The sequence below is a fragment of the Medicago sativa genome, chromosome 2 (assembly GCF_051527215.1).
Source record: "Medicago sativa cultivar Bolivia chromosome 2, Bolivia_mono, whole genome shotgun sequence".
Taxonomy (NCBI): domain Eukaryota; kingdom Viridiplantae; phylum Streptophyta; class Magnoliopsida; order Fabales; family Fabaceae; genus Medicago; species Medicago sativa.
Window position 1 is genome coordinate 79,184,256 of NC_140750.1, and position 248,551 is coordinate 79,432,806.

Below are 248,551 nucleotides of genomic sequence, written 5' to 3' on the forward strand. Positions count from 1 at the left end.
TTATCTTTTAAATGGTGGAAAATTTATACATAATAAACAAGTGGTGTATGTTTCATTTGCAACTCTACATATGGGGATGGTTACAGACATATAGATTTGAAGAAAACATGTAATATTGTGCACTTGTAGTGTTTGAGTGATTAACTGTAGCTTAATACAAGGATGCGTGACATTGAGATCTGCAGCAACTAAAGTGTCATATCTTTTTAAAGGTCTTCTGTATTGCAGTTTGGGAAACAGAGATATAACAATGAAGGAGCATATGCAATATTGAAGTCACCTGATTTTGCAAGTCCTTACTTTCAGTCATTCAAATCAGCAGAAAGACCAATGGTAACGAGTTCTTAACTAATCTTACAAAGATTGCATGACATATATTTCGTTGGGATCCCACATCGACCTGAGATATGGCTGAAATAGTTCTCGTAAGACCTAGGTAATCTTCACTCCTTGAGCTAGCTTTTGGGTTGAGTTAGGTTTAGCTCAAGTTTTAAGATGAAAACGTCCTGTCGTACCAATTTCACGTTCCAAATGTCTATTCTTGGTCCTAAGACAATTGCTAAGACCTCACGTGAGCTAGAGAGAGAACCAAGGTTTGGGAATTTCTCGTCCCTTGAGCTAGTTTTTGGGATTGAGTTATGCCTAGCCTAAATTTCAATATTTTACTTTCGATCATAGGGGATGAGTTGAAAGCTGGCAGTCACTTACAGTTGGCAGAAAACATAGATTGCATTGAATCTGGAAAAGATTTTAAAAATAATATATAGTAATCAATTTGGATAATTGTGGCCATTTATATTATCTATATGTAAAATTGTTGAAATTTGGGGCCTAACTCATCCTTACAAAACTGGCTTGTAAAGTGAGGGGTGCCTCCTCTTTATAAACTCTTCTCAAGAGTTATCTATCCGATGTGGGACTAAATCCACCCCCTCAAAGCCAACACAATGAAGGTTTTGGAGGCTGCAATGAAGGCTAACCAAAGGTCGCAATTTAGGCGACTAGTGGTGGACCGCAATTAAGGCGGAATTTCCAACAAAAATATTTTAATATATGTGAAAATTTTAATATGTAAAATTGTGGCCCTTAAAAGTACCTTTATTTAGAAAATATGCATTTTAATATAGTGATATATTTGGAGATATATGGCTGGCTCGGTGGTAGTGGTAGTTGAGTGATAAGAAAAGAGTTCAATCTCTACCCCCAACATAATACTAACTATACTAACATTGAACACTAAAAAAAACATTGAAATGTTTTTTTTTTTTTATCATCTCCTCTTTATTATGACTGACATTTGTAATGCTTGCTTCCCAGGTGTATCCTTGTCTTGGTTTTGGTGCTGATGATGACATAGACATCAATAAACTGGACTCTTCTCAAATTGTATGTTAGCAAATATCTTTTCCAATAAGTGTTCCTCTGCTAATGTGTCAAGTGTGAACTGTAGTCTATAAGATGAATGATTATAGTTGCATGTAAATGCATAGACAATTCTAATATATGTAGACAATGTTTTGCTGCATATATTTCACATCATATAGCAATTAGGCTATTGTTCTAAATTTTACATTGGGTTATCAAGTGAAATTATTTCATTTTTAGTCTCAATTTTTTGTTGACATCTAAAGTGGCATTCACTATTTAGTGATGCGGCTTTATATCATATAGCAATTAGGCTATTGTTCTAAATTTTACATTGGGTTATCAAGTGAAATTATTTCATTTTTAGTCTCAATTTTTTGTTGACATCTAAAGTGGCATTCACTATTTAGTGATGCATCTTTATATTTTTGATGCTTTATAGTCTCAATTTTTTGTTGACATCTAAAGTAGCATTCACTATTTAGTGATGCGGCTTTATATTTTTGATACTATGTTACTTTTTTTTTTATTATACTCTCAAGTACGAATCAGAATGCTTGCTTGCTACGTCGTTTGGACCTATAGTTTCTAAAAATATGCAATCTTTTTGAAGTGAAGTGTGAGATTGAATTTGAATGTTAATTTTCTTCTTCTTTGCCTCTGTTGAAATTTGGGGCCTAACTCATCCTTACAAAACCGGCTTGTAAGCGGAGGAGTGCCTCCTCTTTATAAACTCTGGTCAAGCTTCCAATCTAACCGATGTGACAAGCCAACATAAGGCAACTTGGGGCAGATCACATCGCAATTTTAAGGTGGAATTACCAACCCACCCCCTCACATTCGGGGCGGGATTTCCAACGCACCTGAGGTGGAATTACCAACCCACCCCCTCATATTCGGGTCGGGATTTCCAACAGCCTCCTTATCAGCTTGAATTGAGAACTTGTGTATTATTGGATTTCTAGCAATGATATTAGACTACAGATAAGTTTGACAGCTTTTTGTCACTGGTATGCTAACATGGTTAAAAATGTGTTAAGCTGAATATGAAACATAAAGTTCAGAAGACCATGATCAGATCATCATTGCACTGTGTCTTTTTTTTTTATCACTTTGTAATTACACTGTCTCTCTTTTTGTATTGGGACATAAGATATGCCCAATACATTATTATTCTCATTGTCATCGTCATGTTGTCATCGTCATGTTGTATTGCTTGCTAAAGACAGATAACTGAACCAACTTAATTTTATTGATAAGGACGTAGAGGCCTCAACCTCTGCCTTTTCTGGTCTTCAAGATGCGGTGAGACCCGAATTTGACTTCGAGTCATTAGGCATATATAATGCTCCAAGTTGGAGCATTCAGCTTCCGGATGGTTCAGGTGGTACTCAAGTTGTGCAGGTTCCAAGAGCTCCTTCGGTGGAAGGATTGCCTCTGCCTCCTAACCTACAGGCAGCATCATTCATGATTTACCAACATCTTTGTTAAAGTGGCTAGTGCTGACTCGAATTCTCGTTTTTGCAGGAGCCACACAATGCTGGTTATGAGTATTTGTTCGAGCTCGTTGCTGGCCTAAAACACATGATTGCAGCAAGGGTGAGTTTGTAACTCATGACATTATGTATTTACTAATGATCCAATGTTGATATTGTTAAACTCCTGTTTTTTTTTCCTGCTCAACTCTTTTCATTTCCTCCATGAATTTTTACACCCGTTTTGTGATTTTAGGGACCCGTGTTTCTGCACAGGTATACACATCTAGTTTTTTCACATATCTCTTTCGAGAGGGTAAGCTAAACCTGGTACTTTTCAATACAGGAGACTGAGAACAGGGCTCAAGTATCAGCTTTGCGAAGTAGAGCTAGGAAACGTAAGGGTAGATGTCACAGTCGATCGGTAACATGATTGAAAAACATGTGGCAAAAGGTTCATCCTTTGATTGAATTACTTTGCTAACATGTATGTCCTTTATGTGTAAGTATTAGTGTATCTATGATTTTTTGCTTCAAATAAAGAATATTTATCTTTTGCTTTCAAGAGCATGGATAGGTTCTTTTCTCTTGTTTAGATTTAATAAGAAATAAGACACCTATGGTACGTGCTGATGTGATAATTCTGTGAGGTGGTTGCATTTGCCATTTATTTATTTATAACCTGGACCAACCAGACATGATGTGCACGTTCAAATTAAAAGGCCAATCCACCTCCTATGAAGAATATTTAATACTATTCTCCAAAACATTGGACATTGCTTCTAATTATGCAGGCTATTTTATTATAAAACAAAGATTTATACCAGAAAGAGAATGGTATTGCTACTATATTCATATGGGATAAAGTCTAACCAATAATTTTGATTGTGATCCTCCTACCATAATAGTGATTGCTTGCTACGTGCACCATACACCTCTTTGGAAATGTCTTTGGTGGTTGTATTTACCTTGTTGACTTGATCCTTCATGACACCATTGTATCACTTGTCTTCATGAATGAGACATCAATTTTTCTTTTAGAAAATATCTTTGCGCATAAATAAATGACTTTAAATTTGAGATCAAAGCTTGCACCATCGAGCCAACCTCTAGTTTAGTCAATTACCCTTTTAATTGGAATACATATTTCCAAACATGTATTGAGTGTAAAAATTTACGAGATTAATTTCTAGGTATTGACAATATGAAATATTTTTACATAGACACCCAATAAAATCACTGTATCAACAATGACTGTACTAAAAACTAATTTACATAATTATATTTATTTACTACATATATTTTTTAAAATCCACCGGTAAAAACTTTTCCTAGGAACATAAAGTGACATATTGTTTACAACATATGGGTCCTTCTGAAGAAAAAGTGTGTGCATTGAAAGCTTGTAAAGGCTATTTACCTTGAGTGCTGGCTAGTAGTTGTGTAGACTAGTCAAAAAAAAAAAAAAATCCTCTTTTGAGGGGAAGTCTTGTTAAATTAATAATTTGATTTGATTATTATATTTTAGTACAGTCTAGATTTTGAAAACTTGTGTTATAAAACTAAAGCAAGTTATCTTTCCGGAATCAGAGGAAGTGAAACTATTCAATTTATAAGTGAAATAACTCATAAACTTCATTTCATAATTCTTTAAAATTCTCCTAATATTAAATAATTGATTTTGACTTAAGTAAAATGAATTTTGATTAAGAATTTATTTTAATTTTAAGCTAAAATTGGGAGTTTTTGTCTCTAAATATACTTTTCAGCCTATGTTAAGAAATAAGCTAGAAGCACAAGATCAAAAGAAGAGTAAGGAAGTGTGTCTTTACAATACAATATGATCCCTATTTATAGTACATAAGATGAGTAAGTGAGTGAATAAGACAATTAAGGTCCACTAACTATACACTTACTAATGGGGGTTATAGGAAGGTGAAAGAAGGATGGACATGGGGGTTATAGGAAGGTGAAAAAAGGATGGACATCCACTATTATTTCATAACAGCCTCAAATTTGTCATTCAATTCATTTTTACATAAATAAATGTATTCAAACGTAAATAGTTTTACATTCAACTTACTTTTAATATACCTAAAAAAAATTACTTTCAATAATACTCAATTTATTGTTTTTTTTTTTTTTTATCAAAACAGCATCAAACACACACATTTGTCTAAGAAAAAAAAAATCATTCATCTATCAATTTTTCTTTATCCTCCCAATTTTTTATCTCGATTTCTAAGGTCTATTATAAACTGACTTAACGTTTACTCTTAATTTATGTTATATGTTTGGATTCTCTTTCAAAAAAAAAAATGTTTTGATTCACGTTTAGATTCTCGTCCAAACTTATACCATAAACGTTTAATCCTCATCGCAAAATATTTTTAGTCCACTAATTTTGTTGTTCAATTTTACTAGATAAACTATGTTTATGACTTCATAAAGTAACTTGTATTGTTGGAAATATTCATGATAACAGAAATATCAATATCAATCAATGATCATTGAACACATATAAGCTAATTAGTAACTTACATTACTAAATACTTAGTGATTAATTATATCTCAACATAACATATTAACATCCATAATTGACATGTTACAAATTTAATCACCGTTCCTTGTTCATCATTTTCCTATATTTTCTCTGTTTCATCAATCTTTCTATATTTTCTCTAGACTAGATTACAATTAATCAATTAATCTATAATCTATTTTTCAGTAGATTAATTTATACACTTTTCATTCCACGTACACCGTTAGAACCGGTCTATCTATCATCTCATCTCATCTCATCTATCCAATTTCAATTTTCTTTCTTCATTTTCAGCGCTTTACACCTTTTTCCCCTTTCTTCATTTCTAGGGTTTTTCTTTTCAAATTTCAATTCAATTTCAATTTCGCACAATCTTCAATTTCAATCGCAGCGACGTCGTTTCAAGATGATGCCCCCGGGCCTCGTTTCCAATCTTCAAGAAGCACTTCTCAACAGAAAAATCACACCTTCACAACAAGATGAATCAAACGACACCGTTTCTTCCACCAACGATGATAACCCTAATCCTAACCCTATCGAATTCGATGAATCCAAACCCATTATCTTGCTCACAAACAGCGATGGAGTTGAATCACCAGGTCTTACACACCTAGTTGAAGCTCTCGTTCTTCAAAACCTTTACAATGTCCATGTTTGCGTTCCTCAATCGTGCGTTCTTTTTTTTTTTTTAATCTGTTAAGAAATGAAGTAAATTTTTGATTTTTTTGTTGGTATTGAATAATGTTGAATGTGTTTGTAATTTTTGTTAGTTGCTGAAATGGTGTTGCTTTAGGGATAAATCTGTTTCTGGTCATTCTGTTACGATTCGAGAAACCGTGGAAGCTTGTTCTGCTCAAGTTAATGGTGCCACTGCTTTTGAGATTTCAGGTATTAACTTCATTCAATTCTGTTTCTAAATCAAATTTTTGTTTTTTGGGGGTGTGCTTATGAATTTTTTGATATTAATAATGTAATATAGTTATATGAATTTGTTAACGTTTTCTAATTTAGTAATTTATAATAATTCAGGGACTCCTGCGGATTGTGTTTCATTGGCTTTATCTGGAGCTTTGTTTTCGTGGTCAAAGCCTGTTTTGGTTAGCATTTATTATCTTACACCCGTAAATTAATTGTGTGTTTGGTCCTGCGGTAACAAGAGTTGATTTTGAATAAATTGATTATGTAAAATTGATTCTGGCTTTAAGTGAGTTGAAAGTAAAATTATTTACGTTTGAATACCTTCATGTGTGAAAGCAAGTTGAACGATAAATTTGAGACTAGAAATCAGTTCTAGAATCAAAAGCTCCAAATTCTAGCTTCAAGTTAGAATAATTTTGAAGGCAGAATCAATTATACTCGAGAGCAATCAAACATGTCAAAATCAATTCTATACTCTAGAATCAATTTTGGCTACCCCAGAAGTTAAACCACACATACACTAATAGTGCTGTGAAATAGTAATCATGATGTGATTTGAATTTCAGGTTATTAGTGGGATTAATCGGGGATCAAGCTGCGGTCATCACATGTAAGTTGCTAACTTATGGTTAGGGAGAACTTATATAAATCTGAGTTCTGAAATTGGACTTAAACACATTTTCCATTTTCTGTCTTGTAATATTCTATATGTATTGTTTTTGTTTTAAGATTTGTATCTATTGTCCATAATTTGCAGCCTTGTTATAGAGATTTGTGTTTATGCCATGCTTTAAAATGCTCCAGGTTCTACTCTGGGGTTGTTGCTGGAGCTAGGGAGGCATTATTATGCGGTGTACCATCATTATCAATATCATTAAACTGGTAAGTTGGTGATTCTATACATCTGGTTTTAACTATGCTTTCATTAGAGATTATGAATTGGTATCATATATCATGTTATAGGAAAAAGGATGAAAGTCAAGAAACTGATTTCAAGGATGCAGTTGAAGTCTGTTTACCGTTGATAAATGCAGCTATCAGGGATGCTGAAAAGGAAACATTTCCCAAAAATTGCTTTCTGAATATTGAAATTCCGAGATCACCTTTGAGCAACAAGGTCTGTAAATTTTGTTATATAATAATTTGATTGTTTACTTTTTCCCATATGTTTTACTGCATTGTGCAAATGCTCTAGTCTTCTAGGTTTTCTTTCAATTGTACAAACTCTGGTATTCTAAGGCGTTTGGCTAATTGGTTCTAATGATCAATTGTACACTGATGCAGTGGTATCCTTTTATTGACAGGGCTTCAAATTGACTAAGCAAAGTATGTGGAGATCCACTCCAAACTGGTTAGCTGTTTCAAATAGCCGCTATCCAACTGGTCATTTCTTGGCCAATCCACAAGGTGGCCTTGGTCTTCAGTTTGCACAGCTTGGCCGAGATGCCTCTGCAGCTGTAAGTATCCTACATTACATACAAACATGTGTTATGTTGATGTTTTCTGTCTATTCTTGGGTGTGATTTTAATGTGTTTAATCTATTGATGCTGATACTTGAATCCATGTTTTGTTCAGGGCGCAGCTCGTCGGTTGGCTACGCAGAAAAAGAATTTGGAGATTATTGAATCAACTGGAGCTGCAGGAAAACCTGATACCAATAAAGTGAAGAAATACTTCAGACTAGAGGTAAATAGGAGGTGGAGGAGGAGGATGAGGAGGGGGATCTTGATTAGAATAGAATTTGCTTTGTACAAATCTTGTTAATGTTGAAGTTAGTCTGTTTTCAATGCTGAGTACAGAAGATAACAATTTGTGGAGAATGGATTATCATAGAAGTTATCTTCATACTTGAGAAGATTTATTTATGTTTTAACCATGAGTTATACTGTTCTTTGCCTTTTAGATTATTAATCTGTTCCCTTCATACAACATTATGTGTTATATTTGTATTTCAATTAAGTAACATCAAATTATTTGTACAAGTGAACTTAGCTATAATCTACTTGTACCTTCAGTTTTTGGACAAGCAGCAGGAAGAAATAGATGACGATGATCTGGATTACAGAGCACTTGAAAGTGGATATGTAAGTTTGAGCAATAAAATATTTTTTCAATTGATATTAGTTATCTTTAACTATATTGTATGTTCTTGATGGTAATATCTTTATGGGTTGTTATACATGCACCAATTTTCCCCCCTTCTCATTCTGACGGATTCATGCATGTGCTTTGGAGAAACAGGTTGCAGTGACTCCGGTATCTCTTTCTCCTCATATTGAGAGTGATATTCAAACGTCAACTTCTGATTGGATTTCTGCTGTGATTCCTGGTGGACAGTAAATTAAAAATTCAGTGTGATTGTGTTATGTGTACATCAGAGATTTATGATAATTCTTTATTTTCAATTTTTCTTCCTTAAAGCAAAATGGAGCAGAAGTGGTAGTCACTCACACCAATTCAATAGCTGATTTCAATTTGTACTCTTTATTTTTACTTTTTTTTTGTTTCCTTCTTCATTGTTTCAGTTCCTTTGGCCACTTAGTTATTTCTTGATTTGAAGCAAAAGCTTCTTGTAATTTCTTGGGCATGTTTTAGAAAAATGCCATTTGGTCTGTTTGTAATATCTATTGCTAGCAAAAAACTGGAACAACGTGTAACATTTTGTTTATTTCTTCCAGATAGTTAAACTTTGGATTGATTATTTATTGAAATGTGCTCTAATGGAAGTAAAGAATTAATTAAAGATTTTCGTTGTTTAAAGAATTAATTAAATTTTGAAATTGCATGCGGAAGGATCATTGTTGATGCCTTACATGCAGTCCAACACGTGAATCAGTTTGAATACATATGGGTTGGCTTACCTCTGGTTCAGAGGAAGACGACGAAGTGCGTCCTCCTTTGTGCCAAAACTCAAACCCCGGCGCTGAATGCGTCAAGAAGAGTAACCAAAAAAAAAAAGATACTCTGGAAAATGCAAATACATTTAAAAGAAACTAGCTTCATTTGTTACTAAAATTTAAAAGTAATCTGTGTTTATGATGTTAAGTTTGTTTAAGGCTGTTCTCATTGTTAAACAAAATCAATCTGCTAAATTGAAATGACCGACACGTAGTAGAACTACCTACTGTGTTTATGGCAAAACTGGACTACCACCAATGGACAAGTGTAGCAAAGACATGGATGAGATGGGATGAAAATCATTGTCGGTAGGTTGAATGAACGGAAGCATTGAATGTTCATTGTTTGGGTTCCATTAGTACGGCTAAAACACATTTAACTCTTCAGAAGTTAGTATTGTGAAAATAGAGTAAGTATTTTTCGTAATCGTAATTTGTTATGCATGTGTATATATTAACCATTGATTTGTTTAGAGTATTATTTATTTATCTTATATTTTAGAGGAACTTTAACCAAACAAAACACATAATTGAAACCAAAACAATCGGCTAACTATATACTAATTCTAATCTTAATATGGATTCGAGAATAGATCAAAACAATCAGAGATGAGAGAAAAATAATATAAAATTCGGAAATTGTATAAATATAATGTTGATATTAGATTTAGAATCCCTAAAAAAAAAGATATTAGATTTAGAAAAAAATTTCTCAAATGTTAAATGTGGTTCAAAAAGAGAAGAAAAGAGTGCACAATTAGAGCATCTTTGATTGTAGGAATCAATTTGAGGTATCAGCTCTCAATTTAAACCTTAACTTGTTTTCACTCAAATACACGAACAACTTAGAGTTCACAACTTATGTTTTAGTGGATGATGCAAAAAATTGGTATTTTGTTCTAAAGAATCATTGCTCTACATGGTGGATGCCACGGTGAATCCGTTGGCGTAATTTTTTTTATCCTTCCAATAAATAAATTCAAAATAATCTAAGTGCCTGTTTGGTTCCGCGGTGGGAACGCTTAAACGCATGTTTCAGAGCTTTTGCCGTGGTTTTTCAATTTTCAAGTGTGTTTGGCTGTCTCTTCCAAAAGCGATTCAGCCTTGCAAACGTGATTCTAGGAGAAGCCACAAATCCTAGCTTTTGCGGTGAGCCGCAAAATCAATTCTCGTTTACTGTATGCTGTCAAATAAATAACCCCCTTTCTTCCTTTATTACCCTTTTTATTACCTTTTAACATTCACGATCTTGTGCTCAAGAGAAGAAGAACACGACGCAAATATATGGATTTTAGGACATTCCATATTCACCCAGCATCCCTGGTTTTTAATTTTCCTGGTTTTCTTTTACTCAGCCGCCATGCCTATCAGTTGCAGAACTGCAATCACCAGGTTGAGGAAGGAATTATTGGGCTCCAAAGCCCATTTACTTTCTTTTCTAAACAAACCCATTAACATAATATATATTTGAAATTAAATTCTCTAAATTTTAAAGTTTTTTTTCTTCAATTTTTTGTTTGACATGTATATTTAAAGGTTTTAAAAATCTATAATTAAGGTATTATCTAAAAAAGTCCTATTATTTTTAATCTATAATTAAGGCTTAAAAAAATCTGTAATTATGTATTAATTAAGAAATTATATATAATTTTGTTTACAATGGATTAATTTATCATTTTCAACATTCTTTGATGCTTATATTCTCTTAAAAATCACCCAATTGATAAAAAAATTGTTAAAAATAACTCTTATAAATTAATATCATTTTAAAATAAATTTTTGAAGCAATAAAAATCCATTTAAAATAAGTTGAAATAATTATATAATCAAAATGAGATATTTACTTTTAAATACAATTAAAAGGATAGTTTGGTCATTACATATTCAAAATCAATTTTTATTCAAACTATCCAAACACCATCAAGTCATAAGAATCACTTTTAGTAAAGTGTACCCAAACATAAATCAATTCACCTTCAATTCACTTTTAATCAAAATCAATTCTCTCAAAATCAATTCTATCAAAATCAATTCTACCCACCGCCGTACCAAACATACACTAAGTCTCAAATTAGATTGTAAGGGATTCTTAGTTGATAGATTTAAGGGTACAATTGTTAATATTGCGATGCAAGAAACCTATGAATGCAAATTGGTAAAGTAAAATGCATAAGAAAAATATATACACAAGGTGTGCGAAAAGTAATAAATAAAGATAAAAAAAACACTTCTTGGATACATTTTGATATGATCATTTTTAAAAGTTGCTGTAGAGTTTGACGAGTGACTTTAAACATTTGTCTTTGAGCTTCTTCACATTGGTTTCACTTTGGTTTTCAAAATAATAATACTCGAACTCTCGTGTCAAGTCATCTTTGACTAGAATACTGAACTTCGAAACAATAATACTGTATAGTGATCAATCGAATTGAAAATGATTAATCGAAATTTGTATGTAACAAAATCCCTCGAATGCAGAAAAAAAATGTAAAAGCTGTTCTTATTTCATAAGAGCATCTCCAACCTAATATACTTCCATTGCAAATTTTAAGTCAAATACACATACATCACTTATTTTTCCTCCCATTGAGTGCTTACAAAAACTTTACAAGACGAGCCGCATTAATATCAAAATGTAACATCCTAACTCCTATCAGAACTTTACAAATTATAAATTCTTAGATATACTCCCAGTTTCTTCAAAAAAATTAGAATACAAAGAAAATTTTAACAAATTAAGTATAATAATATCATATATACATAAAGTTTCAGTGGAATACAAAACCATCAAAATTTATTCAATAGTCAATACAGAAAAAGATTCATAACAGATACAAAAATTACTACATATATAGATACATTAACTCCTAGCTCTACGACTATGATCCGGCCGCAAAACACCACCTCTTTACATTTCATCAATACATACTTTGAGAGATAACAACCTTTAAGCTGCCCCATTGTAGATGCCTTAAAAAGGTGGACAAGAATTCCATTTGAAATTGTCTTCCATCTTTTTTTAGATTACGTGTTTTAATGAAAAGGGGATAGGGTGGACTTATTTTATCATGAATAATTTTGGGCCTACAAAGGCTATCAAGTTGGGTCGGACTTTATTTCCAATGACATGAAATGAGAGGCTTGTGGGTCGGATTTTGCTGTTCTTTACATCAACCTTTTTTTGTCAAAATATTGTCACTTCACATGTCAATGTCAAGGACTAGCTTGTTATGAATGAATAAAATGCATGAGTCTAGCCTAGATTCTTCTCACTTTGTAACTTTGTTGTTGAATGCTTAATGGGACATAAATGTTGCTTACTTTATGTGCATGTCTGATTCATATCCAAATTCACATCAAAAGCATAATTGCGCTCCTATCAACAATGCATCATGTATATTCCTTTTTTTTTCTTTCTTTTTCTTCCCACATGAATAGCAAAGATTGGCACAAGTGTTTGGAGGTAAAAACGTCATGTCTCCTAGATGCATGAATGTTTTGTTTACGACGATTTGTTTTGCCACCTAAAAAGACCTAGCGGTACAACTTGTTGACCGCTTGCCTTCTATTCATGTGTAAGTAAGCATTAAATATTCTAATAGAAAATGAAATAGAGAACCCGATATTACCTATGAAATCAATAAAAAAAATAGATATAATTACCTATGAAATCAATTAAAAAAATTTAGATATAATATATTTGTGTAAGCTATATACAGACATTGTCTATAGGAAAAAAAACCGTAAGAAAGAGCCTAATTGGTTCCAAATACATTTCACTTTCTCAATCTTTGGAAGAATGAGAGATGGACTCTAGAGTTAGTAGTGTACTAGCTAAACTAGCAGTTTAATTTTATAGATATATGTACAAAGATAAACTCAAGGAGTTGGTTTAATGGCAAAGAGCAATTATTGGATCTGCATGTTGTAGGTTCAAGTCACACTAATCTTCTTGGAGGGTGGTAAATATAAATTTTAATTTTAATTTTTTTTACCTTAGACTGATGCACCACCCATTACCCTAAATTTCTTTTATAAAAATAAAATAAATATTTTGATAGACAAACCTTGATTCTTTCTTGTTCCTTTAATTATTACCCTTTGGTCTGTACTGTAAAGGGGGTAATGAAACATGATAACACACAATCAAATCAAAGAAAGGAAGGAAGATGGGGTATCAACAAAAGAAGGAAATAAATAATCACCCTGTCATATTGATGTACCAAAAGAGAGGTCAGGGTGAATAGAGATTAACTTTCATTTATTTTTCTTCCTAACTTTCTTGCTTAATTAATTCCTGTGATGAAAAAAAAAGCATCTAGAGAAAAATGTAATGATTCTCATGAAGATGGTTGGGTTGGCCCATAAGAAAAGAAAACTTTCTAAGATTCTGAGCCATGCATGGGAAAATTGGAAAATTAATAGAATGCAAAATAATTCATACCCCTTCCTATCATAATAGACCAAATTACTAGAATGCATTTTTGCATAGTTATGGGCCCTTCTAATTATTGTAGTAACGCGGTGCCGGCTGTAAAAAAAAGATAGATACATCTTTAATTTTGTGATCTAATCTTTCTCTTAATGATAGAAATTTACACTGATTCAAAGATAATCATCAAGTGGGTGGTGGGTATGCATGAAATCTGATTATGATTGAAAGGTGTTATGTTTCCCTAACTATTTCAGAAGATTCCATATGTTATCACATTACAATCATAATTTTGTGGAATGCTCTTTCTATGTAACTAATAATGTTGTAATGTTTTTTTTACTCTTCTTTTAGTCATTTTCTGCTTTATGATATTGACAGCAATTAGGGGAGTTTGGAATCAGAATCTATGCTTTGAAGTTTGAACAATGAATATTATAATCACCATTAAACTTTATTGGATTTTTATGAGATCACATGAATACCGTGCTCTTAATTATCTGCATGTGCTTAATTAACAAGATAACATTTCTTTAGAAAATCCTTCAAATAAAAAACATTTCTTTAGGAAATTAATTTGGTAACCTTAAACCATAAGTAAAGGAGCTAACGTAGATTGATAAGATTTGACAACAACTTGAGTTTTAACCCCCCTGCCGATGTGAAAATCTCGTTAGTGGATATGTAGCATATTTGTTATCGATCTCTAAATCTTGTTTTGAGAATTTCCGTAACCTAACTTGTCTAAACTTTAAATTAAATTAAAAAATAAGAAGAGAAAAATATCGAGCAGCTAAGCACGTAACAAAATGCTGAGAAGTTAGTACATTTGGGAAGAGGCAACGGTAGCAATAGCAAGCAACAAAGCTTATAAGTTATAATATTGTTAATCAAGTCATATTACTTGTAGCAGGTACATAGTAAATTGACCATAAAGTTCATCAAATTAGTTCTAATCAAATATATTTTAGACAATTTTGTGGACATTAATTTTATTGTATTAGTAATAGATTTTTTAAGAGTAAAAATTATAGTTGATATAAAATCCCGCATCATTTTGGCAAGCTTCATCTGGATTATAAGTCACTCAACAATTCTAACACACACATATTTAAGGGAGATTTATATGTTTTTATTCATAAAAAATATTTATATATTATAAGGTTGAATATTTTTTTTATCCTTATGAAATCGTGAACCTCTAAGTATATTCCTTACTTAATTTTAATATATTTTTAGTCCCTACAAAAAAAAAATTACATGTAATTCCTTGCTAAAACTAAATTTGTTTATTTATTTTTTAACTTTTAATTTTTTGAATGATTTTTCAGATACACGTTTAAAACATTATAAAAGGTTCATTTACTAAAATTTATAAATTTTTTAAATGTGATTAATTAAATATGAATTTTATTTTAAACGAAGAAAGTTCAAGATCAAAGGTTTGGACGTAGAAATCAAATTTTGAACAAATTTTTCGCCGAGGAACTTTACAGAAAATTGTTCAAAAACTTATGAATTTAAGCATAGTTAAACAAATTTGGATTTAGAAGAGACTAAAATTGAGTGCAATTTTTTTTTTTTTATAAAGACTACAAAAAGTGTTAAAATTAAATAAGAACTAAATTTAAAAGTTCCTAATTTTATAGCGACAAAAAACATATTTAACCGCATATCATATTATGAACCCATTGTGTAGTTTGCACTTTGCACACGACCAAGGCCATGCTTTCAAATACATTAAAAAGATTCGTCTAAATTTGCAGTGCTATATTAAATTCTTTTGTACTATAATTTTAAATTCCTTTTTGCTTATTAAAAAAAACTTTCTGTAACCAAAAAAAAAAAGGAAGTATAACTAATACTCCTACTCCTTGAAAAATAACTGATACCAAAAAAAAGGATTATTAGTTATACTTCTTATAATAGCTGATGTTTTTTTTTTTCCAATACAATTTCCGTCAATTAATGTCTTCTTTTATTGTAAAGTATTATTGGAAATATGAAAGGAAATTTGGGCTGAACAATTTTGTGTTCGGACACGTGCACTCATTAGTCAAAAATGAGATAATAAAGTATTTATTAGGGATATGAAATTACTATTAAACCCTCAAATATAGTGATTTTAAGAGATTTAGTGAGGGTAATTAAGAGACTGTGGTGGTAATCAATTTTCTTATGATAAGTAGTAGATAGATAGAAGTAGATAGAAATCCATTTCTAAACATAGGACCTATCTATCCAAATAGGGAGGGAGGAGGGGGGATCACGGACTCCACTTGTGTAACATAGTGGATTTCTATGTTATATAACATTATCCAATCAGTGTGTGACATGTGGATTTTGTCCATATGACCTTTTAAATCGGTTATTTGGAAAAGCGATTTTAAAAAGCTTTTGTTTTAGGAAAAAAGATATTTTTATTTTCTTTTTTATTTTTGTTTTCACCATTTATCCCTTAAGATTGTATTACTGGCTCTGATACCAGGTTGCGCGCAGAATCGCCAGCGGAATTTTCTCGAACTTGATTTAACATTTGTTCGATTTTAATTAAACCTTGAAATGGTTTTAAGAGTGTTTTAGCTCTTTCTTTTTGTGTGTTTGTAAGTTCTTCTAAATCTTCTACTTCTCTTAGAAAGTCTTCAATATATTCTATATGGTATTGTACGAATTCTTTGGAATGAAAAAGAATTTGTCTTAAAACAATTCTTCTATGATAAAATTCTATATCAGAGACTATGTTCTCTAATCTTTCTTTAAAGAGTTTTACTTCTGTTATAAGACCTAAACCAGGCATTATATAATTTTTTCTAAAGATTGTTCAAATTCAGTTAGTTTTTGAGATGGCCATAAAAGGGTTGTGGCTCTTTCTTTTTGTGTAACAGAAATATTTTCTGTTTCTTCTAATTCTTTTATCATTTCATCTATATATGAGATTTGTAAAATCATTAAATCATGGATTCCCCAAATTGCATTCTTCATTTCTATTCTAAAGAAATTTTCTTCTATTTTGTTAACTAGTGCATCTAGTTTTATTCTGAATAATTTTAGTTCATTTTTTATTGTTATCCCTGGCATTATAATTTTCTATTAATACCTGAAAGTTCAGTTTTTATTTCTGATAAGGCTTTATTAAGCTTTCTTTTTTCATAACTATCTAATGAAGTTCTAGCTGGTAGAAACTTTGATTCACTAGTATTTTCTTCTTGTTTTAGAAGAGGTGTTCTTTCTATAGTCATAATTGATTTTGACCTTTTTAGTGGTTTTAGAATTGGTGATTCTAATTTTATTAGTGGGGCAAATAGCTCATCTATTTGTATTTTTTCTTTTCCACTAAATTCTATACTGTAATGAGAATTACTTAATGCATAATTCATTTTATAACTTATACTAAAAGGATGATTTCCTGGTCTCATGAGGGTTTGGTCTTTAAGTTTATAATGAATTACTAGCGATCTGTCTAGATCTATATCATTTAGACTTAAACCTATCTGTAGATTTATGTCAAATTTTAATTTTCCACACTTTAAATTTCCCTCACCTTGGGTTATTAGTGAATGTTTTTCATTCATCCTAGCATCTTCAATAAGAAGTTCTAGTTCTGCATCTATTCCTTTCATAAAAGTACTTTTTATGATTATTTGGATAGTTGATATATGAATATACCCTATCTTCTGTCTCTTTTCTAACGATAGATGTTTTAATCTATTATTAATTTGTTCATTATCAATCAATGATATTACAACAGATCCATCTGTTGATTCCATTGGTATGGCAACTTCTCCTACCATCATTCCATATTTTAGAATATTTTCTCTAGATAGTTTTTCTTTTATTAAAGAAAAAATATTTTTCTGTTTAAAATTTTCTTCTGGTTTTAAAGTAAAATCTACCTTTTCTATATGATCTGTTAATACATCTGCCATAAAACCAGATGAATTTTCTTTTATCATGCTATACTCCATTATAGAATGTAAAAATTATAAAATATTTAAAATCATACCTGACTTTGTCTTGGATCTTTGATGATTCTGATCTTTCGATCCTTTGAAATTTGAAATAATCTTTCGATTATTGATATTGAAAACTATAAATTTTTTTATTTGGTAATGACAACTTCAAATCCTGCGAAGTCCTTTCCCAACAACCTTTTTCACAAACTAAGGTACTTACTTCATTGATTTTTGTTGTACTTTACAAGTGAGCATCGAGGCTCTTATTTATAGGCAGATGAGACTCACAAGTTGGTCACATGTCTCTGTCTTGCCAGCTAAAAAGAAAAACAAACAAAACACGCAAAGGAAAAAGTAAAAGCATTATCACATAAGGTGATAAGATTTTCAACTAAATGGACCCCATCTGACTCAGATGATAAGGTTCCATTATTACAACTTTTTCCCTACGGCCACCTACATGACGCGTGGTTAAGCTTTTTCTTTTGCCTTGTCCGTGATTGTCGGTACTTTGTCTTCTTCTACCGACACTTTCTTTTTTGCACACCATTTACAGATATGCCCTTTGTATTTCGAGAAGTGTTGACAACACTCCTGTTGAACTTCATCTGGGACTTTGTCAAGAGCATTCTCAAATCTTGAGAATAGTTCTTCATAAAAAAGTGTTTGCTTGAGGTGTTCCTCTGAAACCTTCTTTTTTGAATCACAGACCATGAGACAGGTTTCTGTAGTGTAGAGGACCTTATAATTAATAATGGTAGAACCATATCTAATAAGGTTATCATAAAAACGTTTCATTTGATAAACGAACGAATCTACTGTCCATCCAACACTTTCTGAATTTGGAGGTAGATAAGTTTTATTTGAGATTCCTATTTTGATGACTGTTCTTGGTTTTACAGCCATAAAATTATTTTCTTCAAAAAACCATGGATAGGTTTGTTCGAACTGGAGATAAATTTCCCTTCCTTTAGCAAGGAAATCATTAAATCTTTTTGCTGTATCACCAATCTCTTTTGGAAGATCAGCGAGTTCTTGGAATCTTCGACCTTCTCCTTCTTCAAGATACACAGTCTTAAGCATTCCGTAGTCATAAAATTCTTTAATCAATTCCTTGGATATTCCTGGAACTGTATTAGCTTTTACCCCATGTGTAGTATTGACTGGATAAAAACATTCAAGAGCTAACTCTTCTTTGAAGTTGGCTAGCCATCTCCACTTTCCCATGAAATCATCAAGGGTTTTTGGCTTATTTTTTTCCTTCTGGAGGTTTATTATGGATCCCACTGAGATCTTTTTCTTTGACTCCATTTTTGATGGTTGGCCAATTTCTTTAGCAATGGTCATTTCTTTATAGGAGGCTTTGTAAGCTTCTTTTGCTTCTTCCATTGTTGGATAAGCTTTGTGTCTGACATTTTTGCCATTAATGTGGAGGCTTGCAATTGCCCAGTTGTTGTAGATGCCTTTCATTGGACCATCAAAGATGACATACACCTTCTTTGCTGGTTGTGGATCGACAACATCGCTTGGTTGGTCTGAACCATTTTTTGACTCTTCATCTTCTTGTTCGACTTTGTCAGCCCATGACTTTTTTGTATCTTCTTCTGGCATAGAGCTTGCTGAAGATGTTGATGAAAAACTTTGTTGTTCATTCAAAGTCTTTTTTGTTGGTTCTTCTGTTGTTGTTGGAGTTTCAACATTTATGATCTTGGTTAGACTTTCGATCATTTTAATCATCTCCCCCCTCTCCGAAGAGAGTTGTTTTAGCTTTTGGCTATGAATTTCAATCTGTTCATCTTTTTGCTTCAAGCTATTGTAGAGAACTTTTAGAGCTTGCTCCATTCTCTTGTCAGAGTATCTGCAAAACAATTGTTTTCTGATTTTATTAGTTGAATATAAGGATAGAATTGTTGGATGCGCATTTGCCATCTAACAAGTCTTCCTTGTTTATGATCAACTTTTAAATTGTAGCGCCAAAATCCGCTAGCATAAGTTGAATCAGTTCGTAATAAAAATCTTGATGGAATTAAATCCATTCTCCATTTTTCTAAAACATTTAAACAAGAAAGAGTTTCTTTCTCATTGATATGATATCTTGTTTCAGCATCTTTAAAAGAACCTGAAACATACTTGCATAAAACAAGATCTTTATCCTTAATTCGGATGTTATTACTTGAATAATCAAGTTTTGAATCAGTTGAAACTGATGTTTTATCTGATCGCCCATTAGGGATATCTGATTTTAACTGTGGGGTTGCGCCCACAATGGTATAGGATTGTTGTGGGGTTTCATCCTCAACATATCCATTGAGATTTAATCCCAATTTTTGTTTACCATTAGGTAGAGCTCTCATAACTCCAGCCCATGTAAACTGATTTGCATCAACATTTACAACCAAAAAATCATTTTCTGTTGGGTTGTATAGTTGTGGTAAAACTTTTAATTTTTCTTTTAAAGATTTTACAGCCTCAGTATCTTTTTGTGTCCATGACCATGGCACTTTTTCAGATATCTTCTTCTGTAAAAATTTTCTATCATTTGCTAAATCCTGAAGGAATCCTTCATTAGCAATGTAGTTTAAGCATCCCAAAAATCTTTGGATTTGTTTTCTATCTGCTAACTGATCAGGGAAAAGTAAAATTTTTTCTTGAACATGCGGTGATAAATCGAGTTTTCCTCCTTCTCTTATGATAAGGCCAAGGAATTCGATTTCTTGTTTCAAAAGTACTGACTTTTTTCTAGATAGAACAATTCCTCTATCTTTTATTCTATTTAAAACAATAGTGACATCTTTGATATGTTGTTCTTTACTTCCCTTAGTAAAAATTAATATGTCATCGATATATACAAAACAAATATGATCAAGACCTTTAAGAGTATTGTCCATAAATCTTTGATATATTGATGGTGCTTGTTTTAAACCAAATGGTAAAACATTCCATTCAAAATGTCCTTCTGGACAACTAAAAGCTGTTAAAGGTTTAGTTTCTTCTGATAACCTTAACTGCCAGTATCCAGATTTTGCATCTAAAGATGAAAACCAATTACATCCTCTTATTTTTTCAAAAATGTAATCTTTTCTTGGTAACTTATATGAGTCACTTACAGTTGCCTCATTAAGTTTTTTATAATTAATCACCATTCGTGCTTTCCCTCTTTTTATCTCATTATGTTTTCTGACATAAAAAGCTGGCGCTGAATGTGGACTAATAGAAGGACTTATTAATCCTTTTTCTAATAGTTCTGCTATTTCTTTTTTAAATTCTTCCTTATCTTCCCCTGAATAAGGGATTTTGTATAGGGCCTTAACTTCCTTTTTAGGATCTTTAAGTTTTACAACAATTAGATCTTGTATTTTATTTATTATAGTATCTAATGGATTTTCAGAACAAACTTGATCTAGATGATATCCTAGATTTTGTTCAGTTGTTAAATAAAACTTTCTTTTATCCCACATACATCTGAGTATATTAAGATTTTCTGAAATTGCTTTTAAAATTTCATTTTTTGTTATAATGTTTGTAGTAACAAATTCACTTTCTTCTGGGTTATTGACATCAAACCAATTTAATGTTATGGTGTCAGCTTTTTGAATAAAAGGATTATATAACTTTAAAAAGTTATTTCCTATTATCAGATCTATTCCAGAGTCATGTTCATAGATTGATTTTACATAGAAGTATCTATGTTCAATTTTTATAAAAACATGTTTTAGAACAAACCATATTTGGTGTTTTTTCTTATCAGCAAAGATAATTTCTTTTGGCTTTTGTAGTCTAATCCATCCTTCCTTAATTATGGATTTTCTACCAAAACATAAAGTAGCACCGGTATCTATGTAACCCATGATTTTCTTTTTATTCAGTGTTACCTGGATAAATGTTGCATTAGGATTTCCATTTTTTAGAATTTTCCTACTCATTCTTCAATTTCTTCTTCAGTAGTATATTCAAAAATACTACTTTCGTCAGAATCTATATCTGATTCTATTGGTTCGAAACCTACTTCCCAAATTAATTTCAAGGTTTCTTTTTTAGAATCTTTCTTTTTAGGACATTCATTTGCATAATGTCCTTCTTCATTACACAACCAACATGTGCAAGTTTTCTTTCCTTTAGGACATGAATTCTTTTTAGGATATTTTTTATTCCTCCTAAAGTATTTTTGTTTATTGAATTTTTTTGGAAATTTCTTTTTTCTCTTATATTCAGAACGATCTATTTTCCTAAAAACTTTTTTCTTTTTCCTTCTTCTAAGTTTACTACAACCGTAGTTTCCTATATTGTCTCGAATTTTATCACAACATACATTTATTTTTGCTTCTCTTTTAGCAGTTTTTTCCATGCATTTTTCGGATATCCATTTCCTTAATGCAGTTATCCTTGTTCCTAGAGTATCATCTAATCCTACGATCACTTCTAAATGTTCTTGGATTACTTTTTCCATTATTGTTCCTACAGATGATGGAAGTTTATTGTAGAATAATCCTAAAAGATTATATTGTAATCTCTTTTGTGGAGATATTGCATAATAATATTTGCTAAACTCACATATAAATGGTTCAACATAACACATATCACATATTCTTAGATTAAAGATCCTATGAATGTTTGTGCTTTCTAGGTCTGACTCTGCTTCTGGCGCATCAAAACCTACAAATTCTTTTTTCAAAATTGAATAGACATGATTTATTACTTCCTCAGTTGTTGATGGAAGTTCTGAGTCTGATTTTTCAGACATAAAACTCCAAGCATTTCCTATAGTTTTTGTTTTTAAGTAGTTAAAAATACTCTTTGGACTTAATTTCCCAAGTGTAGGGTCTAATTGGATTGTTACCATGTGATCATGATACCAACTTCTTAACTCTCTTTTAACATCCTCACTACAGTCAATGTTTAAAACATCATCTTCTTTGTGGCGATTTATTGTTGGTATATATCTAGGTGGTATTTGTTTAAATTTTCTTTCTTCCATTTTATTTTGAATGATTTGTTGATCAATAAATTTTTCACTATCTTCTTGACGTCCTCTTTTACGTCCCATTTCTGATGATTCTGGATGCTCATTAGTTTTTACAAGTCCTACTTGTGGTTCTTCTTCCATACTAAAAGAACTTTCTGAACCTAAGTCGTAAACAAACTTGTTTTCGTCATCAGATTCTTCAGTTATTTGGTTTTTCCTATTAATGTCTAGAGAAGCCATTAATGTTTGTAATTCATTTAGCTGGTTTGCTATTTCTTCTTCTGTTTCGTCCATATTAAGGTAACGGTGCGAAAAAGTTAATTTCTTTTTCTGGTTTTTCAATATTCTCTGAAATTTCTATCATGTCTCCCCTTTCTTTTTTTACAAAAGTTTGTAATTCTTCTAGGGTTAGACATTTATCTCTTATAGGTAAAAGTTTTAATAGATCGATCAAATCATCTATTTTAACACAAAGTTTTTCATCTAACAATTTTTGGTTTTCTTCTAAGTTAGATAATTTTTCATTGAGTTTTTCTTCAAACTCTTTTTCTAGTAGAACTTCTACTATTTTATCTAACTGTTTCTGAAGTACTGTTAGGTTTTCAAAAATATCTTGTATATTTTCACTTACACCTTTACTAGCCATGTATAAACTTTTGTATTTTAAGGCTTAAAAGATTTGCAAAATTTTCATATTCCCAGTATGTAGTGTAATTATCTTCAAAGATTAGAAACCAATATGCTGTTTCTCTTAACCAATTAATTTGGTTTCTCATTCTAATTATATTATTATAATTAGGTTCTAATATGAATGGTTGTGGTATTATTTTTCCAAATGGATTTATAAGACCATCCATGATTTATCTTGCTAATTTCTTAAGTTTTTCTCTTAAAGAATCAGCTAATTCTATATTTTGTTTAAAAAGAAAATAATCAAAATTTTCTTTTAGATATCCTGATAATTTGGACATAAAACAAATGGTGGTAAAATTAATTTTCCTTTTGGACTTATATTCCAATATTTCATTTTAGACTTTTTAAGCCGGTTTTTGTAAAAACTGATTTTAAAGGTTTTTGACATTTGTCAAAATTTTATTGGCCAATGGTACAATGGTACCTATCTCCTATGGTACGTAAGTATTTTCCGGGGGATCACTGCCCACTCTAGAAGGTGCAAGACGGTCTAGATTACTTAATTAGGAAAAAAAAATCCACTTCTAAGAAGAGAATTTAATTCAATCCACCAAATTGCTCAACATTTTTAGTCTTGTTTGTGAAAGTAAGTTGACTCCTCAACTTCCATATTGATCACAACACAAAATATCAAACAAAAGTCTAACTCGGTGGCCACTTCCATAAGAGCAGAAAATTGAAAATAAGCAGAACAAATTATCTTTGAAAACGCCAGCTTTTCCACACTTGTGAATTGTAACTACTTTTAAAGTTACAAATATGAATGACAGTATGTTGAGAGTGCAAAACTTTTTACACCGGTAATGTATAAACAATAAACTCTATTGATTCTTTAAAGTTTATATTGTTTTCTTTATTTATAAGAAGTTTATGTTGGAACAAAATGTGTTTAACAATAAACCTTAAAGAGTTTTGATGATAACAAGGTATTAAAAATTGTAAATTGGACTAGCTAATATTTGTTCAAGTGTACATGACCTTAATTAAAAAGTTACATCATTTATTGGTTCTGAATGAGCAAATGAAGAGCTAAAGGAATCAACAATAATTGAAGCTTAGTGCTTCTAAAGGCAACTCGCTCCTGAAGAGAAAAGTGCTCCTGAAGAAAAGCCGCTCCTGAAGTTAGTAAAGCGCTCCTGAAGAATAGTGCTCCTGAAGACAAGAGGTCCAGAAGCCACATCATCAGAAGCTGCGTTATCAGAAGCTGTATCATTCAGAAGCTGCATCATCAGAAGCTATGTTATCAGAAGCTGCCTCATCAGAAGTCATTTCACCAGAAGCTGAAGATCAACTGGATTTGCAAAAGATTCAAGGATTGAAGAATCATCACTGCAAAAGCTGTCTATTGGATTTGAAAACACAACAAAAGATTAGTGGAATTTTGCAACGGTCATTTCAAAGATGTTTGAGGACATGTGCTTGCAATTTGGACGAAAGCGTTGACATTGTACTATTGTACGAACTGTACAACCACCTTCTCCACTACTCTGTTTTGTGTCCACACTACAAGACAAGAAAACAGCTCCAGAATACGGCTTCGCCTGCATAGATGTTCCTTTGGATAAGGAATGGATTTCAAATTGGTTCTTCATAGGACAACAACCAAATCAGGCAAAAGATCATTGGTGAAAGATCAAGCTTCAACAACGACTCTTTGATGTGCTGGCAATTTCACAACGTCTCTTTCACACCTCTATATAAAGGAGTGAAGACTTAGAGAATGGTAATGCAAGAACGCTAAACGAAAGACTCTCATACAAGTGCCAAACCTCTGCTGAAATTGTTCTGCATTCACTTAGAATTTCTGTGTCTCAAAGTCTTATCTTAGAAATTCTTAAGTCATTGAGTCTGTATCTGATTTGTATTGTGAGCACCTCTGATTGTATATCAAGTGTTCAACCTTAAACAATTTTCTGTGTAATTTTGTTTAGTTAGAAGTCTCTTGATTGTGTTCTTGAGCAAAGGAAGTCTCTTGCTTGTGTGCTTGAGCAAAGGAAGTCTCTTGCTTGTGTGCTTTAGCAATTGTAATCAGATATCACTCTTAGTGAAATCTCCTTGGAAGTGCAAGGGGGACTGGACTACTTCCGGATTGTGGAAGGAACCAGTATAATTGCTTTGCGTCGTTCTTCTTCTTCTCTCTCTCTCTCTCTCTGTTTTATTCCGCTGCATTTAGATTCTGATAATCACTTCAAAAGCTGTCTCATTTAGCTTCTGATCAAGTGTGTTCAGTTTTAGGAGAAACGAAGAATTTTTCAAAACACAATTCAACCCCCCTTCTTGTGTTTTTCTCACCTTCAGTTTATGTTGTACTTATTATAAACATGGATAAAAATAACTATATCTTCACATTTTCCACCTGCTATACTTCTTTATGTATTTGATTAAGATGTTGTTTCATGAACTACCACTTGATAGTAAGTGAACAAACACAACTCTTAAGGTGTGTTTGTTTCATGAATTCTAAATAGGTGGTTAAGTCCATGTGCAAGGTGGGTGCTATTGCATATTACCTCAAAATTTTGAGGGTATACATTCTCCCAATCCCAAACACATTAAATAGAAGAGCATTGCTATTTCTAGCGAAGTCCAAATTCACGAATGCATCACTAGTTAAATTGCCACCGATAATTTTTTTTTCCACACAATACATGGGTGGATGGATTGGAATTTAAAGATTTTGCTACAATACATGTTTTCATTGTCGTGATATCACCTGGATGATGTTTTTCGCTATATGCAGGGTTTCCGTAAATAGAAATACTTATAAGAGTTTAAATTTTGATCAAATTTGAAATTCTGAACTGAATTTATCAATAAATCTTAGATTTTGAGGCATCCAAAGTGTTTAAGGGTCCAAATTAATGCATATATCAGTTTAAACATCCAAAATTTTAAAGGTCTAAAATTTGAACAAAGCCTCCTAAAATTTTAAAATGACGAAGTTATTTTTAGTTTTAATCATTCAAATAGAATGAATTGATGTCGGTGTTAGTTTCTTTCGCTTATTATATTCACAGTACCATAATCAATTAATTAACTTCTAATTTTCCTGTCTCCCTTTTCTTTCCTTTTTCCATCAAAAGATCAATGATGTTTCTCTAAAACTTTAACCAATTTATAAGCAAAAGCAAAGATCAAGTTTTCCCCGGGTAAAGCAAATGTCAAAATTTGACAGATGGACCCTTATAAAATTTGGTACAATGCAAAAGTAATTATGTAAAAGTGTGATATGTCTAGTCTTGGGACAAATGGTACCATGAACTACCTTGATAAATGGTTCATATATAGTAGACTCACATTTGAAAATTGCTCAAAATATGAATCAAAATTCACAACCTACTTTTTTTTTTTAAAGAAAAGATTCACAACCTGCGGTGATCTTTGTTCTTGTGAGGAAGATTTGACAACAACGAATGAAAATAATACAAGTTAAGTTTTGAGCATACATTTATTTTCTCTTACTTTTATCAAATATTATCGACCATGTTGTTGTGATGTTTTTTTTTTTGAACGACAATATTTATTAATAACCCAATCTCTCGTTCAAGAAGAACATAGACTGATAAAATGGAGAGAACATAACAAAATGTGTGGTATATAGATGAAACAACAAATAAAAAACTCTTACACCTTAATAAAAAAACCCTTACACCCCATCCAGTCGATGACATGTATTTGGAAGCTGTCATTTTTGACTAGGTCAAAAGTTTTATCAAATATTGACTAGATCATTGTTTCAATTGAAGAATCACCGTGAACTTTTACTTTCATGTGTGTAAAACGATATATTGAAGTGGTTCACAATGGAATTTTCATATCTCAAACGTAATTAATTTTTATAGTAAAAAAGAAATTTTGTGCTAGAAGGAACATGCTGCCTAAGTATACATCCCATACATAAACTGCAATATTTATTTAATCAGTTTAACTAAGTGCATTATCTTATGCAAAGAAATATAAATTTATGAAAGTGCACTACTACTTGAATCACAAAATAGTTTATATAAATTGGCAAAGCATATGTATATATTCCTGTTTAATTTTTGTCGATCACATGAAGATATGCAATGTACTAGTACTACCAAAGCATCAATCCCTAGCCAGCAGCCTCCTAGCTACTAGCTAGTCCACCAGAGCAGAATTTGGCGTGAAGTGGAAACAAGTTGACCATGGTGTGTGTACCGATTTTTGTCTTTGTTTTGACATCATCATCCATAAATGTCAAAGAGACAGAGAGTGGAAGCAACAGAACAATGTGTCAACGTAAAGTACTGCAAAACTAAGCATATACTACTATACCACTATCACTATATGATTCATTATTATACAATAAATATACAGTACTAGTACTTGACATGAAAAAAAAATACTAGTAATAAATAAATGATACACAAAAATACTTAGTTTTAGTTGACAAACATGTGAAAGAAAGTAGACATATTTAATGATACAACCTCAACTAGCAAGGCTCAGGTTTGCCAATATATCCTCTTGATATTCCAAACTTCAAGAGATATGATAATTAAATGCATATGCTTTTTTTTTTCCTCACACTTAAAATGCATGAAATAAAAATATTATAGACTCTCCCACTACTCAATTATATATACACATAAAAATAAAAATATTCCATTAATTAATTAAATAATAGCCAATGCATATCCATGGTGAAGATCATGACTTCCAATTAAGGAAGGATAGGTTTTGTGAGAGTGACTGGTTGATAGAATGATAGTGGTGATGAAGAAGATGTTGTTGTAGAGGATGGCAATGATGACATGATGAGAGCTTCAATGTTATACTCCACTTGATGATCATTCTTTGGTGCAGCAACAACTTGATGATGATCTTGTTTTGGACAAATTATAGTTCCTTGATAATGATCTGTATTATAACACTGATCAACAATTTGGTTGACAACATCATGGTGATGATGATGATGATCATGTTCTTGTGAAGAAGCAGAAGAAGAAAATGGGATGCTACAAACATAATTATCCTTATTGGTTTCACTTTCAAAGACTTTTTGCACAATAGGTTCAAGTTGATTCACTAAATGACTATTACTATCATAGTGCTGCTGCTGCCATGTATTTGGAATATTGATAAAACTCTGATCAACAATATTATAGTTTTGGGAGGCAGCATCACTTTTTGTGGTCATTTGATGATTTTGTTGAATATTTGGATTGAGATGATGAATTAATGACCATGTATCTAATTCATATGAAGATGGGATATTTGATGGTGGTACTGTTTCAGGCAATATTGGATTATTCTGAGCATGTAAGATATTGGGATTATAACTGTTGATATCAATATTTTTGATATCATTTTGATCAATACCTTGTAGGATTGGAGTTGGGATATTGATGGGAAGGTATAGGTGGTTGTCAAAGTGATATTGATGATTGGAGTTAAGGACAGGATTGTCATTAAATAAAGGGAAGAAACTTTCAACAGAACCAGTTCTAGGACAGTGAATATCAGAAAATGTGGCTAAAGAAGTGGGAACAAAATCATGTGAAAGTAGTTTCTTCTTTATGCTTGAATTCCAAAAGTTCTTCACCTCATTATCTGTTCTTCCTGGTAAATGCTTTGCTATCTGAGCCCACCTGTCCAAATCCAAACCATACTTTCTTGTTAATTAGTAAAACCTTATGGTTGATTGATATCAAAGAAAAAGCAACAATATTGTTGAAAAATGAAAAGAAAGATGAATTATACCTGTTGCCTAGAATGGTATGAAGTTCAATAATGAGAGCAGCTTCTTGTGGAGAAAAACTTCCACGTTTCAAATCAGGTCTTAAATAATTTATCCATCTCAACCTGCAACTTTTTCCACATCTCTGCAGTCCTGCAAGTTTAGGGACAGAGCTCCAACAACCATGTCCATAATTAGTGATGTAGTTGATGAGTTTTTCATCTTCTTCTGGTGACCATAGTCCTCTTTTCACCTTCTGTTTATTGCAGCAAGAGTGATGCCCCATTATTGTGTACTTCTCACTCTCTTTGAATATCAAGGATCGATGATGATGATTATATTGAAAAAGAATACTAATAGAAAGATGAAATTAAAGGTGTAGGTTGTATTATAGGGTTTAGCCCTAGGTTACAAATGGTTATATAAAAATGAGAATAGAATGGTTCTGAGCAGAAAACTGAACAGAAAAAAAAAAAAGGTTGATAATGGAATTATGGTGAAGTGAGAAGTGGTGAATTTAATGTGGGATGATGTACCATGGTGGACCAGTTAGGGTTTGTAGCAAAGGGCTAAAAGCTGCAGTGTCACCCTGCAACATTTGTAGGCCCTATAATGGATCTTTTTTCTTTTTAATTTCTTTCCCTCACTCTCAGATTGATCAGATGGGCTACCTTGTACACGTGTCATGCATGCAGACTTGTGGGTCCTATGTCCTAACAGATACACATTGGCCATTGGCAGATTGAAGAAAGTTTTTCAAAGAGAGAGCATGGTGAAACTGATTTGATCACAATTTTTGTGTGTGGATGATGGCTTTAGCAATATTACTTGAAGTGTAGAGTAAATCATCAATTTCGTTCAATGAAATTGTTAGGGTTGATTGTAGGGCTGGAAATGAGTCGAGTCGAACCTGTCTAAGCTCGACTCAACTCGATAAGAATTGGTTCGGCTCGAAACTCGACTCGAGTTCGAAACGAACCTTTTTTTAAGCTCGAGTTCGGCTCGTTTAAAGTTCACGAACAACTCGATTCGGCTCGTTAGGTTCAACTCGTTTGCTCAAAATTACATATTTCAAAAACTTTTATTTACAAAAAAAACTTTTTTTTTGTCAAAAATGTATATATAGGTCTCCGACCTTTTAAAAAAACTAAATAATTTAAATAAAACTATCAAGCATTTGGTCTCAAGAGTCAAGACCATTAGCTATTTACTAGTGTACGTATACTACTAGTATTTGTTTTACTTACAACATAGTTGCTATGCACTGCGCTTTTATATACAGTCCTCATCTCTGATATTTCCAAACCTCCCCGATGTGGGACTATTTTTTGCACATGCTTGTGTAAAATTCATAAGGTATTAAACCTTTTTTCCTCTCTCTCTATTATTAAAATTGTCGTTGATATTTAATTAGTAATAATTTCTATGAAAAAAGTATATAATTATTAAAAGAAGCTTGTAATAAATTACACATTATCGAGCTGGTTCATGAATCAAACGAGTCGAACCATACTTAGTTCAAGTTCAACTCATTTATTTAACGAGCTTAATTTTCAACTCAAGTTCGGCTCATTTGGTTCATGAACCAAGTTCAACGAATCATTTATCGAATCGAGTATCGAGTTATTTTCGAGTTGGTTCGGTTCATTGCCAGCCCTAGTTGATTGTCATTTTAGTTTTTGAAATTGTAAAGCGTTAATCATTTTCAAGACTGTATTTAATTTCAAGACTGAGCTAGTACATGTCTTTTCTTAATTAATGACATGTGTGAGAAAAGTTGTAGGCATGAATGTTTTTGTTCTTGTATTCATAAAAGTTAGATAGAGATGCACACGATATAACTTCAATAACAGAACTATGTTAGATTAAGAGTATAGATAGATGGATGGAAAAACTTATAACAATTACTTTTTTCTTCAACCATTGGCAATTTTTTTGGTGGATTCAATCATTAGCAAATAGTTATACTTTTAATTATTTTGATATAGAACCAACGTAAAGAACATTACACTACCACTAATTGATAACCAATCTTATATGTGACTTTTAAAGTAGCTATCATAAAAGTTAATCAATTTTACTAATCTAACAAATATGATTTATTGACAAGGTAAAAATATTTAAACTCACCGTATATAAACTAAACCCAATAATTAATACAAGTTGTTTTCAAAAGTTGCATTGAAGGTAGTTTTTCATTACTGTTAAAAAAAAAAGGTAGCTTTTTATTCTTTAGTAAATATTTCATAAGCCATATATATTTTATTTTATTTTTCGGAGAGAAATAAGCTAACTTTGAAGATACCTATTTTATTGGATATGTTGCATGCATGTATAAAGTTAAAAATCTTGAATGAAAAGCATCCGAATTAAAGGTAGTCTTGGGGAGACAAGGGTGGCCAAGTCCATGTATCATACATGACCAAATTAAATTTTTTTCTCTTGATTTTTTCAATCAAAAGTTGCGCTCTTTCAGCATCTTGGCCCTCATCATACATCAATATAAATAACATCTTTAAACATTTTATTTTCTTAAAACTTTTTTTGATCGTCTTTATTTTCTTAACCTTTGAATTTATTATTTAATTTATATAAAAATAAATAAATGCAATCAACCTAACTTTTTTAATTTATTATTATGTTTTTATAGTGTTGTACTTTTTGGTAATTTTATTTTATATTTCTAAATAGCATCTTGTTTTAACTCAAGAATTGGATGTTGAAGCACTGGAAAAATCGTGGCACGTTTGCAGGACAACATGGCACGATTTGGTAAATCGTTTTCTGGAGTGTCGTTGGAAAAATCGTACCACGATGCAGGAGCAACATGACACGATGCAGAAGGATAAGGTATAGTATTGTACTATATATACCTACCCCTTGTGGCATGATGGCTCAAAACGTGACATGATGCTGTGTGGGTTTGGACACTTTTTAAGACCTCATTCTTCAATTTTTTGTGTGTGGCATAGAGAGAAACTTGGGAATACAAAGGAGATAACTTTAGGGTTGAGTGCCTTTGCAGTGAGGTTCATTTGGGTTGGGAAACATTGTAAACATCTTGGGTAGTGAGATTTCACCATTGGAAGGATAAAAAATCTTCCTTTAGTGTTTTCTCTTAGGATTCATTAAGAGTGTGTGTGACTTGAAAAATAGGTAGAGATTAGATGTTGTTCTTTGTGAGTTCTTATGCTAATTTCTTGTAACCATTTTGTAGCACTTTCATCTTAGTGGATTGGAGAGCTGCTCTCTCTCCCAGAGTAGGTCTTATTGGACCGAACTGGGTAAACAATCTTTGGTGTTTTGTTCCTTTCTTTCATTGCTTATCTTTATTGCTTTGGTTATGCTTGTGGTGTTGTTCTACACTAAGACTTAGGTCTATTTAGTTGTTGTTGCTTGAGGCTACTTTATCCATTGATTAGTATTTCCTTTGCTCCACACATCTTTATTTCATTGATGTGATTTTGTCCGAATTTACAACACATCCTTAAAATACTAATTGAAATAACCCATTTTTTTTATTTAAAAAAGAATAATTTTTGACACTATATATAGTTCATTACAACATGTTTTTTGTTGGATTCATACTTCTCTTTCTTTTTTGGCGATTATTGTAGAACACCCTTGCATATATTTTTTTTGAGAATGCATTTACTAAAATGGTTAGTAATATATATTGCAACAGAAATTTATGCAGAGGCAATGTTATCAAAACAAGCTAATAATAATTTTTTTTGACAAATGCTAATAATAATTTAAAAGCAGTTCTTTTTAATTTTTTAGGTTTTAAGGACATACGTGGGATGACCCAAAGAAAACGGTACACACGAACTTTAGAAAATTCCTCTAAAAAAAACTTTAGAAAATTGCCACCAAACGCGGTCAAAGGTAGTGATTATATGCTGGATTGCTTAATTATCACATGTTCCGTTTTAAGAGAAACATGATATATATCATACTAGTATGGAAACCCGTGCCAAGCACGGGCTAAAATTTCGTCATACTTAAGAGAGTATTTTAATCAAGTTACTTGTTCATTAGTTATATATTCAAGTAACCTGACTAAAATAATGTTTACATCAAGTTATCATCCTGGAAGACAAAAGGTCACACCTTGTGACCTAGAATTTCGTCATACTTAAGAGAGAGGATATCGTGATATATCAAATGCAGTTCAAGCTCAATATATACAACAAATAAATGAAAAAACTCATACTTAAGTTTTAATATTTTGGATGAAAATGTGGTATCATTCTCACATGTGTGGTTGAACTTTCTCAAATGTGTCGATTCACACCAGTGGTTGGTCCTTCAGAAGGCCTAACAGTTGTATGATATCTCAATTTAACATTGTGAGAGAGTGCACGGGCGTGGTTCTTTGTGGTGAATCACGAACACATATAGTACCTGTTTGGATACGCATTTTCCAACCTCAAACACGAGTCTAGATGTTCAAACGCCATTTCACCATTTTTGAAGATGTTTGGGTAACTGCAAAAGCGCTTCTACCAAACGTGAATCTAGCTCCAAACTCACGTTTCCTCAAAGCCACAAATTGGAGCTTCTACGGCTGTTAAAATCAATTCTGCAAAAGCCCCAAATTTATTTCTAGCTTTACCCTTTTTTATCTGCTATGTTTTATTTTACTGGTCCCTTTTGTTTCACTATTCCCTTTTCTTAGCTACAGTTCAGTTTTTGAAGGTCAGGGAAGCAAGATGAATATTGTTTCAGAAAAGGCCCATTCGATTTTTTTTTGTTTGTAATAAACCCATTCAATTATCTCACAGATTTTGTTTTCTTTTTTTCTTTTGACACCCTTTGATTTTTATATTATATTAAAAATTATACAATTGATAAAAAAATAATTCAAAATAAACTCATATAAACTAATATCATTTTAAAGTGAGTTTATGAATCGATAAAAATGTGTTTATGATTTTGGTTTAAAATATAATTTTAAGGATAATTTAGTCATTGTACGTTCAAAATCAATTTTGATTCAAATTATCCAAAGAACATTAACTCATAAAAGTCACTTTTAAGCGAGTGCATTAAAACATAAATCAATTCACATCAAACTCACTTCTAACCAAAATCAATTCTCTCAAACTCAATTCTATCAAAATCAATTTTCACCGCCGCCGAACCAAACACACACATAATCTGACATTTAACAAAGAGATGTGAATGTATCAAGTGAGTTAAAATTCCAGTGTATGTAGGAGTAGATGTTGAACTACATATAAATGATATGACTCATACACCTAATGTCTTAAAATTTTGGGTGAAGATGTGATATCAATCTCAATTGTGTAGTTGTTTTTAGCCTAATACATTCAATTGTGTAGTTGCTATTAGCCTAATATGATTATACAACCCAATAGTCTTTAAAGGAACTCTCAACATTATGATAAATTATTTTGTTAGTTTTTGTGATTTGTTTAAATTTTAGTTTCTGGATGTCATTTGCTTTCATGCAAAAAAATATTATTTAATCTCTGTTATTTCAAATTGCTTCACTTTTGTTCTTTGGTAGGATCTGACAATGGAAAAGTGTAAATGTGTTCTACTGAGTTGACAAAATACATGTTTATTTTACAATTTGAATTGATGTGCATATATACTATTTTGGTAGCATAAATACCAATAATCTCCAACTCCTTCAACAAATCTGTAAAATTACCAACAACTCACTATTTCCTATACTCTCGCGAATGAAACTAACATTCCTTAATTTTTTTTCCTTATCATTTCTCTCTCATGTTCTAATTATTTTTTATTGTTCTTTCTTTTTTTTAAATTTACTTTCTATCTTTTCATGAAATAAATGAACAATCCCTAAAAAACAAATGAACAAAAACATTTATCTATGAAACCGCTACCAACTCACCTTTTTTTTACCAAGTTGTGCCTCGGTCTGACTTTATTTGACTTTATTTGGATGCAATAGTAGATGTTGAGAAATGTATGAATGATATGATCAATAAAACTAATGTCTTAAGGTTTTAGGTGACGATGTGGTGTCAATCTCATTTGTGTGGTTGCTCTTAACCTAATGTGATGATACAATCCATTGTAGGCTCCCTCAAAACTCTGAACATTACGATGAACGGTTTGGTTAGTTTTTAGATTTCATTTGTTTAATTTTTTGGGTGCCATCCGTTTCAATGCAACATTTTTTAACCAATTTTTATTATTTCAAATTCTTTCGATTATGATCTTTGTTAGAATTTAACCAAATAAAAACGCTGATGTGTTATGCTGAGTTAACAAAATACGCGTTTATTAGACATTTTTAAATGTTCAAACATTTTTTTAATTGTCTCTAATTTTTTGGTAAATTAATAACCCATAAATCTTCAACTCCTTCAACATACCCATAAAATCACCAACAATTCACTCAATCTAAAGTTTCTTTTTCATTAGACATATTTCTCAATCTCAAATATATTTTTAATCTTCTTTCTTTTTCTAGTTTTCATTTTCTCTTTTAACGAATGAAAAGAACATAAACCTCCCTCCATTCGAATACAATCAAATCACCTTTTTGACCATGTTGTGCCTTCGTTTAACCTTATTTGATTATGTCACATAATTAAAGACGCGGAGAGTCACACACATGAGGGTGAGATGTTAATGTGTCAAATTTGAGTAAAACTAATACAATGGATGAAAGAGTTGATGTTGAATAATATATAAGTGAGATTATCCACATACATGAATCTAAAGAATTTAAATGAAAATGTGGTGTCAATATGAAATTTGACAAAATATGTGTTATGATGAGTTGATAAAATGCATGCTTATTAGACATTTATAATTGATGTGACATTTTCTTAATGAGTCTAATTTTATGGTAGCATAATTATTCAATAATCTTTAACTCCTTCAACAAACTCATAAAATCACCTGTAACTTACTATCTTCCCTCATCATTTCTTTCGTCTTCTTCCTTTTTGTAATTTACTTTCTCTTCCCTCGTCATTTATTTCCCTCATGAAAGAAAAGAGCAAAACATCTTTTGTAACTTACTATCTTCTCTGATCATTTCTTTTGTCTTCTTATGTTTTTACCATGTTGTACTGACACCTTATTCGGCTATTTCACCATATCATAGACACAGAGAGTCTCACATTTAAGGGAGAGATATTAATTTGTCATGTGTGAGTTAAACTTTTATATTAGATGCAAGAGTAGATATTGAGCAACATATAAGTAAGATGACCAATATACCTAATGTCTTACGTTTTTTTATGAAGATGTGTTGTCAAATCATTTTTTAGGGTTTCTTTTAACTAAATATAATGATCCAACCCATTGCAGACTCCCTTATAACTCTGAACTTTATGATGAATTGGTTTGTTAATTTTTTGATTCCATTTGCTTAAATTTTTTTAATAAATATAAAAATTATTTCAAATAAAAATTCAAAAATTAGAATAATTTAAAAGTGAAAATAAAATTACATTCATAATATACATATTGATGCATCCATGAGAACCATATCTAGATAGAACGGATGTGTGTCACAGATGGCATCATGAATGAACCAAGCATGAATGATTCGAACAACTTTGCTTTATGATTCTATGACCGAATTGATCTCAGAGAAGTTATCGGATCTTGGTGTAATGACATTTTTTTGGAGTTTGACAACATTCTTTAGAAAAAATATGCACGTGAAAATGATGAAAGAAACATATACTATATATAGGAAAATAATGGAAGCAAGTTACATTTTAAACAAATAAAAAACATGATGCGAAATTGGTTAATTCTAAAATGTTTAATTGGCTCACAACATAAAAATTGACGCATGTTATACTCTAATTGATTTACATATTAAAAATTGGTACTATGCTATAATTTTATTGGTTCACTTGTGTAATGTACAATTCAACATATAAAAACTTATGATGATTTGCTTAACTCTGACCAGTTAAAAATTAAAACAAAGGATACATGGTTTGATTTGATTGGTTGAAAAAAAAATGATCAAGGCATTTTTCTCCACCTAATAGTACTTAATCAATGATAATTGATTACAAATGCAATTTTTTTGAACAAAAGTTCTATGTATATCACGTCAAATTAAAGTGAGATTTTTCATATTATTTAGTGCTTAATATTGTTATCAATTTTCCCATAAAAGAAATCACGTATTATAGGAGTGTACCATTTTCATTTATTGTGAATTGAGATTGGAATGAGTTTATAATTTTTTTTTAGTATTCTCTTTTAGTCATTTCATGTTTTATAAAGTACATAAACTAAACAAATAAAAAAAATCAAATAAGATGGAGAATGTGAAGATGTCATATATATTTTTGATTTGAAGTAAGAAAAATAATTTACGTGTTCATTCTTCAAAGAAAAAAAATGTGTTCAATAATGTACAAAATAGTAAATTATGTGATGATGTTTGTAATAACTTAGAATATGATGCAAATATACAAAAGCATGCCATTTGATTGACTTATTATATAAAAATGACACATCTTGCATTAGAATTAGTTTAAATAATAAAAGGTGATGATTTAATAAAATTTGATTGGTTAACCTAATAATAAAAGGTGTTGAATTTTAATTGATTGGATGTAAGAATGACGTGTTAGGTGAGAGATCATGTAAGAGTTTCTCTATGTATAATATATATGGAGTAGGCGGCAGACGATGGATGTTTGTGCAGGTGTCAATCTAGTTGGGATGTTGTGGATTCATCTTGATATCCTCCCTACCTCTTTGCTTATAAAAAAAATAAATAATTATGTATGATTTTTTTCGTAAATTAAAACAATAGTTAAAATGATTTTCCTCACATTGCTTTTTAGCTACATGATTTGAAGTCAACCACGTGGTATTGTTTTCTTCTCAATATTAGACTCAGATATTAGCTATACGTTTTTTTAAAATACCTGTAATCTCTATTTTAAACATACATTTTTTTTAGCTATACGTTTTTTATGACACGAAGAAATAATTAATACTATTTAGAAATTTAAGATGACATGTGTACTCTTGAAATATGGAAAGACTTTTGTTAACAGAGAGATTAGTTGTTAGATTAAAAAAATTTCTTTATAAAAAAATTAATTTTTTTCTTCTTTGTTCGAGTTTGTACCAACAACCTCTAACATCTCGGAAAAAACACAATCAAAGAAAATCAATAAATACGTTGAATTAGACAATTGATATTACAATTAAATGCCCCTTCAAAAAAATATTACAATTAAATGCTAACATGATTTTCATCTTTTGTAAAACAATAAAATGAGACTACTCATAACATTATAATTAAATCAATTGTATAGTGAATAATCTGACATAATTTTAGGATCTGGTTTTTTTGTTTTTTTTTGAAAACAAATTGACCATAAATAATTTGAATTAATTCAATTTTATAAGCAATTCAATGGTCCTTGCAATGACATAAACTCATATTCAATGGTCGTTGTAATGACATCAATTGTACATTTCTTATTTGAGAAAAGAAAAAATGGAAATTAAAGATCAAGGAAAAAATGTCACGTCAACATGCTATGTTATTGTTGAAAGTTGAGAGGAAAATCATTTAACATTTTGCTTATTAGGAAGTTATATTTGTTCTACCAACAAAATTTACATTTGACTTAATTCATTTGATTGGTTGAGAAATCAAAAAATGATGATAAGTTGATGGCTGCCATTGAAACATGATTAATAAGTAGTCAAAAATTCATTTAGTTTTGTCAATTATAAGACTTTTACAACTTTCCGCTTATAAATAAGGTAATTAATAAAAATATTAATGAATGTTTACACAGACACATTGTCTTGTCAAATATATCACATGTTTAAACTTTTTTATGAGGTGTATTAGTGTTTAATGTTCTTTAGAATGTGAAGATGTCAGATGTACTTTTAATTTTTAGGAAGACATTTGCATATAATAGAGATGTCTTCTTGTGTCCTGTCAAAAAACTTCTCAAATAAAAAACAAAAATATTACATGAATAAAAATTTAACTGAGGAAGTGAGATATTAGGCTGCAATCCAACACAAACAAAATACAAAATGTTAGTAGCATGAACCAAAAAAACCATCATTAAATAGAATCAAATTTGCAGTACATACCTTTGCAATATCATTTTTGAAAAAAGGAATTGGTGTAAAATATGATGAAATATTTAATTTGATTATTCTTAAAAAAGTAATAATGCACCTTTAGTGGAAATTATATTGTTGTATATTGTTTGATTATTTATAGGACAAAGGATAATGAGTATTTATTCCCTAAAAAAAATTGGTATTTACGTGTCTTGATATTTTTATTGTGTGTATTAACCCTACAGTTCCTAGGAGAATTGAACTTTACTAATTCAAATTTCAACGCGAAGTAACTAAAATTCAGATTCTCTCAAAAAATTATTTATTTGATGGAGTTAATAAACGACTTGGACCAAAATACTTGATTTTCATTTTATTAAATTATTGTAATTACAATTTCAAAATCAATCAATTTAATTTTTCAAGTTTGTAGAAGTGTTGTGAAAGAATTGTTTTTTTTGTAGAAATGATGGATGAAGTGAACATTATGGAAAGAGTTAAATATGGAGTCGGTTTTAAAGCACTTGTGATTATTAGTTTTAATAATAGAATGAATGCATTGAATACAAAAATATGGATTTGAATAAAACAATCAATATTTTTCTCTATAAAAACATAATAATTTAATAATCTTTAATTAGGATATTAATTTTAATAATTGTATGAATTCATTTATATATTTAATTTGGGTAAAGAAATAAAACATAAATGATTACTGGGTTTATTATTTTTTAAAATGCACTTAAAATTTTAGGATAGCACCTTGCTCTCTTTTAGTTAAAGAAAAATGAACTTTTTACCAAAAAAATAAATTAAAGATGCCATAAAAACGATTTTCTTTTTTGACATATACCGAAAAATATCATTTTCCTCTCAAAAAAATATCATTTGGAAGACGTCACTTCCAAAGTTATCAATTCAACCTGTTTTGTGAAAATCATATGTATTTCTTCTTGTCTATCTGGTTTCCATTCAAGTATAAAGTAAGAAAAATAGAGAAAAATCAAATATAATCACGAAAGTAAAATATAAAAGAGCAAATTATCAAAAGTAAAATAAAAACATAAGAAATATAAGAAAAGTTAAACAAAGAAAAATAAATAGATAGAAAAGGTTGCGAGTATCGAGAGATTAAAATAAAACAAAAGGGTTATAGAAATCCTCGATATATTTTTTGATTGATATGTGATGCATTTCTTCTTTTCTCTTGATTGACTTGCATGTCCAAACTAAAGATCCGATCAAAAACAAAAAACTTATTAAAGACAAAAAAAATTTGGAAAGAGAGAATATGAATAAGAAAACAACAACATAAAAAATCACAATATAAAGTAACATAAGAATAAGAAATGTTAAATAAATTAAACAATAAAACAATAAAAAAAATAAGAAATAAATAAATAAATAAAATAAAAGAGAATGGGATTGAAAGCAATGATTTTTTTTTTTTTTTGGTACAAGAAAGCAATGATTTTTTTATGGAAGAAAGAGGTAGATGATAGTAATGAAAATCAAATTGTCTATATATAGGAAAGAATATGTCATAATCAACTTTAATTGGTTGATGAAAAATAAATGAGTCATATGATTCATTTTGATTGGCTAATAGAAAATGAATGAGTAAAGATCCATTTTAATTGGTTGATGAAAAAACATTAAATGAAATGGATAATATGAAGACGCCACGTGTACTATTGCTTATAGATGTATGCTTTTGTATTATATAAAGATTCTTTATAATAGTCAAAAAAGTTTTTCTATATTTTTTACCTTTCCTTTTATTCCCGGACGCAGTAGGAAAGAAAGAAGAAAAAATGCTAAGAAGACAAAATAGAAATAATTGATGAGTTTAATGAAACGAAAATCGGTTTTTAAAGTTTTACGGTAACAAACACACAATTTTTAAGATAAAGTTTTTTCATTATACTTCTTATTAAATACCTTAAGGACACTTATTATAATTTCCTCTTTTTAGAACTGCACGTGTAAAAAGGGTAGAGTAATGCTAGCAACACTCTTTTTTGAACACTCTCTCTAATACTCACTCTCTTATTGGTTTAAACCATTGTGGGTCTACACTTTGAAAATTGAACCCACACAAAATGGTGGGACATACATTGATTTCAACCAATAAAAGAGTGAGTGTTAGAGAAAGTGTTAAAAAGTGAGTGTTGTTAGCATTCCTCGAGAAGGGTATTATAGCATCCTAACCAAATTATCTCCAATATCATCCCTATCTTTAAAGTGTATGGATACAAACACTTAGATGCCTTGAAAGTACTAATACAAATGTTGGAGTTGCTAGCTATGCAGGCAGGTATAAATATTTTTTTAAAGAAAAATGCTAAAGAGTGTCTTTGATGCATTGGTTAACAGAACAAAAGTAGAAATATTGTATAGAAAAATGATGAAAAATGATAAATTTGACTTTTTAAAAGTTAATTTTTTTTTTAAATTTAATAAAACTTTACTACTACCTCTGTCCCTAATTATAAGACTCTTTTGTCACTACCAAAAAAAAAAAAGACTCTTTTGTGTCTTTTCTGTCCCTTTTTATAAGATCCCTTTCAAATTTCAATGTACATTATTTATTTATTTACCACTATATCCCTATTTATGTTGCATATTTTTCTGCAATATATAATAAATACTCTATGAAAACATTAACTAATTCTCTCTTTTAAAGAGTAAACATGTAAAACAATAGTAACAATTGTCAACAAAATTAATTCAAAAATCAACTTTTTTGATTCCCGTGTTTTTCTCAAAAGGGCCCTATAATTAGGGACAGAGGTAGTATTTTTTATTTTCTTAACAAATGCTCTAAGAATACTTGTTAACGTAACATTTTTTTAAATTGTAGGTATAACGAAGGATACTACAATACCCTACCCAACCTATGCCCATTGCCATCCCTATCTTTTAAAGTGTTCTCATTTGAATTAAACATTTTACTGAACTGCCTCTTAAGAACATCTCATATTGATATTAAGTGTGGGCCTATTGTGATTATTACCCCGTTAAAACTGAAAAATTAGGGCCACAAAGTTAACCTATGATTTTCATGTTAAAGTGAAAATTATTGAGAACCTTGAAAGTAATCTCATTGTCATCAATTGCTTTCAAATGACGCTTGGGTGTACGAATCAAACTCATAGAAAAAGCATTATTGACTGCTTATTACCTAGGTGAATAAATGCTTAAGTAATGATGATTAGTCATTCTTATTCTTATTGAGACTAACCAAGTTTAATTGACAAGTGACATTATTAAGCACGAGCGTTCTAAATTTATGTAAAAACTTGGAGGGCCATATCTTCGAGAAGAAGAAACATAGTATGATGTTACTAACGTTCTAAATTTATGTACTCCCTCCGTCTCTAAATAATAGTCGTTTAAGGTTTTTACACACAAATTAAGAAATGTAATAAAGTAGTCAACAAACATACTAATTTTACTAAACTAACCTCACTACTTATTTTTATTATTATTTAAAATCACATTTAGTTAAAGTTAAATTATTGGAAAGATTAAAAGTCACATTAAGGCATTAATTACAAAAGGTGATATAAACATTGTTAACATAATTGCAGCCGAGTACTTACTTCACACATGGCTTAAGATTACTTTTATAAAAAAAGAAAGCACGTACAAATAGAGGAGGAGTAAAAGGCATGAAGGGCAAAGTTGGAAAAAGTGATTTAATTATGCATAAAAAACACAAAACGACTAACATTTTGCTACCTTTTTTATTTTCTAAAACGTCAATAATACTGAGACGGAGGGAGTAAAAACTTGGAGGTCATATCTTTGAGAAGAAGAAACATGTAGTATTATGTCACTCAAATTTGGAAAGTGATAGTAAATTAAAGATATGGGTTGTGTTAACTGGTGCCCCGGAGCACTGATTAAGAAAACCAAAAAAAGAAAGTTTTAGTTTAAAAGTAATATTTTTTTAAACCTTTAAAGAGTTGACTTCACAAGTTTCAATGCATTGTTATTATATATGCTTCCTTAACCAGTGCCCCAGGGGCACCGATTAACATTTCCCTAAAGATATTAGTATCAGAAAGAAGAAAAACAATGATGCTATTTAATCAAGAGAACTTTTTTTTTTTTTAGGGAAATCAAGAGAACTTATCACGACAAAAGAAAAGGATATGCTCAAAACTTCAATCACATCATTCTCTCTCACATTGTGTATGAGTTATATATATACTCTCTCCGGTCACATTTATAAGCAAAAAACACTTTTTTAGATTCATTGAATAATTAATGTATCCGGTCACATTTATATGTTAGATACATTAGTTATTCAATGTACCTAAAAAGTTGTTTTTTGCTTATAAATGTGACCGGACGGAGTATCAGTTTCGAAAGATAATTTTCCACCGTGATATGCAATTAATTACTCCCTCAAGTCTTGAATATAAGTAACAAAACAAAAAATTGATGGTCATCTCAATATATGAGAACAAAATACTACCATAATTACTTAACTACCCTTACCTAATTTTCTTCCAAACTTTTTCCTTTACAACTTTAGGGTTATTTTTGTCATATCCACTATCAAAACTCACTTTACTAAAACCTACTTTCTCACATTTCTTTATTTAATAATAAACTTTTCTCTCTCATCTTTCTTTATTTATAATAATAATCTTTTCTCTCTCATCTTTATTTATTTAATAATAAATTTTTCTCTCACCTTTATTTTTTAGTAATAAATTTTTCTCTCTCAATCTCAATCTCAATCTCCTCTCTTATCTTTTTCTTACCAACTTTTTCTATTTTTCATTTTCTCTCTTCATTTTCAACTCCATTTTATCTACTAATTTTCAATTCGGTTTTACTAACAAGTTTTTTTTAGAGGAAACTAACAAGTGTTGTTGTTATAGCAAAATATGATTTTGTATTTTACGATAACACTATTATATAATACGTTAATTATGTTTTTTCACGGGACGCATATTAATATTTTCAGACTCAAACATATTAGTAAATAAAATCTATGATTATTTTTCTTTATTAGCTTTTTTTCATATCGTCAATACTAAAACAAGAACAATATTATAATATACTATGATTAATCATACTTCAATTTTTTTCTGTTTTTTTTAAAAATGTATCACTAAAAAACCCGTTGGAGTGTACAATTGTAACACGAGACCCATTTTAGTAACTACAATGAGTGATCAGTTTTAATTAGTATTTTTTAATATCTCTAATTAAACACCGCGATTGCCTAAGTTTTATTAATATATTAATAAAATATATGTGGGTGTATGAACTATATATTAATAAAAATATATATGAGTATATGTTTGTTTTATGGAAATATATTAATATATTCTTATTTCTGAAATTTAATGGGAACTATATATTGATAAAATACAAATGAGTATATGAACTATATATTAACAAAAATATATCTCACTATATGTTTTTTTTTACGGGAATATGTTATTATATATTTATTTATGAAATGTATTTTTATTTATTAGCTTTTTTAATATCGTAAATACTAAAACAAGAACAATATTATAATATACTATGATTAATCATACTTCAATTTTTTTCGTTGTTTTCTTTTTTTGAAAATGTATCACTAAAAAAATCATTGGAGTGTACAATTGTAACACAGGATCCATTTTAGTAACTACAACGAGTGATCGGTTTTAATTAGTATTTTTTTAATATATCTATTTAAACACCGCGACTGCCTAAGTTTTATTAATATATTCAAAAAATATATGTGGGTGTATGAACTATGTATTAATAAAAATATGTATGTGAGTATATGTTTGTTTTACAAGAATATATTAGTATATTTTTATTTCTGAAATCTAATGGGAACTATATATTGATAAATATTTATGAGTGTATGGACTATATATTAATAAAAATATATCTCACTATATGTTTTTATTCAGGAATATGTTAGTATATGCTTATTTGTGAAATGTATTTTCATTTTTTTTAATATCGTCAATACTAAAACAAACAAAAAAATTATAATATACTATGATTAATCATACTTCAGTTTTTTCCGTTGTTTTTTTAAAAAAAAATGTATCAATAAAAAACCCGTTGGAGTGTACAATTGTAACACGGGACCCATTTTAGTAACTATAACGAAAGATCAGTTTTTTTTTGAAAGAAACGAGTGATCAGTTTTAATTAGTATTTTTTAATCTTTAAAAAAATTAGTATTTTTTAATATCTCTATTTAAACACCGCGACTGCCTAAGTTTTATTAATATATTAATAAAGTATATGTGGGTGTATGAACTATATATTAATAAAAATATATATGAGTATATGTTTGTTTTACGGGAATATATTAGTATATTCTTATTTCTGAAATCTAATGAGAACTATATATATTGATAAAATATATATGAGTGTATGGACTATATATTAACAAAAATATATCTGACTGTATTCTTTTTACGGGAATATGTTAGCATATGTTTATTTATGAAATATATTTTACGATAACAATATTATATAATACATTAATTATGATTTTTCACGGGATGCTTATTAGTATTTTTCACACTAAAACATATTAGTAAATAAAAACTATGATTATTTTTATTTATTAACTTTTTTAATATCTTCAATACTAAAATTTAATATATATTTGTTCATATTAAAATTTAATTATTTTACAATTTTTCATTACTACCGATCAATATATACATTATTATGCTTTAAATACTTTACATATTTTCACCATAGACATAAAAAAATCACTATGTCAAGCGCAGCCGAGACACGACACGCGGCGAAGCCGCGCTACCCGTGCTTTTTTTTTTTTGATCAGGAGGAAAACAATAAAAAAAACAAAAGACTAAACAACTCGGTGTCTAACAACTGAATATTTAATGTTACTATTCCTAAATTACCCTTCAAATAATGTGATTTAATTTTTTATCTTTTCATGGAACAAGTTCTCATGGAGGATAATTTAGAAATTATGCAATTGTATTTTCTAAAACTTTGAGAGAAATAAATGACACCATCTAATTTTCTTAAAGGGTGTAATTTTTTCGTTGTTGCTTACTCTCTCTGTTGTTAATTATAAGCAAATTTAACTTTTCAGGTTCATTCAATTAATGACGTGTGTGGTCCATATTATGATCCATAATATGGACCACACACATCATTAATTGAATGAACCTAAAAAATTAAATTTGCTTATAATTGGATACGAAGGGAGTATATTCAAGACTGAATGGAGTATATACTCTATGTGCCCTCTTTCTTTACCAATTTTTTTTACATATACTCTATGTTTCTTATTACCTGTTTTAAGGTTATTTAAACATATCAAGAAAGAAACGTAAAATGTGAGTTGTATTTTGAAAATGATAAGTTAATAGGAAGAAAAGTTTTCTACAAAAGAGACAAGTAAAAATGAACAAATGAAGAATTAAGCAAGCATCTATTGACTTTTATGAAAAGTTATAGTATAGAATTGTTACACAAGGCATAAATGATTAATTTTTTTTATATGCCAAGAGCAAATGACATCAAAAAGAGTGACACCCAATTAAGTTGGTATCCAACTCTAATCTTTTGTCAAATGCTTATATATATATATATATATATATATATATATATATATATATATATATATATAAACCTAACCAGTTTATCCACAAAATGTAGTTCTACCCAAACAGGTAGTATGAAAATTAAAAATAACACAAATGTATCAAAACAACCTCTTAAGTAGAGGTTTAGACCGTAGTGAATGGACCAATCGTCAAAGCAAATACCAAATAAGTCCCTCCTTCCGGCGCAGGGAGGAATACTGGAAACTTTAGACCATAATTGCAACCACCATCCAGAAACATCTGGATCAACACAACAGTTCGTCCCTTATCAGACCTTGAAGAACAACGACAACCTTGAGGATGACGACGACGGTAGGTTGGGAATCCGAGCTGAAGCTTGACCACTGGAGAGGAAAACGTCTAATCTGACACATCTACTCAATAGTTTTGATCGAGACCTCCTTAAATCGACCAACACACGGCGAGACTGAGGAGGATGAACCAGAGGAAAAATCGGATCTGAAATGTGACCCGGATCTAATGGATCCTACCCGAGAGGGTTTTAGAGAGCTTTATTTAACAAAACTAACATCGTCGACGACGACAACCATAAAATCAATCAACAGAATGACCAGATCATGCGCGAAATAAAAGTTGTGGACCACCAAATAGCAAGGAACCAAGATCGAAGCTCTGTAACAGAGTTTTAATCTTCAATCCACCAGAGACCACCGACTAGGCCAACAGTGAAATCCCGACAGATTCAAGAAAGGAGGTGATGCGGGAGGCTACTGCCAACCATCACACTACCCACGATCGTAGCTACATTGAAGGATGAGGAGGGTAGGGTAGGGGTGGCGCGTTCATCGTTTCCATAAGTGATTAATTAGACTGTCCAAATTCTATGAAAATATTCATTATAGTATATATTCCATGCATAATTGATTAATTAGGTTCTCCAAGTTCTAACTTTTCTATTCCACCGGCAAGCCTTTTAATTAGTTGTTGACTAGGTGCTTACAAAAAAAAAGGGAAATGCTAACTTGTTCCCTTAAGGCACAAGTTAAAAAGCTAAAGATAGAAGTCTTTTCTTAGAATTTGTGCATTCATTCACTACAACATTTTTGAGTTTAGACCACACTTGACTTGTCCACGGCAAAAAAAGGGTGGCTTAAAACAGGAATATGCCACGGATTTTGGAAGTGTGGCATAAAAATTATATATTTGGCACCCTTTTTGGCTTTCAATTGAAACCGTGCTCTATTACATTATTGGCCACGCATTAACCACAAGTAAAAATTGTGGATATTTCTGGCCACACATTAAACCCTGGCCTATTCTCATTTAATAGCCGCAAATTAAATCCGTGCCCTATGATCAAAAGTTGTGCCTTAAAACCTGCCCCACATATTCTAAAATAGATAGCGGGAATGAAAATAATTGAGCGGGTAATTTTTTTTTTTCAATTTTGAGCTGACCTCTTCTACAAAAAAAATCATTAAAAAAAGAATAACACATTTTTTTTCTACAAAAAAAATCATTAAAAAAAGAATAACACATTTTTTTTAACAAAAAAATGAAACGTATCTCCTCTTATGAAATGAAGCGCTAGCTCTCTCTCTCTCATAACCTTAACCCTATCGAAGCCTCTCTCTCTCTCTCAATGGTGGTATCTGCTGAAGCACTCTCTCCCCCAATCGAAGCTCTCTCTTAGTCTCTCCCAATTGAAGCTCTCTCCTAATAGCAGCTCAAAATGGTATCAATCCTCTCTCTCTCTCTCTCTCTCTCTCTCTCTCTCTCTCTCTCTCTTCTGTTTTGAATCTCCATTTGTTTCTAAATTTGGAGTTTTTCCCCTTTAATTCTAGTTGTATACAATTGATTGATTGATGATGCTATTAGAACTGTGATTTATATATTTGTGTGTTGAAATCAATTTTAGGGTTTATGAGATGTCATGAATTTGGGTTTTTTTTGCTCAAAAAAAAAAAAAAGAATTTGGGTTTTTTTGTGTGTGAATGATTTTGTACGTTTAGTGGGTTTATGAGATGTCATGATGTTTGAAACTTACTTATGACTTTTACCACTAAAGGTGGAGAAAATCAACACAAATAGTTACTTTCAAGTTGGGAGGACTGGCCAGGTTGTAAGAGATTTGCAATGTTTTAATCGATGTTTTAAAACCCAATCTGAACCGGTTGGTTTGATCCCGGTTACTCAATTTTAATACTTTTAACTTGTTTATTTATTTGTCACTCAGTAGTCAGTCCAACTATTAGTAAACCAATTCAGCCATGACTCTGATGTCTCACTTCGATCTACAATGTTGTTTTTAAAGCATTGGTTTTACTTTACTTTACTTTTATGTCTTGCTAGTTTATGGTTGTTTGATGTCTTGTCCTTCATTCATTTGTTGATTATTATGATTCATTTGTCAAACTAATCAGACTGTGGTGTTGATTACTTAGAGTTAGTTTGTGTAGGCCACCATTTGTTGTTATGTAGGCAGGTTAAGAGCGTGGGTGATTTTATTCATCATTTCATGTTGTTCTGTATAAGGGAAGGTTAACACAATAATGGTTATGATAGTGACTCGTGTCTTGTTTGAAATTGATTGAGACTAATGTCTTTCATTGTTGAAATGTTAATCATTTTATCTTATGTTAGGTGGAGCATTAATTAGAGTTTGAATTAAGGTTATCTTAATTCTTATGATGGTGATACCCTACTGTTAGCTTGTGTTATGGTGATTACTTTTTAGGGATAAGCATAGCCAATTGCTAATTGTTTTTGGCAATAAATATACAATGCTGTAAAAATGAACCATGAAACTGAACCGTATGAATGTTATTTTTTATTTTTTTTTAAATAATGATTGGTTGTAATGTAATCATATTTTTGTTTTCAATTTTGATTTATTGATGGACTATTGAGACCAATAGTTATTGATCGATACACTAGACTTTTAATCCATTTCAATCAACAGAGGGGAATTTACGAATAAATTGTAGTTTTTTTTTCTTCCTAGTAGTCACATATCTAGTTTTGGTTCAATTTCACCATTGTTAATTTTTTTATCTGCTGCTCTTTAGGATATGGAGCCATCGTCATATGAAGCTCTTCGACTTAAGAATATTGAAGAAAACAAGAAAAGGATAGATGCTCTCAAGGTTACTCAACTATCTAAATCCCTTTACAAACCCTCTTCTTCCATTTCGAAACCGTCGACGGTCAGTATCAATCTCTCAATCTGATTTTATAGTGTTCTGAAACTTACTTATGATGTTTGATTTTCAATATTTCGACAACTCTAAATTCATGAGTTTTTTTTTCCAATTCAACTCTTTAGCTCTAGAAACATTTTCATAAGTACTCAAACATTTTTATAAGTATTAAAACATAAAGAGAATTGTTATTGTTATTGTGAATACCTTGGTGCCTTCTACATATTGTGACATCTCTTGACTGCTACACTAATTGCAAGTTGTTATTTTCACTGTCAAACCACTGCCATATTCATTTGTTCAAAAGCCATCGAAGATCTATGTTACAATAGTGCACTTTTGTAGAATTATGTATGATATGTATGAGGAGAATTGTTGTTACAAACTTTTGATTGATGTATAATTTATTAAAACAAAAAGTTGAGTGATATACATGACACAAATAAAGAAAAACATTGGTTTTACTAGTTTTTCTTTGCAATATACACGACACAAATAAATATCATTGGTATAGTTAGCCGGAGACTACAACTCATGTGATGCTAACTCTTCTTTTTTCTTTGAATTTTTTTCCTTAGAAAATTGATAAGGAAAAAAGTTCAAAGCCAAAGTTGAAAGCTCAAGACAAGGGTGGAACAAGTACTTCCAAATTTGAGCTGCCCAATGCAAGATCAAGCTTTGAATTGGCTAAGATATTCAACATTAAACGTGAAAATGTAGCGAGAAATATTGAAAAATCTGATGCATATGTGGCTGGAAATAGAGAAAATGTTAGCAATCAAAACAAGCTGCCAACTACCAATGTAGTCAAGTCTAATGCTACAAGATTGGACAAGGAAATCCATGGAGTCAAAAAGCCTTTGTTTAAGATTGCACCTCAAGTACCAATCAACTTATCAAATTTCACAACAATTGGTCAAAAGGATTTAACCTCAAATAGGGATCTTGATCCAACAAAAGAGAAGTTTGATCCCAAGAAACTCACAAATGAAGCATCAGTGTCTAAAAACCATGGGTCAAGACAAAACCAAGATCCAAGAGGCAACCTTATGACTCAAAGCAAAGGATCTCTGCAAAAAAAAAAGAGATGTTTAATCCCAAGAGAGTCACAAATGAAGCATCGGTGACTAAAAACCAAGGGTCCAAACAAAATCAAGATCAAAGAGGCAACCTTATGTCTCAAACCAAAGGATTTATGCAGAATCAGTATCCAAAGAAACAACCTCTGACAAAGGTAGTTCTTGAAGAAGTTGAGTCACCCATGAAAATGACTTATGCTGAAAATGACAATTTAGGAACAAGAGAGAATCCCAGAAAACGGATGGGGCATGAAGATGATGAGACAATGGAAATTCAACAAAGTGCAATAAAGAAGACAAAAAGAATTCCGTTGGTCAAATCAACGACAATTGTAGAGTTTCTTAAGGAACACAATGAACTTGTTGATGAAGAAGAGTGGGAAAATGAAGATGAAGAATACGCCATGGAAGAAGAAAATGAAGAGGAAGATGGTGAAAATAATGGTAATGTGTAGACAATAAACTTTGTTTGTTACATATTTTTGTGACTTGTCTTTATGATTATCTTATGTTATAAGTATAATGTTAAAATAGGTACAGTTAAGAAAAAAACACGGGGACCTACACAGTGCTTGAAAACACATGGAAGAAAAATTCAAGATCGCCCAGAAGTTATCCTTGACGATATTGGAGAACCGATTGGACCTGATGAAAAAGTTGTCTCTGACTTGAGTAATTTCCTTGGCACCATTGCTAGAAACTCAGCCTTTTGTCCCTTCCTTTACACAAACTTCAAGCAAGTTGTCAAGAATCACGGGGAGATTATATGGAATTATGTTCAGGTATAAGAGTTTATCTTTCATAGTTTATTTGATTGTAAAATGGCTATTAGATGTTAATGACACTGAGTTTTTTTAGGGTAAATTTATTATTCCTGAAAAAGGAAGGAAAGGTGTTTTTTCTCGAATTAATGATGCATGGTGATGTTTTAAGATGCGTATCAAGAGGGAGCATTATCTGAAATATTCAACCTTAAAGGATAGATTAAAGCACATGCCTGAAGAAGTACCAGAACCTCATTTCAGGAACTTGCTGACATTTTGGGACAATGCTATTATCCAAGTAAATGTGTACCTACTTTAAGTTACTATATTAAAGATATGATTTGGTGGGCCAGTATCTTCTTTTTATATTCTTTAATTTTTTTCTCATACATTGTAGACATAAGCAAGAAAAATGCTGTCAACAGGGCTAAGCAGAAGTATTTTCATCGAAAGGGGCCGAAAATTTTTGCTATGATTCGACAAAAATTGGTAAAGTATTCAAATTTATTTGTGTCATTGTTGTATATAAAACAACAAATTTTCCTAATCAATATTTGTTATTTTATTTTCAATCTCTTACCAATAAAGCGTGCAAAGAAGGATGATGGAGAAGAAGTCACCCAAGCAGAAATGTTTTTCGAAACACGCCAACCTCGAAAAGGAAAAATAGATGAAGAAACTGAGGCAGCTATTGTATGCTTTTTCTTATTATTCTAATTATTCTTATTATATAATTTTAACAATCTACATTTTTTTTATCCTTACAATTGATTTTTTTGTTCTTTATGTCAGTTCAAACTTCAAGATTCAATCCAAAATGGCGGTCAGCCTCCAGACCAAGCATTTCAATCTTTGTTTGGTAAAGAAAAGCCTGGTAGAGTTCGTTGTTTTGGAAGAACAGCTACACCAACGATGTTAAAGAAAAATGAAGAAATTGCCAACATTAAGAAACACTATGAAGGTGAAATGGCTAGCATGAAGGAGAGGATGGAAGCATACGAGTCATTGACAAAGAAGAGGATGGAAGCCTATGAGTCACTTCTAAAATGTGTATTAGTGCAACAAAATCCAAATTTAAGTGAAGATGATGTGGATAACATGATGGGACATGCTTTGGGCATTGCAAATAGTGCAGCACACCGTTCGTCTACATCAACCCATGTTCCTGAAAAGGTATGATATATTAGTTTGAGTTACTTGATTTTAAGATTAGATAATTGTTTAGTAAAAGAATGGTAAAAGACATGACTTATCGAATATTAATGTTTTGGGACTGAGAATGTTGAATTTTTGACATGCTTTAACTGTTAATGACATTCTATATAGAAGGTTAATTAACTAAATGAATTGGATAGTTTTGAATAAGTTAGAAAAATTCTATGTTGTTGTAACTAAATCTTGGACATTTTATGCATCTATCTGCTTGCTTAAGTGATTAGTAATTTTGTGCATGATAGTATATGAGTTGTCTTGAATACGCAGTAGATGAGTATTGGAGGAATGATGTTAGTTAGTGAAGTCTTTGTTTGTTTCAGTTGTGTTCTTCTGGAACTATGCACTGTATGTCGTTTTTACATTAAAATGAACTAATGTCTTTATTATGGTCTTTGACACATGTGTATCTATAATGCTCACACACCATTTTAGTCTCTAATAATTTGCACTGTATGTGAACTAAAATGCAAATAAAATACCAATTAAAAGATATAAAATTAATTAGTCAAAAAATTAAAAGATTAAAAAACATTATTTGTGCATTTATTACGTCTTTATTTTTTGTTTTATTTTTATTAATGTAATTTTTTTTATTGTTACAGTTTGGACCCGAAGATTATCTTCAAGAGGAATGAAGCTAGTGGATTTTGCACGTAATACTTGTTTTATGTTTTGGAAATGCAAGACTTGGTCGTATTTTATTTTTTGGAATCAAAAACTTAGTTGTTTTTTCTTTTGGAAGACAAGACACTTGACTGCTTTGTTTATTGTTGAACCATAAATTGGTTTTTTGTGGATGTTACCGGATTATGGTAAAGACGACTTTGTCTTTCCTTGGTTAAATATATATTTTAAGACTTTATTATGTTAATTTAGGTTCCTTTTTTAAATGATTTTTTAATTATGTTCATTTTAAGAACTATTAGATAATATGGAATAAATGCACAAAAATAAATAGACAATGTTGTGGCCTAAAAGCATGGGCAACACTCGTTATCAAAAGTTTAGTCAACGAATGAGTAGTATAACTAAAAAGGCAATACCTAGAACAAAAAGAAAAGGCAATAAATCCATTCTGACTTTGAGGCTTAGGCAACAGATAATAAACAGTAGCCACGGTCGTAAAAGTGTGGTCTAATGTTCAGGTGACACCTGACCTAAATCAAATTTTAAAAATCCGTGGTTTAAACTAAGCCATAAAACCGTGCCCTATTGATGCACCTTAAGCCACGGTTAATACAAACTCGTGGGCTTAGGAAAAAATCCGTGCCCATAGGGAATAAGCCACGGGCGCATAAACCACACTTGAAAAACAGTGGCCAAACCGTGGTGTAAAGCTTTAACCACGGATTTTCTGGATTCAGCTACGCTTTTTGAAGTCTGGCCTAAGTTCAAAAATGTTGTAGTGATTATTTTAAAAGATCAATAATTAATATTTTTAATTCAAAATTTATTTATTATTTCCTCTTTTAGCTCCTTAACTTGTGCCCTTAGGGCATAAGTTAACATGACCCAAAAAAAAAGTAATATGATGCATGCTCGGTCATAGCCTTCTCTCTGCTGACCTAATCTATTTTCATCACTTCGATTTGCGAGCACGATGCGTCTAGGTTATTTTAATTGGGTGCAGTTTCCCCTACTAATTTGTTTATTTTTTTTTACAAATCATAGAATAATTTTACTTTTGTTCTCACTAAAAATAAAGTGTTGTCTAGACAATTTTTTTTTTTAAAAAAATTGTTTTATTTGTGAATAATCAAATACACAACACTACGAGAGCTTATAAAAAAAAAGGGAAATGCTAACATGACATATGTTAAGGAACTAAATGTAGAAATTTTTTCTTGAAAATTGTGGATTAATTTTTTTAAACATTTAAAAATTGATTTCTTCGGTGTAAAATTCTACTTTTAGTTCTTAAAAATTGATTTCTTCAGTGTAAAATTCTACTTTTAGTTTTCTTAACGTGTGTCATAGAGCACGTATTAGCACGGCTCTAGAAAAATGAAACTCTCACTACTAGAAAATATACCTTTCCCAACGGGGCTTTCACATCGGTGGATCAAATACCTAATGTGAAAAGTAACATGATGGCATTTTTGAAATTATGGTGAACTCTGCCGAAGGGTTTCCACATCAGTTGAGAATTGCCTGAGTGAAAAATTATTAATGAATGATTTTTCACATCAAAGGGAAATAATACATGAGGGGAAGATAACACGGTGGCATTTTTGAAATTTTTATGAACTATATTTCACATCAGTGTGACATAATAAAATGATAGTGATGAACGTTAAAAGTCATGCAATGTTTTCAAAACATGAAGACACTCGAGATATTAATATAATTCGTACATATTTAGATGTCTTCAATTTTTTGCTTATAAAATGCCATAGTATATGTAGAGAATTCGATTTCTAACATCAATAATGCTTCAGATTTGTTGGATCAAGTCACTTTCATTCCTATGCATGCCACAATCTCAAATGTGCATTGATCAACTCCTATCAATGGTGGTTACAAACTTAATGTGGATGCCGCAGGACCGGATGATGAAGGCCGATGGGGCCAGATGATTAAGGCAGATGGGGAATGACAGTAGTAGTGAGAGATTTAGAGGAATATGTTACGTTGTTGGTGTCAACCACTACTCCCAGATTCTGACGTAGTAGAGTGTATGTCGATGATGAAAGGTCTAAAATTTGCGAGGGATATGTTATTCCTAAATCTCACAGATGAATCTAATTATGCAAATGTCATAGATGTTCTCAAAGAGCCTCAACATCAACGATCCTACTTTAGTTCTATTTCTGAAGATTGCAAGAGTTTTTTTTCTCTCTCTAATTTCAATTATTTAGATTTAGTACATGTCCGTCGTGAAGCTAATCAAGCAACCCATTATTTAGCAAAGTTTGCTATTTATTCTCTAACTGATTTTTTATGGATGGAAGAGATTCCTCATTGTATTGCGGTTGTAGTGACACTTGATGTATTGCCATCTTTTGGTTAATACAATTAGTTATTTCAATTTTTTTTTTTACTTATTGATAATTATATCTTTATTTTGACACTTTATACATTGATATTTTGCTTATATATAATCACTTATTTATAGTATATGAGTTTGTCTTTATTAATCAAAATTTAAGGAGCTGCGTCTCTATTCGCGAGGAATAAAAGTTATGTGCATTTTTCTAGATGCTTTATGTGATGTGTTTTATTTTAATATTTAAAATACACTAGTTGTTAAAACAAATGAGAAAATTATAAATTTAAAGAAATCATCGTAGTTGTAAATATTTAAGTGAACAAAGTAAAAAAAAGGGCCAAATTTCTTGCCAAAAAGAAAACTACATTTAAACCTGCTATTTTGCATATTCATCTTGTTTGGATAAAGGATGAAAAGTAGCTTTGCAAAAGTATATGCTTTTACACCCTACACCCTCCGGTCACTTTGCATTTTAGGTTTATTCATTAAATGATGTATGTGGTCTATAATAAAGACCATATACATCATTAATTGAATGAATCTAAAATACAAAGTTTTGCTTATAATAGTGACTGGAGGGTGTATTTAGGAATTCCATCTAAAGTAGTGCTAAAAAAAATGGTTTGAATAATCCTTTTTGGTTGGATGATCTTAATTATGAAATGAAACTTATAAAAATACTACTGCCTCCTTCCCTTTTTATACAAATACTTTACATAAAAACATGTGTATTATGAAAAATTGTTAGAGTAATAAATTTGTTTGAAATGTGTGACTTACTAAATTATTGTTTGTATGTGAATGTATTTAATGTTATTTATCATATTTAAGGATAAATGGATAGTAATGAGTAATAAATACATCATCAGATCATTTGTAGTGAATCTTATACTCCATCCGTTCCAAATCATATGACGTTTTGAACATTTTATGCATATTAAGAAAGATCATGCATCCCGTGAGCTTAGCTTAGTTGGTAGTGATATCACATATTATATGCAGGAGCTGGGGTTCGAACCCCGAATACTCCACTTCTCCACAATTAAATTGTGTGAGCTCTAGCCACTAGGTTACTTATTAAATTGTGTGAGTTGTAGCCACTAGGCTACTTGACAAAAAAAAAGCTATGCTAACTTGTGCCCTTAGAACACATGTTAAACATTAATGTTATTCCATTAATGATAAAAATTTATTAAAAAAATTAACATTAACATTTTGAGCAATAAATTAACACAAGTTTCAATACATAATTTCTATTAGTGGTATTCTTAACACGTGTCCTTAGAGCACAAGTTATCATTTCCCTATTAAGAAATGTAATTGATTTTGTGTGGGAAATAAATGGTGAGAACTACGTTACCCTCTCTTGTTTAGGGGGTAATTACCCTCTCATAATATCAACCAATTAAAATATAATATGCATAGACAACATTAAATGTCAAATAAATGAATCAATTTTTCCTAAAAATAAAAAAGTTATTCTTAATCATAAGGTAACTTTTAATACTTTTAATTTTTATTTAGAGTAAATTACACTCCCCTCCCCTCTTATGTTAAAATATACACTTCCCTCCCTTTAAAAATAAAATCTACACTCCTCTCCCTATAAGATGCTTGAATTACAACCCTCTCCATTAATAATTAAATATGTACTACACTTTAATCTATTTTAACATAAATAAATATTTTTATGATATATACTAATTTTGAACCACCATTTAAGAAAAATAAATTCATTTCTTTATAATTTAAATATCAATGGTAATTAAACTTAAATATTTTGCTATTAAGTTTATAATTTATAGTATAAAACTAATTTTTAAATAACCATATTTTACTGTATTTAGTAATTATTGTAATTTTATTTTTTGGTTGTTTCATATTTTATAATAGGGTTTAAAACTATAAGTTAATGTAATTGTGAATAAAAAATAGCGAAAAATATGTATTCAAATTTTGATTATGTTAAAATAGACCCGCAGTACTCTTTTTTTTAAGTGTGTTAGATTATTTTATTTTTTTGCTAGATTATTAAAAAAAATATTGAGGAAGTAAAGTGTAGATTTTAACATAAGAAGAGACAGGAATGTAATTCAAGCTTCTCTTAAGGGAGGGGAATGAAATGTTTTCTAATATGTTTGGAATAAGGGGGAAGGGGAGTGTATATTTTAACATAAGAGGGGAGGGGAGGTAATTCAAGAATCTTTGAGGGGAGAAGAGTGTAATTTACTCTTTTATTTAATTATATTAAGGTGTTCAATCTTAATTAATTTACACTACAAGACTTATAACAAATAAAATTTTTACATCAAATTTCTTTCATCTGGATGTCCTTAAATTCATCACTTACATTCATAAAATTTCTTCCATTCCACAACCCCGAACATGAGAACAAAAACATATCCTTCATTCAAATTTCTTCTTTATTCTTCCCTATTGATCAATTCTTGTTTCTTTTTCGTTTTCTTCCCATTTTGATTGTTCAATTTTGTCATTCCAAACTGCTGCAGTTTCAAATTATAGTGAGAATTGTCGTTGTTTCTTGAACCGCGTCAGGTATCGTGATTTTTTTTTAATTTAAGCAGCCAACCTAATAAAATCTGCTAACACGCATAGACCTGCCTCACTATCAGCTAAAACCTTTAAGTCCAAACAAAAGAACAAAAGCCTCATGACATAACCATTTCAGCAGCAACCAAAAAAAATGCTAGCAAACTCCCAAAACATCACAGCGGCAACACCTGCTAGCAATCCTTAAAGTATAACGGATGACTTACTCAATTGTTATAATTAACTACCTTACAACCAAAAAAAATCAAATCAAAAAGAAAAATCAACTCACCATACCTGACGTGGTTCTCGAAATAACGGTAATTCTCACGATATTTGGAATCAAACGAACGACGACGATTCTCACGAAAATTAAAAAATGTGGCAGTTTAGAACGACAAAATTGAACAATCAAAATGGGAAGAAGAAATTTTATGAATGTAACTGATAAATTTAAGGACATTCAGATGAAAGAAATTTGATGTGAAATTTTAATTGTTCTAAGCCAGTCTTGTAGTGTAAATTAATTAAGATTGAACTCCTAAATATAATTAAGGCAAGATTACATTAGGGGTCCTTTATCTTTCTTTTTTTTGTAACAATTTGGTCATTTATCTTTTTTTTTTCCCGTTTAGGTCCTTTATCTCTCTTAAAAGCACATATACATCTTTTTTCTCATTTTTTTATTAAAAAATATAAAATTATATTTTTTTTAAAAATGAAAAAAAATCCAAAAATATGATGAAGATGTTCATCATCTTCATCTTCTTCCTTTGAATCTTCATCATCTTCTTTAAATAAAAAAAATTCTACTAAAATATATCTCCAAATATCGTGAATTAATGTTATATTCACCTCAAATCTTCTTTTAAACACAAAAATCAAAACCTTAATTTCACAAATGTTGCAAGGCGGATGGTGGAGGCTTAGTCATTGGCGGAAGGGTTAGGCTTTACAAAAGTTAAGATTGTTCTGGAAACAACAAAATTGATGTGCAAAGCTGCTCTCAATTTTGGGGTTATTTTTATGCCGGGTTTGAATATTGAGTTAGAAAATAATAATAATATACGGTGTGACAATTTATATAACTATTTTATTTTGTGATGAAACTAAATCTCTTTTTTATAGGGTTTTGATTTTTGTGTTTAAAAGAAGATTTGAGGTGAACATAACATTAATTCATAATATTTTGGAGATATATTTGTGTAGAATTTTTTCTGATTCAATGAAGATGATGAAGATTCAAAAAAAGAAGATGGAAATGATGAACATCTTCATCATATTTCTGGATTTTTTTTCATTTTTAATTAAAATATATTTTAAAAAATAAAATTATGTATTTTTTAATAAAAAAATGAGAAAAAGGATGTATATGTGCTTTTATGAGAGATAAAAGACCTAAACGGAAAAAAATAAAGATAAAGGACCAAAGTGTTACAAATAAATAAGATAAAGGACCTATAATGTAATCTTGTCTATAATTAAATAAAAATTAAAAGTATTAAAAGTTACCTAAAATTGATTTTTTTTATAGAAAAAATTTACTCATTTATTTGACATTTAATGTTGCCAATGTATATTACATTTTGATTGGTTGATATTATGAGAGGGTAAATACCCTCTAAACAAGAGAGGGTAATCTAGAAAAAACCGAAATAAATATTATGAGTTGTTTTGTAAAATTGTCTTTAATATATGATACATAAATGAAAGGATTGAAAGAAGAGAGAGTAATAAATAGTACAGTTATAATAGGAAAAATAACATTAATGTTTCATTGATATTACAAAACAACAAATAATTTGGGACAATTTTTTTTTTCCAAGACAATATATAATTTGAAATGGAGGGACAGATGAAGAATGAATTTTTGTCGAGTAAAAGAGAAGGTACTATGGAGTTTTTGTTAGCTGGTGAAATTTGGATGCTAGCCATGAACTCGATGGTTTACGACATACTTATCGTTTTGTGTTGACCTTGGTTAAAGCAAGAGTGCTTTTACAATTGGAATGCGGTTGGAATTTTGCTTTTTATAAAAGTAATCATAGACAAAATCTAGTATTTTTTTTTTTGCTATCTTAATAAGATTAGTTAGTTTTTTTTTTTTTTTTTTAAGAATCTTAAGAAAAATTTAGTTAATCACATTTTAATTTATCAAAAAATGTAATTGAACTTTCAAATGAAGGGCAATTTAGAATATTTAATGTCTTTTTTTTTTCGACAGAAAGAATATTTAATGTCTTATTAAACTTTGAATTGAGAAATATCAATATGATACAAATATTATATCATACCTTTTATTCTGACCACCAAACGAGTCTTAAAGGATATATTGAAAGGAAAGTTTGAATTATATAGTGTTTTGGACTGGGTCAAACCCAAATCTAGCATATGCTCCAAACATGTCATGCTATGAACACGTCTTAAAGCCACACGCAAGCAGGTGTGAAGATCTATCAAGATGGTATGATGAAGATCACATTATTATCTATTTACAAGTGCAACCGTCACACAAGGCAGTAGCCTAATTAGGGTTTCCGTCCGACAATCCCGAATCCTCCTCCTATAAATGCTAACTTATAGCTAAGTTAAATAAAAATTTTGTAAACCCTAAAATCATAAACATACGATCTTTAACTGACTTGATCATCACAGTAATTGCAGATGCATGCATTACCCCCTTCATGAAGCAATCATCATCCCCACCCATCTCTCAGGTCCAACTAACAAGACATTTTTGTTGCTAATATTTGAGATCAGTGAGAGAATATTTCAATGTTCTTGTGACTTGAAATGAAATGTATATAAATATAAACAATTTTATTGCTTAACTCATGTTTAATGTATATAAATATGCATGCAATTAGTCTTGTAGGTTCGAATTCTTTATTTATATTGATTAACCACTTTTACATAAATATGTATCAATATATATAATTTTATATTCAATTTACTTTGAATCAAAATCAATTAATTTAAATCAGTTTTGCATTCTAGAATCAACCACACGTGGCCCATTGGTTCTTTTGATGTGAATTTGGTATAATTTGTGTGTAACTGCGGATATTAATCTACTGAGTTAAGTAAGACTGTAATAGGCAGTAAAACCCTCACTCAAGATATTTAACATTGTTTCATTCTCAAAATTGGATTCAAAGTTGAAATATCTTATTAAACGGGAGGAGGTTCATTTATCATTATCATCTCATTCAACTGCTCTTAAGTGCATTCCATTGGTTTTAAAGAAAGATATATACATTAATTTATGTACATTTATTTTAAAACAACAAGATCTATTGATTAAAAAAGAGAAGAAAACAAAATTAAACGGAAGAGAAACAAAAGAACAAAAATATGGAGGGACAAAATTAAAACTCATATTAAACAAATTTTAGATTACTTTTTAAACTTGGAAGCTGTAACACGTAACTTTTAGAGAAATTTTCAGATTTTCTTGAGTTTATACTTTTGGAATTTAGATGTAACCACAACAAATTCATCTTCACTAACAATCAATACTCTTAGCTGATACAATTGTTATTTTCCAAATCGTTCTTATTCATACTTTCAAAAAACATGTCAAGAATTTTCATATCTTCATTAACATTAGACATATTATGTTCTTATGATCTGCCTATTAACTTCAGAAAAGTACTTATTCAGCAACATTAAATTTATTACAAGTTCCTTGTATTTTGTTGGTTATGAGAGAAAAAGTATGAGCATGGGAAGGTTATGATGGAAGAAAAAGAGCTATAGTTAAAACAAAGATTCCTAATTAATAGCTGCACATGCAACATTTAATACCACTGGCCTCTTTTGCTTTATTTGTTGAGCCATCAAAGGACTCTTATCATCAGAATCTTTTGTTTTTCTCCCAAAATTATAGAGATATGAAAACAAGTACATGAAAGAATGCTATGTAATTCTTTGTCCTCTCCTGATTCCTGATTGGTTTTGGTATGTGTCCTTTTCAGTCAAATGCTAGTTCTTTTGATTTTCTGCTTATTTTCTTCATCTCTTTTTCCCTTCTTGAGAGGGTGAGGAATTCATCATACAAGGAAAGGAATCAATGTACATTGTACCTTGAGTTACAATGAGAACCCAAATAAAGAATGGCATCTTGCTCACCTAAAACTTATCTTCAAATCTCTTGTGCTATGTATGCTACCGTGGTAAATAACAAGAATTAATTTTGTATACTTCAAACGGAAAAATTATAATTCTCAAAGTGAACTTCCTAGAAATGATAAAGAGATAAACAAATGTCGAGATTTAAATGTTGAAAATGCCTTAAAATCGCAGTTTCTAAAGTCGTTGTGCCCATGTGTCTTTGTCCCATGTGCGGGGTCGCACAACCGCGACCTGTTCTTTAAGAAGGCGTTACATACTTTTTAGTGTAAAAAAGTGGGAATTCTAGGGTTACCAAAGAGGGATATTTAGGGTTGAGAGTTTTTGGGGAAATTCTAGGGTTGGGAAACACTTTTGTACATCTTGGGATAAATCATCGAGTCTCTTAGTCACAGGAAACGATTCAGACAAAAAAAGTAGAAATTAGGGTTTGTTCTTATAACCCTTGTATCTCTTGTATCGTTGTGTTTTTCTTTATTCCCCTTTATCTTATTGTTTGTGATCACTTTGGTTTGATTGCCACTAATTTTGTTCTATACATCAAAGAATTGATGTGAGTTTTGATCTGAATTTACAACAATAAATAAATGACTTGGATCCTCTACAAGACAAATTTAATTCAGTCAAATATCGAGATTTTAGCCGTTTGAAATTTAATTATTTAAACCTAAAATTTAGATGAATCGACTATAATCCAATTTCCACACATTTAGTTTGAGACCGCACTGATGTTAAATTTTCTCTTGAGAGAAAATTTACTCTCCATTATAGTTCTACTCAATTTAAAGGGTTGATATGCACACTTGCGTGCAAAAGACTTTTAATCAATTTATTCAAAAAAAACCTCCGTTATAGATTTACAAAAACTGTGACGGAATTATAGTAGTTTAGTGACGGATTTATACCCTCATTAAAACTGATTTTTCTAGTAGTTAAGAAATTCTATGAAGATTGAAACATTACAATGACTAATATAAGACAAAGACAAGCTATGAGATTTCTTAATTGGAACTAACATGTTTGTTAGATTTTGGTCAAATTTATGTTACGTGTTTACATTGACTCGACTCTTTAATAAATGAATATTAGCTAGCCACGCTCAATCATTTCTATGCCTCTATGTTTATGTTTTTTTATTTTTATTTGTGTTATTTGAACAACCATTTCTATAACAACTTTCAAGACAACCATTAATTTACAAAGAAAAAGAGGTATTTACACAAAAAAGCAAAATAATAGAGAGAAAAAGTAAAAACTTAATGTGAATATAAGAGAGAAAGTTGTCATAAAAGTTATAAAAAATGGTTGTACAAATATCATTTTTTTTTGGACAAAATAATCAAGATGTTTTAAGTTTTAACTATGAAATCAATCAAACCATGGCGAAATAGTTGACTCATCTTCACAAAATCGACTTATAAGGTAAAGATTGTCCTCACTTATAAATACTTATTCAATCCATCTCTCGACCGATATGCATAGTAGTGACTGCATTGAATCTAAATCCATCGCCAATATGTAAAACTAAATTACTACATTGATCTTTACGACACTTTTGTTTCGTATCATGGTTATATGATCACGGCCAGGCCATTGCAAAGTTGCAAACAAATAGGAAAGTAAATGAAAATAAAAACATAGCTAGCTTACATTGTTTTATAAAGCAAAGAGACAAGACTAAAATGACCCCACAGAAAATAAGAGATATCGAAGAAAATACTTAATGGTAATGGCCCTTCTATAAGGCCCCACTGCCCCTATCCTACTTGGTCTTCCTTCTACTCATAGCAAGCCCCCATTAAAGGAAGGTTTCACCCTTACTCCAAATTGAAAAAAGCATCTCATACTCACTTTTACTTTCCTTCACTTCAAAATCCCATCAAATTACATTCAAATTTTTTGTTTACAACTTTAGGTGGCATCCTGATTTCTTGCCATTGTCAGCGCACATGCTTACATGGGAAGGGAAGCCTATTAACTGAATAGCACCTTCGTCTTGATCAAGTAGGCCATGCAGTGTATATAGAGAGAAAAGTCAAATTAAACTTTAATGTAGTAATAACTTGAGATACTCTCGAAAGCCTTATCAAAATGATACTATATAACTATTTAATGTCTATGGTTCTGAAGTTGACCTATGAACCATTTTATGTCATCATTTGGTTTGGTTTATATATTTTGAACTTTTCAAATTTAGTTAGTTTTTGAAATTGTAGTGATCGATTAGTTTGATATCTCAAATTAAAGAGATTAATCAATTCTTAAAGATTAATGAAAATGAAAATGAAAATACTATTTCACACTTGTTTTACAGGACACGTTAAAAACTAAGTGTGCATGTGTTTGGTTCTATGGTTGTACAAATAAATTTTAAAACAACCGATTCAGTGAAATAGATTCTGATCCAAAGTGAGTTGAATATATGTTAAGTGTCAAATTGTTCGACAACTTAGTCATTTAAAGCACCTTCACCACTTGGACTCGACACTCGAGAGTTGTGTTTAGTACCCAATATTTTATGATCCAAATAGATCGACTACATTTGTGTTTGGCAAAATGACCAAGATAAAAGCGACCGATTATTGTCGTGATGGGCCGAAGAAATATGTCACCCTTATGTTATATGATCTATAGAAATAAAACTCATAAAAGACCCCTCATTTCCAATATATTGAGCATGAATTGTCCTAATTTAAGTATCTCCCATCTTCCTAATCTTATACTATTCTACTATATTATACCTAAATTGAATTTTGCATCAAAGTACCTTTTGCAGTACCTCCCTTAAGATAACCACCACTGTAAGATGACATCCATCACCATCACAAAAAATTCACCACCTTCAACTTCTCTCGAGTTGATTTGTGTTCTAGTTAAAATAATGTAAAATAATTTATATTTGGATACGCTAATGGAAAACTGGATAGGAAAAGGCTAAATACTAATTGAAGAAGGTAAAAACTACAAATTTTAACTTTAAATTAGATATAATTTTGAGGGCGATTCAATTATATTCGAAAACATCTAAATATTTCAAAACCAATTCTATACATCTACAATTAGTTTTGCCTTTATTTAAATGTGAAACTAAACATACACTAAATTGAAGGACTTATGAGAACTATAATAATGAGCTCGAAGAGATTCATTTTCATAGATATTATAATTTTTTTTATTAATTTTAGATTTTAAATTGTCCTAAACTTACAATTTTATTGATTAAATTTATTGATGTATTTGTAATACACCAAGAGGAGAAAGACACATCATCACCATCTATGGTTAGTTAGAATAACTGCCATAGTAGGGTACCAAGCTTACTTTTTTTTTTTTTTTGAAAGGTAGTGTACCAACTTACTTGTATATCAAATCATTAATTAATAATTAATTAAGAATTAGTTGGTTAGAGACCAAACTATGATTAACTACATACTAGGCCGTATGATAAGGTGTACCATGCTATTCTTACGATAAGTAAGCTTTGTATTAATGAATCAAGAGAAATGAGTTCATTCAGGGGCGGAGCCAGGAATTTCAACTAGTGGAGGCACTATATATATATATATATTTTACATAGCAGGAATATATATATATATATATATATATATATATATATATATATATATATATATATATATATTAACAACAAAGTGCCAAAATACTAAGAACAAAAAACACAAATAAACACCTATAATAGTAATAGGCCGCTGGAATATATATATATATATATAGCAGGAAAACACAACAGCACTGCAACAAAAGGCAAAAAGAAAAACCTGCAATATATAATAGGAAAAGAGCACCCTTGCCTAAGCTCCAAAACCACAAAAACAACAAAGGCCATCACCAAACCAAAACCCAACTGCCAACAACAATTACAATTGTCCTCTATGACTTGTCATATTTTGGAAATATCGAATGATTTTCTCATTTTCAATCTCAATAAAAATCTCTCTCTATATATAAGTAACTTGACAATCATTTAACCATTGATCACCCATTCGATTTCGCAACTGGTTTGTAAAATCTCTTCATTGAATGTTTACTGCTACAAATTACAAGTTTATTGATCAGAGCAGAATCAATTTATAATTCTAAAAACACTACTTTTTTTATAAGTTATAACTACCCTATAAACACTACTCATGAGTACATAAAAATCATAGGAAATCAATCATAAAAAGAACATAAAAATATCAACACAAACACTTAAAGCAATAAAATAGCAGTAAAGTTTAAGATTGTTGAATAATCCCAAATAATCACTTATCAAACCCTAACAATAAAGTTTACACAATCAACATAAATTCAATATCAACAAGGTAATAATAGATGTTAACTCTCATTACAATAATAAACAAATAAAACAAATAAGTTTAAAATCATAAAAATAAGGAAGAGAGTGTACCTCTTAGATCACCACCAATAGAGGAAGACAGAAAAAAATAAGGAATAAGAAGATTAGAGACACAAGAAACAAGGAAGAGGAAGTTTTATTTTAAAACAAGGATGTGGATGTGGTTGATTTTTTGATGTGGTTGAAACAGAGAGGGAGTTTGTTTGTTCACTGTGAGAAAGAAAGAAAGAAAGCGTGATTGTGAATTGTGGATGGCGGGACGTGTGTTGTGTTGTGTTGTGTTGGTGTGAATCAGAATTGTGTTAGCCAATTGGGCCTTGGGATTGGGTAGTTGGGCTACTGGGTGGGACTGTGGGAGTGTTTGATATTTTAGAAATTACTAAAGCAATAGTGGGTGGGGTGTTATTAGCAGCATATGTATATGTATATAAAAATAAAATTAGAAAGATTTGTGCAGGCAGGAGCCCCCACAATCATGTGAGTGGCTCCGCCCCTGAGTTCATTGATCATTTTTCTCCCTCATGATAATTTGTTTCTATCAAAATAAACTTAACGAGTTTAATAATGTACAAAACTTCAAAGGTGGTAATAAATCAGTGATAAATAACATTATAACATCCCTTAAAAAAAATAACATTATAACACGTCCTTTATGCGAAAGCACGAGTGGCTGGTACTGGACCATATACATGTTGCATCAGTACATAACAACATTAATCATTCCTTTTAAAAAAAGATTACAATTAATTATTAATTTGGATCACGTGCTTTTTCTTAAGTGGCGATAAGAAATGTCTTTAATAAAGCTTACTCGTTTCAAATCTTGAATTGATTTTTTGCATTCTTTGTGTATACTGATGGTACATAATAGACAATAGTGAAGGGTACAAAAGCATGTATGATTGAGCCATTGAAGCAGCAAAAAAACAGACGTTGTTTTTTATTTTTGGGTCCACAACTATTCATAATAGATTGGAAGGATTAAATAAATTTTTGGTTTAAATGTGTCATTGGTCCCTGCACTTTCATCAGATTTTGGCATTGGTCCCTGCACTTTTTTTTGTTTGACATTGGTCCCTGCACTTTGTAAAAAAATTGGTATTGGTCCCTCTGTTAACTTTCTGTTAAAAAAAACACAAAACTAACGGAGTGCCACGTGGCCCAATCATTTCACGCCACGTGGCACCAATACCAATATTTTTACAAAGTGCAGGGACCAATACCAATATTTTTACAAAGTGCAGGGACCAATACCAATAGTTTTGTGTTTTTTTTTAACAGAAAATTAACAGAGGGACCAATACCAATATTTTTACAAAGTACAGGGACCAATTCCAAACAAAAAAAAGTGCAAGGACCAATGCCAAAATGTGATGAAAGTGCAGGGACTAAAGACATATTTAAGCCTAAATTTTTTATCTTTATAAATGTCTCAAATTTTATTTTTATTTTCTCTAAAATATTTCAGGGAATTTTGAACATTCATAATTTTGAACTTGTGTACCATTCATATTTTTGAACATTTTTTATGAAGATGTTTAGAATATAAATGAATTCATGGTAAATGTCTATTTAAATCCGGTCAACTCTTTTGTTGAAGCTCAACTCTGATTAGCTAGTCCACATCAACTATAAATGAACGATATTTTCGATGCCTTTAAATTTTGATTGAAAATGTAGTGTCTAAATCACTTATGTGATTGTTTTTAACTTATTACGATGATCCTCTAGAGATTTATGCCCTCTTCACAAGAGTCTTGGGTTGACTTGGTGAAAGAGTGTGAGTGAATCCAAGAATAATCGATGACGAGGAAAACTTTCACTTATGAAACTATATGAATGGAAAGTTTTCGGTTGAGTGTAGTCTCAAAATCTCTTGGTAGTTCCGAAATTATTATCATTATCTTGTTGTTGCTTAGGCCCCACAAACTCTCCAACAAGCATATTATGCACATGCAAATATGTTAGGATAAATCCAACTCATGTTTTTGTTATAAATATACGGCTTAAGTAAGTTTTTAGTCTCTATAAATACAATGAATTTTGTTTTTAGTCATTCAAAAAAATGTCTTCAAACAATGGTTTTAGCAACATTTTTTATCCATGTTTTTAAATACATGAAACTATTTGAAAGACCATTGCTTGAAGATTTTTTTTAGAAGAATTTAAAATAAAATTTGAATTATTTATAAGGGCCAAAATGTTATTATTATTTTTTATCAAGTAGCCTAGTAGCTACAAATCCACCTCTTAAGGTAAACAAGTGGGGTGTCCGGGGTTCACACCTCGACCCCAACATATATTATACAATGTCCTTATCAACAGATCTAAACTCACAAGGACGAACCAAAATCTTATTTAACCTTAAATATAAGAATTCTGCTCTTCTCCCAACAACTTTTGCTCACTCCCAACCAAAATTCCCAAAAATCCCCTGGCGTGAGTTAACTCACGCTTGTGTTAATCTCTGCGTGACTTAACTCACGCTGTGTGAGTTAACTCACACATGTGTTAAACACAACGTGACTTAACTCACGCAGGGATTAACAGATGCGTGAGTTAACTCACGCTATGTCTGTGCTCAGTACCAAAACAGGCAGAAGTACCTTATTCCCTGATTTCATTCATTCATTCCTTCATTCATACATACATTCATTCCTCTCAAAAATACATGTTTTCATCATTCATTCAACCATTCATTAAATCATTCATTCATTCCTTCATAATTAACCAAAATGTCATAAAAAAACGCAACATAAACGAAAATTAACCAAAATGTCATAAAAAGACGCAAACGCGCAAATGTAAATATATTACATCCATATCCGACAAAATGTCATAAAAAACTTAAAATATACAAAAGTCATAAAATAAGAGTCTGCTACTTCCGTGGACTCCTACTCCTCCTCCGCGGAGCCCGCACCTCCTCCAACACGCGATACTATTGCCGGATGCTCTTTGTAACGCCGGCAACAACATGATTTGAATACACATCAGGAATCTCCGTCATAGCGATGTCCACTATGCCTCTGACATTGTGGGTGATCTAGAATGGGTCGAGAGGATGTTGACCCACTGCTGCTAAACAATAACCTCCTCGTAGGGAGGGACATGAACTATGTACTCATGAACGGCCGCATGGGCGATCATAAGAGGATGGAATACATGGTAGAACTATTTCATGTACCCCTTTGGTAACACGGTAGAACAATTTTATGTTTATGTTATGCTGATATAAAACTTAAGTCACATAACATGACTTAACTCTCGCAGCGTGGCTTAACTCACGCATGGGCATTATGAACTTTTCAGTTGGGAGAGAGCAAAATCAGTTGGGAGAATAGTTCAGTTGGGAGAATAGTATAATTCTAAATATAAAATTCTAAAAGAGTTCACAAAGAATAGACATGGCTCACATGAATTAAGCCTAACATAAATTTAAGAGGAAATTGCTCTTCTCCCTTTTGTTTTTGCACATTCACCAATCTTAAAAGTGTCCGTGTGAGTTAACTCATGCTGAAAATGCCTAACGTGAGTTAACTCACGTTGAAAAAAGCCAAGCGTGAGCTCACGTTGGACATTTTACAGGGAATGAACAATTTTGAAAGGGAGAAGAGCAATTTCCATTTAAGATGCTATGGCGAGTCTATTTTTAATGGATATTAAAATATTTAAAATCAACACCAGGGGTGAAAGGTTACAGAAATTGTAACATATATAGTAAACCATTATTACTTAAACAAAATCATTCATAATTATGGTGATTACCTTTTAACAAAATATGAAGGTGATTAGGTGAGTTAGAAGAAGTGTTTTCTATCATTAGAGTTTTCAGATATTAAGGTCAATGCTTAACAAAGCTACCAAGTACTGAATTTTTTGCCCATCAGAGTCAAGATTTAATACTAAAAACACGGTAGATATCTCATAACTTCGCATATCAATAACAAGGAGAAACTGATTTGTTAATATCAAGAAGAAATCTTAACTCAGTTTCTGTAACTGAATTCTTAACCAAGCCTGCATGCACAAGTTCAGTCAAGCTACCTATCACACAAAAGCTATAACTAAAGCCCTCAGGAAATATGTAACTTACCACATTGAGCATCTACCTTACTTATATTGGAAGTAACAAAAGAGCACCCATATCTTCAGAAAATGAGTAATATAGTCTCATCTTAAGCCCGTACTTCTTGCTCAAAATTTAAACATAGTTCAAACGTAATGTCAAGATTAATCCAAAGCTATGTCTGTGGGGATTACAGGATAAAGAACAACAAAAAAACAGCTATTATGTATATTTAAAAGTAAAACACACATTATAAATTAATGTAGCGCAATAGTTTGCTATTTCACTCCTCACATAAAATTTCTATCTACACTAAAAGTTAGCCACTTTCTCATAAATGGCACCGCTGTATTGATTGAGTGAAAGCGTAGATTTTGTGACTACATCAAAACCAAATCAGTTCATCTCATTGTGTCAAGATGACAATGGACAACAAGCTGTTGAACTCAATGAAAGTAGACACATCATGCTGAAACTGTTAGAGAAATTCTCTATCTCCTGCCATATCGATTTTGATAATAACTTGCCCTTAGAGGTGTTGCACAACGATCCTTCCATAAATTAACTGAAGGGTCAGAACCAGAACTGTTTATACTATTATCTCCATTCAGAAAAGTTATACTTGTGTTATGAGACATACAATCATCCATTACGAGTCTCTTCGAACTCTGCGAAGAAGACCTGTAAGTTTTGAGCTTAGCCTTAGTTGATTCTGTCAAATTCATGTAGCTAGGTAGGTGAGCATCTTTTTCCTCTGTTGCTTCTGGCATAGATGGAGATCCAGATGTACATGAAGTTGATAAAATGCTATCATCATTCATGTATTCGGAGCTTAAAGTCGAAGATGATGGAGTTTGTTGACAGATTTTAAGAGCTGAAATTCTTGTTGTCACACCATTCCTTCTTGATTGAAAAGTAGGAACAAGTTCTTCACTCTTCCTGCTTGAGATTGGACTCTCCCATGGACATGGTTTGTTTGCCATCCAGCGCTCTAACAAGCTATTTCCTAAGCTCTTGTTGTCATGGTTGTGATGATGCTTGAAAAGAGACACTGATTTTGTGGATTTTGAGTTTGGACTAGCACTTATTCTTGACTGTTAAAAAGCAAGCAAAGATATATTGGAATTGAAACTAAACTAAATGAATAGATATTGTCAACACTTAATTACCTGTGTGGATAGAGAGTATGCCATTGCTCTATCCCTCTTGATGGCACCTTCTTGCCTCATTCTTAGCTTTGCTTTAACTTCATCTGCAGTTCCAGGAATTTCACACCATCCTTGCTGATAATAATAACATGGCAAATCATCCCTTATGTTAGCATATACTATAACCTTGTAACTCAAAATAACCATTTAGAGAATATTATGTAATTATTATCTTGAAACAAATTAATTTGCTACCTCTACAAGCTTAACAGAATCAGCATGGTTGCGATGGTCATCTAATAGCTGCTGCACTGCTTTGCCTTCTGGAGATTTCCTCACATTCCTAGCTCTCACACGTGCCTGAACCCTAACCAGAGCTTGCATACACCTTAGAGTAACAGCTGCTTGTTTTCGAACTTGCCTGCCTCTAAATATTGCTTGCAGTCTCACCACTGCCCTCAATGCTCTCAAAGCTCTTCTAGCCTTCAATGTATTTTAAAAAGAAATAGAGGTAAGATCAATATAAAATAACTAAATCAATGAAAGAAGAGTATCAACATAGATAAAGAAGAAGAAAAAAAAAAAAAAGTAACCAAGAGTGGCTGATATTTCTGCAATAAATCCTAAAAAAATGGACAGTGTTTATGCTGAATGATAGACTCGGTTATGCATCATATTCCCCTGACAGATTAGTAACACCACAGCCATACAAAAGAACCTAACTACTGAAGTCATTGACCCATCCCCCAATCCAAAAAGAGAAAGAAAAAATAAAGGGGAGGATTTTACAGTCATCTTAAGGAGGACTAAAAAGTTGAATTTCAATTAGGTAAAGGCGAGCTGCGAGCTGATTTCAAAATTCAAAATATGATAATATAAGGCCATCATAAGATAAACTAATTAACATGAAGAACATTAGCATAGAAAAATCTAAGCACAAGCAACATATGCAAAATATACTGATCAAATTCTCTTAAAACAATGTGAAGAAGAGTGGCTAATATTTCTGCAATTTTTCGTAACATTTGCTAGTGTTTATAACTCGGTTATTACCTAACTACGTAAATCATTCAACCCCAATAAAGGAAAAAAGGAGGAAAAAGTTTACATGACTTAAAAGAGGACTAAAAAGTTGAAAATTCAAATTCAAATCATGAAAACACAAAGGTCCGTTTTTTAAACTCCCAAATCCCAACTATTGGTAGATCTTGTAAAAACTTAATAGATCCTAATCCCTGAATTCTGATCCATAATTGGACTTGGAATTTCAAACTAGCACACTATGACATGAACAATTAAAAGCCACAGCAAAAATCATAGAAAGGAAAAGAAATAGTTACCAAGAAGGCTCGAAAGAGAGCCTGAATGCGAATAGCAGCCCATTCCTGCCTGATAAGGATGAAATCTTTAGGTCCAGCTCGAACAACGACAGCAACGGCAGCAGCAGTATCGGTAATGGAAGAATCAGACACAGCAGCAGCAGCAGCACCAGTCTTCTTCATGGTTGAAGAAGAAGAAGAAGAAGTTTTCCATAGCTTCCATTTCTTCTTAGTACTATTACACTTCTTCTCCTGAACAAACAACATTAACACTAAATTATTAAAACAACAACAAAAAAAAGGGAAAAATATAAAAGAAGTGATTGTAAATTTACCTGATCGGTTTTCTTATTGGAAAGAAGTGATTTAAACCATTTTCCAGAAACACCCATTGGAGAAAAGAACCGATTTTTGCAGAGATTGTAGGGTTGTGTTGTGAAATTGGGGGGTATGTAAAAAGAAACAGAGAGAGAGAGAGAGAGACAAAGAAAGAAAAATTTGAAATTTGAAAGTGTAGGAGGTGGTGTCGTCGTCTTACGTTTGATTTGTTTGTGTAAGAAATGAAAAAGACCGTAACGTAACGGTACCCAAACAAGTCAACATCAAAAAACTCAGCTTTCTCTTTCTTTCTAGCCAAACGCGCTCCGAGTTAACTCACCATTTTCCATCAACATTTTGAATGCATTTTTTGTCTTTAAAAATGCTAATGAAAACAAAGATTTATAGGGAGCATTTCCTTAGTTAACTCTTATTATTTTATGTTAACTAATTATGTATACAAAGCGTAATTGAAAAGATTAATCGTTTAAGTTGAGTAGAATCACAATATGCAAGAAAATTTTCCTTCAATAAATTTAACGTTGTTCATACGTTTTCTAAAATGAATTGGAACTCATACCTCTTGTTAAATTGAAAATAATATCTTTACACTCTCATGCAATTTTATAGGGACTAAAATTTAAAATTTGAAAATTTTATAGGGATCAAAAACATATTTAACCCAAATAAAATTGAACTAGAAATTTTGTATTGAAAAAAAAATAAAATTATAGCCTTTTGAGATTTTAAATGCATAATTATCAATATTATATTTCTATATTTGAATTCTTAACTTGTGTCATTATGCGACAAATTAACACTTATTATTATTTTATTAAATATTATTTATTACATGCTTATTTGCCATTTAATGGTAAGATTTCTATATTTGAATTTTTAACTTGTGTCATTATGCGACAAATTAACACTTATTATTATTTTATTAAATGTTATTTATTACGTGCTTATTTGCCATTTAATGGTAAGAAATGATGTCGTTAAGAGCCGCGTATTTACTAATGTGACTATTTGATCATCTACGCGGACCGAGTCATACAAAGTTCACTAGAAGAAAGCTCAATCTTTTTAGACTGTGGTTTCATAGAGTCTTAGTAAAAAAAAAAATTAAAAAAATGAAATGACATTTGAACGATCATTTTGTGATAATTTTTATGACAACTTTCTTTCTCAAACTCACATTATGTTTTCATTTTCTCTCTATTGTTTTGGTTTTTGTGTCAAGACCTACACTACATTCCTTTATATATTTTAGTTGTCTCACAAGTTGGCATATAAAATGGTTGTTGAAATAAAATTCCTCTAAAAAAATTGATAGAAGAAAATTTAGAGTATTTCTTTTTCCATCCTAATGGTTTTTCGCGCGGCCTGCAGGTTGAAGCCTAATTTTTTATGCTAACAACTAATTTTAGATTATTCACATCCCAATTTTACCAATTATCATTACGTTTCGCAACTAAATAAAATTATAGCCTTTGAAATTCTAAATGCATAATTCTCAATATTATATTTTTATATTTGATTTCTTAACTTGTGTCTTATTGCCATTAATTAACATTTTTAACTTATGTCCGGATGCCACAAATTAACGTTTCTATTATTATTTTTATTATTATTTATTACGTCTTTTTTTTACAAGATTATTTATTACGTCTTTATTTGCCATTTAATGATAAGAAATGATGTCGTTCTAAGAGCTGCATATTTATTAATGTGACTATTGGTTCCTCTATGCGGTCCGAGGCCTACAAAGCTCACTAGAAGACCCAATCGTTTTAGATTGTGGCCCCATAGAGTCTTGGTAAGTTTTAAAAAAAAATATTGATAAAAGAAAATTTAGAGTATTTCTTTTTTCATCCCTAATGGTTTTTCGTGCGACCTATATATTGATGCGTAATTTTTTATGCTAACAACTAATTTTAGATTATTTATTTGCATCCCAATCTTTACGAATTCATATAATTTGTAGCTTCGAGTTGTAGATCAAGAGCATACTACTCTAATTTTAAGTTTGCTTTCAAAATTAATGCAACCTAGGTTAAAATCTGAGCTATCTGATCGTGACCTAATGACTTTAAGATAATGTGTGTATGAATGATAATTTTTTCGACTACACGCAATATAAAGATTATGAAAAACAAATAGGAGAGTACGAAAGAGAGGTGAATAATTTTTTTTAAAATTTTTCATATGTGACTTTGACTTGCAACACAAGAATGTATGATTAACCATCGCCACAGAACTATTGGACAAGCAACTATGAAGTTGAGGGGAATAAAAAAGAATGCCTCGGCAGAAGATAACTGATACAATACAACACAAAGAATGGCCATGAAAAACCCAAATAAAAAAAATAAATATTGGGTTTTCTCCTTTTTGACCTTTATCTTCCTATATTATGTACTATATATATACTAACATAATAAATATATATACTATATTTCAAATGTTTATGCTAAAGCTAAAGTAGTGCCTATGCACATGAATGCCTCATATGTAGCTGGAACATTGAACTAAATAAGTTCCATATTTTCAAGTCTATGTGACAGATGAACTTCTGGAGTGGCCCTTGAAGATGGAATGGTTGTTTTATCTTCAAATGTTCCATTGTTGACTCTTGGTGATGGATTAAGATGTTCAAGTGCCTGAAGTTGAAGTTTTGGTGGGTACTCTCTCACATAACCAATCCTAGGACCAACACCAGTAGTCCATTTGTTTGACAATGCCTTGTTACTTTCCACATTGGTATCAAAGTTTCCCACAATTTCTATGTACTCAAAGTGAAGCTCCTCCACCACAGGTTTATTAGGAGGTATAATATCATCATCAACTGGATGTTTCTGCATGAGACAACAACATAAAAAAGGTTCAAGATTCGACAAGTTGATCATGCTTGTTGAGATAAAGCTTAATTTTTTTTTTTTTTTTATGAAGAATTGTCTCACAAGTTGAATTTGTAAGGTTGAGTTATACTCAAAGTATAAAACTTATAAAGCTAGAGTGAAAGATGCTTTGACATGATTATTCACCTTTACATTTGTCATATCCACATGATGTTCCTCCAAGAAGCGAATGAATTCCTTAAGATTCTTCTCTGTTGGACGATAATGGCCACTATAAGGCCATATAACCTGAATAAAATGTAAATGAAGATCAATTCACTTGTAAATGAAATGTGTTTCAATTTCTTTCCTCCATTTCTGTCCTATTGCTAAGAGATTTCCTCTTTGCTTCTTTAAATTTGAATTTTTTTTTTTATAAAATTCTATTTAATCGGGGGCATGTCTCATGTTTATGAAACATGTGGCATAGAAGAATTTGTCAAAAAAAATGTAGCATACATGAAGCACTCCATTGTGTGCAACAATTCTTCCAGATGCAATGGTAGGAGCACCTGCTACAAAACTTGAGTGTTGAAATTTGCCTTTTTCCTTCTGTCCAACATACAGAACTCTAGACGAGCTAAGAACAAAAATCCACTTAGATCCATCGGTTGTGTGTACAAGGTTATTGCTTTGTTTGTAAACAAGCTTGCCTCCTTCCACAATCACTTCATATGCTTCCCTCTCTATCTGCAAATTGCAAGCATCAATGTTGCAGTTGTTAATACAACATACAAATTTAGTGGCAAACTTTCAATGAGTGCATTGTTGGAAAAGTTAATAAATGTTGATTTGATACTCTAAAACGACAAATAATTTGAGACAGAAATATTGCAAATAGTAAGACACTTATGGTTAGACAGAGGTAGTATTTATTATTTGGCATTCTCAATGCGATGTGGCGAATGAAACAACTTACAGGTCCAAGATAGTTTATTCGTTGCCTTTGCAATTTCTTTCTTGAACATATGTCAAGATTGACTTTTTTTCCATCACCAATATCCAACCTTCATGTGAGCAAAACATGTATTAAGACATTACAAAATATGGATCAAAATTCAAAAGTTATATTCAAATCCGTATGTACAAGTGCTTGCTGAGTTAATATTTACCAGTAGAAAAAGGGCTGAGAACTCTGACACTTAAACCATACATCATAATAGAAATGAAGATTGTGTCCATAGCGATGACGGGGATCAATCTGTAAAATATAAGAAAAGATTATTCTCAGTTAGTTTACTTTCTTGGAATCCAAGAAACCATATCATAAAACAATTACAATGAATATCTTTGATATATTATATAAGTCAAGAACTCAAGATGTAGAAGTATGAGCTTACAGCTTCAAGCCAATGTTTTCGAGCTAATCTTTGCGCATTATCATCTTTGGATAATCCTCTTCCCATCTACCAACCAAAGAAAAAAAAAACATTTAATTTTCCAAAGAAGACTATTATGAGCCTAAACATTGAAGGAAAACATATAAAATGTTACCCCTTATTAGTGAGTGTGTTTGGATTGACTTATTTAATCTTATTTACTGGTATAAATACTTGCAAGACTATTTAGTAGAGTTTATGAAAACAACTTACAACACGATCTTAAGTTGATTTTAGCTTACTTCCATAAGCTCTTCAGAATAGTTTATGAAAACAGTTTATTACTTATATGAAAACAGCTTGACTTCATTTTATCTTTTGGTATAGAAATAACTTATAAATCAGCACTTATATGATAAACTTATGCTCTAAGAACTTTATTAAACTGATTATCCAAACAGGACCTTTGCATAGCTTATAACATTAAAAGGTATATACCTTGGCAGCCATTGTCCTTGCAGTTGCCCATTTTGAAATAGCTGATTCAGATTTATCAGAGTCAAAATGTGATATCAAGCACTTTTGAAAAGCAGAAGTTTCTGAACCCGTCCACCTGAAGCAGTGAACAAACTTAAGAATCCATTTTGGAAAGTACACAAAGCAGTACTAATCACTCACTCATAACTTAAATATTGGATTGCACTAACCATAGCTCCTCGCAAACAACGGCCAAATCTGCTAAATATCTTCTAATCCTATAACTCTTGTAAACTTTCTGCAGCTTTGTCGCAGCTAAATCACGGTCAGAATCAGTAAATGGAGAAGAAAATAACATCACTACTTCTGGTTTTTTCGGTAACAAGAAATCCTCAACTTCATCTTCTGTATCAGAATCATTCTGTGCTTGATATTTGCATGACAATGCTACCTTCAAGCCTATACATTCTTCTTCAATAGTAGGCTTATAAAAACTATTGAAATTAATGTCATTGCTGAAGTTCACTTTGTTATCTCGTTCCTTGCTTATAGCTAACATCACCATTAATTTCTACACAAGAAACATATCCATAAGCTAACTAATTAACTAATATTGAAACTTGCAAAGTAAATATAGAAGGTTGAGGGAAAGGCTCACGTGGAAGTAAAATTTCAGCTTCTTTATAATTTTCATTTATACACATAAGTTTACTCTTTGAAATATATGGCAATTTTCCACCTCCTTTATATATACTGCATAAGGTTTGAAGAGATATTAGCTTCAAATATGCAAAGAGAGACATGTAGATTGCAGAAAATTGAGACCTTATGATATTTGGCTCATGTGAATAATATAAAACTATATAAGGAGAATTAGTTGTGTTACTTGCAAAGGAAGTCCTATAAATTGAGTTATTTGGAATAGACAACTATATATTGATTATTAGATTAATTAAACAGCCAAAGTTTTGTTAGAAAGGTTACATAGAATCTTTCTTGACATAATCATAAAAATAATAACTGCCAATCAAAAGATCACTTTTGTCGAAATATGTAAGGACCATAGTACAGACAATTAGAATAGGGGTTTATGGTACATTTTTTTTTCTAAAATATTTACAATTTTATTGTTTTTATTTTATTTCCTTTCTGAACTAGAAAAAATATTTGCATGTGTTTATATAAAATGAAAAAAAATTAATGAAAATTGCTTGTATAAATAATCACTTATTAGAAAGTGGGTTGATGAACTTACTCTTATATATAGTCCCCCAAGCTTATATATTTAGAGCATTTTAATAAGAGATTATTAGACACATGCAACTATGTAAGATGCACTTATTCTTACTATAGTCTATAATCTCTTCTTAATAAAAATAACTTTAATTTTATTGAAAGTGTATCTTACTCTTGATTATGAAGTAGAATAAATAATCTCTTATTAGAAAAATGGGTTGATATGATGAACTTACCTTTATATCGCCCAAGCTTGATAACGTGAGAAGGAGTAAATTTGAGAGTTCACTAGACTTTGAAGTTAGAGCAGGCAATTTATCCAAACAAGGAAAGTAAGTAGCACTAGCAGTGGCAGTAATTACGAGTGATACATACGAAATCTAACTAAAGTTTCAATTCATGGTACAAATAAACATCAAAACTGTTTCATCCAATTTTTGTTCCTTCAATTGTTTATGGTTGATATTTTCTTTTCTTAGTTAACACAATTTCCTAATATTAATGCTTCTTCGCTAAGACTACTATATATAATTGTGTCTACGGTGAATATTTAGTATTATTAATAACCAGTACTATGGCATGACAACCAAGGACACTCACTGGTAACTGCTTCTATAAAATAAACAAATGTCACAAAATGAATAACTCTCTACCGAATCACTTCTCAGGTGTTATATATTTATAATACTATAAAGTTTGTGTTTGGCAAATGGCATTATCAACAAATGTGTTTATTTATCAAGCTGTTTTTTTTAATTGATTGGTTCCAAGTTTTTATTAACTAATTAAGCTCACATTCACTAGGAATTTGTACAAATTAAAATGTAAGTAATAGAATGATAAGTTGACCTGAATTGGCTCTTGCTATTTAGAACTGGCCACAAGTAACATCAAATATTGGTGACCCCCTGCTTGCTGGAATATTTGTGATTGTGATCAATGGCTTTTGCTTCTCAGAAATAGCCACAGGTGACATCAACAGGTCACACCCCCTGCATGCTGTAATATTAGTAATATTTTGTGTGATAAACTTTCTATGCACGCATTCACTAATCATTGGTGGTGCATTGGTAATTAATTGATGTCACCGATTAATTAGGAATAAAGGATTAGCATCTCAAGTTATTTGTCATTGGCTTTTTTATTTTGTTTTAAACCATCTGTTTCTCCTTTTTAGGAGAAGTAATTTTGGTAATCTATAGTTTGAATGTGAGGCAAGTAAAATCTAATAAAAAATTGTTTTAAAAAAAATTTAAACTTAAGTTATTCTGAACGATTTGACTTATCAGAAGTTTAGTAACACTTGAGTTCAATTGTTTGATTTGACGCAAAGTGCTGATCATGCTAAATGATTGAAAATAATAAATTAATAGAGGGGGATTAATTAATTTAGTTAATTTTAGTAAAAGTTAATATAACTGCTCCAATTATTTTCATATTATTAGTGTTGATGTTTGTATGCAAGGTTAGTTTAGGAATGGACCGTCATCATATTCCTAAGGGCGTAGAAGCCCTCCAAAAAAGGCTCTAAGCCCTTCAGAAAGGCCTGGGCGCCCTCCAGAAGGATTCCTGAGCCCTGGCGCGCCCCCTAAAGGGCGCCGCCTCATTAAACTTCTGGAAGCCTCTGGCAACCGCCCAAAATACGCAAATACCCCTGTTGCTTGGTAACCAAGCAACCGAAGCCCAAGCCCATAGCAGGCTATAAATACCACTCTTGAGAGCACTCTCAAGGCATCTAATCATCAGTCTAAACCCTAGAATCCTAGTATTCCTTACCGTACTTTTTTGCAAGTACAGTTGGCGCCGTCTGTGGGAAACAGGTAAAACTAACCTTGACCACGTTTTCGGATCGCAAATCGTGATTCAGGAACCCTTAAACTAGACCTCTGAATCGTAAAACTCCTTTGCGATTTAGAAACCCTAACCCCTTTCGACCAACCTAAATCGCACCTCACGTACGATTTAGAGAAAAGCCTCTCATCATGGCAACAACCGAAGAATTGGAATCCATGCGAACCCAACTAGCTCAACTGAAGGATCACAACGATGCCCTTCAGGCCTCAATGGAGACCATGCAACAAAAGCAACTGGAGGAAAAAGAAGAATCACACCATGGCGAGTTAGATGACCCTGAACCACAACCATTATCCACTGAAATTTGGGACGCATCAGTTCCAGAGGGCTTCAAGCCGCCCCACCTATCCACCTTCGACGGAAAGAACGACCCCATGGAGCATGTCACGGCCTTCAATACACGCATGGCGGTTGTCGGGGCTCCCGATTCTCTGAAATGCAAATTGCTAGCAGGTACTTTCACTGACGCCGCCTTACGCTGGTACATGAATCTCCCACGGTTCTCCATCCTCAGCTACCAGAACATGACCAGAAAACTCATACAACAGTTCTCCGCTAGTCGACATCGCAAGGTCCCAGCAACTAGCCTTTTCAATGTGCGACAAGGGCATAATGAATCCCTCAGAGACTACCTGGCTAGGTTCAACGATACAACCATCAAGGTAATCAACCCCAACCAGGAAGTGTTCGTAGGAGCTTTCCAAAACGGACTAAGGGCAGGGCAGTTCAACGAGTCTCTAGCCCAGAAACCTGCGGATTCAATGGAAGAAGTTATAGCCAGGGCAGAATGCTACATCAAGGGCGAGGAGAGCAACGCAGAAAAGAAGGCCAGAGACGCCAAGGAGCGCGCAAGCAATCCAGAACGGCGACCTTATCAACCAACAGCTGGCAGAGATCGCGCCCCCTACAGAAGGCCGGAGAGGCGACCGTTCAATCCGTATTCTCAAAGGGACTTCACGCCCTTAAATACTAGGCCAGAACGTATCATGAAGGAGGTCTTCGAAGCAAGGCTGATCCCAGAGCCCTTGCCAGCCCGCAGCCCCGTCATGGGAAGGGATGAAGACAAATGGTGCAAATATCATAAGGTACGAGGACACGACACAGACTCGTGCATTCATCTTCGCCAAGAAATCGAGCGACTAATACAAAGTGGGAAGCTAAGAGGGTATGTCAGGGACAGAAGGGGCGAGAATAAACAAAAAACGGACCATAAAAAGGAGGAAGTGAACGACGAAAAAAGACACGCCATAAACACTATTTCAGGCGGCTTCGCCGGAGGAGGGGAGTCAAGTTCGTCGCGAAAGAAATATGTGAGGCAGGTAATGTTGTGCCAGGAGTATGAAGAGACGGATCAGAAGCACGAACCAGAGGTATCCTTCACGCCCAAATATTATCGAGACGTAGTACCCCACGACGACGACCCCATGGTCGTCACTTTACAAATCTTCAAGTGGGACGTGAAGCGGGTGTTGATAGACCCAGGAAGCTCTGCGGATATTCTTTACTACGACACATTTGATCGAATGGGGCTAGACCCGGAGCAGCTGCAACCTTTCAGAGGAACTCTGGCAGGCTTCACGGGCGAGCAGGTTCATGTGAGGGGATACATCACCCTAAAGACAACTTTCGGAAGCGGATCTCACGCCAAAACCATTCGAGTCAGTACCTCGTCGTAAACTCGCCTAGCTCCTACAACATCATCATAGGTCGCCCTGCCTTCAACCTGTTGGGCGGATTCTTATCCACGAAGTACCTAGTAATGAAGTACCCTCTTGACTCTGGAAAGATTGGAACCATTCGAGGCGATCAAAAACTCGCCAGGGAGTGCTATCATAACAGTTTGCGTTTGCAAAAGACCAGAAAGAAGTCAAGTAGTGAGGTAACGCACGAAGTTAACATGATCGATCTGGATCCCAGGGAAGGCTTCCAGCAAGAACGCCTAGAACCCACTGAAGAATTAAAAGAAGTCTCCATCGGACCAGAAGCCCACCATACAACAAAGATTGGCACGTCACTATCTCCTGACGAGGAGGTCGCCCTGATCAAGCTACTAAAGAAGAATCTGGATCTCTTCGCCTGGCATCCATCAGAAATGCCAGGGATGGACCCCGACATTGCTTGCCACCACCTATCTATCAAGGCTGGCGTGAAACCGGTAGTACAGCGGAAAAGGAAGATGGGCGAGGAAAGAAGGAAGACAGTTGATGAGGAAGTGAAAAAGTTAGTTGAAGCCCACTTTATCAGCGAAATAAAGTATCCCACGTGGTTAGCCAACACCGTCCTTGTTAAGAAAGCAAATAGGAAGTGGCGAATGTGCGTGGACTACACGGATTTGAACATGGCATGCCCCAAAGATCCTTATCCTCTCCCTAACATTGACCACCTGATCGATAGCGCCTCAGGTTACAAAACTCTAAGCTTTATGGATGCCTATTCAGGTTACAATCAAATACGGATGGACCCTCTGGACGCTCGAAAAACGGCCTTTATGACCAGCACAAAGAATTATCACTATGAAGTCATGTCTTTTGGTCTAAAGAACGCAGGCGCCACCTTCCAGCGATCTATGGACACCGCGTTCTCCGCGCAGATAGGACGAAATCTTGAGGTATATATTGACGACCTGGTTGCAAAAACGAAGGAGGGATACAGTCACTCTGAAGATCTGGAGGAGATATTGAGCCAGGTTCGAAGATATAGGATTCGTCTGAATCCAGCAAAATGTTCTTTCTGAGTGCAGGCGGGAAAATTCTTAGGTTTCCTCTTAACAAGACGAGGCATCGAAGCAAACCCTGACAAATGCCAGGAGATCATCAACATGAGAAGCCCCACCAACATCAAGGAAGTGCAGCAACTCACAGGTAGGCTCGCCGCTCTTTCTCGTTTCTTGTCCTGCGCCGGCGACAAAGCCTTCTCTTTCTTCGCCTCCATTAAGAAAAAGGAGAGATTCGAGTGGACTCCAGAATGCGAGGATGCTTTCCAGCAAATTAAGAAGTTCTTAGCTAGTCCGCCCATCCTTCAGCGGCCAAATCCGAATGCCATTCTTTTCCTGTATCTGGCGATATCTGACAACGCCATGAGCACAGTCTTGGTAGAAGATTCAGCAACAGGAGAAAAGCCGATTTATTTCGTCAGCAGGGTGTTCAAGGGGGCAGAGCTGCGATATCAGAAGATAGAACGTCTCGCCCTTGCTGTCGTCGTAACAGCAAGGAAGCTTCGCCCCTACTTCCAAAGTCACAAGATCGTCGTAAAATCAGATTACCCGATCAGGCAAGTACTGGGGAAACCTGACCTGGCCGGAAGAATGGTAGCCTGGTCCGTAGAGCTTTCAGAGTATGACGTCCAGTTCGTACCAAGGGGGAGCATCAAATCCCAAGTATTGGCAGATTTTGTAGTAGAGCTCGCCTCCCCAGTACAGGAACAACCTTCTTTCGTATGACTCTTATCTGTAGATGGCTCATCCAACCTGAAAGGCAGTGGTGCAGGCGTTATCTTGGAAGGGCCGGACGACGTTCTCATCGAACAATCCCTCAGATTCGAGTTCAAGGCTAGCAACAATCAGGCCGAGTATGAAGCTTTAATAGCTGGCATGACCTTAGCCCTAGAAATGGGCGCCGAAAATTTAAGAGCCAAGAGTGATTCCCAGCTCGTAACAAGTCAGATCACGGGCGACTACCAGACGAAAGACACACAGCTAGCCAAATACCTGACTAAGGTGCAGAGCCTCGCCAAGAAATTTAGCTTCTTCGAAGCCATTTATGTACCACGGGAGCAGAATTCCAGAGCAGACTTGTTGGCAAAACTCGCCAGCACCAAACGACCAGGCAACAACAGAACAGTTATCCAGGAAGAAGTTGCAACACCCAGTACGAAGGTGGACGAAGTACTTCAGGTCGTAGAGAACACAGGAGGATGGATGGAACCATTGCTTAGATATTTGACAGGATCATTCACACCAACCGACGACGAGGAAGAACAGACAATCAGAAGGCGAGCGTCCAAATTCACTTTTGTATCTGGGAAACTCTACAAAAGAGGCCGCACGACTCCCTTGCTACGATGCCTAGGAGAAGACGAAACGCACTTGGTCCTTCTGGAAGTACACGAGGGCGTTTGCGGTAGCCATATAGGCGGGCGAGCTCTAGCCGCCAAACTCCTCCGCGCCGGCTACTATTGGCCCACCATGCTTCAGGATAGCTCGACTTTCGTAAAGAAATGTGACAAATGCCAAAGGTTCTCTGACAGGAAGCACGTCCCAGCTCAGGAATTGACCTCTGTATACTCGCCATGGCCTTTCCACAAATGGGCAGTCGACATCGTTGGACCCTTTCCTCTCGCCCCAGGGCAGCTGAAATTTCTCATAGTGGGAGTGGATTACTTCACCAAATGGATCGAGGCGGAAGCAGTCGCCAAGATAACTGCGGAAAGAGTAAAGAAATTCTACTGGAAGAAGATCATCTGCCGTTTCGGCCTACCTAAATGCATAGTGTCAGATAATGGAACTCAGTTCGCAAGCTCAACAGTGTTAGACTTCTGCAAGAACCTAGGGATACAGACAAAATTCGTCTCGGTGATTCACCCGCAAGCCAATGGGCAAGCCGAATCGGCCAACAAAGTTATTATTAGCGGGATCAAAAAGAAATTAGAGGCCGCCAAAAGTTTGTGGGCAGAACAACTCCATGAGGTATGAATAATTTTCAGAACCAATTTACTCTCGCCTCAACTTTCCAAAGTTTTAAATCTCTTTCAAGCTACTATACTATATATAAACAAATGCATCGATCAAAATAAGTACAGGTACTATGGTCCTACCACACTAGCCCTCATTCTACAACCAAGGAGACACCGTTCACTATGGTTTATGGCACAGACGCCATGATACCTGTCGAAATCGACACCCCCACATGGAGGCGAGATACGTCTTCAGAAGAAGGTATCTATCTTATTTCGCCAGGCGACTAACATTTTTTAGTGCAGGGAAATATTGCTATTGTAAATTTACGCGCTATTTTCCTTTAAAAAGCTAATGAAGTAGGTATGGCGGTAAGTATGGACGTCATTGATGAGGTCAGGGAGCAGGCACACATCAGGGAATTCGCAGCCAAGCAGAGAGCAGCTAGACGATACAACTCCAGAGTGACGCCCAGGGAGATGAAAGAGGGCGACTTAGTCCTCAAGCAAGTCGTCGCCCCAACCAGAATAGGCAAACTATTTCCAAACTGGGAAGGACCTTACAGAATCAGAGAAAAATACGCTCACGGGGCGTATAAGTTAGAAGAACTGAACGGAGACGCCGTACCTCGCACTTGGAACGTGGCCAATCTGCGTCACTACTATAGCTAGAATTCTTTTTCTTTTGCATTTTAATTTTATTATGGACCAAATAAGGATGATGTAAGATCACCACTGCAACTCTTATATTTTGACGTTATCAATAATACAGGGTTGGGGTAGCACTCTTTTCCCCTGCAAGGGCAGGGGTTTTTAACGAGGCGCCCTTTCCTTTTTCATATCTATGATCCTATCCACATTTTTTCTATCATGCAAACAGAATTCGCTCACTGAAAGAACAAAGATAAAGGATCCACAACGCCAACCTTGATAAGGGCTCTGGCTGCGTCGACGCATCAACTCGCCTCGCCTTCCATCAGAGTTGGAAGTGTAAAATAAAAAAGTCTTCCCTCAGAGCGGGAAGCAAAAGTCCTCCTTCAGAGTAGGAGGCGCCTTCCATCAGAGTTGGAAGTGTAAAATAAAAAAGTCTTCCCTCAGAGCGGGAAGCAAAAGTCCTCCTTCAGAGTAGGAGGCGCCTTCCATCAGAGTTGGAAGTGTAAAATAAAAAAGTCTTCCCTCAGAGCGGGAAGCAAAAGTCCTCCTTCAGAGTAGGAGGCGCCTTCCATCAGAGTTGGAAGTGTAAAATAAAAAAGTCTTCCCTCAGAGCGGGAAGCAAAAGTCCTCCTTCAGAGTAGGAGGCGCCTTCCATCAGAGTTGGAAGTGTAAAATAAAAAAGTCTTCCCTCAGAGCGGGAAGCAAAAGTCCTCCTTCAGAGTAGGAGGCGCCTTCCATCAGAGTTGGAAGTGTAAAATAAAAAAGTCTTCCCTCAGAGCGGGAAGCAAAAGTCCTCCTTTAGAGTAGGAGGCGCCTTCCATCAGAGTTGGAAGTGTAAAATAAAAAAGTCTTCCCTCAGAGCGGGAAGCAAAAGTCCTCCTTCAGAGTAGGAAGCGCCTTCCATAAGAGTTGGAAGTGTAAAATAAAAAGTCTTCCCTCAGAGTGGGAAGCAAAAGTCCTCCTTCAGAGTAGGAGGCGCCTTCCATATCAGAGTTGGAAGTGTAAAATCTTCCCTCAGAGTGGGAAGCAAAATCCTCTTTCAGAGTAAGGGACGAAATAATAAACGCCAGGCGTCTCGACGTGACCGCCGAAATGCTTATGTCGACATTTTAGGGCGACGAAATGTACCAGATGAGTGATAGAGATTTAAATCTAAAAAGAGACGCAGTCGCTGAAAACTCTCACTTTTGAAGAAACGACTCGTGAAGACGCATTAAACATATAGAATGAAATCGCAAGCAACGTAGAAAATCATAAAATTATTTAAACATTTGCAGAATATCAAGCCACAGCAAGAAAGAGATACCGCATCTGACATAAGCATATATAAACATTCAAAATCACAACTCGCCGGGCAAATAAAAGAGTGTTTAAAAAGGCGCTCTAAGAAGCCGCCAATATCAAGTTACAGACCAAGAAACTTAGTTCGAATAAAAAATAAACAAAAAAGTACAAGACTATTCATCGTCCACCAACTCGCCGTTCACGATGATCTTGAAGGGATCAAGTTCTTCAACTTTGGCCTCTGGATTAAATAAAAGCACCTGCTCCTTAGCACGCATAAAGCCGTCCTCAAAGTATAGCGCTAGGGCCCGTCGCCCTTCGTCTACCGCCAACTCTGACTTTTCTAACGCAGCTTTCGTCGCGTCCTTCTCCGCCTCCGCATCCTCCTTAGCCTGCTTCATTTCCTCCAGGGCGGATTCAGCAGCTGCTTTGTCCTTCAACGCCTCCTTAAGGCGGCTTTCAAGTCCAGAAGACTTATGTTTCCATTTCTCCACGTCTTCCGCAGCATCATTGTGCTTCTTCTCCACCAGGTCATACTTCGTCTCCAAGCAATGGCTCAACAGCATAGTTTTCAAAGCTGCAGTATGGATATCCGCCACCAGGTCGCTGCACTTAGCTTTCACTCCAGCTTCCACGTCCACCTTAGTAAAGGGTACCTGTTCCTTCATATACCTGCAAGATCGTCAAACAATAAAGTCACTAAAATTCAAAGACCTAACGGCCAAAAGGAATCAACGCCTAAGAAAACAAGAATAGTATTGTACCGGCGAATGTCGAATCCGGAATGCCAGAAAGAGTCCATCACGTCATCATTCAGAGAAGTCCCTCCAATTTCTTTTCCCGAAGGAGGGCGGCTGCTGCTAGGTTTCGATCCCCGACCCGTCCTCGCCTTCTTAGACGAGGGAGAGGCCGCCGGAGTAGGGGCATTTCCTCCACCAGCATTTTCTAAATCGTCCACCTCAATCACACCAGAATCACCTTTAACGGACTCCTTCCTCTTCAACCTCCTCAAGGAAACGCCCCCTGGACTGCTGGACACGTAGCCATCAGGGTTCTTACTTCTCTCCAACTCAGCCAAATACTTCCTCATCTCCGCGCCAGTAAGGGGCAACATTTCGCCTGCACAAAGTAGAACAAACTCAGGTGAATAAATCAAATAAAATGACAAAACCAAAACAAATGCGAAACTTTTGAAAGACACTCACGCAAATAGGCTGTCATGCGGACAACGTCGCCCTCCCTATTTAACAGGTCATGAATATTTGTCAATGGAACCTTCTCCAGGAACTGAGTTAGCTCATGCTCATAGGGCGACATCGCATCCAAGTCATACCCTTTCACCGCCAAAGGGGCACTGGACCACCGAAGAGGAAACTTTGGCTCGCCGTTCACCAGAACTGAGGACGTCGAGCACCCAGGCGACCCCTGCACTCTAACGAAAGTATCCCGCCACTCCTTCTTAAAGTTACAAGCGTAAGTGGGAAAGAGCCTCTTTCCAGAGTGAGCAGAGATAGTTATCCAGGTTCCTTTGTTAACATCTTTGGTACCATAAAATTGGAAAAAGACGGCGACAGAAGGCTCAAGACCCAGCGACTTACATAGAATTTCGAAACCACGAATAAACGCCCAGCTATTAGGAAAAATCTGTGTGGGCGCCACATTCAGAAACTTCAATACGTCCATCTCAAAAGGCGTGAAAGGAATTTTCACGCCGAATTCCTCTAAGACGGCGGTATAGACAAAGTAAGATTCGTCCCCCTCGCCCGCCATCTCTTGATCACACACGCGCTCGTCTGGATCACAAGACAACAACACCACGTCCTCTTCCCGTCCGGTAGCCGAAATATCGAACTTACTTCGAAATGTATCCATAGCAGAAACATCAACATAAAGGGATTCTTCTAACAACACTTCTTCCGCAAACAAAGACATCTCTATTAGCCTAGAAGGTAACCTTTTCCCCTCCACTGCGCGCGAAGTCCCCTGAAGCGGACGAATTTCCCAGCACTCGTCCTCCTTAGCTGCCCCTGAAGTGGCAGACAGAAACACACAATCACTATCATGGCCCGAATTAGCACTTGACTCGCTCGAAAGGTCACTAAACAATTCTTCCCCGAATAACCCATCGTAATAAGCATCCCAATTGATAATCCCATCAGCACCGGTAGCGTGCCTCAGGCACGCTTTCCTCAAGTTCTCTTTTTCAATCGGATCAATGGGTTGGACCAGTTTCCCCTCACCATCGCACTCCCTAATTAGAACCATCTCCTAAACTAACGTTTTTCGCTCTAAACATAAAAATACAAAAAGAGGGAAAAAGAAGGGATGAGAAGTCAATAAGTACCTGCGAAGGAGTGGAAGACGGATCTGCAGATGCTATAAACCGGCAAACAAAACGTGAAGAGAACCGAAGAGGAGAGCAGCAAGGAGCGTTGGACAAATGAAAAATGAAGAAATGAAAACCTAGAAATCCGTTTTTAAGGGAGAGCAAAAACCGCCTCGGGAAGCGTGTCATGCACAGTTAAGATCAAGACACGTGGCGGACATCAATGGTTAAAGGCATATCAAAGGTCCGTAAACACCCCAAGAGCGCCTTGGGGAGCTCGCCATACAAAAGGAACATACGAGATCGCCTAATGGCGACCTCCTTCGAGCAAAACATACACGGAGCAAACCCAGATCACCAACCATCTCGCCTTGACCCAAGACTCATGCTCGGGGGGCATGTAGGATACGAGCATACAGAACATATACCCTCGGGTTCCGTCAAAGCGTTCCATGACAGACTCAGTACAACGCTCCAAGTTCAGGATATATATCTACCCTCGGGGTCTCCGTGACATTCGTAAACCGTCCTGGAGAAATCCTTCGAAATGGTCCGGCGGCATAGCAGGATTACATGAAACCATCATCACTTCGCCTTGTCCCAAGACTTGTGCTTGGGGGGCTGTGGACCGTCATCATGTTCCTAAATGAAGCAAATGATCCCAGAAAGACTCTTCGCACGTCATCATCACTTCGCCTTGTCCCAAGACTTGTGCTTGGGGGGCTGTGGACCGTCATCATATTCCTAAGGGCGTAGAAGCCCTCCAAAAAAGGCTCTAAGCCCTTCAGAAAGGCCTGGGCGCCCTCCAGAAGGATTCCTGAGCCCTGGCGCGCCCCCTAAAGGGCGCCGCCTCATTAAACTTCTGGAAGCCTCTGGCAACCGCCCAAAATACGCAAATACCCCTGTTGCTTGGTAACCAAGCAACCGAAGCCCAAGCCCATAGCAGGCTATAAATACCACTCTTGAGAGCACTCTCAAGGCATCTAATCATCAGTCTAAACCCTAGAATCCTAGTATTCCTTACCGTACTTTTTTGCAAGTACAAGGAAATACTTATTATATTTTTATAGTTAATGTAGAGTGTGATAGTTTAATGACCAAATTGTTGTACACATTTTTTGTATTAGTTTATCTCTCTTCCATAACAAACAATTGTCGATCGTCTAAATAACATGTACAAATTCTTTTAACAATTGTAAAGCAAAATAAAATTTATTCCAACTTCACATTAATCAAAATTTAACTTTGTTAAAATTTAATTTCCCTCCAACTCCTTTAATCAAAATTTAGGTGACTTCAACCTATACTAGATTTACAATGCATGATATAAATTTGAAGGTTGAGATTACTCTTTTGCTATATTTAGATATTGCTGCAAAAATATCATTAATTATAAATCGGCATATATTTGATTTTACAGAAGTTTTGTTTATAGATAACAAAGTTTTGTTTTACGGAAGTTTAAATTTCCACTTAACAATAAATAAATTTTGTTTGAAGAAAAACAAACTTGAATTTTTCAAATACATAAACAAACTTGAATTTTTCAAATACGTAACATTAATTAGTTTTATTAAAAAGAAGTAAGAGTAATTAAAAAATGATATAATTGATAACTTATACTCTTAAACTATCAAAAGAAGAGTTAAATAGGAACATAAAAACTATGTTAAAATGACACTTAAAAAGGAAAAGGAGAAGTAATAGTTATAGGTTAGCTTATTGTGTTTGTCACACAGACCTAATATGGTATTAACAGACTTTGACTTTGTTATAGATTGGTAGTAATATTGAATTAATAAGTTGTACCAAGAAAAATCTTGTACCATAAAAAAATAATTGTCCTAATATAAGACCATTTGCAAACTAGTACAAGATGTATTTATTGTTATTTTTTAAAAAATATTCCTAATTATTATCATCATTTGGTCTTGAATTATGAAAAAACCAATATTACACCCACACAAAGGTAATTTCATAATAGTTATATACAAATGATGCGCACTTGGATTATACTATCAATTTTTTTTAAGGGATATTTGTTTCAAGGATTAAAAAATTATTCTCAAAAATAACTTATACAAAAATATAAAGATGAAAATTTGATTCCTAGATAAATTTTTTTTTTAAAAAAAAGTGATTGACGTATTTGATATAAAATACTGATAGTTATCAATTTTTTTTATTTTAAAAATCTGTAAAATTTCATGGGAATGCATATTTTCACCTTTTTACATGGGAACAAATCCATGAAAATAATGGAAGTCATCATATTATTGGGAATCTTAATACCTAAGAAGACTTTGTATAAAAAAAATAAGGAGTGGCATGGTATTTGCATGGGAAAAAAAAAATCACATACTCCTATTAATCCTTTTGTAATCGTAGTATTTCTGTTTAGAACGATGTCAATATGAATCATTGCACAATCTTTATTTTTAGCTTTCTTTTCGTTTTGCTTTTTGTTGGGAATCAAATGTATGTATAATTATAATGTAATATAGGTGCACTTGGTTGATAGTTGCCTATATGCCTATCCCTGCTTACCCTCTAATATGACTGATGGATGACATATTCATACCATTTTGACTAACCTTTCTTTTAACATCTCCTAGGTTGCATTGTCATTAGTTGTTTGTTCATAGCATTTTTATTAATTATACTAATACTGCGTATATGTATTTTTAGGTACATCTGAATTAGCCTAGAGTTTGTTATGGTACAAAAACGTCTACTTTCTGATTCCTTAAAAAAGCTCTGCACAAACAAGAGAGTATTTAAATGGCAATTTAACTTAAAGTGAACTGAATCAATGAACCTTTATTCTATGTTACTAACCTCATGCATGTGTTGATGCATTAATTCAACGCGGATATGTACTGTGTTGGTATAATTTTTATTTTATTTTTTTGCATTGTTGATAAATTATGATCGTTGGATCATTAAAAATGTTTGTGTTTGTTTATAACTATTTTTAAAATCACACTTATAATTGATTGTGATTTTTTCATATGTGACTAAAAATCGAACTCTTATGCTTCATTGTTTTGGATTGTTTTATTTACCATGTTTTAATGTGCACACTATTAGGCTTACCAAGGATCTGGATTCTACTTGATCTAAACGGTCCGATCTAAAATGAACGGCCAAGATCTTAATATGTGTGAAATTTCTAAAATCCATGCTTCATTATTGGAACCGTTGGATAATAGATCTAAGATCGACCGCAGGTAACTGCATGGGATCCCGGTCCGGCTCACATGTTCAAAAGATGTTTTCAAAGTTTATTAGAGGACACGGGTGACTTATCCAAATAAGTTGGGAGTGCATTAGAGTAAGTTCTGTAAATGAGATGAAATTAAGGTCTTCAAATTGCCCCCTTCATAAAAAATTTCTACAAATTAAAAATTGCCTAATTAACAAACAGATTTCAAATAATAGTTAGAAATTTAAAGTTAAAATACATATACAAGATCCAAATTTATATCTGTACTAAGCCTCATCCAAATTCATATAATACAAATTTTAAGTTAAAATACATATACAATTACCAAATTTCTTCCTATATCTATTTCTTGTCACTTTCAAAAGAAGCAGTGTAAAACACTCCAAAGATGTACCATAATAAATACTAACGTAACTAAAATCTGCTATTCATTGAATATGAGAATATCATGGACACCCAAATTAAATGCAATACAAAATGAATGGCCCAAATTAGATATTGGTAAAGAGGACTTATGACTTATCTGTGCCCCAACAACCAACTCATAGAAAAATTGACCTTAATAGTACAACAACATTTAATCCACTAATAACAAACTCATTAAATACAATATCAGTTATTTATCAGAAGGTGATGCTCTTTATTTGTTTTCCAATTCACAAAACTGACACTACTGTAGCTGTGTGCCATACCATTGATGATTTGATTTCTTTCTTCTGTATATGGTAATAATGACAGCATATATCAGTAAGACAGTAACTAAAAGACAAAGGCTATGCATGCAGTCTAGGTGTAAAAAATATTATTATTTATTTTAACAATAGTATAAGATAAGATAATTATAGGTGTATAGACTCAAAATGGGTGCTGTTATTCTGAACAAATAGAGAACCAAATATAGCAGCACCCTTTTAGATTGATTTGAGAGAGAAATAGGTTTGGCTTGTATTGAAAGGTAAGCAAGAAATCCAATGTTATTGTTATAGGCAGTGGAGAAAACAGACTAGTCTTATAGTCTTAGGAGTTGTCAAATGAAGGTGAAACTTGTTCAAGTTGTTGATGACTGTGTAACAAGAAAACTACCAGAATCACTTGTGTGCTTGTAAAGCAAAATCTTAAACAGTCATCTTTTTGGGATTTGTTATAGCCTTTTCACTCCCTTCTTATATATATACTAGTCTACAATTCAGCAATAATCATCACACCTTAGGTTGCATTGCATCTTTTTCTAAAGGGAAGATTAATTTACATCATCATCACATTCATCATTTGATTCATCATTTGTGCTTACCATGAAAGGAAGATTGTTTTGTTTCATTTTAGCTATGCAGTTACTGAGTTCTGTATCTGTAGCTAAAAGGGCTTTTCCTTCAACTGATGCAATGTCCCATCCAGGTTAGTTAACTAGCACACCATTTTTATAGATATAAGATAAGATTTTATATAATTTTTATCTCTTGAATTATTTGACCTTAGAGGCTTAGACCTTAATCATTAGTATTTTTAAGGACTCTATTATTCAACAACTTATATATGCTTCATTTGTATATATGATTAGGCCCTGCAGAGGCACCAGCACCACACCAAACCATAGAGTCAAAAAAGGTGTGTCTTCTAACATTATGTAAATTTGGATGCATTGTATATAATACTAATTAACATATAAATACTTGTATTTTAAATGAAGGGTTATAATATGGTAAGAGAAAGTATTAAGTCAGAGGAAATGAAAGAAGTATATGATGATAGAGATATTGGGATAAACAGCAACAAGATAGGGTCAAGTCCACCAAGCTGTGAGCACAAATGTTATGGATGCAATCCATGTGAAGCAATTCAAGTTCCAAGTACTGAAAGCAGTAAGAGAAATCATTTGAGCCTTCAGTATGCAAATTATGAGCCTGAAAGCTGGAAATGCAAATGCGGTCCTTCCTTCTACAGTCCATGATCATTCTATATTCTAATGTTATTTATTAATTATCCATTCAATGTAGTATATAGTTCATCTGTTAGGTTCATATTATATATATTTTGTCCCCTTTGTACAAATATTAAAGTTCAAAGGATTTCATTATTATTATTATTATTAATTTAGTCATTGTGAATTTGTAGTTGCGATTGTTGGATGACTTATTACTCATATATGTAAACATTATGCTACAAAGCCTTGTAGAATTTCTTTTATTTTTTGTTGTCAAACTAGAAAAGGAAAACTGGATGATTTTTTTTTTTTTTGAAAGGGAAAAATTATGAAAAAAAATTTGACGAAAAAAGAATATTAAATTCTAATAATTTTACTATTAGGATTTCAAAATTTCAAAAGGACCATGTCCATCCAAAATATAATCAGAAACCAAAATCGAAAAAAAAAAAAATTTTGCCCTACTTTATTCCCAAAAATACAAAAGTACCATACTTTTTCGGAAAAATGCAAAAATGCCCTACTTTTCAGTACCACTCAATTTCCAGTTGCGAGGTACCCAAAAAATTTTTGGACTTACTATACCTCGCAACTCCAAGTTGCATGGTATTTTTTTAATTTTTTTTGATATTTTTTATATACCACGCAAGTCCAACTTGCGTTACATTTTTTCGTTTTTTTTTTTAAATTTTTAAATACCTCTCAACTTGGAGTTGAGTGGTATAATGAAGACAAAAAAATCCATAAAACGTGGGACTTATGCATGCAAAAATAATAATAATAACTTAATTTTAAAAAAGATAATTATAATAATAATCATAATATTTAAAAAATAAAAAAAAAAACGAAATACAATAAATATTAAATACTACATTTCTACTGATGTCTAATATTAATGCAATCTTTGCGGGAATGACCAGGCATCCTACAAACGCCGCATCTTCTCTCGGTTTCCACATCGTCCATCTTGGTCCTAATGCGAGTAATTGGTGGACGACCTTTCTTTGCCCGACGCATGGACTTGTTGGGAACCACCTTTAGTCCTTCATAATCAGGCCAATATGTCTGGTGGTGAACCACGTCGAAGTGGATGTTGTATACGGCGTATACACAGTCATTCGTGAATTTTGGATCGACAAAAGTCTTGTAGTCGTGAGAAAAGCTAGAACATGCGGCAATGACATGTGAGCATGGTAGGTGTAATGCTCTGAATCGTCCACAGTCACACCATTTATTTTGCTGGTCAACCTTGTATTCTCCCTTTGGTAATCCTTCTTTATGGTCGATGGTTTCACGGACGGAGAAGGTATACCGATCCCGGTCAAACTGAGTGACATGATGACTGTTGGATTTATAAGCCTCATCCCTGAGATACTTCATGATGTTTTCTGAGAATGGCTCACCAGAATTTACCCTTGCCGCTGCCTCATGTCCTCTTTTAGCAAACAAGGCCGCCAACCTGTATTATGATGCTTTCACAATAGCTGTGATCGGGAGTCCTCGAATACCCTTATACACGTTGTTTTGTGACTCTACCAAGTTACTTGTCATGTGGCCCCATCGTCGACCATCATCATGTGATTGAGTCCACTTTTCTTTAGGAATGTTGTCCACCCATGCTAAAGCCTTTCGATCTGCAACAGTGATTTCAGAGCGGTAGTATTCGAATGTTGGGATGTTCATGGCGTAACCTGCATTGTTTTGAAAAAAGTTAGATGTGTGGTATTTAAACAAATAATATGTCGAATTTACAAGGAAAGAGATATAATTTTTACCCATTCCTTCAACTTTCTTCTTAAGTTCTCCATCCTTGAACGATCGCATAAAGTTTTGTTCAATGTGTCGGACACAAAACACATGGCTTGTCGGAGCATCGTGCCATCCATTATGTGGATCATCATACGCGCTCTTTATCGAAACATGTCTATCAGAAATGAGGCATATGTTCGCCTGTGGGGTGACATGCTGCCTTAGATTTTTCAGAAAGAAACTCCATGCCTCCTTGGTCTCGCCTTCCACGATTGCGAAAGCAATGGGAAATATCTTGTTGTTCCCATCTTGCGCAACAGCTAACAACAATGTTCCTTTGTATTTACCATACAACCAAGTTGCGTCAATCTGGACAATTGGTTTGCAGAATTCGAAACCCAAGATGCACGGAAACGTTTATATTTGGGTGTGGTGCCATTGGTTTGGTCTAAAGAAATTAGTAAGAGTTGAATGATTTTGATACAATAACAATATGGTGGAGATACCATCTATATATGCATGCTGTAAGGTCCTCCATAATTTGTGCTCGAAAAAAAATATTGACAAAGCTAGGACGCAATCTGCAGTTGCGTGGTAGGTGACACACGCGGTCCCAATTATGTTTGAACGCAACCTCAAGTTGCGTGGTAGTAGCACACACGCGAGTGGAAGAGTAGCTCGCAAGCTGAAATTGCGTGGTAGCTTGAACACGCGCGAGTGGGAGTCTAGAACGCAACCTCAAGTTGCGTGGTAGTTGATACACGCGCCAAGCTATTGGCTTCGTTGGCAGCCTGTCGGTCTACTGTAGCTGGCAAATGCTTTCACGTGAAGAACCATGCAATGGTCATTTCATGCAGAAATAAATGAGTTTTTTACATGCAATGGTCATTTCATACAGCAATGTTTACAAAATAATTCAACACTGTTAAACACCATGCGTCTGCTTTCATGCAATTGTCATTTCTGTGCTTAAATGAACATTGTTGGCTTGCAGAAATAATGTAGTGCAATTGACAAGGTGTCATGGATTGGTCATTTCATGCAGAAATGAATGACTCTTTCAACACTGTAGAAACACATGCGTCTGAATAATGTATTGCATACTGATAATTCTGCATAATGTATAGTTTTTACACTACTACTTCACATATATCATTACTACTTCCACCTTTTCTTACCCACTCACAGACCATTTTCACACTACTACTTCAACCATTTGCACTCATTCTTTATATTATAAATACCACATTTCTCTTGTTACTCTTTACACATATTCAACTTACCTTACTCACTACTACTTCCACCTTTTCTTACTCACTCACAGAGCAACCATTTGCACACTACTACTTCACATATATCAAACTACTACTTCAACCATTTGCAACTAAATACAGAACCTTTTATTTCAAGCAATGGCATACTTGTGGTTGGAAGATGAACATAGATCCTTGGAACAACACATCAGAAAATGGGTATATATAAATATTAATTTATTATTTTCATTTTTTTAATTATTTAAATATTGTTGTTAGTAATTTAAATATTTTCACACTTATATATTGTTGTTAGTAATTTAAATATTTTCACACTTAAATATTGTTGTTAGTAATTTAATTATTTAAATATTTAAATATTTTCTTTTTTTTAATTTTTTATTTTATGACTAATTTTTTAATTTACTTATATATCTTCCCTATTAGGATGAAGAGGGTGCACCTCTAGCCACTCGTACACGACAACACGTACAACCAAGTCGTTTTATTGACGATTATCTACGTCAAGCTGGATTTTTTGAGGTTACTCAAATAGGGCAAGTAGGGCGTTACAAAATTGACAGGCATATCGTAACCGCTCTTGTAGAAAGGTGGCGATCCGAGACACATACTTTTCATTTTCGAACGGGTGAATGTACAATCACTTTAGAAGATGTATATATGTTACTTGGCTTACCTGTTGGAGGGCAAATTGTTACGGGTCCTCCAAATCTTTCGTGGGATAATTGTGCTCAACTGATGGGAATAACTCCTCCAGCACACAAAACTGATGGTTTTACTCTCTCGTTGGCGTGGTTGAAGGATAATCTGGTTGATGATGACTTCAATGAACAATCTCCTCCGGAGGTAAAAATACAACACACTAGGAGGTACCTACTATACCTCATTGGAGGGTTCTTGTTTCCTAATAAAAGTGGATTATTTGTGCACAACTCTTGGTTGTATTTGTTAATAGATTTTAATCAAACAAGAAAATATAGTTGGGGATCAGCAGTTTTGTCTTATCTTTATCGTGGCTAGTGTGAGGCGTCACACCCAAATGTTAAAGTAATAGCTGGATGTCATTTCCTGTTACAAGTTTGGGGATATTGTCGGTTGAGTTATATCGCTCCAAGAAATGGTAACCCACTCCAGTGGCCGCTAGGATTAAAGTAAGCGTGATCACTTCATTTTTTTTATTAATTCCCTCACATATTCTTGCTTCTTATTAAAATATTATTATTTCATAAATTAGTTACTAATTTGTTTATATAATTTGATAGATGGACATGTGTAGGTTCAAGATACTACGAGAATCCAAGCCATGACACTGTATCTTACAGAAAAAAGTTTGATGACATACTAGAACATGACGTAATATATCATTAATTTTTGAATTATGAGTTTATTTTTTTTAATATATATATATATGTGTGTGTGTGTGTGTGTGTGCGCGCGCGCGCGCGCGTGTGTGTGTTAACCTTGCACTAAAACTTCTCTCTTGTGCCAGTTTAAATGGAGACCATACAGGAAAGTTCCGCACAATTTGCCTGAAGACTATTGGGATTGGACTGCTACAACTTACCTTATATGTTTTGACAAAGTTGAATGACATCCAACTGATAGGGTCATGCTTCAATTTGGTTTGCCACAAGAAATACCAGGGGCCCCACGAGACATGCGACAATTCCATAAGTTGGACAAACGGTTCAAGACGTGGTATGAATCAAATGGTTTTCGCTTTCCAGAAGAGAGCGAACATTGGGACAACCGACGACGTTATACTTTACCTCGCATGCGGCCAAGATCACTCACCCCAACTTATGCGTATATTGAGTGGTTGACAACCACATGCAACCCACGTCTACGTATTTCGGTTGAAACAAAACCATCATATTCAGATCCAGATCCAGACGAAGAACAAGAGCCGGAACGTGAACCTGAAATTCACAACAACCAAACACCAATTCATGATGATTTTTGGGATCAAGACATTTTTTTCTCAACTACAAGATCATCAATCCCAACCACATGCAACACAAAACATTCATGGTTCTGTAATGTATGAATTTCTCGACACCCCCCAACAAAATATCATCCAACCACCACCATATACCACCCCGAGAAATGCATATGAGCCCCATTATCAATCAACTTACCAACAAAATTTCATGCCAAACTATGGTTACAATGACCCAAACCAAGCTAGCACATCGAACACCAACTACTTCTCCTATAATGACTCAAACCAAGCTGGACCGTCCAACACCAATTACCCCCCTACAACAACCCACATTACCCAACACCAACAAACCTACTATCTCACTTCTCTCCGGCTTCGCTCAACTCCAATGAACAATTTCTGGATATGGGATGGCCAACACGGGAACACGATGTGTCGTTGTCGTTGGGTTATGGTAGTCAGATGCAACCAACTTCAGATAACAATGACGAAGACCAACATGACTCTCAAGTAAATCGCGGAAGAAATCGTCGAAGACGAGGGTTTGGGACAGGAGGGCATTTATAATAATTGTTGACTTTCTTGTATGGTAATTTTATTTGTTATATAATTTTTATTAGTTTATTAAAATTAAGTTAATTTTAAGTTATTATTATTATTTTTGCATGCATAAGTCCCACGTTTTATGGATTTTTTTGTCTTCATTATACCACTCAACTCCAAGTTGAGAGGTATTTAAAAATTTTAAAAAAAACGAAAAAATGTAATGCAAGTTGGACTTGCGTGGTATATAAAAAATATCAAAAAAAATTTAAAAAATACCATGCAACTTGGAGTTGCGAGGTATAGTAAGTCCAAAATTTTTTTGGATACCTCTCAACTGGAAATTGAGTGGTACTGAAAAGTAGGGCATTTTTGCATTTTTCCGAAAAAGTAGGGTACTTTTGTATTTTTGGGAATAAAGTAGGGCAAAAAAAAAAAATTTCACCAAAATCACACATTCTATAAGGTGCATTTTTTTTTTTTATACCAAAGATAGTTATAAGTCTCTTTTATCATTTTGTTCTATTTTAATATCTCACTTTTGTCCGACAAAAATGTTGAAATTATTAGGCAAATACGCTACCTACCGTTACTAATACATGTGAAACTACAAATAATGCTTATATAAAGTGACAGGGAATACAGATTATCAGTTATGAGATCATTCTCTATTTTTTTCATTAAACTAAAACATAACTAATTTCATACATTGAACATAGTCGTACACATACAACACTTCATTCAAATATCAACAAAAAAAAAAAAAAAAACAATCAAATTGATGTTATCATGATGAAAAGTGAAAACTACTTGTGTCACTACATATTAACATCACAACACAGCACTTGGTATCTAAACGTATGTGTATTTTCCCCCTTGATTTTACCCCGCCACAGCATCCTCGTCATCTTCTTCCTCTTCAAACTCCTCCTCCTCTTCCTCCTCCTCATCGTCATTGTTTTGTTCCTCATCCTCATCTTCTTCATCAGTAACAATGAAGCCTCCTAGCGTCTCATCATCATCGTCGTCATCATCTTCTTCATCATTTTCATCCACACTAGTATCTTTGATATCTCTCTTAGGTCCTCTATTTTCTTTAGACCTTGCGGAGTACCTAGGTTTCTTACCTTTCCCAACCTTAGCAACAAGTTCCTTATCATCTTCACTATCACCAGTCCACTCGTCATCTTTGTTGTCTCTAAATACTTTTCGCTTCCCCTTCATTTTCCTTTTATCCTCAAAATCATCCTCATCCTCACTTTCTTTGCTAGGCTCCTCGAGAAACCACTCCCAATTCTCCACATTCCGGATCATGCCCTTTGGATACTGGTCAAACTCATGCCTCATAACAAGAAAACCAAAATCTGCATTTTCAAAATTACTGTTTCATCAAAAGTATCCTAAAAGCTATCATTGTGAATTCAAAAAACAAATTCATGCGTAAATGGTAAAATAATAACCATCAAGTGAACAACGCTAAACAGAATTGAATTATACTACCCTTAGAAGGCTACACAGCCACAGGCACTTACAAGATATAATTGAATATCTTCTTCACAAACAACCAAAAATTATATTTTAAATGATGTACATCGCTAAAAAATGCTCTGTTAGAGTACCATTGTTGACATGAATTCAGCAAAGTTGAAGAGTCGTCAACTTGAAAATCTCTTTCTCAAGGAAAAACGAGCTTTTTTCGTGAGGTACAAAACAAACCATCAACCATTTCATTTCGATTTCTAACCCCAGAAAAGTTCAACACTTTTTACCCACACTCAAGTTCGAAAAACAAGAAGAATTTGTACGAAGAATAATCCCATTATAGGTAATATTCGAGTTGATACTTCTTAACTGTAAGTCCATGCAACCAAATTTACAAAAGGAATGAAGCACCAAGAAAAAATAAAATTGAAAGATAGACAAAACTTGATCCCATACATAATAATATTGGAATTTGTAACCAACTAAAGAGGAAAGCAGGAGGCTAATATATATATTATAGAAGAAGGAAACACCTTACCTTATATTGAATATGAATTTAAAGTATACATGTCCTTAGAACGCTATTAAGCTATCATAATCAAATCAACACAAAAATAAACTTTAAACCATAAACTATAGTACTCATGGTTGAATTAGATTTAGGCCATGTTTTGGATAAACAACTTACTTAAGCACTTATAGCATACATACTCACCATATAAATGCTTATATATAAGCCATTTTCTATAACAAAAGATAAAAATCAGTCAAACTAATTTCAAATAAACTATAAGCTATTTTCACAAGCTATCCTGGAGACCTTATTGAAATAAGTTAAAAACAAACTCATGGAAATGCCTTGAAGTGTTTTCATAACTTCTCCAAAACAATCTCACAGTTTATAATGATGGATATACTTAAACAAATTAATCCAAAAAAGACCCTTAGAATTATAATATCCTTAAAAGGCTGCACAAATATACCTAAAACTTGCAACTCATATCCAATACAAAACAAACTCTCAAACTCTACATGTTGAATGATGTACTACATCTACATTGCAAATCCTGCTAAGGAAATGTCATTGACATGCATGCAATCATCAACTACGACATTTTATTTTATTTTTCAGCTAAAAAAAACTTGCTTTTCCAATTATTGATTTTGTTACAACAACAAAAACGTCATCATCTTTCAACAAAGCAACACAATTGAAAAACAGAACAAAAATTATTTCCATCAAAAAGGGTCAAAGTTATTACCTCTAACAGGATCAATTTGTGAAATATCAAGTTGATCAAATTCAATCTCACTCTCAGAATCTTCACTCCTCTTCAAATTGAACCAAAAGGGTGTTTTCACAGACAAGCAAAATCGGTCACCGAGTTCCAGATGACCCATTTCGAATTTCTTGAAGATCTTAAGCGTTTCGTCATTGTTCTTCAAAACCCAGATGGGGTTTCTCCCAACGACTTGAAATGAAACCTTAGGAGGCTCTGAATCAGACTCGTTGTTGAGTTGGAACGAAACGTGATGACGAGAAACAGTGTGGTCTTTTGTATCAAAACCGCAACCTCGTCCGAACAGTGTTTTATCGCTGTTTTGTAAAGAGAATTTGGAACCATCTTCGCCTTCGAACTCCATTCAGAATTATTCAGAAAAACATGTTTGGCGGTGAAAAATAATAACCTAGCACCGTTAATATTTTTAAGTTGAAATTTCATATATGATTTTTTTTTTTTTTTACAACAAAATGAAATTTACTAATTAAAGAAAAGGCAAAATTAAACGTAAATTCTTTTAAAATATAATATATAATACTCACTACTTTTTTTTATCACGTAGTGTATTGGTTAGAAAATTTGAGCATCTAAAATTCAAATTCCACTTTTACATATATTATGCAATGTTATGCAATGTTTTATCAACTGAGTTAAGTTCAAGGAAACATATAAACTCTCTCTAATTACTATTTTAAGAAAAAAAATGTTAATTTCTGTGTGATTGAAAAATTTGGTTGAGTGCAATTAATTTTTAAAATTTAATGTAAAACATAAGTCAAATTTACTAATTGCAATTTTTATTTTAAATAAAAACCTTGTTCAACTGCATTAAATCTTCTTTAATTAAAGAAAAGGTATATTAAAAATAATAACATTAAAAGGGTTAAACGTAGTAAGCAAAATTCCTTAAAAAAAATAGTAAAATAAATAGGCAAAAAAGAAAGTAGTATATTTTTGTAAGTGACCAAAAAAAAAAAATTAAAAAAACTTTATAATAGTGACAAGATGGTGCAATGTTGTCTAAAATGTATCCGTCGTGATTTATGTGTTTTTCAATGGATAAAAAATGATGATACGAGACAAGTTTAAAGTTCATATTGTTTGAAGTTTATTATAATGACTCATCATATGTCACATTATCTTGTCAGAAAAAAAAATGTCACATAAAAATACTAAATGCCAGACTTTGTTAAAACATAAAAAAAAAAATGTCAAAGGTGAATACATATTGAAACTTAAAATGACTAAATTGAAAAGGAAAAAAAGAAAGATGACTCATTTCTAGTACCCAAAATAAAAAACATAACTCATTTCATACATTGAACTTAGTCACAGACATGCAACAATTCAATCAAATATCAACAAAAAACAATCAGATTCATGTTTTTTTTTTGGTCAAGCAATCAGATTGATGTTATCATGCTCAAAAGTGAAAAATGCTTGCGTCACTAATCTATATATTAACATCACAATGTTCTCATGCTCAAAAGTGAAAACTGCTTGTGTCACTATATATTAACATCACAAGGCCACAGCACTTGGTATCTAGAACGATGGCTATATTTTCGCCCTTGATTTTAACCCGCCACAGCATCATCGTCTTCAAACTCCTCTTCCTCCTCCATATCCTCTTCATAGTACCGTTGAGCAAATAGACAACAACAACATTAATCTAATTGGGGCACAATACAATTTAATGCAGGCATACCAATCAAATTATTGGGTTCAATTTCCAAAGGTACAAAAGAAAGGAAGAACTGAAAAGGGGAAATTAAACCAAATAATTTGACTAGTATGCCTGCATTAAATTATATAGCACCCCAATTAGATTAATGTTGTTGTTGTCTACTTGCTCAATGGTACCGATGAAAATGCTAGATCACACTTGCATGCATCAACTTCTAACGGCTGGACTTGTGCTTCTGAATATGAAACGGCGAGACTCAAAGCCATGATCAGACCTACAGCAATAGCTACCCAGGATAAATCAACCGCTCTTGGTACAATTTATCATCAGGAAAGTCAACCGCTCTTGGTACAATTTATCATCAGGAAAGATTAGACTAACCAAAAAAATATCTAGTCAGTACCAGAACTCATGAATAATACTGCACTTCAATCAGCTCAACATATTCTCGCATAAATGAAACGCAACAGCATTTCCTTTGCACAGGTTGCAGAAAGTGATGGAGAAAGTGCAAAACATACATCCTGTGTCACATTAACGCCCCAATTTAGACACCTAAACATATATAGAGAAGCTAGAAAGCTAGTGTTGTATGGGCAGAATGCACTTGTCCCTTACAATCAGCAAACTGGATTCATGAATATGGCATCATCATTCCCTTCGAGCGATATAAACAATCATGGGGTTGATGGAACAGATGAAGACAAGGCCAAATGGTGGGAAAATGAATGAAATGTTTTCCGAAAAATAGCAGAATCATTTATTACACGGATGCATCTTGATCAAGGAGACAGACGCTTTTCGCGATGGTAAGAGTTTTTCTCACTCAATGTATCAGACCATCTTTCCAGTTCTGCATTCATGTCCCTTGCTGCTTGATTGCAGAACTGGAAAGTTGGTGAATTTGTTGAAAAACCAGAAAGATATTGAACCTTCACTTGAACAGTGTGCAAATCAATCAGGAATCTTTGTTCCTGGCAAATAAAACATCTTGTTTCCAGCTTCAATCATTTCCTGTCAGTCATAAATTTAGAAACTGTTACAAGTTACTCTAGCGTTTTGAGACATTGATAGGAATTGATACATATTTGATAGGAACCGATACTAATGAAATCAGAGAACGTGAAGACTTAAATTGAGTAAAAATTTAAGAAATATCAAGAAACTTATAACAGTTACTGTGGCAATGATAAAAACCTTTAAATAGCATCAAGCTGCTTAAAGTTATGTAAGTGTTGCACGTATTCTAAAACATTCCATTAACCAATCTGCCTGATACACTATAACATCAATTATTTTTCAGAGCAAAACTATAATAAACATGAAATATATGACTCAACGTATTTATTAAAATAAACAGAGATCAAAAGAGGAGGAACCTGATTCACTAACAAGCCTGCAGCCTTGCACACTGGGAAGTCAATAATGAGCAGTTTTTAGCAGATAAATGATCCATGTTTGGCAGAACTCCTTCAATTTCTCGAATGTATAATACAGAAGAAGTTCTCTCAAGCAACATTCTCCTGCAAGGTTCATGTATTTCACGGATTTGCATCGTTTTGCAGAAAGTGTTTGTAATTTGCATGTAATTTCTCGTATAAGCTCGCAATCTTCCAGCTTTAGGTTCCTCAGAAAATGACACTCTTTGATGCACACATGAAGAATGGTGAAATAATTCCCCAGAAAGTCTGATAAAACATTTGAGGATCAAGAAAGACGACCAGCCATTGATGTTTTAGTTGCAGAGATGCGTGCATCACTTGCAAAAAAGAAACAAGTAAAAAGAGAAGTACTTCAATCAGTTCAGCGTATTCTTGCATAAATAAAATGCAAGAGCATATGCCCTTCACAACTCATAAGGTGTTGCTTTAGGAGAGTGGTGGAAAAACATACATACTATGGACACATTAACACAGCAATTTAGACACCTAAACATATAGAGAAGCTAGAAAGCTCGTGAATATGACACCATCATTCGCTTTCGGGGCTTGTTTGATTCTATCAAGAAACACACACGAGCTAAAGTTAATCTTGATGACGAAACTTATAAAGTTTGGGAGCTTCTGATGTTGGATATAAACAGTGACAGGGTTGATGGAGCAGATGAAGACAGTTCCAAATGGTGGGAAAATGTACTATTTCCCAAGGACAAGCAGAGTCATTTATTGCACGGATGCATCTTGTTCAAGAGATAGACACTTTTTTGTGATAGAAAGGAATAGTGGTGGATTCAGTGGTTAGAGTTTTTCTCGCTCAAATTGTCTCGGACCATCTTTCTACCTCAGCATTAATGTCCATGCTTGATTTCCCTTAAATTCAAGCAGCAAGACATAAATGCGGAACTAGAAAGATGGTGAATTTGTAGCAAAACCATAAAGATATTGAACCCTCACTTGTACGGTGTGCAAACCAATCTGCAATCTTCGTTCCTGGCAAAGAAAACATCTAGTTTTTAGCTTCGATCGTTTCCTCTGTCAGTCATAAGTTTAGAGACTGTTAAAAAGTTATTCTATGAGTTTAAGACATTGATAGGAATTATTGATACACGTTTGATAGAAACTGATATTAATGATATCAGAAAAACCAAAGACTTCAATCTAGAAAAATGTTACGAAATGTCTAGAAACTTATAAACGGTTATTGTGGCAATGATAAAATCTCTTCAATAGCATCAAGCCAATAAGTTCCATTAACCAATCTTGTTCTGTTCGGTCGCATTAATTCAACAAAGTTGAACAATCATCAACTTGGAAATCTCTTTCTATCTCAAGGAAAAACTGCTTTGTGTGAGGTAGTACAAAGTAAAACTATAACCAGTAATCATTTCATTTCCATTTCTAACCCCAGAAAAAAATCAAATTGCAAAGACAAAACAAACAATCTTATGCAGAATAATACTATTATATTTCACCCCCAATCTTAATAAATTTACAAACTTCCAAAATATACAGGTTATATAATGAACTGCATGTCAAATCTTGCTATGGAAATGTGTCATTAACATGCATGCAATCATCAACTAAGACATTTAATTTTATTTTACAAATAAAAAAAAAACTTGCTTTTTCAAATTATTAATTTTGCTAGAACAAAAAAGCATCATCATCATCGTCAATTAACTAAGCAAGCAAAGCAATAAAACTGAAAAACCCAACACAAATTAACACGCAAAAACGGTTTTCGGGTACCCATTTGCTGTGACGACGAGAGACAGTGTGGTCGTTGGAGTTGAAAAGGCGATCTGGTCCAAACAGAGCTTTGTCGCTGTTCGCAAATTCACACCACCTCTGCCTTAGACCTTCATCAACATCTTCCTTCCTGTTGTCTATTGTGGTGGTGGTCGGTGAAAGGTAAAAATACCTAGCACCACCGTCACCATCGCCGCATAGACAGCGGTGCTAGCCGCCGCTAGGTTTCCTAAACATTTCTATTCAATTTTGGCTCTTTATGTCAAAATGGTGAGTTATTTATAATAGAGTTAAATATACTTTTAAACACCAAAAACATATTTTTTTTAGCCTAAAAATATTTTTACTTTTCTTTTTACTTTTTTTTTTAAGACTTTTTAGACTTTTAAATTTTTGTTTTTCTATTTCAAATAATTCATGTCCAGCTTTCATAATTTTTAATGAACTTTATGGGTAGAATATTTTGACAATTTAAAAAAAAAATTTAGAATTTTTAACAAAAGCATAAATTAAATATAAAAAATTCTAGTAATTTTTTTGGAGATATTATTATAATATTCTAGTCATTAAAAAAAATGAGTTGTCCAAAAAAAAAGTAAAGATCAGATTATAATAAAAAATTTAAAGGACTAAAAGTCAAACAAATATTTAGATGAATTAAAACAAAAAATTAATATTTTTATAGATAAAAAAAATATATTTAACTATTTATTATTTTCTATTCGTTTTTAACCTCTTGCACCGTTTTGTTTTTATTGTTTAATATTATAGTTTTTTCATTTAACCTCTTCCACCGTTTTTTCCTATCTCAGTCATTAAGGATCTTTCAAACAAAAAGGAAATTACAAAGCTTATTGGAGAACTCTCAAATTCCTTATCCTTACACCGTTAAAACTGAAATTAGCTAATTAATTAACCGATTTAATTCTTTTGCGTTAGATATACTTTTTCTTTATTTCGAGAGGGACGTTAGATGTCCTTAAAAATAAAATAAATTCGTTAGCATATATACTTTTTCTTTTTTTTAAGGGGACGTTAGGTGTCCTTGAAAATAAAATAATTTGCTATATTGACTAAAAATAATAATAATAATAATAATAATAATAATAATAATAATAATAATAATAATAATAATAATAATAATAATTTGTTAAAAATAATATATAACTCATAAACTTGCAGATAATTTAGATTCTAATAACTTATTGCTGAAAATTTATGATGATGATTGATAGTTGATAAACTAATTATATTGTTTGATAAAATTAATGGTTCAACTAACTAATAGATATAAAATGATATAAAAGGGCGTTCTTAATTTATAATAAAATTTCGGCCAAATATCATATTTTGGTCCTTTTAGTTTGACCGAATTCCCAAGTTAGTCCTTTAAGTTTTGAAAGTTTCAATTAGGTCTTTTTGGTTTGACAGAATTTTCAAGTTAGTCCTTTAAGTTTCAAAAGTTTCATATAGGTCTTTTTAGTTGATAAACTATTTCACCGTTACCCATGCTATCAGTTAATAATTAATTGATGTTGATGTATCTGTTAAGTTGTTGACTTGGATCAAAACGTTGTCTTTTAAAAGCTCCAGGTGTCAAAACGTTACGTTTAATTGTCACAAATGATCATTCTAGCACTATAAATGTCGTTTAATACTGCTAGAAAGACATTTGTTGTTGCAAATAGTTATCTTTGTAGCACTATAAATGATCATTTGTGACCATTAAACGTAGCGTTTTGACACCCTCGAGCTTTTAAAAAACAACATTTTGATCCAAGTCAACAACTTAACGGCTACATCAACATCGGTTAAACGGAGACTGACAGTAGGGGTAGCGATGAAATAATTTGTCAACTAAAAGGACCTATTTGAAACTTTTAAAACTTAAAGGACTAACTTGGAAATTTTGTCAAACTAAAAGGACCTAAATGAAACTTTCAAAACTTAAAGGACTAACTTGAGAATTATGTCAAACTAAAAGGATCAAAAATGGTATTTAGCCTAAAATTTATATCAATTAATATTTAAGATATTTAGTAATTTACATTTTTTTAATTGAATATATATTTAATATATTATATAATCTCTTGGCTTAAATGTACTCTTGGGTGGGGCGAGGATGGTGATGCTTGAAAGAGGAGGCTAAAGTTATTTGCTTGAGAGGATGAACAGGTCAAGGAGTGCTGTGAGATTTTAATTAATATTATTTTGGAGTTTAATCTTACTGACACGTGGCTTTGACATTTACATGCTTTCATCAAATACAATACTACAAGTGCTTATAATTAGATGTTGTCGTCGGTTAACATCTTGGTAGTTGATCACACAAACACAATTTGGAATAAGGAGGTCCCTATAAAGGTTGGTATTTTTGTTAGGTGTCTGCTTCACAATCGTTTACCTATAACATACAAGTTAACTAGGAGACACGTTCTTCATCCTAATGTTTATCTTTGTGCGGCCCTGGGTGGAGAAAATTCTTCCCTATAAAGTTGACATGATGGAGGATATTGATCATCTATTTCTTTCTTACGACTTTTTTGAGAAAATTTGACATGGTATCTCTAATTGGTTTGGTTTCATTACGGGGCACCACGAACTTGTGGCATATCACTTTCTTCGATTTGGAAATTTAGGCAGCTAAGCAAAAATCATCCGCTCAACTTTTCAACTCATTTGACTCTCATGCGTGTGGGTGATTCAGTTTGAAAGAAATGATCACGTTTTTCGTCAAAAAGTGGAAACATTATAACAACTTCTCAACAAAATTAAGCTTCAATCTTGTTGTAGTAGAGGATATTGTGCTCGTCACTAGCTTGGCTAGGTACCCTCGAATCCATATGACACACAAAATGGGGGATATAAAAACCTAATCCAAACGGAGGGACATAAAACCTAATCATTAAGTCCATACTAAGTGTAGACATATCCAAAGAGATAATACAAACATTTAAAACAACACAATGGATCCAACCTCTAGTTAATTCAGTTTTTTTTTGTCAAGTAACCTCTAGTTAATTCTAACAAACACTAATCAAATGTGTACTTACTAGTGAATGGATTGACCGTCAATAAAAAACGGTTCAACAAATAACAACTACCTGCAATAGCAACAAGCAAAGGTACTATTTCAAGCCTATCGAGTATCAATCCAACATCAAACAAGATAATGATGATGATATTACAACCAACCTAAAATCAATCACGAGTACTAATACAAATATTAAGGCAGTTTTGACATATTGGAGGCGAACCCAAAATCTAGAAACCTCCGGATCCCAGCACATATAGACAACGATCAAAGAGTCTAGAAACGATATCACCAACCAGACACGAGACAACAACCATTTGACAAACCCATTATGTTTTTTTAAACCAAAACCAACATATGCACCGAGACATCGACGGTTAGACCAACCGAATCATCGGAGAAGCTTTGCGGGTCGAACCACTATCGAGAGAACCCGAGATGGAGACAGGTGCAAATATGATAAAAACAAAGCAATCCGCGACGAAGGAGCAAACCATCTGTCGGCCATGTAACAACGATCCTAACAAAAAATGTTGTGCTTTTAAAGGAAAAATTTCAGCTTTATTCCTCACAACTCTACCGATATTGGATTTATTATTGTTTGAAGGCTTAAAAGGTGAACTAGAGCATCATGTTAGCTGTTTGTCAACTGTCAAGTGATTCTTATCCTATTATTTTTCCTATTATTATTGACAAGTCGGCCTCACTTTATTTTTAATTTTACTAGCATTTACCACCTTATCTGTCCGCTTTTCTTATCGTGATAATGATTACTTCCTCTATTCCTTTTTAAGTGTCGTTTTATGGTGAATTTTATGTTCCTATTTAACTACCATTTTGGTATTTTTAAGGGTATGATTTGTCAATTACTCTTATATATTTAGAAAACAAAAGTTTGTTTTTTTAAACAAAGTTTGTTTTTTTGTTTTAAAACAAAATTTGTTTCTTGTTATCTTCAAATTTAAACATGATGTAGAATTCGATAAAAGTGATAAAGTAAACGGATATAAAGAGATAAATATTGTACCAATACCAATATTGCTCTCTTATGTCTCATCTTTTAAGTCATCTTCATATGACTCCTCTAAATCAAATATAGGTTGGTTTATTAATGATGTTTCAACAACAATATTTAAATCTGGTAAATGAGGAATCTCAACATTCAAATTCATGTCACACGGTGTGAATCTAACATTGGTTGAAGTCATAGTTGAAGCCTTAATTTTGATTAAAGGAGTTAGAGGAATTAAAGTTAATTTTTCCTTAACTTTTGATTAATGTGAAGTTGGAATAATTTTGATATAGACTTAAAATAATTAAAGAGATATGCACAATATTTAGAAAATTGGAAATTGTTTGTTATGAGAGAAAGATAAAGCGCGCAAAAAAATAGGAATTTGTTGAAGAAAGAGAGTAGTAATTAACTGACAATTGTTTGTTACATATTAAATTTATTGGAAAGATAAAGTGTGTGCAAAAAAATAGGAAATTATTAGTGGAATAAAATGATGGTATAACAGGAAAAAAATGTGCAAAAATACACTTCGCTATTTTTGTGTTAAAATTCTAAAACGACACTTAAAAAGGAACCAGAGGGAGTATAAATTAGGAACAACATTTTTTTTTTGTGGTGGTCGGGGTTGGAACCCCAGACCTTGCATATATTATGCATCGTTCTTACCAACTGAGCTAAGCTCACGAAGACTTTTTTTATGAAATTTTAAATAAAATTATTGATTTTGATTAAAAATATATGTATATATAGTAGATTCTAAAAAAAATATAAATAATAGATATTTTGTACTTTTATATTGTAACAAACTATACTTATCTTTTAAATGATATGAACAATGTAATAATATAACAAATATAATATAAATTATTATATTTTTAAACGAGTAAACAAAATATGACTGGATAAGTGAAAACTCAGCCCAATAGCAAGTATTCTCTACTATATAAGGCCAGAGGAATCCTTGTTTTAAACAATAAAACCAAAACCCTAGATCGACAAAAAATAAAATCAAAACCCTAGATCGACATAGTCTGTTAGAAACTACCAGTAACCTGAAGATCGCGGCACTGCTTGGTGGATTGATCTGATTGGAATCAATCATTCATCATCAATGGAGATGGAGACAGATGAAGGTATAAACAGTCTTAAAGCTCGCATAGAAACCCAGCACAAGTCACATATGAACATGCTTTCTTCTGTACAATCTGTTATACCTAATTTTGTTTCTTCTCTCGACCTTTCTCTCAAAGTTCTCTCTTCTTTCAACCATCGTCCTTTTTCTCCTACACCCCCTCTAACCTATTTCAACCCTCCCAAATCGAAATCATCTCTCCAACAACTACCTCAAAAACCTTATAATAATAAAACCTCGAAAACCTCTTTTGTTGTCACTACAAATCCAGTATCAGAGAAAGTTAGTCCTTTGTCGGCTGTTCAATCGATGGTTGCTGTTTGTCTTTTAAGTCGACTACCTTTTTTGGAAATTGATTCTTCCACTTTATCTAGGAAATTGGAGAATGATCAAACCTTTACACCACAAGACAAAGCCGCATTTCAAGAGCTTGCTGGAGATTCAGGAGGGCCAACGCTTGCAGTCGAGATAGCTTTGAGGTCAATGGCAGATGATAATGGTGCTGTCGAATTGGAAGAGTTTGCTGTAAGTGGCAAATCAAGAATCATGGTTTTGAATATAAATAGGACCCGTCTATTGAGAGAATTGCCTGAAACTGCACAACATCAACTGCTGCAGCAGCATGAATTGAGTCTCGGAGATGGTAATATGAATCAAAATCGGCAACAAATTGCAACCGATAGTATGAATTTGGAGGATGTTGATGCTTTAATTAATAAGAAATCATTTAGGGAGCTGCAAAAATACGAAACTGCTAAGGAGCTTTTAAAAATTATTCAGACTCCAAGTATAAGGGAGGCTGCTGTAGCTGCTAAGTTCAAAACTAAAGGTGGTTCTCAGATGAGGCCATATTGTGACTTACCAACAAAAGAAGATTGTCGACGCCGGACTGGTTCCTTTATAGCATGTAATAAGCTTCATTTTAGACGAATCATTGCTCTTCATACTGACATTAGTTTGGGAGACTGTCCTTTTCTTCGTACTTGCCGGCACATGAACACATGTAAATATGTTCACTATGAGGATGACCCTACACCTGATTTGCCTCCAACAATGATGTGTGCTCCTCCTCCTCCCAAACCACTAAGGCAGCAGCGACCTGAGTATTGTTCTGAAGTGGAACTAGGCGAACCACAATGGATCAACTGTGATATTCGTAACTTTAGAATGGACATATTAGGTAAGTTTGGAGTAATAATGGCTGATCCACCGTGGGACATTCACATGGAGCTGCCTTATGGAACAATGGCAGATGATGAAATGCGCACTCTTAATGTCGCTGCTCTACAAACTCATGGGCTTATTTTTCTATGGGTCACTGGGCGTGCGATGGAACTTGGACGAGAATGCTTAGAACGTTGGGGATATAAATGTGTTGAGGAGATCATTTGGGTGAAAACAAATCAACTTCAGCGAATAATTAGAACTGGACGTACGGGCCATTGGCTCAATCACAGCAAGGAACATTGTCTTGTTGGGATAAAGGGTAGTCCTGAAGTAAACAGAAACATTGACACTGATGTTATTGTTTCTGAAGTCCGGGAAACAAGCCGAAAGCCAGATGAGATGTATGCTTTGTTGGAGAGGATAAGTCCCGGAACAAGAAAGGTGGAGTTGTTTGCTCGCATGCACAATACTCATGCAGGGTGGATGTCTCTTGGTAATCAATTGAGTGGTGTAAGGTTAGTGGATGAAGGACTGAGAGCAAGGTTTAAGGCAGCTTATCCAGATGTGGAGGTGCAGCCAGCATCACCTTCCAGGGCTTCTGCTATGGAGGTAGACTCTAGTGTTGCTGCTCAAACAAGGAGTTCATTTTCCGTCACAGAATCAATGGCCATTGATGTGGACACTAACTAAGTTTCCACCAATTCAATCATATGATGATTTTTTGTAGGGAACGTTACTTTACAAATCTGAATGAAAAAAAGCAGTATTTTGACCTTTCTAGCATTTTTAGTTGGTGCTATATTCTTGTTTTTCTTTCTTTTATGTGGAAAGATAAGTTTTTCAAGTTTTATTTGAGAGCTATCATTATTTCAAGAGGAAAAAAAAAGGAAGCCTTGTTAATTAAATTCGTATTAGTAATTCCTTTAAAAACAATACATGTATATTAGAGAAAGTCTTGTTTCACTTTCAAACTTGCTTAGTTGACATTTGGGGTCTGTTTGGATTGACTTATTTGTAAGCTTTTGAAATATAACTTATGCAATTAAATAAGATTTTATGTTAATTGATTAGTTTTCACTAACGAAAATTGTATCTTCATAAGCTGTTTTTTCATAAACTACCTTGACAAACTTATGAATAATGCATAAAAACTTATTTATTTGCATAAGCTAATAAGCCAACCCAAACGGATCATTGATAGGAACTGATATTAATTCCTATTCATCTCACAAAAAGTTCTCAAGAGTTTCATCCACCTGAGTTTTTATTCTTCATATCCTAATTGGTTCCTATATCCGTGCAATTTTTATTCTTCAGTCTGACTTACGATTATGTCTTTAAAATTTCAAACTTGTTTCCTATATCCTTTCAAGATGTTTACTAGTTCTTCATATCCTAATTGGTTCTCAAAATTTTCTTGTTGAAGAGTTGATCTCACTGTTTGGAATAGGTCAAAGAGCAAGTGTGATCCTCTAATCAGCTAGGGAGCTAAGTAAGTTCTTTATAAAGAGACACATAAAGGAGAAGATAAGCTATAAAATTGAAAGTGTATTTGTGCATTTGTTTCTGCAGATATTAATCATCTCCCGAGAAAGTAGCAGCATTTTGTGATCTCACTTTAGCCATGCTTGTTGATCCTCAAGATGTTTACAAATCTACAACAGAAATGAAGCACCTGGAAACAGACATCCAGCACTTGATACCATACATAATATTGGAATTGAATAAACCATCAATTCAGTCTAAATTATCTTTCTCTTTTCTATTTAGTCCTAAACTATATAAATATAATAACTAGTCCTCAAACTATATACAATTTGTCAAATTATCTAATTTATTAAAATGTTAATGACTATTTTGATGGATTTTCGTATACTCTAGAGATTATTTAATATAAGGGACTAAATTGGAGAGTGTGTGATGTTTAGGAACTAAATTAATGGTTTATTCTACTGGAATTTGTAACCTAAGAGGAAGCAACTAGCTAGTTTATGATTTACAAACTCTTAAAATCTACATTGCAAGCTAAGTCTTGATATGGAAATGTGTCACTGGAATGCAATCATATCATTAACTAAGACGTTCAATTTTATTTTCAAATATAAAACCTTGCATATCCAATTATTGTTTCTCCTAACAAAATATCATCATCATCATCACTTAGAAAAGCATAAGAAATGAAGGACCAAAAAGCAACAAAAATCGATTTGAACGAAAAGGATATACTTTTATCAGGGTCAAATTGCGAAACATCAAGATGATCAAAGCTAATCTCATATCAAATACTTGAAATTCTTATTGAAATTTAACCAAAAGGGTATTTTCACAAACAAGTAGATAACGGTCTGAGTTCCAAGTGATCCTTGTCGAATTTTCTAAAAGTTTATAGTTGTTTTTCAAAACCCAAGAGAAACAGTGTGATAAAAACCCGGTGATTTGTTGATAGGAGGGATTCACTAAAGACTTAAAACTGGATTTGGAATCGTCCAAATAAACCCAATCTGAACAACTGAAAGGATCATGAACATATTTTGGTTAGCACTTGGCAGTAAAATCTAAATTATTTGGATGATTCTAACTTTTTTTTTTTTTTTGCTAAAATAAAAATGAAAAAAGAAGTAAGAGTCATTCAAATAATTTCAATCAATATACATTTTCGAATCCATGTGATGTATATTTAATTTAGCATACGCTGGTTTTTATAAGAAATTTCAACTCTATTCCTTACAACTCTTCCGATGTGGGACTTATAATTTGAAGCTTAAAAATTGAACTACAATATTATGCTGTTAGCTGTCTGTCAAGTGTCTGGCTTAATTTTATAGCTTATCAAAAAGTGCAATAAACTAGTAAAAAATCACTATAAAATCGCAAAAACAAAATGTTACTAAACAAGTCTATTTTGAATATTTAAGTTTATAAGTTATCCATTGTAAGCTCAAAAGAAGTTGACCTTACTTAACGGAGCCTATATCTATTTTAAGATAAGTCTTCTATCTAGTAACACATGGCGAAACTTTCTTAATTCATTTCGAATTTTGCCTGTTGTAAGAGTCTATCTGACAGTTTGGAATAGGACCAAGAGCAAGTGTGATTCTCCGATCAGTTTCGAAACTTCTGAAGACAGTCCAGAAGCTGAACCCACCTCAGAAGCACAAGATGAAGTTGCTTCTGATGAAGCACAAGATGGCTCTCAGCAAGCTACTCAATCCAAGAGTAAATTCAAGCACAAGTCTTCACATCCTGAGGATCTAATCATTGGAAACAAAGATAGTCCTAGAAGAACAAGATCATATTTCAAACAAGAAGAGTCTATGATAGGACTGTTATCAGTGATTGAACCTACTACAGTTGATGAAGCACTTTTAGATGATGGATGGATACTAGCTATGCAGGAAGAGCTTAATCAGTTTCAAAGAAATGATGTGTGGGATCTGGTACCCAAACCTCAGCATAAGAACATTATTGGAACAAAATGGGTATTCAGAAACAAGTTGAATGAACAAGTTGAAGTAACCAGAAACAAAGCAAGACTTGTTGCACAAGGTTACAGTCAACAAGAAGACATTGATCATACTGAAACATTTGCTCCAGTTGCAAGATTGGAAGCAATCAGGTTACTTCTTTCCTATGCAGTTAATAATGGCATAATATTATATCAAATGGATGTCAAGAGTGCATTTCTAAATGGAGTCATCGAAGAAGAAGTGTTTGTCAAGCAACCTCCTGGTTTTGAGGATCTTAAGCATCCTGACCTGGTTTACAAACTTAAGAAATCACTATATGGCTTGAAACAAGCTCCCAGAGCTTGGTATAATAGACTAAGTAATTTCTTAATCAAAAATGATTTTAAAAGAGGCCAAGTTGACACAACACTCTTCAGAAGGACTCTTAAGAAAGATATTCTTGTTGTGCAGATATATGTTGATGATATAATATTTGGTTTTACTAATGCATCTCTTTGCAAGGAATTTTCTAAGTTAATGCAGGATGAATTTGAAATAAGCATGATGGGAGAGCTGAAGTTCTTCCTTGGAATTCAAATTAATCAAAGCAAAGATGGAGTATATGTTCATCAAACAAAGTATACTAAGGAGCTTCTGAAGAAGTTCAAGCTTGAAGGTTGTAAAGTGATGAACACTTCAATGCATCCAACCTGCACTTTAAGCAAAGAAGATACTGGAACAAAAGTAGATCAGAAGCTATATAGAGGTATGATTGGTTCTCTCTAGACCAGATATTTTATTCAGTGTATGCTTGTGTGCAAGATTCCAATCAGATCCTAGAGAATCTCATTTAACTGCTGTTAAGAGAATCTTCAGGTATTTGAAAAGAACAACTAATCTTGGACTCCTCTATAGGAAATCCTTAGATTATCAGTTGGTTGGATTTTGTGATGCTGATTATGCTGGTGATAGGATTGAAAGAAAGTCAACCAGTGGCAATTGTCAATTTCTGGGTGATAATCTGATATCCTGGGCTAGCAAAAGACAATCAACTATTGTTATGTCTACAGTAGAAGCAGAATACATTTCAGCTGCAAGTTGTTGTACACAACTACTTTGGATGAAACATCAGTTGGAAGACTATCAGATTAATGCTAATAGTATTCCCATTTATTGTGATAATACTGCTGCTATTTGTTTGTCTAAAAATCCAATTTTGCATTCTAGAGCCAAGCATATTAAAATCAAACACCATTTTGTCAGAGACTATGTTCAAAAAGGAATTTTAGATATACAATTCATTGATACTGAGAATCAATGGGCTGATATATTTACTAAGCTTTTAACTGTTGAAAGATTTGATTTTATAAAGAAAAATTTGAACATGCACTATGTGTCTGATTAAAAGTTTGCGTGCTCCTGAATAGGAATTTAGGTTCTGAAGTCTGTTCAGAAGCTATGGTCCATCAGAAGCTTCTTGTTGAGGTTCTGAGGAAAATGTGCTTCTGATGATGACGTCAGCATCTGAAGTCCAGAAGCTGGATTTTGTGCTTCTGAATAGCAGAGTTAGTGGAAACGCTGGAAGTTATTTTTTTTAGTGACACCTGGCCCGCTAACTTGGCAGTTACTCTGAGAACTTCTGACGTGGTTTATGTGTATGGTTGTATAACGTAAGAGGGCAATGATGATTATAGCTTTGAATGTACTATCACGCGCCCCCTTTGTCATTAATGCTATGTTTGTTTGTCTTTTCTGAATTGCAAACGTTTTACTAAAAACACTTAGTCAATTCACACACTACTCACTTCACTACAAACACTTTCCTCATTCAACCTTCATTGCGAAGTAAGCATATCTCCCTTGTTGGAACAAAATGTGTTTAACAATAAACCTTTGAAAGTTTTGATGATAACAATGTATTAAAAAATTTCAATTGGACTAGCTAATATTTGTTCGAGTGTACAGGACCATAGTCAAAAAATTTACATCATATATGGGTTCTAAAGAACAAAAGAGAGCTAAGAAATCAACAAAAAGGAAGCTTAAAGCGTCTGAAGAAAAGTGCTCCTGAAGACAAAAAGTGCTCCTGAAGACAAAGTGCTCCTGAAGATGATGACGTCATCAGAAGCAAGTTCATCAGAAGCAAGTTCAGAAGCGACTTCATCAGAAGCCGAAAATACCAGAAGTTGGAGATTCAAGATTTAATACTTCAAAAGTTGTTCAATGGATTCGAAAGCAATGGCAGAAGACTAATGGAATTGTGCAACAGTCATCTCTAAAGGATTTGAAGGCATTTGCTTACAAAAGAAACAAAAGCGTTGACATTATACTTTGTACGAACTGTACAACCACCTTCTCCACTACTCTGTTCTATGTCGCTGCTACAAGACAAAACAACAGCTCTGATATCCAACCAAGCCTGCAGAATTGTTCCCTCTCAACTGGAATGGATTTGAAATTGATCCTTCATAGGACAATATCTAAATCAGGCAAGAAATCATTGGTGAAAGATCAAGCTTCAACAACGACTCTTTTTGATGGGCTGGCAATTTCACAACGTCACTTTCACACCTCTATATAAAGGAGTGAAGATTTAAAGAATGACATTAGACTTAACTATAATTTACAAGCGCCAAAACTCTGCTGAAATTATTCTGCTTTCAAAAGTTCATTTAGAATTTCTGTTTTCAAGTTCATATCTTAGAAATTCTAAAGTCTTAAGAGTCTGTATCTGTTTTGTATTGTGAGCACCTCTGATTGTATATCAAGTGTTCAACCTAAAACATTTTTCTTTGTAATCTTGTTTGATTAGAAGTATCTTGCTTGTGTGATTGAGCATTAGAAGTCTCTTGATTGTGTTCAGGAGCATAGGAAGTCTCTTGCGTGTGTGCTTGAGCAATTTGAAGTCTCTTGCTAAGTTTAGCAGTGAGCAGTTGTAATTTGACATTACATTTTAGTGAACTCTCCTTGGAAGAGCAAGGGGGACTGGACTACTTCCGGTTTGTGGAAGGAACCAGTATAATTGCTTTGTGTCTTTCTTCCTTCTCTCTCTCTGTTTTTATCCGCTGCATTTAGATTCTGAATACCACTTCAGAAGCAGTCTCAACTTGCTTCTGACCAGTGTGTTTCAGCCTAGAGAAACGAAGAAAAATCAAACACAATTCAACCCTCCTTCTTATGTTTTTCTCACCTTCATCCCTGCATCTCAAAACCTTAAGAACCCTAAAATCTTCATCATCATCTATGGCATCATCTAGTTCGAATCAAGATATTCCAAAATCAACCTCTAGCATGCAACAACAGAATGATCCAGAATCGTCCTCACAAGAAGCACCTGCTTACGAAATTGCTGGAAGAACTATGAAGCTAGAAGAATGGGAGTTAACCATTCAAACTGAGAATCCAATGGATTTCATATCTCTAGCACATCATGGGTGCGACATCAGAAGTTACTATGAAGCACATGGCTTAATGGATTACTTCACTATGTTGAATGGACCAATATATGAAGCTCTGGTGAGACACTTCTGGGTTAGAGCCTCTGTCTACAACAAAGCTGTTGCTGAAGCTGAAGAGAAGCAGAAGATTCTGATAGATCTTTCTCTTGTTGGGAAAACAAGAGAAGAGATGGGCTTGGAACCATACAGATGTCTGGAAATCAGGTCCAACGTCTTTTGGATCCTAGTATTTATCTCTGAAAATGTTGTTGCTATAGTACTCAGAAGAGATACTTCTGGGAAGTATGAAGGTTCAGATATACCCAATGCACAGACAAGTCCTTGGAAGTCAATTGTCAACGAGACAATCTATGGAATGAAGAAGGGTGGCAAGTACAGTGATTTAAGCATAGAGAAGAAGATGCTTCTGAAAATCCAGAATGAGAATCTACTTCCAAAAGGTAGAGGCAGTGATCAACCCTCTCTGGCTCATAAAGTGTTTCTGCATCACTTTATCAACAAAACAAGGGTAAATGTACCTAAGTACATTTTCAGGCACATGATCAAAGAGCTGAGAGAAATTCAGGACAAGAACAGATCATGGGTGCCTTATGGGAGAGTTATTTCAGAAATTCTTCATCAAGGAGGGATTCTGAAGCCTATCAGTGAAATTCAGTTCTACAATGACACTCATCTGGATACTGTCACAGGCAAAGTCATCAGTGGCAAAACCCTTAGGAATATGTCTTTAATTCCTAAAGATAGGTTCATAGAGCTCCCTACAGATTTGAAGGAATCAGATGCTATTTCAAATCTGATGGAAAGCTTCCCACCAATCTGCAAGCAAGAGCCTCTGGATGTTCAAATGTATTACATTCAAGAGCATAATGCTCTGACTAGTAAGAAGATTAGATTGGAAGATGTTCCTGAGACCATGTATGGTGGAGCATTGCCAGTTGCAAAGGGCAGAAAATCCAAGAGAAAGGCTATTACCAAGGAAGAGTATCTTGGTGATGAAGAGCCTAAGTAGAAGAAGGCAAAGGGAATTAAGAAGGATAAGAGTGTTGGTGGTTCTGGCGTGCCATCAATTCAAAAGGAAGTTTAGGAGCTGGATGCTGATGTTGTTCTGAACAAGAAGACAAGGAGTGAAAAAGTTGTTGCTTCTTCTCAAACTGCTTCTGAACAACGTCAAGTACCTAAGAAGAAGAGAAAGTCAGTGCTAAGGAAGATCAAAGAGTCAGCTTATGTGCAAGAAGAAGAAGAGCAGATTGAGACCACTGAGTTGGTTACTAGAGAGCTGAAGAAGAAGAAGATGGAAGATGTTGCTGCACTTGAGAGAATTAGAGAACTTGCAAGAGGAATTGAAGTTCCTGCTTCAAGTATTGTGAGAGAGGATGCTGGAGAGGTAGCTCAAGAAGTAGTCAAGGCTACTGAAGCAGTGCAAGAGCTAGCTCCTTCAGAAGCTGAGAAAATGTTGATGATAGTAAGTGCTGATGGGTCAGAAGGTGTTCAGGAAGACCAAGCTGCTGGGTCTGAAGCTGCTGCTCCAGATGCTGTCACAGGTATTCCTCATTCTCCACACTCTCACACTGTTGAAGACATAGAATCAGACTCAACTCAATCCTCATCATCATCCACCGACTCAGATGATAGACCCTTAGGCCAAATTTACAAAATCAAACACATTAAGCCTAAAACCAAGACTTTCAAAAAGCCTTCTCAGACTATTCCTTTTGAGCCTATGATTCCTTCAGTTGATGAAAGGATAGGTGAAATGTCTGAGATGAGAAACAAAGTATGTGAAAGACTACCCCTAAACCATTCTTTTCAACCATAAATCATTCAACCACCCTTAGGCCAAATTTACAAAATCAAACACATTAAGCCTAAAATTTGAGCCTATGATTCCTTCAGTTGATGAAAGGATAGGTGAAATGTCTGAGATGAGAAACAAAGTATGTGAAAGACTACCCCTAAACCATTCTTTTCAACCATAAATCATTCAACCTCTCAACATGGTTGTACCTGATGAGGTAAATGTTGAATCCTCATCATCTCAACCACCCTCAACCAACCCAACACAAGACACAACTGTCCTAGACAATCTGGTAAGTCACTACTCTGGTGAACTACCAAAGGTTAGACAACACTCAGAGAAAGCCTCTGAAGTTGCTTCTGAAGTAGTTGCTTATGAGGAAGTTACTTCAGAAAGCCCCCAACAACAAACACTCAACACACAGATAGCCCCACAAATGAGCTCTGACAGAATCACTAGCCCTGAACATGTCTCTACATCTGAGCATGTTTCAGTACCTGAACAAATTGTTCCTGAACAACTTGTTCCTGATCAAACCCAATCATCCACCATTCCTTTACCTGAAACTGTTTTCAAACCAACCTGCATTGACAACCGTGTTTCTATAGCCACATCTATGGACACTGACTCTGAGGATGATCAAGTTGATCCTCAATCTTCTACCATGGTTATAGAAACTACTCATGATCAACCATCAACTAGTAACATTCAATCAACTAACACCATAAATAGCCAACCTTCATCATCCAACTTAGCCATTGTATCCACAGCTCCACCTAAACCTACAAAGATACCCTTACCACCAACCATATTCCTTGATTCTACTTTGTTACAACATGTATGTGAGAGTATAGGACAGGAGCTGGTCAAGCTGATTGAAGAGAGAAATAATCTGGTCCATAAAGAAAGCTTTACAACATGTATGTGAGAGTATAGGACAGGAGCTGGTCAAGCTGATTGAAGAGAGAAATAATTTGGTCCATAAAGAAAGCTATGAGAGTCAATGGAAAAGATTAAAGGAGAGAGTTGATTTTGTCTTGTCAGAACTTCAAAGAACATGCATAGATGAACAAGACTCAGCTCAGAAACAACTCCAAGACTGGCTAAGAGGCATAGATAACAATCTGCAAAGAGTAAAGGTTTTCAGAACATGGGTGCAGAGTCCTCCAAGCTTAAAAGGAAGGGAAGTTACAGACTTCATTCCTTCTGGTGTGCATCCAAAGGATCTGGACCTAAGCTTCTTAACAAATATCAATTTCAAGTCAGCATCTGGAAGTCAGGACTTGTTAAACAAGAATGCTTCTTTGGAATCTGAGAATAAAAAGTTGAAGAAAGAACTCATGGAACAGAAGCTACTCATGCTTGAGTATAAGTCTTCTACTGATGCAAAGCTAGAAGAAGCTAAAGAAGCCTTGAGAGAAGCTAAAATCAGAGAAGAAAATCTGTTTAAGAGCAATGAATCCTTCAAGCTTGAGATGAAGCATCAGCAAGAAGCTATGCAAAAGAAGCAAGAGGATATGCAAAAGCAACAAGAGCAGACCAACTTGATGCTACAGAAGATGATTGATATGATGAACAAACAAGCCCAACCTTAGTTGCACACATTCAGCTTGTTTAGTTTAAGTGTCTTGTTATGTTTTTGCTCTGAATTTTTATGCTTCTGAACATCTTTTGTTCTTCTGATTATATATCTGCTTCTGAACATCTTTGCGCTTCTGACTTAAAATTGCTCTACTATATCTATACGCTCTGATATATTTTTTTATATAATTATGCTCTGATATTTATATGTTTACTTCTCTAATATTTTCTCACTATCTTTTTCCTACTTCTTTCTTTTTGTCTTTAGTTTTTTTTGTTGATGACAAAAGGGGGAGTAGTATGTATAGTATTTATAGGCTCTGAGCCCCATTAATTTAATTTTTAATCATTTTAAATTAATAGGACCAACTTCTTATCTCTTAGTCTATTAATGTGAGAATATTCTGAGAGTTATTTCGTTTTTAATGATGAATTTAATTAACTTGAATAGAACTCAGGGGGAGCTTACAAAACTCACCTTAAGAACTATTAGACTCAGAAGGAGCTTGCAAACCTCATACCCTTTAAGTCAACTTGTTAATTAGATTAACAACAATTGCACATTTTAAATACTATTGTTTGTCATCAACAAAAAGGGGGAGATTGTTGGAACAAAATATGTTTAACAATGAACCTTGAGAGTTTTGATGATAACAAGGTATTAAAAATTGTCAATTGGACTATCTAATATTTGTTCAAGTGTACATGACCATATACAAAAATTTACATCTTAAGTAGGTTCTGAATGAACAAAAGAGAGCTAAGAAATCAACAAAAAGGAAGCTTAAAGCGTATGAAGAGAAATGCTTCTGAAGTCCAAAAGTGCTCCTAAAGACAAAGTGCTCCTGAAGTGGTGACGTCATCAGAAGCTGAAGATCATCAGAAACAACCTCATCAGAAGCTGAAAATCACCAGAAGCTAAAATTCATCAAGATGGAAGAATTAAAGCTTCAAAAGTTGTTTAATGGATTCGAAAGCAATGCAGAAGACTGAGAATACAAAGCAACGGTCATTTTGAATGGATTTGAAGGCATTGGATGCTTATCTTCAAAAAGCATTGACAAAAGAACAATTGTACGAAGTGTACAACCACTACCTCCACTACTCTGCTGTGTCTCTGCTACAAGACAAGAAAAATAGCTCTGCCTGCAACGATGTTCCTTCACAATGGGAATGGATTTGAAATTGATCCTTCATAGGACAACAACCATATCAGGCAAAAGATCATTGGCGATTGATCAAGCCTCAAACGACTCTTTTAGATGTGCTGGCAATTTCACAACGTCTCTTTCACACCTCTATATAAAGGAGTGAAGACTTAGAGATTGGTAGAGACTCAACAACAATTTACAAGTGCCAAAACTCTGCTGAAATTGTTTTGCATTCAAAGTTCACTTAGAATTTCTGTTTTCAAGTTCATATCTTAGAAATTCTAGAGTCTTAAGAGTCTGTATCTGATTTGTATTGTGAGCACCTCTGATTGTATATCAAGTGTTCAATCTCAAACATTTTTCTTTGTAATCTTGTTTGATTAGAAGTCTCTTGCAGTTGTGCTTGAGCATTAGAAGTCTCTTGATTGTGTTCAAGAGCATAGAAAGTCTCTTGCTTGTGTGCTTGAGCAATTTGAAGTCTCTTGCTAAGTTTAGTAGTGAGCAATTGTAATCAGATATTACATTTTAGTGAACTCTCCTTGGAAGTGCAAGGGGGACTGGACTACTTCCGGTTTGTGGAAGGAACCAGTATAATTGCTTTGTGTCTTTCTTCTTTCTCTCTCTCTGTTTTTATCCGCTGCATATTAGTCCTGAATCTCACTTCAGAAGCAATTCTCACTTTGCTTCTGTTCAGTGTTTTTCAGCTTAGGAGAAAACGAAGAAAAAGTAAACACAATTCAACCCCCCTGCCCCCTCCTTGTGTTTTTTCTCACCTTCATAATGGTGGTAAGTTGACTGTTTAAAACAGTTTTTCACACAACCAATCATAACATTCAAAATTGCCCCATAAAATAACAACAATAATTGATGTTGCAATTCTAAATATTTTAATTGGTTGTGTGTCTAAAGTTGTTTTGGACTGTCAAACCACCACCATTAGGGTGCGTTTGATTTGTTAAAAAATAAAGGACTGGACAGGACAAAAATATTTGTACTGCGTTTGATTTATAAAAACAAAAAAAGACAGCACAAAAGAAGTAATCAGGACAGGACAACTATCCGCTTTTCTGTCCACTGCATTAGTTGGGGACAACTTTTTGTCCAGCGGTCTACTGTTCTAAATTTACGTTCTCATCCTTCGGTTTCTCGCTGCATCTCTCGTGTTTGCTATTTTATATTTTTCTCGTTGCTTTTTCTTATTCCGTTTAATTTTTTTTTCTTCCAGTTATTGTTTGCTTACTTTATCTTTTGTCTCCATTCATGTCAGTATAGTGTTTTCCTTAACTCATTCACGTGTTTGTCATCACATAAAAGCCATTTTTAGTTTCTAATTTTTGTTTGTACCCACAATAGACATGTTCATCTTTGATATAATATTTTCTTAATTATTTGTTTTATTCCTGATCTATACATGTGTAAAAGAAAGTAGAAAATGTATTCCATTTTTCTTATATAGTATTTTTTTACTTATCTTTAATTTTTATAATTGTTTTTTTACGTAGTGGGATGATGAACAAATTTATATATATAAACACAATTAATAAATTCATATTGCTTAAATAATTTTTAAGTGTGTTAATAATATAATAATAATAATAATATAATGATAGATATAATAGTTAAAAAAAGTTTCAAAATAATAATAATATAACAATTAAAAAGGGTATTATAGTAAATTTGTATTATTTTGTCCAGGACCTTAACATATCAAACAAAGTATAGCACAAAATTCTTTGTCCTGTGCATCAACTATCAAACAGAGTGAAGTACAAAAGGTTGTCCTGTAACTCAGTCATTTGTCCTGTACTGTTCTGTCCAGTATCCATCCTTTCGCAAATCAAACGCACCCTTAAACTCAAAAAATTTATCATGTTAATTTAATTTATTAAGACTTTAGAAATTACTTTATATATCTATATATTTATCATTTTAATTTAATTTATTAAGACTTTAGAAATTACTTGATATATCTATATATATTTTAAGGGCAAAAATTGGAAGTGTGTGAAATCAAATTGATAATTTATTCTACTAAAATTTGTAGCCAACTAAAACCTTAACAATGAATTTTTGAAACTATCCAAACAATCCTACCTAAGAAATGCACTCTAATTTTGTTCAAGAGGGTACTCAAACAATTGGAGGTACACATCATAAGTAGGAATATCCGAACAGTTGGAAGCGTATACTCAATTCCATTCCATACTATATTTACCGCTGCATACGGTGCTTTTAAAGGAAATTTCAACTATGTTTCTCCCAACTCTTCCGATGTGGGACTCATTGTTTGAAGGCTTAAAAATTAACAAGTCAAACCATTACACCACAAGACAAAGCCGCATTTCAAGAGCTTTCTGGAGATTCAGGAGGGCCAACGCTTGCAGTCGAGATAGCTTTGATGTCAATGGCAGATGATAATGGTGCGCTGTTGAATTGGAAGAGTTTTCTGTAAGTGGCAAATCAAGAATCATGGTTTTGAATATAGATAGGACCTGTCTCTTGAGAGAATTTCATTTAAGCTACTTGTTTGTTTGATCTCATTATAATGTCTGCAAGCCATATATGCTGTGATTTATGTAGTGCTTCCTTAGTCTGATAGCAAGCTTAATATCTTAAATATTTTCAGATACGTCGATGTATCAACTGTTGATGTTGATTGTGGACACTTCTAAATCGATTAGTTGAAGACATAAAATCCACTGGAGCGTCATCTTTTGGAGGTGTGTCTGTTTATACTTTCCCTATCTATACTCTATGCAGCATAAAGGGTTGATGGAACAGATGAAGACAAGGCCAAATGATGGGAAAATGAGCAAAATGTTTTCTGAGGACGAGCAGAGTCGTTTGTGGAACGGCATCTTGTTCACGATGGAAAGAATGGAATCAGTCAGGGGCGGTTTCACGGCCCGGCGACCCCGGGCGGTCGCCCGGGCTCGATCGATAATTTTTGCACATTAGACCCAACCCAAAAGTCCATCAACACACTTACAAAAATAAAAATTTGGGCAAATCTGAAAATTCTCACACGCAAATAAGCTCGGGAAAGACATTTACCTCTTAATTTTATTTAGCACACTATTGACGGGTTCATCTCTCTTATTTTAACGGGTTAATTGTTCAAATTGACCCTGTAATATACATTATGTCTGAAAAATGATTCTGTAAAATACAAAACATAATAAAATAAAGGATCTCTAAAATAATTTTGCCTATATATTGCTCCAATATGTGGTATAACATTGTAATTAATGGATATATAACATAGTAGAGGATTTTTCAACATTATACCACATATTGGAGCAATATATAGGCAAAATTATTTTAGAGATCCTATATGAAAACATTCACTATATATAATAAATACTCTATGAAAACATCCACTAATTCTCTTTCATATAGGATGTCTGAAAAATGATCCTGTAAAGTACAAAATAAAGGGTTCATATCATGTTCTAGTCATGCCTACAAAATAAAGGAACTAAATTTGACATGTGAGTATACGCTTACGCGGAACAAAATTTCAATTTTGCACGTTTTGGTTGAAAAATCAAACTAAATTTAAACGACTTCGAAATGCTATGAAACTTTACAGATCCTTTTTATGTATTTTAATAGATGTCTCTGCAAATAATGAGCTCAAAATTCGATTTATAGGTCGAGATTTCCATTGTTTTATTTTTTGAGTTTTTGACACTTTAAAAATTCATAATTAATTTGTCGTTTGTTGAAAATTTATAATTTTTTCTGTGTAAAGCCATATTTTAACGTTCTTAACTCGCCTCTAAGAAATCATGAAAACATTCAATCCCTTGGTTGCTTTTCTGGACTTCGCGTATATTACAGGGTTATAAATAATAAAAATCTCGAATTACTTGTTCAGAATACATGTTATTTAATTACAGGGTCAATTTTTCAAACTTCACGTATATTACATGGTCAATTTCAATTAATAACCCTATTTTAAATTGTACTTTTGTTGACAAAATGAGGAACCTCTTTTATTTCGATTTATGACTGTTTATATATTATTTCACATGTGAATTTGCGACAAATTTTTTGCCCGGGCTCCATAAATTTCCTGGCTCCGCCACTGGAATCAATTGTTGTACTGTTTCTTGCTCAAAATGTCTCGGACCATCTTTCCAGTTATGCACTCCTGTCCCGTGCTTCTCGACAGAAACATCATTGACACCTTTGGAACTACTGGTAGATTAAATAAATAGCTCAAAAGATTAATCAAATTGTAAACTATCGGAACCAGCACAGAGAGAGAAATACAACAATTCATTCAAATATCAACAAAAAACAATCAAATTGATGTTATCGTGATACTATCTCCGTCCATAATTATAAGACCCTTTTGAGATTTTTTTTTTGTCCCTTTTTATAAGACCCCTTTGTTATTTCCAACTACATTAATTATTTCTTTACATACATGCCCCTATTTATTATACATCTTTTTCTTCAATCAGCAATAAATAACATGTTGAAAACATAAACCAACCCTCTTTTTAAAGGATAAAATTGTAAAATCAATTGTAATTACAAACATATTTAATACAAATATCCACTATCTTAATTCCCGTTATTTTTTCAAAAGGGCCCTATAATTAGGGACGGAGGAAGTATAATTTATTTTCTATTTTATTAGAGGAAGCCTTAAAGCAAAAAAATATAGTTTAATGGTGGTTGATTGACATTCCAAAACAACTTTTAACACAAACAATCATAACATGGTCACATAAATTTGTGCAAAAAAAAACATGGTCACATAAATTAAAAACAATAATTGATGTTGTAATTCTAAATGTTTTTATTGGTTGTGTGTCTAAAATTGTTTTGACCGCCAATTCACCACCATTAAACTCAAAAAAAATTTGTCATTTTAATTTAATTTATTAAAATGTTAAGGATTTTCACAGACTTTTTTTTTTGACAGAAATTTTCACAAAGACTTTAGAAATTACTTAATATAGGCTTAAACGCACTATTCACCCCCTAAGTTTGCAAAAGTAGCAATTTTGGTCCCCTAATAAAGAAACACACTCTAGTTTAATTTTGTTCAAGAGGGTACTCAAACAAACAACTAGACTGAGTCTCAGCATACGGTGCTTTTAAAGGAAATTTTCAACTCCATTGGTCACAACCCCTCCTATGTGGGACTTGATATTTGAAGGCTTAAAAATTGAACTAGTGATCTTATCCTATTATTATTGACATGTCGGCCTTTATTTCTTTTCAATTTTATTAGAGGAATCTTTGTTATAGAAACGTATGATGAGAATTTGAAGGATATTGAGGCATTAATTACTAAGAAATCAATTGGGGAGCTGCAAAAATCCAAAACTGGTAAGGAGCTTTTCGATTTAATTCAGTTACCGATTACAATGGAGGCTGCTAAGTTCAAAACTAGAGGTGGTCCTCAGGTGAGGCAATCTTGTGACTTAATAACAAAAGAAGATTGTCAGCGCCAGACCGGTTCCTTTGTAGCATGTAATAAGGTTCATTTTCGACGAATCATTGCTCTTCATACAGACATTAATTTGGGAGACTGTCCTTTTTTTCGTACTTGCCGGCACATGAAGACATGTAAACATGTTCACTATGAGTATGATCCTACTCCTACACCTGATTTGCCTCCATCTATGACGGATGCTCGCATTGACAATACTCATGCAAGGTGGATGTCTCTTGGTAATCAATTGAGGGGTGTAAGGTTAGTGGATGAAGGGCTGCATGCAAGATTTAAGGCAGCTTATCCAGATGTGGAGGTGCAGCCAGCATCACCTTCCAGAGCTTCTGCTATGGAGGTAGACTCTAGTGTTGCTGCTCAAACAAGGAGTTCATTTTCCGTCACAGAATCAATGGCCATTGATGTGGACACTAACTAAGTTTCTGCCAATTCAATCATATGATGATTTTTGTAGGGAACATTCCTTTATAAAGCTGAAGGAACAAAGCAGTATTTTGACCTTTCAACCATTTTTAGTTTGTGCTATTTTCTCGTTTTTCTTTCATTTTGTGGAAAGTAAAGTGTTTCAAGTTTCATTTGAGAGCGATATTTATTTTAGATGAAAAAAAGAAAGCATTGCTAATTTAATTTGTATTAGTAATTAAAGAAAGTCTTGTTTCACTTTCAAACTTTGCTTAGTTGACATTTGGGGCCTGTTTAGATTGACTTATTTTTTAGTTTCTAAAAATAGCTTAAGCAAGTAAATAAGCTTTTATGTTAATTCATAAGTTCTCACTAACGGAAAATTGTATCTTAATTCACCTTTCCATTACTTGATACTTTTTATTATCACAAGCACATGTCTTCTACAATAATTATCAAAAGATACTTTTTCTTTCTTAACTCTATTCCTTACTCTATTAAATTTGATTTCTTACTTTTAAGAACATGCACCATAAATATATATACTAAAGTAAATATTGTTACATAAAACACAATGTCTAACTTTCAATCTCTTTCCATAGCCCAATCGTTTGAAACGCAAAATAAATCACAATTGAGAGCTATTTGCTGAACTCCATAGCGCAATCGTTTGAAACGCAAAAGAAATCACAATTGAAATTTTCAAGCTCTTTCCATTGTATTACCTTGTTGTCTAACTTTCAAGTTTGTCAACAAGGTAATACTAATCTCTAATTGAATTTTCATCATTTTCCTATATCCGTGCAAGATGTTTACTAGTTATTCATATCCTAATTGGTTCTCAAAATTTTCCTGTTGTAGAGTTTATCTCACTGTTTGGAATAGGACAAAGAGACAAGTAAAGGAAAATATATCCAAGTTATCTAGATTGCTTGTACTCCAAGTTACCTTGGCACTATACTCTAATAATATAAGCTATAAATTTGTACGTGCATTTGTTCTTTGCAGATATGAGACATCTCCTGATGAAGTAGTGGCATCATGTTATCTTACTTTTGCCATGCCTGCTGATCCTCAAAAGTACGGTGTGTAGATTTTCTGTCTAGTTTTAAAGCTTGTATATATATAATTTACGAGCTAGTTTATATTTGTTTCATCGCATTATAATGTCTGCATGCCATATATCTATTTGATTGTTTACTTTCTTAAGTAATGAAATGATAATGAGATATCTTATGCTGGCTTATGGTGTATGTTGTGATTTGTGAAATGCTTCCTTATTCTGATAGCAAGCTTAATATCTCATATATTTTCAGATACGTTGATGTGGACCCTTCTAAATTGATTAATGGACACAGAAAATCCACTGGAGATTATTTTTGAAGGTGTGGCTGTATATACTTTCTCTAATTCTTTATGCAACATAGGGTGTTGTTTAATTAGGATGTGCATTATTCCTTGCATGGTTTAGTTGGATGATTAGATGCATGCATACGTAAGTTGTAACACTTGTGAACCGTTTGTCTACCTACAGACTTTAATTTCATATTTCTTACAGCAGATGAATAATATTCTGATGTTGGATATGGAACAGACAAAGACAAGGCCAAAATGAACGAGATGTTTTCTGACGACGAGGGAAGTCATTTGTCGCACAGATGCATCTTGTTCAAGGAGAATTGTTTTTCACAATAGAAAGATCAGTGGTGGGTCATTTGATGCATTGATGAATGCATTGACAGAGATAGGTAGCTAAGCCACCAGCCCAATAACAAGATGCAAACATTGCAGGGAATTCGTTACGAAACCAGAAAGATATTGAATCTCCACTTGTACAGTGTGTAAACCAATCGAGAGTCTTTGTTCCTGGCAAAGAAAACATTTTGTTCCAGTGTTGATCGTTTCTTGTCAGTCATGAGTTTAGAAACGGTTAAAAGTCAATACATAAGTTTGTGACATTGATGTGAACTGATACATAATTGATAAAAACTGATATTAATGATATCACAAAAAAATGAAGACTTCAATCTAGAAAAATACTACTATTAAGAAATATCTAGAAACTTATATACAGCTAATGTGGATGTCTGATAAATGGCATCAAGTAGAAGAGATGTGTGCATCACTCAGAGAAAAGAAATAGAGTCAAAAGTGAAGTCCTCGAATCAGTTCAGCATATTGCATAAATGGAATGCAACATCATTTGTCCTTGCACAACTCATTCACACAGCATACTATCCCAAGTTCCTCTTTTGTCTTTTTAGACATTGTGGAGTACCCCCCAGGTTTCTTACCTTTCCTCATCTTAGAAATAAGGTCCTTATCATCTTCACTATAAGTATAACCTGTCCACGCGTCATCCCCGTTGTTTTTAAATACTTTTCGCTTTCCCTTCATTTTAATCATTTCTTCAAAATCATCCGTATCCCCCATTTTCTTTGCTAGGCTCTGCAAGGAACCATCTCAATTCGCCACATTCTGGATTATTCCCTTTGGTCAAACTCATGTTTCGTCACAAGAAAACTGATCTCTGCATTTTCAAAACGACAGTATCTTGAAAAGTGTTCAAGAAGATATCACTGTGAATTCAAAAAACAAACTAAATGGTCACAAAAACTAAGCTTCAAGTGAACAACTGTTAAACAGACTTCAGTTATACTACCCTTGGAAGGTTACACAGCCACTTACAAGTCATAATTATTGCCAAAAATTATATATTAATAAATCATGTTCAATGTTTTGGTTGCTTCCGCTATTCATTCATTATTGAACATGTTTTATGAAATCTGTTTTTATTAAGACCTAAATTTCTAACATTTGCTTAACTTCTATTTCTAGTATTGTGAAACCAACTTCAAATTTAGTTAATTGTTTTAAGTGTATATTATTTAGGTTGACACTCAATTTTTTTCTTCAATATTTAAGTCAATTTGTATGGATACAAGTTTATGATACTTTATTATCATGGTTTGATACGTTTTTGCTTCTTAATTAATTGAAGTTTTTAATTATTGATGTACTTGGAGTATTGTATAAGTATATCATGCGATGCATATATTAACTTCAATATCGTTTTAATATGAAGTAAGCTCGTACAAATTTACGAGTCGATTCCACCTAGACAAAATGAATTGACATATAAACTCGAGTTTGACAACCTTACTTTATTTAAACTATTAAAAGATACTAAATTTTCAAAAACTATTTTTTAATCTAATTATTTAGTCTCTCTCTTAATTAACTTCTTCGTCTTCAAATTGAAGGACAAATCAAGTTAATTTTAGTCATGACTAACAGATCATTCAATAAACCGACTTGAACGGATCATTCAATAACCGACATTGAAAGACAAAAATATTGTCGTTTATGGATAGTTAAGGACTATATCTATATTTTCATAGTTTATACGTTAACAACAGACATCCAAATGAACCAATTAAGAGCAACCAAATAGTTGATTGAGAAATAGTTTAAAGAGCAATCTGAATAGAGTGTTAGTTTAAAGACAAAATTGCATGTGTTATTTTTTCTTTATATACATATGCACCTCTTCCGCCATTTTGCGTAAGAAAAACCATCATTATCTCTCCAATTCGTATGAATTGAATCAATTATCAAATTATTCTCTATTATTTTCACCAAAATAAAACATAACTCACTCATTTACCTACTTGTCACATCAGTACATTGAGCATGCAGACAACATCATCAACATTAATCCTAATTGAATAGTCAAATTATCGTGTTCAATTTTCAATTATCGTGTTCAATTTTCTTCTTATACTTTAAAGATTACTTAGTATATTTATTTATATTTTAAAGATTAAATAGGAGTGTGTAATAAATTGTAAACTGTATTGATGATTTTTTAAATTGACAGATACAAACATCGTTAAAAACATAAAGACTGAATTTACGAACAAACTCACAACACTCAAGTTAATAGCATACAACAACGAACAGTCTACTAATAATATGATAAAAATTTAAATTATCAAAATACGCATGCTTGCTTTCAGATCTACAACGTAATTTATTCTACTAAAATTTGTAATTACCAACTAAAAACTTGAAAGTGAATTTTGAAATCATCCAAATAATCACAGCTAAAACCTTCCTCCAACTTTGTTCAACAGGATCATTAAACAAGTAGAAGGAGGTAGCAGCTGGGAGTATCTGAACAATTGAAGACATTTGCTACAATAACTCAAGTCCATATGAGGCTTTCTATCTGCATACGGTTCTTTTAAAGGAAAATTTCAACTCTACTATTCACAACTCCTTCGATGTGGTACTTATTATTTTTTGAAGGCTTAAAAATTGAACTAGAGAATTATGCTGTTAGTTGTCTGTCAAGTGATTCTTATCCTATTATTGTTGACAAGTCCGCCTTAATTTCATTTTTATTTTACTAGATAGATACTAGAGAAAGCCTGGTTAATTAAATTAGTATTAATAATTCCTTTAAAAAGTACGTATATATTTATTAGAGGAAGTCTTGTTTCACTTCAAACTTGCTTAATTGACATTTGATAGGTACTGATATTAATTACTATTAATCTCACAAAAAATTATTAAAAGTTTCATCCACCACGTTCCCCTTCAATGGTCATATTAACCAATATTTTTTTTTAATGTTAATACTTATTTATCATAAAAATCTAACAATTACTTACAACTGAATAGAAGACAAGGGACAATATGCTGGGTGGCTAGGTCTTTTTGGATGGTAAAATCAATCCAAAACAAAGTATACTTTTAACTTCAAAACAAAGTAAGAATTAAGATGAAGATGCCCCACATTTTTTACTTTTGAGAGCATATACACCATAAATATATACCAACTTAAATATTGTTGCATAAGACACAATGTCTAACTTTCAAGTTCTTTCCTTAGTGTAATCGCTTGAAGCGCAAAAGAAATCACAATTGAGAGCTATTAGTCAAACATTAGGCCATCTTTCAAGTTTCACAACAATGTTGTACTAATTTATAATGCAATTTTCATCATTTTCCTACATTTTGAGGTATAGTTCCTAATTAAATTTTTAAGTAATGAAATTATAGTAAGATATATTATAATGTTAATTTAAAGGGTCTTGTTAACGAATGCTCTGTGACACTCTTTAAGCATTCTAAACTAAATAATTATTCTTTAAAAATGTCAAAATTTTCATTGTCCAATGCATTTTATTACACAAACTTTCATAAAAAAAATACCATTTAAAATTCTTAATCAAATATCTCAGATTGGAGACTATTTTGATGATTTATTCTACCAAAATTTGTAACCAACTAAAGAAAAACCTTGGCAATGAATTGTAAAACCATTTAATACTCTCAAAACAAGGAAAACATATTAATTTGATTTTGTTCAATATGAATTAAAATGCTTTCCCTGATTAGGAGTATCTGAACGATTGAAAGGAATAAGACACTATGCAAAGTTACTCCGATGTGGGACTTAAAAATTGAACTAAGCATCATGTTGTTACTTGTTAGCTGTCTCTCAAGTGATTTTAATCCTGCCTTTCAAAAAATGAAAATTGAACTAGGCTTGTTATTTTGTTTATTTTTTGACAATAAAGGAAATTATATTAGATAAGAGAAGAGATCATATCTTTTTGGATATGAACAAAAATGGGGGGGGGGGGGGGGGGGGGGGAGTTACAATACCACACCTTATTGGGTTCTTTTTCGGCCCAATTGGATGTGGCATGCGCAGCCCAGTTACCCATTCTATTGACCCATCTAAGGGTTATCCTATTGAGACTACTTATCTTCTTAGAACACTCTTTCCCAATCAGACCCCAATAGAGATTAAGGAAGCTTTGACTGTTTATACTATCAACCACCTTCTTCGCATCACTTTCAATGGTGATGTTGCTCCAGTTTTTTTCACTGATCCAGTCCAGCGCCTTCATGATACCCATAACTTCAGCTGTAGTTGCATCATCCAAAGTTTCAATCGTCCTAGTCGCCACCTCGACGGGGCTTCCGTCGCTCCGGCGAAGAACAAAGCCTAACCCCCAACGGCCATCACCTATAAGGTGAGCATCCACATTGAGTTTTAGGGCTGAACCCGCCGGAGGACTCCAACCAGTGTCCCGATGGTTCACTCTAGGGATTGATTGAGTGGATCTGGAAGCGATTTTTTGGTTTTGAGCTTGGTAGTCAGTTAGAGATTTCAGAGCTCTATTGATGATCTCGTCAATAGGTATGTCCTGTTCTTGAAAAATCAGCTTATTACGGGCATTCCATATACTGTAGATAATGGTTGATATCATTTCCATGGTGCGATTATCTTCGTGTCTCATGTGGTGCTTAAGCCAATCTATAAAATTCCCTTCTTTCTGATGTTGGAATTGCAGAGTAAGAGGTGAAGCAAACCAGACGCGATGAGCCCAATCACATTGCATGAACAGATGATTGATAGTTTCAGCTTCTTTGTTACATCTGGGGCATAAAGGTTCAGCTTTGATGCCTCGCCTTAGCAGATTGCTTTTGACTGAAATTCCATTATGAAGTAAGCGCCATAGCAGCGAAGCTTGCTTGGGAGGTATGTTTTGTTTCCAAAGTTTGTTCCAGATAGGATCATCATGGTTGGATGAACTTTCACTAGTAATGTTACTTTGTTCCTTCCATTGGTTGATGGCATGATAGCCGGATTTGACCGAGTAATTTCCATCTGTAGTAAAGGCCCAGGTAAGAGATTCCTCTTCGTTAGTTTTAGTGAGGGGGATCCTTTTTATCTGATCACTTTCAAACGGAAGGAATAGAGAGTTAATGATATTGTTGTCCCAAGTATGGGAAGAGCTGCTAAGTAATTTATTAACTGTAAGAAGAGGGCAATGAGGAGGCTTAGTACTAAGAATCTTAAACCCATGCTGTTCAGGAAGCCAATTATCATCCCAAATTTTAGTGGTTTTACCATTGCCAACTGTCCAGTAAGACCCTTTTTTAATCACCCATCTTGTTTGCAAGATGTTGCGCCAAGAGTAGCTGATATTGTTGTTTTGGGAGGCTTCCCATATGGTTTTATTGGGGAAATATTTTGCTTTAAGCATTCTGGCCATAAGAGAGTTTGGCTGGGTTTGTATTCTCCAGGTTTGTTTGGCCAACAGAGCTTCATTAAAGGCTCTAAGGCCTCTAAAACCCATCCCTCCATTCTTCTTAGCTTTACAACACTTAGACCATTTTATCCAATGAATTTTGTTAGTGTCAGTAGAGCTGCCCCACCAAAACTTGCATATAAGACTTTCCAGTTTGTTGCAGAAGTGAACAGGGAGAAGAAAACCACTCATAATATAGGTGGGAATAGCCTGAGCCACTGCTTTAATAAGAGTCCCTCTCTCAGCAAAGGAAAGGTGCTTTTCTTTCCAGCCCTTAAGTTTCTTCATGATACGGTCTTGTATAAATTCAAAATTTTGTCTCTTAGATCTGCCTAGGTGGGTAGGCATGCCAAGATATTTTGAAAAGTTATCCACCTTCTTCATGTTAAGGATTTGAAGAATGCTAGATTGGTCAGGGTTGTTGACTTGTTTGCTGAAAATAATTTCTGACTTTTCATAGCTCGCCTTTTGGCAAGATGCATTTTCATAAAGGGTGATAATGTCTCTGATATTCTTAGCTTCTGCAGGTGTAGCTTTACAGAAGATAAGGCTATCATCTGCAAAGAGTAGATGTGTCAGACTGGGAGCTTCTTTGGCAACTTTAATACCATGAATAGAGTTAGAATCCTGGGCTTTGGTAATCATATTAGAGAGCACATCAGCACAGATAAGAAAAAGATAGGGAGAAAGGGGGTCCCCTTGTCTTAAGCCACGATGGGGTTTGAAGGATTGGGTAGGTTGACCATTTATGAGAATATCAAAGGAAACCGAAGAAACACACTTCATTATGGTAGAAACCAATTGTACCGGGAAGCCCATAGAAATCATAGTGGCTTGGAGAAAGCTCCATTCCACTCTATCATAGGCTTTAGCCATGTCAGTTTTCATTCCCATGTAGCCTGGTTTGCTGGTAGTATGATGAAAGTAGTGGAAGATTTCATGGGCAATGATGGTGTTGTCAGATATGAGGCGCCCCGGTAGAAAGGCACTCTGGTTTTGGCTGATAACCTTTGCCAAAATAGGTTTGAGTCTGTTGGCAATAACTTTGGTGAGGAGTTTGAGGATAACATTACAAAGAGATATGGGTCTGTAGTCACTAGGTAACTTAGGATTATTGGTTTTAGGAATAAGACAGATGTGAGTTTGTTTTATTTAGGAAGCCTTGTTAATTAAAGTCTTGTTTCACTTCAAACTTGCTTAATTGACATTTGTTAGGAACTGATATTAATTCCTATTAATCTCACAGAAAAATCTCAAAAGTCTCCTCCACCTCATTCCCCTTCAATGGTCATACTATAACCAATAAATAAATATACTTTTAACTTGAAAACAAAGTAAGAATTCAGATGAAGATGCCCCACATTTTTTACATTTGATAACACACACCATAAATATTTACCAACAAAAGTATTGTTGCATAAAACACAATGTCTAACTTTCTTTCCTTAGCGTAATCACTTGAAGCACAAAAGATATCATAATTGAGAGCTATTTGCTGAACATCAGACCAACTTTCAAGTTTCACAACAATGTAGTACTAATTTGTAATGCAATTTTCATCATTTTCCTACATTTTGAGGTACTACTTCCTAATTGAATTTTATAAGTAATGACATTATATAAGATATGTTATGCCGGCTTCTGGTGTCTGCTGTGATGAAGCGCTTCCTTAGTCTGATAGCAAGCTTCTTAGATATTTTCAGATAAGTTGATGTATTAGTTGTTGATGTGGACACATACACAGTGCTGTCTAATTAGCAGCGGCGAAGCTACCCGTTATTTTATGAGGTGGCCAAATCTATAAAAAAAAATATATATATATATTTTATGTGCTATTTTGACAATTTTTATTGTTAACAAAGCTCTCTTTGTAGTTAATTATGTGATCAAAAGTTTTAAAATAAGACATAAAACATCTATCACACAAGTAAATATCTTTTGATTTTCCTATTTCTACTAGCTTTTGACAAACAAACTCATTTGCGGTAGCTAAATATATTTTATTGGGGTAGCTAACTACAAAATATGCTAAGTTATTCAAATAAAAAAAAATGGGGTAGCCAAAGCTACTGCATTAATATGCATAGCTTCGCCCCTGCTAATTAGGATATGCATTATTATTACTTTCATGGTAAGTTGTAACAACTCTTTTCTTTTCAATATTTTAATTTAATTTATATATATAAACCATTATTTACACTTGAATAGAAGGCAAGCAGCCAACAAGCTGCTCCGCTAGACCTTTTTGGATATGACACTTTATTAGTATGACACTATTATCGTGGTTTGATACGTTTTTGTTTTATAATTAAGTTGAAATTTTAAATTATTGATACACTTGATCGATCAATTAATCGATTGGGTACATCGATTTTTTTAACAAATCATTACCAATTCACCATATTAGGTTAGGTACATCGACTGATTAATAAATCGATTTTTGTTAAGGAAATTAATAAATCGATTGTAGAAGAAAGTATTTAAGTTGTATACAAGAAAGTACTCACAAAATAAAATAAAAAAAGTTGTATTGAAGTTTTATGTTGTCAAAATTAACAGACATGCATTTAATTAACTTTGAGTGAAAGTGATACAAGATCAGAAGGGTACTCTTCAGTCTTCACCATGACTCTCATCTCAATGAACATATAGCATAACAATGAAATAGAGGGTAGGGATACCAGATTATTTATTTATTTCAACATTATTACTAATTTTCTAGTTTCCCTTTTTGCACACTGAGGTCATTAACGACCTCATATAACATTCATCTCATCAACTTGGTTCTCCTCCACAACAACAGCCTTGTTGGTTGATTTCTCAGAATCCACATGACCAACCACCACAATCTTAATCTCAAGCTTCTCAGCAGCCATTGCACCTTAAATTCAAATTAGTAGTAGAAATACAACACCTGCATGCCCAAATCACAAAATTAAATTATGTACTGCAAACAAATTTCAACATTTTTTTTATTGGTTGTTGAAAATGATGTGTTATAAAACATCGAATAATTTTTTTTCCTGCACAATTGATACAAAACATCAAATTAAAAATAAATAGCAGTAGTACAAAAATGATGTACTATAAGATTTGTCAGGGACAGAACCTAATGTAAGTATGTAGACTTGTGAAGAAAAATGGAGTAATTAAAGTGATGAGAAGTTTATTTATAGTCCATCTGTAATAATCAATTTACAAATATACCCTTCATTGTATCTCCTATTTCCCATTGTAACCATATGATGTTGAACTTCTCTCTTATGCTAATTAAGAAGTGATTCTCTTAATCTCTTAAGTGTCGTGGAGATTATTATCATCTCTGTTCTTTGCTAAGAGAAAAATTTCATGTTGCCCCGTCGTCCTCGCAACATTTAATTTGTGCACACAAATAGACATAATACTTTGATGAGCAACACAGTTCAATAATTTTATATTTACCATTTATTGAGTCACGCAAAATTTTTATGATTGCACGTCTACCATTCATTGAGTCACACAAACAATTAATGCTTGCACGCCTACCAATACCAAGAGAAAGAGTATGCAAAGGAACATGTTTAAAAGAGGTAAATTTGTAAATTGAACGCCTAATCAAGTTAATGAAGGGTTAAAATGGGCTTCGTAGTGGTTAAGAGGACCAAACATTGCACAATATAAGTTCTAATAATTTGACACCACAAAAAGGACAACATGACATAATAGTACATAAAGAAGCCATAAAAGATAATTGAGTCTGCATCGATCTACACATTGCACATCTACCATTCATTGAACCACATAAACAATTAATGTTTGCACGCCAGTGAAGATTGCATGTCTACCATTCGTTGAAAACACAAACAATTAATGCTTGCACGCCATTGGAGATGACACGCCTACCAAGAGGAAGAGTATGTAAGGGGACATGTTGAAAAGAGAGAAATTTGTAAATTACACGCCTAACCAGGTTAATGAAGGGTTAAAATGGGCTCCTCAGTGGTTAAGAGGACCAAATTAATTGCACGCCTAACCTAGTTTATACTTCCTCCGGTCTCAAATGTAAGAAACAAAAAAAATGCACACATATTAAGAAAGTGGATTGACCACATTTAAGTCATTATTAAAAGTGATATTTTTTCAATTTTACCCAAGGTCAAATGGTGCGAAAATGAATCAAATGTTTTCCGAGGACAAGCAGAGTCACTTGTTGCACGGCACGGATGCATCTTGTTCAAGAAAACAAATGCTTTTCGTGGTGGAAAACATCAGTGGTGGATTTAGTGGTTGAGGTGTATCTCACTCAAAATGTCTCAGACCATCATTTCAGTTCTTCATTAATGTCATTTGCTGCTTGATTTCCCCTAAAATCAAGCAGCAAGTATGATACATGCTATGACGAAAGTGCAAGCCTATGATAGTCAACACAGCGGAGGTGCAGATTGTGGAGCCAGAAAAAAATGCAAAGTTGGAAGACAAAATATTCAACCAATCTGTTTATGAATTGAGTATCATTTGCCATTTTGAAGAAATAGAAACTGTTGTCGACTGCAACTGAATTGACTCTTGTGGAACTACTGGTGGCTTAAATAGCTCAAATGATTTGTAAATTGTCGGAACTAGCTCAAAGAAATACTAGGGAACATAGAAGGTATTCATGTTATTGGTATTTGTTAGTTCCGCAACTACAGAAGGGCAAAATATTCATGTTATTGGGGTGTTGGGAAAGAGTTAAATACTTTATTTTCATCCCATTGCTCCATTTTTATTGATGGCGGAAAGCCAAAAATCTGACATATAGGGCCACCAGCCTTCACAAATTAGCCATATATGTTTTCATAAAGTCTGCCACCGATAAGTTTACTTAAAGAAGTCATGTAGGAAAAATTGTATACGGTTGTGCTTAGCTGATCTTCTACTTTTTTTATTGCTGTTTGAGAATGATCAATTGAAAAGTCACCACACCATTGAGATTTAACCAGTTTTGTCAAATACCAGCCATGGCGACTACTTCGCAGTTTTGAGGAGACGAGGAAAATAAGGGGAAAGCAAAAGTATTTAAAAGACAACGAGGATGACAAGTGGACTGGTGTAGTGAAGATGACAAAGACCTTGTTGCTAAGATGGGAAAGGCAAGAAACCTGGGTACTACATAAGGTCTAAAGACAAATAAAGGACCTAACAGAGATGTCAAATCTAGGGGAAATTCTAAAAGAGAGAAAACAACTAGTGTCGATGAAACTGTTGAAGAAGAATAATTAAATGATGATGGTGCAGTGTTAATAGTTGCACATACTCCACACTTTTAAATCCTGATCCCCTTATGCTGAGGAACACTTTTGTTTGGTCAGGTGAAACATCTCTCAGCCACTCGAGATCAACAGCCCCGTGTACATGAAGGAGTAGATTCAGGAAACTATGAATGCATTCAGCAAGCATATGTCTCATAGCACACCAGTCAAAAGAATCCATTATGCTTTCTGTTTTTTCTCTCTTCCATGTGGCTTTGGCTTTAGGACTCTGTTGGAGAACTCGAGTTTATGTTATCCCATTTTTATTCTTTGAGGTACCACTTGACGGGGCTTTAAAATTGACAGAATTATAACTATTGACTTCAAGAACTTCAGAGTTTTGGGGTCATTTTCAAATTATAGTAATATTGCACTAAATCATGATTGCTTCTAAGGAGCTTGGAGTAACATTTGATTTTGTCCAAGTTCTTTTCCAGGTTGTCATGCCTCATAGCTACAGATTGACCATATGAATCCCTCAAATTCTCAGTTGGATTGCTTATTTGACAGTTAACTTCAAGTAACCGGGTCGAACTTGCCATTCCTACCTCGATCAAAATCATCCTCATCCCTGCTTTCTTTGTTAGGATCCTCTAGGAACCGCTGCCAATCTCGACATTCCAGATCATGCCCTTTGGTCAAACTCGTGTCTCATTACAAGAAAAGTTCCAACATTTTTTACCTCCACATATATTAGTTTAAGTTAATACTCCTTAACTGGAACTGCAAGCCACCAAATCTACAACAGATATGAAGCTACCGGGAAACCACAAAAATGAAATTAAATAGATCATGAATTCATCCAAATTATATTTCTCTTTTCAATTTAGTCGTAAACTATATGAATATAATAACTAGTCATCAACGTATATAAAATTTGTCAAATTATCTAATTTATTAAGATGTTAATGACTAATTAATTGATTGATTTTAGGGACTAAATTGATGGTTTATTCTACTGGAATTTGTAACCAAGAGGAAGCAACTAGTTTATGATTTAGAAACTCTTAAAATCTACATTGCAAATCTTGATATGGAAATGTATCATTGGAAGACAATAATATCATTAACTAAGACATTAAATTTTATTTTCAAATATAAAACCTTGCATTTCCAATTATTGTTTCTCACAACAAAATATCATCGTCATCACTTAGAAAAGCAACAAAAAAAAACTTGGTTGTTTATGGTTCCAAGTGACCCTTGTTGAATTTTCTGAAGAGTTTAGTTTATAGTTATTTTTCAAAACCCAAAGCATGATTACAAGAAACAACATGGTGTCGTATTAAAATTGAAACCGGTGATTTGTTGCAAGGAGGGATTCACTAAATACTTAAAACTGTATTAAAATTCGAAACCATTTATATTCATTAGACTTGGAAAACTTCGACTGGTTTTTGTGAAAGAAAAACTTTGACTGATTTTGGTTAGCAGTAAAATCTTTAGACTTTGAAAACTTTGACTGATTTATGTGAAAGAAAAACTTTGACTGATTTTGGTTAGCAGTAAAATCTAAAAAATTATTGAAATGACTGCACACCCTTTTATTTTATTTTTGTTTAAAAACAAAACGAGTAAAAGTCATCCAAAACAACGATTATGTACGTCATTGGATGAGTTTACTAGAGAGTTTATAATTCTACTCTGCATCCTCAAATCCATGTGACAACCACTAGAGCATACGCTGCTTTTATAGGACATTTTCAACTCTATTCCTTACAAGTCTTTCGATGTGGGGCTTATTATTGTTTCAAGTCTTAAAAATTGATGAACCGGAGCATTATGCTGTTAGTCAAGACCATCAAAGGAGATTTTTCTTTCATATCTTAAGTGAATTTGTGTGGATAAAAGTTTATTATTATGGTGATTTGATATATTTTTACTTTATAATTAAATTGAAATATAAATTATTGATGCTTTTAGAAGTATATAATATGTGTGTTAAAATAAAACAATAGTAAGTCATGGGCACCCTAATGGCTCAAAATCTCATCAAAGCTGGGTATTGTATGTATGTTAAAACACTTCTCTTGTTCATTTTTCATTATTTTCATATAGTTTGACTTAATTTCTAATTTAAAGTATAAATATTATTCTGTCTCACTTATGATTAACATGCCTTCACCACCTTATAATTAAACCATAGTCTATTGTTATTCTCAGTATAAAGTAGCAGATAACTTTCCATTACTTACTCTTTAAAATAAGTATACATTTTTAAAGACGCATCACATAAAGAGAAGATGTGCTGTAAATTTTATATTGTGTGTTTGAAAGCCTGTGCAGTTGTTTTTACAGTTATGAATTGAGTCATGGGACAAGAAGAAAATGCAAAGCATGTGTCAATCTGTTTGTGAATTGAGTTTTATGACAAAAGTTATCATTGACCATTCTGAAAAAAGAGAAACTGTCATCAGCAACAACAATGAATCCTGTGGAACTATTTTTTGAAGCTTGAATAACAGGCAATATTGTACAATGGAATTTTTCAGTCCCACGACTAGGAAACGGCAACAAAGTTCATGTCATGGAAGTGTTGAGGAAGAGTTAAATGCTTTATTTTCATCTCATAGCTCCATTGTTACATTTAAATTGTGTGGAAATTTATCCGGAGAAGATGGGATCATTCTAAGACAGCAATAAAGTAGTAGAAGATCAGCTAAGCACGGCCGAATACAATTTTTCCAACAGGACTTCATTCAGTAAGCTTTTAGGAATGGTAAGTTCAACCTAGTTACATGAAATTAACTATCAGATAAGCAATCCAACAGAAGGATTTGAGAGATTAACATCGTCAATCCTCAGAAGCAATCATCACACAATGCAATGATTGTAATTTGAAAATGACCCCTAACTCTGAAGTTCTTGAAGTCAACTGTTATAATCCTGTGTATGTTAAAGCCTCATCAAGTGATTCCTCAAAGGATAAAAATGAAAAACATAAACTTGAGTTCTCAAACAGTCTGAAAGCCAAGCTGCGATTGCCCATTCTTACAGCATCATATCCCAAGTCCCTCTTTGGAAACATAGTGATCACAAACAACACAAGGTTTTCCACATTTCAGGACAAAGTCAAGATCTAATGGAGATATCAAGGGAATCAGATTTTGGTGACCATAATTATGCCATGAGGAAAAAATTAAGGGGCGGGAAGTGTGCGAAAGAGAAAAAGGATGACTTCAATTGGGATAGTTCAAGAATATACAGGCACAAGCTAAGGCAGGGAAGAGAGAAAAGACAGAAATCACAATGGATTCTTTGGTGAGAAGTGCAGACGTCAATGAAATTGCTTATGCACTCAAAGAAAGGGGCACGGATAACATGCTTGCATAACTTATTCAGAGTTTCCTACCTGAATCTACTTGTTGATGTACACCGGGCTATTGAGCTCAAGTGCCTGAAAGATATTCCACCTGATCAACCAAAAAAAATCCCTGCTCAGCCGAAGGGGTTGGGACTGGAAAGTGTGGAGTGTGTGCGACTATCAACACTGCACCAACATCATCTTCTTCAACAGTTTCATCGACACAATTTCCTCTTTCTTTTAGAATTATCATTAACTTTGACATTTCTGTTTGGGTCCTCATTTGTCTTTAGACCTTGTTGATTAGCCAAGTTTTTACCTTTCCCCTTCGTTGTAGCTAGGTCCTTATCATCTTCACTATCACTAGTCCACTCGTCATCTGTTGTCGTTGCCTCCATATACTTTTCACATTTCCTTCATTTCCCCGTCTCCTCAAAATCCTCCTCATTCGCGTTTTCTTTGCTAGGCTACCCGAGGAACGACTCCCAATTCACCACATTCAAGTTCACGCCCTTTGGATACTGATCTCGTGTCTCATCACAAGAAAACCAAACTCTGCATTTTCAAAATTATTCAAAAAGCTATCATTGTGAATTCAAAAAAGAACTTGGGCGTGAATAGTCACAAAATAACCATCAATATCTTCAAAATTACATAGGTATTTACAAGTCATCACTGAATATATTCATCACAAACTACCAAAAATATCTTTGTTACATGAATTCAACAAAGTTGAACAGTAATCAACTTGAAAATATTTACTCTCTCAAGGAAAAACTAGCTTTTCTGTGAGGTACAAAAGAAACCTAACCATTAACCATTTCATTTCCATTTCTAACACCAGAAAAGTTCCAACACTTTTTACCTCCACTCAAGTTCCAAAAACAAAACAAAAAATCTTATGATGAATAATACCATTCCACATTTATTAATTCAAGTTATTACTCCTTAACTGGAAGTGCAAGCAACTAAATCGACAATAGATATGAAGCACCCGGAAAAACCATAAATGAAGGCATCCAGAACTTGATCCCATATATAGTATTGGAATTGAATAAACCATCAATTAAGTCTCTTCAATTAAGTACCTAAACTATATAAATACAATAACTAGTTCTTAAATCCAATACACTAAATTGACAAATTTTATTGGACTTAAGAACTAATTACTATATTTATATATTTTTTAGGTACTAAATCCGAGTGTGTGTGATACTTACATATATTCTACAGGAATTTGTAACCAACTAAGAGGAAGCAACTAGTCTTCTTGGTCTGAAAATGTTTCATTGACATGCAATCACATCATTAACTAGGACATATTGTTTTATTTTTCAAATAAAAAAAAATTGCTTTTCCAATTATTGATTTTAGCTCAACAAAAAATCATCATCACTTATAAAAGCAAAAGAAATGAAGGACCTTTAAAACCTCGTCCAAAGAGTTTTTTGTTGAATTTGGCTGTAAAAAATAAATACCCAAGGTACTTATTAAGACCCATACTTAAAACTTAATTTAGAATCATCCAGATAATCCCAACCTCTCTGATCTTTTTAATTGTATTGTTTTCAACAACTTAAAAGATCTAAGACAGTTGGGAAGATCTGAACAACATCTAATCTCATGCGCGAACAGAGAAGGTATTCAGTGGACAAAGACATAGGTCTTGATGAAAACTTTGCCTGGTATCCTCTTATCCAGTTAAGCATTTCTATCTATAGCAAACGGTGCTATTTTATAGGAAATTTACAACTCTATTCCTCACAACTCTACGTTGTGGGACTTAATGTTTGAAAGCTTAAAACTGAAAATTAGAGCATTATGCTGTCTGTCAAGTGATTTTTAATCTATTCTATTATTGAGTATTGACAATTATTCACAAGTGTCGGGCTTATTTTCTTTTCTATTTTATTATTAGATGAAGCCTTGTTAATTAAATTAGTATTAGTGGTTCTTTTAAAAACAATACATATATACATAAAAAAAAAAAAAAAAAAACAATATATATAGGGGCTGCTAACTTACACCTACCTAAAAATATTAATGTGCAAGTTAGCAACCTACACCCACTTTATTATTTACTCATTTTTATACCCACTTATATTAAGGTGCAAGCAGGGGCGAATGCTTGTACAATCAAGGGGTAGCTATGGCTACCCCAAAAAAAAAAAATTATTGAGATTGTAGGTATATTTTTATATTTAGCTACCTCTAATAATATATATTTGGCTACCCCAAGTTTGATTTTAGGTGCAATATATATATATGACCACCTCGTAAAAATATTGTTAGCTTCGCCGCTGGGTGCAAGTTAGCAACCTTCACTAATTTACACTCACTTTCATCATTCCAAATATTGTTTCCTTAAAAGTTTGTATTTATTACATGTTTTGTACCTTAAGCATGTCATTGTCTTTTTTGTTTCTTTTTTTAAGGATTTTTTTAAAGTTAGTTACAAAATTGTCCTTCTATTTAAAATTAATTAGAATATAAACAAAATGGTGTTTTAGTAAATTATAAGTGGGTGCATCTTCCTAACTTGCACCTTAGTGTTTTTAGGTGGGTGTAAGTTAGCAGCCCCCTGTGCGTGTGTGTGTGGGCGCGCGCGCGCGTGTGTGCGTGTGCGCTCTCTCCGTGTGTGCGTGTGCGCTCTCTCCTCAACACTCATTCTTTCATGGAGAATGTTAACCGGTGCTCCAAGGGCATTGGTTGAGCATCCAAACCAAGCAAGTGTTTATGAAAAAATTGCGTTATCATCACTTAATCAAATGTGACAATCCTATATTTCAAGATAAAATCAATGTATGCGCGCATCATTTTTAGTGAAATCTATTTTGAAAGTGTGAGTACTGGATAATACTTAGGTGACAGTATGGTTGGTGACATTGGCCAACCACAGTGTCACAAGTGTACAAAGAGAAAAAAAATATTGTAAAAGAAAAAGAAGAAAGACACTTGTGACATTGTGGTTGGCCAATGTCACAATGTCATCATCAACCACAATGTCACCTAAATGATACCCGTGAGTACCACCTTAATTTAACCCAATATAAAAGTGACTGTTGAAAAAGAATATTGGAAACAGAATGTTACTAGCTTTATTAGAGAAAACCTTTGTTTTGACTATCTCATTCTGAGAAGAAAAAAAAAAACCTTTGTTTTTTCCTTATAGCTTACTATATTGATTTTTTTTCTGTTGGTTTCTAATTTATTGATTTAGTATTGTATCACAAACTTTAAATTTAGTTAATTATATTAATTATATATTTATGTTCACACTTATTTTTTCAAATAATTTATTGGTTTATCTCACACATTTTAAATGTAAAGAAGTGTAAGGTTCGAGACTCAAACTTTGATGCCTACATAATATTATCTTTGCATTTACCAATCGTGTTGAGCTTACAAGACACAAGTTTATAAACCTTTATTATGATGATTTGATATATTAGTTTTAGCATCATGTATAAAAAAAACACATTTTAATTTTATGTTTTTTGTTAATAAATTTTTAGGGTGAGAGGATGGTGCCTCAATCTAAAATATAGAAGACCTTCAAACTCAAAGAGATGTATTTATCTTTATTTATCTTCAAAGATTTTTTTGTTTTGTTTGAAATTCAAGATTTTTTTTACGACTAGACCAATTTTTTTTTTCTTTTGACAAAGACTAGACCAAATTTTTGGAGTTCACATTTTAAATTTAAATATTGAGTAAAACCATATTTTAATAATAATAATAATAATAATATATTTGGTCTTTGCTTTTCCTTTTGGTAGTGTCATCTATCTATCTATAGTCTATCCATCTTACAGGAAGAAGAACACAGGAAGGATGAGTAGTATGGTGAACTGCAGTCAGTTTGTGACTACAATGCGCTCTGCCTTTTCCCTTCATCACTTCAACTCTCCGCGCTTCTCTCGCCACATTTCCAATGTTTCTGCTTCTCAACAACCCCAAGGACAAGGTATTATAGTTTACTTACTGTACTAGTAAGATACCCGTGCATCCGCACGGGTACCCGTTGGGGGTGGATGATTTATTTTAATTCCGTAATTTTTATATAATATTTATCAATGAATATTAGTATCATTGACAATTTGTCTCATGTTTATGTATCAACAATAGTTTATTACGTGTCTTAATTTTTTTATTTTTCTATCAACGACAATATATTAAAATTGTATCGATGACAATTTACCCCGCGTACAATATTTATGTTATAATTTGCTTTGACAACAACTTATCATGACTATTTTCAAATTATTCCCAGGTTTAATAATTAGTTCAAAATTTTAATCATTGACTTGTCCTGTGTTTTATAATTATTTTAAAATTTGGATCATCGACAACTTGTTCTGTATAAATTAAATTCATAAATATTTTTTTTTGAGCATAAATTCATAAATATTATAAAATTTGTGTTTAAAAGTATATTTTTAAATTTTTATCACAACCAACTTATCCAGTGTATACTCCCTCCGGTCACATTTATAAGCAAAAATACACTTTTTAGGTTCATTGAATACATAATGTATTTGACCTATATATTGATCAAATACATTAAGAATTGAATGAATCTAAAAAATGTTTTTTTGCTTATAAATATGACCGGAGGGAGTAATAATTATTTCAAAATTTGTGTTTTGTAAATATTTTAAAATTTGTATCATCGATAACTTGTCCCGTGTAAATTAAAATAATAAATATTATAAAATTTGTATCAGAGGCCATTTGGCCCATGTTTAATAATTATTTTTATATTTTTACCACGAACAACTTCTCCTCTATATAATATTTATTTTAAACTTTGTATCAACGGTAATTTGCCCCGTGTTTAAAATTATATTTTAAATTTGTGTTTTGTAAATATTTTAAAATTATAATCATGGACAACTTGTCTGGTGTAAATTAAACTAATAAATATTATAAAATTTGGCTACTTGGCCCATGTTTAATAATTATTTTAAAATATTAATCAAGAACAACTTGTCCCATGTATCACATTTATTTTAAAGTTTGTATTAACAAAAATTTGTCCGGTGTATATTAATTATTTTTGGATATTTATCAACAACTATTCAGGTGTATAATAATTATTTTAAACTTTGAATAAAAAAAAACTTGCCCCATGTTTAAAGTATATTTATTAATTTTTTTATCACGGACGACTTGTCCCATGTATGATAATTATTTCAAAATTTTAATCATAGACAACTTGTCTTGTATAAATTAAAATAATTAATATTATAAAATTTGTATCAACGGCTACTTGGACCTTGTTTGATAATTATTATTAAATTTTTATCAGAAACAACTTGTCTCGTGTATCATATTTATTTTAAGCTTTGTATCAGTGATAATTTGTCCTGTGTATATTAATTATTTTAAATTTTGATCAAAAACAACTTCAGGTGTATAATAATATCAACTTGTGACGACTCTGCCCGTGAATAATAATTATTTGAAAAGTTTAGCAGTGATAGTTTGTCCCGCGTATAATAACTATTATATAATATGCATTTTTCTCATGACTTGTCCCATATATAATAATTATTTTAAAATTTATATCAATGACGACTTGCTTCATGTATTATAATTACTATATAGATTTTTTTAATTTTTGGTAATGACAACTCTTCCAGCATGTAATGCATTCAAACATAAATTATTTTACATTTAGTTTATTTATCTATAAATAATTTAATATTGCAAATTCATTGAAAATCGATTATTATTATTGCAGAACCGATTACGTACACAAAGAAAATAATAATATGTGAGATATATGACATACTCCATCCTTTACAATTATGTCCTCTAATTAATATTGTGTACACTACTTTCAAAGTATTTATTCTACTTTTGTGAAAAACACATCAATAGTTATCAGAAATAATTTTTGTTTACAAATTTATTAGAGGAATTATTAAAAGGGTTATGTCTTTTGATAATTTTTTGCATTTCTTAATATGTGTGTAGAAATTTTAAATGACACTCATTTTAAAACCGAGGAATACGACATTAAGAACCGTCTTTTGTTACCCCCTAAAAAAAACTTTGTCTCACATCACTTGCACCACCAAAATTATGGAATAATTTCATAAAAATCTTTTGATAATTAAGAAATGCAAACAAACTAATTTTTTTTGTCCTTTACTACGGTCTCCACTTGCACCACTAATCACTCCTTTAAATATTTAATTTCACATCACATTTACTTTTGTAAATATTTAATTTCACTCCTTACTAAATCTTTCTTAAATTAATGTTTTGTAATAAATATCTACTGTTATTGTAACCAAAAAATATCTACTGTTATTAACCATATCCTTAACATGTTTTTAGATAATTATTTGTTACAGTTATTATTGAGAAGTGGAAAGTCTCATTTATCTGGTATTATACCCTCTCTCACGTGAAGTGCATCAGCTCCCATCACTCTTTAATTTTTCATCTTTAAAGTGAAGAGTTCCTCCATCTAAACCACTCACTAATGTTTGGGCCGGGTACAACAATAGACCAAAGCCCAATTTAATAATAAACCCTAATCCCATTTGTATTAGCCCCCCATCACTCATTTTCTTTCATACGGCCGCCGCATCCTTTCTCTCCCACACAACCACTCGTTTATTAATTTTTTCCTCTCACTTCAGCAATCAATCTTAGAAGCTCTCCTCTAACATTCTTCATATATTCCTTCCCCTTTATAATTCTATTAAGTTTATTTTCAGATCATATAGATTTGTGAACATCTCAAACCACCACTTTCACACCAAGATCTCGGCCAACATAGACAACCTTTCGAAAAATTATCATCCTAAAAAGACTATCCTCCATATCCTCTAAAAAATCACACAAAAAAGGTCAAAATTCGAAATTCTTGTTTTTTCCCGACGACCACCGTAGCCGGAAATTGCAGCCACCAGTGTTATGGTCCGAAATTCCACCAGTGTTATGGTTTGAAATTTGGGTTGGTTTCTTCATCAGAGTCATGTTCTGTACATCTTCCCATTGCATGCAACAACAACACCAACAATAACAACAATCAAAAGATGAAATTTGATATGGTTCTGTTTAATTTTCCAGAGATGTAAGGCTTATTTTTTAGATCAATCAATCTGTTTTAACTCTTTTAGATCTGATACTACTGGTATTATTTTGGTAATCCTTGTATTGGATCTTTGAGAAAAATATTTCTTTTTGATTTTCCTGCAAATTCGTTGAAGACTTTTCTTTTGAAGTTTTTTTTTCTCGCAGAAATCATGTAAATAGAAGACTTTTTTGAATGTAAATATTAAGACTTTTCTTGCTTTTTTTTGTTTAAAATATTTGGTAGATGACACTTTTCTTGAACCCAAATCATAAAGATTTGATTTTTAGAACAAAGAAGAAATTATAAGATTTAGTGTTCTATTTTGTTTAAATATTTTACATGCAAAATAATAAGTTCTCATTTAGATCTGCAGTAATGTAAAAAAGATAAAAAAAAATTAGATCAGAAGCAAGTTATTTTTTAATTTTTCTAGATCCATTATGTGTATTTATTTTGGTTCATACAAATGTTTGTCATTTTGAAAAATACAATTTCATTTGTAAATCTATATATTGTTTATACATGTTTGTATTTATTTTCTCATCTTTGTTTTTTTTTCCTACACGGTGAACAATAATTTTTTTTGTCAAAACATAAATTTCGTTTCAATTGTTAGTTTTATGTTTTGACAAAAAACATTAAATTTGTAGAAAAAAAGTATGTAGTTTTGGCTGTTGATAAAAAAAAAAAGTGAATTTAAGTTGGGTCCTCCTATTTTTTACTTGTATCCTCATACTTAATCGACATATTTCTTTTCTCACTCTTTCTTTTATGCATTAAAAAAAACACTACAGAATAAGTGATTTACATTAGCATGAGTTCTTCAAGTGTGATATTCTATCCCAGTTTATACATAATGATGATAATACAATTCCAAAAAAAATTAGGTAAATCTTAAATTTTGTTGCCTATTGCTATTAAAAAAAATTATTCATGGTGATATTCAATTTAGAAAACTCTCTTAGTTGTTACTTTTGATCATATTGTTCTTTCTCTTTGATAGTGATATTCTTCGTGTCTATTTGTTCTGTGTTATTTCTGCAGAAGAAAAAAAATGAAGGGTAAGTTTGCAAAAATATAAAGGCAGAACTTTATTATAGTTTGGATATGAATGTTGTTTGATATACTTTGAAGTAGAGTTTGTTATGTTTGTGCAGTTGAAAAATAGAAGAAAGTGAACTTAGTTTAGTTTAACATGATGATATGAAGGACATAAAGAAGGAAGAAGACATGGTTGCAAAGAGAAGGAAGAAGAAAGAAGAGTTGTTTTTGTTACCTTACATTTCCTTTACATTTGCTGCAAAATAAGAAAGTGAAGATTAAAAAGATAGAGTAGATGATGAAACATATAGATAAGAAAAAGTGAGAGAAGAAAAATGAAAGAACAGATTTGTAAAAGTATTAAATCTTATAGAAAAGAGTTTTGAAATTTGAAATTCAAATGTGAGAGTTTTCCCCCAAAACTTGATAAAGCAAGTGGACATGTGAACTCTTAGATGTATTGGTAGAAGTGCATATTGAATTGATGTTTTGGGTCAGACTTGGGAATTCGAAAAAGTGAATACTATTTGGTCTTAGTAGTCAGCATGAAACTGGAAAAGAAATTTGAAGTGCAATGAAACAAAAAAAACATAACTTGGTAGTTACATGACATCATTTTAGTAAAGATAGGTCATTTAGTTACCAAAAGCAATATTAAGACTTCTTTTACCCCTCAATGTTGAACGTGGCATCATTAGAGGATAGGTTAGTTTGGTTTTTTCCACAACATATGATTTTCTTATATTAAGAGGATTCCCTTCAAATTCAAATTCATTTCACGATTCAATGATTTCTGTTTTCAGGGATTGACACCCCTCCACGGGTTGGTTTTTTGGGCCTCGGTATCATGGGCACCCCAATGGCTCTAAATCTCATCAAAGCTGGGTATGTATGATGTATCACATAAAATTAGGTGTTGAACTAGCTTATGAAAAAGATAAGCTATAAGCTCAAATGCTATAAATTAGTAAAAAGACGTTATAAACTCACGAGAAAAATTGTTACCAACCAAATATGTATGTTTTGGTCATATGAGTTTATAAGCTATTTGTTCGAAAATTGACCTTGACAAACAAAGACTATATCTACTTTAAGATAAGTCTTCTATCTAGTAACATGTGGCAGCAGTGGCGGAGCTAGAAAAAAAAGCTAGGGTGGGCCATTAAAATTAACCATTGAAAAATTGTTTAAAGCCTCGTAAAATAGACCTATAATTGAATTATTTAAATTTTCGGGTGGGCCACTACATCACTTTGCAGGAATTTGGATCAACCGAAACCTAAAACCGACATAAAATTGTATAAAAGCTCGCAAAATAGACCTATAATTGAATTATTTAAATTTTTCGGGTGGGCCACTACATCACTTTGTGGGAATTTGGATCAACCGAAACCTAAAACCGACACAAAATTATATAAAATCTCGTAAAATAGACCTATAATTATTGATTTTTTAAATTTTGGGGTGGGCCGTGGCCCACCTCAGCCCATGAAGGGCTCCACCACTGTGTGGCAGAATTCTCCTAATTCGTTCTCAAAATTTTCCTGTTGTAGAGTTGATCTCACTGTTTGGAATAGGACCAAGAGCAAATGTGATCCTCTAATCAGCTTGGGAGCCAAGTATGAATTCATCTTTCCATTACTTACACTTGAAAAAAAATAAAACTTTACATTTTCAAAGACATTTGACATGAACAGAAGATATGCTATAAATTTTGAAAGTTTGTGCATTTGTTTCTGCAGATATAAACCTTCTCCCGAGGAAGTAGCAGCATCTTGTGATCTCACGTTTGCCATGCTTGCTGATCCTCAAAGTGCTGTGTGTATATTTCTGTATAGTTTTTAAATCTTATGGATAAGTCATGAGCTAGTTATATTTGTTTTATTCCATATCAGGTGGATGTTGCTTGTGGAAAGCATGGAGTTGCTAATGGAATCGGTCCAGGAAAAGGGTGCTATATTTAAATTCAAAGTTCCAAAGTATCTTCAATATGTTCCTACAATTTGATAGACATTAGGATTTCAAATGAATATTGATGCTTGTATATGTCCAATACAACAATTCTTCCATCTTTAGCTCTCTCAATATGCCTTATCATCTTATTATTGAAAATTTTCGCACTAGTTTGATTATTGTCTTTGTCTATCCATAGTTGTCAAGAGTAAAGACATTGCATATATTTCTTCGCATTATAATGTCTGCAAGCCACATATCATCGTTTCTTTTTGAACGTAATGACATGATAGGAAGATACTGTGTTCAAGTGTTTCGTATATGTTTTGATGGTCCTGGGTTTGTTTGGATTTGCTTGTTTGAACTTATCTGCTGGCATAAGCACTTGTGAGACTGTTTGGAAGAGCCTATGAAAACAGCTAGCTTATGGCATGTGCACAATTTATTTTAGCTCACGGGCTCTCCAGAATAGCTTATGAAAAAACTTATATCTTATATGAAAACATTTTTACTTTATTTAATCATTTGTTTTAGAAATAGGTTATGAATGAGCACTTATATGACAAACTCTTATGCTACAATCCCGTAATTAAGCTGTTTATCCAAACAGGGCCTTAATATCTATATATATTTTCAGATACGTGGATGTTTCAACTGTTGACGTGGACACTTCTAAATTGATTAATGGGCACATAAAATCCACTGGAGCATTATTTTTGGAGGTGAGGTTGTTTGTATTTTCCCTATCTATTCTCCATGAACATGCAGGGTACTCTTTAATTTGGATATGAATTATTTCTTGCATGATTTAGTTGGATGGTTAGATGAATATGTAAGTTGTAACACCTGTGAAGCCATTTCTGTGTAACTACAGGCTCCAGTTTCAGGTTCCAAAAAGCCAGCAGAAGATGGACAATTGATATTTCTTACAGCAGGTGAATATTCTTCTTCAAGTACTAATAACTAATTAAATTTGGTCTGGGAAAGGAGTTGGTGAAGGATTTTTTTTACAAGCAGAGAATTCAACTAGGATGTGTCTTGTACTAAGTTGCAGCATTGATTCCAATAGCTACAGAAACTAAGATAATGTATTTTATTATATAATATTTCAGGCGACAGAAATCTTTATGAAACGGTTGCTCCGTTCTTGGACATCATGGGGAAAGTACATATATCCTGTCCTCCATTAAAAAAGAATATATGATCCTTCTTCCAAAGCAAACAATTAATTCATATAATGTGTATGCTTTATGCTTCAATGCAGTCTAAATTTTACCTTGGCAATGTTGGAAATGGAGCTGCAATGAAGCTTGTTGTCAATATGATCATGGGCAGGTCCTTTAAAATTTGTCTCCTGTTTCTTTGCTTCTATTTGACCTTGTGTTGATGATTATGTTGACATTATTTCTTTCTCTCTTTTCCATTGGTTTATAGTATGATGGCATCCTTTTCTGAAGGTTTGCTTCTGAGTGAGAAAGTTGGGCTAGATCCAAAAGTACTAGTGGAGGTATTCAGTTATTCGCTAGTTCACAAAATAAAACCTATAGTGCATGGTGTGTTTATGTCGGAGTCGGTTGGTGCTTAGTAGGACATGGGTACTGAAATAACTATTCTAATATATGGGGCCCTTACGAAATGGAAATTTTGCAGGTAATTTCACAAGGTGCCATTAGTGCTCCAATGTACTCGATGAAAGGCCCATCCATGATACAGTCAAATTATCCAACTGCATTTCCCCTAAAACATCAGCAGAAGGCAAGTAAATGTATATTCTTGTTTGATAGTAACTCTCAAATACCAGTATTAGTTTTGCTCTCACACAGGATTAATGGTGACAGGATCTAAGACTTGCCCTGGGGTTAGCAGAGTCTGTTTCCCAACCTATTCCGATTGCAGCGGCTGCTAACGAATTATATAAAGTTGCAAAATCACACGGCTATAGTGATGAGGACTTTTCAGCTGTCATTGAAGCATTAAAATCCAAATTTCAGCACTCAGAAAACCAGTGAGGCTCTTATGAGACAGTTTCAACTTCAAGTTGACTTGAAATCAAGTATAGACAGATTGTAAGACTAGTCAATTTAAATCCAATTCCCAAAATGTAGAATTTATACTTGCAACTCCCAGAATGTGTAGAATATACACAGAGAGAATGGAGACTCGAGAGCGTGACATCTGCCTAATGAAAACTGATTTTTCTTGTTGGTATATGTAGACTTCCCTTTTCCTATCAGAGAGCTTTTTCGGAGATGGTCAAGTCATTTGGTCTCATCTTCTGTATGAAATTATGAAGTCTGAATACTTAAAAATTGAAAATTTATTGTACTATATCAGAACATTGACACTCCCCGGTTACTTCTCATTACATATCCCAATTCCCAAAAGTATCCAATATTTTTTATTTTTTATTAAATTTATGGATACACTGTGTGGTACTTGTCTTGTCAATACTTCCTGATACTCCAAGAATACTTCTTGATACTCAGACAGGCAATTTTTCTTATGGTCTTTGTTGAGTTTTTCTACCCATGTTTTTGTTGATATCATAAATTAAAGGTAAAATATCGCTTGATATTGTCAGAAACTTCAGGTAATTTGTTAAGTAACTACTAGTATTTGTTTGTAAAATGCACTGGCCACGTTGCTAATAATAAGCAGAATCAACCATGTTGCTAATGCACTGACACATTAAATACACTTCATATTTGCTTATAAACAAAATACACCTCATTTTTTTTTTAATACGTGAAAAAAATTGTAAAATGAGTTTATATACTAAGAGGCGGAGATACATAGTTATCGTCATGCGAAATTTGGTGTTAGCCTCAACTGATTAGTTGTTTGTTTGGTTGGTTTGTTTTGCTCAACTAATAAGATTATATTTTGGCCTTGCACTTCTGACGATGATTTTCTTTTTTATTAGATAATTATGCTGAGAAATAAACCATGTTCCTAGACTAATTCCAAGAAAATCTAGCATAGAAGATTTAACTGCTACCAAAGGTTGCATGAAAATAAAGAAAATTCGATAAAGGAAAATGATAAAGTAGAGACCTTTTTTTTTTTGGATTGATTGAGCTTATTTACAATGCCTTTTTTTTTTTTATATATAATATTACAATGAACTAAGAAATCTACATTAACCTTGTTTGCCATGTACTTGACCCTCTAACTCACATATTACATCATACAAAATCATCGCCAACACTAGTAATAATATAGATAACTACCTCATCAGCAAGGTGACAACCCAAAATTGCTTGGTCAACTAAGTTACTAGCTTCCATATGAACCTACCTTGTCCTCCATGACCCCATTCTCAAGGGTCTGAACTCTGAACCTTCATGCATGTACCAAACTTAGACAGATAATATCCTCTGCACAGTGCCCATGCAACTAAGTTGAGAGCGAAAGTCCAAAATGTTGCGGCTAACCATAGGCCCCTGTTGGTCGGTCGGTCTACCTATTCTCACCCCTAGATACGGATAAATTGTATAAGTTACAATTTATTTTATTTTTTTTAAAAGTAGTGAAAATATTTTATCGTAGTAGCAACCAACATATATCAATGTGCTTAAAAATGATATCTAGAAAAAGAGAAATAGTGATTTTATTATACCTTACAAAAAATCACAAGAACAATATATCTTTCAAGCCCTGTGTTGCACTCTTCCAAATTCCAGTTTGAAAGGGTGGAAAGAATTTCTTGCATGGTTGTTTTGGACCCAGTTTTTCTTTCTTATCATTGCACTGAGCTGACCTTTCATTTGCTATAGATTGCAATGTCATTTCCAACTCTAATTCCATTTGTTTAATGAAATCAAAATATTCTGTATCATATATTGGACAGACTCCACACCCTCTTATCATATTATTCTCCCTCTTTTTCCAAGTATTTCCACTTTGAGCAAAGAACTCAAATGAAACCTTTGGAATATAACTGGCCATGAGTTCATCCATGTTTTCCTTTTCATGTTCACTGTTTTGCAGGCAACACAATTCATCATACCACATAAAAATATGGTCAGAAAAAAACTCAGAGGAATGTATGCTAGTCCATGTATCCATGCTTCCAAGGGAGACCTTTTCGCCATTACCAGTTTCCAAGTAACAATCACATCCAATGAAATTTTTATCGTCTGATGGTAGCTGACCAGAAACGACGCAGAAGATGAAACCAGCAAACTTGGATTTTGGAGCAGAAGAGAAATCAACAGTCACTGAAGCCTCTGTTGTTCTGTACATCAACCACTCTGGAACTTTACTTCCTGGGTAGATCACATCAACTGGACCATCAAGAAATTTGCTTCCTAATGTTGAGAGATGATTATATGCCAATTTCTTCATGTTTACTTGAGCATTTACTTCAATAGCCCTGAGTGAAAGTTCATCCAAGTTAACACAGTTCTGGAATTGTGTGTGTAACTTATATGCTTGTAGTTGTAGTAGATCAGAAGCATTCCAATTGAACATTACAGTCACTAAAGACGAACAATTAGTAGCATATAACTCTTTTAGTGATGGCGGAAGCTCTGGAATATTTTGAAGCCTCCTGCAGCCCTTTACGTCAAGCTTTTCCAGCTTAGAAAGATGCTTGATGCTTGCAGGAAATCTCTCAATATCAGTTTCTTTTAGTAACAACTCCCGCAACGATGATAGCAAGCTGATGTTGTCTGGAATTTCGGATAAGTTACGACATTCTTCCAGCTTTAACGTTTCTAAAGAAGCTAAACCGCTAAGTAGGATATGAAGATTTGACGCATCAAGTTGTGTGCATCCATGAACATAAAGAGCTCGAAGTGATCTCAGGTCGATAACTTCGTTTGGAAGCTTGTTTAGGCTCTTGCAGAAATCGAGAGTCAATGTTTCGAGATTTTTGAGACCACCAATTGATGAGGGCAATTCATTGATAGCTGTTGAAGATAAAGCTAAGTCTTTCATATTATCAGATGTCACTGAAAAATCTTCGAGTCTTGAGCAACCACTGAGGAAGAGATCGCGAAGGGATCGTAAATGGGTATCACTTCGAAGACTGGTAAGCGCTTTGCAGTCAAATAGGTTCAGTCGCACAAGCTTGTTGAGACGTAAAATTGAAGGATGAACATTAAGCAAACTTTTGCAACCAAAGAGTTCTATTTCTTCAAGATTTGAGGCCTTTGAAAAATCAGGGAGGTCTAGCAGATATTTGGAATAACTGAGGTCAATTTTCTTTAAATGCTGAATATTCTGTGACAGATAAAAGAGAGACATCACATGAGTAAAAATCCTGTAAATACAGAATCACATATTTCTGGAATTTTAATCACAACAAAAACTATATCTTATACATGGTATATATATCAATACCTGGATCCCATCCCAAAGTTTTTCCACTCGGCTCCAAGTCAATTTTAGCTCAACAAGATTTTCTGCACAAAAAGACTGAGGCAAGGATTTCAAAGGGTAACTAACCCATTGAAAAAGCAGTAGGTCATTTGGTAAAGATTCAAGACCCTGAGGAAGATACAGGATTTTCTCATCGCCATAATGTTGGGTAAATTTAAGAAATTTTAACTGCTGCATCCTACCAAAGACTTGAGGACTTAAGTGCAGCTCATCAAATTTGGAGACGTTCAGAGTTATGCTTTTAATGGCTTTAGTTCCCTGGAAGGATAACAAGATAAAGTAAACATAGAATGTGAAATATTATTATTTAAGACAAGAATTCTTGCACAGAAGAAATATTATTATTTAAATGATTGATTTGAAAGATATATTTGAGCATAATTATTAGTCTTTACTTACCGTGTTATTTGTCAATACTTGATGAACATCATTAGGATCCCATAACCTACTGCGTTTCCCAGGGTCTTCAACACATTCTTCTAGAACAATCTCCCAACCCATTTCTTGTATCAAATCATGCATGGATACAATTGATCTTCCAGAGCCCTTGGCTTCAATTATAAGGGCTTTATCTTTAAGGACTCTTAATCCAATAATTGTTGAGAAACCACAGGCATCAAGCAGAGCTATTATCTGTTGCACTTCATATCCTTTCAAAAGACATGCAATATACAAAAATATGTTTTTCTCTTCTCGATCAAGTCTATCATAACTCAATCTCAATACATTCTGAATTTTTGCATGAGGCATTTTCTTCAGTTTCTGCAATTGACTCTCCCATTCAATTTTGCTTTTACCATAAAGAAAAGAACCCAAAACTTTCAAAGCTAATGGATTTCCATTAGCATAATGAATAACCCTTCTTGATAGCTCAATCCACTCCATGTCAAGACAGCCATGTTCAAAGGCATTCATGATGAAAATTTTAATAGCATCGTCAGACTGCAATGCCTTGGCCTCATATGTACAATTGACTCTTTTACCGAGCACTTGCTTATCTCTGGTTGTTACAATGATTCTACTGCCAGATCCAAACCAATCAAGTCCTCCAACTAAATTCTCTAAGTGCTCTAAATCATTGATATCATCAAGAACAAGAAGAACTTTTTTACGAGCCAGCCTTCTCTTAACATAAGGGGGAACTCCATTAGGTGTACCAATATGAAGATCATTTTCCTTTAGCAATATAGAGAGAATTTTATTCTTCAGATAAATCATTCCATGCTTCTCTGATTCTTCTGTTATGTTTGCCATAAAGCAACATCCTTCATATTCAAAACAAAGACGGTTATACACTGCAGCTGCAAGAGTTGTCTTGCCAATACCGCCCATACCCCAAATGCCAATGACAAGAACATCTGCAGTTGAATCTAAGCATAACAATGACTCCAAATCTGCAATCCTTTCTTCAATTCCAACAAGATCTGTTAACTCACTTTGGTACATCAGATTCAACTTGGATGACAAACATTTGACAATTTCTTCTATAAGCTCAACTTCATCCCTATACAACAAGAAAAAAGATAATGTTTATCATGTTTAATGCCATTATTAGTAATTTTAACAGCTGGCCGTACAACACAGGTAACATTTTTTCATCATGCATAAAAAGGACAAACTTTAGCTGGAAACCATCATGCCCATATTCGGTTTTATCACTTGAATATACATTAAATTTCAAAATGATATAGAAACTAAATTTTGTATGTAATTCTATTTGAAAGTAATATATTATGTGTTGTAAATATAAAGTAACATATAACTTAAAACTATAGTGTTGTAAATATAACTATTTTTAAACACATTGAATTCTTAAGAACCAAATTGGTGTTTTTCATTTATTCATCTCTGTATTTTTTTGTTGGGGACTGATCTGGGATATACTAAGTTTTTCTTGCTTTGTTGACAGCTTGATGAAATCCGACATTGGAAGATTTTCGAAAAAGTGACCAACAAAAAGTATGAAATTAGTAACAAAGGACAGTAGCCTAAAACAACTGAAAGGAAAAGCCAATATTCAACCTAAAATTTATAGGGACAAAATAATTGGGTTAACATCATGAGGTAATCTGTTGCAACAAAAGCATAAATCACCAGAAAGTCAAGTGCGCAAGAATCAAAGAACTTGAAATTGAAAATACATAAATTATCAAAGATCAGAAAACAAAAACAACACCAAGAAATGTGCTCTAATCTACATCCACGTCAACCAATATTATTGATTATCAATATCTCTTTGGAGGGTATTGGGTCTTTTCCCTATTCTAACTCCTAACAACTAGGTCCTGGGTCTTTTCCCTCATCTCTCAGTGAAACAAACATTACTTTGTCCAAATTTGATATCATTAAGGCATATGATCGAGTTGAATTGTACTATTCCATACTTGTAAACTTTGTGCAGAAGGTCTTTCTTCTATATTCACCATGCTGCTACTACTAGATGTGGTGACACTCATGGCATAAAAGTTATTAGAGTTTTATAAAATAGTCAGAAATTTGCCTCTACCCACAGACATAAATATTAAAAGTAAAGTGTGTGTGTGATATGCGAAGAAGATGAAGAATCTGAGTTCCATACCTTCAATGAATAATAAGGAATGATGCTAGATATTTTTTATGGCTTCTTCATTTCAGTCTTCTCTTACGAATAAGAAGGTGAGAACCCTTTGTTTATTATTAAGGGTCCCGGCAAGACGGCAGAAATACTATTCTTTCAATCATGGACATGTGGAGGGAGCTTCTTATTCTTAATTATGTTTAATGAAAAAATTTATTTGTACACTTATCCACTTATTATACACTTTGTTTGACAGAGAAAGAAATAGAGTAGATGATGTGATGAAAATAAGATAGGAAAAAAAATGAAATGTTCAATGACAATTGAGATATTAGAGATGTACAAACTACAAAGTATCATTGTTGATGTTTAATAATCGTTGAGTGTAAAGTATAATGGTTTCTTTATCAAACTCCGTGGTGAATCATATTAGGCGTCAAACAAATGTAATGTTTAATAATCTATGCGATGTAATGTTTTGCACCTTCTTTTAATGTTAGCTCTTTTGATGTTAAGGGTTCTGGCCCTCTCCAGGTCTTTTATAGTATTTCTTTGCTTGATCAAAAAAAAAAAAAAAATAATGGTTTCTTTATCAAACTCCGTGGTGAATCATATTAGGCGTCAAACAAATGTAGCACGCTTAAGAGTTAAGAGTATTTTTAACTTGTGTTGAGTATTTTGATTATCTTCTTTATTGTGTTTTGAGTGTATGTTTAGTATCACGGTGAATTTATTGATGAAAGTCAACTTAGTTGATAAGGAGTTGACTTACTCGACATCTCGTGGATTCAACTCCCGCAGTTAATGTGATGGTCTCTTTCATGGATGATATGGAAGTACCTCGGTATGAGTTTGAGATTTGTCATGACTTTGGTGAGTGTCTGAAACCCAACTCATCTTAACTTTTTTTAATCGTGAATTTCTCGAGTCAACATAATTTTACAAACTCCTCCATCAAATCACTTTGTAAAATCAATGGGAAGGAAAAATATGGTTATCCAAATTTGAATCCGAGATTCTTCATAAAAAAAATTCACCTTCAAACCACTAGATTGTAATAAGGAAGACAACTATTAATTAATAGATCAAATGTATATTGTTGTAGGTATATCATATCAAATCATCGACTTGTTAAAACAACATCCCTTGAAGCACTATATCTCCAACAATAGACCAAGACACTACATCTCCAACAAAACTTTAAGCACTGAGGTTATGAATCACATTTTTTATGTCTTTCATTTAGATCAATATTTTGCTTTCGGACTAATCTAAGCTTGTTTTCATTACTATAAAAGATGTAAGTGAATATATAGTTTCTAAATTTAATAATAAACAATAGAATGAAAATATCAAACAAGGGATATTAGCAAAAGGAGTTACCCATATTTTGATGAATGAAATCCAGAAAGATTAGCAGCTATAGTCAAAGCAGACTTCCAATTTTGCACCTTAGCTAAAATTCCTTTATTTTTTTCATGTTTAGCTAATGAATCACCATAACTCCCTTTTTGATGCCTCACATCCGTTGGATTAACATTGTAGAAAACAGGGATCACAACTTGTTTATTTCTAGCCATACATTCAATAATTTTGACAAGCTCTTCCAAGCACCACTTAGAAGAAGCATAGTCTTTGGAAAATATTATCAAAGACATAAGTGATCCTTCAATGGCTTTGACAAGTGCTTGTGATATTTCATCTCCTCCTTCAAGTCTATCATCTACATAGGCATCAACTTGTTTCTGCCTCAGTTCCTTTCTCAAATGGCCGAGAAAACCATGACGTATGTCTGTTCCTCTAAAGCTTATGAATACATCATATTTTATTGGAGGAACATGAGAAGAAGATGATGATGATGAAGTTGCCATTCAATAGTCTACTATGCAAAATATGAGATATGCAAAATAAATAGTTTTAACTATAGGAATAATGTATATATATGATAAAAAGAGTGATATATATCTATATTCCTTGATTTGATGCAACGATTGGTTTAAGACCCAAAAATATGAAATATGGTAAAGGATTGCAAGATAGAATATGTCTTAGTTTCTGAGAATTGAGATGGTTTCGCTGCAATTTCTAGGAAGTGTTAGATAGATCTGTGTCTAAAGATTTGTTCTGGAGTCAATGAACAGCCCCACCACCAAAGCAAGATGTGGACTGGACTTACTATTACAAGTCTTCTCTCCTGTCATGTCATCGACGTGAGCTTAAATTTAGACTCGTAAAATAAATACTGTAAATATTATATTATATTATATTCTACAACAAATCTATCATCTATCTCTATCAAATTCACTTAGAGCATCTTTAGTGCAGGTGAACTAATGGCTTGATTCTTTATAGTTTACATTGTTTATACTTCACTTGCATTGGAGATGGATGATGTGGCATGGTGGGTGAACTAATATTAGTTCACGTGAACTATACAACACACGGTGCTCTATCTCTTTTTGAACTACCAATTACCATTTTTTATTATTAAAATATTGAAGTCTTGGAGAGGGAATGGTAATAAAAGAACAATGTAGTAGTAGTACCATTTTATAAAAAAAGCCAACGGTAATAATTTTACAAAAAAGCCAACGGTACCATTTTTGAACTAGCAATTACTACCTTATTTTATAAAAAGCCAACGGTAATAATTTTACAAGAACCAACGGCAATAATTTCTCTAATTTTTATCTTCCTATAAATTAGTGTAGTTACTACCTCATATTTTTTTACACACAATTTCACCTTCTACATTTTGTTCTCTTGTTGTCTTTTAATCTCCAATCATATCTGAATTTTTTTTTTTGTCAAATGGATCACAACCAATGGAACCATTACTATAATTATATGCAAACCCCAATCGGTGATGGTTCTCAAAATTTTCAATCTTTTACGTATCCACGACCACCACTCCCTAGCAGTGACGGTTCTCAATATCCCCAACCTTTTATGTCTCAAAACCCACGACCTTGTATGTTTCAATCACCGCCATTAACTGCCGGTGACGGTTCTCAAAATCCACGACCTTTTATTTTTCAACCACCTAGCGTAGAACTGGAATCACCAATTGAATCCACTACAGATTCTCAAGTGCCAGTGTACTCGACTCAGGTTGGTCTAGAAAATGTTACTTCCACGGAAGAAGGAGAGCGTTCTAGCCAGAAAAAACAACGTTTCAGGTTCTCAGATGAAGAAGATAAATTGCTTATTCAAACAACATTTCCAAAGATCCAATCGTGGGAGTTGACCAAAAAGCAGATAGCTTTTGGGGTAGAATCAAGGATGGCTATGACAAATATCGTGGGAGACTCATAGCGAGGGAGTGGTCCACACTCAAATCTCGATGGCATTTGTTGAATAGACATTGTCATTGGTTTTGCGGCTCTTACAAACTAGCTGTTACTAACAAGAAAAGTGGGCAGTCTGAGTCCGACATCATGGATGATGCACATATGCTTTTTGTACAAGTACGTAAAATACGTTTCACAATGGAGCACGCGTGGCGGTTGTTGAAGGATGAACCTAAATGGAAGGGAGAAGCAATGAACAACTCTTCAAAGAGATCAAAGACATCATCTACTGGGACATACTCATCTACATCTAATCCAGAAAATCCCATTGATTGTTCAGAATACAACAATGCATCTCAAACTGACCGTCCGATGGGGCAAAAAGCGGCAAAAAGGAAGGGAAAGGGAAAGGCATCTCCATCTACAACACCCATTGTGGATTTGTCTAGCATCGAAAATGTCTCGGAAAAGAAACTAGATGTGTATAATAAAATAGCTGAAGCAAGGTTGGCAGAGAGCATACCAAAGTTGTATGAAATTATCATGATGGACAAATCAAAGATGGATGATGAGCAACGTCATGAGCATGAAGAAGTTTGTAAAAGTATCAAGGAGAAGTATTTCAAGAGAAGTTAGGCATATTGATTGTAATGTCGTGATTATTTTAACTTTGTCATAATTAATTGTAATGTTAATTTTATATTTATGTTTCAAATAAATTATGATGTTGTAAAAACTAGCCGTTGTTATCACATTCATGTTCACATTCACGTGGCTTAGAAACAAGGCATATGGATCTTTCATGCTTCATGGCTTAAAAAATAGTTTAATATCACATTCACGTAAAAAAAGCAATGCATTATTATTTCAGTTTTGGGTTAATAAATTAAATAAAAAGAAATTTAAACTATGATATGATGTTATTAAAAACTAGCCATTAAAAAACTAGCCGTTAAACTAGCCGTTATTAAAAACTAGCCGTTAAAAAACTAGCCGTTAAAAAACTAGCCGTTAAACTAGCCGTTATTAAAAACTAGCCGTTAAAAAACTAGCCGTTATTAAAAAGAAAATAGCCTATATATACATGTGTTCTTCCATTCTCCTAAAACTCACAACTTCTCCCATTCTCCTAAAACTCACAAATTCTCCCATTCTCCTAAAACTCATAACTCCTCCAAGTTTATTCTCCTATCTTCGATGGATCCAAACATTGAATGGGATAATATTTGGAATGAAGTCATAGATGATTGCCTCAACGACAACAGCGAGGAAGAGGTGATAAGGTTAGTACGTGAAGCACAACAACAAGCCAACAATACAAGTAAGCAAAGAAAAAGAAGAACACTCATAGATCGAAGTCGTGAAGAAGGGCATAACCGATTATTCAATGACTACTTCTCTGAAAATCCTGTATACACAGAGGCTCAATTTCGACGAAGGTTTCGTATGCGAAGACATGTGTTCCTTCGCATCGTTGAAGCCCTTGGTAATCATGATGAGTACTTTCAAAGAAGGATTGATGCAGTGGGTAGAAAGGGACTTTCACCATTGCAGAAGTGCACTGCTGCTCTTCGTATACTAGCATATGGATCACCAGCTGATAGTGTCGATGACTATGTACGCATCGGTGAAAGCACTACATTGGAATGCTTAGACAGGTTTGTAATGGGCGTGTGCACAATTTTTGGTGATCAGTACATGAGAAGGCCAAACAATGAAGACATTGCACGTCTATTACAAATTGGTGAGGCACGCGGCTTTCCAGGTATGTTGGGTTCAATAGATTGTATGCATTGGGAGTGGAAAAATTGTCCTGTCGCATGGAAAGGTCAATTTTCCAGAGGTGATCATGGTAAACCGACAATCATGCTTGAAGCTGTGGCATCTCAAGACTTGTGGATTTGGCATGCATTTTTTGGCACAGCGGGTTCTAACAACGATATTAATGTGCTAAACACGTCTGATGTGTTTAATGATGTTTTAAATGGTCAAGCTCCTAGAGTGCAATACACAGTGAATCGAACTACTTATCATATGGGGTACTACCTGGCAGATGGCATTTATCCGGAGTGGGCAACATTTGTCAAGACTATTCCTATGCCGCAAGGAGAAAAGAGAAAGTTATTTGCCCAACGACAAGAATCAGCACGAAAAGATGTTGAGCGGGCATTCGGGGTGCTCCAAGCCCGATTCGCAATTGTACGTGGCCCAGCGCGCGCTTGGCATGTGAATACAATGAAACACATAATGTTAGCATGCATCATATTGCATAACATGATTGTTGAAGATGAGAGAGACACATATGTTGGTAATTTTGACTACGACCACGTTGATAATGATTTGACAACTGAAATATCTACTGGTCCTGATCCCAATTTGACAACATTGTTTGAAAGGATAGCTCATGTTCATGAAAGGCAAAACCATCGCCAACTTCAAGCAGATTTGGTGGAGCATATTTGGGAGCGATTTGGTCATGAGAATAATGAAAATTAATTTGTCTTATTTTACATTTCGGTTAAAATGAAATTTGTTGCTTATTTTTATGTATTATTTTGAATTTCAATAAAAAAACGTAGTTTTTATGTATTATTGTTGTGTCTTCGTATCATTTTTAATTTTAATATTATATATTTATCATTATTTACAACTTGTTTTGGTAAAATTTATTGAAATAATTTTTCTGCAACTTTAATAATTAATATTTTTAAAATTTTAATTAAAATATTTAAATTAATATTAATTCGGAATCAAAACTAATTACAAATAAAAAAATATAAACATGTGGGGTCAAGTTTGAGTTCTTTATAAACAATCACCATTAAAGTAAAAACTACTTAAATCTACTATAAATTCCTTAAGTCCTACTTGGCATCTTGGCCCCACAAAAAGTAACTTAGTTCACCCACTTTAGTTCACCCCATTAAAGATGCTCTTAGGGTGTGTTTGGTTCCGAGAAGAAAATAAGAAGAGAGAAATATGTGAGAGAGAATGTAAGAAGAGAGAAAAAGAGGAGAAATAGAGTAGATTTGATGTGTTGTTTGGTACAAAAGAAGAAGAGAAGAAATAGGAAAGAGAGAAGTGTTATTATTTTTGGATGGTCAAAAATACCCTTGAAACAAAAGATATGTTAAAGAACCAATCTAATGTAACAAAAAAAATTCAATTAACTTCTCCCCTCTAAAAACTGGGAAATACTTCCATGACATTGCTTGGGTGTCATTGGTGCCATTGGTGCAATCCTGGGCGTTGATGTGTGTTGATGGGTGTGGGGATGTGTGTGTGTGGTGGAGATGGCACCAATGGCACACAACTATGGCACCAAAGTGGAACCCTAAAAACTGTATTCAATTAACTTCAGTTAATATATAATTCAATTAAATTAACACAACTAACCTCGATTAAGTTAATTAAAATAATTAATTGCTAGTTTAGTAGTAATATAATAGTTTTAATATTAATTTAACTCAATTAAATTCATTACTTAACCTATTCCCCCAGGAAAATACTTGTGTGGATCAGAGACCAAGCCCTATTTCTTGGTCACAACCAAAGAAATGGAAGAGAAGAGAGAGAAGAGAGAAGAGAGAGAAAATGGAAAAAGTAAAAAAAGAAGGAAAAAACTATGTGTGTGACCAAACCCATTCCTTGGTCCAAGTCCACACAAGTCTTTCTCATTCCCCCAACCCCACAAGTTTTCATCACCACAATTTGTTTCCTTCCTCAGTCAGTAGCCTTTGTAGCTTCAGTTTCGCTGGGCCTTTTTATTTTTTTGATACTTCACATTCTCATTCAGTTAATTGCAACTGATTTGAGCTTTGGTTTGAATAAATTAAAATTTAAATTTAAAACACCAACATGTTGCTTGGATTTATAAAGTGAGAACTACTATGATCTAATAGGAAGAATGTTTGTTAATAGATATACCATTCAGGCATTCACCGATCTTTACTATGTTGTCTTCTCTGTTACAAGTCATCGTCTTCTTCAATGGTGCTTTTCTCATTTTGCTGGTTGCAAACAAGGGCAAAATTGGAAAGTTAAAATTTGGAACACTCTCTCCTCTATTTCTTCGCATAAGTGGGACGATCCTGAAAACTGTGGGACCCACGTGTTTTATGTCACTCTCGCCTATCTCTTCTCTCTGCCAAACAGGAGAAATGCTCCACTTCTCTTCTATCTCTCTCGCTTCAACTTCTCTCACGCCTAATTCTTCTCTACCAAACAAGCCAAGTAAGGGGCTTTATTTCATGGGATTTTAAAAGATTTTTTTAAAAATCAAAAAGTCTTGTGGTATTAAATTAAGATTTACTTAAAATATAAATAAATTTTGTGGTATTTAATTAAGACAATTAAGATTTTTTATGGGTAACAAAATCCTGATATTATTTTCTAACTTATAAAATGTTTTTTTTTCTTCAGGGATCTTATAAAATGTTGTATTCAAAAGTATGTAGATTTTAATAGATTTTTTTGTTGAATGGATTTTGTAGGACTTTTTAGTTGAAAATACACATAACAAGTTCATTCATCAATCTTAAAAAAAAAAATTGAGACTTTTTGAGACTTTCATAATATTTTTGGCACACTCATAATATTTTTTTTTTCTCGTACCACACTCTCGAGTCATACCCTCCTATAGTTATTATTCATAAGCCCTCTTTGTTGTTATTCCTTGTTTTTTTTTTTTAGGGAAAAAAATTCTTTGTTGTTATTCCTTGTTTGCAATACATTTTACCTGCTTATATCGCTGCTTCTCATTGTTGTTTTTTTTTTTTAAATTAAATCAAATAAAAGTAACCATCTTAATTATATCGCTGCTTCTCATTGTTGTTTATTTTTAAATTAAATCAAATAAAAGTAACCATCTTAAATTTGAGAAAAAAATTGTATATAAGGATAACAATCTATTCTTATCTCATGGTTTGACTAAGCTTTGAAGGGAAAAAGTCATGTGATCCAAACATAAAATCCTACACGGCTCGATTTAAATGACTTGTTTAAAAGAAAATTTGATCTAATCTAATGTAGTGTGATTTAATTTAGATCGTTTTTTCAAAATTCATACAATTGTAAAAAAAAAAATCATTAACATTAGTATTACAAAGACATAGAATTTTTTTTTGTTGCAATGCTAATCAAAACAAACAAAAAGAGAGAGAACAAACTACACTCTAGATAAAAAAAAGTTCCAGCTGCATCAATTCTTAGAAGACTTCGAAGGTCTTTGGCAGGTGAAGCGTGGATGAAAAAATTAATATCTGACAAAGCTCCAAGCTTGACCAAAAAGTCCACACATTGTTTCCTTTCTCTTAAAGTATGACATATAGTAACATTGATTTGGTCAATGAGCTCCTTTGTATCTTGGATCAACACTGCATAAGTATGAAACTTCATTATAGGACATTTGATAAGATTAATACATTGCAGAGAGTCAGAGTAACAAACAAGATCAGGTATTGCCATTTCTTTCGCCTGCAAAAGTCCATGGTAAATTGCCAAAAGCTCCGCTTAGAGAATATCAGCTGAATTTGGATGAAACCAGAGAATCCTGACAAATAGAACCCATCATAATTGCACAAGAGGCCACCAAAACCAGCCCTAGTAGGTGAGCCAAGACAACTTCCACCAACATTTAGGATTACATTAGAATGACTATTATGATTCCATTTGATAAATTTGTCCTCGTTTGCGCTACTGGTGTTGACGGTGAGGCAGTTGTTAAAAGTTGCTACCATGCTTTGAATATGAAAAACAAGACGATGAAGAGATCAGTTATCTTAGCTTAAACACATCATGTTACAGTGACGCCAAACCCACCAAATGATAGCAGTGAAGGTGAATGAATAAGTACCTAAAAGGCCAGCATTTAGCCAATCATGGGGGACCATGCAATCAAAGAAAGATGAATTATTGAAGTCGAAATGATACCATATTTTTTTTGAAAATTCACAATTTATGACATAACGGAGAAAAGTTCTCTTCGTGATGGCCGCACCTAGTACAAGTATAAGATGTTGAAATGTTCCTATGATTGAGCAAAGAAAGAGTAGGGGTCGAAGAATGACAAGTCAGCCATATGAGAAATTTTATTTTTTTCCGGAACCTTTAATTTTCAAATCCAATACCAAGAGTGGTTATGGTTGGGGGTGGTATGAGGAATTAGCCATCGATATCCATTCTTTGTAGTGTAGCTACCGTTTTTATTACTTGACCGGATAAATATATCTTCTATGGTCAAATATGATTGAAATAGATAAACTAGTTAAATAATATATTTAATTAAACTAACAAGTATTATTGGAAAAATAGAATGTCGACAATTTTGATATGTTCCGAGCATTTTCACAAAAGTTCATCCACAAATTATCAAATAATATTAAGTTTTGTTGATATGTTATGGTTTAAATTTGGATTATTTTGGACTTGAACTACTTATCCTTAGTCATTTTAAAGTTATTTGTAGAAAATGACTGTTTAATATACACTTTAAAATTGTTCATTTGATTGATAAAAGTCGATAAGAGTTGCGATCTAATCAAATTTACACACAGAAACAACAAATCGGAATTATGATATGATCATGAGTGAAGTTGATGTGCCTATTGATCAACTAAATTCTCTTTTGAAATATGTTGAAAAGTGTCCCAAAAAATTGGCGAAAATTACTCCTCCCTTATGAAATTGCTCATTCACTACATCAGCGGCAGCTAACTGCCGCTCGGTATCTTTCAACGGCAGTTTACACTTTTAGGATCGATTTAACTGACTTAAAAAGTAATTAAAATGATCTTAAAAACGTCAACGACAGTTGAAAAATGTCGAGCGGCAATTAACTGTCAGTGATGTAGCGAATGAGTGATACTTGAGAAGAGTAATTTTGAAATGTGGCAACATGAAAAAGGGAAGGCCCAGCCAGGGTTTGTGCTAGGGCTAGGTCCAAGTCCAACTAATCTCACACACCAACACTTTATCAATAGTAGGGACCCCACTCCTGTAAAAGTTCATTCTCTAATATCTTTTTCGTTCTTTCCATTTCCCTCCTCCTTTGCCAGTTTTCTTCATTTCTTTCATCATGTCCGATCAATCCACCGATCTTCCCGCTGCCGCCGCCGGTAACATCAATTTCACTTTCTCCATTTCTCATTCTTGTCATCACTTCAATTTTTTTTAACCCTCGTAACTTTATCAACTACTATTTTACCTCTAATTCAAAATCATTATCCAATTGATTAAAACCTAGGTCTAAATTATACTGTTGCTTTTTTCTTGTAGCTCTCAGTGCTGAAGATCGTGCTGGTCTCGTCAATGCACTCAAAGTAAGTTTCTAACTCATATCATGCTGAATTTATCTAAGTAATCAGAATTTTGGAATCAATTGTTTCTTAATCAACGATGATGATTGCAAAACTATAGTGTTGTTATGATGGATATATTAGTTTTGTGAATTTTTAATGTATTTTTTACTGTTCCCTTTGTGGAATTGTTTGTGAAATGTTTGCTGTTTCTGTAGGATAAGCTTCAGCTCTTGGCTGGGGATCGTGTGGATGTCATGGAAACACTTTCGCCTAATGTCAGGCAACGTGTCGAGGTTCTCAAAGTTTTGCAGGTTTGATCATCCTCCTTCTATCTATTGGTGTCTCATATTAGCCTGTTTTCGTGTGTGTGGCTGCTTGTGATAGTTGTGATTAAATTATTTTGTCACGGATACAAATATTTGGGGATTGCTTGGTTTCATTTAAAAAAGTATAATCTTGACTTTAATCTACTCATGCTAGTAATATACTTGTTTCCTTGTGTTCTATAATGAGTAGCACCTTTGTAGCACCGACACTTCTAATCGAAGGTGTGTCCTATGTCTGACACCGATACATGTGATTACGTTCAATTAATTTATTTTCTCAAATTATTATGGGTGTCGAAGTGTTAGTGTCAGTGTCGTGCTCAGTGTCCTTGTCAATGCTTCATTGAGTAGTACATATGTTTAATTTCTTTTTTGTTGTGGAAAGTATACGTGCTTGTAGCTTTGTACTAGAAGTTTCATTTTTACATTAGCAAGGGAAGAAATGAAAATATGATTTTCTTTTTCAACTTGCAGAGCGAACATGATGAATTGGAGAGTAAGTTTTTAGAGGAGCGAGCTCAGTTGGAAGCTAAATACCAGAAGCTTTATGAACCACTTTACACAAAGGTGTGTTTGGATTGCCTTATTTTAGCTTATCTATTGGCATACGTTTTGCGACACTGTTTGGGAGAACTTATGAAAACAGCTTATGACAATTTCACAGCTTTTTTCAGCTTATTTTCATAAGTTCTCCAATATAACTTATAAAATAGCTTATAGTATATACAAAAACAATTTAACTTTATTTTATCTTTTTCCATGAAAATAGCTTATGTAAACTTATGCATAAGCGCCTATCATGATAAGCGCCTGTGCTATAAGTTGTTTGTCGAAACTGGCCCGTAGTGTCTAATTTTCTGATGGAGTTACTTCCTGTTTCACTACGGTTACAATTTTTTATTATCTGTTGTTTGTTTATGGTTATAGAGGTACGAGATTGTCAATGGTGTTATTGACGTTGAAGGAATTACAAACGAAGCAGGACAGGGAGAAGAAAGCAAAGCTGCTGAAGGTAAGTTATTTTAGTCTTGTTCAACAGTGTAGGCTTTAGCCATATACATTCTCCTTTGATACTATCCTGAATCTTTCGTATAATTCAGAGAAAGGAGTCCCTAGCTTTTGGTTAACTGCAATGAAGACTAATGAAATATTGGGTGAAGAGGTAATGCAATTTATGTATATCTATTGTATTGCTACCATCTGTTAATTATTTCATATAATTATCCATGCCATTTTCTGTGATAGATCACTGAACGTGATGAGGAGGCTCTCAAGTATCTCAAAGATATCAAGTGGAGTAAACTTGACAATCCCAAGGGTTTCAAGCTGGAGTTTTATTTTGATTCTAATCCTTATTTCCAAAATTCCGTGCTAACAAAAACATATCACATGATTGAAGATGATGACCCTATATTAGAGAAATCAATAGGGTAAGCAATATCTTTTAATTTCTTAGGGTTTATATTCATATTTCTGTTTGCTGTATATGTTAAATTTTGCTTGAACATTGTAGAACGGAAATTGAGTGGCACCCAGGAAAGTGCTTGACACAAAAGGTTATGAAGAAGAGGCCAAAGAAAGGATCAAAAAATGCCAAACCAATCATAAAAACAGAAAAATGTGATAGTTTCTTCAACATTTTCAACCCTCCCCAGATTCCCGAGGATGATGACGAAATTGATGACGATGTTGTACGTCTGTAATTTATATCTATCTGATAAAAGTTGTAAAATGATTGTTATATTGACCATTGCCTCTGTTTCTTGCATGGATAGGTTGAAGAGCTTCAAAATTTAATGGAACATGATTATGATATTGGGTAAGTCACTAGTGAATACTTGAGTGATAAATCTTATTCTTTTGATGTGAGTGGTGAAGCCATGATTATGATATTGGTATCCGTTAGTCTTGATGGCATTCGGTTCTAGTGAATTTACTCTGTTTTTATTAGGATTAGGAAGAGGCTTCTGTTATTGTACTCTATTACTTGTTTGATAGATTTGCATTTTTTATTTATTTAGTTTCCACTCAAAAGTATTAGTTGAAAGGTTGTTTGACACATGTTGAGTGCAAAACTGCTTATAGCGCATGGATTTTTAATTCAAGTCATTGATGCTATAATTGCTTTGTGTGCCATGCTTGTGATCAAGTGGAACAGTTTAGAAGAACTAATATTAACTTAAAACGGTTTAGAAGAAGTAATATTAACTTAAGGAAAAAAGTTGGAAAAGGTTTAGAAGAATTAATATTAACTAAAGGGAAAAAAGGAAAAAAAAAAATTGGAAAAGGTTTAGAAGAATTAATATTAACTTAAGGAAAAAAATGGTGGGGGCATTTGCGGAATCTGGTGATGATAGATGTCACCGGAAGGAAGACAATTCATGCTTTTTTTCCTAGTACTATTTTGTTTTTTGAGGTGTATTTGTGTGCGTTTGCAGTTCTACAATCCGAGACAAAATTATTCCTCATGCTGTGTCATGGTTCACGGGAGAGGCTGTAGAGAGTGATTTTGACGATATAGAAGTAGATGAAGATGATGAAGACAGAGATGAAGATGAAGAGGATGATGATGATGACGATGAAGAGGATGAGGATGAAGATGATGAGGAGGAAGACGAAGGGAAGGGGAAGAACAAGAGCAAGGTAGGGATACAGATTCCTTAATTCGGCATAATCTGCCGCATTCTCAGATCCGATTACTGATTGTGGATTCTGTTCTTTCTTTTGTCTTAACTCTCTGCTAAACTATGGGTAACTGGTATTCTTACTATATGATGTTTTGTTTGTCTTAACTGCAGAGTGGTAGCAAGGCCAAACCTGGTAAAGATCAGTCAACTGAGCGCCCTGCTGATTGCAAGCAGCAGTAGTGTTTAGTTGTGTGCAACATTCCTGGATATATGTTTAGTTGTGTGCAACATTCCTGGATATATGTTTTTTGTCAGTGGTATAATTACTGTTAGAGTCTGGGTTATTTTTTATCATAAGCTGCAGTTTTACATTAATATGGTGAGGTCTTCTCTTCCTGTCTTTCCTTTAGTTAATATTTTCGTTCTCTGCTTGGGATTCTTGGGTTTCTTTCTGTTGCCCATTGATATTGATTTTATTTCTCATTTTTTTTTGGGTTTTAAAAGGAAGTGACGAGGATCTGTGTCATCGTTTAGATCTATCGCTTATTATATTAATCTGTTGTACAGATCTGCTTCCATTGCTATGTTTATTCTATCAGTCTTTGTACTAGTGTATCAAATTCTGCGATCGGCTGATGAATCATGCAATTGGTTGAAATTTATTTTTGTTTCCCCAAAGATAAACAATTTGGGATAGCAGCTGTAATCAGCAATCACCCGAGACATGATATTACTGTGATATGAGCTAATAGTTGATGAAATATCTGCAGCATTTTGCTGTTCATTTTTTCATAAGACTTGCAGACAAATGTAGCTGACCATAAATCAGAACTGGGGGGATGTGGACATTAATCCTCCGAATAGTGTTTGCAATGAATAGGGCTTAGGTAGTTTGTATAGTGCCCGTCTTTGTACATACGCAAGACTACAACGTATGTTATACATATCTGCTTAGTATCTAGCTTTCTGCGCCAATATCTGTTAATTAACTATTTTTTTAGAGGATCTGTTACTCTAACTTCAGTTAACTATAAAATGGATATGGATATACAAGTGAATAACATTGTGCAAGTAGAGATACCACATGATAAGACATTACAAATAATGCAGACAAAGTTCTTCATCGGTTCCTTATACTTAATCCTTAATATATAGGTAACAATAGAGCGCTCCAAACATTGTATAGACATTACAATAAACTTTTCAAAGTCCATAAGATTAAGTTCATAAACCAAGTCTCGAATCATTGCTCTGCAAAATTGGTTTAGCTTTAGCTTTTTTGTTTTATTTGTTAGAAATATGTTTTGGTTTAAATCTTGGAGGGTTAAAAGTGGTTCTAAGGTTGTAGAATTGATTTTATCATGTTTTGAATTTTATCATGTTTTGTTAATTTAAAGGAAAAGTGTTTTTTCTTGTATAAATGATTCTACGTGAAGTTAGAATTTAGAGTTCTTTATTTCTACAATTGATTTCAATCTTAATTTATTGTTAAGTTCACTTTTACATATATGCATCCAAATATATTATTTTTCATTCAATTCACTTTTAATTTAAAATCAATTTTACATAATCAATTTGCATAAAATCAATTTTTATCACCAAAATTAATTCGCAAAACAATTTTTATCACCGCGTAATCAAACATATATCATTTTACTTTTTTGACAATATATAATTTTACTTTTCGTCATGCATGTCATTGTCTCCCAGTTCTGCTCAAAGGAAAGGGGTAGCACTTGGGTGACATTGTCCAATCACAATGTCACAATCCTTGTGAGAGAGAGAGAGAAACCACTTATGACATTGTGGTTGGCCAATGTCATCAATGTCACCAATTCTATGTCATCCAAGTGTTACCCGAAAGAAAGCCTTGGAAGTACTCTCAAATATGAAACCTCCAAGTTGAGTGTGTTGGTCAGTTCAAGCTAAAAGTACTTGAGAAGTATGAATTTGTATTGATTGATTTTAAATCGCTGCTAAGGAGAGGACATGGAAGACAAGAAAGAATATATTTTCGGAAACAATGAAAATACGTTTTTTTCGTCATTTTTTTTAAAGTGTTTTAAAATTTTAAAAATTTCTGAAAATGCTAGTTTGTCATCGAAGATTGTAAAGGAAATTTGTGAAGAATAGATTGGGTCTATATTTTTTTATGTTTATTAGTTGAAAGTTGATGAAAATGAAAACACGTATGAGGTCACCATGGGTGGGAAACGAAAATATGAACTCTTAATGGTATATGAAATGAGAAAGAAATATGAGTTGTGACAATTTTAATGCCAAATGGGAGTTAACAAGGTTTTAATGTCCATGTTACAAATAGATCCTTAAATATTGATCGAGTATAATGGGTAACTGCGCGGATACGGGTATCATATTTATCCAAATTAAGGTTTTCATCAGCATTTTTCATTGTTTATTTGTTCTCACAAACACATGTATACCTCGCATAAAAAAATAATAAGTAAATAGAATGTATAGTCCTGATCCTTTTTCTTTTACATTTTTCGCTCTCATATCCTTTCACATTTTTTTCATTATGATCTCTTTCTTTTCATACAACCTATCACATTTCTTACCTAGTCTCTTTCACTCTCTGTCGGTCCTTTTCTAAACATCACACATGAGAGGATATTAAAATTTGATAGTGAGACAATAAATAAATGATAAAATAAGTTGACAAGCTTCCTGACCATGCTTATTATTGTTCACAAAAGGGATCTTTTTTCTTACATTTCTTATCAAATCAAATGTTGTAAATAAAACGAAACTTTGTATACGTTAATGAAACTTGAGGTGCCAATAAAAGAACATTATCTATACCACTCTCCTGTTTAATTAGTATCACTACTTCTTAGGTTTAGTTGATTTTTGCTTTCTTCATGCTCCAAGCATTCAATCTTGTGATCTTGACTGCAGAATTTCCATTATTGAAAGCATATAACAAAGCCTTATCATGGATTGCTAATGTAGGATAAACTCTAGCTGTGATGCAAGCTCTTCCTTCTCCACCAAAACTCTCCACCACTGAATGGTCAATCTGTCAATACAAAAAACTCAAAGTAATTAGCTAACCAAAAGACAAAAATGACCAAATATAGGAAACTCTGCATTTGCATTTGGCTAACAAATGAAAATCGAACGACTCATATTTTGATTTCATCAAATCAAATTTAAAACATGTGTCATCGGGTCTTCATTTTAAGTTTACAATTTTTGTTGAAATCTATTTCCATATCTTGACCATCTACATCCATATAAAGTTAGCAAATTTTGGTGGGTCATAGCAATTGATCCAAAGAAATCAATAAACTATTTATTTTTTAACTAAGTTTTTTTTTTTTATGATTTTATCAATACTTCGTGGTTTTATAATCAGGAGTTTGATCAAAATTTAAGTAAAATCTAGTTAGTAATTTTTTTACCAATTATTGTGTTTATGATTCCATAAATTAGTAAAATTAAAACTTCAACTTACCAAAGTTCTTAGTGACAGCTTCTCATGAAGTGGGTCAACATCCACAAAAGTCCCATATGTGGTCATATCATTCTCTTTATTCAAAGATGACCTATCAAAGTATTAAAAGATATACACGTTAGATTAATATATCTTAAGTTTGTTTTGAAATTATTGGTATATAATTTAAGGAAAGAGATTAAACCTGCTTTGATCGCTGCACATGAGAACCAGATTCTTATGTTGATATCTGAATATTCTAAAAAACACTGCTGTGTACTCTTGCAAGCCTTTAGAAGCAAACACGTGCAGACCAAATGGTCCAACACCACCTTTTACTGATGCACCCTTTTGACTACACAAAATTTGGGGATCTATCCATTTGTCCAATAATTCGGCCTTTCCAAAATCATTCACTTCAAATGAAATTTCAACATCAGCCTGTGGAAAAAAAAAATGTATAATTGATTAGAGAAATGATATTTGAACAACCACTTTTAAACAACTTTTGTGACAACTTTCTCTCTCATACTCTCATTGTACTTTTATTCTCTCTCATTCATTTTCTCTCTCTCTCTATTGTTATTATCCAATCAGAAGAGAGGAAAAAAGGTTGTCAATATGGTTGTTTGATTTCGATTGTCAAAATATCACTCCTCAATTGATTAATATATATGATTAAATCATGCATGTAACCTTTAGTCTATTATAAAACATCGACATGCGTTCAGACATACGAGATACGATACTGATTTAACACGTCAATATTGGTAATAAGTTGATATAATGAAACCATATTGAAATGTAAAAACTATTACCTGTACTGAATTAACACCAGTAATTGGAATCAATTCACCTCCCTTGATCACCTTGGTGGGCCAATTGACTGGGTTCATACGTAGATTTTCTACTTCTTTCACTGGCCATTGCACCAACTGTTTCCCTGATTTATGAAGCCAGATAGCCCTTGGAATAGTCTGCAAATTCATTTCAGAAAGTTCAACACACTATTTTGAATAAACCATGCACTAGTATATAACAATTCAATTTTTTTTTTTTAGGGAACAATTCAAATTAACTTAGTTAGTCTAACTTGAGTTATTAAAGTCTTTACATATTTAAATATGAATTTAATTAGTTTGACACGCATCTAGGGCATGATGTCTTTAATTTAAGATGATTCACCTAAAAAATTAAAAATCATATCGTTAATCAATTATAATCGTCAAATCATCAAAATTAATCTAGTTAAATATTTAATTAAGTCGTATATTGCAATTTAAAAAGACAAACAAATAAAAAAAAAATAGAAGTAGCCCCAAAACTTACATGGATTCCAGACCATCCTTTCTTGACATCATCAACAACACTTGAAGATTCATTAGCCCAACCCAACAAGATCCTTCTATTCTTCCCATCATCAAAAAATGTTTTAGATGCATAATATTTCCCATAATCATATCTCAACACATTTTGATTATCCTCAAATCCATTATCCGGAACAAAGACATCCTTAACAGTATCATAAGTCCCAATCAAATAGTGATCATGTTTTGTGTCATCCAAACTAACCTTAAGCACATGTCTAACATCATCACCATTCATAGATGTATCAAGACCAATGGTTAATGGGTTCTTATTTAATACTGGAAAAAAATCAGGACACTCCCACATTCCTGTTCCTTCAGCTGAATGTAAAGGATGTTTGGCTTCAACCCAATCAACAAAATTTTTACTTTTGTACATAATTGCAATTCCCTTTCTATGTACTTTGCTTCCAATTAATACTCTCCAATACCCATCTTTTCCTAGCCAAGAAGTAGTTGGGTCCCTAAATGAACTTGCATTTATTTTGTTGGCAACAGTAGGTTCCATCAATGGATTTTTTGGTGATTTTTTCCATTCTCTAAGTAATGGGTCAGACATATTTTTGGGTATGGCTATGTTTTGAACTTGATGATTATTTGGATCAATTCCTGTGTACAAAATTGCTGGTTTGCCACCTGGAAGTATTGTGGCTGAGCCTGACCAACAACCTTTTATATCCGACGGTTGAGATGGGTGGATTGCATGATCCAATGGTGTCCAATTCACAAGATCCTTTGATACTGAATGGGCCCACACAATATTTCCCCAAACAGCACCTTTTGGATTGTATTGGTAGAACAGATGATAAAGTCCTCCATATCTCATTGGTCCTACAAAAACAAAAATTCACTTTAATATAAAAGGACATTCCTAACTTTTTTTCATCCAAAAAGTGTAGAAAAGGACCAAAAAAAACAAAACATCTACTTGTATATTTCAATGATTCGATAACTAATATTTTTAGAGATTTCATTATAATTTTTTAGTTTAGAGAACTAATTAAAATTTGTTAAATAGTCCAGGGACTATTGATTAATTTAAATCTATTTTATCTATAAATATGCATGCTTTTAATTTGTAAATTAACAAAAAAAATAGAAAATTAACTTCTTAATCAAACACTCATTTTCTCTCATGATTTTTGTCCCTACTATACAAAATCAGGATGTTAGATTTGACCATTCCAACATTTTAACTATATAATATATAGGTAAATTCCTCTATATATAGCATTTATATTTGACAAATGGGTAATGGAAGTGGTATAAAAAATTGGGAACGAAACTATGACTATATATATAATTCATCAAGAGAGTCCAGAAGAGGGATTGAACTAACCATTGGGGTCTGCATGTCCATTTTGATCAGCATAACATGTCAAAGGACAAAAAAAAAAAAAAGCAAAGTAGAAATTAGTTGGAGATAAATGATTAAAATATTTAGCACAAGGGTAAGAAAGAAAGTATATAAATAAAGATTAGTTTATGTGAAATGTAAATATACCGTTGATCCAATTCTTGAGAGGTTGGAAGTGATAGGCAGTTCTATAAGGTTGATCATGATTTGAGGAATCAGAAGATGAACTCTCAAGAGTTCGGTAAACATGGTGGGTAGCTTCAATGGGAATAACATAATTGCCATAAATGAGAGAGAAGAGAGTTAGCAATAAAATTGGAGAGATAGCCATTGTGGTTTAATTGAATGAAGTTGGGTGGTGTAAGCATTGTGCTATTCTATCTATTTATAGATTCAAAATATATCTACTATTTGGTTCAAAATGTCATCAATCTTGACTTTTCTATTTTAATAACAAGAAAATTATAAACGCAAGGCAACTAAAATATTGTAAATAATTGGATTTACAATTTCTTATGTACCATGCATTTTATTATTTGAAATTATATGTATAACATGAGTTCCCATTTATATTTATTTTATGTATAAAAAAGATACTGCTGGCTGCATGTGGATTTCGCAAATGGAAAAAGACACAACACAAGTCCAAGAAGTGATTAATTTTTCAATTGATTAACAATTTTTTAGAAAGAAAAAACCAAAGATCTTGTGACAAAGAAACATCCACGTATCTTCATTCTCAATTCTTAGCTGTCAGATTGATGTCAAAAGGTCAACTATATAGTGATACTATTTAATTGAAACTATTTAATTCGTTGTCTATGGATTTCATAGAGTCAATAAAATACATTGATACTATTATTTTATTTTTCTTTCATGGTGATTTTTCTACGGTTGTGTGCAACTTGCTCACGTTTATATCTCAACATATTTCTAAATTTCAACTTTTTTATATAAAACTTGACCGGCCGGTATGTATTTTTGATCACATAACAAATCATATATCCAAACAAACAAGTGAAATTTTACTTTTGAGAAAGAGAAATCCCATGTGACTGGAGTTAAATACTAAATATTAAAAAAAAGAAAAAAGAGACCAACAAATCAAATATAAAAAAAAACATAAAAATTAAGTCAAAAGTGTTGTGATATATTTGTCGTGGCGACAATGTGAAATATTGGATATGCATATATGCGGCTGCTGACTAGGAAACACGGGAAACAAGTGAAAGGAGTATGAACAACTCAGTATCTATAAACTAAGGTTAATTCTATTGCAATGTCCAACTCAGGATATATGTTTTGTTTTGTTCTTATCCAAATAGACATGCAGATTATGTGTGTCCACATTTTTTCAACTTCTTTTTTGATCCATATAAGATTTTGCTTTTCTATAAGGTCAATCAATGCATATCCATTTACAGGAGATAATGTTTTTGTGACTTTCTCGTGAATGTAGTAGCCAACATTTTGTGTGAGCTGATGATGAACTTCAAAATTACTTTTAATGAAGAGAATTTTAATTGATTTGGTTGAACTAACATTTTAGATTTGTCATTGTTACTTGAATGGGTTGGCTAGGTGTTTATCTCCTTTTCTATCTCTAAGGATGAATTAGATGAATTTACTTCTTTCCACTTCTTTTTTTGACCAAACTTATTTCTTCTTTTACATGATGTATTACGTTAGGAATTTTCCAACCAAAACATAATAAGTATATTTACCCTAGGCATTGAAATATGACGCAAACATGTGGGTACCAATTTAAACACGTTTCAATTTTGACTTGGAGAATTTGTTTTGATTGGTAAGATTTTAGATTCAAATTTGTTTCAAAGTCAGAAATGAGAATGAAGATGTTGATATCCATATCTGTTTTCAGTAAATTATAACTATTTATTTAAATAAATAAAATGACAATTGTTACTTGAGAGCTGAGAGGCATAAATGAAGTATGAGTTTGAATCTCGGTTATGAAGTTTGACCTAACAATTTTAGCATTTTTAATGGTTGAACTATGATTTATGGACAATTATAACTAAATTTATTAGAAACATATCTTACGGTGTGACTTGCTATATAAGACCAACTAAAAATTAATAGGTGTAAGTTAATAAATTTTATAGTGCTAACTTACATCTAGTCATATTTTAATTGAAATTAGCAAGTTTTATTTCTTTCCACGGATAAATTATCAAGCTATAACTAAAATTTTGTGCAATATATTATTGAACGGCAAACTTCACCATGTCAAAAAAAAAAAAATAAAGTAATAACAAACTTGACCTACCATGGACGGAAATGGATACCAATTATTCAACAAAGATAGAGATGATTTGCAACTTTGGCTTCTGGTCACTTTGGTGAAGCATTTATAAATCATTTGCAGGCTACACATTTATTCTCTATTAACAATAATCGGATACTGCATATTGTTAATGATGGTTAGTCTCATCTCCCTTTTGTAATTGGATGCGTTTAAACACTGATGAGGAGAGAATTTTTTTGTTGAGCTTCAGATGGATTAGTATATAGTTCTTTTATTTAGTTGATAGTTTGGAGTTGTTTTTTTTTTTTCTTCCACATTTAAACTTTCTTCATCGTTCTTCCTTCTTGGACTTAATTAGGCAATTTGTTAACTAAAGAGCTGAAGTAATTCATCTCATTGCCATACTTAATTACAAGATGGCCGGTCTAAGAAGGAGGCTGCCGAAGCTTTTGTTCTACCAATAAAAATATTTTTTGCTGTCAAATATTATAAATAAAAAGTTCACAGCAAAATATATTAAAATTTGGTTTAAGCCTCATATTGTATTGAAATTTATTAAATTGGCTACTTTTGACCGAAAAAAGAAAATAGAGAAATAGTTTTTCGTACAAAATCAAAATTTATGTAAGTCACCAATAACACAACCATCGCCCATATAGTTTGAAAAAGATCAATTGTATTTTCTATTTGGAATGAAAAAATGTTTAAATCTAAAAAACAAAAACAAAAAATACACGGAAATTATACATCTAAGAACCTTGTATTGATTATTGAATACATACCAAAAAACTCCTAATCAAGCTCTAGAAGATGATGAATATCCCTGACCAATCTCTAACACTTGCAATCACTTAATTGATCCTTCTTCTTCTTCTTCTTCTTCTTTTTATTGAATGATAAATGTTTAATTTGTTGTGTTAATATTTTCTAGCTTATCAAAACTCGAAGTCTAGACTTTTAACTCGTTTAATATCTTAGCTCAATCAACTAGCTGACTCATCCTACACTTGATACTTCTTCTGAATTCCCATAATGACAAATTTAGAACTTATACAGAGCTCCACAGCGTTAAAACCTCAATTATAAGTCAACTAATTAAAGCCCAAACATCACCCCCACAACTCGGCAATAAACGCACTGCAACTGCCTACTACGAGTATGAATATTGCAGTTACCTGCACTAAATGCTAACATTCTATTTTGACTATAATATTGTTATTTTATTTAAAATATTCCTAGAAAATACTTACTGTATTTGTAGAAATTATAGAAGACTATCTACATTGACTTGGGTAATGATATCCATATGAGTTGGACAAATAAAAAATAGCCATAATATTTAACAAATGTTTAAGACGTGAAATTTCTATTTCTCCATCCATAATGCACACGTTAATAGCCTCTGTTAGCTACATAAAAAATAAAATAAAAATATTGTCATCTTATTTCATTTTCATATTTCAACTTTTAAGTTTACGTAGATCAATAACTCTTTCTATCAATACAAAAATTTATATTATCATGTCCCGTCTTTTAAAATTTCACAAATCAATTACTCTTTTCTCACATTAATTTGTCTTGTAGTATCGTCCTTTGATCATCATTTTGCATCTTTGCATCACACCGTATCTCTCAAAATCATTATTAATAGTCAAATTTATAGTACACAAGTGAGAACAAGTTTTCCTCTAAAAAAAAAGTGAGACATGCACGAGTTAGTTTCCATCGTTTTGATTGATAAATTCCACCATGAAAATAAATGAAATATGGTGTAACTTTTTAATCCAACCGTGAAAAAGACATATCTATATGTTGCAAGACTATTTTGTTTATGCATGTTAGACAAAATTACAATCAATAAGAATGTTTTTTAGAGGATTTAATAAGAATGTTGTAGGATATGAATTTTATTTTATTATTAAAATTAACATAACTAATATTTTTTTAAAACCTTGCAAAACTCAAATAAGATACTTATAATTAGATGGAAGTAATACCAACCTAGCTGTAAAATGGAATGATAAATGATTTGGTTAAATATATAAATATCACTAAGGGCTAAGGCACATATTTACGGTGAAGGTTTTGCAATTTGCAAAGATGATTTTATCTTTCTTGTTTTCTCAATTCTTCGAATATTCTTCAACGCTTGTTCCAGCTGAGAAATGCTTTCCTTTTATATATCGAAAAATCTTCCAAATGTACGGTTGCCAGTTAGGGTCTTAGGGACATATTCAAAAGTTAGTGCAGATTTATTTTCATGTAGTTGTCATTTTCTCTTTTCCTTTAATTAAATTTTAAAATTCACTTTTAGCATCAAATTCACTTTTATATATGGATGAGATTCATACATGTCCTTACTTTATCAGGAATAAGATCCATTCATTTCCTTTCTAAACATCTTTTATCTAACAAAATTTAGTGTGTGTGTGTGTGTATATATATATATATAATCTTCATTGTAGATAAGGAATTGTATAAACTAATTTTAATCGGAAAGTGCATTTTACACATCCGGATTTTAAAATTCGGATGTGTAAAGTAGACTCTTTACACATACAAAATTTATACTTCGAATGTGTAAAAACTTAAAAAACATACTTAGCCATATGATTCAACCTTGGCTAAATTATTTGTGGCTAATTTTTTTTTTCTTCCTAAATAGTTGACTTCTGATAATAATCGTCCGAACTCTAAAATCCGGATGAAGAAAAAAACACATCCAAATTTTAGTAAAGGGGTATTTTTGGAATCTCAGGAGGCGCGGGATGCTTGGGGTTGAAAAAGAGTTACACATTCATTTGGGGGAATGTATGCAAATATTAGTTGAGATTTACTTTTCCCATTCTGCTGCCTTCTCGCGCGCCCTGCAAAATTTCCAAAAATACCCCTGGTCTGGATTATATAATCCGGACCAGATTGTTAGTGATATCCGAAAAATGAAATCCGGACCAGATGTTATGTGCTTTTTTGGGTCTTTCTTTGATGTCAAGGGTCTCTGTTGACCGTTATATGAACCCCACACAAGCTGCAATGCAATTGCATCGTTCATATGAACGGTCAACAATGACCATGACACCACCGACACCCCTAAAAAACTAAAAAAATTTGAAGAAAATGGAAGAAAAAAGGTGAAGTGAAGAATGAAGGTATTTGTTGAAGATGGAAGCCTATTTATAGCCTAAAACAAGTCCTAGATCATTAGTACAGTCAATGAAAACGTGTTAGTGGTTGTAACCGTCCAAACCTACATTAATGGCTCCACACAAAAGAATCCAATGCTGAAGCTTTCCGGATTATGCATTCCGAAACTTCCTAAACCCTACAAGAAGAGCCAACTTTTCCCTCGTTCACCAGTATCGTATTAATCCGGAAAATATATTCCGGAAAATATATTCCGGAAAACAAAGGTACATTCCGGATTGTATTTTCTGGACTGCATCAGTGTCATGGCCGGTGGTTTGAACCACATGTTTTTGTCGGTGGTCAAGTCAAGAAAACGTGTTTTACCACATTTTTTGACTACATTTATGACCTCCCAACCGTTTTTTGACCCACCCTCCCTATAAATAACCTTCCAAACCCCACCATTTCTCACACCATCCTCTCTCACACTCTCCTCCTCTTCTTCCTTCTACAACCATGGTTTTCCATCGTTGTCCTTTCATAGATAAGGGCCTCGTTGAAAACTTTCAGGGTTTGTATGAATGGTCAATGAGGATGGAACTGCACTGTAAAGAAGTGCGGTTCATCTGGGGGTCATGTGGGTCAGTGTGGTTCTTAGCTTGGCCTGTTTGGGCGTAAGTTTGAGCACCCCCTACCTCCCTCAGGGGAATTGTGTTCTTCTTCCCGCCCTCCTCTTGCCTCCTCCCCTGCTTGCCCTCCAACAGGGAAGCTACTGGTATGTCCTATCACATATCAGTGGTTAGGCTCTTAGGAGATTAGAATTAGGCTCTTAGGAGATTAGAAATAGATTTAGGTTCTTATGTAATAAGCTTAAAAAGCTTCAACATTATTGTAATGTATTGTTCATATATTAATAAAATGAGTTGTTTTTATTTTTTTGCTTTTTATTTCTGGTTTATATGTTTATTTGCATTTATTTTACGAATTTCAAAGCTTAAAATTCTGGTAAAAGACATTTTCGGATTTTATTACTCGGATTAATCTGCAAAATTCTAACAATCCATTTTGGAAAACATAATCCGGATCAGGGGTAAAATTAGAAAGAAAAAAAAAAGGGCGCGCGAGGAAAGCCATAGGGTAGGAAAAGTAAAACTCATATTAGTTTGGGCTATTTGAGCCCATCATTATTTTTTTTTGAAGTAAAGCAGCCCATTAGTATTATTCCAAACAAAAAGTAACAATACAAATAAATAACCAAATAATTAAATTAATTTAGTTGTCATTACAATTAAATGCTTTTTTTTTTTTGGGTGGATAGATGTGATAACAAAACCATCATAAACTCACACACAAAGTAGAGGTACCGGAGTTTGAACCCCGGTCATGAAATTCGGCCTAACAATTTCGACATTTTTGTCAGTTGAACTAGGACTTATGAGACAAATGCTATTTTTATTTCTAGTACAATTTAAATTTTTTATTAATTTTTACAATTTACATTACAAAATAATGGTGTTATTGATTTTTTTTGTTAAGTAGCTTAGTGCCTTAATATATTTTTTTAAGGAGGATTGAGAAGACTTTGGAAATAATTTTATCATATTCGAGCATGAATTCATTCTAATGGATGACTAGTTAAAGGTGAAATTACACATTTTCAGGTTGATTATGAATGAATGATAACACTTACAAGGCTTAATAACTTTAGGCATGTTTCTCCGGTTAGTAGTGTATGTATATAAAGTTCTAGCTAAAGTGTTGTCAAATAGACTCAAACAAATTATTGATTTTGTTATTGCAGAATCTCAATCGACATTTGTTAAAGATCAATTTTTTTCTGACGGTACTCTCATTGCTAATCAATATGTGGAGGAAGCCAAGAAGCTGAAGAAGGAAGTTATTCTATTTGAAAAGGATTTTGATTCTTCATTCAGTTAATCGTGGGTATTTGGATTATGAAATAAAGAGAACAAATTTTCCATTTAAATGAAGGGAATGGATTATGGAGTGTGTTAGTTCCGTCAACACTTAGATGTTGGTTAATAGGAGTCTTACTAAAGAATTCTCTCAACTTAAAATATTATGGAAGGGTGGCCTTATTTCTTCTACAACGGAAATATCAATTATACAAAAGACTTTTTATTTATAGTTTCTATATTCTCGTTTGAGTCATCTTTCCTCATTTTCTTGTTTAAGGATTCTTATCTTTGGAATCAATTGGTCTACCACGCTTCATGTGTGGTTGAAACTTGTTTGCAATATTAGATTGTCCTACAGGGACACCCATTTTTATTGGAGCAGTAACATCTAATATATATGATTTAGTCACACCTTTTGGATCACTAAATGTATTTGGCAATTGGTTTGCTAAACTTTACAAATGAATTTTCTTTTGAACTTTCAATTCGTATTGTTTAATTCAAGGATTAAGATGAGATAAAGAAAATTCATTCCAACTGATCTCTTTATTCAACTCTGTTTTCTCTCCCCTAGTATTGGAAAATTTAATTCATCAAAATTATAATCAACAAATTGAGTTGTATATGAATCACCTATTGTTGGTTTGAGTTACTTCACAATAGATGAAGATTCATATCTAACATATATTCACAAACTTATTTTAAGGACCCATCTTATTGTGTTGCGGTGAAGAAATTTGAACATACACCGCACATTCAAAAATTCTTAGGTGGAAAATATTAGGTTCTTGACCAACAATAAATTTCAAAGGAGAAGAATTATGATAGCTAGTTTTCTCGATGTGAATCAATGTTGCGGCATGCTGGATTGCATGTCCCCAAGTGGAAATTGGCAGTTTGCTTCTCACGAGAAGTGGTCTTGCAATTAACTTTAGAAGGTTGCTTTTTTGACAAGGAATACTTCCAATTGACACATGGAAATGACCTTAATGCCCCCAGCGGTTGTTAACTGCCGCTGGGATACACGCCGGTCGTTTACTACCGTTGGTACCCAGCGGTTGTTAACTACCGCTGTGTTTGTGATATATTCACGCCAGTAGCCATATTCCATACAGTCCCTCCATCATCACTATCACCATTTTTTCTCTCAAAATTTCACTCTCTCTCTAACAAAACTCTACCAAATCATCCAAAATTTCTTCCACTAAATCACAAGTAAGTTATCACTTATGCTATTGTCATACATTTTAGTTAGTATATGTGTTTATATGTTTATAATTTTAGTTGTTGTTTAATTATTAAATTTTGAATATTTGTTTTTAATATAGTTATGGTTGTAGATCTGAAATGCTATTAACATATATTATGAATATCTGTTATAATGAACTTATATTGCTTAAATGTATAATTTTTTTTCGAATTTTATAAATTTTTTAGGGTTTGAATATTTGTTGTTAATATAGTTATGTTGTAGATCTGAAATGCTATTGACATATATTATGAATACCTGTTATAATGAAGTTATATTGATTGAATTTATAATTTATTTTTGAATTTTATAAATTTTTTAGGGTTTGTTTAGGATTTTTAGGGTTTATGTCAAATTTTCACTACAAGTGTTTGAATGAGTTTTTCATTGATTATTTTTAATTTCTATGTGTGTAGATTTGAAACAATGGCCGGGTGGATCGACGTTCATGCAACATTCAACGGCGGAGAACCTCAGAGGTTGAAGGTTCGGTGCCTTGATGTAATGTTAAGAGATCTCAAGGATCAACTGAATGAATTCAACCAAGGAGTCAACCCAAGAGACACAAGGAGGGTGCAAAATGTTCGGTATAAACGTCCAAAGCTCGACGAGGGGAGCGTATCATTCACTTGGGTGGAGTTAAAGAACGACGAAAATGTGACGAGTATGTTTTGGGAGCACACCAAGTTCCAGTGGATCGATATGCGGTTGACGTTGCTGAGATCAACTGAAGATATCATCAACAACTTGATTCCGCCAGAAGATCGTCTTTAGTTAGGGTAAGGTGCATTCCAACTACAACAATTGTCTTACCTCTGAAATGGGGTAATTCAAACTTGCCAAACGGCGAGGACTCAAGCATTTCGCTCCACATTTATGTTTTTCCTTTGAAAAGATTAAATTTTTGTTAGGCTTGCTTAGATGATGGTATTAATTGTCAAGGAATGGACCTCATTTCGTTGGCACTTGAATATCATCATCTAAATCAAGCCTGACAAAAATTTATTCTTTTCAAAGGAAAGCATGAATGCGGAGCGAAATGCTTGAGTCCTCGCCGTTTGGCAAGTTTGAATTTACCCCATTTCAGAGGTAAGACTATTGTTGTAGTTGGAATGCACATTCCAACTGCAACAATTGTCGTACACTGGATGGGGCAATTCAAACTTGTTAATCGGCAGGTCTCCAACATTCGATGGGCATCTTGAACGATGGTATTCAAGTGTCAAGGAATGGACCTCATTTCGTTGGCACTTGAATACCATCGTTCGAGATGACCATCGAATGTTGGAGTCCTGCTGCTTAGCAAGTTTGAATTTGCCCCATTCAGTGGTAAGATAATTGTTGCAGTTGGAAGGTACATTCCGGAATGTAATGTAATTGTTGACATACATGTCGTTTATGTAATGTAACGAAACCTCTATCGCAATATTTATTCGAATTCACGCTATCGCAATATTTATTCGAATTCACTCTATCACAATATTTCAAATAACATAAAATAATTTCTAAACAATTCCTAACATTTTCTAACACAATTCTACTCTAAACAACATAAAGCAAAACCTCGGCATAGAATGTACCTTACGTGTATTGTGTCGCATAATGTGGAAAATTTGATGAATTTCAAACAATTGTTAAACGTTAACGCATTATCGGTTTGGTGTAATGTAACCGAATAATTGATAAACTATGAAATGTTGATGTTTGTGATGGCTGGATGTTGTTGCTTTGGTTTGATTTCCTCCGGAATTGCCGTTTGAAATTACAGGTCAAACAGGACACATTTCCTGGGCAAAACCAGTTACAGACTGCACTGGTTCTGTAACTGGTGTGAGCGGTAGTTAACAACCGCTGGGTACCAGTGGCAGTTAACAGTCGGCGTGTTTCCCAGCGGCAGTTAACAACCGCTGGGGGTATTTTGGTCATTTCCATGTGTCAATATGAAGTATTCTCTGTCAGAAAAGCAACTTTCTTAACTTTATAAGTTCAATTGACATGCAATACTCATTAAAAAGTTGAGATGAAAATTCAAACGCATTACCAAGATGTATTTTCTTGACAAGATAACAAGAGAAGTTAGCTCTTATTCGAATTATTTGAGCTATTAATCTCACAAATGTCTAGTTCTGGATTGACAACAAAAATATGTGACCATCTAGTTGATGCATCAATTAAATTCATATAATATCTAAATGGTCCACATAGTGGGTATATTAGCCCACATATATTACCATGTATACGTTCAACACAATTTATAAATTCACTTCGAATTTTTGTTTGTGATGGGTGAATTATCAACTTTCCTCAACAAGATGTACTTAAGAATACATTGAATTGAATAATCTCTTGACGCTTCAATTGATGACACAAGAATTTTCAATGATTCTTCACACCCAAGATGGCCCAACCATTCATGTCAAACCACAAGTTTGTCTTGATTTGTAAACTTCTGGTTTACAGTTACATGTTCTTCAATTGTACTAATGTAAGTGTAGTACAAACTAGAAGAAAAAAAACACATAGTTTTTTCAATGCAATGTTTTATCCAAAATCATGTTTTGAAATACAAAGATATTCAATATTTCCTTAGTTTCTTGTTTCAAGATGGTATCCATTTATCTGGATATCCTTGAAACTTAATAAATTTTTACAAGACTTAGAGGAATATAATGCATTTTCAATATATTACTTTGTTCCTTCATATAATGTTATATTAGCTCTTTAAGAGCCTTCAATTATCTTTGTACTGCCAAATATGGTATTAACATCGGCTTCTCGCTTTGTTAAATAAGAACGTGGATGGAGTCGGGAATTAAATTTAGAGGGAACCAGGTTGAAAGTATATTTTTTTTTTCAAATGCGAAGCATATACAAGAGATTTAAAAAAAGCATAAGATATATTCAAAATTCAAATATATCCAAAGTTATAAGAAATTTCAAGGATATGAGAAAGATGAAGATCTTGAGGTTTACAACTAAATGACTAAACTAAAACGATGTTTGAATAACACAAAAATAAAATATGAATCATAGAAAATACAAATGTATGAATTCATGGTGAAATCACAAGCAGCAGATGGCAGTGGCTGAGAAAGCGCAAACATAATCACCGACAACGAGTCAAAATTTCTAAGCGAAATTACAATGAAGGATCTAAAATTGAGATTATAGTTAGAGTTATTTTCTATATTGCAGTCAAAATCTCACTTTCCTTTTATCTTTTAAGGATCTAAAATAAGGATTAGTGCAATTAAACCTATAAACTTAAGTGTTTAAAGGACATTATATTGAGTAAAAAAAGGTCATTATACAACCTCGTACAAATGTTCACAAAAAATATAACACATACTAGTATAAAAAAAAACTGAGAGGGACCATGGTATCTGGTAGTCCCCCTTGAAGCTCCGTCATTGAATAAGATTTTTTTTCTTTTGAGAGTTGTGTGGAAAGTCACACTATCAATGAGACACATATCTCTATAGCTACTCATTCTTCTCAGCTGGTTAAAAAGTGCTGACAACATATTATGAAATTCTTTAAATGAAACAAGAATAGAGATGAGAGAAAGAGAGAATAGAGAAAGTATTGTATCATTCTCTCATTCTCTGTGACGTACAATTACGTTATATTATATGTGAGTTCTATTTATAAAGAAATACAATGATCTGAAAAAGAATTTCTACAAAAAAAGAGACTTGAAAAATAAGTACAATGATACACATAGACTAATAGTATGACCCAATAACACAATGACTAAATGAACATCCATTTATAATATTCATAACAAATTAAATAATAATATATAATAGTTGTTTTTGACTAATTGATAAAAAAAAGTATATATGATGATTACATAGTTTGATAATTGATAAATAATAGTACCTCAATCAGGGCCGGTCCTAAGATTTTTGATAACTTGAACGAATCAATAAAGTTGTTCTCTTTTAATTATTGAGATGTCTTTATTCATGCATTTTTGTGTTGCATAAGATTCATTTATAATCTAGAGTCTCTAAAAATATATTTATGATAGAATTAATAAAAGCGAGTCAAAAAAATATCTATATAATACTAACTATTTAGTAAAAAATAATAATTTTGATGCCCCTCAAAAAATGATGTTCAGGATTGTCGCCCCTCTCGCCCATGCTCAAGGCACCTCAATCATCAGTCTAATACAAAAAGTTAGTGTGCATGTGTGTGAGGTGAGTATTGTAAATTTTGATCGATGTCAATTTCAATCTTAATTGTTATTGATAAAAAAAGGTTAATTATTCAAATTGACTCAGTAATTTACAAGAAGTCTAAAAAATAACTTGTGAAAATAAAAACACATATTCTAACTTTGTAATTTGAGATTCTTTATCTTTGACCGTGTAATATACGCGAAGTCCAAAAAAGTGACCTATAGATTTAATTTTTTCTTGATTTTTTTGTCAGAATATTTAGGGCGTCAAAATATGGGTTTTCACAAAAACAATTAGAAATTTTTGATAACAGATTAATTATGAATTTTTAAAGCGCCAAAAATTTAAAACAAAAAAACAGACATCTTGATCTAAAAATTGAATTTTGAGCAAATTGTTTGAAGAGACATCTACAAAAATACATAGAAAGGATTTCCGAACTTTCATAGCATTTCAAAGACGCCTCGATTTATTTTTATCTTACAATCAAAACATTTAAAATTGTCATTTTGTTTTAAGTAAGCATATAATCGCAGGTCAAATTTCATTCACTAATTTTGTAGGCATGATTAGAATATCATAAGAATCTTCGCCATAAAATTTTGGAGTTTTTATATGAGGAACAAATTAATTACGAATTGTTTAAAAAATTTATAATTATGGAGAATGAAAAGTCATAATCAATTCTTCCCTTGTCAGAAAATTGTAATTTTTGCGGAAAGCCATGTTTTAATGTCCTTAACATATGAAAAAAATCATGAAAAAATCAACCTCTTAAATACTTTTCTGGAATTTGTGTAAACTACAAGGTAAAAAAATGTGAAGAATATTACAGTGTTAGAATACGTGTTTTAATTCTTACAAAGTCATTTTTCAGACTTCGTGTATATTACAAAGACAATTTGAACAATTAACCATTTATAAAAAGATATCTTTGATTCAACATACAATAAACTTCTTGGTGATTTTCTTGCTTCCATTTGCAGGTTAATATAAATTTAATGAATATTAGTTGTTGAAATTCCTATTATATATTATTAGCAACAAAAAAAAAATCCTTTTATAAACTTGGTTAAAACATTTCTTTTATACACCAATTATTTTATTCATTCTTCATATATAGGTACCGTTTGACCCGTTTTTTTTTTCATTCTACTTCTTTACATTTTTAAGGAGAAGGTAGGTCAAACACAATATCAATTAAGTACGTACTTACAAAAAAAGTACTTTTTTTTAAAATGCATAAAATTAAATGGAATGAGCTTTGGCCAAAAGTTATTGAATTCTACTTTAGAGTTTAGACCTACTTGTTGGTAACAAACTATGCATATCTTTTTCTTATTAAAAAAAAACTATACATATCTTTTCAATGACACCAATAATGTAACAAATATAATATCATATAATATAAATTCTTATCTTTTTGAATGACACCAAAAATATAGTATTCTTATAACCAAATTCGTTATAGGGTATAATTGGAAATGAAAAAACCAACTATTAGATTCAAAGCATTGTACAATATTTTGCCAAACAACTTTTAACTTAAAAATAGTTGTAAAACTAAACATAATAAACTAACCAAACAACTTGATTTTTTTTTTATTTTTACCAAAGCAAAGTTAACTATTATCATTAATCAACAAATGTTCAATACAAGAAGGATAAGAATAAAAAAAGCGGTGACTAGCACAAGAATAGATCGCCCTAGCTAAAGTATGAGCAACCATGTTCGCTTGTCTCCTAACAAACTTCACCTCAAAGTTGGAATTTAAAGATAACTGATAGATAATACTAGAAACAATAGCATATAATTCTGAATCACCAAGGCCCGGAGATGATAGAACTTGCACTAGAGTAGCTGAGTCAGACTCGAAGACAACCTGGTCCTATCTGTTCACATCAGCAAAGTGAATGGCATCGAGTAAGGCTACTACCCCCCCCCCCCCCTCTCCAAAATTGTCATATTTGCCCGCTGCCATTTCGTTTGAGCCCGAATAAATTGTCCAAGAGAGTCTCTAACACAACACGCAAAAGATGTAAAATGGTTACTGTCATGGAACGCGACATCCACATTGCACTTCAACCACATCTCGCTCGATTTCTCTCAAACTAAGTTGTTACCTTGCACTCTATTCAGCCCGTGTTGCACAACCGGTAGTGAGGGTTGTTTATCAACCTCTTACCATTGCTGCCATGTATCTAGTGATGTCCTTCCAATGGTTTTTGAAGTATTGTGGGCGTCATTCCAAATGACATCATTACGTGCAGCCCAAATTTGCCAAAGATGTAAAGCCATTCGACCAGCAATGTCTCGACTTTCAAAACAACATAAGTCAAAAACAAAATCTGCCAAACTTTTCTCAGTTCCAACTCGCTTTTGCAGCACAGTCGAAAGTTTTGCCCAATACCAACTCTCACGTGCCATCGTACAACCCACAAAAGCACGCCAATCATCTTCAATAGCCATATCACACCAAGGATAGATCACATCACATTGCACATGTTGTGATTCTATGAGGGGAATTCACCTTCCAGATTCTATGACACTCTCCTTCAACATAGAACCAATTAGCGTGTAACAACTCCACCATAGCCAGTTTATAACCAGTATTAACAACACACCTCATGTTACGTTCCATCATCCTTGTTATTTTATCATTCTAAACTTCCGCAAATAGTGGTGTGTCGAGAATAGCTTGCACCATATCATCTGAAAAAAAAAGATTCAATCTTATCGATGTCCCAACCTCGTTCTTCGTCAGCTATCAAATCAGACACACGCAAACTATGCATAGTTTGGCTTTGTGGGGATTGAATTCAGCTACTATGAACACCTCGAACCCATGGATCATTCATCATGCTGATCTGCAGCCCATGTCCAATTGTCCAGCTACAACCATATAAAAGTAACTGACTCAAATTCCAAATACTCCGCCTAACAAACCTCGGGTTACAACCGAGTTTAGCACCAAAAAATGAAGACCCGGGAAAGTACCTCGGTTTAAAAACTTTAGCAACCAGAGATTCAGGTTTAGACAGAAAGCTCCATCCTTGCTTAGATACTATTGCGAGATTAAAAGCTTTGAAGTTCTGAAACCCCATTCAACCAAACTCTTTGGGGCATGCCACGCGTTCCCAAGCCATTCATTTAATCCCTCAGTTGTTACTCCTTCCTCCCCACCAAAATGCATTGATCATCTTCTCAATATAATATATACCTGAATTCATCTGAAGGTAAATACTCATTATGTGTGAAGGAATAGATTGTAACACATATTTGATCATAACTTCCTTACCCACCTTCGATAATGCTCATCCCATCCATGCATTTATTTGTCTCCAGATACGATCCTTGATAAAAGAAAAAACAGACCTCTTATCTCTACCAATCATCAAAGGTAATCCTAAATACTTTCTGGTACCCATCACATGCTGGACGTCAATAATGCGTGACAAATTCTCCTGTGCTGCCCCACTCATATTGCGACTGAAAAACACCTCAGACTTTGATAAATTAATTTCTTGTCCAGATGCTGCCTTATAAGTTTTAAGAATAGCGAGTAAACGTTGTGTTTCCACCACATTGGCCTTGCAAAACAAGAAATAATCATCTGCAAACAATAGATGGGACACCGCTTGTGCGCCACGACATACTTGTACTCCATGAATATCACCTCTATTAACTGCCTTATGTATTAGAGTCGAGAGGCCCTCAACCACCAATATGAATAAATATGGTGATAACGGGTCACCCTGGTGCAACCCTCGATCGGGTACAATAGACCCCACCTTGTCAAAGTTCATAAGCACTGAATAAGTAACAAAACTAACATACATCATCATCCACTGGATCCATTTCTCATTGAACCCCATTCGCATAAGCACACCACGAAGAAACCCCCAGTCCACTCTATCATAAGCCTTGCTAATATCAATCTTGAGAGCCAATTCCCTTCTCCAACCCTTCGTCTTCCTCTTCATTGAGTGGATTATCTCGGTAGCTATTAACGTGTTGTCCAATATGGAGCGGCCCTCGACAAACGCTGACTGCTCCTCTGACACACATTTATCCAAACAATGTTTCAGTCGATTAGCGAGCAACTTTGACACCATCTTATACAAAACATTACAAAGAGATACATACCTAAGATCCTTCATATTATCCATGTCGTCGCACTTTTGGATCAAATAAATATTTGTTTATGTAAGGTTTAAAGGAAAGTATCTACGATCATAACTTATTTCTTAAAACTAGAGCTGTCAAAACGGGCGGCCCGGCCCGTTTAGGCCCGGCCCGGTCGGGCAACGGGCTTTTTAGGGTCGGGCTAAAAAGCCCGATTCGAATATGGGCTGGAAAATTGGGGCCCGAGCCCGGCCCTGCACGGGCTCCCGGGCTAACGGGCCGGCCCTGGCCCGTATCTTTTTTTTTTCCTTTCAAAAATCAAAAAATAATTTTATATATAGTGATGATCCATTAAACTTTTTCTCATTTTCAATTTGGATGAGTTTTTTTTTATTATTATTAGTCCATTAATCAGTTCCCGTGAATTTTGGTGCTGCAGAAAATAATTGCTCTATATTCTTAATGAATATTCTAAGGTCATGCTGCAGTTTTTTTTCTTCATCTTTACCCTTTCGATCAATCAGCCTACAAATTTTAAGTTTATTTTATTTACTTTTGCTCATCATTTGTACTGTAATGCATTGTTCTCAAATAGCGGCGATAACAGTGCTACAACAAAATGGATCATCTCCTTCCAAATTAGTGATATATATAGTGATGTTGAGAAATTATTGTGCAAAATTTAGAGGCATATTAATTTCATATACACACAAAGACAAAAAAAAAAATTATTTTTTGGCGGGCTTGCGGGCCGCCCGAGGCCCGACCGGGCTAGCCCTACCGGGCTCCGGGCTTTTTCGGGCCGGGCTAAAAAGCCGGTTACGATTCGGGCTGCAATTATTTGGCCCAGACCCTGCATTTTATCCGGGCTTTCGGGCCGGCCCGTACGGCCCGGCCCGTTTTGACAGCTCTACTTAAAACCCTTAATTTTAACCTTTGTTTTAAATGAACTTTTAGACTGTAAATAAGTCAGGCTAAATGTTGAGATAAAGTTATGTTTACTTCCCTTAAAAAAAAGTTTTGTTTACTTATTTAGAATAATATTTTATAATCATAGTATTAAATCTTGTTAAAAAAAATAATCATAGTATTAAATAACTCGCCTTTCTCAGTTTTTTATTTCTTATTATAAACAACGAGAAAAATATATAAATATTTTCCGAAAAGAGTCTAAAAACGGTGAATGGCGAAATATTGTCTGAATATGTTACGTTTCCAATTCTCCTTAAAAAAAAAAGTTTCGTTTCCAATTGCCAATTCTTTTCTTTTTCAATTTTAAATTAAATGAAATAACTTTCAAATGTTTCCTTCAACTCGTCGGGTGGAGTTTTAAACCCAAAAGTTTCGAGTTTGAGTTATACAAATGTTTTTGACGGATTTTTAAAATGTTCCTTCAACTCAAATATCCTCTTTACATTGGACCGTGACACCATTCTCTAACCTTAAATTTTTATTTACAAATAAATAAATAAATTAAATGAAAAGAAAGATATTTTCTCTAATTTATTCGTAAGACCCTGACATTTTTATATATATTGAAAAAGTTAATGGTGTAATTAGTGTATATGATTTGAGATATGACTATCACTATTGTTTTTTGATATAAATGTATTCTGTGTTGATTTTTTTTGGGTAGTGTTAACTTGTGACCTTAGGGCACATGTTAAAAAACCTAAAAGAAGAAATATTGTCTAAAATTTTGTGCATTTAAGTGATTAAAAAGTTAAATATTAACTGCAATGCACACATTCCGATAAGTTTTTTCTATATTTGAATCATTAACTTGTGCCTTGAGGGCACAAGTTAACATTTCCCATTTTTTTAGTATATTTTTTTAGAAAATTGATAATATTCATTATAAGAGATATGTTTGAGTAAATGATATTAAGTGTATTTAAAATTTTGCAAGTGATCTTATATTTAGGCACAAAAACTTCAAGCAAAATATTTAAAAAAAAGGTCTGATGAGTAAAAATGCAGGGAGTAGTTTCAATATGCAATTATTATTTTTCAATTACATTAAGAAAATTAAACGTGGTTAATCCTTATTATCAATATATGAGCTATTAATCACTTTTGTTTTTTTTTTTAAGGAAATCACTTTTGTTTATAATTCAGTTTCGAGGATGTAGAGTAAATAAGAAATACTCTCCAAACATTAAGCAATTTAGTTTAAGTGGTTAACAAGCATCAAAGACGAATTGTTTAAGATCTCAGTTTGATTTATGGCGTTACTTATTTGCTGATCGAACTTCGAATTACCGTGCCTCTTTTTCTCTTAAAACCAAAGAGTTAACATAAATAAAAAAAGGTCTTGCTAACAAAAATAGAAATAATTGATAAATTTTAAGTAAAAAAAAAAATTACTTTTTAAAGTTTAAATGCATTGGATACACCGTTTATAAGACAAAATTTATTCTTTAGACTTCTTAACAATTTCCCAATAAAAAAATATCCCCATCCTCAAATATAAGCAAAAATATGTCAAAAAATATCATCCACCTCAGATATTCAAGAGTAAACTTTGAACTAAATATTCAACTCATTTTAATTTATATTTGAAAAGGATTTTTTTTTATGGAAAATTGTGCATTTAGTATGTTGGAATTTGAATTATTTATTTATTTTTATTAATTCATACTCTTCTGTATTTTATTATAAGTTGTTTTGACATTTTCACACATTAAAAATGTTGTTTATGTCAAAAAAACGTAGTTATTTTTGTAATGGAAAGAGAAATTGTGATGCAGTAAAAGATATGATAGGAAAATAAACATTAACGATGCATTAATATTGTAAAATTATACATAATAAAACACAAATATATTATTTCAAACGGACATAAAATAAGGGTCCGTTTGTTATAGTTTTTTTTTTTTAAAATAGATTTTTGCAGTGTAATATATTTTTGTTATAATATTTTTAACAATCTTTTTTAAGGAAAGCTTTAAATGAAAAATCGGTTGAAATAATTTATCTTAAAATGACATTCTAATTATTTTATCATTTTGTTAGAATTTTTGTTGGATACTAAAATTTTGAAAAAATCTCTAAAAAAAAAAAACCATTTCAAATAGCTTTTCATCATAATCTTTTTTTTAACTTATACCAAATGAGTTTGAAATAACTTCTACTATTTTTGAATAAATTTCCAAAAAATCCATTTTTAGAAATAAATAATAAAAATCCATTTTATTAAAATACATATAAAGGATATTTTTTAAAAGACAACGAACGTTGAATTCATTAATAAGAGTTTGACTCATCCTCGAAATCATGATTTCAGTTTTCGCTGCCGTCCTGAAAATATCTTCTGTTGGTAATTTTTAAATTTTATTTTCTTTACCCTAACCCATGTAAATTCCAAAACTTAAATCATCTAAACTTTGCGCAACAAAAAAAAAAAAACATTTTCAATAAGAAATATTTTTTTTAGGGAAAATAATAAATAAAATAAAAGTAGTATTTTGAAGAGAAAAAGCAAATATGCCAATAAAGAGTGAATTGTAAAAGTTTGTCTGAATTTGTTTCGTTTCCAATTCCAAAATTTCAATTCCTTTTTCCTTCTGGCACCCAAAAATTTAGCATACGCAAAGAAAGAGAGAAAGATTTTAGTGAGAGAAAAACACAGAGAGAGATTCTAGAGAGACAGAGAGAGAGAGAGAGAGAGAGAGAGAGAGAGAGAAACGTAAGAGACAGACATACACGGTCGCCGCTAGTGTTACTGTTTTCTTTCAAATTTCAGAAGCTTCACAAACAAAACACACTCTCCCTCCATCTTCCAAGGTACTCTCTTTTCTTTTCCTTATTTTCTTCAATGCCCATTTTTATTTTTATTTTTTTTCTCTCTACTCAATACTTTTTTTTTATTCATTGGAATGGTAAAGTTTTCATCTTTGATTCTTTTCATCAACTTTATTGCTAGCTGTTAAGTTAACTTTTTTGATTGAAAATTTGTTTTTTTATCAAGTTTTAGGTGTAAGTATCAAGCTTTTTGTTCATAAAGTTATCAACTTGGTTTAGTTAACATGAAAATTTTGTGAATGGGGGTTTTGGGGAGAATTTTTTGATCCAGAATTTTGATTGGTTGGGATGATAATCAATGAATGATGGATATTGATAGCGTCACAAATTTCATGTTTCAGTTTTCTCAGGTTATGTCAATTTTTTTTTTTTTTTTGAATAAGTTATATTATATGTTAATTATGGATATTGGTGGTGTGACAAATTTCATGTTTCAATTATCTCAGTTTCTGTGAAAGTTTTTTGATTTTTTTGATTAAGGATGTGAAAGATATATGCATAAAAGCTTATGTTGATTTCCAGTTTCTCTTATTGATTGTTCAAGGAGAAATTTTAGTTGTTTTTTAATATATTGATTTGGTTAATCAGATTATATAATTAAGAGTAGCATTGTTGATGAATCAAGTCTTGCTGGATTATGTTGTTTTGAAGTTGGAGGGTGGTAGTTTTTGGAGAAAATAAGTGACACCTAATACTACACAACTAAATCTATTGAATGCTGTGGAGCTGGTATGTGGGAAACTGGTTTTCCAGGATCTCGTCGTATCTTGAAGAAGTTAAGACCATCAATGCCGGATTCGGCGCGTCAGGATAAAGATAATAATGAAGCGGTGGAAGGAGAGGACATGTTTGACGATATACCTGATTGTGTATTGCGTCATATTTTGTCGTTTATGGAAACGAAGGATGCTGTTCGGACTTGTGTTTTGTCGAAAAGGTGGACATGTCTTTGGACTTCAGTTCCAAGCCTAAATTTCAACAGCAAATCTTTCTCCCGGTTGGCTGATTTCAAGAAATTTGTTCTGTGGGTCCTTTTCCGTCGAGATTCATCTGCTGTGAAAGTTCTTACTTACTGCCGTGCTGGAGTAGATTATGCTACTGATCAAAACCTATTTAATAAGGTCATTGATCACGCAACGTCACACGGCGTTGAAGAAATCAGAGTCAATCTTCGTGCGAAAGTTCATGGCAGCCCGCCCGTTGACATCCCTTTGTCATTGTTGAAATGTGAATCCTTGAAAAGGCTTGAGTTGAAAGATTGTCATCCTATGAAAGTCGCATGGCCTTTAGCTTGCGTACCGGAGATAAAGTTGTTGCGTTTGGAACATTTTACTATGGATCATGCTAGACTTGATTTTTCAAAATCATTTGCGACTTTAGGAAATATTTTTGGCTTTGCAACATTGACAACTTTGAATCTCAGCAACTTGATTCTGTGTTGTACAGGAAATGAATCTCTGAATCCAATCGGGAACTGTGTCAATTTAAAGAATCTGTACTTGAGGGAAGTCTGTTTTAAGTCAGAATTGGTCCCAAATGATTTCATGATATCTGCTCCTCAACTTAATAACTTGACTCTAATGTGCAACCGTTTTAAATGTAAACTTGTAATTGATGCACCACAGCTTATCAATTTCAGCTACTTATATTCTTCTCCGTGTGCCTTCTTTGAGTTTAGTATTCCTTCTGTGAACAACTTGACCATTGATATCCGTGAACCAAATAATAACTTGGAAGAATCTCATCAGAAGACGAGAGAAAAGATTTCTCATGGTTTGATCAATATGTCTCGGGAATGTCCTGATGCTGAACTATCCTTCTCTACAACTATGGTATAATTTTTTTTTTTTTTTGTATTTGTTTCTGTTTTGAATTGTTTCTCTTGAAATGTAGTTTGGTGGGCTTAAAGCTAAAAGGTTTGTAACCTATTTGTTTTCAGGTTTCGTGTGGGACTGCTGCCATGCCAAAGGAAGAATGTTCAACAAAGGAAGAATGTTCAACTTTGAGAAAATTGAAGTCGCTGAACTTAAGCGTTGGATCAACATACAAAATCTTCATTAGCGATCTTGACCATATAACTACATATTTCCGCCGTTGCTCTCAGCATGAAGATTTTGAGATTATGCCTGTTTAGAAGGTATTCATTGATCTTTCATCCTTAAATATTGTTGTTTATCTTTTATTACAGTGAAGATAAGTTTCTTGAACTTATTTCGGGTGCAAACTAGATACTCTACCTGGTAGCTAATCATATATCACTGAAATAAAAATTGCTGTGATGATTGATTATAGTTTGTAAACAGTGGATAATACAACTCAACATGGTAGGATTGATGATATTTATTGATTGATTGAAATTGAATGTAAACAATAATTCTCCTCTGAGTGTTTTCCCTTCACAAATGCAATTCCTTTTCTTACAACTTCCATTGCACGTACCAAGTTCTCTTTAAATACTATATCCTGAATGGAAGAAATAATTACACCCTTTTTTCTTACCTTGTATCCTGAGACAATTCAATTGTCTATTTCAAAAAATAAAAGTTTCAATTAAGTTTAACATTTATCCTGTAATGTCATTTGTGTCACTGTGGATGAAAAGGAAATGTAACCTGCTAAACACTTGATTTATTTTTATTTTTATATGCGACAAACATTGTCTTTGAATACATGAACAACCACTTCAACTTTCATGTCATTTAGTTTTCAAGGTTTCTGAATTTATCAATAATTTGTAATTAAGTCCTTAAACTAAAAAGTTTTTGATCAGGTGTCTGGACTTTTAGATAAATATATTTGCCCCAGGTGCCATACCTGCATTTACGAATTATGGTGAAATATGAGAACTAATAATAGGATTAAGCCTTTTCAATGTTCTGCAAATCTTCAATGTTTGTTATTGTTTCTGTGCAAGTAATTTTTCCCTCTATCTCTAGTGAGAAATTTCGAAGTTCCTGCTAATTTATGATACATGATATTGTACATGTTATTTGTCTTATTTAAAATGAACATAGAAAGAAAGATGGAGGGAAACTTTGAAGTTGAATGAGCCATTATGGTTATTATATGTTTTTTTTTTTTTTTTTTTTTATATGATTAGTATTCGTCAAATTTTCATTTACTCTTGTTCTTTCCAAGATTTGTTATAGATTTCAATTTTTTTACTGTTCTTTAGATTATCATCCTTTGACTGTTTTTCCCTTTGTTCTTTTTTATATAGTTGAAGAAATGAAGAATGCTATGGAGAGGAATTTTGTTTTGTGATGCATTGGTGTAAGGGATTTGGTTTATCCTTACAAAGTTGAACAAGGATGAGCTCTTGGTTATTTTTTGCATCGGAAATGATTTGGATATACACCTATATCTGGCAATTTATAGAGATAAGATACAATGAAATATAAATTTTTATACATCTTTGGTATAACAATATTGGTTATTTTTTATCTCATAAAAAAATATTGGTGATTTTTTTTATGGAATTTATTTTCTTTGGCAAAAGGGTTGTGGAATTTTGTTGAGTAAAAGTTTCATAATTATACCAACGGTATAAAAAGATTTTTTTACGAGAAGAAATTATGTATTTTATTAATAATCAAAGTTTCGATACATGCGACTAGTATAAAATATGGATGCCTTTGCTAAACTATGAGCAACGAGTTATTAAAAGAAAAGGAAAGCAACCCCTTGTGTTTCTTAATAAGAGTACCAAATATTGTGATGTGATCACACTCTAGGCTAGTATAAGTTATTTTCTCTTTTCAAGTTTATTGTTCAAATTACATAAACATATATATTTTCAAAATTTATTCAGATGAACTTTTTATTTCAATAAGTACCTGCTATTTTTTTTGTATATTATCTTTACGCAAACATATTGTGCCTTCTTCGTATATTATCTTTGAACAGTTTCCTTAAAAAAAAAACTGAATAGTTGATATCATTATATTATTGCTTCGTACTTAAATATATAAAGTATTTAAAGTGTAAATTCAATTTTTTTAAACAAAGTGTATTTTAAAACTTTTCATTCCACATCATATGAAGATTTTTAATTGGTTTAAAAGTTATCGATGTATAGTATTCTTTTTGCTATAAAAAAAAAGACATGTATGTATGGTGCAAAACCATTTTACTTGTGCCTGTGTGAGACCAAACAAATCACTTCCACATTTGCCGATGGGTCTAGTTTGTTCTTACCCGTTTTGTCCTCCTTTTGCTGGTCGTCGTATGGGTTCAGGTAAACATGTTTGCTCCTTAACCCCAAGTAGGAGTGGTCTGCCGCCTTCTACGGTGGCTCAAGCCCTTTGGGGTTGTTCGGTTTTGCTCGAATCTAGGTTGTTGGGTTGCTAGTGTTTCTCTGAATCTGGATCTTTGTTGCAAATTTCAGGTGGCGAGTTGTTCTTTTTCCCGCTTATTTGCGTGAACTCGTCTTGCACTTCGTCAATCTAAGTGTTAAACATGTATTATGTGAAACAAGTAATGTAGTAATCATGGAAAGTATTGTTAGAAATTGTACACTGACAAGTACAAATAATGGTTTGAGGATTAAGACATGGCCTGCCACTCCAATCACTTATCTTGTGTCACATCTTCATTTTGAGGATATTATAATGAACAAATTTAGCAACCAGTGATCATTGATCAAGAGTACTGCCCATAGAATCAATGCAGTAAGAAGGTATATATTAGTATTCAAAACAACTTACACCATACTTAAATAATTTTACCTGGGGAACATGCATGTTAATCGTTCTAATTTCTTGGAAAATTAAGGCTTAAATAGTTAAATCGTTAATGTAAGTTCGCGCGATTTTGGTTTTCCACATATCATAAGAAGTTTAGGACGAAACTCAAAAACACACGAACTTACAAAGACGATTTAACTATTTAAGCAAGCTCTCATATTGAACAAACAAATACCTACAAAAGTGTATACGACGACAAAAGAGTTAAATCCACTTAAGTTGGTCTGATGATATTGACTTGGAATCTGAGAGTGTGCTATCCTCAAAGTCTCAAGGTTCAATTCTCCTTTACCGACAGTCTTCTTTGAAAACAAAGATAAGTAAGTTGACCTTCAAGTTATTACGGGCACTTCTGCCACTCAAAATGGTGTAGTTCTTATTTGTAGCAACGGTGTACCATGTGAGGAAGTGGTGCTTAGTAACATAGATCTCATATTCAATGGAGTTACTGCCAATGCTACATGTGCCAATGTTAAACCCTAATTTTTGGCCAACACACACCTACATGTGAAGCTTAGACAACTAGGATTCAATCTTTGTTTCTTTCAAGTTGATTGTGTGTTTGTTATGTACAGTATATTCTTGTTTGAGAAATGATATATGAACAACCATTTGTTAACAATTTTTGTGACAACTTTCTCTTTCATACTCACATTATATTTTTACTTTATCTTTTTATTAATTTGATTTTTGTGCCAATACCCCATTTTCTTTGTAAAATTTTGCTTGTCTCAAAAGTTATCATATAAATGGATGTTTAAATAACACCACTCTTCTTGTTTTTTTTAAGAAGTTCTTCATATCTGTTATTAATTATGGGTGTATCATGTTGGCTATTTCCTATAAACTACAATCCTTCAATGTGTTTTTATATACTTTCAAATTTATATATACTTTGCAATACGATTAATTAATATAATTTCGTATTTCAATTAACAAATTAATATAATTTCGTATTTCAATTAACATTTCGATTATTTAGTTTTAATTTTTAAGAAGCAATGAGAGATCGATTAAAAAATCCCTACCAAACCCAAGGTGTGCTTAGAAGGGATCAAAGTCAAGTTACAAAACAAAACAAAGCCAAAATTTGAAAGGAAGGTCAAAAGCATCACTGCATAAAAGTGAAAATCAAACATAAAAGATGGTTTGTAAGCCTTCAACCACCACCACAAATGAAGTTTGATCAGATTGAGTATCTTTAAAAAAAGTTGACAAAAAAATTCTTTTTTTTTGAAGGATTGACAAAAAAAAATCTTGAATTCTACTATTTCTAAATAATCCAAATACATGTCAACCAGATATCTTGTGAAAACAGAAACATGCCTCCTTCTTGAAAAATGCACGCCACCAAATTGCAACACGTGAAAACCAATATCTTTTTTGAAAGGATGAATTGTGGAAACCCCTAACTACTGGAAAAGAAGACGTCAAATATTGAAATATTGCTGTAAAAATTGCACTCCAACTTGACAGAAATACTCTACGGCGAATCAAATTATCATTGGTGGGAATCCATTTATTAATAAGTTTTCAAGCAAACAACAAAACTTTGAGATGCACAACTATGTTCCAAATTACGTCGTTATGAAAATCGTTATCCAATTCCTCATTCTGATTGAGAATACTATAAACATCTTTTACATAGTAGCCAACATGAGGATCATGTTTCCAAATCCATTTATCCAAAACATTATACCGCAAAAGAAAAAAGTTATCTAACAAAGAAACACACTCTAGAAAAAAGTTATCTAACAAAGAAACACACTCAACACCTCCTCTTCTTCCCAAGCGAACAATGTCTAATGATGCCGTTTCTTGACTTTGTTTGGGTTGGTCTCTATATTTATTGGGAGTGATGCAAATGATTGTCGAGTCGTCAACATAGTTGAAATGCCAATAAATTATAATAATGTTTTTGCACCTCCAATTTCTGCTTTAAAAGAATAACAATGATACAAAAGAAGGTACTTATATATTGAGATGAAGAAGATTAAGTTAGATAACTAAATTAACCAACATGAACTAACATCAAACTATTTTAGTTAACTAACTAACTTATTAACATAATCAGTTTAGAAATCTAATATGCAGTGACCATGAAATTGAAAACGACAATCCCAACAAATATATGTGGTAATTTAATATCAAGATAAAAATGGCAGTTATAAGTTGATGTGTCAATATTTTCAATTTCTCGTGGATTTGAATTGAAGTCTTCCAACCTTTAGCTCGAAAGTGTATTGTTAACTTGACCAATTCTATGTTACTAAGTGTGATAAATCCACAGTTATAAATCTTGCATCTTGTATAAATTAGGTTTTTTTTTATCAATGGAATAAATTTTATCGTTAATTTAATTGAAATATGATATGATTTATTGATCGAACGATAAAAAATAATTTTACGTACTATAATATAAGACCATTTTACTTATGCGTGTTAGATAAAACTCGTTAACATTAAGACTTTAATTCATGTACTCAGTGTGTAACCATGCAAAAATGTCACTAATTTCAACCGTATCTTTTCAAGAGCTATTCTTACATGGCCACAAGACCAAATAAATAGTATTTGAACACACTCTCATGAAGATATTATCTTCAAAATATTTAATTATTTTTTTATCAAGTTTCTTTTCATCATTAAAAAAATGTGTGTGACCAAACATTATTTGTATGTTCTTGTGAACATATTATAATTTCTCTTTTTTATTTGTCAATTGTAACAATGATAACGAAATGAATGAAGGATGGAAAAGAATTACTACATGATGATGATGATGATAATAGTGATGAGTAAAAAATAATTTAAGAGGCATATGCTTTTAGACATGTCAGTTAATCAATGGATCAATCATGTAACTGTAAATTGTAGAAAGCAGAGGGAGTAATATCCATGATTATGAATCATGATGTTAATTATTATTATAATAATAATAAAAAAAGTGAACCAACCTATCATTCTCACTCTTTCTATATGCCTATGGATCTACGTACATATCTATCTACATACACAAATGATGTGAATTTTTTTTTTCCTACCCCTATTATCAAAAAAATTGATATGTCTGCCCCTAGTTGAAAACTATTGATACAAATACCCTTGTCCTCCAATTGAAATGGCGAACATAACCATTTTTTCTCTACTCTCTGAGCAGTTGCAGGCTTTTTCTAAGTTCTACAAATGAAATGGCGAGCATGATTTTATTTTATTTTTCCTGTTCTATTTGAAATGGTGAGCATGCATGGTTTTTTTTTTCATTTAATTTTTACATGTTTGCCAATGAAAATGGCGACCATGTCCATTTTTTTTCCAATTTTTTTGTTCATGCGGTCACCATTGTTGCTCTCACATGAAATTTCTCTCACATGCAATAATAAAAGCAATTCATAGTGCTGTTATGTAAATCAATTCATGGTGCTGTTATGTAAATATGGTTAGTTCAAAAACAAAATCAATATGGCATGCTCGCCATTTTAAACAAAGAGCAGGAAAAAAAACTAAAATGGCTAGTTCGCCATTTAAAATAAAGAACATGAAGAAAAAAACAAAAAGAAATTATGCTCGCCAGCTAAAATGTATAGCAGCAGAGAGGTTCAGGAAAAAGGCTGCGGGATGTTGAAAAAATGGTTATGTTCGCCAATTCAAATGAAGAACAGGGGCATTTCTATCAATAGTTTTCAACTAGGGGCAGACATACCAATTTTTTTGGTGATAGGGGCAGGAAAAAAAATTCACATCATGATACCCTCTTTTTACATGCTTGCTTTTTCTTCCCTCTTTTCTGTTTACTTTACAACGAAATGAAAGGAAGGAGTGTGTGTATTGTATTATACACAAAAGTTTATTATGGCCAAAAATTTAAGTTCACTTAAAAGCAAAATATAATGGAAAAAAGAAACTATTTTTCTGATTTTAAGAAAGAGAAATAGAGAAAAAGACAGAAACAGCAACGTCAGAGACTTATACAGTAGGGTTCCTCTTGCCTCTCTGGTTTCCACTATTGTTCTTTTGGACATACACAGAGAGACCAATATTCATTTTTCTCATCTCTCCCTCTCTCTCTCTGAGTTTCAACTTTGAACAATTTGGTCTCTATTTTTGTTCATACTATTATTACTAGTGTGTCCATCACTGAGATTAAAAAAAAAAAAAACTCTCTCTCTCTCTCTCTCTCTCACAACTATTATTTTTTTTCATTTTTGTTTTATCTATACTAGAACAATTATTTCAAAAACTATTCATGAGTTTTATATCAATTTGTTCTGTTCATTCTCTCACTACTCAATGGTTTTGTCTGTGATAAAGTCCACTTTTTTTCCTTTTTTGTTTTGTGTTAGACTTGTCTGCAGATCCCAGAAAAAGCAAGACTTGTAATACTTGTAATTATATAAGAAGAAACATTAGATCCATGGAACATGTTATAACAGTCTTAGGATTCAAAAAACTTCAAACATAAGAAAAAAAAACATGATCAAAGGTTTTATGTCTCAACAAGAACAACAATCATTAGTTGTTGAGGAAAACATGTCTAATTTGACTTCTGCATCTGGTGAAGCTAGTGCTAATTCTTCTGGAAACAGAACTGAAGTTGATGCAAAATTCTCTCAGGAATACTTTGCTTCATCACAAACTCAAACTCATGATGAGACTCCAGCTAAGAAAAGAAGAAACCTTCCTGGCAATCCAGGTTCATTTTCTTAAGTTCTACCATCTTTTCTTTTCATCTTAATTGTTATAAATTGTGGTTATAGTCGCGGTTATGATTACGCTATGAACCATGATATTGTGGAAAAATATGAAGAAAAACATGGTTGATGCGGCCGCAATTGTAGTTGTGATGCCACTGCAATGACATCTAATTAAACCGGTATATTGCTGCTGCAAACGACAATTTAGAACTATATGTGTATTTAACATGTTATGCTTGTTTGGAATCATGGTATAGATTTGACAAAGTTACCACCGTGATTTTGTTGAAGCTTGAGAGCGTAGCTTCTGCAAACTCACGGTGACTGACAGTAATTTTATCAAACTCATCGTGAATCCAAACATGCGCGCATTCATATTTTGTTTATCTAAATTGGATTTCTTTTGTTTTGTGTTTGTTTTTTTATTTGATTATTCATTTTAGACCCACAAGCTGAAGTTATAGCTTTGTCACCAAAGACACTGATGGCAACAAATAGATTCATATGTGAGATCTGTAACAAAGGATTTCAAAGAGATCAGAATCTTCAACTTCATAAAAGAGGACACAATTTGCCATGGAAGTTGAAGCAAAGAACAAGCAATGAGATAAGGAAGAAAGTGTATGTGTGTCCAGAACCAACTTGTGTGCACCATGACCCATCAAGAGCCTTGGGGGACCTAACTGGTATCAAGAAGCACTTCTGCAGAAAGCACGGTGAGAAGAAGTGGAAATGTGACAAGTGCTCTAAGAAGTATGCAGTTCAATCAGACTGGAAAGCTCACTCCAAAACCTGTGGCACAAGAGAATACAGATGTGACTGTGGAACCCTCTTCTCAAGGTATAACTATAAATATATTAACTAACCTAAACAGTTTAATAAAATAATTACCACATTTTTTATCCCTTCAAGTTGATAATAGTATACTGAACATGTAAAAAGAGTTCAATACATAGTCAAACATTTTTTAAAGAAAGTGGAAATTTTTAAAATGGAAAATTGAATTTTTTTAATGTACGATCTCTGTGGTTATCGGTGCATAGTGCATGCTTAGATTGATGGTGAATTTCTCAGAATCATTTAGAATCACATTGTATCATCTTAATTTTGACAAAAGTTATACTTCAGAGTTTCAACAAAATCATACTAACACCGGAAAATTCACATTTATCCAACATGCACTTAGTAATCTCATGTATAAGGTGAGTGAGACTAAAAAAATGATTGTGAATCAGAAAATGAGAGGGTGAATATTTCTTGACTGTTATAGCATTTTAGTAACATTGTTCACTTTTGTATTTTTGTGTTTGTTTATATATATATATATATATATATATATATATATATATATATATATATATATATATTATATGATTTTCAGGAGGGACAGTTTCATAACTCACAGAGCCTTCTGTGATGCATTAGCTGAGGAGAGTTCAAGAACTGTAATTCCTCAACCTACACAGCCAAATTCTCATCACAACATGAACAATCTCCAAACTCAAGATATCCAAGGCTTCACATTGAAGAAAGAGCATCAAAGTTTCAAAATGTTAAGGCCAGAACAAGAAGTACAAATACCCTCTTGGCTTTGTCAATCATCCATTGATCTCTCTTCAAACTATTCAAGGTTGGATCAAGATCTACACCTTTATGAAAACCCTAACCCTAGAAATGGTCCTACACTTCCATCCTACCAACCATCATCTGCAGCTTCACCTCACATGTCAGCTACAGCATTGTTACAGAAAGCAGCTCAGATGGGTGCAACCAGCTCATCTCAGTCCATGTTGAGTGGGACCCACCAACAGGGTCACGTGTCTATTGTTGACTCTGCCACCAACAACATGATAAACTCAAATGGTAATTTTAGTTTGAATTTGTCCTCATGTGAAGACCAAATGATAAACAACTCTTTCTCTTCTTCTGGATTTCATGGAACTTCTTTTGAGGATACTTTTGCTGGAAATATTCTTCATTCAAATCAAGAACATAATATCAATCATGATGGTAATAATGATATTACAAAATCAACCACCAATGATGATGACGGTGCCGGTGCCGGAGGAAACAATGCACTTACAAGAGATTTCTTAGGTCTTAAACCTCTCTCTGATAGTGATATCCTCACCATTGCTGGTATGGGAAGTTGCATGAACTCTTCCAACTCCGATCATCAAGAAAACCATTCCCAAAAACCATGGGAAGGTAATTAGTTTGGTGTATATATCTTCCTTTTTTTTTGTTGTCTTCATAATTTAAACTTTATTTTATCCTTTTTGTATGTGAAATACCGTCACTATTCTTCCCAAAGGGAAGGGACCATTCGGAATCAAATATTTTTCTTTTCATTTCTCATACATATCTGGTTATTTTACAAAACATGCATGACCATAATATTTCTAAGGTGTGCGTGATGTAATGCAAATATGCAAGTAAGAGTAATGTGTTCAATCCTAGCTATATTTTGTTTAATGTGTCATTCACCAAAAATAAGTAATTAGTCTAATTATTTTTAATTATTCTAATTTAATATATTTTGTACCCTAACAATTACGGTCATTCAAATAACACTCTCTCGGATAAATATTTTTCCAATGACTAGTATGTATTTCTAAAGTTATGTTAGTAATTAACTTTAAAAGTGTTATCATTCTATGATTTTTTTTTGCTAATAATACATCCAATGATTTGATAGAAAGTAAAAAAGTTATAAAATGTTGGCGTATACAATTTTTTTTTTTGAACAGATCAAATTAAATCTTTTCAAAATATATTCTTTTTTTTTATCATTTTATTTTTGACATTGACACCTGTCAACACAATTTTTTTATGAATTTTATATAGAAAACTGTTAATTCTCTGGTATGGGTAACAATGAAACAGGAATCTATGACAACAGCAGAGTAGTGCATATACCGTATTCAGCTTTCAACTTTGTAGTAATTCTTAATTTTTTATAAAATATACAATAATTTTTCCCATATTTGGAATGGAGTGTTACTTTCTTTTAAATTAAAAATAATTTGGGCTTTGGCTTAATATTCTTTTCTGAGAATAGTTTGTCTTTTTGTAATTTCTTGACATTGGAATCAAATTGTAGGTCATGTGGTGATAGGAGAATAACATGATCGGTCCTTATCACACTTTTTTTGTCTCTTTTTTTTCCTTAGGTTCAAGCAGCTTTACAGAGTTATTGAAAGTAGACCCCTAGTCATATTTCTTTCCTACTTTTAATCTCATATCAAGTAAAATAAAAATTATTAAGCTTTGACATGAAGAAACCCTCCAACTAAATTCAAGTTGAGATGATCATCTAATTTCTCAAAATTCAAAAGAAGTTGATTGTGATTTAGTGAGATTTATTTATCAATTTTGAAAAGCTATCCTTTAAGATCAAATTCTCTAATGCTTGATGCACCACATAAGCTCTTTATGTAATTATATAAGATCATACACCCTCCGGTCACAAATATAAGCAAAAATTCATATTTTAGATACATTCAATAAATGATGTATGTGGTCTTCATTGTAGACAACATACATCATTTATTGAATGAATATAAAATATGAATTTTTGCTTATATTTGTGACCGGAGGGTATATATTATTTTTTCAGCTGAGTGAGTCCATATATTTCAAAGAACAAAACATGGCCGCAATCATTGACATTGAAGCAAAGTCGTTAATCAGAATTTGTAGAAGAGTTTGATTAATTATGGAAATGTATGCATGTGCCGTGAACATAAAGTTTGTTAAGGATATGTACAATACAATAATGGGTGTGATTGGATGGGTCTGGTTGTATATACAAAAAACATTGGATTCTTTATGATAGAGAGGATTCATCACAATGGTATGCATGTTTAGCTTGACCTTGGTTTAGATTTGTTGTTTGATTTAAGAGGACCAAAACAAGACAATTAGTGCTTAAAAATATTAAAATGTAGAGATTAATTGTTTTTGTTTTAGGGGAGAGATTAATTGTTAAACATGGAATAAGTAGTTTTCCTTTTCCCCCACAACAATTGATCTATATGACAATTTCTCACATATTTTAAAAAAACAAATGGGTTAAAGTTGACGCATGTTGTATTAATTAGATGATACAATTAAAAAAATATAATTGATCGTTTAAAAAGATTAAAAGTGACGGTTTTCGAGTGCAAACAAGTCAATCACTGTAAAATGGAGAAAATAATTGAGGTCTTTATCAAATTGTCATTATCACTACGAATAAGGTATTACACTTAATAACAACAACGTAAAAAAGAAATACTTGAATGGATTTAAGATTTGAACACACGCATAAAAATGCATATCAAATTTAAAAGATCCACATTATTTATATATTTTCTATTTTTTTTTCATTTTTATGAGTGTGCACAAATCTTATATTTAAAAAATTTGTGAAAACGTGAAACGTAGACACACCCCTAGTCCAAAATTTGCTCCCACGGGTCAGTGTAAGTAGACATTCTTTTCACATAATAAGCAAGTTTTGAAAGTGGCTTTGACTTCACTCTTTTCATTTTATTTGCAAAGGCAAAACATATCCGCAGCTAGAGATTCCTCTGAATCCCAATGATCAATTTCCTTCACATGAAAAGTAAATTAAGGGTAAGATAAACTACTTGTTATGAGAGTAATCTAAATAAGATCAAATATAGATGAATAGAGATGAATGAGAGAAAGAGAGAAGAATATGAACTTTGTATTATGTTCTTCGATGTATACTTTACATAGCCACATGAGAATTGTATTATGTCCAATTCTATGATCTCGCATGATTTCATCATTATTCCTTTTAGCTTGACATGAAGAGGAATCTGTATTAATTACTTTAATTATTTGTAACAGAAATTAGCATGATGAAGATGATGATTGCATATCCTTTTGTCAATTTCATGTTATCTTTGTCGGAGATAGGAAAGGTGTAGAGACAGCTAACAACGTAGGAAAGGGAGATGAGATGAGACTAGTTAGCTAGGTAGAGTTAGCATCAAGAGCTGGCATATACTCCATGGCCTCTAACTTTCTAATTAGCTAGGTATTTTGCTTTTCACTTCTTTCTTTTGTTGGGGCCTTGGGGTTTGCGTTATGTCAAGAAGTTCAATTAATTATATTGAATTGTGATTTTATAACTTTTCCATCTTCATATAATTTTATACAAAAAATTACACATAATGGAAGGTAAAAAATGATTGAAGGAGTTTTGTTTATTGTTTGCTTTGATTCATTTCATGATAAAAGAGAAATGTTTTTTTAGACATTAAAGGAAGTTGACACGAGACATCATTTTTCAAGCATGTCATACAGTATTGCTAAATGGTGCGAAATATTTTCGCACAAATCACACGAAGCAGCACAATTAAAAGCCGGTTACTTATAATATTTTGGAAAAACTTTCATAGTCTATTGATGGAGCAAGGGCCGGCTTGTGTCTCAACTCTCAAGAATTGAAAAAGAACTAAAATTATAACTAAAATATAACGGTGACTCGCTGTTATATCATTGCACCGTCAAGAGCAATCATGATGGCTCTTAAGGTTTAAATTATTTTATTTTAATTTTAATTTCAAAATAATAATAATAATAAGAGTTAAATTGTGGATCTGTAAAAAGAAGACTTTTAATTGTGCCCTTCGTGTGATATATGTGCGAAAATACTTCGCACCATTCCACATTTTCCTTTTTCTAAACACACAAATATCATTATTCCATGTACCCAGCGGCGGAGCCACATTGTATCCAGGAGATGCAACTGCATCCCCTCAACTCTTGAAATCTATACCAATTTTTTTTTATATTTTGGTATTTTGAACCTCCTCAAAATTAACTCTTGCACCTTATTATTAACTACTGCACCAACTCTGGTTCTTCTCTCAAATTAAAGCTCCATATAAACTGTAAAGTCTGACTCAACGTATATTTTATATGATTTTATATTATTGTAGCATATTACAAGGATGGAATACTAAAAAGATTTACATAAAATGGTTTTATAAGGAATGGAACCCGATTGCGGCGATGCATAAAATCACAAACTTTGCCACTGAGCCAAAGTCGTGCAAATTAATATATAAACTGTAGAATTATTTAGTTTTCGTTTGGTTCCAGTTCTAAAGGACCAAAATTGATTCTTTTGTAGATGCATAATTGATTATGACATGTTTGGTTGTTGTTGAGTAGAATTGATTTTGTCTTCATAATTTATTATACTTCAAGCTAGGAATTGCAACTTTTGATTCTAGAATTGATTTTCACACACAAATTTATAGTTCAACTTACTTTTGATTTTAGTGAGAATTCACTTTTAACCAAAACCAATTCTACATAATCAATTCTATCAAAATCAATTTTCCCCACTGCATAATCAAACATGCGCTTAATTGATAAAAAAAGTTTGTTTGGTCGCAATCACAAATTTAAATTCTTAGATACACTCACAAAAAATATTTTTATTTTTATTAAAAATATTGGTTAATGTGCAATTTTGTGTGTGTGCCAAAATGAGTTGGATTTGTGCTTGTGACTATATAAGAATTACCCTAAATTATATTAGGATGTTTGGTATCGTATTTATAAATTATAGTTGACAAAAGATTCTATGAGGGGTATCATCCTCTCAAAATGTGGAGGTAATGTTTTTTCTTTGGTACAATGTGGAGGTAATATTGAATGTACACAGTAGGAAATCATTACAACATTAAATTATTTTATATTGTTGTAGATTTGTAGCTTTAAGAGCTTAGCAATCGTTTTAATGAGATAAATAGACAATTATTTATTGAATATATATTATTTTTATATATACTATCGAAAAGATAGACACTTGTTTGTTCGTCTATCCCTTTTTCTATCGTGCATAATTATACAGATATAAATAAGATTAAAATAAGCTTTTTGTACTGTGCTCATTTTCTATTGCATTTTACAAAATAGAAGAAGATATCGTTCATATTTTAGCAGTGTTGGTTCTTACAATATTTTAAATAATAATATAAAAAGGATAAAATAGTTTAAATAAAAGGTAAAAATGAAAGATTTTCTTTTTACGGTATAAGATAATTATAATTATTTATTAAAATTCAAAAGTTTGAACCCCTAACCTGGGTCCTGACAACGCCACTGCATATACCATAATCTCATTTGACTTGCACCATAGCCATTGGCGAAAAATAATGCTAACCTTTACTATTTAACTCCTCACTATCTTATTTTTCTTCAACCCATTCCTAGCTACCTCTAGGTGAACACTTTATAGATAGATAGTTTATCGTGGATTGATACTTTGAAAACAGTTTGAAATTTCAACGACGACATATGTCTTTTCCTAGAAGTAGAAGCTTATGTTTATTTATCCCCATTTCAATGGGTGAAACAGTTATTTGATCATTATTGGTTCGAAGGTGTTTGGCAAAAAATGGATGAAAATCTAATTGTAGGGGGGTAGAGATACTATTGAGGAGGTATGAGGTAAAATTTTCTGTCTTTAGAGATGCACTTTCTAATCTTTGGACAGGCCTTGAGTAGTTCATTTCTCATTATTAGACTTTGGTCAGTTTTTATAAAACTTCTATTTAGACCTCAAAGAAACCTGAACATGTGCAATGTCAATGAAACATTGTTGTTATAAAGAAAATTTTACCTTACAAATTTTACTCCTACTCTACAAATTCTGTAAAATATAAATTTTCTGTTAATTTATTTTAAGAAACAAAACTCTCCCACAATTGAATATGTCTTTGTATCCCGCAAAATCAAAATTCAACTTTGCATTTTTCTTTAGGCAATTTCAAGGTTTGAGTTTGCCATAGCACAAAAAATAACCGTAACTTATTCTTTCTTTTTTTCTTTAGTAAGATGAATGCTTATATAAGGAGTACTGTTGAATATGTTGGGGTTGTAGGTGTACATTTACCTATATAAGCATTGTAAGACCATATAATGAATCAATAAAGAATTCCAGTATTATTTTTTAGATATGAGTTGTTAGAGTAATTTAGCACTTGGTGATATTCATCGCCTATCAAGGAATGATAATTTAGGTACTATAAGTAATATGTGAAAGTAGATGTATAATTTGAGATGGTAGGAGATAACTTGTGATGTTTTAACTAAAATATTCTACCATTCAACACCCCTGGAAAAACACCACGACATAGAGACCACAATCTCTAGATTTTTATATATCAAATATTGTAACTAGCAATATTTGATAGTTTTCTTTTTTGATTAACTTCGTTTTCAAATAAAATTCACAATCTCTATATTCTTACTGCATCGGTGAATCAAGATTCAAATTTTGATTGAGAGTGGTATTCATATAGCATTTAACATGATTCAAAGACAATTTGCTCAAAAAAAAAAGAGATTCAAATACAATTACCTCCGTCGGTTGAGAAAATTCATGAGAAATATAAAAAAAGTTTCATGCGGTTTGGTTAAGTTGAATTAAAAAAAAAAAAACGAATCAGACCTAACCGATGTTGTTTGAGTTGATTCAATTTTTTTGTGAGTTAATCACTCGAGCCTCGTGAGACCCAAATAGACGGCAAACTCTTCCTAAAAAATTTAACTCTCCTGCATGTCAAAGTCTGAATTCGAACCAAGACCTTGGTTAAGCTAGAAGAGATCCATGTCATCTCATCTAAACACTATTGGATAATATGCTAATAATTTTGATTACCTTAGCTGCAACAATTAACTAATTTGCAATAATTAACAATTAACTTCAAATAGGGTTAAAGTGCATAGATCAAAGTTACAACAATTAATAATTAACTCCATCAGTGATCAACAAGGAATATAAAATTAATTAAACTATTTCGTTGTTTCATTTTCCTAACCTTCACTACCAATTCCAACAACAGAAAAATCCTCAAGGATACAAAAATAGAAACTTAAATGAGTCTCCTGTTTGGTTTGATTCAGATGACAAAACAAAAATTGCAAATCAAAGTGAATTTGAGTAAAAAATTGCCTATTTTTAGATTGGGTTGATTTAGTTTGCAATTTTTCCTTGTGTTGATTTGTTTTTGAACACTCCTAGTGTTCGATCACTATCTTAAGTTTGGTACAAAAAATTGAATGTTTTAAGTGGTAAAAAACTTGAGCTCTTTAATCACGTGGTCAAGGTTCGATTTCTAACTCATGTATACGGAGAAAAACCAGGTTGGGGCGAAGATGTGCCTCACGAGTTTCTCGACAAAGATTAATCATTATTAAACGATGCAATGATGGAAACTTCATAACAATGGTAATTAAAAAAGGGTCTTGCTAAGGTTTCATAAATGGAAACAATTGATAAATATGTAAAAAAAATTGTTTTTTGATGTTTTAATGTATTGAATACACAAATTTTAAGATAAGATGACACTTGTTAACGTTAAGAAGTTGTCCATAACAAGTGGCCCTTTATATCATGTAACCCATTAATTAATGTTTATAACCTGTCTATTACTATAGGAAAATGATATAGACATCCTTTATTGTCATACACCCTTGTACACCCCATGCATTAGGAAGAGAGAAGAGGAAAAGAAAGAGAAAGTGTGCTTGTGCGGGGTCCACATGACTATGTGTCAGATTTTTAAGCGGGTGTCAATAGGTATATTGCCACCTATGATTCCTCGTTACAATACTATGTTACCAATACCACTTACTACCATTTGTGTATGATTGTGTATTGAATATTACTTGACTTTTGGATATTATAACAACATTTTTCTTAGTTGGTGTGAATGATACTCCAACCAAAGAAGACCAACTCCGGAGCTTCCACACCACTGTCTATGGCGAAGAAGCGAATTTCCAAAGCTACCCTTTTCTTCATCTTCATCTCTTTCATTGCTTTTTGTGCCATTGTTCCTGTTTTCGCTCCACTTCCTTCTATATCATCTCGCCAGCATCATCATGTTCATGCCCATCATTCTCATTCCAAAAAAGTACATTCCTTTACTCTTTTCTCTCTCTCTCTTAGTTTCATTTTAGCTCTCTATTTGATATATCAACTATTTGTTTGTTAAACTGCTGATTCTGTAAAATTGATTATGATTAAAATTGAGTTGAAAGTAAAGTGATTTATATTTAGATACATTCTTGTTGAACAATAAGTTTGTTTGTAAAAATCTATTCTTGAATCAAAAGCTCCAATTTTTACTTCAAGCTTGAGAGGCAAAACTAATTATATTCAGCAACCAAACATGGCAAAATTAATTATACACCTCTAGAATCATTTCTGGCTCCTCCTAAAGTGAAATAAAAAATACACTATACTTCTTGGTCAATTGAAATAGATCAGAAAATTTGTTGGCCTTGTTGAATGAGTGATTTTGGGACTGTTACTGAAAATGTGTTTAACTTTTAGGCCTTGATTGGATAAACAGCTTAATTTGCAGCTTATAGCATGATAAGCACTTACATATAAGCTATTTCTATAACAAGAAAAAATAAAGTTAAATTGTTTCCGTTTAAGCTATAAGTTGTTTTCATATATGCTAACTTGGAGAGCTTATGAAAATAGGCTGAAAGCAGCTTATGAACATGTTAGAAGCTGGTTTCTTATGTTCTTTCAAACGGTTTAACAAGTGCTTATGCCAGTAGATAAGCCAATCCAAACAGGCCGCTAGCCGTTTTTATTGAAATTGAAATAAAAAAAGTTATTATTTAAAAATCGTGTTCCGATTTGAGATAGTTTGATCTGTAGTTTGTTTGATGTTTTTCATCTTAGCTTCTTCCGTGATTGTTTTAATCAGGTTAATAAGAAGTTTGAGATTGCAAATGATATGTTTTGGAAAGATGGTGAACCTTTTCGGATCATCGGTGGTGACTTGCATTATTTTCGAGTGCATCCTGAGGTATACATCTTGCTAACTTCTCTTAATTTAGTGGGATGAATTTTTAAAACTGTCCATAGTGCACATCATAATTGCATTGTAATCAATGGCAATACTATTGCTACACTTCCTCATTTTTAAACAGGTTTTGGTTCTTTTTATGTATTTCAAGTACATACCAACATTTTGTTTTGATGAGATATAAGTGAAATGCTAAAGGAGTTACTGGTTAGAATTCGGACATGATAGCTGTAATGTTAAAGCAAAAGCAGAACGACAAAGTGGACTTAGCTGTCATTTCATCTGGCATCTCTTGTAATCTTTCTCATAAGGAGACTGATGAATGAAGTCTGCCCCGTTATTCTTTGAGACATCATAAGCAATTTTTTTGAAATGTTTTCATATGGTGATATCATTTTCCTTCTAATTTGCAGTATTGGGAAGATAGATTGTTAAAAGCCAAGGCATTGGGCTTGAACACAATTCAGACATATGTTCCTTGGAATCTGCATGAACCAGCACCAGGAAAGCTCGTTTTTGAGGGTATTGCAAATATACAATCATTCCTCAACCTTTGTCACAAGCTCGATCTCCTTGTGATGGTTCGACCCGGACCATATATATGTGCAGGTTAGCTCTCCCATAACTTAAAATTTAATTGCCCACTTTACCACTGAGCTTTTAGTTTGTTTGGTAAAATATAATTTGCTGATTTTCATGTATGCCATGGCAGTGAATAATGTATGTTTTTGGTATGATCTTTCTTAGATCTGTATATTGAATAATGCTAGCAACACACACTTTTCAACACACTCTTTTATTGGTTAAAATTTATATTTTATAACAAGAAAGCAGTAACTTTTATCCTGCAAAGTCCTGTGAAGCCAGATTTCCTAAAGTTCATTTGGATGGTTGTACCTAAAGAATGATATTTCTAAATTTTCCCATGGAATTTTTCTATTCATTAGTATCTAACTAGAATTTGAGGAATACGATAGTTATATGAAATTTTATGGCTTCCCATTATCATCTTTCGGCATGATTTTTTTTTTAAATTTAAGAAGCAAAAGATCATTTGGCTTGCATATGGTGTGTGCACTAATTTTGACAGCTCAAGAATACAACCTTATATTTTGATATCCTATTTTCTCTTTTTTACGATTTACTTTATTTTCCCTTACAATTTCCATCTGCATTGGTGTTGATATTTTGTTAAAAATGATGATCAAGAATTCAAAATGATGACAGTTACAGTGATATATTTCAGAGTGGGACTGGGGTGGTATCCCAAGTTGGTTATTTTCCATGAACCCAACTCCAAAACCAAGATCATCTGATCCTGCTTTTCTTAAACTGGTATGCTTTCCTTATTATATCTTATGATAACGTTGATCTAGCTTGAAACCAACTTAGTAATTGCTAATCTTGTGGTCTTCTTTTAATGCGCCGCTGTCACAGATTAGTTAAATCATATTTTAGTTATGGGTTATGCTAACAAATGCCCTAAGGGCACTTACTTGTTAAGGAAACTAAAAGTAGGATGTTTGCATTGGATTCAACACTATTTTAACTTTTAAGAAGTCAAATTCATCACTTTTCACCATTTCCCAATGCAATATTACTATTTTTATCCTCTTAACCAATACCCTAAGAGCATTCTTTAGCATTTCCCTTTAGTTATTTACCCCAAAGGAAAAGGTGAACTTTGTTTGTGGCTTCACTGTAAGGATGTTTTGGTGTTTTACATGGATTAGGTTAAACAAACCCTTATAATTATTGTGCTGATTACTTTTTGTAAACAATGCTAGATTGTGTGTCTAAAAACTAGATATTCATTGAAACAGCTATCCGCTTGAAAACATCTGCATATGTCTTTCTCTGTGTTTTTACATTTCTATCATTGAGGTTTGTACTTATTATAGTTTGGTATTTCAGGTTGAAATATGGTGGGGCAACCTGCTTCCAAAATTTGTTCCTCTCCTATATGACAACGGAGGCCCTATAATAATGGTTCAGGTATGCTGTTTGTTTGTTGAATTGGTTGATTCTATCTGATTGATGGGCATTGTTATACTAGATGTTTGTGAAGCATAAAGTATGTCCTGTCAGTTCTGATTTCAGAAACAGAAAGTATATGTACTGATGTTGGAAAATAGGAGAGTTCCCATACTAAAATTATAGGGATTTGATGGAAAATGGAGAGTCATTCTGAATAACTAATATTTCATATGATGTGGCAGAGGCAAACCCTAATACCTATTACTAATAATCTAGGTCAATGACTAATGTTGTATGCAGAACTAGACTGGTACAAGGCCAGTGCATTAAGATTGCTATCATCATAAGACTCGAAAAAGTACAACAGGAGTTCTAGTATTCGAACATTTTTTCATTCTATTTGTTTCTCCAAAACTTGAATTATGTATATTTTGTTAACATTTAGTGGAAGGTAGTTTGTCTAAATACGAATACATTACCTATTGTTGTGATTTCCTAAATGCTGGAATTATGTAATGGTATAGGAATTCAAGTTTCCGTGTTTGAATACTTTTAAGATTTATGCAGTTCTTCTCTTTTGAATTTTAACCATTTATGTTATGTAAGGGAGATATAGATTGACACATATGACTTTGTTTGACACAGATTGAGAATGAGTATGGTTCTTATGGAGATGACAAATCATATCTCCATCACCTGATCACACTAGCTAGAGGTCATCTTGGGCAGGATGCCATTCTGTATGTGCTTTTATGTTTTTGAAGCCTATATCTCATGGTTATTTAACTGATGCATTCTGCTGTAATATGATGTAGATGTTATAATAGAAGACGGTAGTTAACATGCCCCCCTCTACTCCCCTCTTATCTATATGTACACTTTTATAGTGGCTTTTTTAAAGTTGATATTTTAAAATCCCACATCGGCTAGACATATGGTTAAGGTGTGTGTTAAGATCTCATATTTTCTAGTTAAATGGCCCAAGTATAAAGACTTGGGAAATCCTCCACCCAAGCTACCCCTTGTGGTTGAGTTATCCCTATTCGAAAAGCAGGGGGGCCTGCACCAATGGGCCAAGTAATAACAAACCACAAGTAGGAACTTGACATCGCATCTTAGCACAAAAAAGGAATTCGGTACATACAGAGTGTGATGCTTAGAACTTGACTTCATGTTTGTGGTTTGATATTACTTGGACCATTGGTACAAGCCCCCCTGCTTTTGGGGTCCCTCAAAACTTTCAACAAGAAAGATAAATCAGATAATGTTCACTGGTAACATTTTGTTTTAAGTATAATATATTGAATTTTTTAATGGGTACATTGGACTGAAAAAGTTGTCAACTTTTCAACCTCTACTTTACTGTACAAGTATACACCCAAAAATCTTAAATTTAAGCTGACAATGGAGATGTGCAATATTTATGGTGGTCAGAGGAAGATCTCCTTTCTTATTTTTTTTCTTTCTGTGTTTCCGGTTGTCAGATACACTACAGATGGAGGGTCCAGGGAAAATCTTGAGAAAGGAACTATTCGTGGAGATACTGTCTTTTCAGGTGAAATTCCAATTTTATAAGTGATGTTAATAAGGTCTTACAAAAATCTATTCTTCTCTAATCCTGATCTTTCTCTCCCTCCCTCCTTCCGAACATTAATATTTCGTTTCTCTTGTGGCTCATTTTGTTACATTTTGGGGCGTTGCGAATAAGTGAATTGACCTATTTTAACTGTAACAACATAATTCTGCATCAGTGTGCCATACCCATTGTTTTGACCATATTTGATTCTATAACCTAATACATATTCTCCTTTTGTAGCTGTTGACTTCACTACTGGTGATGATCCTTGGCCTATATTCAAGTTACAGAAGGAGTTCAATGCCCCAGGAAAATCACCACCTTTGTCGACGTAAGTTTATTTGTATGGACTATTATTTTTGTCTATTATTCTAAATACTAAGAGTGCTTATCTTATCAGCGAATTTTACACTGGGTGGCTTACACATTGGGGAGAGAGAAATGCCAAGACCGATGCTGATTCCACAGCAGCTGCTCTTGAAGAAATTTTGAGAAAAAATGGGTCTGCAGTCCTATATGTATGTCTCAACCTATGCCTTTGTACCGTTTGAAAACCGCATTATGATTGACCCTTTTGAATTGGGTCTTCTAATTTTCAGATGGCGCATGGTGGTTCAAACTTTGGATTTTATAATGGAGCAAATACCGGTGCAGATGAGGCTGACTATAAACCTGATCTCACTTCATATGATTATGTTGGGAATTCTTTAACTGATGTTTGCATCTTCTATTGTGAATTGTGGTATGCATGCACGTTACAAACTTGATTATTTCATATGCAGGATGCCCCGATCAGGGAAGCTGGTGACGTTGACAATTCAAAATTCAATGGTACATATTTTTTGTTTTTCATTTCGTTTTCGAACTATCAATACTCCACTTTTTAGTTTGTTGGTTATATTTTTTTTATAATCTTCCCTTTTTCTTGTGAGTACTTGCTTATCCTTACCCCAAAACATGTTTTCATGATATTGCAAACCATATTTAGTAATTGAGTCAGATAGATAATCGAAGCCTGAGCTGGATTTCTATTTCTGAATCCTCTTCACCCGAGGGCATTCCATTGATATGGATGTCATCTTCTAAGAAAGGGATTTTAAAATTTTACCCAAGTGAAATCTGTCATAAGAGTTACATAGTAATCATGATCTACTCTCTATCTGTTACATCATACTAGGGTCCCACAAGACCTTGAACCACTAATATTTAGTTCAACTTGAGTTGCAAACTTTTTACAGGATACCGGCACCATGATTGCAAAAAATTTGCAAATGTTATGTGCATGGGTTACTGATCAATAAAGGTGGATATTACACTAGGAAGAAGGGGCAGTACAGATAACTAGAAAAGGGTCTAGTTGAGACAAATAGGAAGGCCCCCAAGAAGGAGGGGCGTGTTTGGAGTCGTTCACAATGAACACATTTCTCATTTGTAGAAGGGAATATTGCCATGGCAGAGCTTGCTTTGACTTTGAGCCTCTGACGTCTCTGAGTAATAAAGCATTCTGTTCTCTTTCTTTTCATCGTACAAATTCTTTAGCTTAGGACCTATTAGCATGTAATGAATACAAAACATGTAGAAGCTGCATGTGTAATGTGTTGAGAAAAAAGAAAATGTTGTCACGATTATAGACAATTTTAATGACTTTTAGTTTAGGGTCTCAATCGTAGTTCTAAATACTTCTGTTAAGATCTCTGTTATTAGGCCGCTGGCATTTGTCCACGCATCAGATGACAAGTCCTACGCGTGAGGGATGTGTTGATATCTCACATCAATTAGAGATATGTCTAAATTAGTCCTTATAACTTAGTATTTGGACTTCAGCGCTTACTCAACCCCAAAAGCTATCCCCTAGTGTAAGAATTTCCCCTTCTTATAACCACTATTCAAGCCATATCACTTTCCAATATGAGTTTCAAGACTCTCAACACCCCCCTAACACTTGGTCCTGGGCATTTGGGGCATGAAGTTTGAAGGACTGAACTTGATCTATACTCTATAATGTTTAATACTTTAACCACTTTGTGCCGGCATATAAAATGATAAGTTCAATTGTAAATTAGTTACTGCTGAATATCTTATATTGGCCCAAACTAATATTATTTTTCCTCCCGTCTTTTTATTCAATTATTTGTTAAATTTTGTAATTAAACTATGATCATACAAGCAAATTTAACCGTGTTTAATATGTTTCAGCAATTCGGAGGGTTATATCCCGATATAGCTCTGCACCTCTTCCATCTATTCCCTCTTATAATGAAAAGACAACATATGGACCAATCCACTTACAAAGACGGTCTTCTTTATTTGATATGTTTGATTTCACCAATTCCTCCAACACTTTTAAATCAGAAAATCCAATGTCAATGGAGAATGTGGGCCAGGTATGTTATTTTTGTTCATGATAGTGCAAGCCCCCTAACTGGTATATTATTGAAGCTTGATGCATGTGTGTTCCTCAGTTTTTTGGTTTCTTATTGTATGTCACTGAATACGAAGCAAGGAGAGGGGGAAGAATCTTGTCCATACCAAAGGTGCTATTTGAATACTTTCATTAATTCTCATTGTTTTTTTAGTTGTTTTCATCGTGTTTCGGTTATCCAAAAGTCTTGTATATCTAGAAGAATATAGCTTTTCTAAATATTAGACTTGTGAATGTGCAGGTGCATGATAGAGCTCAAGTATTCATCTCATGTTTTTCCAAAGGAAGGGGTACAAGACCAACTTATGTTGGTACTGTGGAAAGATGGTTGAATAAAAAACTCAGCTTCCCTGAATATCAATGCCATTCTAAGATCAACTTATATATTTTGGTATATACCTGTTTTTTATTTTTCTATTTTTTATGTATTCTTATTTCTTTTTGTACAAAGAAAAATATTTTGGAGGGTTGAGTTGAGCACTTGAGCTGAAATTTCAAGGTATAAAGCAAGTATTATTTTTTCAACATTTTCACTAGGTGGAAGTGCATAATCTTATCCCCTTGCCTTTCATTGTGGGGATAAGGTAGTACAGGGAATTCCAACAACTATTTGCTTTTTTTACTTTAGTTTCATCGATGCTTAGAGAACTATAACTCTTGTTATTTTTCATTACTTGAAGAATGTAAGATAAATAAATAAAGATATATTTATTTGTATTTTTCTATTTGTGAAGTAAATCCCAAATCATGCAAATTAAATATTGTGCCTAATAGCATAGTTAGTATCAGGAGTTGTGAATTTCTTTAAAAAAGAAGTATCAGGAGTTGTGAAGCTGGATCAATTTATATCGTTCGTGTAAATGTTATCATTAAATAACTCATGAATTTTGTTATATAGTTGGTTAGCTATGACTATGTAGGCTATATATATATATATATATATATATATATATATATATATATATATATATATATATATATATATATATATATATATATAAAGATGGCACTGATAAACTAAGAGTTTTCTTCTGCTTTTAATATTTCTTATTTCATGGGATACTGAATGTTTTCTATTCTTCCCACCTTATGTAGGTTGAAAACATGGGTCGTGTAAATTATGGGCCTTTCATCTTCGATAGGAAGGTAAAAGTCATGGTTATGATGATGCTCTTCTAAAAGTTTGATTGTGGTTGGTTGATCTTTGTCGCAACTTCTACAGGGCATTCTGTCTTCTGTTTATCTGGATGGGAATAGAGTACAAGGGTGGAAAATGTTCCCTATTCCTCTGCACAATCTAAACGAAGTGGCAAATTACAATCACATAAGGCAAGCTGCATATTCTGCATTCGGTGAAATACCAACCTCCAGGAAAAGGTTGATGAATAAAGCTGGTATGTGCCAAATTACATATGGAAAGAAAAACATGATACCTTTTCCTATAACTTCTCTTTTGTATGTCATTATGCTCAATCATCGTTTCATTGGACTTTATAATGATGATGATACCAATCTGTGATCAAAGTATTTCTTTCTTTTGCAGAAAATACCTCAAAAGAACCTGCTTTTTTTTCTGGACACTTCTTAATTGATAAAACAAGTCAGGTCAAGGATACATTTTTGTCATTAAAAAATTGGGGGAAAGGCGTTGTGTTTGTTAATGACTTCAATCTAGGAAGATATTGGCCGGTAAAATGCTATCTTATTCCTATTGAATAAATTATTTTTGCGATTGTTACATAATTTAATTTAATACTCAGTTATCTATATGGATTTTTTTTCCTTCAAATATTAATTTCCGTCTCTTTAATAGTTGAGAGGACCACAGTGCAACCTCTACGTTCCTGCTCCAGTCCTTAAGCAAGGAGATAATTTTGTGGTATGACATGGCAATAACTATTATTTATGTATCTATCTCTAGCATTTATTATTGTATATATAATGTGAATTTATCTATCTTAAGTCATCATCGGTTAACATAAGTGTTACTTCAACTTCAAGGAAGATTCTAATTCTATACCTTTGCTTCTAGTTGTCATTTAGTAATTTGATTTGAGTTTTGGTGAGTTAACTTGAATTTTCTGAACGAATCGTATCGCTTAGAATCACAACTTGATTGCACCTTTGTAAACCAATGTGCAGGTAATACTCGAGTTGGAATCTCCAGATCCCAATCTTGTGGTGCACACAGTTGGTGAGCCAGACTTCACATGTGGCTTTAGTGGGATGAAGATCCATCAGTTGTAATATGATGTCAAAAAAATGTGCTTGACTTTTGAAAACATGGAGAGAAGATGTAGGTTTAGAGTTTACCCGTACGGTTATTGTTACGAACCCAGTTACAATCATTGTTGTTATGTTTGTAAGGTGACACGTGAAGCAAAATTTCATGAGATTCAATTGTTTTTTTATCAGGCTTACCAAAGATTGTGGTGTGTATGTCATAAATTAATATTTAGCAGTTGTTAATAACTTTCTATTACGACAATGTCTATAACCAAAGGATCCATCACGAGCTGACCTCTTCCTGCTATGGATTTTTCTCTTCCGACAACTATTCTTGTGTGACAACAATTGAATGGATTCAGGGTCTCGTTTAATGAAGAGATCGATTATTTCGAACAACGAGCAATGACATCTTAATGGAAGCATTCTTATGCCGGATCAGTTTGATACATGAAAAACGCGCGTGAAAAACATGAACAATCTAGTTCGTCCATGGCAAGAATTGCATTCTTTTAAAGTATTTCACTCTATTTCGGATTATTATGCCGTGTTGAAAGTTCTTTGTAAATATTATCTCTATCCAAAAATATAAGCAAAAATAAGTAAACATAAGTTATGTATTTGATACAAATTTTGAACCAAATACATTAACTTTTGTTGACCAATTTTTACATATATTTTGAGACAGAGGAGTAATTGGAAAATTGTAGACCTATCAAGGATTGTACTGTGAAGTGCACATGTGTTATTATTAGGAGAGTGAAAAATTACAAGGAACATGGTATGCAATCGGTTTTTAGGTGGATTAGGGGTCTAATTTGTTCCTTGCTTATGTGTGTGACAGTAATCTATTCTATAGCAAATCAATGTGATCTATCAGCTTTTGCCCCTTTCAACAAAGGTTCTTGCTAAAAAGAGCCCTAATGACTAATGACATAAATATTCTAAATTAAGAATTTGTTTATTGAAAACTTACTATTTAAAGTTATTAAATAATGTTTTAAAGAGACTCGTTAGCATTTCCCTCCCAAAGTGATATAGCTACTAGCTAGAGGAATTACTATAACAAGGACGAAAGGAGCTTCTAGGAAAAGTGTATATTAGGGAATACATAATTATAATTTTGAAATGAGTTGAGTTTTTATTGTTTGGAGTCTTTGGAGCACTTACTTATCGTAGTCCAACTTCTGATTATTGAATGAAGATTTAGATTCTCCATTAATTTAATTTGGTAACGTGTAAGCACTTTAATATCTCTTTATTTCTTATGGATTGTTTGGTTAGGTATCAGTCTTCATTTTCTACCTTAATCGCACCACCATTTTGAGATTTTCCACTATAGTACTGTATTAGAACATCAAAATTACCTAGTTCTATAATTGGTACATTGTTAATGTATAAAAATGGAATAGTAGTTCTAATTATAGAGTACCTGCATTAGGATGATGTTTGGGGATTTGCTAGTTAGAAAATTTAAAAATAGCTATGAAGTCCAATTTTTGACAGAAAGTTTTGTAGCTAATTTTTTTTACTCAATGTTTTGGAGCTAATGAACAGACTGTATGTCATAAAAAAAAAATAACAACAAGTATTATGCTTGAATATGATAAATATACATCACACCTCATAAATGTTAAAGGGCAAATTTGTAACACATGAATGTTCAATTAAAATACATAGCTAATTTTTTAGTTAATTACATAGTGTAGATTTATATTTAAATTTAAATATATGAAAAAGAATCGAGTTAAGAAAAGTAAATTTGTCCATAGTAGTTTGGCTAAAATATTCCAAAGGTCCCTGCAAATATACCTCGTTTATCTTTTGGTCCTTATAAAAAAAAATTGAATTCCGTCATGCAAAATTTTTGTTTTTTAAAATAGCCCCTAGGCAGGGACCTTTGAAATATTTTAGCCTAGTAGTTTAGTTTTGGGTTGTCTTTACATTTGCATAATGGTATAAATTCTAATTTAAGTTCAAAGACTTGAAGAAAAAAAAAAGGTTCAATGTATGAGAGATTTTTTATTTTTTTTAATAATTCAATGTATGAGAGATGAAAGTATAAACAAGTTAGTATTTTTGTTTTACTCAACAAATTAATAGTTGAAGCTAGAATTAGAAAGCAAAGCTAGGTGAAGCAAATTGTACTCGAAACAGATTATCTTGTTTTGTTTATTCAAACGACAAAAGGAATTAATTAATATAGTACTAGTAGTTATATTTAGCTTTTGAGATTGACTTTCAAAACTGAATTGAGTTAGATCAGCAAACGACCAATTCAGAAAATTCCACATCATGGCATTCCTGAATCCTGATCTCCCTTTGCCCCTCAACATGTATATGTATATCTTCTTTTTTTTGTTTTACTAAATGTATATGTATATCATGAATCTTTAGAGATTGGGCAATAAGAAAATGGTCCCATTAAATGACAACATATATAGTAGTACTTTGTATAGTTTTGAACACTTTATTCAAAAACAATATATACTTTTGAACATATTTTTAGTGCCGATCCAAGGTAACACTACCAAAGCTCATATATATAATTGAGGGGCATGTTCAACAATCTTCATAAAACTCTAGCTTTAGGCCTACCAATAAAAAATATTTTTCATTAAATTTTATAAGTAGAAAGGTCCCGTAAGCAAACAAAAAGGAAGATTACTCTATATAGTTGCTCAAGTTTAAAAATAGATCGATCGGAAGATTGCTTCCAATGAAAAAAAAAAATCGATCATTTCTTACAATAGGTTTGTGTCATTGTAAGATACGTTTCGATAAATTAAGAGACTTTTTAAGCAAATATGTTGGGCTATAAAGCAATTCCAAAGAGTCACATATGTTTTTTTTTTAAGAACAAAGAGTCACATATGTTGAAACTTGCTTTGGATTTCATTTATTATTGATTATTAATGGGCTGACCCGACTATTTTGAACAATAATATACTAGATTTTTTTTTTAAGGAACAATATATACTAGATAGATATGCAGCTAAATTAGTTGTTCAATATTCAAAAAAATAAATCAATAGTTAATATTTTTTTATGTAATAAATCAATAATTAATTAATCCTTGTCAAAAATAAATAATCAATGTATATCTCATTCTTATGGGATCCAAAAATAGCGTTGAACAAAACAGAATCGGTTAAGGCTATTTATGTGTTACCTAGCTGTCTCTCAATCTCTTTCTTATGAATCATTATTTTTTAATTATTTTATTAATTTCTTAAAATTACATCTTGAAATATAATATAGGAGCAAATAATAGAAGAGCCAGAAAAAGCAGCAGAAAATTTGCAGGGTGCATAGGCAGCGGAGACGCTTAGCTTATTATAAAATTTAGGGTTTGGTTTTTCCATGAAGCATGAACAACAACAACAACAACATCATCTCACGAAACGGCAACGGAACAACACAAGCTTGTGCTGCATGTAAATATCAACGTAGGAAGTGTGGTACATCCTGCATTCTCGCACCATATTTTCCTCACGATCGTCAAAAACAATTCTTAAACGCTCATAAATTGTTTGGTGTTGGTAAAATCACCAACATGATCAAGAATGTTCCACCTCATCTTAGAGATCATACTATGAGTTCTATTATTTTTCAATCTGATATGCGTGCTATGGATCCTGTTGGTGGTTGTTATCGATTCATTCAACAGCTTCAATCTCAATATGAATTTTATCAAGCTGAGCTTCATCTTACACGTCAACAAATTGCTATTTGTAAAGCTTCACAATCACAACATCAACAACAACAACTTGCTGCTGCTGCTGTTAATCATCATCATTATAATGACATGCAGGTCATTAATCATAATAATAACGATGATGATGGTCATAACGATGCTGCTTTGAATATTATTAATCATTTTAATCAGCATCATTTTGTTGATGACCAATTGAATATGAACATGTTGCCTCAACAACCTCAACAACTGCAACTGCTGCAGCAGCAATATGTTGTTGATGATGTCGGTATTAACCCTAATTATGTTCCTTTACAAGAGGATTTTAATACATGGGCGAACAATATTAATACACCGCTGTCGCCGTTGACATTGGAGGGTAACAATAAGGAGGAAGACGGTGAACAAGATCAAGAACGTGTTGGTGATGATCAAGGAAGTGATCAGAAACCCGTTTTTGACCTAATCAATGAAATGAATTCTTTGGATACCAACAGCAGAAGTAGTATTGATCCGGGGCACCAGGTTTGTTATTTAGTTGTGATCTATTTTATTTTATTTTATTTTATTTTATGTTTTCCCAATTTTGTTTTGTTAATTTGAGTTTCTTTCGATAAATTAATCACTTTGATCCTACCAAGTACGGACATTCTTCCGATTAGGGTGTCCTGGGTGTCTGACACCTGTCGTGTCCAACACCGATACCTATAATTACACTGAATTATATGGTTTTATCAAATTATTAGCGGTGTCGGATGTGTGTCGGTGTCCGTTTATGAAGACAAGTTTGTTGTTGATTTGTTAATTTGTTTGTTAGCTTGCTTCGTTTTAATCTAGGGTTTCTTGAGATTTTTTGGATTTATAATCTAGTGCATTTCATGTATGATTATGATACTATGTTTGGATATAACATGTCATGAATGAAATCCATTAATAGAAGTTATACCTTTTAAAACTAGAAAGTTTTTATGGTGGAACTAATTAGCAGATCCATCTCACACCTTGGAAGAAAAAGAGAGTATTGAATGACATAAAATGCATTAATTCTATGATAGTACTACTTCTTAATTTTACATTTAATTGTCTTTTATGTCATGCAAATAATGGAATCTAACATAATTACTCTAATTGTCCATATCCACAAATAAAACCATTCACAACTCTAGTTTTAGGATTCTGTACCTCTGCTAGTATCCCCTCAAAAACACAGATTTAACCAACCCTTCAATTAAAAATGCAAATATCCCAAGATAGTTTTTTTTCCATTAATTTTAACATTTTCTGATATGATATTCTACCAAATATGCAGTGATGATGATGATGATGATGATGAAGGGGTCTTGTGAATAAGATAGGCAAGGCAGTAATAAAAGAATAGGCAGAGGACTGCATTGATTGGAAAGGTGTAGCAGCTTTGTTTATTCTTTCAAATTAGCTTAAGATTGCAGAATTTTTCTTGCTGGTTTTTCTAGTTGTTAATTAGACTTAGATCAGTATTGGCACTAGATGTGTCCAAACTTTAGACTAGTATTTTTCTTTTGTAAGACATAGATTTCAGAATTTTTCTTGCTCTTTCCTATTGCATCTACGTTATTGATTGGAGTTTTTTTTTTGCAGCTTCAACAATGTTCATTTCCGATTTTTCTTTTCTCTATTAAAATAAAACTCTGCCATCTAGTATTTTAGAAGTTCATATTGAACATGTGATCTGGATTTCCTGTTGTCGCGTGCTACAGATGCAACGGTCTTTGTAGGACCGTTGGATCTAAATTTATTAAAATTGCCGCGACGGCCTCTATAGGACCCGTTTGATCTAAATTTATTAGTAATATTTAGATCCAACTATCTTATAATCCGTTGCAATGTGCAACGGTTATAGAGAATCTGAATTCCGTAACACGAGCTTAAATTCTCTATGATTGTTGCACATATCTCGTAGAGTATCTAAATTTAAGAAATACAACATATACATAATCTATTGTACACAACTTACAAAACATTACAAATAGGGGTTTATTCAGAGACATTATGTAGAAACACATATTATCAAGTTAACTAGTAGGACTATTAGCAGCAGAGGAAATTAGGTGAAGGTTGATATTCTCCAGCTGCAAGTTCTTCTTCCTCTCATTTTCCAATTCTGTCTTCAGCTTAGAGATCTCCTGCACCATTTTCTCATCACTATCAGCCACATGAATCTCCTCTCCACCAATTAGATTCATCAGAAACTTGACTTGTCCCAACTCTTGTTCCAAGCTCTCTTTCAAAACATTCAGCGTTGTCAACGTAGCATCGCGGTTCTTCACAACACCACCAACATTTTCATGATCAACTACATCAGAAGCATTGGTCTTTGGCTCCATCACAATCCCTGATGCAGCAACAGCATCCTCTTGGATCACCTTTTCTTCTTCAAACCGAACTTGTTTCACAACTTCATCTTCTCTGCTTTGATCCTTTGGGAATACAGGCACAAGTTCCAATCCATCTTCATTGAAATTCCAGCCACTGATTCTTCTCTGTTTCACATTTTTCACTGACTCCTCATCATCGTCGTCGTCACCATCCTTGCACTTTGAATCTGGATCCATTATAGCTTTGATCTCTTTATACCTTTTTTCAACACTAGGCAGTCCATTCAACACATTCTTCACCAAAATCTCTGATCCCTTGCAGTTTTTAAAGAATGAATGCTTAAGCAACTTCTCAGCAGAGGGTCTTTTTGTAGGATCTTGATTCAAACATAAAGCAACCATATCCTTAAAAGCCTTAGAGAATTTGTTACTACCACCATGACCCTTATAACTATGTTTATCAAAATCAGAAAACTTAAACCTCTTTGTAATATTTATCATCAATGACTTAGAAGGAGGAAGATGAGAAAGTGGTGGTTTTCCATGTGCTAACTCCAAAGCTGTTATCCCAAAAGACCAGATATCAGCTTTGAAACTGTAACCATTATGAGAGTGAATAACCTCAGGAGCCATCCAATAAGGCGTTCCAGCAAAATCAGTAAATATATGAGAAGAAGAAGAATTTGAAGACGAAGATGAATAAGAAGAACATGTTCCTACAGAGTTATTTGATTCATAAATGGAAGCAGAAACACCAAAATCTGCAAGTTTAACCAGCCCATTTGAGTCAACAAGGATGTTACCAGATTTGATATCTCTATGAAGGTGTCCTTGTCCATGAAGGTAAGAAAGAGCATTGAGAGTGTCTTTGAGAATAACAGCTATGGATTGTTCTGTTAAACCGTTTTGGAATGAATGAGAGATTATGGATTGTAATGAACCACCAGCCATGAATGGCATAACCACCCAAAGACGGTTGTCAACTGTGAAAGAACAGTGAGCTTTGAGGATGTTGGGGTGGGAAAGAAGTGATAATGTCTTTGCTTCACGTCTAACATCGTCAAGGTCGGGGCGTGAACGATCCAAGTCTATGGATTTAATAGCTACTGGTGTGGAGTTTATAGGGATGCAGATTGCTTTGTAGACGACGGCGCTGTTACCGGCGCCAATCTCGTCGACGATTTTATAGGAGGAAGAGTCTAATGGATATTGCACTCTTTCTGCTATGTTGGTAGCCATGGAAATATTGGAAGTTGAGATATAAGAGTGTGTGTGTGTTAGAGGTTGAAAATGGTTGTTTGAAAATATATAAGATGAATGAATTGCATGGATTGGTGATGGATGGATGGATGGAGAAATTAATTGATAAAGAGAGTGGTAGGTTGAGTTTGAGCAGTTTTCTTGTGAAGGTTGATGAAAAAAGAAGAAAATATCATTAAGCAGAGGTGATTTATTTCTCATTTGATCATGATCTATCAGTGGCTGTGAAACCATGCATGTGAATCCAAAAATGATGTATAACTATAGTAATTAATAAATGGAAAATTATGGGTTGACACCCTTTTTTTCCATACCACTCGTATACCCTCTAAATGACATTTTTTATTCATATTTCTCTTCCCTTTTACCAATTCATTTCTCTCTCATCCACTAAACAAATGTCAAATAAGGGTGTACAATGGAGGGTTGCCACATAGGGTAGTCAATGTATCATTACTCGTTGTTACCATATCATAGCCATCAGATCGAAATTGAATGGTCCTAATTTATATTTTATATTTCTATGTGAATGTGTGGCCTAATCTCCTATAATTTATGCATATGTTTGCATAACAAAATTCTTGTTTGGTCTAGTTTGATTTTTATTTTATTTATTTATTTTAGTTGGAGACTTTGGAGGCATTCACAAACTCAATTTTTGCCTTCAAAATAGTACTTCAAAGGAGCTGTAGTTTTTTTTTTTCATAAAAAAAAGAAACTACTGGAATATAAAATTCAAGCTGCGTCTATTTTAGGGAGATACAAGAGATCATTCGGGAGACAACATAGTAAAGCAACTTAGTATTTGAAGAAACTTTAAACTTGGCCATAAAATCTGAGTAATGATTGTTGTCTCTAAGAGTATGGTAAATAGTGATATTGTTCTCCTCAATCAAATCTTTCACTTCTTGAATCAAGACTGTGTAGACATGAAACTTCATTGTTGAACCTTTGAGGAGGTTGGTACAATGCAAAGAGTCGGAGTAGTAAACAACCTCGATTATATCTAAATTTTTAGCCAAAATTAGACATTGATAGATAGCATAAAACTCAATTATTTATGTCGTTTGAAAATATACTAGTGGCTATTTTGTTTTATTTTTTAAATGACATGTAAAATGGGAAAAGAATCAAATACCCTTTTCAAGTACACATTCATTATTTGATTTGGTGGATTTTAGGATTAAGTCTCTTACCGTTAGACCATAAAAATAATACAGTTGGATTTGATCCATGGACAAAATTTAATGAGATTAAAAGTGAAAACTTTTTGAAAATGATAATATATTTTTTGAGAATTTTAATTTGAAACAAAAATCGAATAATCCTTTCTTTCTTCTTCTCCTTTGTTGAAGCAACACAACTACGCAATATGGGTTGAACATTCAACTTACTCCATCACAAAGTCCAATCTACATAACGCGATTTCGACATCCGGACATGACAATGGGGTAGGGTGGGGACAAGTTTTACCTTCTATGTCTCCACACCCTGCTCCCTAATACTTATCTGTTACCCTACCCATACTCAACGGGGACGAGAAATTGAATCACATCCCCGTCTTTGACAGGTTTGGGTATCCCCATCCCATCCCTGCAGTGGATAATTTTTATTAACAAAAAAAGAAGTATTTTTCAGCCTCGGGCTCAATGTTTTGATGCATTATCCAGCATAGAGATGATGACGATCGATGACTATGGTGATGGAGAAGAGAGAGAGAGAGAGAGAGAGAGAGAGAGAGAGAGAGAGAGAGAGAGAGAGAGAGAGAGAGAGAGAGAGAGAGAGAGAGAGAGAGAGACCAAGGGGGTGAGATATGAAAGGAGAAGAATGAGAACTTAGAGAAATGAGTGTCGTCTGAAAGACCGAGACTTTGATTATGTGAGTGAAATGATTTAGAGCTTGAGTTTCTATTTATATAAAAGGGATAATAAATTACTTTAGTTTTTTACATTCATGACAGGTTTGGGTATGGGTTTGGGGTGAATACTTATATCCCCATTACCCGTCCCATACCCGTGTTTTGAAATCGGGGAAAACTCAAACCCAATCGAAGCGGGAAAAACCCGTCATTTGGGTTTGGTTCGAACGGGTGCCCACATGTATGAGCTTTGTTTTCATGTCCATCGACATCGTTCATAGATATTGCGGGTCGGCATACCACCAGGTTGCATGCATTGGTTCGTTGTTGCTGCAAGGGTTGGTCCTTGCTCGATTCTAGTGGTACGGCTCTTATTTTGGATCAAAACAAAGTTAATTATGGGTTCAACTTTCATAATTAATAAATCCTCACATCGTGTCGTGATGGAAAATAACACAAATACGCTTGCAATTGTATAATTTTCTCAATTTACGAAATAAGAGTGTATTTGGATTGATGAATGTTTTTGGATAATGTAGTTTTTTTTAAGGAATTCAAATTCTTTTAGATAATTCTACTGTTTGGATGACATATAATTTGGAGAATTTTAAAATAGAGAAAATTTATGAAGTATTTTATTCACGTTAAATTTAGAGAATTTCAAATGTCACATGAAAGCTAGGAATGTCAAATTTCTTTATTCTTACAATTTTTTTTCAAATTTTGGTCCTCATATTTTTCAAATTGAGCCCAATAAATTTTCTAATGATTGCAAATTGACCCCTAAAAATTAAAAAATTACAAAGTGCTCCTATTTTTTAAATTTGCAAATTGACCCCTAGTTTTCATTTTTCAATGTTGACCCAAAAATTATAACAATGAATTATTTATTACTCTATCCAAACCAAAAAAAAAAATGAAGGCAATTAAATTGAATTATTTGAATTGTTTAGAATTTTAATTTCTCTAAAATTTTCAATTAACTCATCCAAACACACTATAAAAAAAGAATGGAGGTTGGGGATATTTTATCCTACGCATTTGATCCTAATTGGAGGTTCAAGATGATGGATAAAGAAAGTTTTTGATTGTGTGTGGTGAAGTGTAAATGTTTCCATTTTTATTTATGTTAGATCTCAATCATTCATTAAATCCTGCGGTATTATTTTTCGTTGTTCATCAGTCGGTGAGAGACTTAATTGGGTACCCTAGAAATTCGAATACCTTGTTTGTTTTTCTAGTTTAACTCATATTCAATTAAAATTTGAGTTCCATTTTTCTGCAATAGTTCACGGGACTCCTTTCCGGGTATATGATTTTCGAAAAACTTTACCCTGCACCCCTATATACTTATATCTTTATCTCTATAAATCATAAAAAAAGAAAAATCAATTTCACCCCTTTTATCATTTGATTTCACTAAAAAAAAAAAAAGAATTGAAAAAGTTACTTAAACTAAGTTTTGTGGTTTACAATTCCTTTTTTTTTTTTTGGGTATGGTTTGCGATTCTTGTTATCTCTATTCTCGTGACTTTGAGTAGTGTTATTTGAACAACCAAATGAGACAACTTATGTGACAACTTCTTTTTTCTCTCTTTTCATTGATCAAAAATAATGGAGAGAGAAAAAGGAAGAAAGAGAATAAGAGTATAATGTGAGTATGAGAGAGAAAGTTGTCAAAAAGTTGTTAGAAAGTGGTTGTACAAATATCATTTCTCTTTTTATTTTCTCACAATCTCTTCATCTTAGGGTGTGTTTGGTAAAAAGAAGCTATAAGCTAGCTGATAGCTGAAAAGCTAGCTGGTAGCTGATGACTGATAGCTGATAGCTGAAAAGTTAACTTATTAAAATAAAAAGTGTTTGGTAAAATTAGTTGTTCAAGTGGCTGATAAATATAAAATGACGTAAAAGGACAATCTTTTTTTATAAATCATATACACAATTTTTATTAATTAATGTATTTCTTTTTAAATGTTTTAATTTATTTCAAAATATTTTCATCTCCCAAATGATAAATGTATTTATGAATTCAATTGACATTTTTTATTTAACAATTTTCTTTTTACAAATTTTAGTTAACTACAGTTTCGTCCTATTGATTATATATGCTATGTAAAATTATATATTATATGAATCATGAAAAAAAGAAAAAAGGGCAGTGGCCAATCTACAAATTAAGAGCAAGTCACAAAAAATATGGAGCAAGAAAAAGTATAAATAATGTGAGCAGTACAGAATAACGTGTTAACAAAATATAAAACGTGGGTAGTTATTAATTATGAATATGGGTAGTTGTTCTATTAAAAAATAATTAATTTAAATTAACAAGGTTAAAATTGGAAGAAAATATAAAAAGCTACAAGCTACACGCTCAAAAGCTACTTGAAATAGCTTTTCAAAAAACGCTATAAGCTAGTGGGAAAAGCTTTTTACCAAACACGTCTTATTCTATCAAAACAAGCTTATAAGCTAGTCCATCAAGCTATAAGCTAGCTTATTTGTGTTACCAAACACAGCCTTAATGAAACAAGATGGAAAATTTAATATTTCATAAACCAGAATATTTTTCTAAAGATTTTCAAAAATTGTTGTTCAAGATGAGAAATTAAATTCAAGAGTTAAAAAAGTTTTTGGTCTCTATTAAATTTTTAAATTTTGCTTATAAGTTAATTTTGTAACCCTTAGTTTAATATTATATAAACATTGCATGGATTATTCATAAATAAATGCATAAGAAAACAAGTGGGGTACATTTTGTACAAAAAGATTTTAAAATAAGTGGGGTACCTCTATAATGGATTTTTGAATGAATTTTTACAAAGATGTTTAGAATATTATAAAAAAAATATATACATAAATTTATAATTTTTAACAAAATATGAGTTAATTAATATGAATTTTTAAAGGCCAATAACTTAAAAATTCATATTTAATTCACCCATGTTAAAAAATTTAAACTTTTGCAAGTGATATTTCTATAATGTACTAAAAATGGCTGCAAATAATAATTCAAATTTCGAATGATACACATGATTTTACTTAAAAGTAAGGACAAAAAGTGCTGACGAAAATATTTAGGGACTAAAAATTGATGAAATTTTTTAGAGGGACTAAAAAGTGAAATTCAAAAATTTTATAGGGATCAAAAAAACTATTCAACCCTAATTTTTAAGCCAAAATATTAATACACCATTTCTTTCTAAATGATCTCAAATCTAACAAATATCCATTTTATTGGAGTTTTATATTTTAAGAAAAAAAAAACAAAATAATTTTTACCAATTTGAAAACTAATTAATTTTTTGGTACTACTATTTACTCACTTTTACATTCTATCATGCCTTGCAGGGGCGAAGGTATGCCTCCACCATGAGGTAGCTTTGGCTACCCCACATCATATTTTTTTTTATTTGAAAATTTTAGTACATTGTGTAATTGGCTACCCCAATAATATGTATTTAGCTACCGCAAATAAGTTTATTTGTCAAAAACTAGTATAAAAGGAAACTCAAAATATATCCACTTGTTTGATAGATGTATTTCATCTTATTTTTACACTTTTAAATAGCTACAAATAAGTTTTATTAACAATAAAAATTGTCAAAACAACATACAGGCACGGATCTAGTGTGGGGGCAATGGGGTCAAGCGACCCCACTTGCCTCCACACGTGTATTGTATTTTAACCCAAATTTAAATATATAACTAGTTTGACCCCTCTTTATATAATATTATTGTCTTTACATACTCTATTTATTACATATAAAAAATTACAAAACTAAGAAGGATCCTAACGAGTGTTCTAAGAGCACTAGTTAATAAATCAGAATAAGTAATTTTTTTTTATAAAAAAGTTGTTATAATTATTATATCAATACAAATAATGCTTATTTTTAAGATAAAATTTTCTTTTATGAAATCTTTAACCAATTATCTTAGAGCATATCGTTAGCAAGACCATACAACTATTATTATAATATAAACTATTCTTATATTTGTTGAAAAAGGTTATCACTGACGCTACGTTGGTGGTGAAAAAATAATTAATTATGGTTATATTATTTATACCTGCTAGAAATGGACAAATATTTTTAAAAAAACAACATTTTAGGGCAATTATAACTATAACTTGTATAATTTTCGCACGCTTACGCGTTTATAAATTTTTTATGATATAACTTGACCCCACTTATTAAAATTTCTGGATCCGTCACTGACAACATATAAAATATACTTTATTTACTTTTTTTAAATTTAGCCCCCTCATAAAAAAATGGCTAGCTTCGCCGCTGATGCCTTGACAACAACGATAAACTCCCAATTTTTAATGAGAAAT

At 32.8% G+C, this 248,551-nt stretch overlaps 21 protein-coding genes, 1 long non-coding RNA gene and 5 pseudogenes across 43 annotated transcripts in view; 15 read left to right on the forward strand and 12 right to left on the reverse strand.

The window, feature by feature from the left end:
- LOC146951150 (serine/threonine-protein phosphatase 7-like) overlaps window positions 1–3,405 on the forward strand; it is a 7,233-nt pseudogene extending 3,828 nt beyond the window's left edge. The window contains exons 8-12 of the transcript XR_015027810.1: window positions 229–333; window positions 1,318–1,386; window positions 2,626–2,820; window positions 2,893–2,964; window positions 3,187–3,405. The product of XR_015027810.1 is annotated as a serine/threonine-protein phosphatase 7-like (transcript). The remainder of the gene's footprint in view (window positions 1–228; window positions 334–1,317; window positions 1,387–2,625; window positions 2,821–2,892; window positions 2,965–3,186) is intronic.
- Window positions 3,406–5,607: 2,202 nt separating this feature from the next.
- LOC146951151 (Survival protein SurE-like phosphatase/nucleotidase) lies at window positions 5,608–9,012 on the forward strand. The gene is made up of 10 exons (XM_085747117.1): window positions 5,608–6,051; window positions 6,176–6,270; window positions 6,412–6,479; window positions 6,867–6,910; window positions 7,105–7,182; window positions 7,264–7,417; window positions 7,605–7,757; window positions 7,877–7,987; window positions 8,317–8,385; window positions 8,543–9,012. Exons 1-10 carry the CDS (start codon window positions 5,789–5,791, stop codon window positions 8,639–8,641), a joined length of 1,134 nt encoding a protein of 377 aa, XP_085603243.1. The 5' UTR covers window positions 5,608–5,788; the 3' UTR covers window positions 8,642–9,012.
- Window positions 9,013–27,623: 18,611 nt separating this feature from the next.
- LOC146951152 (uncharacterized) lies at window positions 27,624–29,430 on the reverse strand. Its single transcript, XM_085747118.1, has 2 exons — window positions 28,967–29,430; window positions 27,624–28,854 (listed from the first exon to the last, which is right to left on the reverse strand). The coding sequence occupies exons 1-2, from the start codon at window positions 29,227–29,229 to the stop codon at window positions 27,927–27,929; spliced, it is 1,191 nt and encodes a 396-aa protein (XP_085603244.1). The 5' UTR covers window positions 29,230–29,430; the 3' UTR covers window positions 27,624–27,926.
- Window positions 29,431–50,164: 20,734 nt separating this feature from the next.
- Window positions 50,165–51,887, forward strand: LOC146951153 (uncharacterized; annotated as a pseudogene). The gene is made up of 4 exons (XR_015028087.1): window positions 50,165–50,212; window positions 50,394–51,338; window positions 51,429–51,676; window positions 51,753–51,887. The product of XR_015028087.1 is annotated as an uncharacterized LOC146951153 (transcript).
- LOC146951154 (uncharacterized) lies at window positions 51,820–53,670 on the forward strand. Its single transcript, XM_085741588.1, has 5 exons — window positions 51,820–51,956; window positions 52,056–52,147; window positions 52,247–52,351; window positions 52,451–52,831; window positions 53,476–53,670. The coding sequence occupies exons 2-5, from the start codon at window positions 52,130–52,132 to the stop codon at window positions 53,506–53,508; spliced, it is 537 nt and encodes a 178-aa protein (XP_085597714.1). The 5' UTR covers window positions 51,820–51,956; window positions 52,056–52,129; the 3' UTR covers window positions 53,509–53,670.
- A 17,420-nt stretch (window positions 53,671–71,090) lies between these two features.
- Window positions 71,091–74,132, reverse strand: LOC146951155 (protein IQ-DOMAIN 6-like). Its single transcript, XM_085747119.1, has 5 exons — window positions 73,772–74,132; window positions 73,458–73,688; window positions 72,373–72,600; window positions 72,139–72,252; window positions 71,091–72,063 (listed from the first exon to the last, which is right to left on the reverse strand). Exons 1-5 carry the CDS (start codon window positions 73,826–73,828, stop codon window positions 71,461–71,463), a joined length of 1,233 nt encoding a protein of 410 aa, XP_085603245.1. The 5' UTR covers window positions 73,829–74,132; the 3' UTR covers window positions 71,091–71,460.
- Window positions 74,133–76,037: 1,905 nt separating this feature from the next.
- On the reverse strand, window positions 76,038–80,512 carry LOC146951156 (IQ domain-containing protein IQM5-like). Its single transcript, XM_085747120.1, has 10 exons — window positions 79,923–80,512; window positions 79,109–79,203; window positions 78,681–79,021; window positions 78,472–78,586; window positions 77,995–78,060; window positions 77,767–77,855; window positions 77,574–77,661; window positions 77,114–77,344; window positions 76,802–76,903; window positions 76,038–76,612 (listed from the first exon to the last, which is right to left on the reverse strand). The coding sequence occupies exons 2-10, from the start codon at window positions 79,142–79,144 to the stop codon at window positions 76,286–76,288; spliced, it is 1,395 nt and encodes a 464-aa protein (XP_085603246.1). The 5' UTR covers window positions 79,145–79,203; window positions 79,923–80,512; the 3' UTR covers window positions 76,038–76,285.
- A 1,156-nt stretch (window positions 80,513–81,668) lies between these two features.
- LOC146951157 (uncharacterized) lies at window positions 81,669–83,216 on the forward strand. Its single transcript, XM_085748717.1, has one exon. It carries the CDS (start codon window positions 81,669–81,671, stop codon window positions 83,214–83,216), a length of 1,548 nt encoding a protein of 515 aa, XP_085604843.1.
- Window positions 83,217–88,322: 5,106 nt separating this feature from the next.
- On the reverse strand, window positions 88,323–89,926 carry LOC146951158 (uncharacterized). Its single transcript, XM_085748718.1, has 2 exons — window positions 88,914–89,926; window positions 88,323–88,821 (listed from the first exon to the last, which is right to left on the reverse strand). Exons 1-2 carry the CDS (start codon window positions 89,261–89,263, stop codon window positions 88,323–88,325), a joined length of 849 nt encoding a protein of 282 aa, XP_085604844.1. The 5' UTR covers window positions 89,264–89,926.
- Window positions 89,927–94,391: 4,465 nt separating this feature from the next.
- LOC146951159 (EPIDERMAL PATTERNING FACTOR-like protein 3) lies at window positions 94,392–95,816 on the forward strand. The gene is made up of 3 exons (XM_085741589.1): window positions 94,392–95,096; window positions 95,260–95,306; window positions 95,389–95,816. The coding sequence occupies exons 1-3, from the start codon at window positions 94,994–94,996 to the stop codon at window positions 95,647–95,649; spliced, it is 411 nt and encodes a 136-aa protein (XP_085597715.1). The 5' UTR covers window positions 94,392–94,993; the 3' UTR covers window positions 95,650–95,816.
- A 682-nt stretch (window positions 95,817–96,498) lies between these two features.
- LOC146951160 (uncharacterized) lies at window positions 96,499–98,564 on the reverse strand. The gene is made up of 4 exons (XM_085748719.1): window positions 98,550–98,564; window positions 97,398–97,740; window positions 97,139–97,313; window positions 96,499–97,081 (listed from the first exon to the last, which is right to left on the reverse strand). The coding sequence occupies exons 1-4, from the start codon at window positions 98,562–98,564 to the stop codon at window positions 96,499–96,501; spliced, it is 1,116 nt and encodes a 371-aa protein (XP_085604845.1).
- A 507-nt stretch (window positions 98,565–99,071) lies between these two features.
- Window positions 99,072–101,203, forward strand: LOC146951161 (uncharacterized; annotated as a pseudogene). Its single transcript, XR_015027811.1, has 3 exons — window positions 99,072–99,796; window positions 99,908–99,998; window positions 100,135–101,203. The product of XR_015027811.1 is annotated as an uncharacterized LOC146951161 (transcript).
- Window positions 101,204–101,730: 527 nt separating this feature from the next.
- Window positions 101,731–104,304, reverse strand: LOC146951162 (SMAD/FHA domain-containing protein). Its single transcript, XM_085747121.1, has 2 exons — window positions 103,875–104,304; window positions 101,731–102,494 (listed from the first exon to the last, which is right to left on the reverse strand). Exons 1-2 carry the CDS (start codon window positions 104,254–104,256, stop codon window positions 102,013–102,015), a joined length of 864 nt encoding a protein of 287 aa, XP_085603247.1. The 5' UTR covers window positions 104,257–104,304; the 3' UTR covers window positions 101,731–102,012.
- Window positions 104,305–105,180: 876 nt separating this feature from the next.
- Window positions 105,181–109,037, reverse strand: LOC146951163 (uncharacterized). 5 transcript variants are annotated; one of them, XR_015027815.1, is made up of 6 exons: window positions 108,771–109,035; window positions 107,976–108,011; window positions 106,962–107,341; window positions 106,201–106,596; window positions 105,986–106,106; window positions 105,181–105,856 (listed from the first exon to the last, which is right to left on the reverse strand). It is a non-coding gene; the product is annotated as an uncharacterized LOC146951163 (long non-coding RNA). The 5 variants fall into 5 exon arrangements; XR_015027816.1 differs by having other exon boundaries at window positions 107,976–108,053; XR_015027812.1 differs by having other exon boundaries at window positions 106,962–108,011; window positions 108,771–109,037.
- Window positions 109,038–113,831: 4,794 nt separating this feature from the next.
- On the forward strand, window positions 113,832–115,894 carry LOC146951164 (putative N(6)-adenosine-methyltransferase MT-A70-like). The gene has a single exon (XM_085741590.1). It carries the CDS (start codon window positions 113,931–113,933, stop codon window positions 115,806–115,808), a length of 1,878 nt encoding a protein of 625 aa, XP_085597716.1. The 5' UTR covers window positions 113,832–113,930; the 3' UTR covers window positions 115,809–115,894.
- Window positions 115,895–146,019: 30,125 nt separating this feature from the next.
- On the reverse strand, window positions 146,020–148,508 carry LOC146951165 (uncharacterized; annotated as a pseudogene).
- Window positions 148,509–151,890: 3,382 nt separating this feature from the next.
- GLYR2 (glyoxylate reductase 2) lies at window positions 151,891–160,613 on the forward strand. 13 transcript variants are annotated; one of them, XM_085747133.1, is made up of 15 exons: window positions 154,683–155,203; window positions 156,001–156,093; window positions 156,210–156,267; window positions 156,344–156,952; window positions 157,051–157,132; window positions 157,801–157,866; window positions 157,990–158,065; window positions 158,143–158,198; window positions 158,838–158,922; window positions 159,075–159,135; window positions 159,313–159,365; window positions 159,465–159,535; window positions 159,635–159,707; window positions 159,851–159,955; window positions 160,039–160,613. In XM_085747133.1, exons 5-15 carry the CDS (start codon window positions 157,095–157,097, stop codon window positions 160,207–160,209), a joined length of 855 nt encoding a protein of 284 aa, XP_085603259.1. In that variant the 5' UTR covers window positions 154,683–155,203; window positions 156,001–156,093; window positions 156,210–156,267; window positions 156,344–156,952; window positions 157,051–157,094; the 3' UTR covers window positions 160,210–160,613. The 13 variants fall into 13 exon arrangements, with proteins under 13 accessions (XP_085603248.1, XP_085603259.1, XP_085603256.1 ...); XM_085747130.1 differs by having other exon boundaries at window positions 154,683–156,093; XM_085747135.1 differs by having other exon boundaries at window positions 154,683–156,093; window positions 156,364–156,952.
- A 591-nt stretch (window positions 160,614–161,204) lies between these two features.
- Window positions 161,205–168,199, reverse strand: LOC146951167 (disease resistance-like protein DSC1). 3 transcript variants are annotated; one of them, XM_085747136.1, is made up of 5 exons: window positions 167,526–168,199; window positions 163,985–165,089; window positions 163,547–163,843; window positions 161,820–163,426; window positions 161,205–161,675 (listed from the first exon to the last, which is right to left on the reverse strand). In XM_085747136.1, the coding sequence occupies exons 1-4, from the start codon at window positions 168,011–168,013 to the stop codon at window positions 161,831–161,833; spliced, it is 3,486 nt and encodes a 1,161-aa protein (XP_085603262.1). In that variant the 5' UTR covers window positions 168,014–168,199; the 3' UTR covers window positions 161,205–161,675; window positions 161,820–161,830. The 3 variants fall into 3 exon arrangements, with proteins under 3 accessions (XP_085603262.1, XP_085603264.1, XP_085603263.1); XM_085747138.1 differs by having other exon boundaries at window positions 166,915–168,199; XM_085747137.1 differs by having other exon boundaries at window positions 166,164–168,199.
- Window positions 168,200–169,579: 1,380 nt separating this feature from the next.
- LOC146951168 (uncharacterized) lies at window positions 169,580–170,068 on the forward strand. The gene has a single exon (XM_085748720.1). It carries the CDS (start codon window positions 169,580–169,582, stop codon window positions 170,066–170,068), a length of 489 nt encoding a protein of 162 aa, XP_085604846.1.
- Window positions 170,069–174,532: 4,464 nt separating this feature from the next.
- Window positions 174,533–175,227, reverse strand: LOC146951169 (uncharacterized; annotated as a pseudogene).
- Window positions 175,228–176,438: 1,211 nt separating this feature from the next.
- On the forward strand, window positions 176,439–180,261 carry LOC146951170 (nucleosome assembly protein 1;4-like). Its single transcript, XM_085747139.1, has 11 exons — window positions 176,439–176,547; window positions 176,708–176,751; window positions 176,946–177,041; window positions 177,531–177,623; window positions 177,984–178,068; window positions 178,157–178,218; window positions 178,302–178,486; window positions 178,570–178,747; window positions 178,832–178,875; window positions 179,495–179,699; window positions 179,855–180,261. Exons 1-11 carry the CDS (start codon window positions 176,508–176,510, stop codon window positions 179,921–179,923), a joined length of 1,101 nt encoding a protein of 366 aa, XP_085603265.1. The 5' UTR covers window positions 176,439–176,507; the 3' UTR covers window positions 179,924–180,261.
- Window positions 180,262–182,359: 2,098 nt separating this feature from the next.
- LOC146951171 (beta-fructofuranosidase, cell wall isozyme) lies at window positions 182,360–186,221 on the reverse strand. Its single transcript, XM_085747140.1, has 6 exons — window positions 185,847–186,221; window positions 184,470–185,338; window positions 183,959–184,117; window positions 183,346–183,581; window positions 183,162–183,252; window positions 182,360–182,723 (listed from the first exon to the last, which is right to left on the reverse strand). Exons 2-6 carry the CDS (start codon window positions 185,331–185,333, stop codon window positions 182,544–182,546), a joined length of 1,530 nt encoding a protein of 509 aa, XP_085603266.1. The 5' UTR covers window positions 185,334–185,338; window positions 185,847–186,221; the 3' UTR covers window positions 182,360–182,543.
- Window positions 186,222–206,332: 20,111 nt separating this feature from the next.
- Window positions 206,333–210,023, forward strand: LOC146951172 (F-box/LRR-repeat protein 25-like). The gene is made up of 4 exons (XM_085747141.1): window positions 206,333–206,526; window positions 207,133–208,376; window positions 208,484–208,681; window positions 209,765–210,023. The coding sequence occupies exons 2-3, from the start codon at window positions 207,276–207,278 to the stop codon at window positions 208,676–208,678; spliced, it is 1,296 nt and encodes a 431-aa protein (XP_085603267.1). The 5' UTR covers window positions 206,333–206,526; window positions 207,133–207,275; the 3' UTR covers window positions 208,679–208,681; window positions 209,765–210,023.
- A 5,268-nt stretch (window positions 210,024–215,291) lies between these two features.
- LOC146951173 (protein indeterminate-domain 11-like) lies at window positions 215,292–218,343 on the forward strand. The gene is made up of 3 exons (XM_085747142.1): window positions 215,292–215,982; window positions 216,427–216,823; window positions 217,365–218,343. The coding sequence occupies exons 1-3, from the start codon at window positions 215,763–215,765 to the stop codon at window positions 218,197–218,199; spliced, it is 1,452 nt and encodes a 483-aa protein (XP_085603268.1). The 5' UTR covers window positions 215,292–215,762; the 3' UTR covers window positions 218,200–218,343.
- Window positions 218,344–225,732: 7,389 nt separating this feature from the next.
- BGAL17 (beta-galactosidase 17) lies at window positions 225,733–235,302 on the forward strand. The gene is made up of 19 exons (XM_085747143.1): window positions 225,733–225,933; window positions 226,744–226,845; window positions 227,259–227,454; window positions 228,092–228,180; window positions 228,760–228,840; window positions 229,468–229,562; window positions 230,307–230,377; window positions 230,639–230,729; window positions 230,799–230,916; window positions 230,998–231,093; window positions 231,181–231,229; window positions 232,595–232,782; window positions 232,861–232,932; window positions 233,062–233,211; window positions 233,916–233,966; window positions 234,043–234,214; window positions 234,364–234,509; window positions 234,634–234,699; window positions 234,963–235,302. Exons 1-19 carry the CDS (start codon window positions 225,781–225,783, stop codon window positions 235,065–235,067), a joined length of 2,091 nt encoding a protein of 696 aa, XP_085603269.1. The 5' UTR covers window positions 225,733–225,780; the 3' UTR covers window positions 235,068–235,302.
- A 3,009-nt stretch (window positions 235,303–238,311) lies between these two features.
- Window positions 238,312–240,345, forward strand: LOC146951175 (uncharacterized). The gene is made up of 2 exons (XM_085747145.1): window positions 238,312–239,268; window positions 240,053–240,345. The coding sequence occupies exons 1-2, from the start codon at window positions 238,417–238,419 to the stop codon at window positions 240,053–240,055; spliced, it is 855 nt and encodes a 284-aa protein (XP_085603271.1). The 5' UTR covers window positions 238,312–238,416; the 3' UTR covers window positions 240,056–240,345.
- Window positions 240,346–240,632: 287 nt separating this feature from the next.
- On the reverse strand, window positions 240,633–242,481 carry LOC146951176 (Protein kinase superfamily protein). Its single transcript, XM_085747144.1, has one exon. The coding sequence runs from the start codon at window positions 242,334–242,336 to the stop codon at window positions 240,795–240,797; it is 1,542 nt and encodes a 513-aa protein (XP_085603270.1). The 5' UTR covers window positions 242,337–242,481; the 3' UTR covers window positions 240,633–240,794.
- Between the last annotated feature and the right edge of the window lie 6,070 nt (window positions 242,482–248,551).

What these genes read in the sequence shown, in the direction of transcription:
- LOC146951151 (XM_085747117.1), top strand. Translation starts at nt 5,789, where the DNA reads ATGATGCCCCCGGGCCTCGTTTCCAATCTTCAAGAAGCACTTCTCAAC. An exon ending in CATGTTTGCGTTCCTCAATC is followed by an intron (nt 6,052 to 6,175) that starts GTGCGTTCTTTT and finishes GTGTTGCTTTAG; the next exon opens with GGATAAATCTGTTTCTGGTC. An exon ending in CACTGCTTTTGAGATTTCAG is followed by an intron (nt 6,271 to 6,411) that starts GTATTAACTTCA and finishes ATAATAATTCAG; the next exon opens with GGACTCCTGCGGATTGTGTT.
- LOC146951152 (XM_085747118.1), bottom strand. Translation starts at nt 29,229, where the DNA reads ATGGGGCATCACTCTTGCTGCAATAAACAGAAGGTGAAAAGAGGACTA. An exon ending in CATACCATTCTAGGCAACAG is followed by an intron (nt 28,855 to 28,966) that starts GTATAATTCATC and finishes GGATTTGGACAG; the next exon opens with GTGGGCTCAGATAGCAAAGC.
- LOC146951154 (XM_085741588.1), top strand. An exon ending in AAGAAACTGAGGCAGCTATT is followed by an intron (nt 52,352 to 52,450) that starts GTATGCTTTTTC and finishes TCTTTATGTCAG; the next exon opens with TTCAAACTTCAAGATTCAAT. An exon ending in CAACCCATGTTCCTGAAAAG is followed by an intron (nt 52,832 to 53,475) that starts GTATGATATATT and finishes TTATTGTTACAG; the next exon opens with TTTGGACCCGAAGATTATCT.
- LOC146951155 (XM_085747119.1), bottom strand. Translation starts at nt 73,828, where the DNA reads ATGGGTGTTTCTGGAAAATGGTTTAAATCACTTCTTTCCAATAAGAAA. An exon ending in CCAATAAGAAAACCGATCAG is followed by an intron (nt 73,689 to 73,771) that starts GTAAATTTACAA and finishes TTGTTTGTTCAG; the next exon opens with GAGAAGAAGTGTAATAGTAC. An exon ending in CTCTCTTTCGAGCCTTCTTG is followed by an intron (nt 72,601 to 73,457) that starts GTAACTATTTCT and finishes AATACATTGAAG; the next exon opens with GCTAGAAGAGCTTTGAGAGC.
- LOC146951156 (XM_085747120.1), bottom strand. Translation starts at nt 79,144, where the DNA reads ATGAAAATTATAAAGAAGCTGAAATTTTACTTCCAC. An exon ending in GTTGTTTGCGAGGAGCTATG is followed by an intron (nt 78,587 to 78,680) that starts GTTAGTGCAATC and finishes TCACTGCTTCAG; the next exon opens with GTGGACGGGTTCAGAAACTT. An exon ending in GAATAAACTATCTTGGACCT is followed by an intron (nt 77,345 to 77,573) that starts GTAAGTTGTTTC and finishes TGCAATTTGCAG; the next exon opens with ATAGAGAGGGAAGCATATGA.
- LOC146951157 (XM_085748717.1), top strand. Translation starts at nt 81,669, where the DNA reads ATGGCAACAACCGAAGAATTGGAATCCATGCGAACCCAACTAGCTCAA.
- LOC146951158 (XM_085748718.1), bottom strand. Translation starts at nt 89,263, where the DNA reads ATGTTGCCCCTTACTGGCGCGGAGATGAGGAAGTATTTGGCTGAGTTG. An exon ending in TCCGGATTCGACATTCGCCG is followed by an intron (nt 88,822 to 88,913) that starts GTACAATACTAT and finishes ACGATCTTGCAG; the next exon opens with GTATATGAAGGAACAGGTAC.
- LOC146951159 (XM_085741589.1), top strand. Translation starts at nt 94,994, where the DNA reads ATGAAAGGAAGATTGTTTTGTTTCATTTTAGCTATGCAGTTACTGAGT. An exon ending in TGATGCAATGTCCCATCCAG is followed by an intron (nt 95,097 to 95,259) that starts GTTAGTTAACTA and finishes ATATATGATTAG; the next exon opens with GCCCTGCAGAGGCACCAGCA. An exon ending in AAACCATAGAGTCAAAAAAG is followed by an intron (nt 95,307 to 95,388) that starts GTGTGTCTTCTA and finishes TTTTAAATGAAG; the next exon opens with GGTTATAATATGGTAAGAGA.
- LOC146951160 (XM_085748719.1), bottom strand. An exon ending in GAAGAAAGTTGAAGGAATGG is followed by an intron (nt 97,314 to 97,397) that starts GTAAAAATTATA and finishes AAAACAATGCAG; the next exon opens with GTTACGCCATGAACATCCCA. An exon ending in GTAGAGTCACAAAACAACGT is followed by an intron (nt 97,082 to 97,138) that starts GTATAAGGGTAT and finishes ATCATAATACAG; the next exon opens with GTTGGCGGCCTTGTTTGCTA.
- LOC146951162 (XM_085747121.1), bottom strand. Translation starts at nt 104,256, where the DNA reads ATGGAGTTCGAAGGCGAAGATGGTTCCAAATTCTCTTTACAAAACAGC. An exon ending in ACAAATTGATCCTGTTAGAG is followed by an intron (nt 102,495 to 103,874) that starts GTAATAACTTTG and finishes TTGAAAATGCAG; the next exon opens with ATTTTGGTTTTCTTGTTATG.
- LOC146951164 (XM_085741590.1), top strand. Translation starts at nt 113,931, where the DNA reads ATGGAGATGGAGACAGATGAAGGTATAAACAGTCTTAAAGCTCGCATA.
- GLYR2 (XM_085747122.1), top strand. Translation starts at nt 151,945, where the DNA reads ATGAGTAGTATGGTGAACTGCAGTCAGTTTGTGACTACAATGCGCTCT. An exon ending in TTGCTGATCCTCAAAGTGCT is followed by an intron (nt 158,066 to 158,142) that starts GTGTGTATATTT and finishes ATTCCATATCAG; the next exon opens with GTGGATGTTGCTTGTGGAAA. An exon ending in ATCCAAAAGTACTAGTGGAG is followed by an intron (nt 159,708 to 159,850) that starts GTATTCAGTTAT and finishes GAAATTTTGCAG; the next exon opens with GTAATTTCACAAGGTGCCAT.
- LOC146951167 (XM_085747136.1), bottom strand. Translation starts at nt 168,013, where the DNA reads ATGGCAACTTCATCATCATCATCTTCTTCTCATGTTCCTCCAATAAAA. An exon ending in TTTCATTCATCAAAATATGG is followed by an intron (nt 165,090 to 167,525) that starts GTAACTCCTTTT and finishes CTTGTTGTATAG; the next exon opens with GGATGAAGTTGAGCTTATAG. An exon ending in AAGTATTGACAAATAACACG is followed by an intron (nt 163,844 to 163,984) that starts GTAAGTAAAGAC and finishes TTATCCTTCCAG; the next exon opens with GGAACTAAAGCCATTAAAAG.
- LOC146951168 (XM_085748720.1), top strand. Translation starts at nt 169,580, where the DNA reads ATGGATGATGCACATATGCTTTTTGTACAAGTACGTAAAATACGTTTC.
- LOC146951170 (XM_085747139.1), top strand. Translation starts at nt 176,508, where the DNA reads ATGTCCGATCAATCCACCGATCTTCCCGCTGCCGCCGCCG. An exon ending in ATGAACCACTTTACACAAAG is followed by an intron (nt 177,624 to 177,983) that starts GTGTGTTTGGAT and finishes TTATGGTTATAG; the next exon opens with AGGTACGAGATTGTCAATGG. An exon ending in AGGGGAAGAACAAGAGCAAG is followed by an intron (nt 179,700 to 179,854) that starts GTAGGGATACAG and finishes TCTTAACTGCAG; the next exon opens with AGTGGTAGCAAGGCCAAACC.
- LOC146951171 (XM_085747140.1), bottom strand. Translation starts at nt 185,333, where the DNA reads ATGAGATATGGAGGACTTTATCATCTGTTCTACCAATACAATCCAAAA. An exon ending in ATGTGCAGCGATCAAAGCAG is followed by an intron (nt 183,253 to 183,345) that starts GTTTAATCTCTT and finishes ATACTTTGATAG; the next exon opens with GTCATCTTTGAATAAAGAGA. An exon ending in AGCTGTCACTAAGAACTTTG is followed by an intron (nt 182,724 to 183,161) that starts GTAAGTTGAAGT and finishes TTGTATTGACAG; the next exon opens with ATTGACCATTCAGTGGTGGA.
- LOC146951172 (XM_085747141.1), top strand. Translation starts at nt 207,276, where the DNA reads ATGTGGGAAACTGGTTTTCCAGGATCTCGTCGTATCTTGAAGAAGTTA. An exon ending in TATCCTTCTCTACAACTATG is followed by an intron (nt 208,377 to 208,483) that starts GTATAATTTTTT and finishes ATTTGTTTTCAG; the next exon opens with GTTTCGTGTGGGACTGCTGC.
- LOC146951173 (XM_085747142.1), top strand. Translation starts at nt 215,763, where the DNA reads ATGATCAAAGGTTTTATGTCTCAACAAGAACAACAATCATTAGTTGTT. An exon ending in AAACCTTCCTGGCAATCCAG is followed by an intron (nt 215,983 to 216,426) that starts GTTCATTTTCTT and finishes TATTCATTTTAG; the next exon opens with ACCCACAAGCTGAAGTTATA. An exon ending in TGTGGAACCCTCTTCTCAAG is followed by an intron (nt 216,824 to 217,364) that starts GTATAACTATAA and finishes TATGATTTTCAG; the next exon opens with GAGGGACAGTTTCATAACTC.
- BGAL17 (XM_085747143.1), top strand. Translation starts at nt 225,781, where the DNA reads ATGGCGAAGAAGCGAATTTCCAAAGCTACCCTTTTCTTCATCTTCATC. An exon ending in CGGACCATATATATGTGCAG is followed by an intron (nt 227,455 to 228,091) that starts GTTAGCTCTCCC and finishes GATATATTTCAG; the next exon opens with AGTGGGACTGGGGTGGTATC. An exon ending in ATCTAGGAAGATATTGGCCG is followed by an intron (nt 234,510 to 234,633) that starts GTAAAATGCTAT and finishes TCTCTTTAATAG; the next exon opens with TTGAGAGGACCACAGTGCAA.
- LOC146951175 (XM_085747145.1), top strand. Translation starts at nt 238,417, where the DNA reads ATGAACAACAACAACAACAACATCATCTCACGAAACGGCAACGGAACA.
- LOC146951176 (XM_085747144.1), bottom strand. Translation starts at nt 242,336, where the DNA reads ATGGCTACCAACATAGCAGAAAGAGTGCAATATCCATTAGACTCTTCC.